Source organism: Pelmatolapia mariae, linkage group LG2 (assembly GCF_036321145.2).
Source record: "Pelmatolapia mariae isolate MD_Pm_ZW linkage group LG2, Pm_UMD_F_2, whole genome shotgun sequence".
NCBI classification, from domain to species: Eukaryota; Metazoa; Chordata; class Actinopteri; order Cichliformes; family Cichlidae; genus Pelmatolapia; species Pelmatolapia mariae.
In genome coordinates this window covers 17,998,445-18,286,802 of record NC_086228.1, presented here as the reverse complement: position 1 = coordinate 18,286,802, position 288,358 = coordinate 17,998,445, and the positions used below count along the sequence as shown (strand labels likewise).

At 38.7% G+C, this 288,358-nt stretch overlaps 2 protein-coding genes and 1 long non-coding RNA gene across 4 annotated transcripts; 2 read left to right on the top strand and 1 right to left on the bottom strand.

Annotated features, from left to right (window-relative positions):
- The first annotated feature begins 5,040 nt into the window (after positions 1–5,040).
- LOC134633687 (uncharacterized) lies at positions 5,041–6,113 on the top strand. Its single transcript, XM_063482649.1, has 4 exons — positions 5,041–5,083; positions 5,214–5,558; positions 5,686–6,030; positions 6,109–6,113. The coding sequence occupies exons 1-4, from the start codon at positions 5,041–5,043 to the stop codon at positions 6,111–6,113; spliced, it is 738 nt and encodes a 245-aa protein (XP_063338719.1).
- A 43,076-nt stretch (positions 6,114–49,189) lies between these two features.
- slit3 (slit homolog 3 (Drosophila)) lies at positions 49,190–278,451 on the bottom strand. 2 transcript variants are annotated; one of them, XM_063494239.1, is made up of 38 exons: positions 278,261–278,451; positions 262,729–262,800; positions 257,827–257,898; positions 254,260–254,331; positions 155,070–155,141; positions 141,468–141,539; positions 116,757–116,828; positions 112,720–112,883; positions 111,608–111,752; positions 108,564–108,635; positions 107,631–107,702; positions 106,228–106,299; positions 103,083–103,226; positions 101,852–102,015; positions 97,695–97,845; positions 94,067–94,141; positions 92,513–92,656; positions 90,901–91,044; positions 88,137–88,300; positions 84,850–84,982; positions 82,464–82,532; positions 82,263–82,334; positions 80,991–81,062; positions 77,479–77,550; positions 77,301–77,383; positions 77,100–77,180; positions 76,039–76,163; positions 73,781–73,878; positions 69,247–69,386; positions 66,987–67,080; positions 66,221–66,358; positions 65,378–65,618; positions 63,230–63,360; positions 54,030–54,184; positions 53,416–53,576; positions 52,679–52,836; positions 52,021–52,226; positions 49,190–51,918 (listed from the first exon to the last, which is right to left on the bottom strand). In XM_063494239.1, the coding sequence occupies exons 1-38, from the start codon at positions 278,449–278,451 to the stop codon at positions 51,671–51,673; spliced, it is 4,611 nt and encodes a 1,536-aa protein (XP_063350309.1). In that variant the 3' UTR covers positions 49,190–51,670. The 2 variants fall into 2 exon arrangements, with proteins under 2 accessions (XP_063350309.1, XP_063350315.1); XM_063494245.1 differs by lacking the exons at positions 155,070–155,141; positions 254,260–254,331; positions 257,827–257,898; positions 262,729–262,800; positions 278,261–278,451 and adding an exon at positions 141,853–141,981.
- On the top strand, positions 52,178–53,546 carry LOC134641744 (uncharacterized). Its single transcript, XR_010095572.1, has 3 exons — positions 52,178–52,285; positions 52,723–52,890; positions 53,437–53,546. It is a non-coding gene; the product is annotated as an uncharacterized LOC134641744 (long non-coding RNA).
- Positions 278,452–288,358: the final 9,907 nt, after the last annotated feature.

Genomic DNA, 288,358 nt, shown 5'->3' with positions numbered 1-288,358 from the left:
AATAACAACATTAGTTTTGTAATCGACCCTCCAGAAACAAAAGAAAGAAAATGAGAACACACCTATTTTTAACATTTCATTTGTCAATAACATACAGATCCAAAGAAGGACCAAAAATATATATCACAAATTCTAAAAAAAACTTAATTAGTTAAAATTAGTTTGTATCTATGCTAAAAACTTTCTTTTATCTACTCGGTGATGTGTATGACTAAAAAGAATGCAGTTCTTTGGGTGACAACGTCTACAAAGTAAATAATGTTCAATCATAGTCTCCTTTCCTAGATGGTGCTGGACTGTGTTCAATGCCACAAAATCGTAAGGATGTTGTATCATGTTTTATGTCATTAAAGTGGGCTGCTAATGGAAAATTTCAAGCCAGTAAAGCGCACTTGTATGTTCAGTTTTTGTTTCAATTTTTTGACAGTTTTACCTATATATTCTAGACCACAAGGACAAATATGTTGTTTTGCTAGTGTTGTGATTCTAGGCCCAATTTGCACATCTGTAATTTCCATTAAAAAGAGGACATAGAAGGGTCTGACTCAGGGATGTGTCGAGTTATCATAGGGCTTCCATGTAGCCATGTCACGTTTTGTTATAGATAAAATCAGCATGGACCAAACAGTCTCTTAAATTTTGAGGTGGGTCATCAAAAAATCTGAGACAATTCAGCATGTAATTTCAATATATAATTTTAATGTTTCATTTATGAGGTACATATTTATTGTTATGAACAGTAGTAAAAAAAAAAATAATAATTCAAATAGTCCATTCAAGTTCTAAGTGTCTCAGGAAGTTATAGTGAAACTCACATACTCAAACATTACTTTTCAATCACACCAATTAGAACATTGGAGAAAAAAATGCATATATAATTCAACTTCCTGTTGTCGCAGTTAGTGTGTACATTAAAACTACATGACAGTTTATGCTGACAGCATGATGATGTACATTCCAGTGTATGAAGTGCTGTGAACAGTTGATCAGATCGATAAAGCTGGATTATCATGTTTTTGCTGTTGCATGCATTTTTACATGATTTCTAAAAACCATTTAGTGGAAGGAAGCTCCTTCACTCTCTCATTTGGTGTAGTCAGTCTTGACCCATTAATTTGCACTGCTCTGGGTAGATCAGGTCAGTCATTAATGGAGTGGACGAGTTACTTATTTAGAAAAGTAAATCTGGATCCAGATTTAACATTCCAGGGGTCTGTTTTACAGACTTCACATCAGTCAGTGTGAGCTCAGTCCCCCAAGTTAAGCATATAAATTTAAAAAACAATAGTGCAGGTCCATGCTTATAGACAGATCTGGTGCACAAATTTTTTCAGTCTTTGTAAACTGTGTTGTGGAACTGACACCAGGATCTTTCAATCTACTTCTGTAATATACATAATGTAGTCATATATCACCATTGGGCATGTTGCAGCTGATGATGCTGTTCTATGCAATATTGTGTATTGTATGAATACCTGCTTTGCTTTTAGTTTTGATAAAATTCTCACGAGTGCTAATGTTGCTTTAAACTAATAATTATTAAAATATCTATCCATATAAAATAAGGCTATATGTTTACAGCCCACAAACTTAATGTAATTGCTATTCTTTTATTATTGTACCTCTGCAGCAGTGTCCATCTTTACTGTTTCTATTATCAAAGATATTGCAAGAAAACAACCTCACTAGGTCATTTTTGACCCACTTATGCATATAAGGGTGTTAAGACCCAGGTCATGATGCTGTGTGTTGTTGGTGCTCCTCACACCTGAAGGTGGCGTTGTTCGTTCTCTCTGTTGTTTGTGCTCATGTAAATTCCAGGTGGCGGTGGACCATTGGCTGAGAATGGAATGAGGCTGGATATAAAGTGGGACCTGTCAAGACCAGCTGCCCTGCCTACTTCCTACTTCCAAACAAGCTGTGCATTTAGCCCTTTGTCTTGTGTTTAGTGATGTGCTTTGTATAGTGATGGGCAGTAACATGTTACAAGTAACGCATTACTGTAATCTGATTGCTTTTTTCAAGTAACAAGTAAAGTAAGGGATTACTGTTGCAAAAAAGATAATTAGATTACTGTTACTTTCCCGTACGCATGCTGCGTTACTGCACTACTAAACCGTGATTTTGTTTGCAAGAATGTCTCATGACAATGCCATAAGCACGTGTGACATTCGTTGTAACAGACGTGTGCAGATCAACAATAGATAATATATCGAGTGCGGGGGAGAGTATGACCATGCAGCGTTTAAAGCGTGGAAGTACTGACCTTACTTTCAGTTTGATTCCGTAAAAACTGACAAACCTCCGCCTGCTCCACTCCTATGGGCTCAAATTGTGGTCATAAATATTTTGTACCTGTAAAACAAATGCGTATTGGTGTACTGAGTTTTGTAACCTTGTAAACCAAAATATCTGAAAGTTTTACATTTGTGCATCTACAGATGAGAGTTTGTGTTTGTGTAAAAAAGATTTTTGTTTGTAAAAAGCATTTACAAGAGTTACAAATTTTTGATTTTATTTATTGTCTGCTGTGTTTTACTTGCATCTATTTGAAAGAGTGAGTCTAATCACAAAAAATATTTTATATGCTGGAATATGCAGAAAAAATGTTTAAATGTTCAACATTTTCTTCAAGTCAAAGATTGTTGTATATAATTTAATTTTTGCTTGATGCAATGTGCATAAAGTTAAAAGATTAAAACTAATAAAACAATTTTTAATTTTGTTTTAATCTTGTTATAGGTAAGTCAGTTCTGTTTCATTTATAGAGTATTTTGTTTGTTGTTTTGGCCATGCCCTTAGGCTTGCTAGCTTTCGAGATTAATAAAATATCTGGTTGTTGTGAAACTGCAGTCCTTGGCAGCGTTGGTCTTTCCTTGGGAGCAGAGAGCGAGGGCGTTATCTTTCTTTTTTTTTGCTTTGTTTTTTTTTTTGTGTTGCACTCCAGTTTCTTCTAGACCAGGGTGTAATAAAGGGTCACAGAAGACATTTACATCTAGTAATAAACCCCTAGTGGGGGCTGTCTTCTTGCAGGTGATCCTGAGGCGTGGTCCTCAAAGTTCTTCTAAGAGGCTTCCTGAATGAGAGAAATGTTTTTAAAAACCTGAAGTCCAGCTTCTTCTTTTTTAAGCTCTCAAAACCATGACCTGGATGACTGAGAACCTGTACGGAAAATAACCACATGCATAGACAAGGGTGAAAGAAGCTGTAGTTAGGTTTATCATAAAGTGATACAAAGTCATGGACGTTAAGTTTTTGTATAGCACTTGTCTGAGGCTTACTGCTTTTTATTTTCCTTTTATTTCTTTTTGTCGTTAGCTGTTTCCTCCTTCACTCATTTCATTCAGATATCTGAGGCTGTTTATGGGTTGTATACATTCATGAATAAATAAATAGTTTAGAGTTCATATAAGCAATACATATAGATAAAATTTCAAGACACCCTGCAATAGGCATAGTGGGTGTTATGTTATGAGCATAGCCTATCACACAGACTGAAAATGATAGAAAGCACCAGGTCTACATTTCTCCAGCATTCCAAAAACCCAGAATAAAAATGAACATTAATGAACACGTTCAAGTCTATACATTAAAACAATTGCAAATATGACTTAATAAAACTATGTTACTCACAGGAGACACCTGAAACCTGTCCCATGCAAGTGCTGACTGAGAGTAAGTAGTATTGTGTGCACTTCCTTCCATTTCACTTCCTTATTCTTTGGTTTTTTTGTGTGTGTTATTGTTGTCACCCCACGTGAGAACAAAGAGTGCTCACTAGGGAATAAAGTTGTGAACAAAATAATAAATTAGCCCTTTAAAGAAAAAACAAATTAATTTAGTTTAGTAATTTTTTGGTTAGTACAAATAAGCACATAGATTTAAGTGAAATCCAACTAAAATTAAGCTGTTGTAGCTCTTTCTTCCTCTACACCTAACCTCACTGCATATCCTGTTAAAGCCCAAAGTGTTCAGTGTCCGTAAACCAGTTCTAAAGAATAGAAAGGGGAAAAAAAGCAGTAGAAGACACAGTACATCACAGAACAATGAAATGTTTCTGCAAAAACTGACATAGATGTAACACTGTTTTTAAAACATGTTTAGCACCTTCTGTCAGTGTGGAACATGATGCCATGTGATTGCTTAGTTGCGGATAATAGACTTACATTAGTTTGTGTAACTAGTGACAGAATCAATAACTCAAAGAAAAATAAGGACACAAAATCAATTTAAGGAAATCACTTTTATGTTGTCTTTGGCTGCAACAATAAGTTTTATGTTAAAACCAGGGATACACTGTCCACTTTCACTCTCTGTCTCTTTAGCAGTAATTGGCTTTTCACAGTTTGATCGTTAGGATCAATATTTTGTTTCTATCCTTCAGTATGCAGTCCACTGAATTGTGTTAAATTATGATCTTTTTGGAATAAGAAAAATGCTTTAAGCTATGGAAAGTGTCTGAACTCTTTTGTGTTGACTGCCACATCTATTTTATTTATTTGTGTTAACAAATTATTGTGGAAAATCACTGTTATTTAGTGGTCATTAAAATCTGTTCAGAATTTGATGATAATTAAACTCATAAATCATGACACACTGCTCTCCCCTTCATAAACTGCCTTTATAGGTTTAAAGTATTGGCACCAGCATTTGTATCAAAAATACTGGCCTTATGTTTACTTGGTATCAGATCAATACCAAAATATGCAGCATTGTACAGCACTACTGAAAATGTTGCAGTCAGGGTTAAACAACATTATGATGATCACTGTCACATTAAAACAAAATCTAAGTTGCTACCTTATCAAGTCGCAACTTATGTTTTAAACTGACAAAATAAAAGAAAACACTAGCTAATGATACATATGCGTCTAAGAGTAACTCAAAATGGATCATGGATTTGCTGAACATTGGAGGAGTGCATTTTCTGTGTTTCAGCCAATCAGGATGATTTCTACTTTGTACACTTTGATGATCTTGTGACTAAACCTTCATTTAGGTAGGAAGGCACCAACCGTGCAGCAAGCGTGTTTCACCACAATGATTGGAGTACAGACTGCTTTGATTCTTTTTACTACAATAGGTAAGTGAAAGATGATGTGGTGTTGTTACACAGATTTTAACAGATACCGTATAATGTGAAAACAATACTGTTTAAAAAGGAGGATTTTTAACCTTTACTGGTTTTGTCTCTTTTTGTCCTGCGTCTTTAGCTCTGATTCAAAGCGCAGATCCTGCCAGCCAGATCCTTTTGAAAGAAGTTGAAGTTGGTGGAAATGTTACTTTGCAGTGCTCGGTTACAGAGAAGGAAGGAAAATTTGTTCATTGGTTTAAGCAATCTCCAGGATATATGATCCAGACAGTTGCTACGGGATCTTACACAAAACAAACAGTGAGCGAAGAATTTAACAACGGTCGTTTCACAGTATCAGAGGGGCAGGCTCTGTATTTTCTTACAATAAGAAACATCCATCAAGAAGATGAAGCAACATATTTCTGTCAGTATGGATCAGCTTATTCACAGACCTTTGACACAAGCGTCTACTTGGCTGTAAATGGTAAACTATGTTATATATTAATTTTTTCTACCTCACTTAGTAATCACCAATGTTTTCAGCAAGTGTGGTATTATATATTTTTTTATATTTTAATTCTGTTAACACTGCTTTTTACTGAACAACCCAGGTCACAGTGAACAGAAATCAGTCAATGTGAAACAAACTCCGGAGGCAGTGTCAGTCCACCCAGGCAGCTCCGTGACTGTCCAGTGTTCACTTTTCTCCAATAACAAAGAGAACAGAAGCGAGTGCCCAGATGAACACAGAATGTACTGGTTCAGAGCGGGATCAGGACAATCCCATGCTACTATTATTTACACTCACAGTAACTACAGTCAAAAGCAAGAGGGAAGTCGTTGTGTCCACAGTCTGTCCAAAACTATTCAGAGCTCCTCTGATGCTGCGATCTACTACTGTGCAGTGGTCACATGTGGAGAGATCGTGTTTGGTGAAGGAACTCAAGTGGAGATAAGTATGTTTTAAAGTCAGATCTTAAAATCTCATAAGTAAGTCTTAAATCGCTTAACCCTCCTGTTATATTGCGGGTCAGATTGACCCAGAACAGAAGAGATGTCACATGTCATCTGCATCACTACAGAAAACGAAAAAATCAAAATTACAAAAGAAAATTGTAAAAGAATCAATGCCAGTGTTTCTAACACTTTTGGATGAGTAAACCTGCCCCGGGTCAAATTGACCCAGGAACATAATCGGTGTTCATGACATTTCAGGTAATAAGAGGGTAGATCTTAAATGTTTGCAAAGGAAATATAAATGCATTAAACTTCTTATACATCAGTAATATGGTTATATACCAGGCCAACTCTAGTGTGATAAATTATACCATCATTGGCTGCATTTTTATTAGCTGTTCCATTCTCTTGAGCTGGTAAATAACTACTGCATTATGCATTTAAGCATTTTATAAAGAATAAATAATGTCCTATTTGTAATACTCATTGTAGTATGAGTATTACACATATTACACATTATAATACATTGTAATGTATTATTCACTGATGAATAGCAGTCACAAAAAGTCTGTACATTTGTACTATATTTAATAAAATGTTCTCAAGAAATTGTTTTGCAGCCAAAAATATCTATTTTCTATCTATATATTTTTTTCATGTTTTTACCTTTACGTCAGTCTTAAAGCATATATTTCATTTCCATTCAGTGGAAAGGACATTTATTGCTGTCCTTTACACTGAATGGAACTGGAGCCTCGTCGTCTCATCTCTCTTTATACTGTACTGTATATAGCAGAGATGAAAATAAAGTTAACTTTGACTTTCAGCAAATTTGATGTTGTGATTTCTCCATACCTAACGTGAATAATTGTGAATATCATGTGTGTCTTTTTCCAGAAGCAAAACTTAATCCAGTTGTCCTTGCACTAGGCTTGTTGTTGGCCTGTAGTGTGACTGTGAAAAAAGTCAGAGAGTGTTTAAAAATGGCAAAGGTACGTGCATTTCATTACATTACTTACATGGTGTTATTTTTGTGCCTCTATTCTGAGCGCACATAAAAAGATTTTGCAAGCGCAAATGTTGCATTTTAAGGAGAAAGTTATTTTGAGCAAAGAAAAGTTTAATTTGAGCAAACAAAATCCATTGCTGCATGAAAGAAATGTATTTCTGTGTTTGCTATTATCCATATACACACACAATAACAGCCCTCGCTCAGTTCTTGGCATTTGCTCTTGCTCAGATCTCTGCTCTGTGTGCTCACAGACATCTGCGGACCTGCTCTCAGTGTGTCGTTCGTGCTCACAACATCTCTGCTCCCTGTGCGCTCAACTCTCTGTACATCATTGTAATTGTGCCACAAAACCAACCAATCACAGATTTGGATGCAAAAATTCTGATTGACTGTTACAATCAGCTCACTAGCTACTGCATTCGGAAACACAGTCCAGAATGCAGCTAAAGCCAGTGGAGTGGTTTGGTTTAAACTAGATTAAAACCAACAATGGTCTTAAAAATTATATATTTTAAAATAAAATATTAAACGTACTAACCGAAAATGGATTTAGCTGCATTCTGGACTGTGTTTCCGGAATAGTGTAGCTAGCGAGCTAGACTATTCCTCATGTTTGCCATGGACTAAATACAGAGAACTGGTTTCTCAAATGGGGACCAGTTAAGATATCCTCAACATTTTTCTTTTCTTTTGAATAAAATAAAATAGCAATGCATCAGTTTGAGCTTGAAAGAAAGAAACCATTACATGACTGAGACTTTGTCTTCTTGAGATGAACACATAGTTTATTTAAAATTTACAGACAGAAGTACTGAGATACTTCAGTATGAAAAAATAAAGTGATAGAACCGCATACTGATGGAAAGGTTTACGCTCATGGATGTACAATAAATCAAGTTTACTTGGTCAGTGAAGTATGTTGAACCTTAAGCCAGAGTTTTTCAAAGTCACTCATTATATTACTTATGCTAGTCACACAACTTGTCCTGGAGCGGTTATCTTCAAAAGAAATATATTATATATGCAACCTACTGAGCTGTAAGATTACTGACTGTAGCCATGCGGTAAAGCAGAAGAAAACTTGCATGCATCGTGTTGTAACAAACATTTACAGTTCAGCTAGTGATACAGAAAATGGATAAATATATTGTTATATGTGGTTTGCTGCCAGTGAATGTTGATTAGAAAACAGTCTACTGTATTTATAGCAATAGTATTAATATATTCAATTGACAATTGTGATCACATTGTGATTACTTCCACTTCATTATATATAACAGCATCAAACCTGAAGACACTTGTTAAGGTAATTCTTGGTATCTTGAGTATCTGAAATTAATCTGCTTTTAGGTTTCATAACTCTAATCTGCCCACGCTGAATAATCTATGTCTCCATGTGCACACATCTTAGATGTTATGCACATTTAAATTAATATTTATTAAAAACTAATTTATTCTCCTTTGCATTGTGACATCTTTTTAGATTACTGGATTTTAAGGTCTGCTTTTATTCTATGGCTATTTTCACCTTATTTTCACCTAATTTTATCTGATCTTATATATTGTCTTTTAATGCTGTGCATACAATGTGCTTTATGTTATTGGATTTTAGTTTCATTTTCAGTTTGGCTATATATTTTAATGTGTAGCACTTTGGTTGTCTGCCTTGTATGAAATGTAATTTATAAAAAATTTTGACCATTTTTTTTTACTGAACACACAATAAGTATAACTTTTATTCCAGGTCCCATTTTAACTAGATACTTCACCTCTAAATGCTAGCAAGTTCAGGTGTCTGTACTTGAAATGAGTTTTATTGTTAATATAAGGATGACATATTACAAAAGGAACACAAATCATATAGCCAGTTTTGACTTTCTGAATCTCTTTGGTTTTCTCAGCAGGGACAAAGAATCCTTCTCACATTTCAGAAAATAACTTGTCAACTTTGGACCATTTAAATGACATGGTAAATGTTCCGCTTTTTCACATATCACAATTCAACATTTTGTCTCTGAACTTTGAGTTGACTTGAGCCCCAGATACATAGGCCTAAAGACCAGTTGGTGACCTGGTGGCAAACCACTGGTTGCTAGGGAAAATGTATATTCCCTGTCGGATTTGTGAGTGGTTGCCGGAGGTTGCTGCCAAACACGAGGTGAAACTGGTCACAAAAAACCTTCTTGCAATTGCTTTGGTCTCTAGCGGGTAGTCATGCTAGTGCACAATTTGCATGAAAGTTGCACTTTGTAAAACATGTTGACTGCAACAATAAGGCAGTAATTTAGTAAGTAACCAAAGATGGCAATCAAAGCAATCACAAGGAGGTTTGTGGTGAGGTACTATCTATGACACGACTTTTACCTCGCTGACCAGTCGGGGAAATACCCTAGTGATCGAAGATTGCCTTAGGGTCGCTGAGTGATGGGGGCCTTAGCTAAAGCGCAATAATTGTTTTCTCCTTTATTCAATCATATGTTGTCTCATAATAATCATTGCATCATATTTAGTTAATTTTATCTCCCATAGTTAATTTAAAGGTTTTCTTCAGCCAGGCTGACAAATATGTTGACAGAAGCCTTGTTTTTGTTTTGTTTTACTGAAATAATAACTAAATAATTGTTATTCACAGGATGGTGATTCAGACGCAGTAAACTATGTAGCACTGAATTTCTCCTCAAGAAATCGAGTGAAGAAGAACAAGATAAAAGAGTCACCACAGGAGTGTGTGTACTCTGCTGTGAGACCATATAATCATGCATTGTCTCAAACATCTTAGTAGGCAGAGCAGGATTTGCAAATAAAAGACAGCCTAGTATTTCTTTATGGTGGTTATTTTTAATCAAATATTTGGTTATTATATTATGTTATATTATATTTGAAGTTAATCCTATGACAAATTTCAGCATGTGAGTTGTTTAAAACATTACATTACGCATGTTTAAGGGGGGAAATATGCTGTGTTCAATCTGGGTTAAACAAATGTTAATGCTGTGTTAGCTTATAATAAAGTGGCTTTTGTACAATTAATTGCAGAACCTAAAACGCATTCCTATAAATGACTAAATACAACTTGACGTTACACTACAGCAGTAGTAATAACATCGTTTCACTCAGCAACTCAGTACTATATCAGTATTGCATTTTTTTGTGTAACTGTGGAGGATCAATGAAGTGATTGAGGTCTGTCATGTAGCAAGCATCAATGTGCATATCAGCGACTGATAGCTGCTGCTGCTTCGTCATATTTTGGGTGAGATGTTTTTGTGTTTTATGATGTTACATGGTTATAGTCCTTTTAGTGCCATCTACAGTCTGTAATGCTCCTGACCCGTAATGTACTATATTGGAGTTAATTAAAATTCACACCCCACACTTCCGGCCAAATATAACACTAGTACAACCTTATCAAAAACAATTTGAAAAAAGTGACATTAACTTTTAACCTTTATTTTACCTACACACATACTATTGAAGCTTCCTATGTGTGGTTTAACTTTCTTATAGCAGCGAGATGATGCAACAGACCAGTAAGTTTCGTTTCATTTGGTACGTTTTCCTGTTCAGCCTGACGAATCAGCAACATAACTTGGTTTTGTACAATTCACAATAAAAACAACCAAAATACCCAACTGGGACTTTAATCACATGTTAAATTTGCCACTTGTAAGTCAGATGATTTCTAGGCAAAATAAATGTGACAAAAAGTATCAGAATAAGAACAGATGAAGAAAGACAATCAAAGTGCGGCAACAAAAAACCTCGTTATGATTGCTTTGGTTCCTAGCACAGTTGTCTCTAGTTTTTTCCATTTATCTGCAAACACTTGCTAGCTACTAGCCAAGTGACAGAAAAACTTGAAAAGGTGTGATACATACTGTAAATGGAGAAGTTTCACCTCTCAATGTAAAGATTTTGCCTCAGAGCTGCAGCCAACATGTTGCAAAAGCTCAATTTTTACTGTGAGCGCAAATGGAAATTATTTTACCACCAACTGCCATCAACCCTCAGAAGGCACTTGCAATCGGTCTGTTACAACGGGTGGATTGTTCATCGTCAGCTATGACTGTCATTCATCCTAAATGAATGTCTTGTGGTTAGTGGTCACAAACCTCAATTACAAGTTTCAAAAATACCATCAAAATAATGAATCAAGATTTATAAGTGGGCTCACATTTACATTATTTTCTGGATGCAGTGACTTTGTATATTACAAAACACAAACATGGAGTGATGGATGCATCAAGGGCAAAGGTTTGCCATCGATGAGTCGAGCCACATTCATAAGAACATTTACCTAAAACATAAATAATTAGCTGATGGCAAGTATTTCCAGTGTCTGTTAATCCATTCCAAAAGCCTTGACGGCTGCATAGATCCTTTCTCGCGCCAATGCTTTTGTATTTCTTTTTCTAGCACTGTCAGTTTTTATCGTTGTAAATATGACAGCAGAGTAAATGCATGTGTCCTTTTCTCTCTGGAGAAATGTGAGGGGAAAAAATGAAATGGTCAGTGTTAATAACAAAGAATAATTACTTCTTTTGATAAGTTAATCTTACCTTCAAGTTCCTTTTTTCAATATTTTCTTGCAGGGAAATAGAAGCTAGAAAAGAATAAAAATAAATTTACCAAAATTAATATTAAATTAGTATTTGTGACAGTAATTGTGACAGATATGTGGTATAAGTAATATTACCATTGCAGTCACACTTGTTATGCTTGATGATATAAATAAGAATGCCAATTGCCATCACACTTATGACCAAGACAGCACACAACAGCAGAAGAATTATATTGCCTGTCAGTAAACCACCAAAGGTCCCCAAGCTGGTTTCTGATAGAAGAAAAAAAAATTAATTAATCACATTTTTTTTACTTCTAATTAAGAGCAACAGTATCATGAGTGTGTGCCAAACTCACCTTTAATATTGAGTTTTGTTCCATTTCCAAAAATAACCTCCCCACAAGTGACCAGAGCACAATAATAAGTCTCAATATCTGAGGAGGTGATGTTCTTAGAGAGTCGATACACACAGCTTTTTGAAGACGAGGTTGACTCAGGTTTCTTGTTACATTCATTGGACCCTTTTCCATCAATGTAAATGATGCTCGCAAAAGATTTATCTGCTCCAGCACCAAACCAGTGGACACTGTGTTCATCAGGACAAGAACTGTTGCCAGAGCTAGAGATGACCGAACACTGGAGAGTCACTGAGTCTCCTGGCTGAACTGGATCAGTTCCTGCCGGCAACTGAACAACAGTGTAGTTTGACTGAGTGTTTTCTATAAAAAATGATAATAATATGGAACTTGAAAAAGGGCTGCAAAGGGTTAAAGTGTATAAAGAATGTACTGAAGGTTAAAAAAACAAAAACAATGAAAAGGCATCATTACCATTCAGAGACAAGTAGGTTGCATTCCAATGATCTTTACTCCAGGTAGAGGCTGCACAATGATAGAGTGCTTCATCTTCTCGGACAGTTGAAAAAATGGTCAGCATGCTCATTACTTGTGTGCTGTTTGCATCAAATCGTGACTGAGAAAAGCCTCGTTCAAATGTTGGCTTTTCAGTAGCTTTCATCAGTGTTGTAATTAGTTTAAGGCTACCACCAATGTTCTGTTTGTACCACTTGACTCGTGTGTTACTATACTCCAAATCAGGGAACCAACATGTGAAGGTCACTGAGTTACCAAGTTGACATTTGGTCACTGAGAGTAGAGCAGCTGTAGGAAAGCACAACAGATATGTAGATTATATAAATGCAGTTAGATAAGAATCATAATATTGTAGATTTGGGAAAGAAAAATAGAAGAAAGAAATCTGTACATGCATACACATCATCAATCTTATGAAACAGCATATCCAGAGGCAAAGCGTAAGTGCATTACTTGCAATTGGAAGGCAAATTGAATTATTTTGCTACAAAAATGACAACTGGGTAAAACCTCTACAAAACGCTAAAATGGGACATAGGTAGATTGCACTTACATCCTTGACGAAGCAGAAACAGTATAATCCATAAATGCAACATCTTGATGCTTTTTGTGATGTGGGCTTTGGTTTTTAAATGAGTGATGCAAGATTGATGTGATAGTCCCAACTGTCAAAAGAAGCCACTTGGTAGCTGCTTTCAGAAGTTCATTTCCTGCATTGTGCAACATGCCTTTGGAGGTTTTTGTGGTTTGCTCAAACAGGTCAAACTTCAGCATAAATATTTTAATAATCTAATATGTTCATAAACATATATGGCATAATAATAATTATGTAAACAGAGAATATAGCTGAAGTGAAAAAGCTGAGGTGACAGCTAAAATATTCAGTCAACAGTTCTGAGGAGTTGTGATCCTGCAGAAATTTACAGATAAATAAAGTAATGAATTTGTTGCCTTTATAAGGCTATAGGCTCAGTATGCTCACATTCACAATTTAAATAATGCTTCTGTTCAAAAGGTAGAGGTCATTTGCTGTATTAACTGTTTTCAAATATCAACACTAAAATGACTTGCTTGTTGCATTTGATGAAAATCAATAAAAGGTATTAAGGTATTTATTTACTTTTTATACACATATACATTATTTGTAACTGTAAATCAGTGCATCATTTTTTTTTGCTTGAGCAATGGGTTTTGCACAATTGTTCTGTAAAGTTTGGTTACTCTTTTTAACTTGTATCACATTTGATTTTCATTTTTGATTTCCTGAGAAATAGGGAAATACCCACCCATGTACTGATCATAGTAGCCTTTTATGAAAAAAAATTGTATGCGTTCTCTACTGTTAGTCCTGTGGTTGAACCTGTCAGGGCTCTGTGTGCGGGCAGGCGGAGGTGAGGATCCAAATGCAGGACTCGGAGACTGAATTGCAACTGAAAACCTCAACTTTATTGCTGGCGGAAAAAACAAAACATGAACTGACAATGAACACTGAGAACAGAAACACACAGGCACAATCTAAGGGTACGACGCAACACTGACACGAAGACACACGGGGCTTAAATACACCGAGGAAGTCATCAAGGAACAGGAAACAGGAGGGAGACACAGCTGGAAGAGATTAGGGCTAACGAGACAGGGGGAGCAAAGCTAGAAACACTGACATAAGACACAACCTTTCAAAATAAAACAGGATACAATTCACGAAGACGCAGACTAGACGCAGAACTAAACCTACACTAAATATGAGGGCACAAGACACAAAACCTAAGAACAAAACCTTAAACCCAAATAAACTGGAACATAGAATTATACTAATAAACAACAAAGCATAACAAAAGCATAAGAATACAAACCATAATACAAAGGAATATAAGAAACTGAAAATGCTGGGTCAAAATGACCCAGAACCATAACAGAACTAAATGTGCATTCTTAACACATACAGCATCTGTAAGTAAACCGAAACTTTACAGTCTCTGTATCACTTGTTTAGAGGACTATAGTTTAACAGCTTTCTCCAATCCACAAGTGTTAACGCTGTAGAATACTTTTTTTTTTCTTACGGTTTTCTTACTGAAGGAAGTCTGCCTCACAGCAATTCAATTTCTATTCAGTTCTATTAACATAGTGTCAAATCACAACAGTTGCCTCAAGTTGCTTTACATTAAAGACCCGACAGTAATACAGAGAAAACACCAAAGATCAGACAATCACCTATGAGCAAGCACTTGGTGGCAATGCTAGAGAAAATCTCCCTTTTAACAAGATGAAACTTTCAGTGGAACCATGCTTAGGGTTGGGCATCCATCTTCCATGACTGGTTGGATGTGAGGGGAGGAATGGAGAAAAAAAAGGAGTAGGAATGTCTATATAGGTGTATGACAAACCGAACAGCCTGTTTGTCATTTATTTTAAATTATGTTCCACTTCAGAATAATGTTGAACAGTAAGTCATTTTGCTTTAGAGCAGGGCTGTCTTTTGATTGACACGTTGCTTATTATAGTTTATTGTGTAGTGTCCCTCACTTTCTCAGTCAGATGAACAACTGGAAATCAAAAAAAAGAAAATACTAACTGTCAAAATTGAAGTTAAAGCTTCAGAACAAGATTTGATAAACCAGTGAGTGATTTCATAATGGTTATGTCCATCTTCTGAATGCAGATACTTCTGAATACAACAGCTAATCCCATCTTATTGCTATTTTATCTCTATCTTGATACAACAAATCCCTTTGAAGATAGTTGCTGACTACACATGCTGGCAGACCTGGAACCCATCTTTGAAGCAACCATTGCAAAGGCAATTAGACTTCAAGTTAATTGCACATGGCGGTCACAGTAATTTTGGTCATTCCACAGTTTTGTAGTGTGACTGTAGCATAACTAGCAAATTGAAAAGAGATGTTAATAAGGAGTCATACAGACAAAACTAGTGAACTAAAGAAAGTATTTATTAAAATATTCTCAAAAGCTTAACAAAAAAAAACACAGGTTAAACACAATGCCCTTAGGTAATTCATTACATAATATTTTTTTTTTATGCCAGGTTTAAGGTAACAATAAAAACGTATTTTGACAAATGCAAACAACAGCAACGAAAGATTATTTCATTATTATTGCTTTGAAAAAATCACCAAATTAAGAAAAAAACCACTTGCCAACTAAGCTCAAGCGTAAATAAAATTGTTCTATTGTTAATAACATAAATAATCAGTTCCATAAATCTAAATAAACAGTTTTTTTCATGTCCAAAATAAAATTTACTGTTAACAACAACAAAAAAAGCTTAATTAGTTTCAACTGTTTGCAGGTTTCCCCAACCATATAGGAGTATTCAGTACAGCTGAATAATGATCTGTACTAGAAATAACCATTGCCTATCCCAGAGATCAGCAACCGCTTTGGAAAACAAAAAACGATTAAAAAATTATTTATGTACTAATTTATTCTCCCTCAGTTACATCTGTCATCTATCCTTGTGTGTCAGAAGTATTGTATAGCTGAAATACATTTTATTGTTTTAAAAATACCACATCTTGGTGACTCTCAAACCCCAAAACACACCATGCCAAATACTGGTTGATCCCAAGGATTGGGTTCTATAGCACAAATAAAGCGATGTAGTGTACGAGGTTAAGTGCCCAAAAAAGTGATGGAAATTATAATGCCTGCTAGTTAGCATCTCAGTAAGAAAAACCCTAGTTAGTCAAAGAGGCCATTTATTTTAGAAAGGAATGACTATTGATGAGTCGAGCGCTTTCACCACCTTACACTGCTGCGTTTGCAGCCAATCCAAAACTCTCATGGTCACTGATTGCAATGATACTTGTATCAGTCATTATGCAACTGTTGATAAAGTTGGGAAACTTAAAGTCAGCTGAGACTGAACAAGTGACAAAACATTTCCCTTACTGAGAATACTTTTCAGATGAACAGAATAAACTTTCTGGGATTGTATGTATTAATTATTGTATTTTATACTTGGTTATAGAAAAAGGTTAACCATTTTAAAAAGTGGTTTTTATACTAAAAAGACATTTCAACTCCAATAAACTACAAACAAACAAAATCCCAAAAAGAAGGCCCAAATATAGGATGTAGCTAATAGGTTAATATAAATATTAGGCCTACATGAATACTTGACTGCTTCATGTCTCTTGGGAAAACACGCTCTATTACAAAATTTCTTTCACATTAAAGGCCATCAATACATAAAATGTATTGATTAGGACCTTAACTGTAAATGTATCTACTCATACCCTAAAACTCTGACATCTGCGTAGATGCTCTGTCCATCGACAGATTTTTCACCCTTCCTTGGATTTCGTCTGACTTTCTTCTGTGTAAAATTAGGCACAGAATAAACTAAGGGCTCTTCAATTACCTGTTGAAATAATGTGAAAACTTAATTAAATGTAAAAAACATAAATGTTGCAGTGCAACAATTAAGTTTTAAAACAGCCTACCTGCTGATGTTGTTGGTTGCCTGTGGTCATGGTAGAATGTGTTTCCACTGCAGCAGCAGCTGGAATAAATTACCCAAAAAATAATAAGTACAGATGCAATGAATTTCATAATATACTGAAAATTAAATATAGATAAATATAACAGAAAATTCATTACCATTCGAACAATTATATTTCTTGTTCTTGAGTACATAGCTCAGTAAGGCTATAACCATCAAACTTATTGCCAAAGCAGCACACAAAAGAAACACAACTGTTTTGACCACCTGAGAATCACCAAATGACCAAATGTTGTCTGAAAAACAAAAGGATCAAACAGGAAAGGTTAATCGCTATGAAAACATTTCCTTAAATGTGCCTCCTGAAAACTAGAAATATTTTGTAGATCTGAAGATTTATATATTACATAAAGGTTGTTACCTTCAATATTCAATTTTGCTCCATTACCAAAAATGATATGTCCACATGTTGCCACAGCACAATAGTAGTTTCCAGAATCAGAAGAGCTGATCTTGTTCTTTGAGAAGTTGTAGACACATTTTCGAAGAGAATGAACATCAGACTGCCTCTCACACTCATCACCACTGCTTCTATAAACGTAAATCACACTGGGATATGTTTCATCCATTCCTGCTCTGAACCAGTACACATCCTCTGGACATGTATTCTTCTGCAGGTCAGAGAGGACTGAACACCGTAGAGTTACTGAGTCTCCTGGATATATGGGAGCTGATGGCAACTCTTGAATGACAATGGGGATGTCAGGTTCTGGTCCTGGAAAATAATAACAACAAAAAAAATTTGCAGGTAATTAAAACCACTGCAAGAATTGTTATTTTTCACAGTCATGAATTAAGCTAAACTTATGCCACCAACTGTCCCTCAAACTTATGTATGATTCTTAACAAAAGTATTTTACCACCCATCATAAAAACAAGAAAACAGAAAAATTTATTAATCTGCCACAAACTTGTTTAAAAGCAAAAGTTATATTGTTATATTTATTAGAGAAACAGCAAACTGAATTCATGTTGTTATACCCTGATTTAAGCCGACTTCTGTTCAGGAATGCAAGTAAATAAGATTGGGTATCTTAATCAAAATATAGTAAAGTACTTTACTATATTTTCAGCTTTTTTGTAAAACAGTACATTTAAAAATGCATGTATAATATTGATATGTTATTATAAACATATGCTTCTGCATGCTGGGGCATTATTCAACAGAGAAACATGAAAAATCATTTTGGTAATAACTAGTAATAATTAGTAAGTACTGTTAATTAAGGGCAGCTGTGGCATAAACCGTACAATGAGTGGTAGTTTAATAAATGTGTTAATCAAAATAAATTAAAAGTTGAGCATCAATAAGGAGAATATTGTGTCATTTACCTTTGACTCTTAGGAAAGTAATATTCCACAGTGTTGCTTTGAGTTCAATCACTTCTTTACAGTAATAGAAGGCAGTGTCATTGAGCTGCGTTTGAATTATATGGAGAACAAATGTTCCTGTTTCCTGCTTTGTTGTAATACGAGGAGTTTTGTTAACAGTGCCATGATCAAAAGTGTAGGTCGCCCCTAAGACTTCAGGCAGATTTCCAGCAACAACTCGGATCCAAAAAAGTAATCCTGACAAGTTAGACCGGCGACTACACGTCAGAGTCACATCTTCTCCAAGATGAACATTTTTTGTTACAAAGCTTTGGTCATCCATGCATCCTGAAAAATAAAGACAATCTTTTACATTTATCCTAGCGTAAAAGGTAACAATTACTGAAACACAGGGAAAACTGAACACATATGCATACTTACGCCCAGTTGTGAGAAAAAGTGCTATGCACAATATGATCAACATTTTCTTCTTCAGACCTCAGTTAAAATTAGATTTCACTGCAAGATGATTAATCTTAATGTGGCTCTATCAAATGGGAGGGGACAATGCAATGGGAGGTAACCATTTTAAAACAATCTGATTGGTCTGTAATAATGTTAGCTTTTAAATGTCTTTCCAAAGTTAAAATGATCTCATTGTCTCCAATGAACATACATGACACGAGCAGTCATCACAAGACTCATAAGTAACACTCTAGAATACATTTCCTGTCCAAAATTTCCAGCCATGTTACAAAGAGAAAAGTTCCAAGACATCATTTTTTGCTTAGTTGCTCTATTGGGCCAAAAAAGTGGCTAAATATTACGAGAAAAAGGCAATTCTGAAAAATTGTATCCAAGATTTTACATTATAATTCATGATATATTTTTTATTATTGATAAACACAACATCATCAATACAAGAAGACGAAAAATCTTCACCAAAACACAAAATATGGCTGACAATACAGGTTCCGTGTCAAACGTATGTCAAGAGAAAAAGTACTATTTTGTGATTTTGCAGCAATATTAAGATCAAAATGTCCAAACTGTAAAGAGGTTATATTAAAAGAAAATGTTGCTTCGTTTATTTTGGGCTAAACTAAAACCATGAGAATTTATATGATGTCAGAGCTTTCTTTTGGTAACATCTTACACACGAGTCATTTATTCTCTTTGCACTGCTGCCACCATTTGGTGGAAGCTGGTTTATTAATTCATTAAGAAAATTTAATTCAAGTAGCAGGTTTTTTCTTACTGAGATGCTTTTCTGACTGGTGTTAGCTGATATTAGTAGATTTAGATTTTATATCTACATTATTTTGGATAATCTTTGAACCCACTGGACCAAAAGTAATCTGTCTTTAATATCCCTACAGATTACTTTTAATTTTTTGCTTGTTTACATGCGTTTTCCTGGTCTCTCGCTGCATCTATACTAGACAATTCATAAAAAGTGACCCTTGATTACTTTAAAGTTAAGTTAAAAAAAACAACTACTATTACAGTTACCAGCCATAGTTTGAGTCATTTTTAGTCTACCCATTTGTACTTCTAAGTAGTTAATAATTTTTTTTATCAAACACCAGAAAATAGAAATAGCTATGAGGCATAATAGTCACCAAATGTCACAAAAAAAATCATTAAAAACCCTGATATCTCCCTGGGATGGGGCCACTTAAAAAATGAAGTGATGAATCCCAATTTGTTTTAAAGTGTCCTCAATATGTACAGAAGGAGGAAATGTCAGGAAAGAGATACGCGCTGCCCCATCCGTCGACCCTAGAACTTCACATGCAGGCTTCACATGTAACACTTAAGGTCAGAGCTCATGATTCAACAATAAAAAAGGACTCTGGGAAAAACGACATCCATGTGAAAAGTCAAGGAGAAAACCGCTTCTGACCAAAAAGAGCTTGCATTTGCCAAAAAAAAACATGCTGAAAATCCCCAAGACTTTTGGGAAAATATTCTGTGGATTGATGAGAGAAAAGCTGAACTTTTGGGAATGTTTGAGTACCTTTACATCTGACATAAAGCTAACACAGCATTTTAGAAAAGGAACATCATACCAACGGTAGTGTGATGATCTGTTTTGCTACCTCAGTACCTGAATGACTTGCAGTGGTAAATGGAACCATGAATTCTGCTGTCTACCAAAACATCCTGACCTCAAGCTGAAACACACTTGATTTCTGCAGTAGGACAATGATCCAAAACACACCAGCAAGTCCAACTCTGAATGGATTAAGAAAAAAAATGAAAACCTAGTCAAAATCCTTACCTGAAACCGATTGTGATACTGTGGCATCACCTTAAAAAGGTAGCTGATCCTCAAAAACCCTTCAGTGTTACTGAATTACAACAATTCTGTGTTTCCCTGCCCGGCTCGAACAGGCTATAGGTATTTGTTGATGTTTTTCCTCCCTCACTCTTCCTCTCTCTTCTGTCCCTTTCGCCTTGGCGAAGTTCACTGTGGGCTCCACTCTTGGCCAACACACCTGCAAGCAATTGCTCACCAGTGGCTCATTATTCCTGCCTCTCCCGGCCGCCATTTAAGACGTTGGCTCAGTGTTTGTCGTCGCCGGATTATTAACCCTTTAAGACCTACCATAGAACCAAGTCCGCCAGAGCTTATCTTTATATTTTTACATGCTGTATTGCCATTTTTGGGAGCATTTCAAGTTGCTATACATCAATACAACCGTTATAGCCCAAATTTTAATAATATGTATGCATTAAGTCCATAGTAACTACATAAAAAGTGCAAAAAAGTGCAATAAAGTACAAAAAAAATGGAAAATTGTTTTTGTTTGTTTTTTCATATATTTCTAGTTAGACAAATATAAGAGGTTTATCCCTCAAAGCTGTAAATACAAAAAAGTTGTACAAAATAGTTTCCAGCAACAGGAAATTTATTTTGAGTGTCTTCATAGTTTTATTTTTGAGATACACCAATTTTTATATACTGCAGGAAAAACGAAAATAAATATTACAATCCAAATTTGCAAAAAAACAGCATGTGCATCAAAATAAACTATTTCCAGCAGTGCAATTTGAGTTCTAACTATTCAGAAAAACATAAAGTCAAACATAACAAACACCAGTATAGGCTTATAAGGCCCTGAAGGTAAAAAAAAAAACTAAACTAAATTTTCCGCAAAATGACATCACTTCCGGTTCCAGGCAAGTAATGGCGGACATGCGATATTTCGCGCTTGTCACTACCCGATCCGTACCAGAAACCCGATCGGTACCACATATGCGCAAATCTTACGTCACTTCCTCTCTTTGCCAAAATTGCGACAGTTAATGTATTTGAATGACACGGTTAGCACCCAGTTAGCTCCTAGCATTTCTCAACAGCTCTGCCTATATGTGGAAGGAAACCGTGACCTAGGGCAAGCTGATGGCATAACATGTAAGTACAACTCCTCCGGTTTCATATGCAAAAAAAAAATCATTGCGCTAGCTTACGTGGTTCCGGTTCTACAGGGATTTAAAAATAGTTACGCAAAACGGAGCGTGCCCGCTCCGACCGGTTTTAAAGGGTTAAACAACATTAAACGCCTGGGTGTAAAATTATCTCCAGTGTTTCCTTCATGGCTTTTCTAGTGTTGATTCTCTTGTCTGTCTCTGTACCTAGATTCCCTGGTTCTGCCCATGTTTCCAGTCCCTGGGCTACCTGAGCATGAGTGTGAATTACAAGAGTGAAAGTAGCTGGAGGGTAGAGGGTCTACCCTGGGTTTACTCTGGGTTACTGCCCCAAGCGGAGGATCTTAAGTATCTCCGGGTCTTGTTCGGAAGTGAAAGCAGAAAGGAGCAGGAGGTTGACAGACAAACTGGGGCCGTGGCTTCAGGGATGCAGATACTACATTGGTAAAGCTAGAGCTTAGCATTAAAATGTAGCTCTTGATTTACTGCTCAATCTACGTCCCCATCCTCACCTATGGTCACAAACTCAGTGACTAAAAGAATGAGTTTGCGAATACAAGTAACTGTAATTCATTATTATCAGGATGTCCTAAAAACTCCCTGAAAAGCCTTCAGTTAGTTAAAAATGCTGCAGCAAGAGTACTGACAGGGACTAGAAAGAGAGCATATTTCTCCTATATTGACTTTAGGGCTGTGCGATATGACTAAACTCTCATATCCCGATATAAGACATCTATCGTCCGATAACAATATAAATCACAAAAATTTAACATTTTCTGTAAATTCTGTGAATCTCGGGCAGCTCGACTTGCGTGAAGTGTTTAAAGCTGGGCGTCGTGTACCTATAGTCGAGTGTTTTAACCGATGCATGAAACGATACATTTTTAGACATAAGTTGTAACGGCCGCCGTTTTCTTTGTGAGTATTTATTACACAGCGTGCTGCGGGGAAAAGCCTGTTCTAACGTTTGAGTCTAAGGTTTATTGTTTAGCACCTGACGGCTCTTTTTTGCTTCTCATCCGTAAATACTCTGCATACTCTTTCACGTGATTCAGTTTATTTTGGAAAGTCTCAACAGGATCTTGAGCTTTATTGTGAAAGGTTTATGTAGAAAATAAACTGTCGTTGTTGCTAACCACAACGCATAAAAACAGGCGCTTGTCTGTCCATAGTGTGGTTATATTAAATATAAGAGAAAGAGAGAACTTTAAGAAATTAATATAGCCACTACACTGACCATCAAAACAAAAAAATATTGCCGTAAACGGTTTATTTTGCGACACCACGAAACAAACGACAGCATAAAATGAAACGATAGATGTTTTTATATCGTCATCCGATATATATCGTTATATCGAACAGCCCTAATTGACTTTCCTTCATTGTCTCAGAAATGAAGGAATTGAATTCAAAATCCTGCTCCTCACATGCAAGGTCTTAAATAATCAGGCCCCATCTTATCTTAATGACCTTGTAGTACCATATCACCCCATTAGAGCACTTTGCTCTCGCACTGCAGGCCTACTTGTTGTTCCTAGAGTATTTAAAAGTAGAATGGGAGGCAGAGCCTTCAGTTTTCAGGCCCCTCTTCTGTGGAACCAGCTTCCAGTTTGGATTCAGGAGACAGACACTATCTCTACTTTTGAGATTAGACTTAAATCTTTTCTTTTTGTTAAAGCATGTAGATAGGGCTGGATCAGATGACCCTGAATCCTCCGTTAGTTATGCTGCAATAGGTCTAGACTGCTGGAGGATTCCCATGATGCATTAAGTATTTCTTCAGTCAGTCTTTCTCACTCACTATGTGTTAATAGACCTCTCTGCACTAAATCATACTTGTTATTAATCTCTGGCTCTCTTCCACAGCATGTCTTTCATCCTGTCTTCCTTCTCTCTCACCAACCGGTCGTGGCAGATGGCCGCCCCTCCCCAAGTCTGGTTCTGCCGGAGGTTTTTTCCTATTAAAAGGGAGTTTTTCCTTCCCACTGTTGCCAAAGTGCTTGCTCATAGGGGGTCATATGTGTTGGGTCTGCGCTTCCACAGGCCCCACTAGTTTAGAGACTTCTTCTCGTTAACGACAAAAACAAGACGGAACCGGGTTTTACTTGCTAGCAAGGGAAGGCTGGTCGGAACCAGGCTCTGGGAGCTCAACGCTCCTCACCCGTCTCCAACCCAACTTCTTCAACAAGCAGCCCTCCTCGCAGCTATTTATTTCCATGACAGTTACAGTTTACAGTTTACACAAGCAACTCCCCTCGTAAACCCCCCCCCATGGTTCTAAAAGACAAGGCACTATGTGTGTATGTGTGTGCACGTGTAAGCACCTGTGTGTATGTGTATGCATATGCAAGAACGTGTGTGTGTGCGCATGTTTGTGTCATGGGAGTGCGTTTGTGTGACCTCCTGCTGATCACAGAAGGGTCATAAAAGCAGGAAGCTTACCACACAAGAAACAGATCTTTCAGATAGGATGTGCCAAATAAAAACACTTCAGCCTCCCCCAGCACCAGAGTGGCTGGAGAGGTGGTCAGAGACAAAGGAATGTCTTTGATCCTGCTGCTTGAACTAAGACTTTGCAAATTTAAGAAACACAATGACAACATTTATCAATTTGACTCCAACAATATGATGTTATGTGCAGGCAGGAATAGGACCCAAAGTGCAGACTCATGGAAACGAAACGTGAACTCAAAACAGCTTTAATGCTGAACTCAAAGTAACTAACTTCCAAAGTACAAACATTAACGCAGGTAGGAAAACAAAACACACAGCATGAGTGAGGGTAGATAAGAGTAGATCGCGACACGGACACAGAGAAACACAGGGCTTAAATACACAGAGGGAGCAATCAGGGAATGGGTAACAGGAGGGAAACACAGCTGGGGCAAATCAGGCCTAACGAGATAAAAGAAGCACAACCAGACGCATTTACATGAGACAAGGACTTTCAAAGTAAAACAGGAAACATAACACAGACTGAACTTACAGACACAGACTCACAGGCAGGCACTACAACAGAGGGAACAGAGACGTGGGACCAGGGCAGACACAGAGACATAAACCATAAGAGAACTCTAACAAAGAAACCAAAGACTAGAAATGATAAATAATATAATAAACTCAAAACCCTGGGTCAATGACCCAGGCATCCTAACATATGATTGTTGGGTTTTTCGCTGTATGCATTATGGTAGGGTCTACCTTGCAATACAAAGCGCCTTGAGGCAACTGCCTATGACTGTCTGCACAGACTACGTCCCCTGTATGACAGTTTACGTGTAGCCTGCAAAGTTGTATAGCACCCACAGCAAAACCTCTCTGTGGTCTCCACCAAAGCCATAGTTGCCCTGAAGCAATGCATAAAAAGCAAGCCAACAAAGTGGGGGATAAAACTTTTTGTGCTGTCTGACAACACAGGCTACACAGTGGACTTATACAGGGAGGTCAACTCTGGTAACGGGGAAGGGGCTGTCATTTGATGCTGTAATGCCGATCATAAACAAAAACTACCTGGTAACTGGATATCGCATTTACTGTGATAACTTTTATACCACCCCAGCACTTTTTCACCACCTTCATGACCTGGGGTTTGGAGCATTTCGGAACACAAGAGTTGGAGTCCCAAAACCAAAGTTAATGCCCTGACAAAAAAATCTCCACGAGGGACAATCAGATGGATCAGAGAGGGCCCTCTCATTTTTATCAAGTGGATGGACCCAAGGTAGGTGAGTGTGTGCTCAGCTCAGCAGAGTGCCTTTTCGGGGGACACTGTGAAAAGGATGTGCAAGGTTGAAGGGTTAAGGTGCCAGTGCCACCAGCTGTAAAGGACTACAACCGCTTTATAGAAGGAGTTAACCTGTCAGACCAGCTGATTGGCTCCTATTCTTCATGTAGAAACAGCAGGAAGTGGTACGTGCTGCATCGCTTTATAGACATTGCTGTCACAAACAGCTATCTGGTCAGCAAGGAGCTCTGTGGCAGACTGGAGCAGCAGTCAATGACACACAACGATTTCCAGAAGCAGTTGATCGTTGAGCTCTGTCTGGGCTGTCCCCACAACCAGCCCACAGGAGCTACCAACAAGTCCCAGTTGCCATTGTTGAAGTGGTACCTGGTCAAAACAAAGCCACAAAGGGGCACAGGAAGTGAAAGCTGTGTGGGAAGTGCACACCCTTCAAGTATGAGGCATGCAAAGTGGCTTGGTGCATTACTGTGGACAGGAACTGTCACAGGGCCTATCACACCTCCACCACTGCTACTGAAAAATAATATTTGACTGTCTAAAATTTACTGTGACACTTAGAAGTTTGACTGCACTATTGTAAATGATCTTTTTAATGCTTTTTATTGTCATGTTGCCAAATTGTGCAAAATATGAATGTATTTATTTTTGTTTTTGCTCCACCGGGGCTACTGAACAGTTATATTTGACTGTGCCTTTCTGTATATAAGTTCCTGTGACACTTAGAAGTGTGATTGCACTGTTGAGAATAGCTTATTTTGATGTTGTTTTGTTGTCATGTTGTCAAATTGTTCCCGATATGCATTTTATTGATTTTTGTTTTTTGCTACAGTTTATAAAAATGATTGTATCTCAAAACTGATTTTTTGTAAACACTCAAAATAGATTTCATGTGGTTTGAAAGGACTTTGCGCAGCTTTTTTCATTTAAAATTCTGAGCTATGTCACTTTGCCATGCATCTTGATACAAAAATATCAATGACCATGTGGCAAAAGAGGGTTTTCTGGGGTAGTTTTCAATTTTAAATTGCAGGTACAGTAATGTGAGTATGGAAGGAGAGACTGAGGTGCAGGTGCAGACTGAGACCAGGAGAGAAGGCTTCAAGAGGACCAGTGAGAAGCAGTGACCATTTCCAGCACAGCTGACAACCCAGAGAGGAGTTAAGGCAGAGGGCTGTACCACTTGGCTTCCTAGAGATCATAATGAGGAGATTTTGAGCAACAGTGAAATCCAAAAAAGGTGGAAAGTGATCCTATGGTGATGTTGAGGAAGACTACAGGGGTGTACGATGTGCTCTGCCCTTTCAACCTACAGCTGGGTTGGAACAAAAACTGATGGGTGAAGAGAGTGTGCCAAGCTCCAAGAGTGACAGCGCAGAGAGAGATCAGCGATGGAATTGTGATTCTGTAAACAGCACAGACACAAGGAGCCATGACCGTAACCAGAAATGACTGACAACAATTACACTGTTTGTCTGCAGGCTTTATTAAATGGAAACTTCCATGACAAAAACAAAAAACATTTTTCAACTTTTTATGGTATATTGCATTTTTTTTTTTTTAGCAATTTCTATAGTTACTATGGATTTGTTACACACATGTTATTAAAATTTGGGACATAAGGGTTGTATTGATGTATAATAAGTTGAAATACTCCAAAAGAAATGGCACTACAGTATGTAAAAATGTAAAGATAAAGTCTGGACTTGTACTATGGTGGGACTTCAAGGGTTTTAAGGATATCAGACACTGGCCATGTAACTTGGACTTCAACACTGAATATGATCAAAATGAATGCAATACCAACATTACTCTGTTCATTTTTCTGTTCATTTCTATTCCCCTTATGATCCCAGACATATATTTTAGGTCCTGGAATAAGATTTACATGGGCTGGCAAAAGCCTGAAGGTCCAGTATAAAACCCTTCAGTTAAATAAGGAGTAGAGAGAATTGGGTTTTCCAGAACTGAGGCATTATTTCCATGTTGCACAAGTCAATTTGTTAGCATGTGTTTGCTGTCCTCACTACCAAACAAGATGCAAGGACAGAGAAGCCTATATTAAAACTACCACAGTTCAAACATCATTAGGAGATGGTGGCTCATTTTCATCATATAAAACAGCTAGTTGAGGTGGTTTGAGCATCTGGTTAGGATGCACTTTTCCTTTTGGAGATGTTGCAGGCATGCTCAACTGGAAAGAGAACCCAGAGTATACATCGAAGCAGTGGGTTCTGGGTATATTTCTTTTATATTTCTCATTTTGCCTAGGAACACTCCAGGATCCCCTAGAAGGAACTGGAAATTGTGGCTGGGGAGAATGATGTCTGAGGTACTCTGCTTAGATTATAACCCAATGGCCCAACTTTGGATAAGAGAAAGATAATTGATTATTTCGCTGTCATTTTCCTCAATCCAACATTTACTGTACATATGGAGCAAGATTACAAGAAAGCATAATTCAAAGAGAGATATTGAAATACGGGTCTGGAAAACTCTCATTGGAAAACTGCTACTAACTATTAACGGCTAGTATCTTGATATAGTAATACACCTCACTCTCACTGAGGACTACAAATAAATAATCTCTAAAATATTCAGGAGTCTGAGGGTAGAAATGAAATGAATAGAGGATACATTAAGGATAAATAGGAAAAGGAATCAGTGAAAAGTGCACAACACTTATCCACAAGCTCAATGAAGTAGAGAGTAGGGCTGCCACGATTAGTAGACTAGCCACGATTTGTAAGATCCCAAAAGATGCAGGAATAAGTAATAGGATTTAAGATTGTAATAACGGACTGAAACAGAAGATGGCAGCACTGCATGTACAAGGATGCCAGCTGCCATTAAACCCCGAAGAAGAAGAAGCTGTGTCCCAGAATTCATAGCGCGGCCCATCGCAGCCCTGCTCAGTTTCCAACAATGGCGGCAGCTAGTTAGTTTTAATATTACTCTTATTATTCTTTCTGGGTCACAAAATAAACGTTTAACATATTTTCAGGCGAGAATGTTGCTGTGTAAACTTCAAATATCTGCTCAGTTTATCGAGACACCACATATTTTCAAAAGCGCCCCGACGTTTTCGGAGATGTCTGTTACCCACCAGCTCGATAGCTAGCCGGGGTTCAAGGCTCACTAGAGCCCGTGAGAACACCGGACTCCCGGCAAATCGTTTTCAAACCCACCGCCGTCTTTCGCTACTCAGGTTAAACATGATATATAAGTCACTTAGATAACTTAAAAATGTTATTGTTTGGCTTTTTTCAGTATTTTATTTGTTCCTGTGTAAATCGGTTTGGCTGAGATTAAAGTTATAGTTTTTACACAGCTGAATAAACGTCAAGCAGGCAACTGATTATCAGAAGTGTGAGATGCTCGAGAATATACTCCAGTGTCCTGTTATATTTTAGATAGCAAGAAGCAGACGGCTGAGTTTATTAAACTCCACCGAAACAATCTGCAAATTTCATTTAAATTCAATAAACTATCATCTTGTCTTTATTTTTAGTTAGCACATACCTTAAACACTTAAAGCTGTAAGCTAATGATAGTTATATAAGAGCAGATGCATGCTGGTGCAATAAGCTGTACGTTGTACGTCCAATGGATGCATGATCTGATTAGTCGACTAATCGCAAAAATAATCGGTGACTAGTCGACTATCAAAAATTTGTGGCAGCCCTAGTAGAGAGTATTTGGTTGGGAAAACCTGATACATTTTTTTTCACCCTCCATATTGGTTGGAAGCAGAAAGGGACTTGGACACCAATCACATTCCCCTCCTCTCACCCCCAAATGGTTTAAATCAATTCACTTCAGTTTCACTGTACTCAATATTCTCTCTCAATATTATACTCAATGACAGGGTAACAGTGCAGATGTTTGGCGCTCAGCATACAGAAAAGACAGGCCAGCATACTATCCGGCTCACTAATGTTATTCACTGTCACTGCCATCACTGGAATCGCAGTGCCTGCAACTTCCATTCCTGCTTTGAGCATGAATCTCTGAATCTCTGTTGCTGTGTGCTGGGGAGGCCCTGCGACTCCGGCTGTCTTTTCTGTTCCCTCCTTCAAACCTCACTGTCACTGCCCTCTTCCTGCTGCTCCTGGCAAAATTCTTGGGCTCATTGTTGTCACTGCCATCATCACTACCAAAGATCTCACATTTCTCTGGTCCTCCCCTCACTGCTCTTGCTACTTTGGCTACTTGCCTTACTCCTCCTCCTCCCCCCTCTGCTGCAGGGGGGTGTATTGAACAGATGACAGCCCCTCGCTATGCCTGGTCCATTTGGAGATTTCTGCCTCTTAAAAAGTTTTTCTTTGCTACTGTTACCAAGTGCCTGCTTATAGGGGTTGTTTGATTGTTGCTTTTTTCTTTACTATTGTAGGATTTTTCCTTACAATATAAAACACCTAAAAATGGCTGTCTTGTGTGGCACTATATAAAGAAAACTGAATTTAACTGAAAATTAAATGTATTTTTGTTACTTATTGTTATTCTTAGTAACCTGCTAAATAAATAAATGATTTTTAAAAATGTATTGCTTTCACTTTCACTCTCCCAGTGAGTGGTTCCTCATTGTTTGGCTAGGTGCACTGAAATGAGGAAAATCTGACTGGTAACTGAAATGTTTGGGTTTGTAAAGCAATGTTAAAGCACAATTCTAATTCATTCTGACAAAATGATCTTTTTTAACTTGGGGCAGCTTTCAACATACTGGATGACAAGCAACTTCTGTCATTTCCAGACAGTTCAGCTAAAATGATCAGTTACGGGAGTCTTTGGTTGATGTTGTAGTTTCTCACCATGCATCTGACAGACACTTGAGGATAGCCGTTATCAGTTCTGAAAGTCAGCATTACAATTAACTTTGCAGTCTTTATTGAGTTGTATAATTAGAAAAGTAGCTTTGAAAGTAAGGCTCCCCAGTAAATGTAATGTTATTTTTACAGTGAGCTAACAAGCTACAGATACTCAACAATAATGAAAAATATTATTTATTTTATTTGAATACAATAAATCAGAAAATTAAACATTTGTAACTTAAGTTGACTGCTTCCAGCATATTGTATTTTTTAAAAACCCATCACCAATTTTTCACACAAACCTTTGTACATTAACATAACCAACAGTCACAAAAACATTTATGTGGCAGAGAGCTGTTTCAAACATTGAGACCTGGCCATTATGTTTTTTATTATATTGTGAATGCTTTGCCATGGATAACACTTCCACTAAGATACCTCTGACAGGGGGCATAATTATCTTTTCACACTGCTCCTATGGTGTTAAAAATCATATGAGTTCCTGTTCTGTCATTATACCAGCTGAATCCCAGATAATACAGAACAGAGTGGTAATCGATAGTAGGAGAACCAGGCTCTGGGTAAAATACGATGAAGCTGCCCTGGTTTTTCTGCCTGTACTTGCAACAGCCTACATATGCAATGTAGCTAAGTGGGAGATCCTATGTCAAAGATTTGCATAAGATTTGAAAGCAAACACTTGCAAGTTGTCAAGAGTTTTGACTGACAACAGAATGCACAGCAAACACACAAACATGGTTAAACCTGAGACTGCAGGGGCCTCTTGTGGTTCTTGCACTTCTAACCTTAAATCCTAATAACATAACGTTCTTGATGGTTAGTCACAGTGAAGCTGCTGCATGTGGTTTTGCTAATTGTCACACAAACTATTCATTATTGGCAAGACTATAAAGAACTTTGTTATCAGCTTTAAAATTTACTTTTTACATTTACAAACAACTATTACAATGAAGCAAAAAATGATTCTACAACTGATTAATGTCCACATTTTTCATTTACACATAGATATGGAAATCGCAGTTGAGGATCATCAGGCACTAGACACACTGATGCTACCCCACATAGCAGACAGGTCTGGCCCGGATCTGGTGTCAAGCCGGCACTGCTGGCTGACTTCTGGCATAGTAAGTGGTATGTCATCCAGATATGGGCCAGGCCTGGCGTAGGTGCCACTGTTTATGTGATAGCATGCCACATCTAGCCCGATTATGGTTTGGTTTATGTGGCCCAGGCTCATGGAAAACAGGTCTGGCCCGGATCTGGCATCAAGCTGGCACTTGTGACTGACTGGTGTCACGGCAGGGTGTATGCCAACCAGATGTTGGCCAGGTCTGGCAATGGCAATTTTAGTTAGAAGACCCAAATGTCATGTTGCAATACTATACTGCTATGGTAGCCAACATTTCAAATGCAGGTTTGACAAGTTTGCGAGTGTACACTTTATCCAAAACTCATGTTTACCACCGGGTGACTGTAGCTCAGGAGGTAGAGCAGGTCACCTGCTGAAGGTAAGATTAGTGGTTCGATCCCTGGACCCTTTAGTCTGCATGTCAAGAGTGTGAATTTGTATGAATGTAGTTAGGAAGCACTCAGTTTAGAGAAAGTGTGTGTGATTGGGTGAATGTGGCATGTTGTATAGAGCACTTTGAATAATACGGGAGAATAGAAAAGTGCTGTCTGAACAGAGTTCATCATCTTACTTTTGCACTATTATTATCCGGCACAGGTTGTTATTACATGGCTTGATTAAGGTACACATTAGGCTTGATTAAGGTACACATTAGGCTGACATCTGGGGCCAGAGCTGAAACTGTTCTGGGCCAGCACAGGACCACCAGTGTGTCTGCAACTGGCGTTGTGCTGGCCCATGTGTGGGCCACCTCTGGCAAACCAGATCTGGGCCACCAAAGGGCCGTCATTCTTTGCGGTATGTGGTCCATGTGTAAGCACATTGTGTGGGCCAGATGGGGGCCATACCAATTTTGCTATGTGGGACAGACATAAAATTTCTAAGGTTCACCCAAATCCACCATAGGTCCGAAGCACCATACGGGTTTAGTCATTACGCTGTACTTGTATATCTCTTTCCATCATCATAGTTGTCTTAGTCAACCTGAACACAACCACAGTATGAAGCCCTGTATCCTGTGAGATCTGAAAAAAAATATATATTTCACAAAAACTGTGAGATAACAAATATATAATATTTTTGTTTCTGCTGAAATATATGTGACGGTGTTATTAGATGAAAATAATAACAGTAGTGTTACAATGTATGCATGTATGTTTAAAATAACTTACCTTGTGATTTAGTTGATTACTAGTGGTCATGGTATAATTAGATTGCACTGCTACAGCACCTGAATTAATGGAACCTAAAATAACAATAAGATTTACTGAAATTCAGAATATACTGCAAATTAAGTATAGATAAGTATAAAGGAAAACTGATTACCATTTGAAAAATTATATGCCTTTTTGTTGATCATATAGCTCAGTAAGGCTATAACCATCAAACTTATTGCCAAAACAGCACACAAAAGAAACACAACTGTGTTGACCACCTGAGAATCACCAAATGACCAAATGTTGTCTGAAAAACAAAAGGATCAAACAGGAAAGGGTAATTGCTATGAAGTGTGCCTCCTGAAAACTAGAAATACTCTGAAGATCTGAACATGTATATATGGCAAAAAAGCTGTTACCTTCAATATTCAATTTTGCTCCATTACCAAAAATGATATGTCCACATGTTGCCACAGCACAATAGTAGTTTCCAGAATCAGAAGAGCTGATATTGTTCTTTGAGAAGTTGTAGACACATTTTCGAGGTGAATGAACATCAGATGGCCTCTCACATTCATCACCACTGTTTCTATTAACATAAATCACACTGGGATATGTTTCATTCATTCCTGCTCTGAACCAGTACACATCCTCTGAACATGTATTCTTCTGCAGGTCAGAGAGGACTGAACACTGTAGAGTTACTGAGTCTCCTGGATATATGGGAGCTGATGGTAACTCTTGAATGACAATGGGGATGTCATTTTCTGGTCCTGGAAAATTAAAAAAAAAGTATGTACAGTTCATTTAAAACCACTGCAAGAATTGTTATTTTTCACAGTCATGAATTAAGCTAAACTTATGCCACCAACTGTCCCTCAAACTTATGTATGATTCTTAAAAAATGCATTTTACCACCCATCATGAAAACAAGAAAACAGAAAAATTCATCAGTCAGCCACAAACTTGTTTAAAGGCAAAAGTTAACTTATCTTTTGATTATTATGAATTCATGTTGTTATACACTCATTTAAGCTGACACACTTGACTTAATCAAGCATAATGTTCAACACCTAAAACATTTTTTTTAATTATTTCTGTTCAGGAATGCAAGTAAATAAGATTGGCCATCTTAATCAAAATATAGTAAAGTATTTTACTATTTTTTTCAGCTTTTTTGTAAAACAGTACATTTAAGAATTCATGTATAATATTGATATTTTATTGATATTTTATTATAAGCATATGCATCAATACGGAGAATATTGTGTCATTTACCTTTGACTCTTAGGAAAGTAATATTCCACTTTGTTGTTTTGAGTTCAATCACTTCTTTACAGTAATAGAAGGCAGTGTCATTGAGCTGTGTTTGAATTATATGGAGAACAAATGTTCCTGTTTCCTGCTTTGTTGTAATACGAGGAGTTTTGTTAACAGTGCCATGATCAAAAGTGTAGGTCGCCCCTAAGACTTCAGGCAGATTTCCAGCAACAATTCGGATCCAAAAAAGTAATCCTGACAAGTTAGACCGGCGACTACATGTCAGAGTCACATCTTCTCCAAGATGAACATTTTTTGTTACAAAGCTTTGGTCATCCATGCATCCTGAAAAATAAAGACAATCCTTTACATTTATCCTAGCGTAAAAAGGTAACAATTACTGAAACACAGTGAAAACTGAACACATATGCATACTTACGCCCAGTTGTGAGTAAAAGAGCTATGCACAATATGATCAACATTTTCTTCTTCAGACCTCAGTTAAAATTAGATTTCACTGCATGACGATTAATCTTAATGTGGCTCTATCAAATGGGAGGGGACAATGAGATGGGAGGTAACCATTTTAAAACAATCTGATTGGTCTGTAATAATGTTAGACGTAAAGTTAAATGTTAAGTTAAAATTATCTCATTGTCTCCAATGAACATACATGACACTAGCAGTCATCACAAGAGTCACAACTAAAATTCTAGAATAGATTTCCTGTTCAGAATTTCCAGCCATGTTATAAAGAGAAAAGTTCCAAGACATCAGTTTTTGCTTAGATGCTCTATTGGGCCAGAAAAAGGTTACCAGAAAAAGGCAATTATGGAAAACTGCATCTAAGATTTTACATTATAATTCATGATATAATTTTTGATCATTGATAAATGACGTATTTGAGAGTAAACACAACATGACCAACACACCAAAACACAAAATATGGTTGACAAAACAGGTTCTGTGACAATCATATGTCCAGAGTAAAAATAGTATTTTGTGATTGTGCCGCAATATTGTTTCAGTCAAATTCTCCAAACTGCAAAAAGCCTAGAGAAAATACTATTAGTGATATATTAGTGTGATACATCAAAAAACAATGTTGTTCCACTTATTTTGGGCTAAACCAAACGCGTGAGGATTTATATGAAGTCAGACCTTTCTCTTTCTAAATTATTGTCATGTTTTGCTGTGCGGCAGGCAGGATGTAGGACCCAAATGCAGGATTTGGAGACTGAATGATAAACTAAAGGTGGCAGCTTTATTGCCGAGGAAAAACTTTTACATGAAATACAAGAAAGGTAAATTAGAAACGCAAACAGAAAAATCAAACTAGGAAACTAGAAAACAAAACCTGAGAGAGCCTGAACATTACCATAAACACAGAGGAAAAACACACCATGGTGAGGGTACGACACCACAATGAGCAGGGGAACACTGAGGACTAAAATACACCAGTAGGATAACGAGAGGATGGGGAACAGATGGAAATACAGCTGGGACTAATCAGACAAAACGAGACACGGGAAAAGCAAAACTCAAAACACTGAACACAGGACAGGATCTATCAAAATAAAACAGGAAACACACAACAGGCACAGAGGCACGGACTTGATGCTGAACAGAGGGAACATGGCTGTGTCCCAATTCAGGGTATGCACGCTTGAAGTACGCATTTCAAGTGCGAATACGTCACCGCCACGCGACGACGGCTGTCCCAATTCAAAGTGTACTTCAAATGCGTACTCCAAATGCGCCGTCGATTTCCCCAAATATCAAGCGTGGTCCGGTGCACGCTTCGTGGTCCCGTATATCCCACAATTCATAGCGCGGCGGTGGGTGTGGATAATTTTGCCGCAAAATACGGCAGACGGCAGAAGGGAGCGGCCGAAGAATGAACTGGCAAAAGTAAGTACTGAATATGATGTCACTTATTTATGTGCGAATGTTTAATAATGAAGAACATTAAAACATTACTGTTGGCCACATGTCGGCAAAGTTATGTGACACTAGTGATGTTTGCACTTTCAGCGTTAACTTGGTTTTAAAGCCTTTACTTCTAAACATATATATATATATAGTCGACCTTAATCGTACAGAGAATGTGATGATTTCATGGATAATTAAAGTCAGTCATATATCCACAAACACAACAAGCTGAAAGTCAGTGATGCTGCTCGGTTTGCAGTCCTGAATATCACGGCACAAGCAGGATTCACTGCACTGTTAATGTTAGCTATGTTATATTGCTGCCTCTGTTCGGTGGTGTCGAGCCAAACGGACTTTAACGTGTGTTTGAACGAGCTGACGGTTCACTCGTTAAGCTGAAAGAAAGATGCTTTAATCACAGGAGTCACACATGTGTCCACTGTACCATCTGGGAACTCTTCTTGTTTAGCACTCGTAATAACACAAACACTAAATCCTCCTTCTCTTGTGCTGTTTTGTAGCAGTGTATACACCTGAGACTGTCACCTGTCTGTCTGTCCTGCACTCTCTCTCTCTTTCTTTCTCTCTGATTGTGGAATAAAAGTATGAACATGTATTTATAAGTTACACTTGTGTTTGAATCCTGCAGCTTATCACACATTTGATTTCCATGTGTGACAACTGCAAGTGTCCAGAGTGAGGACAGACTGAGGGACCCACTGCTGCACATCATCTGTGAGGCTTTGCACCCCTGATGATCCACCAGGACAAACTCGGCAGTGTGTGAGGAAGAGGAGGAGGAAGAGCCAGCAGCAGCTGACAGATGGAGAGAATAGACAGACTGTTCCCTTTTTGTGAAGGACTTCTATGAAAGTTTAAAATAACGAATTGTCTGTCCTGAATCAGTCTTATTAGGTAATGTTCAAATAATTTTATCATTCCAGTGTTTTCAGTGTGGGAGAAAGTACTCAGGGCCTTCAGGTTACACACTATGAAAGGCAGCAACAAGTTTAATATTCAGAAACCTAAAGTATGTATCAGCAGCAGAATGGAGCTAAAAATAAATGTTTGTTTCAGTTCTATGAAGCTTTGAGTATTTTGGATTAGTAGTACTGCTGTGTTTGTTGCATCATATTGCTGTAATTGTTTATATGCTTTATATATTCTGAGGTAAATTGATCTATAGTGTTACATCATATTCTATAAGGATGTTATGTGTTTGTATACTTTCTGCCCAGTTTGACCCATTTAGCAGAAGTCAGCCTGTTTAAGGCTCTGATATCTATTCTGTATGACTTAAAGCAGTTATGACATGGTCTGATTTTCTCACCCAATAAAGGAATATTTAATATATCAGTCTACTCTTCATTCTATCAGAAACAGTTTTCACAGCTCGTACATTTTCCTTTTTACACATATATGTAAGCATTGAGCCAAATGTAATAATGCCAACATATTAGACCAACAATATTTGTCTCTTATGTATAATACATCTATATATACACTGTCAAAGGTACTTGTCTTTGAGTGAAGATTTAAGGTGATAGGACATATAAATAACTGCAACTTAAATCTTTGACCCAGAGTTCAAGCTCACTGCTGTAATATATCCTGTAATAAATAAATATATATATATATATATATATACCATAATAATCTGACAATACATATAATATTGGCCATATTATATTTACATTACCACAGTGAGATGATTTTAGTCTCATGAACAACATTAGCTGATTGTTATTTACTAACTAATCTTGAAATGACTGTTCAGTACAGAAATGAAGCCCAACTATCATGTTTTACAGTCCCGTGGTCTCAGCCTCAGATACTCAACTAATCAAAGTGATATCATGACAAAAATGAAGGACCAACAAAACATTTTTCTCCTTCATTTCTGTCACACACTGCTGTATGACACGTTTCTCGCGGTTAGTATCATGGTTGCTAGGCAACCTGAACAGCGCGACGAAGGCTAGATCGTCCCATTTCACAAGCCTCTCACTTCCGCACTTCCCGTACTTATAGGTCGTGTCCAAATTCATGGGCTGCCTCCTCCTGAGGCCGCATTTGTAGACCGATTATGTCACAGCGACGCGCCGAAGGCTGTCCAAATTCATAGGCTGCTCCGAATGCAGCCGACAAATGGGTCCTCATTTTCTCCGAATTTGAGGATGGGTCTGATGTATCCTTCTTTGCCCACCATATCCCAGAATTCATAGCGCGGCCCAGCCAAACTCTAGTTTCCGGTAATGGCGGCCGGTACTACGTTTTAAAATCACTCTTATTAATTTTTCTGGGTCACAAAATAAACTTTTAACATATTTTCAGGCGAGAAAGTAGCTGTGTAAACATCAAATATCTGCTCGGTTTATCAAGATATCGCATATTTGGAAAAGTGCTTCGACGTTTTCGGAGACGTCTGTTACCCACTAGCTCGATAGCGAGCCGGGAGCTCGACGGTCACTGAAGCCGCCGAGAACGGCACAACTCCCGGCACATCATTTTCAGATCACCGCGGACTTTCGCTACTCGGGTTAAACATAGTATATAAGTACCTGAGACAACCTAAAAATGCTATTGTTGGGCTTTTTCAGTGTTTTGTTTGTTCGTGAGTAAATCGGTTTGGCTGAGATTAAAGTTATTAGATTAGATAAAATAAAACTTTATTAATCCCCCGAGTGGGTTCCTCCTTGGTTTTTATACAGCTGACTAAACGTCAAACAGAAAACTGATTAAACAGAAGTGTGAGATGGTCGAGAATTTACGCCAGTGTACTGTTATATTTTACATAGCAAGGAGCAGACGGCCGAGTTTATTAAACTCCACCGAGACAGCGGTGACGTTAATCAGAAGGCTAGACCGTCCAATTTCACTGCCGTTTACTTCCGGCCTACCCGACCGTCTGAGGACCCGGCCCACTTAGATTGCGAAGGCCCGGTCCTCAGGAGGATGCAGCCCATGAATTTGGACACGACTATAGTACGCACCGTCTGTAGTACGCGTAGTGTGCGTACTTCAAGCATGCATACCCTGAATTGGGACACAGCCCACGAAGCACAGGGACAGGAGTGACATGAGACATGGCTGACTGGGGAACAAGAAAATAAACATAAAGACAGAACTTAACCTACACAAAACACGAGGAGCACAGGAACAAAACCCAAGAACTAGAAATCAAGAAATACAAGAGAACTTAGGAAGCTAGAAATACAAAACAGAAACCCAAAAACACTAACGGTGATAAACAATGGTGAAGTCAAAAACTAATAATGACACAAAAGACTGGGTCACTGACACAGGACCGTGACAGTTATCATTTAGCAATAAACTGTTTGCATTATTATCCTTTGCTGTACCACACTCTTTGGGATTATCATAAATTAATTTTTACTTCCAGTGATGGATGGAGGAAATTTTTACTGCAGACAAAGACATTTTAAACAGCTTATTTTCTAACCAGACATAGCAGTGGTGGACAAGTAGAGAAAGAAGGCCATAGTGATAGATGTAGTTGTTCCAACCGATAGCAATATCAGGAAGAAGGATGGTTGAGATATACCAAAAAGACTGAGAGAGGAGCCAGAGCAAATGTGGAGAGTGAAGGCAACGGTTGTCCCCATGGTAATCGAAGCACCCAAGTTAGTGATCCCCAAAGTGGGAGAGTGGCTGTGACAGATCCCAGGAACGACATCCAAGATCTCTGTCCAGAGAAGTGAAGTCCTAGGTGCATCATATTGTAACTATACATTAATATTCAGAAAATCCCAACAATCAGACAACCCAGACTCTATATAGTTTGATGCCTGGTGCACCCCTAAATTTTATGCAGTGTTGTGTCAAAGTCCACATTAGGACATTGGAGGGCTAGCTGTTTGCATCCCATTGGCTCCTTGCAGGGCTGGACTGGGACAAAAAATTGACCAGGGCATTTTGACTAGAGACCGGCCCACCAGGTATTAAAGCCATAAAGCCTTTGAATGAAAACAAACGCTGTTGTGACAGTGATGTACACTGTCTTGTTGGTATATGTATGATTTCTATACATTTTACGTCAGATAAAAACTTTGGTTGTAAGATTCAGATAATTATTTATTCAAAGTTAGACAAATGAGAATAAGAAAGAAAAGTATTTCTTTGTCCCCCCCTTTCCCTGTTAATGCCCTACCTGGCCCCCTGGCAAAACTTTGCTAGACCCGCCCCTGCACAGTTACTAGTTGTCAGCTACAAAGGATGCTGGTGTTATTTGTCTCTCAGAAACAGTTCATAACTTCCCTTCAACTAATTCATGTCACCTAAAAGGTAAACCTGTTTCTCCATCACCTGTTCAGCTCTGATGATTCAGTAAGGACATCTCCTGGTTTCATCTTCATGTTTCCCTCTCACCACATATCCAAACCGATATGATGACCAGCAGCTTTACGGCTGTGGCTCCAGCAAACATCAGCTGATATTAGAAATTAATATTAAATAAATTTCCTCTTTCTGGCGCAAAGTGGGCGATAAATAAACAAGAGAGACGGGACTTGCGTCAGAAAAGCCGATCAGCTGATCATTGATCAGTTTCCTGACTGAAGTAGAAACAGGAGAGGGAGGGGGAGAGAATGAGAGAAGAAGAGGCAGTTGTGCAGCGTAAAGACAGAATAACTCCAGCTTTGTGTTTTTTTTCTAATTTAGCTGAAGTACGGGACAAACTGTGTTCCTTTTCAGCTCAATACGAAACGCGTAATATTTTCTCGGAATACGAGATGATTCCGTTTTTTACGGGACGGTTGGCAACTCTACTAACTAACCTTTTATTGTTTATACCGTTACAAAAACAAGAAAAAACAAAACAAAAAACATCGGCCCATAAAAACGGGCAAATGCCCGGTATGCCCGATGGCCAGTCCAGCTATGGCTCCTTATATTTTTTTTTAATTTGGTGATTTATTTATTTTTGAAATCACTTTTTAACTTTTGTTTTCAGGCCTGGTAAGGTTTAGGAGATTAAAAAGATTTTGTTTTAGGTTAAAACATGGCCCTTCTTCCCAGTACTCCTCTTTGTTGACATATGATAAAAGATAAAAGTGAAAGATCAGTCGCAATAATCCCATAACGCTGTGTCAGGATACGTTAGATTACAGTCACAATTTAGCAGCTTTAATGCAACACACCATACAGCTTTATTGTTTATTAGGTTATGAATCTACTTTTATTAAGCACCAAAGTGCAGAGCAAATATTTATTCAAAGTTTACAATGTCTCTGTCAAAGTGCACAGGTAAGCCTTGTTCACATTTAATAGCAATTTTTCTGGTGTAAGAGTTCCCACGGTACTCACAGTGGCCTGGCCTTCCCCCTTTTAGTTTACAGACAACAATGTCAAAAGGTTTTGTGCTTTTGGTCATCTCACCATATGGCTCTCCTGCACGGTCACAAATGGGTTTCACTAGACCCGTGGTAGCTCTGATAAAGGTATTGGTCTCCTTACACTCATTGTTCATGGTTTTAATGCCTCTACTAGCTATCACGCTGGTACACCTGTCAACACTCATCCGCTGAAAAATATGCTGATTTATAAACTTCTGGTAACGGTGCGAGATGTCAACATTCTGACAGAGCACAGTGGCAGAAAGCAGCAGCACAAATGCAAACTGGGTCCTCATGGCTCCCTGCTGAAGAAAATGTGAAAAAAAATATTTTAGACAATCTGTCGCATCTGAGATGAGGACTGAGTAAATGCAAATATTTCCTCAATTTAGTTGTAAATTGACTGGCTATTGTTCATATTTTTGTTATTTTATTAAAATGTACAGTGCTCATATTAAACCATATCAACAAATAAACCTCTTGGAGATTTTAGCTATCATAGACTCTATATATACTCCCTAGGGAAAAGTACAATTTTAAATAAAGTCATATTTAACTTGTGTTGCATAATGGCAGAGCAAAATTAAATAGAAAAAAATGAAGAAACAAACCTTCCGAGTTTTAATCAGAAACTTTGTCTGGTCTCTCAGTTCTCCCTTTCCGTTGTGAAGCTTGTGAAGCTTAAATGGAAAACAATAAAAAATAGATGTAAAAATGTTACAATATCAATACCACATTACAGAATATAACTTACCCGTAACAAGAGCACAGTGGCAGTGATCAGTGTCAAGTCTCTTCCCTGCTGAATCATTTATAGAACTCATTTTGAATACATGGGGAGGGAATTCTAGATAAAATAGTTCAGTTGGTCAAAGGGAAAAGAAGATAACGATGTACTTTTTTTTCACTTTTTTGGGGTGTTCTACAATTACACCAAGCCCCCTCAAGACTGGTACTTACAATATAAGTTTCTCCTGATTTCAGTCACCAGATAAAAAGGCAGTACTAATCAACTTTTATTATATATCAGACTATTGTTTTCAAAGAATAAAATTAGATAAAAATTAAAGTGTGAATGAAAGAAGAATGGAGGATGAAGGGTGTGTAGTCAGGTACTATTAAACAGTACAGCCAAACATAAGTCATGTTCAGATGTGTATTTTAATTTCAAATGGTTGAGCAAATTTGGTTTCTTATGCAATTAAACATACATTTGAAAGGACATTATTAGACAATAACAAAGCATTTAAATGTATTTAATATATTTTACCTGAAAGAAAACGTGTAAGAAAAACATTTTGAGCATCGGTTACTTCCCAAAATATCAGTCAGGCCGTTTCTGTGGGATGGAATCTGATATACTTAACGTAAAAGAACAAAGCACAAATTGACAACATTTACAATAATTTTAATAAAGCCATTAAAAACCAACATGGCCTGACCACAAAAACATCTGTGGGGAAGAACAAACATACACCTCCTTCTGCTTATATAAAGGTTTGCAATGTTTGGTGTTAAGGGTTATATTAACAGGAAAGAAGGTCGTAGGTACATTAGAACTGATCCAAATATTTGCTGATCATAGTTCAGTTTCAGTTTGAGTAAATGATAAAATGTTTAAACTCCCAGTGGACTGTAAACATTTCTGACCTAAATCAAGAATAACAGCTTACGCAGTACTGTACTTTATGCTGAGTATTTCTGACAGCAAACGTTCTCCACTCCATTTTAGTACATTTTCCACATGTATATCTATTAACAGTGGTTCATTCAAATTTGTTTAAGTACAGGTTGTGAATGAAGGGAAGAAGAAAAAATACCTCCAAGAAGCAGGTTATGAGCACAATAATAACAACATCTTGGTGCTATTTATTTATGTTTACGTTGATTTCCATGCTCCACTTCTTTATAGATTCAGATTCAAGCTTCAAAGGAGAGGGCTTTTAGATTCCCTGTGTCTTTAGGTCCCCTAAGAAACAGGAAGTAAGTTTATGCTGATTAGAAAATGTATACAGTAAGAACAAATGTATCACTATTGTGTAACATGATCGTGTTAGCATGCTGACTAAGTTTCACACATCTGCGGTCTAGTCAGTACATAATGGAGCACCCAGTGCCCACACATGCACACACACAAAAGTTATGTGCAAATAATTAAAACAATCTATAAAGAGTAGGTCTCTTTAAAAGTATACATAACCATGGCTGTTTTCTTCAAGGTGTTTTTGAACTAAGGAAACAGTATTTGTTATTGCCCAGACTATGACAACACACACACACACACACACGCGCACACACACGCACGCACGCACGCGCACACACACACACACACACACACACACACACACACACACACACAGACTGCTAAAGCCCTCACACAGGTCCCTACTTGTGTCTTGTGTGAATCCCCCTCCCTCTCTCAAGACGTAACACCCTCTGAAGATAAGCAACACCTCAACAGAGACTCATTTTGACTGCATGAAAATAAGGTTGTAAGAATGATGGAAAGATTAACAGTTGTCTATATTATTTTTTATTTCTTTCACCTTATTTGGCCAGTTTGCTGATGTTGTTTGCCATTCTTTTTACAGCAAACAATATCCATGATATGTGGGACCCTCAGCTTTGACTTTAGTGGCACTATTAATCTCATTGTTTATTAATTCTAAACCAAATTGATTTTTATGCTATTATATAACTACTTAGATGTCATGCTTATTAAAAATATAAATAATGGTTAAAATGGATATCCTCTCATTCCACTTTTTGCACATATGCATTCCACATGTCTGATGATGCTTCTACCACCAGAGGGCACCCTAATACTTTTTATATCACATATAAACTCGTTTCATTCATTTTACAGTCATTTTTCACCACCTCTACTCTTTAACTGACATTACTCTTAAAATATGAGGTCACAAATTTTTGATTGTTAACTTAAGACACAAAAGCAACCACAGGTGTGGCCAGCACTGCAGCTGCATGTGACTTCATTATTTCCAAGTTACTGTCCAAATCAAGACATGCATAACATTCAAAATAGTTTACTTTTAATGTTTTCTAAACAATTAATTTGTATGCTCATTATACATGTTTGTATTTGCAAAGATCACCAAAAAGTGACAGTAAAATCGGTTTGTGGCTATGTTAACAGCAAGTATCACAGAATAAGTTCTAATCCATTTGATACAGAGGCAAAAAATAGACCATGCTAGAATCATTTGTTTGATGTATTTGTGAGACTCTGGAGTTTCTTGAAGACCGCTGAGAGTTAGCTTCATGAATCACAATTTCTAACCACCTGACCCACAATCTCAAGTAGAGAACATAAAGTACATCATCTTCTTTGCGCTTTTGAAACTTGAGCATTCTCTGGTACAGGTCACAGTTGTTCTGAGTAATTACACTCAGTGTTTGCTCGGAAGCTGAGGAATGGTCAACCACAACTTTGTTTACTAGGTTAGCTGCACACTCTGGCTTTCTGTTTCCTGTGCTGTTGTGCACTTTTACACAGTGCTTTGAGGCTACTCTTTTCTGAAGAATAGAAACAGATCGCTGTTGCTTTATAAAAAAAAATAAAAAGATTGATGCTGACAGTATATGGATAGACAATATTATGGCTTACATATTTAAAATCCCTGAGCTTTTAATGATAACGCAGATTCATTTTTTTAATCATTAATATAATGGGTATTAATAATAAATTGGTTATGTAATAGAGCATATAATACATTGTTTAGATTTTCTTTCTATGAGATTTTATAAACCAAATATAAGCTGTGTAGGAGGTTATTTACCAAGTCGGTTTTTGCACGTATAAGCTGGTCATTCATTTCTAACATGGATCAGTGTCTGTTTCATAGCACCTAGGATAGATTTCTTCATATTTGATTTGCATTTGATGTATGGGTTTCTTGTAGGTTTACAGATGGATTTCATGGTGTCACTGACGGTAAGGATGACGAATTATTTCCCGTGCACGTCTTTTTCCTGAATTGATTACCATTAATAATGGTTTAGGTACAGTTGCCATTGTGCTTAGAGGAAGTGTCTTGCTGATGTTGGTAATCCAAGCATCACCTAGACCACCAGGAAGTCAAAATTTTGCTTTGACATCTTAATGTAAACACTTACTAAACCCTATAATCTAGATTTTTACTCTTAAATAATTTCCTATGTTCAGTTATACATAGGAAATGATTTAGGCTCAAAGGACAGTTATGCAGATGAGAAAATGAGACAGGAAAGAAGAGAGAGAAAGGGAGAGAGAGAGGATGACGATATGGACATATTCTTATGTAGCACTTTTCTGCTGGAGCACTCCAAGAGCTTTATTAAACATGCCTCTTTCAAGGACTTTTTTCTATACTTAAGCACTTTGTATCTAACAAGGGACCTCAGGTTGCATTTTACCTTGTTGCATATGGTTACCTGCTCAAGCTGTAAGCTAAACATGTGACCCTAAATCACATTTTTTCAAATAGTAAAACTAACAGATAAAATTACTTTAAGGTTTAACAATGTTAACCAAGACTAGAGGCTAGCGCTAACACAGACATGTAGCACAAACATGTTGAAGCGAAGTGTTCACCAACAGCAAGGTGCATGCATGCAGTGAAAGCTGAAAGACAAAAACACAAGCTCAAAAACGGAAACCACAAAAAAGACTGGTGTGAATTCTTTACTTGAGATGTACTTGAGTCAACTCTTCTCTTCTTTTGTTTTCCTCTTGTTTGACTTGTGTTTTTCTGTATTTTCCTGCTCTGTCTTATTCCTTTTAGTTGTACAGCACGTTGGTTAATGCTTGTTATTTCAAAATGTGAATAAATTTACTTGACATGATTTCCTAGGTAACTCCATTCTAAGTCATTATTTTATTTATATAGCATCAAATTACTGCAATAGTCACTTCAAGGTGCTTTATAGTGTAAGGTAAAGACCCTACTATACTTCAGAGAAAGCCACAACAATCAGACAACCCACTATGAGCAAGCACTCGGTGACAGTGGGAAGGAAAAACTCACTTTTAACAGGAAGAAACGTCCAGCAGAACCAGCTGACGTGACCAGTTGGTGAAGGGAGGGAAAGAGGACAAATGCTTCGGCTGGTCAGACAAAAACGAGCAAAAAACATTACCTTGCATTTTTTAAAATATATTTTTACCTTTTGCATTTAGTGCTCTGAAAAATCTATATGAAACTTATATAATGTATTACCACATAATACACTTTTTTTCTCACACTGCACAGAAACATCAAACAGCCACCAAGTGAAGCTCACACTGAAGCAAATTCCTGAATTAACAACACTTCTACCCTTCAAACAGATGAGCTAAAACAAAGGAGGACACCAGGTGTCTGTCCTGTCAGCTAAGAACAGGAAACGGATCCAGTAATTTGCACGAGCTAAACAAAACTTGACAATAGAAGTTTAGGCACTGCCTGGTCTGCTGCTGTGACATTTGGATTGTAAGGTTACATCCATGTACGTAATTTGCATTGCAATAGCAAATTAGCCTGATTTTGGTGTAATGGTGTGGGCAACATTGTGTACCAAGAAGTACACAAGCTACTGAGCACACAAAGTGTTGAAAACATGACTTCACTGTGCTCGAATGGCATCCAAATTCTCCAAATCTAAATCCAGCACAGTACCTTTGTGATATTGTGGAATACGAAATGTGAAACATCAATGTACAGCCAAGAAATCTGGAGCAACTGTGTGAGCACACAATCGTGGAATGTCCCAAACTATGAGTTTTGTTTGCTCTCAGACTGTGCTGCTGCGGGTTGGCTTGTGGTCCCACCTCTACCTCTCTTATAATAGCATCAAAAACATGTGAAAATCACACCTAAAATAAAGAGCTGGTCAACTGATCCAGGACAAACTCATTTTAGTTTATTTTCTTTGCTTGACTTGTGTTAAGCACTGTCTAAATGTATAAATTTAGTTGACACTCTTAGGGAAACATAAAATATAACTGTTCAGTAGGCTCTAATCACTGAATTATCAACATGCAATGTCCTCTCTGTCTGTACAATGCTGCCATCTTCTGGTGAGAAACATTCTGGTCAATTAACATTAGTCAGGATGTTTTGACTTTCTCAGCTGCCTGCTTGCTAATTAGTATAAAGGGATGGATTCCATGCAAACCAGATAACATTAGGGAATTGTTAAGGCTCTCTTATAACATACAATGTGATCTGTAAAAAATAGCAAAACACTCTGTGGATTTCATGTTATCAGAGTTAAACACTTTTATATTTCTCTGAAAGTAAGACATTTCTCAGTGTCTAAAATGAAAGGTTTTTACCTGCAGACCTGTCCTTTTGGACCAGTTCAAAGATAAGTATTCTTCTGGATTGATGTTAATAGTATGCACTAAAAACATTTAACACATTTTTTTTGTGAGTTTCTGAGTTTAAGACCGCTAAAGCATATCTCTGTGCAGATGCATGTTGCACCTTTTGCAACCACTAAGGACAACTGTCACATACTCCTACCTTTAGTGTATAACAAATACCCAGTTTTCTATGTAACCATCTTATCTCCAATCAGGTAGGGTGAGGTGTTCATTTACAACCTAAACCTATTAGAAATACTTAGAATCATAAAATGAAACAAACGCTAAATGTAATTTTATTCAAATAAAATGAATGGCACATGTCCTTTTTTTCATGTACTTTTAGAATTCAGAAGTTACAATTCAAATCAATATCAAGCAACCAACACCTTTGAAAAATGTGAACTTTAAATACAAATGGAGTAGCATTTTCGAGGAGAGGCAATCAGTCTTAACTGCAGCAGTCAACTGTCCATCAGCATCAACACACCATCAGAAAGCAACAACCCAAGGGTAATGGCAGACCAGCCCAGGAGCAGCAATATGTTTAATGCCATAACTGGTGAGCTATAAGTGAGGAGGAGCCATCATGGAAGGCTGGCGGATAGAGGAAGTTGTTGACATTCAGAAATCCTACCAATGGCTGGACAAAACTGGACTGAAAGAAAGCACAGAGGCACAAATTATGGAAGAAACTCAGTGCAAGATCCATAGAGGCAGGGGTCTATCTCACCAGGTAAGACCCCAGGTGCAGGCCCTGTAAAGATAGCCCCTCAGACAATCCAGCACATAACAGCAGGGTGCACGACGCTAGCAGGCAGGGCATACATGTAACACCATAAAAAAGTGGTATGTATAGTATACAGGAAGATCTGTGCCAAGTATGGCATGGAAGTCCCGAGGTCAAAATGGGAGTCGCCCCCTAGGGTGGTCGAGAATGACTGAGCTAAGATCCTGTGGGACTTCCAGATACAGATGATGACTAACCAGTCGGACATAGTCGTAGTGGACAAGTAGAGGAAGACTGGTATATTGATAGATGTACCAAACGACAGCAACATCAGGAAGAAGTAACATGAGAAGGTGGAGAAGTACCAAGAGTTGAAGAAGAACTCGAGAAGATGTGGAGTTTGAAGGTAACAGTGGTCCCAGTGTTAATCGGAGCACTCGGTGCAGTGACCCCTGGAGTGGCTCCAGCAGATCCCAGGAACAAAATCCGAGATCTCTGTCCAGAGGAGTAAAGTCAGAGCAGCAAAGATACTGTGCAGGACTCTCAAGCTCCCAGGCCTCTGGTACAGGACCCAAGATTGAACCTGGATGGACCCCCTTTGACTTCTTGACTTAATTCTTTATGGCATTGATTAAACAAGGTGCTGGAAACATTCCATACTGACATACTGCATGGTGACATACCATAATGACAGCATCATACTGCAAGTAAGACAGCTGTGAATCTCCCATTTCACCCCATCCCAAAGGTGCTCTACTGGATTGAGCTCTAGTGACTGAAGACTGGGTACAGTAAGCACACTTTCCACTGGCACACTGTGGACGTAAAGAGATGGATAATATAAATGTATTAAAAACTCACACATGAAAGATTATTATAGTTTCAATGGTAGTTTAATTTTAACATTCAACATAAGTATCAATTATCACTCACATAATCATGTTTTTTAAACCTAGGACATATACAAGTGTTTGATTTTACAGTTATTTTCATCTTCAATAACTAATAACTGAGGTGCTTTATTTTGTTCAGAATGAAAAGCTAAGCAATCAGTATCAGGATACGAAGATGTGCAATGGGTAAAAGGAAAAGAGGGGACAGTTAAAGGCTGGAACTGCAGTAAAAATGAGGGCAGAAGCTAACAAGTAGGAAAATGAAAGGGAATAGGTTGTAAATGAAGGAGACACTGTGGGGAAAAGATAATATCCTCTTGAACACTGGAAGAAAAGTAGGGAATGAAAGGAAAATGTTCATAGTGAAGAAACAAGAAGAACAAAAGTGTAGAAAATCATAATTTTAACACTGTTGCAAACCTTTAATAGCAGAGCTGTAAATTTACTGCAAAAGTGTGACGATACTTTGCCTCTGTGTAAACAAAGCAACATTGTATAAAGTAAACAGTACAGTAGTAGTTACATCATATTAATACTTTTAATTGTGTTAGTCAACTATGGGCAATAAGAAACTGCACAGGTGATGTATTTTTGTTCAGTCGTGTTGTTGTTCCTTGCGTGTAATCAGATTCTCTCATGTGACAAACTTACAGAAGCTATTTTTAGTTGTGATGGTGGAGGTTTGCTGTGATCACACCGGAGCAAATTACATTTTGGTCAAAAACAGCACAGAATTGTTTTTAACCTCCACCTACAATGTCAACACTCAAATTAAAACCATTATTGAATTTCCAAAATCTTCACCTTTACAATAAAATGATTCCTTCCATGTAATTTTTAAAGCAAATATTGGTTCTTGCATTATATATTGTTATTGTAACACAACAAATGCTCTATTTTTATAAAAGAGGGTAAAACACAGAAATTGGTACTTGGTACTGCAGTTTCACATTCATCACAAAGCTATGAGGCACTTTCTACAGAGAATCTTTCAAACTGAAAGAACTGCCACATGGTTAAGGCTTTATATTACTTAATTTGAGGTTTTTATATTTCCTAGGACCTTAAAATACAATCTAATTAAGAGATTAGGGAGAGGTATACCACGTAAGGCCACACATTTATTTTGATTGTTGTTATGGACTGGTGTGAATTGCTACATGTGACACTATGATGCTTATTTATCCAAAAACAATTCAGTAGCAGCTGTTGAAAATATTGCAGCAAACCTTTTGGATTTCAACACAGGCACATCAAAAGTAGTGAACTTGCATAAATCAGCAACATTTTTCAATAATTTCTGACATCCTTATCTGTTAAGGCAAAAACATGTGACTTTGGTGTATTGTTGTTATTGAAACAGCTTGTCCTGGTTAAGCATTAATTGAATAGCAAACAGTGAGAAGTGGCGTATTTGCTATTTATACCAAGTTTGACATCTCACATTGCAGCATTGACGTGTAGGTATGATGCAGGTGTGACATCACTCCATTTGTTATGGGTGTAAAAAAATACCTTGGAGCACAACCAGCCACACTCAGTAAGTGACTCTTGAGAGAAAGCTCCTTGTTATTTAAAAGGATAACTCAAAAAAAGATGTCTTCCCGTCTCCACTCGTGTATGTTTTAAATCTCAGCAGTCTAACAAGTTCAGAGTGAGCATAATGCTGAATTTACAGCATGTTTTTCATTATTATTGATTTCTATGGGAATTTCTGATTCATAACATTTTCCAATGAATAGCAGATGCCTTTCCAATTTAATGTCAAACCTTATGTGGCTCCAAGTGTGGCGTGCAACAGCAAACAAGAATGACACAATATTAGAGCAAACTGTTAAATCATCTCTGTGAAAAGAGTCTTTTATGGGAACTCACATGTGAGGATAATGTCCATTATATAGAGAAGCAGGTTAGCTAGGCACATACAGTTCGCTTTTAGCCTCCAAGAAGGAGGACTTCAAAAGCCTGCCACCTTTTCCTTTGTGTGGAATCAACAGAGCTCTTCTTCTTCTCTGCTCTTCTCTCCCAGTGTCCCACACATTGGCACTCACATTAACATCATGCAAATACACTTAGAAGATATAAAATTCATTGGGTTAGGGTAAATATTTATATAGATTTACACATATATAAATTCATATACTTTTAAGGAATGTTAATCTATTTTGCTGTGTACTTCTTACAAGGTAAAAATAACATTTTTATACTATGCAACACATTATATAATCAACATATTACAAAAATCAGTCCTTTTATCATCTTTTAGAAAAAAAATTCCATAATAAAAATAACTTCTATGTTTTTTCTCACTTATATCTTACAATATATTTTCTCTCTGTCAAAACGCACACACGTGTCCCATTTTTGTTTTTGTTTGTCGTTTCTCTTGGCAGCAAATTGGCAGCGGTCAAACAAAATGTGGAAATTAAAAATCGCGTCATGCTGGTGCTCATCAATGTGGAAAATTCTCAGAGCGACAACTTCGTTGATGTGTGGAATTCACAAAATGGCGGCGGTGAGTGCTGCAAAACAAACTGCTGTGCCGTTACAATGGACATTTGGAGCAGCCGCATTCCAGAGCGGTTTCCATCTCCTCTGAGTACGAGGTGCCGTCTGTGCAGCGGAAAACCACCTTTCTCCGTCTGGTCTTGGTGACGCTACAGCAAACACCAGGTGAAGCCTGGCAGGATCTGGAACAGTCCATGCGGGGAATCTTGCTGGTGGATGTGCATGTTCTTAAGGGTTGGTGGCGCTTCAGCTGTTCTCTTACCATTTCTCCTTGACATGTGATTTCTGCATGTTGGTGGAGTTAAAAAAAGCACATATTTTAAATCATAATATGCTCTCATTCTCTGCTCATTTCCATTTCTTCTTTTTATAATCCTTTAGTGTTACCTGTGTCACAAGTAGGACCCGTAAACCCTGGCTGACAGTGACAGAACGGCTCTCCCCTTTCTGACACCCGACACTCCCCACGCCCACAGCGAACCCCCCTGCATGCTGGAGGCTCCTGTCGTCTGTTACAGAACTGACCCTGATAGCCTTCATTACACAGGCAACTGTAAGACTGACCCTTGGGAACACACTGGCCATGAGAACATCTGGAGAAAGAACAGAACAGAAGGAAAACATGTTACAGGAGAGAATTATACTGGGGTTGGTATGTGGTTTCATCCATGGTTGCTTTAAAACCACTAAACCCACATGATTTCAAAATCTATACTAAACAAAGACCTGGCTTGTATGACAAAATGGCATTAGAAACATCACAAACAGGTGGCAATTATTCATTTTATACAACAAACAGAAAATAAAGCTTGACCAGGGAAATTTTGCTTCTGTGTGTGGTCAAAGGGTCTGACACGAGGGTTTCTTTCATCCTCCTTTGCCCCTATCAGTATAACTTAGCAAAACTAATCAGAAATGTCTTTTTCTAAAACTGTTACAAGATGCACGCTTTACAGAATGTGCTTAAGTGTGCCCCTATCCATGAGTTAGTAATTGCAAGTTAAATTCACACCTCACATACAATGCCTCTGCCATTTTGGCTTACCTGTTGTTCTGACAGGGGTTTGTGCCTGTCGTCTGGTCACACAGAGCCCCACTGCGTCCATGAGGACAATCGCAAGTTACTCCCGTCTCTCCTCCTTCTCTGCATGCACCCTGTGCACAAACACTGCACGAATGACACCCCGCAAGAATGCCATCACCCTAGTGACAGAACATAAAATGAAGAAATCACTGTAAGAAACGACAAGCATGGAGGTAGGTGGCACAACCACAGAAATGTTTTGATATTGCCTTAATGCTGTAGCCCTTCAAGGGTTCAGATTAAATATGTTTCCAAATTGGAAAGACAACGTGTATACTTTTCCATAGCAGCTACTGACTTTGTTGAAGTGCCTTAAAACTCATCAGACTGAAAAAATATGTTCTACAGTGGCTTATATTATGAAAGTGAATGCTTGCTTGGATTGGATCCTCGCTCTGAACCCAAAACAGAACACTGCTGTCATAAGGTTTTTCACTATGATTTTTTTACATGGTATTTCAGCCAGATGTCCTCTTACTATTGCCAAACATAACTTTCTTTGATGATATGTTGATAGGCGAACTTACAGGACAGAGTTACGGGATTATGAGTTACAAAACCAATGTAGGCCATAGAGTTCTCAATAAAACCTTCAAGGCTTCTTAACAGCACTAAATGAACTTATAATACTTTAATTCTAACATTACTGTGTGTTCTAGTAAATGCTGTGAAATCTGTGCTATCCATTGTGTAATTACCTTGCCCTCAATTCTTTGTAGCTGTCCTGCACCTCTGGATCTATAACTCAGGTCTTGAGGCTCCCCATTGATCTGGACATTGTGGACGCAGCCACTAAAACCCTGAGGGGATCGTTCAGGCCCTGGACGCAGACCTGAGGCCACGACCTGGGATGGCACTCCTGGGAATTGGTGAAAATAAAACCAGAAACAGACATAGAAATGAGTATTAATAACAATGGAAAGTATAGTATAATGTTTTATTAAGATATTTCCTTTATTGGTTTCATTCTGGCTTGGCTTACACTAAAATACAACAAGAATACGGCATTGCAGCTCTCACTATTGCACAATAACAGTATGTCTCTCTTACTCGAGAAAAAAGGAGTTACTGTTCTCAGAGGCGTGTCTACCCTCCTTCTTGAAGAAAAGTTGAATAAAAACAGTTTTCCACTTCCTTACCACAACCCTTGCTGTGATTTAGTGTGCGTTAGTCTGCGTGCGCGTTTGCATGTTGTGTGTGCCTATACGCGTATGTACCCATGCGCTGCATAGCAAACAAAAAGTAGGGTAGGCAAAAGTAACATCTGTGTACGGCAAATGCATCGTGTCTATAAAAAAATGTGTGTGCGTACCTCCTATGTAAAGCTGTGTGTTGTGGTCGACGGAGGGCTGGCGTGCCAGCTTTCCCAGGCTCTTGTTGGTGCTGTTATCCACCACTAGGCTCAGTGAGTGGTTCTGAATAAGCAGCTCAACTGTGTGGAAAAGCCCATCATTCACAGACTCAACGCTGTAACGAACGCACAAATGCACACAAACAGAAAAAAAAAGGACATAATTTCAGTACGTGCATGATTATGATAGATTACTGTTGCTTTCTAGACCAGACAGGAGAATTAAGGAGGGAAAAACTGTTAGAGCAAATTGGAAATGCCAGACACAAAACAGACTCCAAACATTTTCGAGTCAAACAATTTTTTTCTTTGTTTTGTTGCGTTTGCAAATCGACCAACCTAAATGAAAAAGAAATTAGGGAAATCTGTGTCGAAATGCTATCCTGAGACATAAAAAAGACTGATTACATCCTCAATACTGTGTTACTGTGGAAGGGATTATAATGTGCCCTTGATCTATTTCATGATTTCCTAACATGGGGGTTGAGGCCCAGTACTTTCTAGCAGCACATGGGGTTGTTTGTTCTGATGAGCTCAAGACTTGGGGCAAAACCGGATTCTTACAATTTAATAGCCGGACTCAACCAGTTTGGACCATTGTGGTAAAGATCTGATATTTTTTGGAAGAATAAATGTTTCCATTGAAGAGAAGTCTGCAAAAAACTAACATTATGACCTTTTGCACCATGTTTGACCCTGGGAGGAAAGTGTATGTGTTCATGTGTGAATGCGTGTGTCTGAGATTCTCTGCTAAGTGGTTTTTGCTGGAGGGGAGACAGACAGCTATAGAGACAGTGGTTTGGCAAAGCTGAGAGAAGGAGAGAGAGAGCGAGAATGAGAGACAGAGAGGGAAAGAGAGGTAAATCGCGGGGTGGTAAAGTTGACCGTGCCTCCGCTCAACCAAGTTCTTGCAGAACATCAAAAACAGAAATGAACAAGTGAAGCTACTCTTTCTGCTGGTGGTCTGCTCCAGACTCCCACAGCGAAACATCAGGACAATACTTCCCTTTGTCTGCAACCACTTATTTGCTAACTAGCTAAGGAGCCTTAAATCAGCTGTGATTGACAGCTGTTTATAGAGCGTTCAGATTACAGCGATGTTACATTAACAGCAAATGGAGCAAGGTTTGTGAGTTCTGGATATGGGCCAGTGTGACTTTCATAAAAATCCTGACCATTCAGAAGGACAAAAGAACCGTATGCATTACAACATACACTATAACACATTAACAGGCCTTAAAAAGAATCAAGAATTTATTATCGACTCATTTGCTTTGTCTACTCTCGTGTCACTGTCCTCGACAACTGGATAAAAATTAGGAATCTATTTTTTTAACCAGTTTTTATTAATTGAAAGTGCTAATCTGAGATTTGAATGGAGGTTTTACAAGGACGTGTAACTGTCCATCAACAAATGTGAAAACCATTTGATTGTCATGATATCTGTCGTGTTTAGCACGCAGCTAAAAGCTTGTAAAATAACAACTGTAGACTCAGTACAGACACATACATGGTTTCCATTAGGAACCATGTAATTTAATAAAGGCTGAGAACAGGCCTAGTAAACATAGCAAAATGATGGTCTGCTAGCCAGAAAAATCAGTTATGTACCTCAGCAGCCTCCTCCTCAAACCTAACTTTGTATTACTTTAGTTCTTTCATTTTTTGCATTACATATCATTCTCTTCTTTCCTCTTTATTCATCACTTCCTTTTCATTATCTTCTTCCCCATCCACTTCCTCTTCTCTTTTTCTCCTTTTGCTCTGCTTAAATCACCTTTCTAGCCCGAATGTCATTTAACAGTCATTTTTACCCTATTCCTCTTCTAAAGCTTCTTTGCTTTCATTCCAAAAGCTCTTCATCTCATTTTCCCCTCATTTGCTCAACTGAATGCCTTGTTAAATTAAATGGAGCTGTTCACAAAGCTGAAAACTCTCAGATTGATTTGTTGTGCAGGAACCCTATTAACACATTTTTTAACCCATCATACATGGACATGGGAAACTCAGCACTGGACTTGTTGTGAAACCAAAAATCCACCAGATGGAAGTAGCTGACTAAAGACTAGCGTGTCTGAGTCTGAGCAGCTGGCAGCGCTGCGGGTGGGTGTATGAGTTTGAATGTTACCGACATAAAACGTCCTTATTTTTTAAAGTGGATATTTTCAATAGCTTGTCCATGATTTGTGTGCCTGCATGTTTATGAATTATTTTGCAGATTTAAAGTATATAACAGCAAAAAGGTCCTGGGTTTAAATACACTGACCAGCTCGAGCCTTTCTGTGTGGATTTTGCATCTTATGCCTTTGCTTAGGTGGGTTTTCAACAGGTACTCTGGCTTCCTCCAACAGTTAGAAGACATGCATATTAGGTTAACTGATTAATCTAAATTGTAAGTAAACTGTAAGTATGAATGTGAGCAGGAATGGGTGCTTGTACCTTGGTATTAGCTCTGAGATACATATACATATTGTCCAGTGTGCGCCCCACCTTTTGCCCTATGACAGCTCGGATAGGCTCCAGCCTGACCATTAATTAAACAGGCAGTTATGAAAATGGATGGATGGATACAGTATATGCTTGCAAATGTGTGCACAATTATGTATGTTTTAGATACTTCTAAAGATGACTCTGTTAGCCCGAGAAACTGTCCATTATAGAATTCAATAAAAACAAACACACAGCCATAGCAGATTGAAACTGCCTCTCTCTCTAACTTTCACTGTATTCATCCAAAGCCACAAGGGACGCCAATTTCCTGTCAGTCCAAAATCCTGAATGAGCACATACACACACAAATAAACTTCACCAAAAAGAACTTCCCAAACCCCAAAACTGGCTTTCTGTCATATAACAGAGTCTAATACAAACCCAGAAGTAATTACAGGTCATCGACTTTATCTCAAACTGAAAAAAACATATTTGGAATAGAAATAACCATGGAGATCCACTTACACTGTTAAATCAAATTAGCCACTCCTATCATTTATTACGGTGTTTCTGAAGCACATTTGCTGCGTCTGTATGTGAGCTTGCAAACATGCATGTGTGAATGTTTTTAACAACTATACATCTACAAGTTTATCCAGCTACAGTAGTATGTAGTCTTTTGTGCAAAATCGAAGTATGTTCGAGTGAGCTAACTTGTTTGTGAGACTGTATGTATGTGTGTGTTAAACAGCCCAGTCTGATTAAAATGATGCTCAGCAGACACACATCCCAGTTCCATATTGCTGTGGTAACCTCAATTAGTCATTACTGAGACGGCAGCTGGAGAATGGAGCACTCCTTCACTGTTTTCCTTCCTTATTTTTTCAGCTTTCACTAAACCAGGCTGGCCAGTTCAGATGAAATTTGTACTTTTCAGGAGTGGATTCACTGCGTTTTGATGTCGAGTCTCAGGAACGAGGACTTGTTGTTTCAGGCCTCTAAGAACTCAGTATTTGAATGTCTCAATAGCCTCTGAGAATTTTAAACCTATAATGTTCAAGGATTGTCTGTCTGTTTTAACCACAGCCTTGTGGCTTTAAAGAGCCAGATTCAGGTCAGACATTGAGTCACTTTATTCACCCAAATGAAGGTCCAAAATCTTGAGGAAGCCCTGTATCTGAATAGAAACTGCTTGCTATGGTCACTCGTTTGTATGTATGCTTCCATACTGGGTGTATGTGATACACTGCATATTTAAGTGAGTTACAATTAAGGAACACCTGCACAATGTTATAAAGTCCAACTGTTATGTTACGTAATGCCCTCCAGAAATGATTATGTTTGACATAAGCTCAAATCTATGGCCATTTATAATGCTTCTTCCATTCTTTGCATCACTTTCCCTTTTCTCTTGTTCAACCATCCGTCATCATCATCCTTCAACATTTTACCTGTCTTTCTTCTGTCTCCTTTCTGCCCACTCATCCATTCCCCTATCCCTTTTTTTCTGTGCTGCGTTTACTGCTCGATCCCTTTCTCCTTTCAAGTACCCATCCATCCCTGCATCACTCCCTCTGTCACTTGCTGATGAATAATAGTAGATGTGCTCTCTTTGACCTGATGGGAGATTAGTGTGACATTTAGTAAAGGGCACCACATGAATACACAACAAACACATGCGTTGTGCCCCCTCCCCTGCACACTGGCATGCACACACAAAGGCACACATTTTCATTTAACACTTTCATCTGGTGCTAATGAGGGCACAGTGAAAGACTTGTACACCTTCCCCTGCCTCTCCTTCTGTTGCTGCCTTCCATCTCGATTCTTTTTAAACTACAAAAAGAGACATTCCCCTCTTCGACACATCCCTTGTATTCATTTCATTTTAATTATTCCCTCTGGTTTCTGCCTCTGCATTTTTTTAGTGAGGCCTGTTGAAATTCTCCTCCTTTTTGGAATCCTTTATTTCTTTTTATTCCTTTTTTTTGCTGTTGATATTTTTGTTGTTAGCTCCATTATTGTTATGGCAAATAACACTGAACAGCTGTTATCAGTTGTGATCACTCATAAGTATGGCTAGTCTTCAACTTCTTGTACCTATAGTGACCCATATTATGTAGGAGATATATAATGGTGGTGAATAAGTGTATATAAATTATTTGATTGTATTCTACCAGGTTATCAGGGTGATACAAGTCACTTGTCACCCATCACATGGTAACCTGTGTTCAGCATTGTGAAAGTGTATATTTTAACGCTACACTTTAACAAAACTGAAATATAACCCAAATGGTGAGTATCAAACTCAAGTCTTGAAGGTCAATGTTGTGTGACTTATTCCACGGCCGACTCTCTTCTCTCCTTCAGCATATTTCTTGAGCTGTGGAAACATCATTTATGATCAGTGAGATGTCACAGCCATCATTAAACGAGGTGGTAACTGCATACTGAGCTTGGCACTTGGTGAAGCAGGCTGTCAGTGGGTGATATCTATGTGTGATAGCAACGCATGCATGGCCTCTTAACTAAATTACATGTATGGAGAATGCAGAATGTATAGAAAGTGATTGTGCATGTTTTATGAGGAAAGAGAAATGAAATTATTACATTTGCTATCATTTAGGTTGCACACAATGTGCCTTAATGGCTCTTAGCTTAGTAATGGTTATTTTAATAGCTATTACTGTAAACTGTAAAATTTGTTGACAAATGAACTCCACAGGGGACCTTACACGTAATCTGTAAGAATCCACAGACTGACTGGTTTCTCATTTAACACTGGCCTGTGTTATCTGGCCATGACTGCTTCATTTCAGCACACTGTGCCAAACTGGCTTGAACATATCGCCCAGGCTCTCTAGTTTCTTCACAAGATAACTAACCCAGGGATCACTCAGAAACATCCCAGGGACTGGCACTGGTTTCTGGCCCTGGCTGTACAACCGCTGTATAGACAGTGCCATATTTGGAATCTGCCAGAATTGCTGTGCTAAGATTGTGGTGGTTAAACAGTTACGCCATTCTGGACACTATCAGTTCAGTGGTGGCAGGGTGTTTTGCGGTGCCTGCCCAGCCATGTGGTTTGAGTCAGTTTACAATGTATTTCTAAATTAGGGGAGATAAGATAGACCATTTGCAATAGTCAGAGTCATGTAATCAAAAAATGGCAATGCATAGCAGCTTGTGGTAAAATAAGCCTCAGTACTGGAGTTCTGCCTTGTCTCCTTTCAGAGACAGTGTTTACTGAGAGCTATAGCATTGTAGGCTTAGACATGACTTCATTGTATGGATCTTTGTTTCATACTCTGTCACTCCCATATCCGGATTTGTTTCTTCCCATTTGACACTTAATTTTTTTTTCTGTTTTTTATGTTCTTAAAGTACCGGTATACGTTCTCCCTCTACCCTGTCTTCATCTGTCTCTCTCCACTTTTCTCAGTTGTTCTTGCACTGTGTCTGTCTGTCTCCCTTCCAGGCGTGGCCCATGTCAAGTTAACAAGACCAGACAAGGATAATTCCCTGACTCAGTCTGTGGTTTGCTTTTTCCCTCTGTTCTTCGCCCGCTTTCACTCCATCCCTCGGTCATCCCTCAGTCCTCTCTCATCCATCCTGCAGTTCAGCTGCATTACATGGTCTTTTCATTTCGACGGCTTCTATCCATCTGTTTTACCCCTTCCCTTTTCCTCCTTTGGCGGGCAATGTATTCTACTCAGTTATCTGTTTATTGTGTCGTCTGGTCTTTCATTCATGCCTTCCATCCAGCATCAGTCCATCCATCTGGCTTTCTGGGTCTCTTTCTATCTTTATCAGACTGTTAGCTGATCAATCTGTCTTTCTATGCATCTGTGTGTCTCTCTTGCTGTCCCCTCTCCTAGTCAACCCTTTCAGCCCTGCCTCCATCCCACCCCATCTGTGCCAATACCTAATTAGATTCATCCCATCATTTTCAGTCTTTCATTTGATCCTTCCTTCCTCTCTAATGATCCATTCCTCTTGTATTCTCCTTGTTTTTACCAATATGTCATATATTGTTAAACACAAGCACATATTCTTTTTAAGGTCATATTTGAAATATGTGGCTTCCACATGTCACCCTACCCAAAAGTAACAGAATAGCACCACAGAAATCAAAAGATTACACAAATGTCAACAAACAAGTCAAACATGATAGGTTAGTAGGTTTTTCTTTCCAACCAAGAAAGAACATCTTTAAATAAAGGGCTGCAGCTCTGAAGCTGAGCTGAATGACTGACTGTACTGGTGGAGGTGTGGAACAAAGTTGATTACTATCAATACATGAGTCTTCTGAGCAACTGCTAAATATATAACACTGACAGCATCTCTACTGAGCTATGGCCCTCTGTGTTTTGAATCCTGACACAGTGGTAAAGGCTCAGCATGGAAAAAAAACAAAAACTGACAGATATTGTCCTAAAGGCAATTCTTATTTTCTACCCAAATGGCGCAGATTGTATACAAGGTTTAAATAGATCCAATGTTTATCACATTGCCTAACCCATATGGAAATCGCATCTGATGAAAAACATGCCATCATGTCAGTAGATACAAACACCAAATGTCATATAAATAAAGCAGCATATATTGTCTTTAACAATTTAACTCTACTACATGCAAAGACTTTCTTGCCTTATTTTGAGAATTAAAATAAATGTAATTAACATCTATCAATTTTAATTTATATAGAACCCGAGTTTCTGTTTTTCAGAGAAAGGCAAATCTAAGTTTGTCTAATGACAGAAGCAAATCAGGCAACAACAATAACAACAATAATAATAATAATGATAATAATAATAATACATTTTATTTATAGGCACCTTTAAAGATCCTCAAGGTAAATTTACATTAGTACAACAAAATAAAAACACGAGGTTAAATTAGAACTAATAAACAAGTATGAAAGTATAAAAGCTAAACAATAAGCTAAAGTCAAATAGAGAAAATTCAAATGGATGCAGATTTTACTGTAGGTAGATTATTCTGAACAATTCCTACAAAAATGTGACGATGTAAATGATTCAAATTTGAAATATCTGATGCAGAGCCAGTCTTGCCCTTGACCTAGTAAACTGTGGCTTAAATTTTCTTCTCCTTAAGTTACTTAAGGGATTTGTAGTATGATGTAATATCTTAATCCTAAACTCAAATTCATTATGAGCGGGCTGCATATTATCAAAAGACCACCGTCTCCTTTTCTTATGACCTTGTTTTTATCCAGAGAAAGTGTGAAAAAGAAAAACCCACAAAGGAAAATGTTAAGAAAATCACTCAGAAATATACAGCAAGGAGAATGAAGAGTGAATAAGAAAAACACCGCCCCCCCCACATACTGCCACACTTTTATACACTGTAAAAAGAAAAAAAAGTCTAACAGTATTGTATTTGGATTAGCAGAGTGGTGCACTCACCCTACCCTGTGCAGTAAACACTGCCTATGTACAGTAAATATCTGGTCTGATATATGGCATTTCATTACAAACACCCACTAGCTGTTTTAACATAAATACACATATTTTTGTGCTGATGAGCCCACGTTACCACTTGTATACGGTTCTCTGTGTGTTATAAATCCAAAAACCACTTGAGGTAATATCGTATGCAGTTTTTCATATTGTAATTTTGACATTGTAGTAGCCCTTTCTCCTCTTCTTATATGTGTATGAAATAAAACTATGGATGACATCACCCTCAGTTTATTTTACAGTGCACCCTGTAGCCTTCAGACGAGAAGTTGAAAAAACTTAATTGGCACTTAGTGAATTGTGTAACAACAGCTTACATCACTAGCTACTGCTTGAAACAGGATACATTATTTGGCATTGCTTACTTCAGGGTTGCATTAAGTGACTGCTTATTGTATCAAGTGACTTATTATTTAAACATTTGAATTTAAGTTTATGACTTGTGTTACAAAACAATACATATCTTATTTCAGTTGGATAAAGCGGCCAAATATAAGTATAATAACACTAAAAGGCCTCACAAAAGTGTTCTATTACTGCTAAAAAAATGTTATCATGTTCTTTTCCTTGATTATCTTTGTTGTTTCTTATGGACATGACTGTCCTGTCAGTACTATAAGGGAATTTTTCTAGAAACTATGACGCACTTGCTGTTTTTGTAAAAATATGTAGGCAGATTTGTGTGTGGATGACTAAACCACTAAAATCCATTTTCTTGGTGACCTTAGTTTTTAGCACGTGTATGTGTATATATGCATATTTTCTGTTATTTAAGTTTTTTTAATCACTTTGAATCCTTGTGATGTTTATCGAGTGGCTGTAAACTCAAAAATATATGTCTATGTGAGTGAATGCTTTTTGTAATCTTTAACCTACTGTTTACTCTTTGAACCTTAGTAACTGAATTTTGTTTTCTTCATGGTTTTCCGGGAAGGTATGCATCTATGTGCTTTTTATTTTTCAGAGTGTGCTTAACGTAATTTGAATCTATGTAACAACACAATGCTTGTTTTAACTTTAATGGAATGTAAAACCAAAATTATTTTAATTGATGCATTTCCACATCTGAGTAAATTCAATAATAAGTCTGCTTACATTAGCGAGATAAAAGTGATAAAATAGTGGATGGACCTTTATTCTCTCATAGGTACTTAAGGCATGCTTAAACTTGACCTTCATAATAATTCAAATAAGTGAATGTGAATTCCAGGAATGTGAGGGATAGCTTTTCTGTTTTATGTGGCCTACCTGTACACAGTGGTTGGTGGGTAGTTGGCGATGTCGTAAATAAGACGTATGTGTCCCTGATAAAGCTCAATTGCCAGAGGATCATGGTCCTCCTTGTACAACAAAATGCCGTTGTCTTTGTCTGTAGCCACCTGGAGAGAGAAAAACGTTGGACACAAAAACAGCCGTCAAAAATTACAGAATTTGATACACAGTCCACAGTTTGTCATATTTTTCATTTTTCATTTAATTCAGTTAATCATCTGGTAAAAAGTCATAGTGGCATATATAGAAGCAAATAGACCTGGATTGTTCATTTTTATTTCGATAAAAACAGGGCTTGTGTGCATATGACGCTATTATATCTGTGTGCATAACAACATATATAATAGCAGCATCATCATCATCAACAGCATCATGTGATCATTCATTACATTATTTAAGTAAATCAACTTCAAGTTAGCTAAGATAATCTTGCTAACTTGCTAAGTTAGCTAACTAGCTAAGATCATCTTAGCTATCTTAAACTTGTTTTACTCAAGTGATGTAAGTGAGGTGGGTATGCTACCCTAAACTTTTTCTAGTAAAACAAAATTATGTCCCCTGTTCAGCTATAAAACAGATTGCTCACTGCTCCCAAATGTGCACTTTTTTTTTCAAATTTGAAAAATATAGATATGCTTTTCTCACTTCACTCTTCTCTTTCTTACCCTGTGGTTTTGTTTGCACTGTGAAATCTTGACACCAGGGATATCAAACTCATTTTACATTGTGGGCGACATTTAGCTCGACTTGATTTTGAGTGGGCGGGACAGGTGAAACTGCCCATTCTGTTTAACTACATACTTAGCTGAGATGTCTTAACACAAGAAAAAGACATGCAATTTCAACAGTTTGTATTAGTTTTTCCTAATAGGAGAGGTCTTTATCAGCAAAAAAAAAAAAAAAAAGCTTTAACATGTATTAAAATAATGGGGGCCAGATACAGTGGGCCAGATTGGAGCTGATTCTAACCCCTGGGCCTTATGTTTGACACCCCTCATTTACACTGTACCCTTAGTTTTTTCCAGACCTCAGAAATGATCTACTCTGTGAAAAGCTAATACTTTGCTTCAGTTAAGATTGCTGATGCATATCTGACTCAATGGAAAGCAGGTTAAATGGGTGTCTGATTTACGATGGTTATTTTATACCATCAACTGTAACACATTTAAAAAGAAAAAGAAATCCACCGCACTTGTCTCAGAAACACACTCGACATGTCACACTTGCTCGCGTGCTCCTTTAAGCGCTAACTAACTAGCAAGTGGAAATGGGGCCATGGGGCCAAGCACTTAACACTCTGGCGTCAATGGAGCATAGCCAAGTCAACACCTGCTAACAAGCTGCTGGAAAAAAGAGAAAGCGACGCAGGCCAAAAAGAGAAAAGGGGGGAAGAGGTGTAAAGTACAAAGACTGAGAGAGCAAGTGAAGGGGAGGTGGGAGGAAAGAAGAAGATGCAGATATGTGGATGAACAGAGAATTTGGATGCAGCCTTAAAGAAAAGAAAACAGTGAAAAACAGAGAGGGAAAAAAGCATATGGTAATTTATGAAGTGCAGTGGCGCTTTCATTCTTCTTTTTCTCTCTCTCTTACCACTGACTCAAGGCCTCTTGGTAGAGTTTTAACAGCCTTGGCACTGACGTTGAAAAGTCCTGGCAAGAACGCAAAAGCACACGCACACACATGCACAAGCGCAAGCCCCCATGGTTCCAAACAGGTGGTAAATATCAATTAAACCACCTTCCTCTTCCTGTTTCTCTTTCTCTGCCTACTTTATTTCTCATTTTAATAAAAAAGAAAAATATGTCTCCATTAGGACATGACTCTCAGGTGTCCAAAATGGATGGTCTGTGTGAATGTGTGTGTGTGTGCATGGGCACGGGGCTCAGTGTGCCATGGAAACAGAGGGTGGAGCAGATGTTGGCTTTGCTTCATCTGCACTAACTCTATAAGCTTGATTAGAATGTCTCACAGCTCTATTTCAAGCGGCACGGAAATCTTTTAAGAGGAGTGCTACAGAATATAACGTTTGCACTTTTGGGTTTATTTCAAAATAAAAGCTGACTGTTCGATTTGTAAACCTTGAAAAACAAAAATGAATGCACAGAGGTCAAAGGTTAACCCTACCTGTAACGAAATATGTGCAGTTGGGCGGAGTTTTGCAGCTGGCAGCTCCACATACCCATCGCGACCCAGGAAGTGAACAGTGGCCATTTTGTCGCATTTGCTGCCATAGAAACCGGGCATGCAGCGGCAGATGGGCTCCCCAGCAACCACCAGGCACTGGGCGCCGTTTTGGCAATCGGATTGGTCGCAGGGGCTGGTCTGCAGCAAGATCATTGGTGGCGGGTTCTCACAGAAGAGCCCGCTGAGGCAGAAGTAAATTAAACAGAAGATAACTTATTTATAGAGCGTTAATTGGATGATTTGTTTATCTCTATTATGTGACAAAAGTTATTTCCTACTTGTTTTGTAATTTGTCTCTTTGAATTACACTAGGAGAATGCAGTGGCTAAAACAGAAAGCTAATAATCTTGAAATATTGAATCGGAGACCTTTCCTCAGCATGACATTCCAAACAGATTCAGTATATTTTCTTGTTTTCACCTGGATCATTCTGCACCTGTGAAACTAAACTTTTCTTTGAACGTTCCTATTTTTCCCATAGTCATTTTCTAATGGCTCTGTCTTCCCTTCCTTTCCTTTTCCTCTGCATACCTATGACTTTCTCTCTGTTTTTCCCCCCTCAGCCCCTGGTGATGAATTTGTTTCTCTCTCGCCAACAGTCCCTGCTATAATTAACCACATGGTGCTGCATCTGCAGCACACACACACACGCAAACACACAGATGCACGCAGTAGGTCGAAACAGTCAAGTCTCTGATTATGAAGTGCCATCTGTATCCCCTCCCATTCTGGCCCTCCAGTCTTTCACTGTGTTTGTGTCTGATTTGTTTCCATGACTCTCACCTGAAACCCTCTTTACAGACGCAGGTATAGCCATTGACGGCGTCCACACACTCTGCTCCGTGCTGACACTTGTTCTCCAGACAGTCATTATAGTCCTGCTCGCAGTGCTGGCCCACGTAGCCTGGTAAACACTCACACCTTGAGTGACATGGAAATAAGGATAAAATTACACAGTGTGTGGGCAACAGACTTTTCCTCTTGCTTACCAGGTGTTTTACTGCATGAAGAGGTGACATGTTTAGTTCATTTCTACAGCTCAGTCAGTAACAGAGCTCTACTTTTATACCACATTTTCCCATTTCTCATGGATAAGTGTGGGAAATGTTTGTGTAAAAATATTTTTATAGCAGTTCCACATTCATAAAACATTATCCACACAGTAATGAGGAACAAACAGAATCGGCATTAAGTGAACACTTTTTAATGATCTTAACTCACTAATTAATTTAGATACTTATGAAATTATTATAGATCAATGTGAAAGGATTCTGCAAGAAACACATTAATTTAGGCTATTAAAAAACAAAACTTTTCAACATGAAATCTAATAGCATAATAATTCATTATTTATAATTTATAAAAAGATTGACTATAGGTTTATACTGTATAAAAAGTTTAAACACACAATCTTTCAGTGTAATATAACATTTTTCCCCTAAAAATGCTCTCACTTGTATCACAAAAAGCTAGCTTTAACATGGTGAGCTCACTGTCACTTTCACACAGTGTTTTTCAGTGATCCCCCCCATATGTAACTGTTGCCCACCTGTAACCGCGGCCAACACGAAGGCACTTGGAGTCATGCTGACAGGGGTCAAAACCAGGGAGACAAGGGTCAGTAACCTCGTCACACAGGTCACCTGATGAAAAAGAAAACATTTGCTGTCAGCAATTTAGAAAATGTGAGGCTTAATCATATTTTAGGCTTATGTTTTATGCCTGCTGCATCATCACTGAATAATCTGAATAAATATTTTCAGAATTTATGTGGGGAAAAAACTGTGAAGGTAAACAGAAAAATAACACTTCAGAAGAAAGATGGGAGTAGGGGGGGCACACTAAACTTTTCACACATACTCTCTGTAATCTTCAAATAGCAGTCGGGGGAAAAAAGCATCCTGGTCAAGGCTTTAGATGTGCAGTGGATGTCCCCATGCACAAAGGGAATAGCGCTATCAGCATTTTCTCAGACCTGATGGAGAAGGGGGTTAATGCTCTCTGTAAAAGTGGAGGCGGTCTAAAGATGTACACACACATGCACATGCTGAAAGGGTGAGAAGGGTTAACAGTGTGTTTAAAAGCAGTAGTTGAAGTTAGTGGTAGGAAGGAAGCGGGTATTGAGAAAGGTCAAGCACATTTCCATCATTCTCTGCCTGCTTTCATCTAATCCTGCTGCCTTCCCGCCCTGTCTGTCTCCAATACCCTCCCATCAAATCACTTTTAGGCACAGGTTTTTTGAGCTACAGTACACCGCAATTTCTGAAATGATGTTTGACTTGTAAAAAAAAAGAAAAGAAAAAAAAAAGCATGCTGTGAAAGTAAATTTTAATTATTCAGTCTTTGAGCTCCCTAAGCAGACTATTTCACACTTCAGGCACTTTGTTAAAGATGCCAAAATTAATTTATCAATGTGGAATTACCTGAAATACCTTAGAATAATTATCATATGCAAATGAAACTGTGCTACAGAAGAAGATGTTAGACATGATTTACCTGATTTAAAATCATTTTACACAATAATATGATCATATGAGAATTGTGGGAGATAGCTTCTAATCAAAAGTGATTTTAACACTTATAAAGACACAAACTGTTGACACTACATCTATGCAACTTGGTTTATCTTCCGCCAAGAAGGGTAATGAAGTGAAGGTATGTGATCTCTGTGCTTTAGTGCTGCTTATTTCAGGAACAAGGCATCAGAGGTGGAAAACTGAAACATATTCTATGGATTGGGGACATGCAGAGTCCAGAGCAACATATCTGAACATTGTTGAGAATTTTCTAAAATACTGATTATCTTATTGCCTTTTTTCACACCAAATTATTTAATACTTTCTGGATTGCAGTTTTTTTTATCTCACAAAGGATTAATTATATTTTCTTGTGACCTCCTGACCTTTCCTCCATCATCTGTCTAAAATGGATTTTTTACCATAATCAAAATGCTAGTGTGACATTTAATTTGTTGAACACATTAAAGAAACCTTAAATCAGCTGTTTCAAAGGTCTTATGACATTAAATCTGGATTTTTCTTTCTGTGTTGCAAATATGACGTGACAGTCCTGGTTGCTGAGTTTGGAGAAAGCAGAGCGACTAGCAAAGTACTGTCCTCTTAATGTGACACCTGATGATTACGCTGCGGTTCACTGAGCTAAGTGGGGAGTTTGGTGCCAGAGGAACCAGCTGTGCGCATGAACGTGTGTGTGTGTGTGTGCAACAGCTGTATGTGGTAAGGTGGCTGGCAGTGTGCAAGGACTCTGAGAGCCAACAACGATAATGACATGGTGTGTGTGCTGCTGAGTGCGTATTGACTGAGGTCCAGTGTTAAAGGGGACCTCATGTTTGTGTGTGTGCATACGTATGTGTGTCTTAGAGGACACTGTCACACACAGAAAAACTTAAATTCAGAGTCAGCAGTTTAGCTTCAGCGTGCCGGACTCTGCCAGGGCAGCTCTCGCTCCTCTCAGCCTTTGCACTTTATCTGCAATTTCTTTACCCTTTCTGTTGCTCTGTTTATTTTTCCCTTTCCCTCTAGTACACAGTCAATCTTTGCCATTTCACTCTCATTCTCCTTCTGTCTCCCCCCTCTCTGTCTCTCTCTCACTCATGTGATTGCTCTTTAAACCTCCTGCAGGAACAGTTTCAGGTCACTGCAGAGAGCCTGTCTATTACTAACTTACCATCCAGTAAACTGGAAAATATGATTTTGTAAGCGTGGGACTTGGTGACCCTCCCAGCCTCTCAGGGGCAAAGACTGAGGGTACATTATTGAAAGTTTTTGTGTGTTTGTGTGGGTGTCTACCTGTGTAGTTTGGAGGACAGACGCAGGTGTAGTTGTTGATCCCATCGATGCAGGTGGAGTTGTTCTCACAGTCGTTGTCTTCGCAGTCATCTGGGTTTATCTCACAATGTTGGCCCTCAAAACCTGGCGGACATGCACAGCTACACATGCAAAAACACACAAAACGTGTATTATTACCTAGCAAATGGGCAAGATCTGAGAACTCATCATCAGGTCCTCTTAAATTCTCCTATGAGAGAAGTTTAAAGAAGAACTATTGAATCTGTAGTTCGGTTTATATTCTTACATCCTTTTCATTTAGAGACTCCACTTCATGTCTCATTAAATTCCAACAAGTTGCAGCTATTCCTGCAGCACACATACTTCCTGTTAATCTATTTTCTGCGATAAAGATTAGGGAGAATCAATCCTCCCTTTCAAACACAGCCTTTTGATTTATGTCATCTCTCTTTCCTGATGGGAGATGTTTTATTAATAAATATCAGTCAAAATTCCTCAGGCTTCTACTGTCTATTACGGTTAAAGAAAAAAACTTTAAAACAAAACACCCACCTCCAGCTAAAAGGAAGAAAAAAACAAAACAGAACAAAAAATGCTGAGATACGCTTAGTTTGATGCCACTACGGTTGGACGCCGCCCACCTGGACCACTCAAAGGGAATTATCAAAGCTTCCTCCTCTCCTCCACTTCTTTCTCTCACCCACCTCTTTTCTCGTCGGCCCTTGATCTCTTCCCCCTTTTCACCCTTTGTATCTCAGTCAGGATAACTCCTTCAAACAGATCACAAACACGCACACTACCTTTAGGTGAAGATCACTCACCCACACACAAACACTCTAAGTCTAATAAATCCAACCGCAGCTGCCTTTGACAACTTGCCCTCTCTCTCACGACTCTCTGTTCTTCTGTTCATCTCCTAGACATGATTGATTTAAATTACTTTTATTGGGAAAAACTGAATTTTACATTAAGTTCACCCAATAAATGAAGCAAAGGGATAGCTGCTTGTCAGTGACAATTATCAACCCACACAAACCCATTCACTCTTATTTGTGGCACAATGCTTTGTCCTTCCCACTTTTTTGTACATACAAAATGTGTTTAGTTCTTTCTCACTGCTTTCATTTCGCAACAAGTGAAATGAAAGCTTTGGTACCTACTTTGGTTCCTACAGTAAGGAGTTTTTTCTCATGTATCTCACAATACTAACTGGTTACCACCTCCCTGTCTGTTTTCCAGTTTAGAAAACCTGCACTTAAGTCTTCACTCAAAATGACATAAAATAAATTTATATTCTAAGATATAATGAGCCTATTATTGCAAGTTGTTCGGGCTAAAATATTCAGAAAAATGTGGGATACTTAAGCAGCAGAGGCAAAGGGACCACTCCCAATCCAGATGACTTAATGAAGCAGAAGAAGAGAAAATAAAGGAAAAATAAAAGGAGTGATAAAGTAAAAAGAAAGGAAGAAGATATTAACTGTTCCCCATGAGAAAAAAAGAAAAGAAATAAAAATGCGAAAACCACTGACTGGGTCAAGGATCACCGTTTCACCAATCAAATCCAAGTCCTGACATTTAAATTATATAGTTTGACAAATGGAGCTGTGCTAAGAACCAAAGTTAATTGGACTTCCTGAATATGCCCAACTGATTATATAACATGTTAAAATGTCAAAGGGGCATGGTCTCCTTCCCTTACTGTCTTTCTCCCTTTATTTCTGTCTCTCTCAGAGGTCACAGGGATCTACCTGTGTTTCTTTACCATTAAGGAATGATCTGAAAAGGGTAAAGAGACCCCTAATAGCATTACCACACAAGCCTTTAAAGGCCAGAAGCATATCAGAGCTTTTCAAAGGGCAAAGGCCTTGTTACTGGGGTTGAGAAGGAGACAAATCTGGTAGAAAGATATATGACAATTGTTGCAATTACAGCCGCTGTTTGTCACAAGACTTGGACAAAGGGCGACGTTTTGGAGCGACACTGATTACCCGGGCAGGCACGGTCGAGGATTCTCACACACACACAGATTGCATTTGTTCTACCATGGGCGGTTATTAAGCAGGAAAATTGAATTTATATTCTAAAATATAACAAATCCAACTAGCAAGTTTCAAAGACGTCTTAAGTGAAATATAGTGTATTTGATGCGGTTTGATTCAATTTAATGGCGAAAGGGCCGTTTTGCTTAAAATGAACCACATTAAAAAGTCGTACCGCAAAGGGTCTGTTTTTAATTAGTCCCATTTCTAAACAATTGTTGGCCGTTTGATTACTTTTGGTCTGCGGCTTGTGCCATAATTTTCAGCACAAAGTAACTCTGGCCTTAGTTTTTTAGTCCAAATAGGATTAAGATTATAGGGGAGATGGAAGGCTTAAGGAAACACAGTTCTCAATGTTTTAGGTCATAGCAATTAAGTATGTTTAAACAATTCTGCAATGTAACTTTCAATATTTCAAGTTGCGTGCAAAAATCCAGGAGTAAAACATCTGCTTTGAGTGTTATCCACCCATTAAATGAACATTATCCACTGCAGTTAGATATGTCTAGCAGGTGCCCTCTTGTAGCCATCTGTGGGTCAGAAGGTGTATTATCATTTATCTAATTATTGCTAAAGGTAGAGAGATTATATAGGTCATCTTTGGGTCAAGTAAAACGTCCACTGGACTCTCTACCCTGGTAGGTTAGCAAGTACAGCTTTCTAACATGCAATACTTTTCAACCAAAAAAGTAACCATATTTTTTTCCTAACACTAACCAAGCAGTTATTTGGTATGTAAACTAAACCAATCAGCAAGCAGTTGTTTGGCTTAGTAAAAGTCTAGTCTCCTGGGTAAAAACTTAATTTACTTCATATGTAGAGATACTCTCTACATATGAAGATTTCTGCTGCTCTTTTAAAGTTGAAAAACTCATCATCTATGTTTTCCTAGCATAACAACAACCACTAAAAGAGGTGATAACAGCCTGTTGAACATACTAGTTGGCGGAGATGTGATAGCATATTCAAAAAAACCCAAAAAGATCAGGTGAGGATAATACCCTATATTATCAGAATCAAAATCAGAATAGTAATTAATCCCAGAGGAAATCATGTGGTCACATACACACAATGATGGCAACAGACACTGTTTCTCACTGCTGGAAGTACTCTGTTTGGTTTAGGCTTATGCTGCTTGAACTGAGGGTGCAGAAGGCAGCACAGCTAATACACATTTGCTTGCTGTGAATTCTCTGGACAATTACCTGTGCTATTCTCCTATGCATGTAATCAGAAATTACACAGACTTTCTACTAGAGAGTTAGTGGGTTAAAAACCCTTTGGCATTACACATTTGCGTTCTCACCTAACCTGCACCTCAGCTGCACCGCATGTGCAAAAACAGGTTGCAATTCTGAATGTGTTGGGAAAAGATGGGTGGGAAAGTGAATGGGTGATGCACAATGTTATTTTCTCTAAAGCACTGCCACTGAAAGGCTCTTGACCACTGGAGTTGCACTGCAGCTAGGATTCACACACTATGATTGTGTTGGGCAGCTCCTGAGTCTGAATATGTGAAAGCGTATGAATGTAAAATAGGAAGGTTCCTGAAAATGAGGTAGCATGTTCAGCATGCTTTGACTAAGTGAAAACCTGAATATAAGGATCAGATAAATAATGGATAACCTCCTTGAATTATCCATTCCTCCATTTTCTTAACTATTCATACAATTTAGGGTCGGGGGGGTCATGGGGTGAGAGACACAGTACACCTGGATAGAATCTAAAGTATCAAAAGTGTTGTCAGTGTCTTGGTCAAACATGAAAAAATAAATTTTTAAAACCATCCCTGATTTAACACCAAATTCTTCCATAGCCTTATTGATTTTTAGTGCAAAACATACCAGCTACGCAAGGGTTTGAAAGTAAAACTAGAGCTGCACTGGTGTAGTCAAAGTACTAAAGCTGTCTTAATTAAATGTTACTTAAATGCATGTAAACTCTACATTTAAAAATTTGCTAAACTAACTCTGTGTAGTGATAGTTTAGCATAAAAGTGTGACGTTAATGTTCCCTTCAGATGAGAATACAGGGCAAGATTCTTAAAATGCCTCTGCTAATAGAGGGAGACAGCTGGGTAAAAAGGGCAATTAGATCTGACCCACAGCCTAAATGGATTTCAAGTTACTCTTCATTGTTATATTCCTCTCAGTGCTACATGTGACATGATTCTGACTGATCTAGTGCAAAATGTGTATTCTCCTAGTGGTTCATTAGTGGTTGGTAGAGGTTGACAACAGTCACAAGGTGAAATTGGTGCTGTACCTCCTTACAATTACTTTGGTTGTGAGTAGTTTACAGTGGCGGTATAAAAGATACCCCCTTGTCTGCAAGATCTGCAGGAGTTTTTTGCTAAGTGCCATCTTTGCAAGCAGTTCCATATAACGTCAGCCAGCAGACCCCAGAAACCAGTCGTAATTTTGAGACTAACAACTGGTACCACTGACAAAACTTCCATATAGCATAACACTTAATAACAAACAACGTTGTACCTGAAGTGGTCTTCATGGCCAGGATGAATGTGGCAGGTTCCTCCATTAGAACAAGGAAAGCTAATGCAGGCATTGATTGGTATTTCACAGTCTTGACCCTAAAGGAGAGGAGAGGACAAGGCATGGCAAAGCAGTTAATAACTGAATATTATGTCTTCTGTTACTACTGAAATAAGTGAAGCTGTCATCAAACTTCTTCACTAGTGACATACTTTTACTGTCATGCACATTACAGTTAAGTGTTCTTAATTTTATTTAAATGTATTTAAACTGACCACTTGGGAAAAGACAAATGTATGTAACTATATATATGTATATATTTATATATATATTATATCTAAATATATAGTTCCACTGATAAAGTTCTTTTTACTATTTATGTTGTGCTCTTGTAGTTTTTCTTTTAAGGACAACATATTTTTTAAGGTGTAGTGAAAAAAACAGACTGGAGAAATACCCAAAGAATTTTCAGCAACACAAATGTAGTGGACATATTCATAAATACGCACACACATAAAATATAAATGCACATGTCTACTTCTTTGATTCATTACTTTTCCAGGTAAGAAGTTTCATTCATCAGAGACCTATAAATGGCATGAACTCATGTATCCATCAGCTTCCTTTCGCTGAGCATGCAGTCTTAACTTCACACCGACAAACCTTTGGCAGCCAATATACCCACTTGTTCTGATCAAAGCGCTTAATTTTTGTTTTTAATCTAAATCCATCTTTTTATTTCCTTTTCTATTTTATTCTTTGCTTTAGAACTTCGTGTTGTGTTCACAGCCTCCTTCATTCATTTCTCAACATATTTCTCACTGTTGCTTTATACTATGTGTTCTCTCCATTTCTCCCACAACACCTTACCTATGACATTTCTTGTTCTTTTCTTTAACTTACACCTCTATCATCCCATCTTTTGTACTTAATTGTTGTTTATTCCTCATGTCTTCCCTCTGACTTTCTTATTCTCACTCCTTATGTTTCTAGTTGCTTCTTTGATTCTTCACACATTTTAATTAATGTTGTCCCAGTGGATGCCAGTAAGAAAAACATACACATAGACATGTACATAAACAGACACAAACATACACAGGCATGCACACTCCAGCAGTCCTTCCCAGTCTGTGACCTTGGCAAGTGATGTGTTAATTAAAAGCAAGACCAAGGCTTTCTCCTGTAAAAGCCCAAAGGTTATGCAGCATGTGTTCTTGTAAAACCTAAAGTCCTTGCACAGATACTCACGTGCACATATACATGCAAACAAGCACAAACAGATATGCATGCAGTATATTCTTTAGAAGCTGGAGCTCAGGATCTCTAAATACAGATACGCAAATAAGGGGTATGCCGATGAGTACAATGAGTACAGTTTCAGTCACCATTAGTTCTACTTTGGATCCTCTGTTCATGCTACAGGATGAAAGCAACCCCTACATTTAAAATCAGTGTCATGAACAACTATTTATGACTTTCTTTTTTGCAATGTACAGTAAGACACCACTGATATGCACATGCTCGCCTATGCAAACTGCACTGAGTAGAAGATGTGCATGTCTTTTCTAATGCGAACTATGAATATTGACAGCTATAACACCCTTTATCTTTTGATCGTTCAGTAACTACAGTGCAGTCAGCTTCGGTCCTCATTTCTCTATTGATAGACAAGTAGATACATTATGCATACAAGGCCAGAGCTAAGCCTGATAATACTCCTAATGCCAGAGGATTATGCAGCCTGGCTAGCCATCTAGGACACCTTTCAAAAAAAGCAACTATTTCTAGAAAAAGTGAAAATTTTGCTGCGTGATGCACTCTATAATTCAGAAGAGTTGAAATAAAAAGGAACCACTAAATAGTACGCAGTTACAGGCTGTAGGCGCGGGAATCAGGATAACACAGCACCAGAGGTTCAAGGACTGATTTCGACTGCCTCCATACCAACTGAAATATATTTTCACTTTTGATAAATCACTTTGTAAATACTTCCAAAAACACCAACAAGTATGGCAAGCCTGATAACAACCAAGCATTATGACTGCAATAAATCAATATAACACTTTTATGAGACCATGATGGAGTGCAAGTTTAATCAAACTTATAAATTAAAGTACACACTGACCAAAAAAGGAAAATGTATATTCTAGTGGCTGTATTATAGTTTCAGATGTGGACCAAGAAAAAAAGTTTTAAAAGCCAAACATATTATCTCTGACAGCCACCTTCAGTGCGTCTCTGTCTGCTGATATTCTTACCTTGAATCCATACGGACAGGTGCAGTGGTAGGATCCTGCGGCATTGGAGACACAGGTACCATTATTTTGGCAGGGAGCTGAAAGGCAGGGGGCGCACTTTGACATCAAGTTGATATCCACTGGACCTACAAATGATAACAGAAGTGGGAGAAAGCAGAAAGAAGAAGGAAAAGTGTCAGAGATGTGCACAAGAACACGTGTGATCTCTCTCAAACTCAAGCTATGTAGAGGCAAGAAGTAGAGTAAGATGAGATCATTTTTAGTTCATGACATGATGTATCTTTATGCAGCACTAGGTTTGCTCATGGAGTCCCAGCCCACTTTATAAACTCACAAACATAGTAAACAATGGTCATGTAATGCAGCTACATTCTTTTTAGCAGATTACACTTTTTATGATATTTCTTTTATCTGTGTAAGAAGTCTGCTTCACAGTTCCTTTCCCCTCTGGTCTGATAGCAGAGAAGCCCTTGATGAGGTGATGTTAGAGGTCTGCTGATTCTATATGAGTTTACAGAATCCAGCCAAGAGGTAGAGGGGATTTATTTTATACATTTATATCTATGGTCAATCCTCTAATATAGCATGATGTATTACCGGCTAAGCTGATCCAACAGGCTAAAGGCTTGAGTGTCTGGCAACTCAAAATGGATCAGTCAAACTAATATGTTTGGGCTTTAAGCCACTACTCTTACCACCCAGCTAACAGAAAGAAAAAAAAAAAAAACAGCCTCAGCAGCCTAAACAAATAATCTGCATTTCATATAAGCTTGTCGATTTTTGACCATGAGCTGCCATTCTCATCTAAAGCTGTGAAACTCAATCTAAGGCAAGGCTAAAGTCATGTTTTCTCCCAAATGGCCTAAAATTAAAACTCAGTAGTTTTGGTGGGAAGAAAGTAAACTGCAAACAAAAGCTACAATGAAATAAATACACTTGAGTCTGTAAATATTCAGATTCACAGCCCAATCTAGTCTAAATCCAGGGATTGCTTGAGTGGTAAAACAGACCAAAACAGTAAAATATATTGCACTTAGTACTTTGAAAATATGTGTCCTTACCTTTGCACTGAAATCTGTTTAATGGTGTGGTGAGCAGCAGTCTGTCAGCCATGTCAGGAGGTCCAGTACAGCGAGCAATGCCTTAAAATACCAATTTTAAGTCAAAAGGTATTCAGTATTTTTCTTATATGCAGCATTAGATGTTGGTGAACACAAGTTTTTGGTTGAACAAATACAAGCATATTGACTGTGATTTCTTACCAGGCTCTTTAAAGCCAGCCTTGACCCACTGAGAGAGCCAGCGCAGATCACAGTTACAGTACAATGGGTTGGCACCAAGAGCCCTAAACAAAGTTAAAAACATAAACCAATACACATTTACTCTGTGGGTACACATATGTAGAAGTGCAGATGCAGTACAGACCAAAGCTGTACTTACAGGTGGGAAAGAGAGCTGAGGTGGTTGAAAGCTCCCTCCGGAATAGTTGAAAGGTCATTACCATGAAGAGTCCTGGAGGAGAGAAATAGAGAGCAAAACAAGAGCATATAAATATTAATCATACCAGCGCCCTTGTTACGCATTTAAAAAGGAACATTTTGACCCACTGTTAATGTTATTCTGTAGTTAATTAATTTAATTAGGTACTCTGTGTTTCTTTATAATCATTCTTTTGTAGCAAGGGAGGAAAAGTGAAAGAGCTTTTGACCTCAGTCCAAGATGCTGTTACAGAGTACTGTTACGTCCTTATCCACTTGCACCACAACATGACCAATTTTTTGAGTACTGCTTCAGTAAATGCTTTTTTTTTTTAGTTGGTCTCCCTTCATATGGTACAATTTCAAGAGGTCATACACAGTGGAGAGCCTTTATGAGGCGTGGTGATCTAACTCTGTAGATAACCTCAGGACCTTTGCTGGGGTCTCTCATATTTTCCTATTTTGGTGCCTTGAGACAAAAGGACGTTGACATTCTACAGACCCTCACTGTGTTCATTGACTGAAAGGTAGGGTAGGATACAATGAACTCTGTGGGATGAAAAAAATCCAAACATATGCATTACATATGACTCTTTATTAAATATTTCTGCATAGAGTTCCAACTATATATGATAATTGGCTCACTGTACAATTTGTTATATACAACAACTACCTGTTAAATCAAATATTTAGCATCAAACATCAGCCAATAACATGGCAGCAACTCAGTGCATTTAGGCTTGCTGACATGGTCAAGGAAACCCGCCGACAATCAATCCAAATATTAGAATTAGAAGAAGATTTGTGGAGCCGGGGATCAAACCACTGACCTTTTGACTAGTAGATAAACTAGTAGGGTGTAATAGTAGAGGTTAATTTCTTGGCACACTTTGCTCCTCTTACTAATTGAGCAAAACCCATACAAGGTTTACCGAACATAGTGCCCACTGAGTGTACATACACTATACACAGCTATTAGTTTTAACCTTGTGGTTTAATAATTAGATTTGTATCTTAAACGTGCAGCTAAGGCTTAACCATAGCTGGCAAGGGGCTATTGACCAATGTTAAAAAGGATTATATCCAAGGAAAACCTATTGCATCACATCCATCATATCAGAGCTAAATGAAAGTGACTGCCCAGTTGCCTAATACTCAATTTGGAGCAAGCTAATACACCAGTCTAACCCTTATAGCTGCATGCTAAATTATTCAAATTTATTTGTGGTTCCTCAGTAGCAGACACACCATCATACCCTTCTATAATGGAAAATAAATAAAATATTTATGAAAGAATAACACAAAATAAACAGAAAGCCTTTTTTCATTGTTGTGCAATAAAGCTTGTTCGGGTCTCTGAATGGAATATAAACTGTCTCATACGGTCATCTCGCAGACGGTGGTGTGCGAGCGATCATGTGTGTCACAGTAGGAAACTGCAGGCCGAGAAGCGTATTAGTGTCGATGTGCACATTTTTGTTATGTAGCACTGGGTTTGCATGTATGTGTTCGTGTCTGTAGATGTGTGTCTCAAACTTTTTGTCTCTAAGGGCTTAGAGGCTTCAGAGTGTGCGTGTGTGTGTCCTTTGTGTGTCTATCCATTGGAGTGTACTGCCTGCTGGATAGAAGTTCACATTCCATTAGAGTGAAGGGCTGTAGCAGGGGACAGCTATCAAACCACCAGTATTGGAAAAACTGTGCATGTGTACTAGATTTTTCTGTGTGTGTGTGTGTGTGTGTGTTTGATCGCTGCTTAATGCCTTTAAATGTTTATGTGCATCTCTGTGTGCGTTTGTGTAGCAATGTATGGTGGTCTAACAGCCCCCGTCTATGACTAGCCCAAGGGGGGTTGTGGGTAATGAGGAAGTGACAGTGATGACTGCCTGGCAACCAGTTGCTATGCGGGGGCAGAGAGGGATCAGTCCCGACGGTAACATCAACTAAAATGAAAGCAAGAAAGCAAAAAAAAGAAGAAGAAGAAGAAGAAGAAGAAAAAAAAGCGGTCACTAACTTCTGGAAGGTGAAAGCATCATAAGAGTTACAGCCAGTACAAAGAGAAATGGCTGAAAACAAATCTGAATTCTCTGAGAGTGAAACTCTGACTTTTTCTTGCTAAAGTTTTGCTCACAATAATCACAACTGAAAACTAACTCCTATGAAAATGAAAGTATATTTTGAGCCAAGAGCTTTACCAAGATTAAGAGCCTCAACACTGCCATTGTTTAAATATTTTAGATTATGAAACAAAAAACATTTTACCACTCTAACCACAGCAAGACGGCAGAAATTCAAAGTTATTCAGCAAAGCAAAAGAGAAAAGCAGCCTTGGTTGAGGCAGTGTAGTTTTTCATCGACAAAAGCCACCTCTCTTGGCTTTTTTGTGGCTTTTTTCTCCTGCAGAATTCAGATGTGGTAGTGAGACTTTGCTGGAAAGACTATTGGAAAGACTGCTATTGTCTTGGCTTTCTGACATCACACTTGTTGATTAGAAATGGAAAAAAATACCATTAATCACTATCATATTGTCAGAAGTTGTAACTTGAGTAAACTGACCCTTTAAATGGTGATAAAAAAATGACCTTTACGTAAACATTCTGAGATTTTTTTCATTTACAGCTTTAACTTCAGACCCCACTATAGTGAACGGGTGTTTTCAAGGAGCCATGACATAACTACTGCATGCACTGCAAGTTAAACAAAGCTTTCGAGGATAACCAGCTTCAACCTTCAGTGATTCTTATAGGCTTTATTCAGAGAATAGGGCTTAACATTATCTCTGATGAAAGCTTAAAATATTCACCAGTGTCACCCTTACTTAATAAACTTAAGGTATCACAGCAAAACTGACACTAATAAATTTTGATTTATGATACTCAAGCAACCCCACACTTAAGGATCAATACGATTTGCTGTTATACAAGTACGTTATGTAGATGTTTACACTTGTGTGCACCGCATACACAGATTGGATAGTATATTCATATTTTTGTGTGTGTGCAGCTCGTTCCATATGTGTGAGGCAAGCTGGTCAGACAGCAATAGTCACATGCACACTGTGTGTAGGCACGCATGTGGGTTTGTGAGACAGAGGGTGGACAGCCAAATGGATGACTGAGAGAAACAGAGGCTGAAGGTCGATTCATCAAACACAACATTGGGCGGACGGAGAGAAAAGGAGGAGAGGATAGATAGAGGAGAGCGAGAGGGAGAAGCGCATGGCGAGAGGCAAAGAATTCAGATAGAAAGGGAGTTTTAAAGAAATGGGAGACTGTGACTTTTATCTTATTTTAGTACCCTGAAACAACAGATGATTGGGTGGACTGTGACTCATTTTGCAAGTGGGTCTTAATATGGCACTCAGCCTGAAATCAGGGGAGTGATTAAACTTTGATTTAACTCTGTAATATAACAGGCAAGGGGGAGTGTTGAATATTGAATCCACTGCGGCACTTAAAGATGAAGCTTGCTACTCACAGCAGGCGAAGTGACTTGAGCCCATCGAAAGCATGGACAGGGATGCAGCGAATCTGGTTATAACTGAGGATTCTGTAAGACAAAGGACACAAACAAGGTCACAAGATTTAGCTCTACATCAGGAGGCTTTTTGGTTTTTTTTGTTTGTTTGTTTGTTTTTTCAAAATATGAAAAAATTATTCAAGAGATGACACAGTAGGTTTGATTTTTATAAAAACTTGGTACAGAACCTTTTGCCACTGAAGGCTAGACAATGAAAATTAACACCAGGGGCACATTTCAAATACATTAGAAAAAAAAATAGTTAAAGATAAAAACACCTGCCAGAGGCAAAGGTCAAAGAAAAGTCTGGAAAGTCAAACTCCCACACCACAGTTAAATGTTATTTCTTTTAAAACTGCTAATGAATCCAAATTTGAGTTTGGCAACAAACGACAGATAATGAGGTGTCCCTTAAGGATGCTATTATTATTTGAACACAATTTATCATGGTGGCTAATAATGATCCTAATGTAATAAACAGACACTATCTGAGATGTATATTCATGAAAATAGCAGCCAAGGTAGTAGCCAAGATTATTCCTCAGCATAATGCTCAATGAAGCAATGCCTAATGATAATTACTGACTGTCAAGAAGCTTAATCCTCATCTTCTCTGTTTCACCAGTGGCCTGGACCCATTGAGAAAAGATCCCAACAGCCAAGAATAATGAATCCTGGAAAATCTGATGTGGAAAGTGAAACACGCCTCTCTGCCTCTACCTTCAAATCTTCCCTAGGTGTGATTGAGCAGGGAACTGTGCACAGGATTTGTATCTGGTGCTATCTAGGCGCAGAGAGTAGAAATCTGTAGTTGCAGGAGGTAGCTTGGAGGCGTGAATCAATGTGACTTTATGAAATATGAAACAGGGCGTTGCTGGAAAAAAAGTAAGTTGATATAAAGCCATTGTGTTTATAGATTGTTAGCTTAAATAGAGAGACAAAACTAAAGTTAATTCCATAAATTAAAAGAATAATTTATGTAACTTTATGAAAATTCCTGCAGAGGTAAAAAAAAAAAAGAAAGCGATAAACCTTAAACGAGAGACTGGAAAATGAAAACAAGGACGAAGAGAAATTAGGAGGAAGAAAAATTATGGAAAGAAAAAAAATTGAGAGTAGAAAACGTTAGTTTAACTCATCTTTGAAAGCAGTATACATGTGCATGTACATGTACACGTACATGTACAGGTTTATGCATCAATAGGTACATATGTTGCCATGGTAACTTACAGTGTGGCTAGTTGAGTCATGTTGTTAAAGGTGTATGGGGCCAAAGCACTGATGCTGTTGTTGCTCAGGTCCCTGTGTCGACAGAAAGTTACATGAGGGACCCATACAAACACATACTGCATGCATCCATATTGGTTTCGTAAACTTGAAAATGATGCGGCATATGTGCATTCTGTTCAAGGTTATGTGAGAGGTACATACACCAGCGACAGCTGTTTCAGGTTTGCCAGCTCCTTGGGCACAGATGTCAGCATATTACCCTCCAAGTAACTGCAAGAAAAAAATGCATACTTAATATAGTATTTATTACATACACAAATATAGCCATGTGGAGGGGTGAATTGATGCCAAGGGAGCAAGCAAAAGTTTTGGATTAGTAACTTGTGTTTCATCAACAGTGTGGAATGATATAGAAAGCAGACAAGAAGAGAAGGGTATAAGTTTGTGCTGTTGGTAAGAAGAGTGAATGAATGAGATGTAGTGCATAACAACCAGCATAACAGGAATGGAGCTTCTTGCATCCACTAGCTTTGACTGTGAAGAAAACAAAAGAACTAATTTAAAACTGGCCATCTCCCATTTATCTCCCATTAGGTTATTTAGTGACTGGCTGTAGGTGTAAATGTGAGTATGAATGGTTGTCTGTCTTTGTCAAACTCTCCGTGACCCTGAATTGAACAAGCAATTAAGGAAATGGATGAATGGACATCACACATTCAAGGTTGTGTGGCTGTGCACTTCTGGGCCACTCCACACACATTTCTTTCAGATCATTTGCACATGTATGTTTGCAATTTCCCTATGGACCACAAGCTTCTACAGACAGCAGACATTAGCATCTGTGTCAAACTGACCCAATATTTATGTAGACTGAGAGAAAAAAATAGAGTTTTCAATGGAAGGATCTGCAACAACCAAGCCAGAAGTTGCCACATCAGGTCGAGAGCTTGACAGTTTGTGTGTGTGTGTGTGTTTATGATCTGTTTTTGTTTTGTTTTTTGTCTCCCAGGGCTAGTCTGTCAAGAGGTGTACTGTAATGTCCTGGGGTGTTATTAGAGAGAGAACATTAGCCAACATGTGCTGGTACGTAGCAAATAAAAAAGGGAATTTTTGGCCACACTAAAAGATTCTTTATTCAATAGCATCCCTGTTCATTAGAACACCTTCACGTGTATTTCTCTTTCCTGGAGGAGGACACAAATGCAGGTGATCACAAGGGGAATTCCACATAGTGAATTAAAAAGGCAGCAGCCACTCTAGAAGAGGTGCAGTGCTTACCTGGGGTAGTGCATTGAACGGGGAGATGGCCAAATTTAAATGACTGTGATACTGTTATAGTGTTGGGTTGCTGAGCTTTACAATTGCATCTTAATGATGTCTGTGTTTTTACTATGTTTAAAGGGAAGAAAAAGGGGGAAAATAATGTTACATTATGTTATATGAGCAAAGTTCTGTGTTAGACATACAGAGAGTTTTCACATTCTGGTGTTTCTTTCTTGCTTTCTAATATTGTGAGAAACAAAATAAAGGTATACACACAAGCATACACATATTTTATGATGCATTGGTCTCTGTTTGTCTCTCTCAGGTCATAAGTAGGTCATGTGGACAGTATGATGGAGTGTCTTCTTCAGCCTGATCAATACCTAATCACTGCTATTGACCCTGTGGAGCAGGCCTATTTCACAGCTAGAGGGGTTCCTCTGTGTTTGTGTATGTGCATGTGGTTGTGCATGAGCATGTACGTGTGTGCAATAATTCACCATTACTTTGTTCCTACTTCTTTTTAAATTTCCTAATCGTAATTAACATTAAGCCTTGTTTTATCTTTGATCATTAAGAATGTCTCTTTATTACAAGGATTCCTGATAGCTTGAAATTAATGAAAGATGTAAAGCAATTCTCTTGAAGCACCAATTTAATCATAAAGCAAACAAACAATTATTCATATATTTTACATTATTTGTACAAAAGATTAATTTTTTTTTTAAATGGACGTTTCATTGAGGTTAATGACTCTGATTTCACCTAATTATTATAGGAAACAGCATGAAAAATTAAGAGAAAAATGTGTATTGAAGCAATTGACACTGTAGCATTAAAACTAGTTATAAAGCAATTTTTAAGATGGTATCAGGAAAATAACACAAGGACACTCATGATAATACCTCTCAACTATATAAGATCTTACTGTGTAGTGGTAGTTAGATTTAATAACTGGGTTGCTTCATAGATTTGTAACATCAGCATGTAATTATATATAAGCACAAGTACCTCTACTGTATACCTAAAATCCTAAAGACACAAAAAGGAAGAAAGCAGGAGCATGTGCGTAATTCACTAATTGGTAAACTAGTCTCTGAAGCAGGGGAGCAAACTGCAGCATCACTAATGCACTGCAGCAAAGTGGGACTATATGTGTTTATGGAACTTTTGCATGCTATTTGAAGGCATACAATTTTTTCTGTGACTGTATATGCATGCTATAATTGATGTCTGTTTCTGAATGTTTGAGTATGCACATTCATGTAGTGAAGCTTGTGTATGCATGTGTGTGTGTGTTACAGTGCAAGCAAGCCTGTCTCACAGCTCAGTGGTGTCCTTGGGAATGCCCTTGGGCAGAGAGTGCAGCCCTCTGTTGCTGCATCGCACCACGCCGTCTGAGCACGTGCAGACGTCAGGACAACCAGACGCAGGAAGGCAACCATTATCCTCAGCACCTGGAGAGAGGGGAGTAGAGAGAGTAGGATATTAGCATGAGGAGGAGGAGAAGGAGGAGAAGATAGATGGATAAATAGAGGTGCAGAGAAAAAACAACAAAGAGAGGAAAAGGGAGGAAAAAAACAGCTTTCGAAAAAAAGCTAGGACAAAACAGGGAGAGAAAGAGCTAAGAGAGAAAAAGGGACAGATAGAGTTACAGCTCGAACAATAAGTAAGACACTTGCTCAAATCAACTCAACGCTTTTTAGAAGTACTCAGACCAGATATTGCTAAAAGCTAGATGGATGTATTTCAACATATGGCTCAGCACATGCAGCTGGGTCACAGAGATTTTAAAAATCCTCACATGATTCAGGAAAAAAAACAACAACCAAAAAACCCCAAAACTGAGCAGATGTTTTGGGGGTTGAAAGGATGACAGGCAGTTGCAGCAATAAAATGAAAGCTGAAACCTCTATAGTCAGTTTTAACTCTAACTTGCATGTGAATATTCTCCAATTAAAATTTTATATTTTTATTTCTGCAAAAAGTCACACATTAAATTTTTAATCCTTTTAATTACATTTTCTTTTAGCTTTAAGAATTTTGTTACTTCCCAAAATTTCTTGAGGCACTTTTTAGCCTTGCTGTCAAAGTATTTAGCACAAAACGTTGTAAGGTTTAAGTTCCGAACATTCCACACACAGGCACAATAACACACAGTAGGGACAAAAAAAAACATCTGAGTGATTGTAATAATTTTACCATTAAGCGATAAGGAAGGTCAGAAACTAGAGCAGAGTGTTGTTCTTGGCTTGAAATGCTCCCATTTCCTTGACTGGCATGTAAAGCTCACACTCACAGCTTTTATCTAGCAAAGCAGTATGTAAATAGTTGAACTGTGGTCCCAAATGTAAAACAAGCCGAGTTAAAACCATAATAAAGGATAATGAAGAGCGGACATAAAGCCAATCACAACACAACTTGCAATCTCAATATGTGTGTGTGCTTGAGTACTGGAGAGAGCAGTAGGAACAGTAAAAAGAAAGGCCTAGTTTACATGCATGTACAGTTTGCTGCTGATTGAATGAATTGAATGCTGATTTAATACTTGCACATGTTTAAATGCTTGTTCATCTACATCCTGATTTTGCTGCACATTTAGTTTCCTAAATAGCTGCCTCCCCCTGTCCTATGGCCATTTTCTCATTCACTTTGTAGTGTTCTAATTGTGCTAATGTCTAAATGTCAAGTAAATGGGCGCTTACGTGCCAGTGAGTAGAGCAGTGCATGCATGTGTATCTGCGTGTCTAATCTGATGTGTGTACCTTGTGAGTCCACGGGGAGGTGTAGCCGTGGGCTGACTCACTCTACAGTTGGCTGATTGAACTAACATCTAAATGTGCGCTAAATATCTTCTCACAAATTCAATTAACTTTACCTTTCCCCCGGCTGCCTCTGGACACCTTAACAGCCATTTTACTCAACTATAAATAGACTGGACATGGGACCTTGGTTGACGGCGTGCTCGTGTGTAAGTATGTGTGCCCCTTTGTTTCTGGTCTTTTGTGAACCGCTTTGAGAATTACACCTTCAAGTGTAATATTTTAGCATCACCAAGAGGTTATGCTTAAAAGTATGGACGCCTGGCGGGCAGGGAGGATGCCTTCAAACCTCTGTGAGCTGATTGGCCTTGAGCCAAAGGACAACTCACTTGAAGCTGGTAATGATCTAGATCCAAGATTTCGACTATCTCAACCTAAAATGCAATAAAAAGATGTCATTTAATCAAATTCTATATTTTAACAGTTAATTCTACCATTTTGCATGAATAAGTTCTACTAGAGCTGCCACTTTAGAATGAATTGAGATACATTTTGACAATTGCAAGGATATGAGGGCATGAATTCATGTTTGTGCAGCTCAGTGAATGTTAATGTAGTTTTGTGTGTGTGCGTGTGTGTGTGTGTGTGCAAGATGCAAGAATGAATATCAAGATCTGATAACATCTTAGAGTTTCCTTACTTGAACCAATCCAGCTAACGACTTTCCAAACTCATTTTCAGTAAATGGCTGCAGCACAGCTACAGGAAATTAGAAAAGTGTAATGAATTTAAAAAAAAAAACTGAGGAGGGACAGAGAGGCACTACCAGATAGAAAGAGAGCAAAAGGGCGATCGAAAAAGTTTAAAGTGTAAAAGCTACACAGAAAGCAAAGAAGGGAAAATAAAGACAAATGTAATAAACGCGAGAGCCAAACCACACTTCGTATATGGCGTCAAAGTTGGCGGCCAAGCCGACGGCCTAAGTTGCTATAGGCAGGCATCGTCGTGGTAACAACAACGTCACTGTAGCAACCACAAGCTGATGTCATCTGAGGCTGCCGTATGCCAGTGGTTACTGATCGTTCTGTCCTCACAATACCCTACTGAAGTGGGACTGAAGGCATATCTGGTAATTCTGTTAAATCTGGATCACTGTTGTTATAACCAAATCTATTCCCGTCCAAACCAGAAGGTTTGCGCATATCTGAGGATTTTGTGATATGAATATACGTGCAAAGAACAATGCGTTTTGGTAGCAGTAGGCTTAGTCTGTGCTGTGATTAGGACTCAAGGGGGAGTGAGGTCAGACATCTGTTGATACGCTGTGGACAATCCTTGAATGTAGTGCTAATTAAGTGCCACGTATATGTAATCATCTGTGTTCTCACTTTTTGTTTTTAGTGTACTAAATTTAAAGTTAAGATTTTGAACAGCGGTACAAAATGGACAACTCATTACACAACACACAAGTGTTTTATGGTTATTTTCCTTGCCCAAATACATATTTGACATTATTACTGAATAAACAATTTTCTTATGTAGGGTTTCGAAAGTCAGGAAGACCCTCAGTTATTATTAGTACGATTCAAGGACACATTTAGTTCACCTTTCAGTTGCTTCACTCATCCTTTTATCGTCACAGGACACACAACCGCTGACTGACACATGTCATTTATTTCAGGTTTAAGGCTGTGACCTTTTTGTTTTCCTCACAGACTGGTATATCAGTTGTAACATCCTGTGTGGCTGACTAGACCAAACACCAAGAACTGTGGTTTTAATTCTACTTAACTAAAACAAAAACAAATACTTGGCTTATTGGCAAAGAATGGAAAATAGAAAGTCTCACCATCGCATGTAAAGTCTGGGGTAGCCACATCCTGGATAGGAATCTCCTTCAGGAAGGCTGGCTTCTGACAGCGGGGATTTCCACTCACCACCCTGGTCTTCTTTAGCCATTGACCCAGCCAGGCCAAGTGACAATCACACACATACGGGTTGGACAGAAGATTACTAAGGAAATAATGAAGGACAGATGAGAGTGAGAGAGAGGAGAAAGGAAATAAATAAATCAGGGTGAGTTTAAGAGGGAAGAAATATACGCCAAAATGTGAATTCTCTTAAAATCCTACCACACAAAGTTACATAACATCCATTCTTACAATATAAGGTATTTATCATCACAAACATTTTCCTTGACTTTGCATCCAGATAACTCGCACACCCCAAATTAGACCGTGACATACAAGCAGCACAGCAAAACGACAGCGAGAAAAGCAACGACGACAAAACAGACTTTGTTTTGTATTTATTTCGGAAGCCGTTCAGAGAGATAATAATGGCAGTGCTTTATATGGTATTTTGGTGAGTGATACATTTGAATAAATTTAGATAGAAGACAAAGCAAGCCAAGGGCTAAAGGGGAAGGGGAAGGGAATGAGGAAAGGTTATCGGCTGTTTTTATTCATTTTGCAAAGAACAAGGGAGATGGAGAGAGAAAAGGAAAAAGTGGCAGATTGAGAAACAGGAAAAAAGAGAAAGAAAAGAGAAAAGGTTATCTGTTCATTTTATTCATTTTTGATCACCACCTCTCTCTGTATTTTGTTGCTTTTGTAACACAGTTCATGTAATATTTATGCTGAGCCATATTTAAACTGAAAAGGGTGGAAAGGACGCATTAGCAACACATACGAGACAGGCAGCATCCCTAAACCAAAGCTGCTCTGGGCATCTAAAATCTTGTGGTACATTCAAGTTATAGGTTTGTTGTGGCTTTTTAAAATTATTATTATAGTTAAAAGTTCATTCTAAAATGTGTGACCAATGTGTTGAATGCAAACATTAAAGGTAAAAACGAATCCTGGCACTCATCTAATATTTGTGGGCAACTTTGTAACAGCTGAAGCTTGACAATGTTGCTGTCTGATTTTGTTTTGGCCCCTGGCATTTTCTTCTCAGCTCACTGCCAGTGATTTAGATTCAACAATGTTCAGCAATGTCTTTCAGAAATATCAACAGTGAGCTACACAGAAAAAGAGATTTAAGGATGCTGTTACAGTAGGTGGTGTACCTGAGAAAATTTAAGGAAACACTTTTGTGAAGTATAACCATTGGTATAGTAGAAAGCCCCCATGTTGTGTCTAAAGATGTGCAAGTGTCACATTGTTATTCACGTTGTCCTCTGCTAAACTATTAAACCTAAATGCTGCTATATGTGCTATAATATTAATGGGGTGCTGCCACAGATAGGGACAAGTTATTTACTCATTTCCTTGTAATGAATTGACCTCACTGCATGGCAACTAAACCTAAGCTAAATCCCTTCCTTCCCTTTCAGCGTGTTAATCTTTTAATTACATGGACAAACTCTATAGGGAAACGAAGCACTAAGAATGGAGACAGATATTCGAAAGAGCGGGAGTGAGAGACAAATCGAGGAAAGATAGGAGGGGAATGAACAGAGGGTCTAGAAATAAAAACTATCCGTCTTTCTTTCATGCCAGACAGCAAGCAGATGTTTGAATACAAATCAAGTGTTACTACAAAGCCAGTGAAAAACACACTGAAACAAAGAATGAATGTGTCAAAGGATGAATGAAATTTGATATCTTATAATTATTAACACTGAGAGACTCTGACTTTATGCAACAATAAATATATCTGTCCTCATCCTCTGTGTCCACATTTTCCCTTTCATGTCTTCCATCGTTGTTCCCAAAAGAGTCAGGCAGGAACTTGAATCAGAGATGACAGGTACACAGCAGGACAGAGAGCAAGAACAAAAGGTGGAACAAGGGAAGGAAGCACAGAGAGAAATAAAGACAGCAGAGAGGATGTGAGAAGGTCTGTCTACCTTGTGAGGAAAAAAAGAATCAACCTTTCATGTTTTATTAAGCTGATAAAATCTATTATTTACAACATGGGTGGTCAAGTGATTGAAGAAAAAAAAACACTCATTCACTTCTCAGGCTTCCCAGTCTCTTTGTCCTAAGAAAAATGGTAGGTGGACGGTTAGTACTTATCATAGTTTTATTGGATTAGAGTTATTATCTGCGGTTCTGTGTAAAGACTTAACACCAATCAGCATCACACAAATTAAAGCATGCTTGAAAAAAAACATGCACCAAGCAGATAAACAAGTAATTCATGTCTTGTCGTAGCAGTTGTGAATCTTTGGGAAGATAACAGCAAGCTTGCAATTGGTCTTGTGTGCCAATGTGGGTGTGGGTGTGCAGATGCTGAAAAATATTTAGCTTTGATAACAAATGCCCCGGGATTCAGACCAATCTAGTCGATAATGATGGAGAGCATCTGTGAGGAGAATAGTGTCCAGAGAACAACATGTGTGCAAACGTTGTGGCGGGAATGTGAGGTGTGTGTATTGCTTGGAAGACAACTCCCACAGCAAGGCTATGAAAAATTAGGGGATAGAGGAAGATAGTGAGAGGCATAAAGAAAGAAGCAAAGACAAACAAGCAGTGAGATTGGAAGACAGACACAAACAGATAGTGACACAAAGTGAGAGATGGGATAAATGATGGGATGGAAATGAAAAAGCAAAACAGGAAAATAAGCGACAAAAAGGAGAAGAAATTGTGACGGATGTGGCTTACATGGTGGACAGGGAGTGCAGGGTGGAGAATGATCCCGGGGCGATGCTGGAGATCCTGTTGTCATACAGTGACAGCAGACGGACGGAGCTCAGACCTGTAAAGGTACTGTTGTCAATACAGCTGATCTGGTTGCTCCGTAGCATGCTGGAAACACAAATACAATAGATTAATAAATGAAAGCAAACACAATGCTTACTATTGGCTCTTTTTCACTATCAATGTCACAAACTACATTAAAGTCAAGGCTTAGAATAATCCAGCATTTCACATTTCTAACCTACTTAATATGAAGTTTTGAGTTTTAAAAAAATGTACTAATAAAATAAGGAGGGCTAGATAAAAAGAGACAGCCCAGCGAGATAAACAAATACAACCTATAATGACATGGACAAAAGATAAAAGAGAAAGGAGTGGATTTAAACCAGTCCCTATAGGACAGCCATGACAGACTCTGTAATATGACATTAGCCTTTGACATACAGTCATGTGGGATCATGCTAAGTGAGTTAGTTAGCATTAGCAATCTCTGGGACAAGCTAACCTAGTTAGCAAGGCTATTACTGGAGCAGGGAGCCCTCTTTACATAATACAGAGACAGCCATGATACCATTAGAGAGTCATTAGGCAGCATATATATACATGATAAGATTAGCTAGTCATTACTGAGTATACACAGACAACATTAGTTCGTGATTTTATACACTACCCTGTAACCCCTAATTGGACACTAGGCTCTTTAAAGTGGGTGTCCAAATTGGAGGAACAACAATATGCTGTCATTAGCCTTAATTTCAATGTAAGTGAGTAAACAATGCTTTCTTTTTTAGTCCGGGGAAGAAAAACACACTACTATGTCAGGTGCTAATACAAACTGTACTCTGTTAGAAGTCTTTGACAAAAAGCTAGTACTGATGTTATACAAAGAAAAAAAAGGAAATAAATAAATAAAGACATATACTGACTGATCTTATAAAAGAAGAATAGCCTTTTTTTAAAACATGCTCTCAGAGACCAAATCTTTTTAAATATCATTAGAGATCAAGATGGAGCAGTGGAGTATAATGGACTTTAAAAGCCAAGAATAAATGTAGTTATATAAATAAAGTTAAAAAAAAAAAACCTTCATATGAATTTGTCTTTTGTTGGTAATATGAATAACAGGGCTGCATTGATTAGAGTGAATAATTGATTCAAAAGATTTGACAAATATAAAATATGTCAAACAGGACTGACCTTAAAAATGTCATTTGAGTGGGATCTTGAACTCAAAATAATACTTTTGAACCACATTTTCAACAATTAGGTTTACATATTTTTTTCAGAACAGGTGTCATTTACACAAAAACTGTGTTCAAGCATGCTGTGCATAGATTATTTTCACATTCATGGGTTGGACTGCAACTGTAGAATGGGCCCTTGTGTTCAGTGGTGTACAATTATTTGCCTACATCCTAGCATAAAATCTATTTTCTTCACACAGACACGTGTTTCCATTACTTTCACTTCCATTATCCTAAACCTATTCTAACTTTCAAATGAAATTTCCGTGGTAAAATGTAAGTCTTATTACACAACAAGTACACACATATACACTGCTGTGAACTATACTTACAGGGTTTTCAGGCCACTGAGGCCTCTGAACATGCGTCCCTGCAATCCAGTCAGCTTGTTCCCCGTTAGCAGCAGCTCCAAAACTCCACCTGCTCCATCAAATGCCCCTTCGCGGATGTCTTTCAGTTTGTTGTTGCTCAGGTTGCTGCAGGAGAGATCACACAACATTCATAACATTTTTACTTTTGTATTTAGATATTTTACCTGTACATGTTTGCTTTAGCCATCATGCATGTTTTTCTAACACAACCGACAGGAGCAACAAGATAATGGAAATGCAGGCGCGCAGCATTTTGAAGACACAGACATGCATGCAAAGCATTCCCAGTTTAATTGCAGTAATTAATCATGTCCCTTCAACTAATAAATGTTAACCTTCTTTTCTTTCATCTTAATATCCTTCTCTTAGACATTAGATATTCAGATAACAGAGCCTGCCATCACTATATCTGATAAAAAACACAAAGCGTGTTCACATAAAACTAAAAGAACAAAGTGGTACAAATCAGCTAAAAATGGCTCCTTTCTCTCTTTCATGGACACAATAAGAGAAATGAAAAGGACGAGTGCTTGGCCTCAAAGACAATAATTGGGGATGATAGCTATCACACATACTGTAGTCTTTATTCATAGGTCAATTGTGTTTCCTGTTATCGGGTTTATTGAAGATGAGAGAAGGTGGAGGATGAGACTGGAAAGACAGGTTTAAAAAACGTATAAAATAAAAACAAAAAAGTGTGATAGCAAATGTAAGGATAAGAGAAAATGTGAGGTAAGGTGAGGAGAAGCGAGGAAAGGAGAATAGGAGGAAGGAATTGAGAGAAGGAAAATGGAAATGAGAGCTCGCCAATCTATATTGTCAGTGACACTGCTAGATGGTTAGCAATTTCCTCTCCAATAAATCAACTTCTGGTCTCTGCTCTGTCTTTCTCTATCTCTCCCTAACACACACACACACACACACACACACACACACACGAGCACAAACCTAGAGTAGTTTGTAGATAAGAACTGACTGTAAATCTGAACGAAGGCCCATCTTCTATTTCCATTTCATATTTGCTTCCTGCATACCTCCAATCCACCCTTCCCTTTTCTCCATCTCTGTGTTCCTCCCATCCTCTTGCCTGTGCTCAGTCTATCTTCTTCCGGTATCTCTTCTATTTTACTTTCCTCTTTTCCTTTGTTCTTTTTTATTCTTTCATTTTTCTCTTCAGTTTTACTTTTAGCTTCCAGTTTCATTCTCTTTCTCACATCTTTATAACACCTGCGTATTTCTGTCATGAATACTGAATCTTATTATCAAAATAAAGAGTAAAAAAAGACTAAAAAAAGAAAAAACACAGCCAAATATTCTACTGTATTCTGTTCAGATAAATAATACCTCCATTTTCTAAGCCAGGTCCACTTTACATAATTTTTAGAGGAGTAAGACATTACTGGACTTATACATAATACAATATTAAAACCTTTGAAACATATGATGGAAGTGCTTCTTTAAAAAAAAGAAAAAGAAAAAATATATATATATATTTATATATTTATATATACTTACATTTTCCTCAAATTAGGCAGCTTCTTAAAAATCCCTGTAGCCTCCAGGACAGCAATCTCATTGTCGTTTAACCGCCTACAGAGAGGAAGATGGAGAAAGGGAGTTAGATGTTTATTCTTTCATGAAACAAACTGCTTTAGTGCAAACAAGTGAATTTCCACATACACAGAGAAAAAACAGGCAGAAAATAAGGGCAGGATGGCCACATGTAAGTTGAGAGGACTTCAGAGACTTTGCAAATATGATGCAACACAAAACAACACAGGGATGAAAAAATGAAAATCAGAAGAGAAGAGAAGAGAAGAGAAGAGAAGAGAAGAGAAGAGAAGAGCAATGAATCTTTTATATGTAGTCATCAATAGCCACACTGCCCTAAGCCAAGAGAAAACAGTTTGAGAGATAGGAAGCTAGACATCTGGTTTATTGAGGTAATTTGTACTAAAAGGGTGCTGCTAAAAGGATGCACTTTGTGTACGTGTATGTGTGAAAGCAGCAGAGCAAGAAAAATCCACGAAAGAAAGTGAAAGTTCAGCTCAAGGGGACAATTTGTAATGAGATATGAGGGGGTTAAAAGATGGATTGGCCTGGATAAACACAGACTGAAATAATACACTGAAAAGCCTGAAGTAGATTCTGATGCTAGGAGAATGATGCCTCTTTTATTGCTGCGTTTATTTGCATATTTTGACAGTATCAAAAATACATCTGATCTCTTCATCATCTGATCTGGCCCCAATGTGGCCTGACAATGTACAGCACATTTAATAAAGTGCCTATAATTCTCATAAGACTGATGTCATACTTATTAAATGCTCCCAAGGCCGATGTCAATGATTTTTATGGCTAGCAGAAAGAGTCCCAAAGACAGACAGATGAGACAAAGAGAGCAAAAAGTATATAAGCCCTCAGTTGAACCACATCCTTCCCTGATTTCCCCTGATAAGGAAGGTTACAGGCCATGAACTGACAGCTTGTGTGTTTGTTTCTGTGTGCTCACGATTGTGGCCTTCGGAAAATACTGGGTGGTTGTGTTCTTAAGGAAAAGGAAGGATAGAGAGAGAAAGGGTGTAGAAAATACTAGAAACTCTGATGTGCCCTCTAACCAACCATAAAGGACAAAGTATACATTTCTGACATGACGTACCCTGGGGACGGATAGAGAGAAAAGGAGGGAGGATTGGCGAGGTTCACAGTGAGAAAAAGAACCAAAAAAAGAAAGAGAGACGGATAAATTGGGGGCTAATGGTCTGTATAGTGCTGGCATTATTAGTTATCTAAAGTGGCAGCTGTGGCTGAATTCACCATCATACAACTAACCTCCATAAGTAATACTGTGACAACCATCCTGTGTGTGCCTTAATGCTGTAGTATCCCCATCCCCTGAAGCTTTCCTACATTACTATCACACTGATAACCATAGCAGAAGCTCTCCATCCTTCTCCTACATTATAAAGCTGCAGGTGATTTAGCATTATTAGGTAAAACTTTTTTTTTCTGGCTGGATTCCAATTTCCTCTTTCCTTAACTTACTGAATATGTGATTAAGATTAGTCAAGGTGCTGAAAGTGAAATGAGCTGATTTTAGCACAACACTTTCTTCTTGTGTTCTGAATCAAAAGTCAAAGATTGGCATGTATTTTATCACTTAAAAGCTGTGTTTTTTCAAATCACATCATTATGTTTTATGTTAATTTTGCTATTTTCCCCCCGACAATCTCTATTAAATTACTTAACCTTTCTCTCTGAAGAGATAGTGCAAGCATACAACCTTCATATCATCACTTTTTTTCCTTTTTTAAAAAAATCGGGAGTGGGTTGAAGGAAATGTTTCCTTTTTTTTCCTGGTTAGTGAAAAATATAATGATATGCTGATCCAAGTTCTTTTTTTCCATTAAGCTAGCAGTAATTTTCATGCTGTAATAGCCTACTGGGACATGGTGGTAGGGCTGGGCCATATCATACCGTTCACGGTAATACCGGTATAATGTTCGGCAACGACAAGAAAATGAAATATCGCAATAGAATATGGGTAAAACGCGCATGCGCAGTGCCTTTGTTTTCATACGCACATGGCGGAAAAAGCATGGCGGCGACGGAGATTGAGAAGGGCGAAAGCTGATCGTTGAATGAAACGGAACCAGAATTGGTTTGTAAAAATGCTGCAATTTCAGTGGTGTGGAAATGGTTTAGCTTTCGTCCGTCTGATACACAACAAAGCACTATTTTTGGTAGAGCATGCTAGCGGGCCGTCGTTATTACCGTGTTTTTTGGAAAATACGGCACACTAAAATCAATCCTTTGATTTTTCTGAAAATCGACAGTGCCCCTTATAATCCCGTGTGCCTTATGTATGAATTCTGGTTGTGTTTACTGACCTCGAAACGATTTTATGTGGTAGACGGCGCTCGAAAATCTGTCAAATGTTTTAGTACGACTTTGCTAAGCTACGAACCCGCACCGCTTGATGGATTGTCGGAGCATTACGGCTATTGTAGGCAGGAGCCTCGCGGAGTAATACGTACTGTGCTTCAACATAATATTACCGTATTGTGTGTGTATACCCTCTTTTTAAGTTTTGTGGATATTATACATGGTTATGCTGAGGATATGTCGGCCAATTTCCACTGGAAATGCCTTTTGGTTAAACTGTCAGCAAGGAATTTGCATTTGCACTGTTAAATTTTTATATAACCTTAATGCACATAAAAAAACAGCTGCTTGTTTAAGTGAAAATACATTGATGGGTTTTTTTTGCACTAATAAAGTTGTGGAGTTGTAAAGTATTTTGTCTAGTGTCAATTATATCGTCAGTTATATCGTTATCGCAAATTTTCAAATGTATAACATGATAAATATTTTTGGTCATATCGCCCTGCTCTACATGGTGGCATATTGAAAAACCATGCATGAATCAAGGTAGATTTGGACCACATTCCAAAAGCAGATTGTGATGTCTTGAAATGTGTGATTTAATTCAAAAAGTGAAAAAAATAACCTTTACTAATAAGAACTTGTCATTAGGAATTGCTTTAACAATTAAGAAAAAAAAAACACTCGTAAATAACCTTTCTGGTAATTATTACAGATTAACAGTCTAACTGTTGTAAATGTTTTTTGTCTGTGTTTTAAAACCCACATGAAATCATACAGATATTACAGTATTCCTGTAGTGTTATCTGTTACTCATTTTTAAGCCGGAAAGTGAATGATCAATGGGACTATTCAGTATTCTAGTGTGAGACCCTTCACCAGACATGATGATGGCTCCTTTGGGACTTGGAGGGAGATGGAAAAGACTGCTGAGGAGCATTTTGGTCTAAGAGCTAAAAATCAAGTGACATTCATGATACTGCACTGAGAGAAGCAGAGAGAGACAAAAAGGACATGCATAGCGTATATGTGAGTTTTTGTCTTTCCATCTACACAGGTCTTAAAAACATTACTACTATTTCATGGCACATGATTGCCATATGTATAAGTGGGTGTTTTAGTCTGTGCATATGCTCCTAAAAACATGAAAAGCTTCTTTGAGATTTTGTGGTACGTGTTTTGTTTTACTGTTTCAGCTTTTTGAAGAGCTTGCACATATATGTATATCTATATAAAACAGTAAAGCCAGCTGACTTACAGGTCTGTGGTGTGTTCAGGGATGTGTGGCGGTATTCGGGTCAACTTGAGATTGGAGCAGTCAACCACTGTGCCTTCACAGCGACACTTCTCTGGACATACCAGGTCCTGGAAACATTCCCCACTCAGACGGCTGCGATAGTCCTCCTGACCTGCGGATCAGAATTTGGGGTAGAAAAGAAGAAAAAAAATTTAACTAGGAATAACAATGAAGAGGAAGACAGAAGAAAAAACAGCTAGGAAGAGAAGGGATGGAAAAAAGGAGGTAAATTATGGCAATAGCGAATAGGCACAAAGGGAGGAAAAGACAGAAGGAAAGAGGAAAAAAGCTCAAATAAGACACCATGGACACAAGACTTCAAACTTATATAAACATAATCCCATTTATATAATCATTTACATAATTTTATATTTAGAAAAACAAAAAGAAAATCAATATTTTTTGTTATTCTTCTCCCAGGCTATCTGGTTGAACTGTTTCCTGAGAAGTTTCATTGTTTGTAAAATTCTAGCACGGTCACAATTCAGCTGTGAAAAAGTTATAAAATAACCTGTCAGAATGAGCAACACCAAAACAAAACTAGTCCATCTACTTAAAACAGCAGGCTGCAGTTGTTGCTACAGCTCTGTACTGCAAGCAGGCACGGGGCTGATTCAGGGAGCAGTAATTCTGCATGGCCACTGCTGTAAATCAAATTAACGAACAGATATCCAGGTGGGTTTATGGAATCACCTTGTAGATAAATGTGGTTTAACCCCGGATGTTTTTGTTTAACAAGGTGAGCCAGAGACCACTTCTGTTATTTAGATATAATATGAGCAGATATTATTTATGACTGCGAGTGCCTGTAGAATAGACCCGGTTTGCATCATGCAGCGCGTGCGTTCATGCATCACATACTGTACTCTCATTATAGTTCACGCAGTTATCATTATCTCTTTTTCTTCCTCCTGTTCTCTTTTTGTTTATCCATCTGCTCTCTGTCAATTTAATCTTTCCTTCATTTTACTACTCTTCATTCTTGCATTGGCACAAAGTATTCTCTGCCTCCAGTCTGTTTTCATGACTCATTTGCTCATTGTTAAACAACTAAGACCACCTCTATTGAAGGTTTTTTTTTTCTTTTTTCTGCAAATGATCAGTGCCCTTCAAGTGACGTCTATCTTTTGAGAGACATGGCTAGCTTCTTTCAATGGAAAAATATTTTGCAATGATGTCTCTGGGCTGTCTCTAACCTTGTTGGTTAAGTTGGGTAAGCTGACAGAGAGCAAAGAGCAAGGGAAAGTTCGGATGAAAGGGAAAGAGAATAATAAAGGGGAATTAAGCAAAGACCGGAAGGTGGGTTTTTATCATCTTAATAACAGTAATGGCTGAATTTTTCTTAGCAGACACAAGGGTGAGAGGTGTGTAGGGCTAGAGAGGTGATGGAATATTTGTGTAATCATGTGGATTTGGAATAATTGGAAAAATTGGGAAAACTTCACATGGACGTCCTCCTCAAGTTAGAGGCAGAACATGTAAAGTCTGAGATAATTTTGTTGTAGAGCACACATACAAATGCATATCAGATAAAGTACATATCTGGCTACATATTGTATATGATTTTTTGTCTTGCATTAAATGTTTAATAAGGTTGTAAATACTTGCTGCTATCCAACTTAAGAGAGAGCTGGATAAGCTGGAAAAGGGACTAGTTCTTTTCTACTCAACTTGAGTTGTGTACTGGAAAGAGAAACCAGTGTTGTTTCTACATACTGAGAGACAAAAAAAAATTCTTGTCTGCAGCATCAGTTTTGTTTCCACATTCCAACCCAAAATCATAGAAACACATCAAAGCTGGCAGAACAAACAAAAACCAGAGGAAAATGGGGCTATCTAAGGAGCACATGAATGCACAATAAGCCATGCTAACCACTGAAACACTGACATGCGATCGGAGAATCTAAATGTGAAGAAAACAAGCATTCATTGTAATGTGCTTTGAAGCATTACAAGGAGATGTTTCCAGAGCAAAAGCACAATGACAAAAGTAGGAGCATCTGTTTAAATGCAATTTTAGAGTTCAAATTTATGCTTGCAGTTTTGCAATCAAGGTGAACTGCGAAATGTGGATGTTTCTCAATTCACTTAAATGTACCCTGTGGAGTTTTTGAGCCGGAGTGTCACCATAAAGATTTTATTTAAAAATGTATCTACTTCTGGTTTATGTTGTGCAAGTGCACAGTATCAAGAGTGCACATGGGTGCACACTGGCAATTTAGTTCAGACCTACTGACCAATTAAGTTTTGGAGCAGGCAAAAAAATAAAGAAAGACAAAAAGAAGAAAAAGACCAAGAATAAATTGAAAGCTACATACAAACAGATAATACTTGGAAATAAACACCCACTTGAATTGTGTTGGTTTACAAGAAAACTCCACAGGGCATCACAATGAGATAAGCAGGAGAAAACTAGTAGGTGTTGATAGTCAGCCCTGATTGTATTTTAATGTCAAATGTCAGTTTATGACTCATTTATTTCAACCACAGTCATACTCACATATTACAAGCCCTACAGATAAATGCAAACAAGGTTAAATGTTTGACCCAGTTTTTGCTCCAAGGTGTGTGATTGGCTGGGAGAGGCAGGTAGGTGTGTGCTAGGCGGTCCCTGGCGCTTGACGGAACCATGTGATGTTACAGTAGGCGGGGCCACATGGTTAGATCAAGCACAAGAGACAGCTGCACAAGAACCAATCAAAATGCAGGTCCACACAGGAGGAAGTTGGGGCAACAGAGAGCTGCACCAATCAGTCAGGGGGCAGGGTCCATACTGGACAGGAGAGGCAACAGACAGCCGCAGATCCACACAGGGAGGGTGGCAGGATCAGAGCACTGCCCACCAATAGCAAGAATATCCACAAAGGTCCAGAGAGGAAGAGGAGATGCAGGGAGAGGCATGGGACTGCAGAGAGGAAGGGCCAAAGCAAAGACGACAGCCATAACCAAGTTTAGGGGAATTTGTAATCTGGTTATCTTGATTACCTCAATGGGCAGAGCACAAACATTAAGAGATTGAATACCACTGAGATCTTAAGCTAAAAATATAGCATGTGTGCCCACGCCACCACAAGCACTTTGGATAAAACCTCTTGCCATTTAATGGTATTGGTTATGCTGTTAATGGTGTGTCCATTTGATCCTGGGAACACACCATTTTACAGAGCAGAAGGGGTGACTATGTTATGTCAAAAAATATCCACTCTTACAGGCACACTTTTCATGGCACATTGACAGATGCTGTGATGGTTGCAGTAAAAACAATCATTCTGGTGCTTAAAAAGTTGCTTTTTGATCAACTTTTTCAGCTCTTCTGTTTTCTGCAAATTTTAGGTTTTAGATATAAAACAAAGCATTACTAATAGGGTGTCGCCCTTGATAACAAAACGCTGGTATGCAATGCTGGTCTGCTAGAAAAAGCAAAGGAGATTCTCACTACAGTGTATATGCTTTACTTATACTGTCTAAATTGGTGATTTGCCTAAAACCAGTTTGACACAACAGAGCTTCAACAGATTGTAGAGGATTATAATTTTCCAGTACTAGTATTTATGACAGGAACAAACAGTGTGGAAAAAGCCACTACAGATAAGCAGTTTTAATGTTTAGTGTAGCCACACACAGCTAGATAGACACACTCACATAATTTCGTTCACACAAGTGAGCAATCACAGTCTATGGACAGTCCCTGCTGAGTTAGTTATTGTGCTGCGTCATACTGAATTGGTCTGTGTTGTAATTAGTGAAACCCATGGCTCCTATCAAAGGAAATAAGAGCAAGACAACACTACCACAGAGACAAGAACTGTGGGTGTGTGTCTGTTTAGTAGTCGTTTTCTGTTTTTATTTATGCACTTTTAATACTTTTAATTTGTAATGCTTCAGTTGTGAAATGTGACATTTCAAGTATAACCTGATTGATTTACATCTGTTTTTCAGGCATGCTTAACTGCATTTTTTCTTTAGCTGTGTGTTCTGCTTAGATAGATTCTGTTTACATATATACAACTAAAATCTGGGAATTCAACCCATAGCTAGGTTTGCAAAACAATTTTGTGTATACATTTTGGATACATGATTGGCTTGTGTATCAGTGTCTGTGTAAAGTCATCTCCTACCTGTGCACCTGAACTTCTTTCCCTTCACCTGGCTTATTCGTTTGTTAGCCAGCCTTCTGGGGTGGCTGCAGCGTGCTCCGCTTGTCTCAATTGGGTTGTCAAACAGGTAGTCTGCCAGCCACTTCAGGTGACAGTCACACATAAAGGGATTCTGGGCCAGATGACTGAAAAAGAAAAAGGACCAAGGATAGAGTGGAAGCTTGGATTTGTAGAAAAAAGAATCTCAAGCTTACTACAGTTGCCTGAGATTTTGGGTTTGGGTAATACTTTTAATAGTATAAATATACTGAATACTGTCTTCTACAGAAAAATTACAGTTCAACTCATCATTTGTTGCATTTCTTTTCCCATCCAAAGGCACATGTTTTCCAAGAGAGCTACTCTTGCATTAAGTGGGTTATTTTACGTTTCAAGCAGCTGAGAGCGTTATGAGAAGAATTTTATAGCTATCATTAACACTAATAACCTTCATTAATTAACCAACAGAAGACCATAGATACTTAATGAAGGCCCAGTTTTCTAAATAGATTTTTTTCAATTATCATCTCTATACATCTGTGTGTATCTTTTCGTTCAGTCACAGTAGGGGAAACAGTGGTTGGAGATCATAGAACGACCAAAGTTATCAGCAATCGTGTGCTGATAACAGGAAACAACTGCAAGTAGTTGCAGCAGTTTCCTGAATGCGAACAAATTCAGTGCAATCAGCAGACAACTGTCAATTCTTTCTAGTCAAGTAGGTTACTGCCCTGTTTTTACTTTTGCGGTGTCAACTAACCAGTGAAAATGTTATTCTTAAGTCTAAACTGATATTAGATGAAAAACGATAGATGTTGCAGTAAAAACCCTTGGTGAAAAAGTGGCTGGCTATTTCAGAAGCCCAGTGTACTGAGAATGTATTTCTGATGTAAAAATGAAAAATCACATATCAAAACACTTGCCAACGTATCAGTCCAATCTAGGTGCAGCAATTTCCAGCAACTTTCTCCAGCTATTCCTCTGGGATCTTAATGCATTCCCAGGGCTGAAGGGACATATAATCCCTCCTGTATAATCTGCATCGGCCCTGCTGTCTCCTCCATCTGAACATGCATGGAATATCTCACTAGTAAGGCATCTAAGCAGTCTATTGTCAATTCATTTATGTCAGCATATTAATTATTGATTCAACTGATTGCAGCAGCTCTATTTAAGACTCCAAAATGATGTAAAACAACATATATGAACTTACAGAGTCTTGATAGAGCGCAGAGGGGTGAAGAGTCCTTTACTGATGGTTTGCAGCTTGTTGTCATATAATGACAGGAGATTGAGGTTCTGTAGGTCTTGAAAGGTGTTGACTCTCAAACAGTTAATTTTGTTGGCATTGAGCAATCTGAAATGCAAAGAAGAGCCATTAACATTTGCTATTCATCTGCCTCTGTTTTGTTTATTTAGCTGTATTATCTGTGCTCAAGACAAACAAAAGATAAATGCACACATCGATAATGAGAATTCATTTTTCTCAGATGCATCTCAAATGCAAAACCACTATTTTCCTCTCCTGTCCTCTACTCACTATTTCATCCTCTGTCCCTTACCAAACTCACCCCTCCCTTCCCTACATACTCATGATTATATTTTTTCTGGATGTGACACATAAATTTGAAAATTGCAGTTTTATACTTTCTCTTCTGGAGCAGGAGGGGAATATCCACTGTTGGGTGTGTGAGTGTAATACCTTGTTTTGATGGGAGAGACAGATGGTGAAAGGAGGGAAAGGCAGGAGGAAGAATGGAGACAGGGTGGTGGAAATAATGGAGTGAGACAGTGAAGGGACAGGTGAAAATTTAATTTGGACTGACACAGATATATATATTTAAGCGAACGTGGCTGACAAGCAAAATGGAGGAGAGAGGCAATGGGAAATGAGAAATGTGATAGAAGGATTAAGTAAATGACAGAAAAAGTTTTCACCTCTACCTTCTCTCCATCTTGCTGTCTTTTCATATCTACACGTCATTAGCTGATATTTCCAAGTTGTCAGTTTTTCCCTGTATTTCCACCTTTCCTCTTTTCTTGCTTCGGGTCTGTCTCAGTCTCCACTTTTCCTCTTCTTTCACCCTCACCACCTCTTGTCTTTTGTTACATTCTTTGTTTCTGTGCCTCTGTCACACACTAAACAGTCTACTTTTTCCCTTTCTTTCCCTGACAGGTAACTAACTTGGTGCTTGGTAAAGCAGTTCATTCTCAAACCATTCTAACGAGTGCCTGTACTGGCACATCCAATTTATGCATATATACACACACATACACACTCACAGGTGATACATGCACACGTGCTGCTCTGCGACATATCCACGCCTCATTAGGCGGCTCACAGGGGGAACTAATTACTTGAAACTGCACCAGTAAAACAAAGCAGCCCAGAGATTATAAACAGACTAGTAGCTATATAAAGCAATAAACACATCTTTGCAGTCATAGGTTAACATGGTGCTCTATTCTATTCAAGAGTGAAAGCCGAATGTAATTTATAATTATTACACTATATGAGTGAATCTTGACATTCTTGTCAAACTGACTGACTTCAGAGACATGAGAGGTTTTTGTGTCAGTGGTGAAATATTAAAAGACATTTCTTCCATTCACCTGCTGAGTGAGTGCTAACAACCTTAGGTGGCATCTGTAGAATGTTTCAATACATGAGTATTAGCTAATCATTCAGTTTGTTATTTATTCATTAAATTAAATGCCACAAATGCACAACAATGGGACTGAATCATCCTGTAAATGGACAATGCATACATGCATGAAGAAATATAAGGAAATGCTTTTTCCAATTTGAGTTGTTCATTGATAACAATGTCATATACTGGTTGACACAAAAAGCACAAATTTTATCTCCCAGTAGTTATTTCTGCTCTTCTAATATTTCCTGCATGTATACATTTGTTCATATCTGTCTTCTTTCCAATGTCTACGTCAGTTTCACTCCTCATCCAGCCATCCATTAATTTATCTATCCATCCACATCTCCCCACCCCCTTTCCCTCTCTCTTTCTCTCTTACTATGCACCATGCATCCAAATGATCCACCTAAGCCTGTAAAAGGTGTTTGTGGGTTAGGCTCACTCGTCCTCATTCTCTTTGCTTCGCTTCACTTTACGATGGAAAAGCCCAGAACATTAGCTGTTTCTGCAGTGGACTGCGGCATTTCCGAGGACCAGATGCCACATATAGTACTTATGTAGCTGTTATAGAATTTTTTACTGCATGTTGAACCAGCAGCTGCAGTTTGAATCTGTGCCCATGAGGAATTATTCAGAATTAATAGTTTTCCCCCTACAATACGTAAGATAACAAGAACTGTGGGAGATTACAGTTCATATTGCAGCACACCAATTTATTTGTTTCATACTTAGCATTTTATACTGACATACACAGATAAATGACAGTTCAAAGGTTAATCGTGGAAGACAACATTCCTTAGTAGTTGTTACTGCACAATAGTGAATAACATTGACCCATACCATTGGCCTTAGCTGTGATAATTGTCCAGAGGTGGATATGGATTGCTGATGCCAAATTAGTAAATCACCATAACCAGGGAAAATTAAGTACACTTCATAAAAATGTAGTCATTTCTGCTTATTATGCTCCACTGAAACCAATTACTGCCAATTGGAAATGCAAAAAAAAAAATGCAGTTCCACAGATGGCCACTTCAGAAGTATGTCAACCTGAAGTGACAAACTCTGGGACCAAAACACAGCAGTTCTCCTAAAGGCCACCTGATGCTGGCATCAAAAGCATCAATACCCGCAGACTGCTGTTGTTTTATAACGCATCCTGGAGGTATTCCAATAATGCTTACAGTTAGAAGCATTGCCTCTTTAATTGCCAGGTGTGCTAAACTCGCTGTAGCAAACTACTGCTGTCTTCTAGGCCTGACTGCTGATAATTCAAATCACTGAACTGGACCCCTCATTCATGTTGGTGCATTTTGGAGTATTTTTAATTGAGTTGTCTTTTAAATTGACTGGCTGCATAGGGCTACAACGGACCTCCTTATTTATTTTTTTTTATAGTTTATTTGGCCAAATATTGTCACGTTTGGCTTCAAACAATAAAAAAAAAGAAAAGATAAAACAAGAAGAAAATAAAATTCAGACATTTTACATGTTTACTGGTTGATATTTAGTAAAAGAAACTGAAGCTGTTTGAACATTTGGCTCAAACTGTATACAATGTTTCCTCAGGAGTTCATTCTTTATTGGGGTGTTATTATGATTTCGTATTTTTATTATTTTATATACTGCCCAATGTATTTTTTGGATACCACACACATACATCCAGCCACACACAGAACAACAGACCAGACAGACAATACTTACAGTAGCTGCAGGGAAACCAGTCCATCAAATATTCCCTTGGGCAGTTCGGTGATCTTATTGCCATATAGTACCCTGAAATGGACAAAGCAACATAATTTAAATTACATGATTTTAAAGCCTTGAGACTTATGTGATGTGAAGTCCGACATGTGGCCTAATAAAATATTTTTATTGGTCTTCCAGAGTTTCCCTGCTGATTCTCTTATTTTGAGAACATTCTGGGAGTTTTGGTGATGCTACTGAAAGAAGATATCCTGTACACATTCACACCTTTCTGAGACACATCACCCTAAGTCATATCCAATTTTTAAATAGTTTATATTTTTCACTGTGTTAATGTTGTTGCTCAATGGAGAGCTACAGATTTTTGGTCTTTGTTTAGGTTAAGAATTGAAAAATTGTTTCAGCCAGTAACAGAAAAGAACACTTAGTCTACCTGAAAACGTCTAAATAATCAAATCTGCAGATACACTCATTTCGCCAACTACTTGAAATTACACTGTAAACTAAAATGCCCTCATTGTTATTATTGTATTTCTTAGCCTGACCCATCTTCCATTAAATTACAACTATTCAGCTCTCCAAAAGGCAAGAAAGACGCTCAGTGCACCTCCTCAGAATGAAAAAGTCATCATGTTCACTCAACTGGAAAAACTATTTTAGTTGGAAGAACTGAAAATATGTTGCAATCAAAGACAAAAAGCTGTCTGTTTCCAGTGGAAACCATTTTTTTTACTTTCTTCTGTCAGATGAAAACATGCACATCACAGTCACTTTGAAACTAAGGCTTTTCTCACTATGCATACTGCTTTTTACATTTTATCTCATTTATTAGTCAAAGACCGAAATTAGGTTTGAGATGTGCTTCCAGTTGCAGCTGCATAATTTAAGTCACTGGAACAGTTATATGTGTTGTAACCTTGTGCTTGAGCAGGACTCCAGTGCAGAGGTTTAGCCTCCCAGTGACATTCCTGTACAGTTGGGCTGCCTGCGTATGTGTGTGTAAGTGCGTGTGCTTGTTTGTGCATGTACATGTTCAGTCGTAACACCCAGTGGGGTTCACCTTGTCTGCCCCTTCTTGTCTGTCTGTCTGTCTCATTTTCATGCTCCAGATTGATTCAAATTAAACTGTCCTTCATGTTCTTATCACTTTCACCCTCAGAGACAGACACACACAGACATAGTGAGTGATCACAGACATGCACAATTGCACACACAAAAACATATGCACAGACGCACGTACAGCACATACACACATTCGGCTGCACTGTGTTCCACTTGTCAGCATCGACTGTGACAACATTTTTATTTGCTTAATGTCCGGAAATGCAATTACTTTTCTGTCTGGACGTGTGTTTGTGTACATGTCTGTGTCCGTTTACATGCACATGTGTCATACTTACAATGAGGTGAGTGAGCGAAGGCCACTGAAAGCATCGGCAGCAATGTCAGAAATCTGGTTCTTACTCAAGTCACTGGGGAGAAAGAGTGGGAGAGAGTGTGTGTGTGTGTGTGAGAGAGATTACTCTAATACACAGCAATGGGGTTCATTTTTGTGCGAATGTCCTAGAACTGTATGAAAAATGATTATGCGAAAGTACATCAGCAGAGGTCATGGCAAAGGGACAATAGTAAGAAAGTATAAGAGGGGACTGAATATGTAAGTAAATGAGGGCAAGCGAGAAAATGGAAGCAGTGGCATGTTAAGTGCAGTTCATGTCATTCAGTATTGACTGTTGTAAGATATATTATTAAACACTGCTGCTGAGGAGAGGTTAACACTGAGTAGGTGGGTGAATAACCTTGTAACCTTGCACGTGTTTAGCATTTTCAGGCAACTGCATGATAACAACTTTTCCAGTATTAATCTTTATATCTGTATGACTGTGTACATAGTATATTAGTTATTAGTTATATTAGTTTCTGTCACAATTTGGTAAGATAATGGTTGAGGAAAAACCTCAATCATAGGTCCTTACATTGAGGTATAATTTGAATGATGATGATGAAAAATGATTCTGGTATTTCTTAATCTTGCTCGAAAATCTAGTAGTGGGCTTTTTAAAGCCTTTGTGTATATATGCAATTTTTCCAGGCCTAGCTTCAGTGGTTAATTGGTCTTTTTTATATCTATTTACAACACTTATACCATTCAGTCATGGCATAATAACACTAAGATTAGCAATCATAAAAATATCTTAGAAAGTAGACATTTGTTTAGAATGTAGTTTGCCTAAAACTTGTTTACTATATTGAACATTATTAATTAACTATGTGGATACTTGTGTGTATTTGCATGTCTTTAGATGTATGCAGGTCGTTCCAGACAGACTCACATCCTCTTGAGTTTCTTGTAGGCAGAAAAGGCTCCAGCAGGGACACTTTTAATCAAGTTCTGCTCCAGACGACTGTAGGGAGAGAGAGAGAAAGAGAGATAGGAATAAAAATAGAGAAATGGAGAAGATATTTAAACTTTTTAATTACTGAAAAGATCATTTACGTCAACATAAAATGATGAATTAAATTAAATTAAATTATGAATTTCCAATACATCTTTACCAACAGGACACAGTAAGCTCATTTTTTTCTACTTCCAAGGTTATAATAAAGTCCTGTTTACCCCACCACCAAAGCCAAACACAAGTGCACAAAAAGTTCAAAAGGTGGCTGTTCCAATCAACATCTACAAAATATTTCTGCAGGTGAGTCAGTGCTTTATAGCAGATGGGGGCCAAGGTCGCTCAGTGTGAAATGTTGACTTGAGTTTTGCAGCTCAGCAGTAATGCGTTTACATAGAGTCATTCTGATGTGAGTGTAGAAGAAGAAAAAGGCTCTGATGAAAATCTGGACTACTGACAACAAAACTTGTACTTCTAATGAAATTAAGGCCAAAAGGGCAGTGTGTAATGAGATATACATATGTGATCAATGGCAATTGAAACATTAAAATTAATGTTAATAGGTTTTTCACAGCATCTGTCTACAAACTGTCCATGAACAGTTTTAAAGCATAGTTACATGTGGAACAGTATAATCTTTCCAAAACTATTTTAAATTTGAATCTCCAATAGATTCCTCGGACACTCTCCTCTGTAAATGCAGCGCCACTGTCTTTACAAACAGATTGAAGATTTCTCAGCGTTTTCAAAAGGACCAAAGGGAACTCCATCATTTTTTCTGGAAGGCTGCAGACATATTAGATCATACTGGTAGTAATACTCTATTATCACATAGGGAGCCATCAAAACTAGGCACACAGCCGACATTTGGGAAAATTTACTACAGTTTAGCTTCTGCTCTCCTGATGGTCAAGGAAACACATTCAACTGTTCATGTATTCTTCATGTCTCCATGGTGTTTTTATGACAAGGAGGGAAAAAATGAACAAAAAAAACCCTTAATTACCGTTTTATTAAAATGAGTATTTAATAAAAAGTCACAGGAGTAAGATAGAAAATGAGTCAAAAATTGTGGACAAAAGAGAGAAGACAAAAGGTGAAAGGGAAAATCATAGGAGAGGAGTGGGAAAGGAGGGCAATAAAAAGGAAATCAGAGGAGTGGAAAAGTGGAGACAACAGGGGAGAGGAGAGGGAAAATCAGGAGAAAAGAGAAGGATGCAGTGAGGTCCCAAGGCCATCCACAGGGTCAGCTGTCAGGATGATAAATGGAAACTAATCCACCCTTCTTCTTTTCATCCTTCTCTTCAGCCTCCCACCCAGTCATCCTCCTTACTTTAACTCACCATCCCACTCTTTCTTCCCTGATGGCAATTGTATCTGTGCATCTCTATGTTTAAAATCACTGCTTTGAACCACTGTAGTCAATTCAGAGTTCTAAATAACAAATTATAGTATGGACTCAAAGACAGGTTCTAATCTCATTTTATGTGGATAAACTTTATCTTAGTGTGCCAATTTGTGACCGCTGTGTTTTATGACAACGGAAGTTGTCCTGACTTTGAATGCAGCACAGGTCTTACACTACAGATGCCTGTTTCTTGGCTTGTGTTGCCCTTTAGATTTCATCACTTCACTCCCTGGCAGCCAACATCACTTTATTTCAACTCAGGGGTCAAAATAAATCAATGATATATGGATACTGACAAAGACAATCTGCACACACAACAAGTTACAAATTACATGTAGGGGTAGCTAAACAAGCTTTAGACAAAGACACTTAGAGGCTCAATATCAAAGGATGTATTAAAAAAGAGACATTTTAAAAAGCTATATAAAAAATCTATAAGGTTAGGAGGCAATTAAACAACAACTGGAACAGGAAATGAGTATGGCAGGTGAGCCAGTGTGTTAACAATAGGCTGATTGTGCACGTATACAGAGATGTAGAAAAGAGCACAAACATTAACGTCATATTTGTTGAGGCAAACATGACAATAAAAATTCTATTGGTTTTATATTTAACTTGAAAAGTTATGTAAAGATATTTAAAAGGTAGAGTTATATAATGTCTCTAAAAGGATTCAGACATGTAGCAGTGATCCTTGGCACTGCCACTCAGAAGGATGACTTTGTCTCCATTAAAGGAATGACAATACATCATCCTATTATACTCTATTGTTTCGTGCTGCAGCAGCAACATTCATTATCACAGATCCAATGCTAATGCTGTGCATGTGTGCGTGTATGTCTGTGTATGTGTGCATGCCCTAGAGATTTTATAAGGTGTTGTTGTACTTATGGCTCAATCCAAAAACATACCTGTATGTGTGGCTTTTTTTTTTTTTTCAAAGTACAGACTTTATTTGTGCAAACAAAACTACTGTGTCTGCATATGTGTGTGCTGGTGTGTGCGTGTCTTTGTAAGAATCTATTACTTATGCTGGGGAGGTATAACGGTATTGGTGTGCAGTTGCGGGCAAGAATTGCTCCTTTACTCACAGAGCAATCAACCAGCTGTCCTCTGTGCAAACAAACAGGGTACAGCGATCAATACGGATATCAAACACGTCCCCCTGTGGCGCGTGTGTGTGTTTAAATCGGTGTGTAAAAGAAAGGAAGAGCGTGAGAGAAAGACGAGGAAAAGTGTGGAGCTTAGGTGTAGTCTAAAACAAAATATCACAGCAAAACTCACAATGTGCCACAGCTGGGGATAGATTGGAGGCCTAATTTATCATTTTATATCTTATAAGGGTCAAAAGAGGTGGTGTAAACTTTTAAACTTACGTAAACATGACCAAATCACTGGTATGTGGCTAGAATGCAATTTCCAAAACACCCAGTAAAAGTGTAGAAATATTGAGACATATACATACATACATGTCCAGGAAACGCAAGTTATCCCCATCTGCAATAGAATGAACCCACGATACAAGACACATATACATATGAATTTGCAGAATTAGCAAGTAAAGCAGTCTTACATCTCCACAATGCCTTCAGGGAGGTTGACTGGAATTTCAGTAAGGCCTTTACGACGACAGTCCACTATGTTGTTGTTACAGCTGCAGCTGGGTGGGCAAACGGTTACCTGAGGAGCACAAGTCCTTGACTCGGTCTGGGCTGGACCTGTAGAAAGCAATATACAGATATGAGAATGGTTTCTTTATTTTTTGTTTTTTTAATTTGCAATTACAATCAGCCAAATATGAGGATGAAAAAAAGCTGATGCTGTTGTTTGGTTTCTAAAGCAACTGCAGTATATTCTTCACTAGATGCTATCTTTTCAGATGAAACGGGATTAATCGCTAAACATTACCTGGCCAAGATATGCCTACCTAATATCGCTAGAGTAAGCAGGAATACAGGATAGACATACAGAGAAGGGAAGGGGAAAGCAGGTAAATGGTGAAAAGTGGAAAGATGGGATAAAAATAGTGAACAAATAAAAAAAGAGAAAGAGCGGTCTCGTATTGACAGTAAGTGAGGAGAATGGAGAAAAGTGCAATGAGAGGTGCTTTTCTGTGTAGCTTGTAGGCAGAAAAAATGAGACTTAAGGCTAATAAAGAGAGCGGAGCCTGGCAGTCTATTAGCGCAGAAAGCTGAATCAGAAGCCTGTAAACATTGCCTATGCTATCTGCAGCTGATAACACTACTGCTCTTACTCTGGCTTTTTAGCTGATTACACGCTCTACATGCTGTAATTCTGTCAGTGTTATAAACTCAATGCTGAGCTGTCTGGAGACGATAACAACCCTGCGTATAATACCGGCCTTTAGTTTTACTATATTCTCTATATTGTATACCTCACAGCACAGAGTCAGCTGCCAACAGCTCTACAGTGAACACTGGCTCATTTCTAAATTATGTACTACCCATGCATCACTCTTCCTCAAAAATTCAGGTTAACTTCATGAGATGAATGCTATATTTATGCATCAGTATGATATAACTGCAGCCGAGCAAAGAGAAGGACCTAAAAGTGTTTTATTTCAGTGTCAATGAAAATAGACTAACCACCATTAAAAATAGTGATATCAGAGTGTAAAGATCTGTCACTGAAGCACTGTGTGTAAATTTGTTGTTGTCAACTCACCATTGCAGACAAAATCTTTCTTCTGCACATCTGGGACGTTGAGGCCCCTCATGTGGGCAGGGGCCATGCACTGGGTGAAGGGAGCCAAGCCCCGCCTGGCTCTGAGCCAATCAGAGAGCCAGGACAACTGACAGTCACAGTGGAGGTTGTTGGAGTGCAGACGGCTGAAGTGAGATGGAGGAAAGAAAGCATGATAGATTTTTGTGTTTAAATACGATTATTATCCAATCCAAAATAATATGTGACCACCTATCGTGACTTGAAAATAAATTCTTAACAACTCTGGGTACAACAGGTCAGAAGAACACATCACTAAGAGTGTTTGAGTCTGCATTCGAATAGAACAGATTGAAATTTTTTTTTTTTACACATCTTTGCCAAGGATCATAAGGCTACTTTTTAGCTGAAACACAACAACACATACTCTCAGAGTCATTTTGTCAACCCTCATTTCTCCAAGGTCTGTGAGAATATGCCTCCCTCTAGAGTGATGAAACACAACACTAAATCACAATTTCTTTAGAAATAAAAAAAATCCCTAAAACACAAGATAAGGAATTACAAAAGAAAGACGGAGACAGATTTTTTTAAAAATGAAGAAATTAAATTTGGTCAGATGGGAAACAGACCAAAAAATGTCAAACAATAATTAGAAACTATGAGTGGACAACAAGGAAAAAGCAAGAGTGAAAATCACAAAATAAATCTAAGGGTGGGGTAGGGGGGCAGGGGGGTAATTAGAAAAAGATCCTACTTATTAATACGGCATTATTTGGTTGTTTTGGCTTGTTTTATTGCCAAAAATGACAAAATGTGATTAACATGAACATGCCCTTTATAGAGGTGATTGATCTTAAAGAGCCTGGAATAAAGTCTTTTAGCAGCTATTTGGTTTTGGTGATGTTTTTGTGATGTCTTCAGGTATTGATCCTGTTTTTGTGACAGTTTTTGAGATGGCATTTAAAATATGTTTTTGTTTTTATTTCTGTAAAATCAGTGGCAACTTATTTTATGTAGCTGTAATCAAAATGCTTTTGTTGTTGGGAATTGACAGAAGACATATATAAATTAGCCATATTCCTAAAAACCATTAACAAGCAAAAAAGATACACAATGATGTTACAATGTAAAATTCTGTTGGGAAACCTTGACCCTCAATCTGATCGTGCATCAATGGTAAATTGACCTGGACCCTACTCCATAACCCACAAGACCCCAGAGGTCTTTTGTTCTAGTGACCTAGTGGGTAACAGATATACTGCAGAGGAAATGTTGTGGCTGGCTGCTTATCATAACGACTATTCAACTAACCTTTACACTTTACCTATGCTCAATTACGTGAAAGATAAGTAGAATTGTTATCAGGTGACAACACTGAGAATTAATTTCAAGTGATATTTAATGCATTTAAATTATTTAAGGAAACTTGTCACACTAATAGGCTTTTTAAAATTCACTTGTAGCATTAATTAAAAGGTTCTGCTCTCTATAGAAAGCATCAGGTGTTGTTTCACGGAGCTCACTCTCTACAGGCTGCACTGGCTGGACTGTATTGGCACCTCGAGAGAGAGAGAGTGAGCGAGAGATGAGGAGGAGGAGGAGAAGGGTGGATGAACAGCAGAATGTCTTGTCAGCGTATTATATGCCAGCCGGGATATCTGGCCTTTCAGAAGACAGGCCTCCTTTTGTAATAAAGCAGAGGACAAATCCTGTTATGGAACAGAGATGGTCTCATTGATGCTAGCAGCGGGGGCAGTGGGTTTTAATACCGCTCTCCCATTATAAATCCAGTTTATAGTTGCACCCCCGCCTGGAGATAGCCACGTCCTGGCCCACCTCCGGCTCAGCCTTAATTACTGACAAGTAGGATTAAAACACAGGGGAGAATGGGAACAGGCAGGGGGTATAGAGAGCTGTGTTTATGTGTGTGTGGACTGTTGTTTGTGTATAGCTTAAAGTCAGTTTGAATGCATCTGTTGATGTTGTTGGTTGCAAGTGACTAGAGGCATTGTGCAAGCTGGTTACACAAATGAATGTGTGTCTATATATATGTGTGTTTATTCTTAGAGTCATGCTGGGGGGTTACTGGACACATCTTGAGAACAGTTGTGCCCCAAAAAACCCACACAGTAAAGTAGCAGTAGGAGTTCTGATCTTTCCACTGGGTCAAGTTTATGAATGAAAGATACCATGATATGATACCATTACTACTAATAGGCTACATGGACACTGAAGAAAAAGAGAAAGAAATATGGATTATAGCTTCAGGGAAGGTGAACCACTTTTTCCTCAAAGACGTTTTTACGCACACAAACACATACACGCACTTCTAGAACTTCTCTGCTAATCATATCAGGGACATCTCTAAAGATTTGATTGAATGAGTCGTTTTTATAAAGGCATCAAATTCAATACTGAGATCTGAGGGTGGCAAAAGAGAACGGTTAAAAAATTTAATAGAGAGAAAGATGCAAGATGGGGGAAAAAGCAGAGAGGGATGGTTACTGGACGTAAAGGAGACGTGGTAGAGAGGTAGGGGACTAACATGAGGCATAGAAAGAAAGGGAGGGGTAGGAAAAATACAAGACAAGAAGAGTAACAGAATAAGACAAGTGCGGAAAAAAAAAGATTGAAAGGACAGAGGAAGCAATAAAATGATCCAGACTATACCAGGAGGGAGAAAACCAATGTAGATAATGAGGCGAGTAAAGACATTTTAGAGAAAAATGAAGGGAAGAAAGTGATTAAAAAAAAGACTCAGAATATGAGACATACTGTAGAAGATTGGAGGAAGATGGGACAAATATGAAGCAGAAACAGGGAACAGGAAGAACGTGGAAATCAGAGGAGACAGTCACTCAGTGTTGACAGAAAACAGAAGCGGACGAGGGTCTCTGATTAAAAGATATTGGATATTGGTAACTCTGTACTCAATCTGCTGGCAACTGTGTAGCTGTGCTGCTGCCTGAAATCCAATTTTAAAAGCCTGATTTCAAGCTGTATTGCCACTAGAGTTGCAGCAGCATGCAAGAAAAATGGAAACCCCGCTATGTGATTGGCTATTGATGGCCGTTGTCGGTCAAAAGTTGAAGCACAAAAATGGCTGTGAAAGATAAATGGATCTGTGTAAATGTTATCCTGCTTGTATTTAGCTGGGTTTTATGTTTAAAAATCCCCATTTCAAAATGTTAAGTAGAGCGGTGTGACCACACAAGAGCCTCTTAGAAAATGATGATTCGGGGAGGAAATCCCATTTGGTGCATGCCATGGTTTGGCAGAATTCAACCCCAGTGTGGCCAGAAGGAATGCAACCCACGGTCTGTCTCACAGAAAGTCCCACGAGATTACGATTAGAGACTCCCTCGAGATGTTGTGCCATCACCTTGGCAACTGAAAGATCTCTTTCACACAACTAAGCAGAAAATGCACACATACACACAAACAAATCAAAGCCCCCTTTAAATCAGTCAGAGATGATAATTTGGCTTGGGTTCATCTTGGACCACAATAGTGTGTTTGTATGTGTGTGTCTTCACATCAGTAACATCAGTAAAGGAGGTTTCTTTTAATGAATCAAAGCAGATTGAACTATAGAGCCTAAACAAGTCTTTCTTGTGGCATTAATGAGGTTACCATTACTCAAGTGTGCATGTGTGTGTCTGTGTGGTACATGCACATATTTGTATTCATCTCTGTGTATTTGTCTGAAAGTCTTTATGTGTGCCTGTGTGTACGTAATGGCCACATGATTATTCACAGTCATGAAACAATAGAAGAGTCAGTCTCTTATTATGGCAAGATTAGCCAATCACACACTCTGCCTCCATCCTTTATATGTGTGCATTTTATTATGTGGTATGCGTATGGAACTAAGCATCACCTATGTAGTGGTCAGTTGTGAGTTGAGTCATGTGTACAAGGTGCGTATTAATATGTAATAAAACAGTAACAGAGTCCTTGTGTATCAGTGTCTACAGTATATGTTTGAAGATTTCTCTTTGTGGTTGATTGTGCATGTCAGAGTGTGTAATACTCACAGTGTCCGCAGCTTTGGCATGTGGTTGAAGCTGGACAGTGGGATGAGGGTGATGTTGTTGTTGTTGAGAGTGCTGGACACACAAAAACAGAGGGAAAGGAAATCAGAGATGCAGTTTTTTTACCAAAAGCCAATCTTGGTGCAACTCACTGGTCCGATGGTTAAAACCGTCAGAATATATTTCATTGAAATAGAAGGTTTAAATCCCGTCATAGTCACTTTATTGTTAGTTCTGCAATATGTAAGCGACATAGACAGGATCAAAATATTGTTTCCCCTGGACTCAGAAGAGTGAATAAAAAATAAAAAATAAAAATAACAGAGAGCTACAAAAAATATGTGATACAGGTATTAAAATAAAGAAGTATCACAGTGTCAATACACAGTACTCCCACTACTTCTCAAAAAATTAATAAATGATAGGAGACACAGGTTTCAAACAGGTTTCAGAGCTATGAATCGAGAACCCTGAAAAGATTTCAAAGTACATCTGAGGAGTTCCAATAAAGAATAAAGAGTTCTTCCAAAAAGCGGCCTATAAGAGGGAAAACAATCTTTGTTGTTCAGCTATTATATTTAACCAAACATTACAGCTCAACATGAGTAAATTATTAAATTTACCAAGTATTTGAAATTTAACTCTGAATGGTTGTAAGAATTTACTTCTTCATCCATCTGTTTTCTACCATTTATCAGGGTCCGGGTTGTGGAGGAAGCAGTCTAAGAAGACTTTCTGAATTCCTTTTCCCCAGCGACCGCCTCAAGCTCTTATGGGGGAATACTGAGGCATTCCCAAGACAGATGAAAGATGTAATCTCTCCAGCGTGTTCTGGGTCCGCCCCACTGACTCCCCCAGTTGGACATGCTCGAAACATTTCACCTAGATAACTGAACCACAATGAATTTTGCTAGATATTTAGTCAGTTTACTAAGAAAAAACACACATACAGGATGGCTTATTGCTCTATTGTTTCTTTTGTACATAAAGAAACCTCTCAATAAAAGCTATCAATTTCATTTTAAATCTCTTCAAAAAAAATGTTTGAATTTAGACCTTTTGATTATGTGCAACGCCATCATATGCATACAGAGCATATACTGTTATCTCATTATTTATTAATACATGTACATATAAACCCACACTCTTTGTTCAATGCCTCTTCTCGTATCTCATAAGCAGGTCACCTCTGTCTCTGCCTATTAGCTGCCTCATATTCTACACTGTGTCTCATATCTAGTATCGACATAAAGCGGAATGAAAAACAAGGCTGACTGTCATTACAGCCAAACACGCACATACACACAGTGTGTTGAAGAAAAACAACACTTATTGATTCTCTGAATTTTGTGTGTAAGGATATGGACACAGAAAAATGCAGAAAATACCAGTGATCAATCAGTCTTAATCCTAGAAGGAAAGTACATGTGGTAGGCAGGATATAGATATGTGGCAATTAAAAAAAAAAGAAAACTACTGTTGTTGATATTGTGCCACCAGATTAACACTGGTGTGTCCTTCTAATGACTTTATAAGACTCTGAAACTCTACTAGCAGCAGGTGATCACTCAGAACAATTTTGTACTGATTTGCAGTGATTTCTCCTTCTAAAGGGGACAAGTAAAGCCAAATATGCCAGCAAAATGCCCTCTTAGCATAACAAAGTCATGAATGTCTTTAATGAGGTTTTAAGGGTTCAGTTTTTCCCTTTTATATGTCACCTTTCTAAAACAACTAAAGCCCTAATTATACTTTCTCTGTCCATGAGTCTTCAAGGGTCGACTTGGGTCCAAGTCAAATTTCGTCACTAGATGGAGAGCACAAGGGATGTTCAGATATCTGCTTGTTTTTCATGACCCAACAAATTTATCCACTAAGAATTTACATCACAATATACCAATTTCACTTCCCAGATGGCGACTTCAAGTGGACTTGACTACTCAAGAGCAAGAGCACATAATTAAGCTGTAAATAAGCATTCACAAGTTCATCCAAATTAAAATACATTAAAAGTAGAAGTAAAAGTAGAAGATTTTACTTTTATGTGTTTTTTATTTATAAAAAATACTCTTTTTACATTGAATTAAAAACAGATTTTGTACCACTGATTCTATATAATCAAAATAGACAGAAACTTCCAAATTGATGTGGGGAGAACATTAAAAAAAATTATGACCTCCTTCATCAGAACATGCAGGACCGTTCAAATGGCCTGAAGTCAATTTTTCACGGGACAAAGTACACAGTGAAGTCATGAGTTAATGAGTGATCCTTGTTACAATAGAATACCCGGGATTTCCAAAATTTATATTACATTATAATTTTTCTGGTGGCTTGTTGAAGCCAACATCCACACAAGCCAGTGTAACCATTTTCTTTGTTTTTTTTCCCCAAGTTTCATGGATCATTAATTTTACTGGATAGAAAATGGGCCTAGTTTACTTTACATATCACCCGAAACCTTGTGTATTCAAAGAGTCATTGTTTCGAGAAGAATGAAGACTGAGTGGTCATTTTTTATATCTGAAACCCGTTCATTTTTCATGTTTGACAGTGTGTTTTTAATGCTTTAAGACAAGGACGAGGTCAAATTTCTCTGAGAAATGGCTGAATTTCAAGATGAAAGGATTTTTCACAGCATCTGCATTATGTTTATGCTTAAACGTACAGTGTCGCCCAGGTTTGATTTCAACCACAAAAATCAAGGATGGTTTATTTTACATACTGTATTGTCGTCACCACTGGTCCAAATAGCTTCATTACAGGGGGGTTTGCTGTGTTTTTACTAACACCCACTCAGCCTTAAAATAGACTGTTTTTGCTTCACTCTGTTGATGTTACTACTTTTCTTTCTCGTTAATTCTTTCTCCTTCCGATTCTCTTTCCACATTCTCCTCCCTGCCAGTATAGCCTCAGTGGCCTTGGTAGACGGATAAAGTTTCACACTCACTCTCAAATACACACACACACACACACATATATCGGGAGCACTGCTATGGTCAGCCCTGTCAGGGGTGATTCCACCCAGTATATATAATTTAATTGTGGAATAACAATAATTTCCCCCTGCAATTTCCCTGTCAGTTATTTTCCCACTCACCCTGTTCAGCCCCCTTCACTTCTTTCTGCCTTAATAAAGTAGTGACTGAACTGACTTACGCCAAGGTAAACACTAAATACATCATTTAAAAGTCCATGACTATGTTTTATATTGTGGCCATGTTTCCCAGCGTATTTTACACGCCTTAAGCCACAACTACGCCTGCAAAAGAAAATGAGGTATTCCTTGATTTGAAGGGATCTTAAAAAATTGCAGAGAGAGGAATTGTGAGACGCTGAGTGATTGTTAGATAAGACATGAAATCATTTTTCTTACTTAAGTTACTTATGTTTGGCCAATGGTTTTGTTGCTTCCAGCTGTTTGAGGGAGGCTTTTCTTTGAGTTTATTAAATAGGTTCAGCTTAATAGGGACACTCTCTCTATATATGAGTTTGTTCAACTTCTATCATAGTGACAATTTCTTTCTTTTTGGAACAGTGCTAACTTCAGTAATATTTCATACATATGAAATATTTCCTACGAATATATAATCAGGTTGTTTGCCTTATCTTTGTTTTTAGTAAACAATCTCATTAGTTTATTTAAGTCAAAATTGCTGTGTAGTTAATTTATTTATGGTCTCCCAAAGATATTACAATTTCTGTAATAATTAAAGTAAACAAAATCTGACAACAATTAGATTTTGTTTGCTTAACAAGTTTGATATATTATAAGTTGCTGTAGTTAAACTACCATTACACTGGTGTGTTTTAAGAATCACAAATTATTAATAGTAATTAAGAAAAAGCACACTAAGCATGGCTTAGTTTGAGTTAACGTTTGAGGTATCATTGTATTCAGGGACTGGCTATTTAAAGGGCCAGTTCAATTAGGGCACCAAAATGGCTCGAGTCAGAATTGGTTGCAACCTTAAAACTACATACAGTGGAACCCCGACTTACGAAATTAATTCGTTCCCGAGGGTCTTTCGTAAGTCGAAAATTTTCGTAAGTCGAAGCACCCATCGCGCCGTTTGAGTGAACAATAGGCTATAGGCTAATTGCTAACTGCAAAAACAATACGTCGTTCAAGTGGAACAGCTAAGCGCAAGTAGGAACGCCAAGGGGGTTGTCACATGATTCGGAAGGCATTCTGGGCATTGTAGGCATTCTGGGCTCAGCCAATCAGAGCCAGCGGATTTCGTTACGTGGGCATTTTGGCGTAACACGGGCAGAAATATTGCCGTTAAGTGCCTTTGTAACTTAAATTTTTCGTTAAATGGGGTATTCGTAAGTCGGGGTTCCACTGTACTATGGTTACACCACAAAAAACACAGTGCAAACAGGAACAACGGCTACGTAATCATGCTCCCAGTTACAAATCCTTCACAAGTGATGCTATATAGTCAGGAAAAGAAAACATGTTTATGCACTGTCTATTAGCATTCTGGGTTACAACGTTTCTCCAAAGTGGGACCATGTTTGGAATAAGAAAGCATTCTTTGGATTTTCAGTGTCGTGCATTGCTATTTTTGTACAAAATCTGTGTGAGGTAAACAATTATTAGGAGGTTAACAGAGCTATTTAATATGTGTAAATCATTTCACCTGCCTTGGTAGTTCTAAGTAGTCTAAATTCCTATCTTTTTTTAATCTTGTAACTAAAAACCACCAGAAGATCATTAGTTAGTAGTCAGTTATTATTATTGTCGGTGAAATGTTTACTTTACCCTTCTACTTTTATCCTTATATTTGCCTCCTAAAGGCAAATATAAGTGACACTCTTCATATGTATCACTTTTAATTTGAAGTTTGGTTTTCCTACATTTCTGCCTTCTAGGTTAATTATACATGAAAAGCCAGTTTGGAAGAAAAATCACATTTTGTTTTTGCAGTCACAGTAAAAGAGAGCTCAAGGACTTTTCCAACAATAGTGTTTGCGACACACAATGTTTCTATTATAAAATGCCTATTCAGCTTTTTTTTTTCTTTTTAATTTGAGATAGGCTGCAGTGACCGCTGCAGTGGTATTGCAGAGTAGATCCATGATTCTTGAAAGTGTGTATGTGCGTGTGTTTGTCAGTCTTTAAGTGTTTGTATGTGTGTGTGTGCGTCCACGTGCGAGTGTTCCTTTTATGTGTGTATTCTTGAGTCAGCATGTAGTGTACATGCTTGCGTGTTTGTGCGATGCAGTGATCTCTCTGTTGCAGTAAAAGGGTTTCTGCAGTCAGTGATGGAGGAGACTCTTTAGAGGCAACCCACCAGGGAGATGCTATCGCTCGCGTTTGTATGCATCTGTGTGTGTGTGAAAGAGAGTGATGTTATCGTATGTGTCTTTGCCGCAGCCTACACACCGAGGTCAAAGCATAGCTCGTCAATCTCTTCTCCCCCATGCACGCACATTCTCAAAAACACTCACTGGACACTTTATTAGGTACACCTGTTCAACTGCTTGTTAACGGAAATATCACAAATCAAATTAGCTACCAACCACATGGTAGCAAGCCAATGTATTAAGCATGTAGACATGGTTGAGACAACTTGCTTAAGTTCAGCCTAAGAAGAATGGAAAAGAAAGGTGATTTCAGTGACTGGTTGTAAGTGCCAGATGGGCTAGTCTGAATATTTCAGAAACTGCTGATCTACTGGGGATTTCCCACACAAGGGAAAAGGCTTTATAGAGAATGCTACGAAAAAGAGAAAATACACAGTGAGCAGCAGTTGTCTGGTGAAAATGCTTTGTTGATGCCAGAGGTCAGGCGAGAATCTCCAGACTGCTTCGAGTCTCTAAATGCACAACATATCAAGCTTTGAAAAACTAAAGACGTTGTGAAGCAAAGAGAGAATCCAACCTGGTACTAGCAAGATACATACTGAACTTAACTGATATTGTTCTCCCCATTTTTCCTTAACTTTTTTATCAGGCAATATAAAAAAGATCGTTGGCTATCATTGCACAAATCAGCTACGTAAGGAATAATAGATTCATCAATCATGTTTTTTACTTCTAATTCTACATGCACACAAGCCTCTGGGACTCTTAAGAGCAATGTAATATTTTAATTTGTATGTGTTTCTAAGTCTTTTATCTGAAATTAAAACTGAATACAATGCCCTCACTCTTTAGAATGATGTAACCACAAGGTTTGTTTTGAGCACCAAGTTATTTGACCTTTTTGTGTTTTGAGTACAGTAAATGCAAAAACATTTGGGAATAACTAAAAAAAAGAATTTTTGGATATTAAACTCAGGTTTGCCTGGGTGTATTTTCATACATAATCAGTTGTACACGGGAGTCTGCCATTGTGCAAGTTTATGTATGTAATAAAGAGAACTTTCTATTAGTCTCTATTGTGTTCAATCAGCCTTAACAGACACAGATCAATACACTGTCTGAATGTCTGAATTACTACAGCCACTAAAACACAACACTGTGACTTTATGATTGTGATTACAACCAATATTGACTTCACATTTAATATGATTAGTCTCTCCTGTAATCACTGACGTTAGTGATGGTCTGTGAAAAAGAGAGGAGTGATGACTGAATCACCAAACAGGATGTGAAGTTTGCCATAAAATAGTAATTACTTTCTCCTTGTAAGTGAATTATATGAAAAAAATGTTTTAAATCTTAAAACTTTCTTTACAAACTTTAATTTTCTTAAAAAAAATAAATAAATAAATAAAAACAACATAATCTGTCAGCAATTCAAATGTAGGCAGTAAAAGATTTTTTTTTCATTAAGCTCTCGGGGAGAGCCTACTTTAGTAGTGCAATACCACAATTTATCTCAGTTCTCCAGTCTACCCTGAAATCTTAAGTCAATATTCCTTTGTTAATGGAAAGAAACCATTGACTGAAACTATAACAAAGTAACTGTATGACTCTGCTTACGATTGCTTTGTTAGTAAAGCTGATCAAACTGCCTCCGTCATTATAGAGCAGTCTCTGTCATGACAAATATATGAGAATACAAAATCCTTTTTTCTGAGTCCTATTAGATGAATGCCATTGATGTCATAGTGACAATTTGCTGAGTAAATAGTTTTTCCTCTAACATCTGTTGCATATGCTGAGATGTATCAGGGTTTTTTATTGGTTTTAGTCCAAGAACAGTATCGGAAAAGATAAGAGCATAGTATGAACGGTTTAAAAGCATGAGGTTTGATGATACCAACAATTGAAGTGGAACAATTTTGCTGCAAAATCAAATTATTTCCCTAAAAACTGCTATCAGGTGATTTGCCTGGAGGGGCATGTAAAGTTCTGATAAACTTTCTTTACTACATCACTTTAATCCATTCACTTTTACAGTTCTCCGTTTTAATATTTGCCTGGCCTTCTGGCAATTGTAGCAGAAGCACAATAAGTTCCCATGCCCCTTCTTTGGACATTAATAGGTCTGAAGGCTGTTGCCAGAGATTAAACAAACGTAAAGGATTACATACAGAGAAACAATAAGAATGATAGGAGTGGACAATTTAATTAGAGTAAGATTTAGCTATACTTTTTACCAGCTGGATACTGTCAAGTATGGTAATGTGACCTCCAACTAACCTCCTGCATTCAGCACACTATGTCTACACCTGAGTGAAATTCCATTCTATATAAATACCTAAAATAAAATGCAAAAAAAAAAAAAAGGTTATTCTGCTGTTAATGTTATCAGGTTCAATCAAGCAAACATGCCTGTTTTTAAATTGAATCTTTTCAGGATGAAATTGGAATTCCAGTGCCGTGACTGAAAAAATATTGATTGGACAGATTAAATGCAAAATGTTATTTGGCTGAAAATAAAATGAGTTGAAAAGCAAATGGGGTGGATAAGTTAAAGCAAGTACAATTTGTATCAGAGATGAATGTTGATTCTTATTCAAAGCATGTAGTAAAATTAACTGCAAAGCCAATGTAAGCATTGATTTTGCATGAGTATGGAGTGTTAAAAGGTTTAAATTCAGCCTCTGACCTGGAAGCTTCTTGTATTTACAACATATTGTTTATCTCCTGACATAAGCATTTATGTAGCTACTACATGATACCTAATTTAAATTCATCGTGTGGTGCATATGTATTATGTTTTTAAAAAACTACAGCCAGCTAGTTAGGATCACAGGGAGGAGGCCAAATAATGAGCCAAATCTGGCCAAAACCGACAGTAACCCGATCCACACTGTGCCATTAACAGACAGATTTTGTCCAGATTAAAAATGAGATGGGGGGTGGGGGGTGGGGGGCAGTGCCAGGATAACTGTGGCCTAATAGTAGCTTTTATTTATAGTTACTTAGCGTATAGTATTCCAGGACTGTAGAAGATTTACCCATTTAGATCTATTCCCACGTACAAGAGAGAATTACAAACTTTATATATATATATAAAAGCAATGTTAGTGGTTAAATTCTGACTTGAGTTTATTCCTCTCAGTGCTTTCCCACACAGACGCTGTAAAGGGGCTGACTATCGAAAGGCCTTAAAGACTCTTTGAGTTGTCTGAAGAGCCCTCAAAATCTTCCCCCAGACCTCATTACAGCTTTAAGGAGAGGAGGCAAAATGAAATGCACGGACACTTCAATGCCACATTTGCCTAACTTCTTCATACCTCACACTTTTATTACAGAGAGAGCTAAAGTAACAAGGAGGGAACTTATAATGTATGTCAATCAAATAGGTCATGTCCATTTAACCTTTTAAGGATTTACTCCTTTACCTAATGACAGACAGACAAGTGGTGGGATCTGTCTATAGGGACATCTAGAGATAAATATGTTTGTGTATGTCTGTGTGCATGGGTGTATGTTCAGGGCTGGACAGCTGAGTCAGACAATGAGACTACCGACCCTTGAAGTAATCAGTCACAGAGAGTCACGCAATGGTGCAGCCCTGTGCAATGTTTCTGCACACGTAGGTGCGCATGTGTGTACGAGTATCTGTGCTTGCAATGTTGCGTTTTGCATTTATTGCCTTGTTGTCTGTGGGTATGTTTTGTGGGCAGAGAAAGAGATTTCAAGGATGCAACTGTTTGAATGAAAACTAGAGTATCTTCATAAGTGTATGTGTTAGATTGTGTGTGTGTGGGAGGATGCTGAGAGTGTGAGCCACAGAGAAAGAAATGGAATATATCAATGAATGCTCCTGTCCTTGTATCCATGTCTTTTGATGAGGAGATTCTTACTTGTAAGTGATTTTTGACCCTTATGACTTTAACACTATAACACATCTATAAAAGGCTATGACGTCTGCAAACAGGCTTTACGGATTTTTGAAAAGAAGTAAAGCTCTTTGAGTAAGAGCTTTTAGTACTTGAATTGTCTCTTCTTTCTTTTCTTTTTTTTTAACTTTCCCACGGGATTTAATGCCTACTTTACCCTGGCAGCCTGGTGTTAAATCCTGCATGTGTGTTCTGTTTGTACCTGTCAAGTATGTGTGTGTGAGAGCTTTTGGTCCTTTGTGTATACGTGTTGTTCAATGCATATATGCGTGCATGTGCGTGTGCGAGCTAAGCGGACTGGTTTAATAAACTTTCGAGTGTTTGAACAACCAAAGTCGCTCAATTTACTCCACTCATCTCTGAGAAAATTGACATTTCCAGAGTGTTGCTGTTGGAAACCACTCTGGGAAAGCAGAACTGTTTACAACCCAACCCCAAAAAGCACTGAGAGGTTGAGAAAATTACTAGCTATTTTTTAACCAAATTTTGTTTAAGTCTAAAATTATGACAAATGAGTACACGAGTGACCACTTTTTATTTGATGTACAAAACAGTAAAGTACAAATCATTTTTGAGTGAAATGTTGACATTATAAAAATGGTCTGTTATTTTTATATAGTTGCACAAAAACAGTCTGGAAGAGGAAGAGAGGGAAGAAAAGGCTGCCGTATTGGTGCTTGAATTAACTGAATAATGATGTTTGCATTATTCCTCACTGAGACCAGTGGGTGCTGACTGCTGCAAGCTTTTCAGAAGGACGAAGGGGGAAAAAAATATGCCTGTTAGTGTACCAAATTCCTGGAAAAAAGTTATATAAATCACTGGAATAGTAAGGAAATCCTGGTGAAACATCCAGGCTTCTTGAAGTGGGGTGTAATTGAAAGCCCACATGTGGGGTAAGATTATAAAACCGTTCCCTGACACCACAAACTGATGATGTTGATTTTAATCAAATTATCTGACACTATGTAAACGGGACCACATCATGTTCATCACTGGACAATTCCATGTGGTTTGGCAGGAAGTTGTATGTGTGCGCCTGAGAGTGAGAGAGAGCAGCTCAGGGGCTTATTTGTGTGTGTATGTGAATATGTGTGTAAGAACACAATGCCAGGTTTTTGCTTTGTGATATTTCATAATCATTCAGCCCTGTATTAAAAACGAATAATGAATGCAATATAATATGGGCTTCTAAAATGAAAATCTTGGAGGAGTAGTATGAGAAAAAAGAAAGAAAAAAGAAAGGAAGAAAATTGGGTATTAGAAAGGTTGGAAGACATCTACATAAAAAGCTACTGAAGAGACCATTACACCTTAAATGACAACAAATTAGATTGCAGATTGCCTCTCTTCTTTGACTCCCCTCCTCCCTTGTTCTTTTATTTTCCTCCCATCTTTTCTCAATTGTCTTCTAGCCCTGCTTGACTTCCATCTTAAATCTCCTTTCACTCTCTCTTACTCCTCTCCCTCATCACCATCTCTCCTCCTCTTTCCTGTCCTGCCACCCAGTGGGATGTGATTAATTGTGCGTGGGTCAGGTTGCTGGCATCGAGCTCTTCCGATATCTGAAGCTAGTCCCACCTCTGCATAAGCTCTGCGTTACCCGTTCCCTCCCTCTGTGTAAATCGGCTGGTACTGACTTAATGTGTTACCTGCATGGCTGTTTAAATTTTTTACACTGCCTCACCTCCTCTCTCCTTTATTATGCAATCTTTTATTAAACAGAACCAAAACCAAAGTTAAAAATGTCTCATTTCAGCTCATTTCAGCAGCACAAATATTAAAATAATGGACATTTAAATTATGTATATTTAATTTTAGATGTCTGTATATGTAAAACAGCTGGATGGAATGAACAACAAGGTAAAAAGAAATTGTCACCAATCAAGATTTGGTAGGTTGTATTTGGCCAGCGAAAATGTTGAGCCACTGTCAGTGCTCCTTACTTGTTTTTCTTCCACCTATTCCTCTTTCCAAAATCATATCATATAAATATGTCAAATGATGTCAAGCGGCAAAGAATTGGTGTTGCCTAATTTGTTTAAATTGTGATGACATGGCCACCGGTATTACTCAGCAGATTGCACAGGAGACCCATATGCCAAAAGGCTACTGCAGGGGCCTGGGTTTGAGTCTGCCTGGAGTTATTTCCTGCTCTCTCTCTCCCTGTTTTCCTGTCTACTCTGCTTCCCGTTGGAAAAAAATGGCTAAAAAGACCCAAATAAATCTTTTTCTTTCTTTTTTTTTTTTTTAAGTAAGCTGGCACCTTTAAAGCAATGCCAAGGGAAAGTGAATTTGGAGGTCTGCTATGGGAGACACACAATTCCCCTGATGGTGATGTTGCAGCCAGCCATAAAGGCCAACAAAGTTCACGCTGGGAGGTGCTGTTAGCTTCAATCCAACACACAACCATCCCTCATGGGATCTGAGTTCAAGTCCCCTGTAGGACTAAAGGTTTTAGATAATAGGCTTGCTGTTTTTACTTTCACTGGACTGGTTAGGTTAGGATTACAAAATAATCATGGTTGCTGTGTTTTCGTGGGAATATCAACATGTAAAATCTGAATCGTTTAGACAGTTACACCCTAAATTCTGTAACATCACAAGTAATATGCTATTAAGATTTCTTTTTTTTTTTTGTCATTACATATGTTATGAATATTCGCTTTCCCCTCCTTGCTCTTAATCACATGCACCTTTTTCACTTTACCCTTTCTTTCTTTTTTAACTCCTTAAATAATTTAAAGAGTTCAGGTTTTTTTTTCCTCCCAAAGCAAATCTGGCTCCTCACAAACCCACTATTGCCATTCCAATGGAAAAATAGCCGTCACAGTGCCTCTTTCTCTCTTTTGAAGGCCTGCTTTTCATTCCCTATATCCTCCCAGCATGTTCTTCCTCTTCCACAACTTTTCACCCACCCACCCCCCAAAAAAGTCGTTATTTTGAAAACAGTAGCTACCTTGCATACTTAGCTCAGCTCCTCTCCATTGACTTTATTTCTCTCTTTTCTTTCCATACCCACCCCGTACATTTTATACAGCTGCTTCTAAACTTTTAGTTTCTGACTGCTACTGACCCTCTTTCATTTTCTCATTTTGACCCGCTGCCTTTCTTTCTTTCTCTTCCTTCCTTCCCACTGTGCCTCATCCTTCTCTTTCAGGTCAGACCCTCTGTCTTCGCCAGGGTGCTGGTTGTTGCCAGGGTGTGATGGCTCTGCTGAGCCCGCTGACTCAAAGAGAAGCCGAAAGGCCAGCCAAACCAAAATCACTGAACAGCAGAAAGCTGCACTGCTTTGTTCTCTTCTGACCCCACTGTGCATATACGCACTCACACACACACACGCGTGTGCACAAACATGGAGAAGCATTACAAAGACACTTGAAAACATGCATCCACTTATGGGGAATTTGGTTCTGAATCATCACAAGCACACACACCTACACACATCACCATTTTCTGTATTACTAAACTTTAGTTTTGAGCGAGGTTTTTTTTCGGGGGCTTCAATCCAGCACCCACGCGTCACGGATACGAGACAGATCTGGAGGCAGGAGGCAACCACAGCAATGCAATCGTTACTGGGGGCACTGAGGCTAGAGACACACCAACTGCACTGGGGATATTCTGACATGTAAGGCAAGCGCATATACACACACATGTGTGCGTGGTTTTCTGTACCCACTACACTGGAGCTGTACAAACAACTGCTTTATTTGGACAGGCATTAGGTTTAAATTACACTCACGGCAAAAGTTACTTTACCTACAGTGGACCAAACATTTTCCGTTAACTAATCTTAACAAAGAGTTGGTTTATTTTGCTTTGTGACTGCTTTCAGTTCAGCTGAAGCAACCATTAGAAAACCTGGAAGGCAGATCAAGATATTCATGCATCATGCGCCATTTAAGTCAAACCACATGGGTATTTTTATATTACAGTACTTATATAGATAAATCTATAAAATTCCCAAAGTTTGGTTGCCAAACAAAACATGGGTTAACAATTTTTTTAAACTGTTTCTTATTTTTGATGTTTTAATTGTTTTAATCGACTATAACATAACATAATATAACATAGTATAAGCCTATATGAGTGCAACACAGACAATGCCTTTTCACCTTAATGTGGCTTTGAAGTGTTAGATCAGCTCGGCCAGGACACATCATTCTCATAAAGAAAGCACAGCTCTCCTGCTGGCAGTGCAGTGCATGATATTATTTCCTTAAACAGTGCTGCTGGAAACATCACAATTCCTATTTCACCATTTCTTATGTTTTTAAGCTTGCAGCTAAACTGATTTAAGTACGGCGCCTCAATCAGTGAAGCTGATGCCAAGAGGTCAACAGCTCAGTAGGTGGAAACATAATTTATTGCCTCCTGCTTTCAAGCTAGATGTACATGTAAAGCAACAAACAAATAAAAAGTAGGAAAAATAGGTCACTTTGGTCTCTCTGATTGTAAAAATAATCACCAAACTATCGCAAATACATAATCTCACAGCTTGACTAACCATTATTTGACATTAACATGGAAATAAGTTTATTTGTATATGTTATAAACATTGATGAAAGGTTGAGTAAATGTGGTTGAAAAAGCCAAAACACTTAAATGACAGAAATTAGCAGAAGAGATGCGAGTAAATCATCTAAAAGATGAGAGGGAAGCAGGAATTAAAAGGAAGGCAAATGGACAGAGGAGGTATACATGACTGGGAAAAAGAAGAGGAAAAGTATAAAGACAAAGAGAACAGGTAATAAGACATTTAGATGAAGAAATATGTGACAGTTTGCATAACCGAGTGTGTTTGAAAAAGGGAGTTACAGGCAAAGTGAAAGTCACCTTGTGAAGTTACAGTGCACTGAGCAACTCTGTCCGTCTGCCCTTATGAATTATGACAGTCGTTGGCCAAAACATCAATGCTACACACACACATGCACTTCACTTTGCTTTTTCTCACTCTGTCCCTCTCGTTTTTCTTTCTTAGCGGTACAGAAAGTTGTGCTTCGCTGAGAAAAGTGATCATAAAATATGCAGCTGATCCACTGCTCTTCTGAGTGCTTCTCAGACCTCTTAGCTCTCTGTGTGTTTGTGATGTGCATATGGGCATGTCATGTAAATGGCAGACTCTCGCTCTCCTTTCTGATTTTTCTTTCAAACCATTTTGCCTGCCCCGCCTTCATCTGTCTGTTTTTGCACATGTCGATTTTTCTATCGGTCTTGGTTGCAATTAATAAAAACATCAGTGTTTAAAGAAATAAAATTCAGTTCAGTGGGCATCATTGCCACGACGCCTGTTCTGCTTCTCGCCATTATTAAAGCCCAGTCCTTTCTCAACCACCTCCCCCCTCTATCTGTACTTGAAAGTTTTGTGTGCAATCAACAGAAAGATGGATCACTTACACTATTTAAAAATATGCAGTTTTTGCTTCAGTTTTATTTTACATATTTGCTCTTTGTGACTGTAAATATACAAAATATATTCATTTTTAGATTTAAAAAGATGTATGCAAATGAAATGCAACATACCTTTAAACTAGCTTCATTTTAATAAAGAGGCTGTTAATTGCCTTGCAATTGATGCTGTTTGTATCACTTTGTTAACATAAACTTACCAAAACAATTACAGACAATAAGTCTGCATTTTTTAATTATTAATTCCATATTAATTTCCTCATGAGTGACCAGGCTAGACACTTCCGGAGCACTGCATGCTGATTTTGGCTTTTCACTTTACATGGGTGTAACATCCCACCCATGTTTGAATACCATAGGAATATCATATTCAACAGAGAGACTACAGTTCGGATGAACAGGCGGCTGCTGTACAGATAAAGCAGTTGTACGTGTTATTGGCCTGTGGAAATGTTAATAGTGGGGTTCTTTGTCACAAGAGCGTGTTTTTTTCCTCAAAAAGCAGCACAATTAAAATGCCAAGGTTCATTAGCGTAATTGAGTGCAGTGACTTTGTAGTGAAACACGCAACAAAGTCTCATCACCTTAAAAACTTAATTCTTTCAGATCTAAAGATAAACGATTAAGTGAAAATTCACCCTCTTAATGAAGCGATTAAATCTATTTATATCTGAAAATGATAAAGTACTTATCATTTATTTTCATTAATCTTCGTTGTCAAGAGAGGGGAAAAAAGCGAGTCAAAAGATCAGTGAACAAAAACTGCATCTAATTCAACTGGTTGAAAACTGGCCGATGAATAATTATTAATTAATCAGCTTCCTATCCGCCTGACATGGCTTCTCGCAACTACTCAATGAGTTCTCAGAAACATACATACTTAGCTTATGTGGTGTGTGTGTGGTTTTGGTGCATGTGTACATCTGTGTATGGGATGTGCTTTGCTGTCAGAACCGTTTATGAATTTATGATTGCGTATGCATGAATTTATTAAGACACTTCTGCATGTTTTTTTCCACTCTGTGTGTGTTTCGCTGCATGTGTGCATAGTTGGGTGCCCTTTCCCCATCTCATTGGGATGCAAGGCGTGAGCCTGTCGAGTGAGAGCTGTCCAGGCTAGCTTTGGAGTCATTAGTGCGCTCGTTAGTCCAGTTATGTTAAATCTAAATTACCATTCATCATCACACAGGGACCCATCATTTATTCTGATGTGGCCTGGCAGACACATGCACTAACTGGATTAACTCATTCAAAGACACGCAGACGCACTTGCCAAAACACAATGGAATTCAAAATCAGGCGTTAGCTATGTGGTAAGTGCTTTAAAATAGATTATATATTATTGATTGAGACATTGCTGACAATTAGAAATAATTGATTTGCCCTTGTGAATGTAAACCACGTAAACTGCAACCTCCTGCAAACAAATGCAACAGAGCAGTGAATAACAAATCAACATGCTACGATCTACTGTATAATTTTTTAATAGGTTAGACTAAACTGTAACCTTAAGGTTATAAAACCCTTACAGGCTGGCAACCCTAATCCCAAGACCACACTTAATATTCTACAGTAATTAATGAAGTTATAAAAAACTTCTCCATGCAGTAATAAGTAAAAACAAGTTTTAAAAAAACGTGCACGGAAGGAAATTAAAACAAGTTTTGTGGCTAACAAGAAGACATTTTTGTCTGCTACTTTGAATTCTTGGTTGGTACAAAGGAATAGAACAGTATATGGGAAAGAGTACAAGGTACAGCAGTGTGAGGCTGGCTGCATTGAGCACTGGCACTCAGCATTAAATTAGCTCTCGCTGAGTAAAAACACACTTCGTGCGCTGGCACACACAGTCATTAGCCGCTGCAGGAGGAATGCCTACCATCTGCGCTGACGTGATTGCGAGGACGAGGTATTCTCGGGAATCAAACTGACAAAGTGGATCGAGCAGCTCCTCTGCCAAATATAAAGACTGTGTTTATCACATAATTACATTTCCACTTCTGCTGTGTTTATTGGCCTTACAAGTTTGAGCACATACAGCTTTGACCATCAAAGGCTTTCAAAAAAAATACAAAAACGGTGGAATCAAAGTATTAGGAGGAAAGCAGACTGTGGGATTGCTGAATTTAATGATCACGGTGCTCTTCACAGTAATGCACTGAAGAAAAGTCATAGTTCAGTCTCCGTTGTTGTATTTGCCATTGTAGTTTGACTTTTGAGAGATAAAACAACAGCAAGTCTTCACCCCACTTAGGATGCTTATAACATACAGGTCAGAACAGGATATGCTTTAGAGCAAGTCTGATTTTTGTAAAGGATGCAAACAATCAAAAGAAGAACTCTTGAAAAATGTGTTTATCAGCATAACCAATATTAATCTGAAACCTTCAAAGCTCGCATAGAGATGAAAGGACCTGTCAAGTAATTAAGATGAATCTTTTTGTTTAATGTTTAGTGGGAAAGCAGAGTGACATGCATCCATAATGTGTGCCATTAGGAAAACCACTTGTTTAGAATTATTTCGCAGCACTAATTGATTCTGATAGGTGTTTAATGACGAATATGATAAGGCCACCCCGGTGTGCATTCTTTCTTGATTTTCAGTGAAGAACAAACAAAAGAACAAATCAAGGGTGACTCTGCCTCTGTTTTCACGTGTGATAGAAAAACGATCCCAGGCTTGTTTAGGCATTTTGCTATTCACACAGAACTGTGAAATAATTGCTATCTTTACGTAACACAATCGCCGCTACCCCTGGCACGGGATTAGAATCTTCTCTTAAATGGGACCATGCCCTAATCCAACAACTTTAACCCAGTGTTGTAGTTGTCTAAGCTTAGCAATGACTTTCTGCTTCTCTACAAATAAGGTACACTGTAACACAAACTGTGCTTGGGAGAATCCTCCAATAAAGGTTTATCACTGTCCCAGAACTGGAAAGCTGATCACTCATACCTTTCAGCCGAGTCTCCCTGGAGCACAGGTACCTTTCTAAAGGGCATCTCTTGCCTGATAGAGAGATATACTGCATGATGTGTTTTCTGTATTTCGACAACCAATGTGTGGTTTTTAATTACCCAACATGGTTTGAAATTGAACAGTAAATTCAAAATGATCATATAATTTACCAGTTCACTGGTTTATGTTTTAAATTTTTTTAACACCTTAATAACAAGTCTTTGGTGGTGCTCTTTGAAACTTTAAAGGTAAAAGTGGCTTTGAAAGCACATTTGTTTCTATGCTCCACAAGAGCATTTTTTAATCAAAAATGCAGGCACTAAAGAACAGAGAGTATAGTATTGTGGCTTCATTGTACTGCGTCTCTTCCAGAAACATGTTGGTTGATGGAGTCTTCCACTTCAGCTGGCTTGGAGCGCCTGGGCCAGTGATGCCAGTCACTATAAAAGCTGTCTACTTTCAGAGAGACTCTCGTTATGCACTTACTTTGAGTTCACTATCATTTTCCCACTAACATCCACACACTCACTCACATAGACCTTTACTGCCATGCACACCACATCTCCTTTTTGCAACTGATTTTATGCGGTGTAAATAAACCGGTTATTCAAGGTGCAGTTTTTTGTTGCCTCTGCCTCCACTTGCCGTGGCCCTTTGAGCTGTCATTATTTTGGTCATGAATAGTGAGTCCTCTCAGGCAATGTTTTATTAGTATACCAGCCATTGCAGACAAGCTAAAAAGTTAATTTCAGATATTTGTTTGCAGCATCCCAGCCTAAAGACTCTTCTAATTTTCTAGCAGAGAAAGCTCACCTAAAATGACTGCAAAATGCTAATTTTCCAAGATGGCAGTATCAGAGTGGGTCTTCATTACTTGGCAGTGGAAAATGACTATCCGGATATTAACAAGAATGTGCAGATGCCCTACAGCACAGGTCAATCTCAAAACAGCACCAATGCAATAACGCATTAGGACAGCGGTTTAGATTGGCCATTCACAATACACATATTTGGCATTCTTATTAACAGATAATAAATGCATGTATATAACATCTTTGTGTTATGTTTATCTAAGCAATGGAGGCAACACGTATTACTTGATTAAAATTAAGCCATATTGCCAACCAATCTTGATAAAAGCTAAAAACCGGAAAATCAAAACATCAGCCACCCAGTGGGGTCTCCGTCCTTACTTTGAGAAACCCTGTTCTGAGTCTATCTGACAGCCTTGGTGGTCTGGAAACAACAAAGGGCCAAATTGAGTCAGTCAGTCAGACATTTGTTCCATCAATAATTAATGCCTCCCTGCTCTCCTCCCTCTGATCCTTTCAATCTATTTTCTATCAGAGTTTCTTCTACTCGCTAATGTCACATCAGTGTTTCTTCCTTCTTTTCTGTCTCCCATTTCATCTCCCTTTCACTCTGATGTCTTTTATACCGCTCTGTCCTACATCTCTTTCTTCTGGTCTTGTTTATCTGCAACAAATGGACAAGGTTTCACCTGCCTTCCTTTTTCTGCTTCTTGTTTGTTTTTGTCCTGCATCAGTTTTACAGTATGTATCTGTCTATTGTTCTTATGTCTGCCTTCTCTGATTCTTTCTCTCCCTGCATTTTATCGCTCCTTTTCTTTGCACACTGCATATCTTTTTGGTCTTCCTCTGCATCTATGGATTTCTCCACTTTCCTTTCTACCTTCTTTTCTGTATTGCCTTGTTTCTCCCTCTCTCCTCAACAGTAGATAAATAAATTATATCCAGGAAACTGGCTGTTTTTACAGCACCAGTATTACATGCCTTCTTTTCTTCTTCTTTCCTCAAATTTTTCCTTCTGTCCCTTTTTTCCCCCCATTCTGCTAACACCCCCCTACCCATTCAACCTCCCCAAATCTCTCGTCTCTTGTCTCTCCTGGCAAAAAGGATGGGATAGGATAGTAACCACAGTCCTTTTGGGTCTAAATAAATCATAGCCCAGCACTGCCTTGCTTTTACAACACCGATCCTCCACTTTCATCCTGGCAACCATGAAAGAGAGAGCAGAGAGAAGAGGAAGCAAGAGCGAAAGAGACTATCTAAGGACATATGAGTAAAGGGAAAGGATATCAGAGGAAATGGTGAATTTAAAGACTCTTTAGTCACATCTGTCTTTCTTTCTAAGCTTCTTCAGAAAGTAAAACTCTTCTGTCAAAGCCAGAGAGAAAGAAGCAGCATTCAAACCCTTAACATCATAGAAACTCTTCTTTTCTTAGAGTACAGAAATTGGCTCTTTGTTGTGAATTGCTGAGATCACTCTAGTGTGTTTTACTTCCCTTCGACTAGTACAGTATGCTTTTTTGTTTGTGTTTTTATTTCCTGTAGGATTCTTCAGGAGGTGAACGTGAATCAAACTGTGATGCTTAAGAACAGTACGTGGCAAAAATTACAGAAAGTGTTAAAGGGGGGAAAAAAAACTTGAAAAATGCAATGATTAAAAGTACACTCCTATTATTAAAAATGAGGAATTCATTCTTTTTTTTTTTTTTGCAAAGAGAAATGATTACAGCTTTTAGTCAATGCATACACAAATTTTTCAATTTGTGACAGGTCAAATATTTTATCTTAAATGTGTCTGAATTTTTAACACGTTGTCTAACTTTATTAAAAAAAAAAAAGCCCCATCACTCCTTTTCATTTCCGGAGAACAATTATAACAAGATTAATGAAACTAACAAACTAAAATCCATTTAGCTTTTACAAAATGAGCCAGACACCCAAATATTCAGCTTTGACGAGTCAAAGCAGCTCCTGTGAAACATATTAAGCTCAGATAAAGCCTAGTCTACCAAGAAACATTGGCTAATTAAAAATGACTAGATTAATTAAAGTGGAGATTCATTAGTGCCACAGAGAGAGAGAGAGAGAGAGAGAGAGAGAGAGCTCCACTTCTTTCAATTAGCATGATGCGCGCACACAGAAATTACTGAAACACACACACATATCTATTTGCCTGCAACCTATGTACTTTCTTATATCTTATGGTTGGTTTATGTGAAAAACATACATTATTATTATAATATTAAATTCCTACGGAAAGTAATGACTGTATTTTATATTTATTACACCAATAATTCATATGCAAGCATTTTGGCCAGCTGTGGCTCAGGCGGGTTGGTGGTTTGATCCTCAGCTCCTCCAACCTGCCATTTTCACCCCCAATGCATCCATCAGTGTGTGTGTATGTGTGTGTGTGAGAGAGATAAAAGTGCTTAGGTGTTTAAAAAAAAAAGTGCTTGTGTCAGTATGTGTGAGGCTTGTAGTAGAAAGCGCTTGGGCTGCTCAATTAGCGTAGAAGAGCGCTATATAGTAAAATATCTGCCCATTTACCATTTTTACCATTTTTGCAGCGCAAAGATACCCAAAGATAATTTAAAAAGTGCTTCAAAGGGAATACCTACATTTAAGAGTAGTCTCCGAACGGTTGGATTTATCTGAATGTCACACATAAAAAACAGCGGGGATAATGAAATTTGTAAGAGGAAAAACTAAGTAAAGCTAGAACTAACTCTCCACCTAAAGAAAAGAGTAGAAAAAAAATCTGGCACTAGAAGTATCACATATAAGCTGGACAAGGACGCCAACAACCCATCAGCCTTGAGTGTTTCATCTGTCGAGAAAAGTTGGCTAATGCTAACATAGTGTCAAGCAAGCCGAAGCGGCACTTGGAAACCAAACAGCCCTTCCGAGGGAAATTTGGCCCTCTTCAGAAGATTTCTGGATCGGAACCAGAGGCAGCAATTTAGTGGATCAAACAAATTGAAAGTGCGACTCAAGCAAGCTGAGAGTCATTTATTGCAAAGAACAGAGAAAAAGCTTCTCATGTAATAGCAAAAGAATTATTGCATAGACATGAAGGTGTAATGTTACATGCAGATGCCAGAAATATACAAGAATGCCTATATCTAAGTGTACAATCAAAATAACTCATATAACGGCGGTGAAGTAGAGGCTAGTTGGCGCAAATATGAATACAGGTGGTTGAGCAGGTAAAGAAAAATATAGAAAACTCCTGACCAAGTGGATCGCAGATGCTACTCCAACTAGGACTTGATTAAAGTTTAAAAAAATGTTTTCTTTATAATTTCGATCTATCTTCTTGACTGACTAATACCCTTTAACATGTCTAAAAACACGTAAAATATTATTTGCAATTTCCCAGAGAACAACATGACATTTTCAAATTGTCAAGTCCCCAGGCTGGAGATATTTCTGCTTGATAAACAACCTAACCTCTGTTTGATGGATAAACGAATTTGTAATAGAAACACTGCACTAAACTTTAATCTAAACCTAATCATCCTAACCTCAGTGCTACTCAGCCATTTCAACAGCCGATGGCTTAAAACTTAAACCGATCCTTGAAAAGACAAAAGCACAAGAAGATACTCACACAGACACGCATAGGTGTGAACAATCAAAAATACATACACCTACCTGATGGTGCAGTCACATGACCTCCAGTCACCGTTATCTCTATCATCCATTTTGTACTACGATCACGGAATCAACCCCAAGAACTGAACAGATGGGACTGCGTCTGTGTTTGTGTGTGCGCAGATATGTGTGAATGCGCATACATCTGTTTGTGTGGCGAATGTGTGTGTTTGTCTGTGCGTGTGTGTTAAGATGCTTGAAATGAAGATCAGTCCAGCAGCAGAATTGCTTACTGTCATTCATGCCCTTTGCACATGAACACAAACACTTCAACGCACACACACACACACACACGCGCACGCGCACACACACACACACACACCTGCCTTTATTAAAACGTCACATTCAGTGAATATACTGTGTGCTGTCATGCTGTCTGCTGTGAATGGAACGGCTGCGTATTTACAGTGAATTGTAAATCCTGCCGAGCACTCAGCTGTCAGAGTCTTATGAATTGCTAATATGTTGTATCTCGCACTGCCGATCCCCCTCTATCTGGCCCCTATCACTTTCATTGTGCGCTGAGCAAAAGTGAGGCCAGGGAATGAAAAAAAAAATCTAACTTATAAAAGGAAATAAAACGTGGAGATAAAGGATACGATGGCTTTAATGAAAACCTACAATACTGTCATTTATAATGAACACGTGCATTGATTTTATTACTTATAGTAGTGGCGATTACATTTTATTTTGATTTGGATGAGGACTACACTGCCACACATTGAACCATTTACCACAGTATCCTCTGCTCTATTTAATCATTTATGTGAGCACATTAGCAGCACCAGACTGCACCAAGAACAATCACACCTACTTCAGCAGGATACTAATCAAGATGTGTCTGATACTGCTGGGAATCTCTCTGAGCTTTTGCATCACATACCTGCTTTCTGCTGTATATCATCTTTATGATTATTGAATTTGATCACATTTTTGATCCCACGATTCTTAAATGGGCCATTTAAAGTAAAAAATACACTGCAGACAAAGGTGGAATCAGCATTACGGAGAAAATTCCTTTAAAATTCTAAATTCTGCCAACTTCCCATGCTTCTTTGGCTTCTCATCCTTATCACAGAATATGTATACTTGGTAGCTTTGCCCTTAATAGTCTCTTTGTGAATATTATTCATGATATAGTAGACATTTATGTGACAATAAGACTTTATCTCAGACTTTCAAGCTGATGACTATAATACCTAATTATTGTCAGAATGTGCTGGAAACCCTAAAAACCATAAGAAAAATCACATTCTTGTCTTGTTCTTTTCCAACATTTAACTCAACTATCACTATCTCTGGGAAACCAAACAATTTCTAGTAGTTCTAATAATTTGCCGGCATATTTTCCAAGTCATATGCAGCCAAAGATGGACAGACAGGTTGGAAAAAGTGGAATCACCTTTTCTTCTTTTGCTTATTCTTCTCATCCCATCCTTACCTTAACTGCCCCCCCCCCCCCCCCTTTTCTCTCTTCTTTTTGCCTGTATTTTTTAGGCTAATCTTTCTTTCACTTCGCCTGTGCCTGATTTCCTATATGATTACTCCTCATTAAGATAATCAGAAACAGTACCACTGACCTTATTAGCTATCAGCAATGCCACTATCACAGAACAAACTTCTTTCCAGCTGCTTTTTCCTAATATCAAGATCTTACACTATAACCTTTATATTCTTTATTTTAGCACAAAATATAGGGAACAGAGGAAAAAAAATAATAACCTGATTCTGTACTAATGGTAAAGTCTTGCAACAGACACACATAGAAACCCATTCATGCACAATTACATGCATTTGTACACACACACAGGTGCGGAAAAAGTGGACACCTTTTTACTAATATAGCTTTCATTGCACAGTGGCCGGTCACACCTCTGAGTATAGTGACAAATGAGTAGCTCTGGAAATGTAGACAGATCAGACGCACACAATTTCTCCTCACACACTCGCGCAGACACACACATACAGACTCAATAACTCACACAGCTGGAAGCAAACACGTTAGAACATTAATGTATCCCCATATACAGGAGGAATCACCCACATATGCTAACACACATGGAGCGCAGAAATGCAGAGCACAGCAGGTGGCAGATACAATGTTTCCCATCCCATTGTTTGTGGTTGTATTTGGGTGTGTATCAATTTAATGTGAGTCAGTGACTACACAATTTCAGGCTGATGAACAGGTAGGTTTCATCTTTGCAAGCAATGCGTACAAGTACTTATACAGCCACCTCTGCAGTCTTTCAAGGATATAACTGAGGATAATTCACACGCAGAAGCATTTAAGAAACTGTCATCTTTAAACAAAATCATCTTCAAGTTACAGCTTTTCTTATACTAAAGACACAAAGCAGACATAGAAAAGTATATGAAGGGGAAAGAGGGACGATACAGAACTGAGAGGGAAGTGTATTCCTTTTAAATGAAAGGAAAAAAAAGGAAAGGGTGAGGAAACTGAATAAGACATAAAGCAAAGCTTATAATGAGAAGAGGAGAGTGCAGGACATATCCTTGTTTCACAGACAAAACATGAAAAGGGGAAGAGAGGAGAAGAGGAAACTGATGAGAGAAGGAGGAGGCAAAGGAGGAGAGAGATGGAGGACCAGGGTTTTTCTCTACTTACAGAATCTCCAGATCGCGCAGCGCTCGGAAAGCTCCATCTTCGATGCAGCTGATGTGGTTGCTGTCCAGTTGCCTGCACCACGCACACAAACACACACACACACACACAGACACACACACACACAGATGAGACAGAGATGGGAGAGAGTCAGGCGCAAGTCTGCAAGGTCCGCTCAGATGGGGGAGGGACTAACAAAAGATGGGTTGCTTGAATGAGAGTGTGTGCATGTGGATATGTGTGTAAGGTGATACCCAAGTAGTGGGCTTAAGGTAGCAGGTAGGAGACACCGGAGTTAACTCTCTCTCTCGCACATGCACTCACTCACACACACTCTAGGAATATCTAGTCCAGATGATAGCACGAAAGCTAAGGTTAAGTCTCTCACCTCAGTGCTGATATGGCCAGCCCTAAGGAGAAGAGGAGAGGAAAAGGAAAGCGCGAGAGAAGAGACCGGTGCGCCGAAGTGGCCTGCCTGGCATCAGCCTATCACCTCCTTCCCCTGCCGCACGCCCAGCGCACACTGGCCACCGGGAGAGAGAGGGGTGAGAGAGATAGGCACAATAAAGAAGAGAGCGAGCGAGCCATTGCTACTAAAGCCCACCCTGCTTGTCTGTTCTGTAAATATTAATTGCATCTCTCCTCTCCCATCCTCCTCCTCTCCCTCCCCCCATGTCCTCTTTTATTCTTTTTTCCTCTCTCTATAGTGAAAGAGGGAGTAATTTCATTACATTAGGCCAGCCAATCCATTAAGGGCCTTTTACCGGCTCTGTCACTGAAACAATTTCATTAAAAGGAAAGCCTCCGTAAATCAACCTACAGTCACGACTCTGCCTCTTGTTCCCATTCTCCTTCCTTCCTCCCTCTCTCTCACTAACTCCTCCATTTCCAGGCTTGCTCAACGACTTGCTTGCTGGACTACCAGATGCACCCTGTACCCCACTGCCATCCATCCTTTGCTTTTACTTTAATTTGCTCGGCTCTAGGTATTCAGCTCCCCTCCCCACCAACATCATCCACCCCTCATGAACCCAGCAACCCTGAAAAGTCCACTTCCTCCCTTCCTTCCTTCCTTACTTCCTTCCATTCCTCCAACCCATTCATCCCTCTGTCCCTCCTACCTCATCTTCTTCATCTACAGGAGAGTATGGATGGACTGCAGATGAAAATACACAAAGGGCAGACATTTAGAAGTGTCCTCATGTCCCTTGTAAGTGGCATTTAACCTATTACACACACAAACACACTCAGACAGGTGGACACAGGTAGATTAATAGGGTAAACACAGCACAGAAAGATTAAAATACATACAAACTGACAGAAACACTATGAAACTATTTATTGTCTGCTCTTGAGCCACTACACCTTAATCTTTTGTCTTCTTCTCTTCCCCCAATCTCCCTTCCGCTGGATTCCTCCATTGCTAATCACTTTTTCTTTGACTTCGACCATCTTATATTCGTTTCTCTCCTCTTGTTTTGGATCAGTCTTCTCCACTTTTCATCTCTCCCAATTCACAATCCATGTTTTTCTCTCATCTTGTCTTTTATTCCCCCTTCACTTTTTCCCTTTCGCTCTTCATCTACCCATCTCTAATCAATTTCGTCTCCCTGTTTTCCTTCATCAAGCTTTTTAATTTATTTTTTTCCCTTCTGTGTTTACCCTGGTGTCTGCATGGCACACTGCAACACCTGTTAAATCAGTCATGTCAGCTTTTAACCCTGAGGAAGGTGCATCCCAAAAAGGCAGCTATAGCTTTCTCTCTCTCTGTAGGGCAGCAGAAATCACATCAGAACTTCAGGGGCAGTGCATTTTTGCTTGTTTTTGTATATACATGTCCACAGTGCAAGTCTGTGTAAAAAATCTTAGAGACATATAAGTCCTCGGAGTATCTGAAAATTGTATTTACTACAGTGCACCACAGGTACACCTCAATATTCTGTATGTCCGCTTATCAACAACAGGCAGCTGGCCAGAGAAGGCCCCAGATGCACCATCTTCAGGCAAGATAAATGTACAAACTAAATGTTTTTAGAGCACATAGCAGTACTAGAGAGTCATTATCTTATCACAGCTCTTTATACAAGAACATGCAAAGCAAACTCAGAAATATTTCTATTGAGACAAGGCTTCAGCAAAGCTACCATACAAAGTTCACTGTAATTTTTCATTGTTTGATCATTATACTCTCTGAGGCGGTGCTGACATGTGCAGCAGGGTCACAGAAATGAGTTCACGGCACAGTGTAGTAAAAAGTGTTTTTCAAGTATTTCTACCTGGTATTGACCAGCTGCTAGTGGTTAACAATTGGCATGGTTTTGGTTTGGAGTAAATAGAGAAAATATCAAACCAATCCATACCCACAGGCCAGGTTTGGATCACAGCATAATTATTTTCAACCCTCCAAAGGCTTCCATAGAGTGATGAGATGCCTGGATTTTCTTTGAAGCAATGCAATTATATCTTAAAGGTGATTTAGTGTTAAGTTCTAGCTCCTAGCCATTGTGGCACTTCATTAACTGAGCACGATCTGTAAAGATTGGACAGGATCAACAATATGGAGCACTAAACAATGATGGTATATGAAAGTGTACATAAAAGAATAGTCTGGGTTTGTGCTCTTGTCATAAGTCATGTCTTGAAGCTATTTTTTTTCTTTGTTGCCCACTTGTTGGATGAGAGCCGTCAGTGTAAGCATCTGTTAAATGACTGAGTCTAAAATATAGTGAGTCTGGGGATCATCAGCATATGGTTGTGCCATGTTTTCTGTTTTATGTAATTAAAAGGCATGTATTTTGGGGGAAGGAAGAATGGCGCACAGCCTAAACAGCCATATGGAGATGCATGGCACTGCTAAAGTTGACTAGTTATTACAGGCTTTTTATTCATGGCACTGTTCTTTTAATGTCGAGGAATAAAGTGTAGAGACAGACAACCAACAACAAATTAAGGTCTTTGTCATTCTATTCATACATCAGAATCTATGTGTGAAGAATGGCAATTCATGTGGTGTCACGTGTCTGAAGGAACTTTCCATCCCACACCTGCTGTTCTAACCTGGGCTCCTGTAACTTAACAAAGGTTACCAGTTATATTAAGCTATAGCTTAATTTAACTGGAATCATTTGTTTATATTTTACAAATAATGTAAAATATAAACAAATGAAGATAATTTGGAACCTAGGTGAATCAGCCAATATTGGTGTCTTGTTAGCCTGACATCACAGTACAGGGGTCCAGTTCAGCCTTCACCTTAAAGTGCAAATATGTCTAGCTGCTAAACGTCATCTTTCCAAAGTTACCTTTTCATTTAAATGAAAAGAATACCCATGAAACATTTTGTAAAAACACTTCACTTCTAAATGTAACAGTTCTTGGTTGCTGGTTAAATTTTAAGCTGTTAGTTTGCTTTTACCCCAAAGAGAGTGCTAATTCTACAGTCTAGAACAGGGGTGTCGAACTCTAGGCCTCGAGGGCCGGTGTCCTGGAGTTCGACACCTGTGGTCTAGAATAACACAAATAAATGTTGTGTAAGGATCTGGGCTAGTGGAACTTTAACCTCCTAAGACCCGAACTCTTCCATGGCATGCATTATTAATTTCTCTTTGATATTTGGTCTGATTGGGACCTCATGAATGTAAAAACAAAGAATTACCAGATTTTTTTTTTTACCTAATTTTTGTTTCTAAGAAAAATCAGAGCCACATATGAGGATATTCATTTAAAATTTTGATAGAACAGTAATAGTATAGTGTCCTCGTAAGCTGATATCAGGCCCTTGTAGAGCAAGATTTAGTATTTTGGTCTAAATAACCCAAAATGTGATGTCCACATATGTGGACGCCAGGTCCTAGGAGGTTAAAGCAACCTCGGTGGAAACTTTAACTATAGATTATGTGCTTTGTTTAATATTTGCAAAACCTAAAAGCAATAATTTAACAAAGCCTTATTCCAGGCGTGCCCAACTCCAGGCCTCAAGGGCCGGTGTCCGGCAGGTTTTAGATGTGTCCTTGATCCAACACAGCTGATTTAAATGGCTAAATGACCTCAACATGTCTTGAAGTTCTCCAGAGGCCTGGTAATAAACTAATCATTTGATTCAGGTGTGTTGACCCAGGGTGAGATCTAAAACCTGCAGGACACCGGCCCTTGAGGCCTAGAGTTGGACAACCCTTGGCTTACTCAGTTATTCTAACTGCAAAATTAATCAAAGATTTGTATTCTTGCACTTGACCTCTTCTATGACAGAATTAAAGACAAGTCCAGAAATCTATGGAATAAAAGAAAAGTTGTTATTATCTTCAGTAGATTTTCCATGCAAGACGAAAACATACTTTTCTGAGCCTTCAGACTGTCTCAAAGAGATATAAAAATTAGTTTAATGATTGTATATTCTAAGTATCAAAAGGAAGGAGCTTGATATTGTTACAGTATTTCTAACCCTCAATCCTAACCATATACTTCCCAAATAATTAGTTTTGGTTGCCCTAAATTTCACCAAACCTGTTGGCTTAATCCTCAACTGTTCCCACGATCCCCCTTCCTCCAAATTCTTCTCCTATCTTTTGCCATCCTGGCCTCCATCACTCCATCCACTTGGGCAAAATACCCACATTTTGGAAAAGCAAATGTGTTTGGCACAACAAAGCATTTATCCACGATTCTGCTTGCTGGACTGGACAGGACATGTTACTTAGAGAAATTGTATTATGCAATATGCCCTTCAAGGAATTTATTTTTATCTGGCATTGACCTGAGCTGTATGTTAGGCTACTCCCCATGTCAGATTAATCACTTTTACATTGGAAATGACAGTTAACCACAATTTGCATTTTCAGGTAGTGTCAATCATACAGTCGTCTTTGGTGTCTTGAACTGAATACCCAGTGGCTACACTAGAAGCCAAAAAATAAGTAAGTAAATAAATAAATACATAAATACATACATAAAATGGCTCACAAGCATTATGGGTAGGGGATTCTCATCCCTTAATAGAGCTGACAAAGACTCTTAGACACTTGCTGAAATATCTTCAGGTATTTATTTCTCTTTTTGATTACTTTTTCAATCATATCACCGCTCTCCTCCAGAAACTTTACTACTCTGCCTTTCCGCAAAACGGAGAAAAGATACTTGTTTCTACACTGGCAGCTACGCTTGAGCTTCCATCTTCATCCACAAAAAACAATTTCATCATCTATAATGTAATTGGATTCCTCTGACAGCTTTTTACACCAAGCACCTTGATTAATGGTGACATGATTGGTATCAGTCCAGGGTAAGGGCAAGTTTGTGTATCCATGTGCGCGCTCTATATCTGTACCTTTGTGTTGTATTCTGAAACCCTGTGTGTTCCAGTCATGGATGTTTGTTACAGGAGATAGAACAGGGGTCCAAAATTTAATTTCCTTCCATATAATTAGTTAGTGTGTTTAATCATGTCTATCATAAGGCCTATTGGCAGACTGATTCAAAGCTTCCCTCTGCTACCATCTGGAGCAGAGGTAAGCACACATGGACATACACAGACATGCTGTCTCTGCATGAAATCATCAGTGAGCAACCACTACTAACTGAGTAATTAATAAAAGATAGGAAGGAAGGAGGACCATAACTGTGTTTTCACCCCCATGAATTTTAAGAAATAATGTGTCACCAAAACTTTAAATTATTGGCAATCAAAAACTTCAAACATTTGTTGTCTTTGTTGGTAAAGGAAGTAGACAATGAATAGTGATGGACACAAATAGCAGACAATGGAAAAGAAAGATTAATTTGTTATTGCTTTCTATTATAAGACACTTTAAACAATCACTTTGAGTGTTCTGATTTAGGTTTCACTGGTTGATCTGTAAGCAGATATACATGGCACCGATCTACCAATAAGGTTTTTGTATATACTCCCAAGTGTTGCTGGAATTTTGACTACTGGTTCCTGCATCTATTTTTCCTCCCTCATTAAGTGAATAAAAAAGGAATGATTGAACTTCTTAAAAGCTTTCATCCAACCATTTTCCTAACTGCTTGCCCAATCAAAGGGTATGGACAGGGGCAAGAGGCATTTCATCGCAGCACTAACGCAGACAATCATTCACTAAGGAAACTAAGGATTACATTTACTTTTAGTTACCTTTCTCTGACTCGCAGGGACTTCATATAGATTAGGCTGTGTATTGGAAACACCTGTAGGTGAACAAAAATCTAATTTAAAATGGTGAAAAAAAGCTATTTTAGAGGAGTGTGTGTTTGTAACGACTAATAGTTGGTTATTAGGTTGGTTGGACTTACAGTCGGTCTTTCACATAGGTACCAACGCTGGTGGACATCTTTTGAAACAGGTAATTAAAAGCCTTTTGTATCATTTAAAGTGAATGATATTTGCATTTAATGTCCATTTAGATTTGAACAATACAGGGTAGGATTTGACTTGCTAATGATAAGTCTGCTTTTAGTAATGTTCAAGGGTACAGGAATAAATTATGGTTTTATTGTCCACCTTTTTCCACAAAAAGATGCAATCAAGGACATCAACGAGCTTCCATTAAAGTCTCTTTATTGTTGTTGTTGTTGTTGTTGCATATTAATATAGATTAACTGAATATAAAATAAAAATAGCTTGAAGTGCATTTTATACCAACTTTAGCAAAGAACAATGAAAAGAGCTGGACATGACAGAGTTCCAGTAAAAAAGAAAAAAAAATATTCCGGAAAGCCGGAAATCTAATTTCTTGATGTATTTTAAAACTGATCGTACTTTATTGTGTTTTCTTGTATGTGATTTTAGGTCAATTTACCATCAAAACTAAATTACAAATCCTATCATTAAAATGAAAAAAAAAAAAAAAAAAATAGGACTTTTAGGTGAATGCAGTCTAGCCATGTAAATCCTTTTGCATTCAGACAAAACAATTGACATTTTCTACCTCATCCCTCCATCTACCTACTGTCTCTGCTGATCATGACCTTTAATGAATTAGCCACATCCTGCCATTTAAGGACATGTGTAGTGGGGGCTGGGTTCAAGCCAAGAATCATGGGAATCTGAGTAAACCCTGTCAGAAAGCTGGCTGTCGTGTCTCCATCCTACTTTCTCTTGCGGCACTTTGATTTAAGGACGTTCTGCTTTCAAAAGGAAGACCATTATTAGTCTTTTTTTTGTATATTTTCATGCCTGGCTCCAGCTGTCCATTGTTGGAAATGTGGTAAACATAAAATCAGTTGAAAGTAAACATCTGCACTGGCGGAGACACACTATGATACTGGTGTGTGTGCACATGCACGTAAACGACACAATGTTCTCACCTCTCTCCAAGGCAGTGTAGTCATAATTCAAACAAACGGCTATCTTGCACTGCATTGTGGGTAGGGAAGCATGAAGCATGGAGATGTTTTACAGGGGAAAAAAAGAAAGGAGGCCATGAAAGGACTTCTTTTTTTTTTATTCTTACACTGAAATACTGTATACTTTTGTATTTTGCTGAAAAATTGCATATTCTACTCTCTGAATACCTTCTTCGAAAGCACCTGGTGGTACTATGAATGTGTAGATAGTGAGCATAGGTGGACCCAGCGGGTAAAATGAATTAAATTTTATCACAATAAAAAAACGGGTAGGATAGTGAGAAAGCAGGCAGATGGAAAACAAGGTACAATATGAGGACTTGATGGCTGCAAAAGATAAAGAGGCATGTCTGTGTGGGCACTGAGGTGTAATGTCAGGGCATATGAAACAGCTGTATTTTATCTGATGGTCTATGTGTCTTTGTAATCTAAACTACAGTGGAATGCCTCCCAACAAAAGTAGGGCACATACACTCTGATTTAGGCATGATCAGAACTAAATGTATACAGAACAGAGTTAATAAGCATTACAGTAGCTGATTGTACATATGAAGGCGCAAATGTTCAGTGCCAAAGATGCTCATGAACAGGTGTGGTTAACATGACAAGAATTAATTTAAACAAAATCTTTAGATATGATAGTATATTACTACATACAAATACTGCCATAAACCCAGGACGCAATACACAAATTTTGACACAGTGTTCAGACCTTTATCATTTCTAGTTTGACTGACAGGTAGGATTTAAGGGAATGACAAGACTCTCTGTCAGCACAAAGTATAGGAGCGATCACACATATACACTCAAACGTCTATACACAGAGGTCTAGCATAGAGCCTGTCTCCTTAGGTTAGCGTAAGACTGTAGTAATCACATTTGCCCGGTTCTTGGCTGTTTCAGCAAATCAGTCATGTGATAGTGGGGTCGAAAGGGCTGTTGTGTCTATGTGTGCATGGTATACGTGCTTGTGTATGTGTGTGTTGTGCCTGTATGTAAAGGAAACAGTTCAATAAATGACAATGCTACGGTTGCCACTGGGCTGCTTGAAAGAGAAGAACCAGAAGAGAAACATAGAGACCCTACCCTCTGAGAAACAGAGTGAGACAAAAAAGATGGGAAGACATGGACTGAGATTGAAAGAGGCAGAGGATAGGGTGAGAGCAAGGGAGAGATGGCTACAAAGTGAGAGGGGGAGAGAGAGACATGAGAAAATCAATGCTGTGTCCACCAGGGACAGAATGTCATGAAGGTTTTTTTACTTCGTGGTATAATGGAGGGCTGCAGCCTTTTACTGCAGGAGTCACCTTGTCTAATGGAGGGAGGGATGGAAGGATAGAAGGGAGAGTAGAGAGGGAAACACTGTAAAAGAGGGAGGGAGGGAATTTAGGGAGGTGACTAATTGGAATAAGTTGGAGACTGAAAACTTTTGGAGAAAGCGAAGAGGATAGAATGACGATGGGAAGCGCTGCAGCTGAAGAGTAGAATAAATGAAAATAAAGAATGATAGTGAAAAGAGAAAAAGGATAGAAAGATAGAGAAAAGGGGGAAATTATGAGAGGGGGAGAAGGAAATTGTGGACTGAGCATAGAAAGAGGTGGCAGCGATGGGAGGATAAACTAGAGAAAGAAAGATTAAAAAAAACAGGGAGGAGGAGGTGTTATAAGATGTCAAAAAAAAAAAGGAGATGGAAGAAATGAATGATCCTGGCACAGCTGAGTCGGCCATAAGTTTGACTGAAGAAAAAGAATAAAAAAAGGATTCCCCTTGTAGGTCAAAGCTATTTAGTTAAAAACATTTTAAAAGGGGCTGACGCAATTTATAATCCATTGTGATTTATGTGACATTATAGCTTTGGTAGAAAATGAAGCTCCAAATGTAAAAGGAGCATGTACGGCTTCTCTATTTTCAAAGTCTGGAAACTGGAAAGATTGGATTGCAACTTGCTCCAGTGGGACAGACTGTGGCTATACTGGGGAGCACTCAGGTGCAAGTGTGAGATGCCAGGAAAGAGCTTTCCCCTTTTTCAGCACATCTTTGGTGGATATGAAGTCCAGCTTAAAAACATTAATATAAAAATGCCCATAAGTTCCCATAAGGTCACAGCTAAGGGATGATAGTCTAGGAGTTGTTTTCTTTCTGCCACTGATCTTCAAATGGTTGTGAAATTCTTGAGTGAGTCTAAGGTGAAAGAGGTAAGGTGGTGTGTAACGTTTAGCTTGGATTGAGAAGCGAGAGTGGATTAGACGATCAGAGGCCAACCTGAACTCAAAGGTTTGGAGCTAAGCCATGGGAACTGACACTTGCTCACTTACATGCTCACACACACACACACACACACACTGCAGAGTACAGAGTACAGAGTATAGACAGTTTCAGGCCCATTTAACTTAAGAGTAATAATCTCCTGTGGACTTTGGCGGCCACATTGAACTTACATCACACTTGGGAGAGGAAACTAAGTAGAGGAGCACATTTGCCTGTAGCCTAACTTTGAATTACCGATCTATGGCAAGATGCATATTAATCAACTCACAGATTGCCCACTGAAAGAGTACAAAAAGCGCATAACTTAGATCTTAATTCACGGATGCGCGCATTCCCATTTTGGGATGGCAGATTCATATTTGGTCTGTTATACAGAGCTACTGAAAAAAATTCAAACACTTGTAATTCTCTCTGCTCTCCAAGCCTCGCTAACTTGTGATTTTACTCATGGGTTGAAATGCTTTGATGAATATAACAGCCCACAACTATACATTAGTTTGACGTACAAAAGGACAGCTAAAGCGATAGCTGAAGGTATCTGCTAAGATATCAGTGTAAATGTGGGTTTTAAATGTTTGAATGTCGATTAGCAGCACTTGTTAATGATCTAATGAAACAGCATGTTTATGGTTAAGAAAACAGTTTCACCAGTAAGGTTCATTTAGTAGCTGTTTTAGGGTGTTTGATAATGTTTTCATCTGTAATTGTCCTATTAATGTTCATCTTGTCTGAGTTGAGTTAAAACAGAACTTCAAAGTTCATTCGCGAAATTTCAGCAGCAGTGGAGAAAATAAATCTCACTTCAAGGTCCATTGAGCAGCTGTTGTGGGGCTTTAGAGCCCATAATATGCCCGTCATCAGAAGAATGAAATGAAATAATTGAACCACGTGGTGATCTGTTTTCACTTATCTTCATTAGCGGTAGTTCAGAGGATATATATGAGAGATACAACTGGCAAGCAATCAAATATGATCCACCTTTGCATCAATGAAGCGATTATGGTTCATTACTTTCAAGTTAAAATCTGTTTCGGAAACATTTGCATCTTTTTCATTTACCCACTTTACCTGCACTATTTACACAACTGAAATATGCAGAGAAAACATGTGGTTATTTATATTTAATTCTTTCCATCTCATTAGCCCCAGGAATACACTTTTCCTTTCGTCTGTCAGTCAGCATCTATGGTAGCGAAATAAGAATTGCCAAAGAATGGGTTTTTATCTTTTCATATCTTGTAGTTATTATGTGTTGCTATGTGTTTCCGTCTCTTCCTCTCTTCATCTCCTCTGTCATGTCAGATGTGTGATGAAACATGGCAGCAAACTTCAATTTACACAGAGAAGATTTGTTGGCCTAATCTAATGATTTCCACAGCAACATCAACTTTTATTGTCGCCTGTTTTTCATAAAGCTGAAGTGTCCTGATGAACGAAATTTCTATTTTTTTTCTATCTAATGTTTTCCGAATCCTTTCTCATTTAGAACATCTTCACAAGAGCCTGTCTGGTAGTTTAGAGGCAGCATTGATCAGCTATTATTGATGGGAAGCATTGATTGGGAAGCGTATTGATCTCACTATTGGTGATTAGGAGATCGTGAATATTTGACAGGGGGATATTGAGCATTTGATTTGAGGACAAAACCTTTGTGGACAGGAAGAGTGGTAAGGGAGACAAGCTGAATTAACAGGGAGAGTAAGAAAAGTAGGAATATGGAACCAGGCAAGAAAAAAAAGAGAATGAAGGAGAGAGGAAGGGCAGCAGAGAAGCAGGTTGTAGAAGGTGTACGGAGTAGGAGGTACAAGTTTCTGATTCTGTTTGAAATATAAAAAACACACACATAGAATGTAATGCTTTGGACTGCATTTCTCAACATAAAATTGCAAAGAAATTGGGGATTTAAAGCTAAGGTAAATATTATTATTATAAGAAATCTCTGTACACAAGGGAAAGTGTGAAAACCAATATAGAACAGTTGTACCCTGGGACCCTCGATTTGCAATCCACTCAAAACAGACTTGATTCTGTAGTGAAACTAAATGCAGACTTCTAAAAACTACTGTCAGGGAATTCAGTGTGTTGATGCATCACCAAATGTAAGTTTAAGCTCTTGCTGAAGAGGAGATATGGAAGTTTCATCAACAAGGCTAAAGCGGAGGGGAAATCTGGCCTTTTATCAGCCCACAGTTTAACCTGCATCCCTGATAGAGTGACAGGCCATTACACAAGGCATGGATGACTAGCACATCTGTGCCAAAATATACACTGTTTTTACAGTAATAAAAACACCCATGCATATGACATAATTTACAGAAAAGCCATTGCTTATATCAGCAAGACATTGCCAAAGATAGAGTGCACAAGTGGCCTGTCTACAGTGCTGAGCTGTCATCGTTAGAAACATTTAAAAGATTACAAACTGAAAAATATGAAAAAGGAGATCCTAAAAGGTGAAGCAGCTAAAATTCTATCAAGCACTTATCAAAGAGTTAAAGGAGGTGATAAACCATCCTTAAGGAATAACTATTTTTAATTATTAGCTCTTTTAGGAATGACATTGTTTTATTGTAGCTATGCACAGAGCTGGACTGGCCATCGGGCATACCGGGCACTTGCCCGGTGGGCCAGTGGTGATTTTTTGTTTTTATGGGCCGACGGGTGTTTTTTTGTTTTTTTTGTAATGGTATAAACAATGAAAGCTGGTGGATTGGCCAGATGCTGGCCGATATGTAAAAATAACGGGTGGTGGCTATGGCGGAGCTTCCACAGAGGCCAGCAGGTGGATGAGGGAAAGGAGAGGCAGGAGGAGGAGAGAGTTGCTACTTCAATCATGAAACTGAACAATGATCAGCTGATCGGCTTTTCTGACGCAAGTCCCGTCTTTCTTGCTTGTTCATCTCCCACTTTGCGCTGGAAAGAAGAAACCAGCGGATGTCGCGCTAAACAACAGCAGCACGTTTAAGCTTGATCAGCTGTTGTTAGAATTTACTTAATATTAATTTCTAGTATCAGCTGATGTTTGCTGGAGCCCCAGCCGTAAAAGCTGCTGGTCATGATATTGGTTTGTATATGTGGTGAGAGGGAAACATGAAGATGAAACCAGGAGATGTCCTTACTGAATCATCAGAGCTGAACAGGTGATGGAGAAACAGGTTTACCTTTTAGGTGACATGAATGAGTTGAAGTGAAGTTATGAACTGTTTCTGAGAGACAAATAACACCAGGATCCTTTTTTAAGTAGCTGACAGCTGGTAACTGTGCAGGGGCGGGTCTAGCAAAGTTTTGCCAGGGGGCAGGTAGAGCATTAACAGGGAAAGGGGGGCACAAAGAAATACTTTTCTTTCTTATTCTCATTTAAAATGTCTAGTTTTTAATAAATAATTATCTGAATCTTACAACCAAAGTTTGTATCTGATGTAAAATCTATAGAAATCATACATATACCAACAAGACAGTGTACATCACTGTCACAACAGCGTTCGTTTTCATTCAAAGGCTTTATGGTTTTTCCTATAATACCTGGTGGGCCGGTCTCTAGTCAAAATGCCCAGGCCGATTTTTTGTCCCAGTCCAGCCCTGGCTATGCAGTAAAATTCAAACACCATACACATCTTCATTATAGTACAAGGGATTTAAAAAGAAATCCATTTATGCAGCTTACTGGATTTAACTTAAAGTCATCTGATGCTAGCATATAGTATACACAAATAATCTATTATATGAACTATATCATACTGTTTTTATTAAAGTTGTATTTTGTTCACATTTAATGAAGTTGAATATATAAACACAGGAGCAATTAAATGGATGAAGTCTAAATGTGATTTTGTGCTTCATGATTGTGTAATACTCTCCGATGGGTAATAATCCCAGAGAAAATGCAAAAATGTTTAGGTATTTATGAACATTTTCTGATGCAGTAATATACGATACACATGTGATAGGTAGTGGAGAGGAGAAGATGAAAAAGAGAATTATAATAATTGTGCTTACAGGTTCTTGACACCGGTGATCCCTCTGAAAGCCTTTCTTGGAACTGCCTGAATCTGGTTTTCACTGAGGTCTCTGGAGAGAGGGAAGAGAAAGACAAGAGGATGAGAGACAGACAGGGAGAACGGGAAAAAGAGAGAGAGAGAGACCGAAGAAGTGGCATTAGTTGAGGTATACAGGGCACTTAAGATATATAGGAGTCAAATGATAAACAAAGCCACAACCATTTGATCTAACGCACATACAGCTACACACACACACACACACACACACACATATATATACAGCCAATTACAGAACAAAGGCACAGAAGGAGAAAGAGATGGAGAGAGAGGGGGAGAGTGAGAGAAAGAGAAAGGATGATATGACATTTATGATCAGTGGAACAATTTGGTCCAAAGAGCTTCAAAGACAAAAGGAACTATAAGAAATATGGCTGGCACGAGTCCATCTGCTGCCTTGAAGAATGCGTGTGTGTCTGTGTGTGCGTGTGTGTGTGTGAGATTAATGGAGAGGCAATGCAAGGAAAGAATGAGAAACTATGAAGAGAGAATCAGAGTAAAAGACGCGTGCGTGTGTGTGTTGCATCTGTGTGTTTCACATGTTTTTAATGTAGAACTTTTTTTTTCTTTCTTTCTTTTTTTTTCTCCATTACTGGAGCCCTCCAACAGCGCCTCATTGCTCTGGCATTAAAATGAAGCAATCATATCTTTTCTGAGAAACAGAAGAACACACACACATTTTATTACCGTCATTAAGCGATTTATTTATTTTTTCTCCCCTTTAAGGATTTCTCTCTTCCTCATTCTCCCAACACACAGTGAACATGGGATTACATACAACACCCTCGTCAATTCTTGATTTTTTTTCTCTTCCTGCTCAACAGAGCCAAATGATTTTTGACATGACTCAGCGGCCTTAAATCTATTAGTTTTGTTTGCGGGGAAGAAGGCCTGGCAGGTAATCAGAATCCAGAAAGCACAGCGTAATTACAGGGAGAAAAGGAAAGGTATGAAATATCGCACGGCTGATCGCCTTATATTGCTGCGAGCTAGGCCTGCGTTGAACAATCATATACTACACAAAGCCAATCAGCACATTAATACACGGCTGTGAATTTTAGATAGTCGACATACACTTAGAAAATCACAACAAAGCAGCACAAAAGAGCAGCACAACTCTGGACCTTTATGTTTGATTTAGACATAAATACATGCATACAGATAAGTACTCAGCGTGAAAAAAGGAACGTGACAAACACATTCATAATGTTTTCTTGTCACACAATTAAGGAACACTGCTTCGTACTTGTCAGTTTTCACACAGACAATAAAACATGTGTGCCCACACACGCACGCACATCTTGGAAGAAATATGCCACGCTCACATACATGCCGTATATGCTTAAGATATCCAATTTACACTCACACTTGCATTCATGTAGCCTACACAGGAAGAAAATTGGCTGTGCATTATTCCAGAGCCAATCAACTTTTATTAGTGCCGTGAATGTTAATTGGCGAGCCGTGCTCAGAAAACAGAAAACTCATTTCCTCAAACTAACAAGGTTTCATCGTTTTGGATGTTTCCCTTTCAGCCTTGTGTTTTCTGGCTCATTCCTTTTGTTTGACAAGAGATGAGTGTTCCCTGTTTTGTCTCTGCAGGCCTTGATGGGAAAAGTATGTGCCTGGCATTGTGTAGTCTTTAGGCAAAGAAAATGTGTGCTTTTATGTGCAATTTTGCTCAGCACTTGTGGTAACGAAGAGCAGGGGGGGAAAAAAAGGCACACATTTGACAGACAGGAATGGTATTATGATATTTTAATGTGCAGCACAGCCGGAAAATATTCCTTGTGTTTACACTTCTTGTTTTGAAGGTTTTGACACTTTTTGGGTATAGCCATGTTTTGTTTTCTTCCTTTTTACTGAAAAGAGATTTTCTTCTTCTTCTTTTCCATCTTTGGTGTTTCCATACTGACATTGACAGAGCAAATAGGAAGCAGAATGCAAAGCTGTTATCAGTCTTGCTTTCTATTGCACATTCACATTCTCTATCATTCTCTAGTATCTATCACTCTCTCCATCCATCTACCTATCTAACAATATCCATAAATCTATCTTGTTTATCTCTTTAATTTGCATCTCTCTCATATGGCCCTGCGCTCTGTGGACTGCTGACAAACAGAGCAAAGAATAAAAACAAAAAGAAAGCAGGAGAATGAGAACAAGATAAAGGAGGAAAAAGCATTAAAAAGTCATATATCAGATGAGTTCCATGGCTAATAAATCTTTTATCGTTTTGTTTACCCACCATGATATTTATTTGTTATTTCTTCTAACAGAAGGAAAACCATCCAAGTCAAATAAAACCTATTATGAGACTGTGTGTCTCTCTGTCGGCCTTTATGACTCCAGCTGAGTGACTGACACCAGCTCCAGCAGTCCACAGTTTAGGCCCAAATAATAAAACTCATATGTGACAAGACCGTGAATGAAGTTTTCGTTATATGGATGAGTTCTGGTCATCTGTTTGTGAAAATTATTTTAGGGGTCGCTTTTTTTTTTTTTTTTTTTTTTTTAACTAGCCATGCTGCTTCCAGAAGCATCACTGCTTTGGTGACATTTTGGGAATTGAAAATAAAAGACAGACACCTCATCAACATTTTATTGGAAAGAAGAAAAATACGACGTTTTATGTTAGCAAGTAAATCAGGATTCAGTGTGTGACGTGCAAATTTTAATGGGTTTTTACACTGCTCAGAATTGACATATTCAGATATTTAAGAATGAAATATGCAAATTGACAGTTCTTGCTGAGACACATTGTGTAGTTTGTTGAAAACACAATGACGTAACAAACTTCACAATGTATGTCAGTCAGTGGAAACCATCGATCCTTTGAGGGCTGGATTCAAACTCACACCAAAAGTCAAAGTAAAAAAAATGAAATCACAGTCTGCTCCAACTTGTGTCATAATGCGGCTCTCTGGTGTGTGCGACCCTCCAACGTGATTTCTCCAGACCATCACTGACCCATTGCCAAACTGGTCACGGTAGATGATCTTGCAAGCAGCATAGAGAAGAAGAACATCCAATCCAGAATCTCAAATTGGGGGTTCTGTCATTATAAATATGCTGGGTTTCAAATTCTTACTGTTCTGATATTGGCAGGCAGTGATGAACAATATGATTTTAGCAACCACAAAGCTATTCAAGCGGTAACAAAACGGGAACTGTGTGTTGCATGGTTAAGATATGCTGTGGTTGGACAAACTGAAATCTGATAATAGGCTTGATCACTGGCATGACTGGCAAAAAAACCCCTAAATTACATTATACTGATTGACAGTATAATGTAATTTAGGGAATATTTCAAAGCTTAATTGTGAAAATGTGTTATTTAAAATAAAGTTAACACATTGGAAAAAATCTGCAACACTGAAAACAAAAGCAAAAAAAATAACGATAGTCATCAGATTGGAATTAAAATGTTTCTAGACCTGGACAGAGCAGAGGAATTCAACAGTAAAAAAACTCAAAAATTAAATATACGTCAATATTTCTAAATGAAACCCCCCCTACACCCCCAGCAGATTTCACCAACAGGTCTATATGTATTATTCCTTGTTGTGGAAATAAATGAGAGTATAGAAAACACGATGAAGAAGTAACTCACAGAGCTTATTAATGAACTGACACTATGCTGAAATACTGATAATACAATCGTACACACAAACTGACGCCACAATTCAGTGAATAAACATAATGTCTGCTATTACCTTTTAAATGAGGTTTTGTATTTGCTGGTAGCACAGATATTGTGATGATCATAGACGATCATCTCGGAGTGTAAGTGTTGCAGCATTGCAGAATTGTGATGCTATCCTTTACATTTACATACTATTTTTCAAACCTTTAAAAAGACTAAACAAAATGTTAAATAACTTAACAAAACTAATGCATTTAAAACCATTCAAATCAATGCAAAATCTACTTAAAATCAAGCATTCACATCGGACCCCGATAACTTATAGTAAGACACCTAGTTTAAAAAGAAAAAAAAGAGTTCTGCAGTAATAAAGCAGATGCCTCTTTCTGCCATTTCACACAGCTTATACTGAGAGTTATTAAAAATTACCCATAATGTTCTAATAATGCATTCCTAAAATCTGAAGCCATTCACGATCCACAGCTCTGTTATGCCATCATGTAGACTGTTGTCCTCCTCTCATCTCTCTGTGAGTCATACCTGCCAACCTTTGAGTAGAGCATGGCTATCATCAACAGAAGATTGGCCTATGACCCTTGAAAAGGACACTCACTGATTGGCCAGCTACAAAGGCACAAACTCACAAAGCCCAAGCATATACCGGCCTCATTTGGAAAGTGGAATGGTTTGGACAACATTTAAATTATTGGATTTAGCCTTTTTTTTTGGTCCTTCTCCAATACCACAGCATTTGAGGGAGGGAGCGATTAATCTCCTAAGAATTCTATTAAAGAGACGGATGGCTGTTTGAATTATGCATCAGTTTCATTAAGATGACAAATTCTGTAAATTATATCAGTGATACTGATTATGAAAACAACTGCATATCTTTGAGGAGGAGAAGGATTTGAAGAACTGGATAGAGATAAGACAAACAATACAAAGTTCACCAAAGTTCACGCATGTTGACTTTAGCATCTGCACCCACAGATACTAAAGATGTGTGGCGAAGTAGACTACAAAGAAAGAAAACAAAAGAATAACAACAAAGGGCATCAGCAGAAGAAACATAGTCTTCCATTATCCATTCTGTGTTTGCTATGGCGCTTGACGTACTGTATAATTGATAGAATTTTGACCAAATGTTTCCAGACCTCCTTTCTTTCACTACACAGACCCCCCACTCTCAGTTAGCATTTTCCAGCCAAGACCTCCCCTCTCTGGGCATGGTGACTCTCTGTGGCCCCTCAAAGTCTGGAGGGATTGAGAATGACACCAAGATCCTCCTGGGGTAGAAGTGTGAGTGTGTGTGCATGTGAGTGTGTGTGCATGTGCGCGTGCGTGTGTATGCTCCAAGCCATCACCTCCTCCATATTAAGTTCCATTATTCATGTGAGAAGAAACACTCACCAGGTCACCCTTTACCACTTCGGATATTACTCTTAACCCTTTGATGCACACAGAGAGCCACACACACACACAATAGTCTACATTACTGGCATTAACAACAGTATTTCCATCTTTTGTTCCCATACACAAAAATCAAAAAGTGTTCTTTTTCTTGAGCTATTTCCCCCTGCACTGCTCTGTGTAACAGAAGTCACCAGATATTAGATGGATCCACCCTCAGGCTCGTCCAGATATGAGTGAGGGCCACTCAGCCCTGAACTATTGACCTATAACATGGGAGTAGAAGCAGACTTGTTTGATTTCATGTGGCTTTGTGTCAGATGGCATCACAGGAGGTCTTAGTTAGACAGAGATGACAAGAAGGGCAGCAAAGGTGTGTGTCTGTGTGTCAGCTAGAATTTGTGAGCCCCTGTGTGAATGAAACAGCAGGCAAGTGAGAGTGGATGGGCAACAATGTATATGCATCTGTGTGTGTCTTTTATTAAAAGATGAAGGAGTGTAGCGGACAAAAAGAAAGAGGACTGACCCTTGGCTTGGCTCCAGGGGACGGATGAAAAAAAGATGGGGGAAGAATAGGTAGAAAATTGAGGGAGAGGAAGAAAAGGAGAGAGTAGCAGGACAGAAGTGGCACAATTTATTTTTTGAAACCTGAGACTTTCAATGGTTAGCGCAAGCCTCTTCGCTTCTCCCTTTGCTTCTTCCTCTTCTCTCACTTTCTTTTTCACCTCTTCCAGCTATATCACTTTCTCTCTCTCTCTCTCTCTTTTTCTCTCCCTTGGGGGCTGTAACTGCATTTAATATTGTTCCATAAAGAGAGTAATAAATATCGACTGCTGGCTAGCTCATATTCCCCTTGTTTTTTAAGGCACTCTACTGTAGGGTAAGACCAAAGTCATGCAGCAGGTATTCCAGTGCTTACCGTGTTTACTGCACATGTGATTTAATATCGTATGCTATCTGTAAACATTTGAATTACTAAGGTGTCCTTTATACCATTTAACTTAGTCACAGTTCATATATGTTAAGGTTTCGATGCCACAGATTGTGAGCTAGAAAGTTCAACCATATTCCTGTGGCTGCAAAAAAAATGTTTAAATTGATATTATAATGTTAAATGATCAGCATTTGTTTTTATTTTATGTCACACTGTGTATGTTTATATAGCTTCAGCCTGTATATATGATATTCTCAACACTGACGTATTGGGTGAGGTTAAAAGCATCTTTTTTTGTATGCTGGGAGAACTTGCTGGCTATAAGCACTGCATATTGGCAGTGCCACAAACATATATCTGGGTGCATTCAAAACTGGACTTAAGCCCGTGGTTATAATGGGAACCTTCCCATTATAACCACGGTCTTCAAGTCGCGACTGCCAAGCGGCTTTAGTTGAATGATTCTGACTTGCAGCAACAAACAGGGGGGATATATTATTCAACGCGTTGGCAGTGTGCTGGAGACAGCAGGACTGCAGCATGGGAATGCATGGTGGAGGTTTTATTTTTTTCATATTTTGAAATCTTAAAATAAACCAAAATGAATTTTCTCATTGTCAAGCTGTGTAATTCATGTCAAATGGAAAATGATTATGGTGAATGAAATTAAATGATCTGTTTTCATTTTTTCCAAGTTTGCACGTTTTTGCTTCGTTCTTTGTATTCATATTCCTTCTTTCTTTTTCTCTTCAACAAACTGGCTACACACTTTAGACTGATATGACAGTTGTATTGCTTGTCTTGTCCAGCTCCTGGCAAGAGATGTATGAAGTATACTTTCCAAAATGCAGAATTATCCATAGTGTACATTTCTTCTAGATTGCGAGTGTTCCCTGAAAGCCTTGTATTTACATAATAGAATAAATGTCAGTTTTAGGCAACTGGGAAATGCTGCTGCAAAGATAAATAAAACTACTTCCCATCAGACACATATGACCGTAAAATCTGTCTTCAGTATTCTGGCATTTTATAAATGGACAACACTAAATGGTTTTTCATTCCATCCCTCCCTCCTTTTTGCCTTTCTCCTTCCATTCTTTGTAATTCTTCATCAGTCTTTTGACTCTGTGCCCTTGCTACGGCGCCCCATCCCTCCTCCCCGATTCAACTACCCTCCCCAACTCCACTCCCAGTGATTTAATTAAGTGGACCCTTTATGAATAAAAATATTGCCCCCATCTATTGATCATGGCGGATGGGAGGCTGACAGCCCTGGCTGGCTGTAACGGGACAGGACAGCCACTCTTCTTATTCACTCCATTCCCTGGATCTAAGTAAGTATGTGTATGTGTGTGTTTCAGTGTGTGTGTGTGTGGATTTTATAGGTGTGTGTGTGTGTGTGTGTGTGTGTGTGTGTGTGTGTGTGTGTGTGTGTGTGTGTATGAACAGGTGAGTGAGTGACATGGCGTATAATTATGAGTGGGTGTGTATCCTGACTGTTAAGTGTCTGTGTGCTTGTGTGTCCGTGGGCACATTTGTTGGAGAACCAGCCTTCGGGGAGCTGTAGCATCTAAATCAAACTAAGCGTTCTCAAAAGCTCTCAGGGGCCCTTGCAAATCCTTCGTTAGAGACACACACCTACGTAGACACACACACGTGCACACATTCCTCAAACGCCTCCTTTGATACATACACTGCATCAGCATTATAAATGGACATTGTCTGCACTTTTCGTTTCTCTCACTCTCTCCCCTCTGTTCTTTCCCTTCCTCTATCCATCGCTCTCCGTATGGCTGTAAGTATCTATTATGTTTTGTCGATACTGTAATTAAATTGGACAGCTTAATGCAATTCTCTGTGATCCATAGGCCTTTATGGATATAAAAGCTTTTCTGGCCCCATGCCCATAAGACGTCCAGCAAATTTAGATGAGTTACTATCGGCAAAAAAAAAAAAAAAAAAAATAGTTGTAGAGGTTAAGGCAGCAGGGCGCACACATGGTCATTTGTTATTGGCTAATTCACTTTAATGTCCCTGACGCCATTTTGTTTTAATACATTTTCTTATTTGAATTGTCATCCACAGGACTAAGCAATATCACTACTCTGCCTCCTTTTCTTTTTTTTCCCTTCTTAGTTCTTCCTTTTCTTCTTCCTTTAGCTAAGCGATATTGCAGGCTCTTAGGGACATTTATGGAGCTAATAAAAGTTAGAGCAGCAAAGGATCAAGAGAGGACATTAGAATGGATGCAGGCAGGAAAGATAAATGGAGGGAAAAGAGGATGGATTAACGGGCTGGTGAGAAAAGATAGAAACAGACTATAAGTGCGATAGATGAAGGGATGGGGGGGCTAGGTAAATTATAGAAAGACGCAATCCCACATTAGTATACAGAGAGCTAAGCCGAACCACTTAAACGCTGAGCAATCCTGACCAAACCACCAATTTATATATAACAAAACCTAAACAGGAGCAAAATTGAGACTTTGGTAAAATAATGTTTTTACTTCTTCAAAAAGGTAAACAAAAATGCTGCTAAACCTATAAATTATAGAAATAAACCAAAAAAATAGTTTTAATATCAGTCAGTTGTTTTCATTACTGACATGACAACAGCTGTATAGGAGAGATGATTTCACTCTTTATCAAGTGCTGTTGTTCTTGGCGTATTCAGTGCACTCTGAAAGGCAAAGAGGCTGAGTATGTTTTTTCCAACTCAGAGGATTAGTAATCCTTCAATTAAAATGGAAACACGATAATTAGAAAAAGTGGGTTTTACCAGAGGGGCAGGGATGTTTTATCTACTCACATCAAGCAGCAATTTTATCTACTGTAGTAATCAGGGAGTTGTGTGATTATAATCTTTTATAAAAAGAAAGAAAAAAGAAAGAAAAATATATTATATTGGTAACAGGTAGCCCAGCTATGGTCAACAAGCATTGTTGGGTCTCAAGGAGTCATTGAATGTTAGGGTTCAATGGAATGTTAATGGGTTATTTTTTCATTACAGGTAAAAGGATTTACTTGGTCAGCTGTTCTTAACAGTTGTTATTAAATACAATAAATATTGATCAAATTTACATGATATTGGGTTAGCGCCATCACACCACATCAAGTGGGGCCTCTCTTTTTTTGTTTGCATGTTTCCCTCAGTGTCTGCGTGGCTTCTGTCTGGGTATTCTAGCTTCCTCCCTCAGTCCAAAGCCAAGCATGGGGTTGAGCTAAGTGATGATTCTAATCTGGCCATAGGTGTGACTGGTGACCTGTCCAGGTTACACCCTCTCTCTTGTGCTGTGACAGCTGCGATAAGGTCTAGTCCAACGATGGATGGATGGATGGAGTATTGACTAATGTACTCTGTGAGTAACAGTCACTGGGAATTGCTAGGCCATAAATTGGCATCAGTATAATAAGCAGGCAAAGGACTACTTCATATTAAAATAAATGAATGAAAAACTGAGCAAGAATCTGCAGAAAGAAATAGTTTTAAGAATAATAGGGGTGAAGTATTAGGGCTGAAAATTCTCATTTTTAGAACGGACAAAGTGCCTTGACTAAATGGATTTTGTCTTTGGAAAACTGTTCATCCAACATAAGGCTGTTAGAGATCCCCTTAATCCCAGACCCCTGTCAAAACTTTTGACTTGATATGCTCATTCTACCATATCTGCAAGGTTTACCAAGTATTAAAATAATAGGATAAATGGTTAAACTCCTTATTGTGTCTATTAAATGGCTGGGTGAAAATGATTGATGGTGGAATATAATATAGGTGCAGCATTGAACAAAGAATAAGGGAATCTCTCTAAAATCTCCAATGGACTCTTTACTGAATGGCTAAAACAGCTACACGGAAAAACAGATGGATATGCTTTGAAGAAGATGGGTTGTTAGGTCCACTAAAAGGAAGAAGAAACCACAAAGAGAGACGAGACAAGTGTTGACAGGAGGCAACTTGAAGCAATGAGAACAGGGGATTTTAAAGCTGGCAGGTGATGGAAGAAAAATGGATGACAGGTGAAATAAATGTGAAGGATAAAGGCAACAGCGAAGGGCAGAAGGAAACATCGAAGGGAGCAGAGAAGTCCGGAAATAGGTGAGGGGTGGGAGAAAGTCATGGTGGTAGGAAAGGAAGAAAGGAGAGAGAAAGAGGTGTGAATAACTAAGCTGACTGTGTCGTTTTGCCTTTACAAGCATCTTGGGAGCACCTCAGCACCCATAAATAATACACAGCAAATTAGCAGATTGGACAGAAAAGGGGTTAGGGTTGCTGAATGCTGAAAAGGTGTGTGTGAGCATGCTGCAGAGAGTGAATGCTTCGATGAAACACACGTGTGGAAGTGAAAATGCACTACAGTGCATGTGCATTGTGCAAATGTCCAGATATTAAATATTTTGTTATGCACGTTCAGCCTCGTACCATGTGTGTCCTCGGAGCTGTCTGCGTTCATGGCTTCTGTATGTTGCCTGTGTATACGTAAAGCATTTCTCTGGGCTCCGATCTGTCTCTCAGCAGGTCAGCGTTGTCAAGGTTACTGCAGGCCATTTTGCCAGTGGGCCAATTAACTTTTAGCACAGAAACAGAACAAAAAAAGTGTAGCGTCTCAGTAGTGCTGAAGTTAGAGCAAGAAAGTGCACATATGCCTATGTTTTCTTTCCCAAATCAACAAGCAGAGAGAGATATGAAACAAAATTAGACCGTATACATTTATGAAAGTAAGAAAGAGAGAGAAATGAATTACTCAGTTATTGTTGTCTCTGTGTTTGGCACACAGCTGCACAGCTCTTTATTATGCCAAGAAAAAGAGGTTGAGTCTGTGACCTGAGCACAGCAATGGTGAAGTGAGTAAGAGCTCCTGTGTGTGTGATGATAATGACATAATGTGTTCCCTTGTAAAGGTTGACACAGTTCCTGTGTGAGAAGCAAGTAAGTGCCAAACTCTTATTAAATCACATTAGAATGTCTGAAACTTTATAAGAAAATTACCAGATGTCAAATATGTAATTACTGTTTAGCAATATTTTGTTAGGTATTACATTTGGTACCACAGCTGTACAACTTTCTCGCATCACCTCTAATCAGCTGTGGCAGTTGGCTGCCCCTCCACGAGTCTGAATCTGCTGGAGGTTTCTTATTATCAAAGGGAGTTTTTCCTTTCCACTGTCACCAAGTGTTTGCTACAACGGGGTTGTTTGATTGTCTGGGTTTTCTATTTGTTATTGTATTATTTAGATTTTCATTAATTTAGATTTAAAATATGATGAAAGTTCATCCCAGCTATAAGAGAAATATAAAGACATTTTGGGTCTTGAAGCAATGACAAATGAAATATCGGTGTGTGACATGATGAGAGCAAAGGATACTGTTGATTGACATAGGACAGGATGGAAAATATGTTAAAGGGTAACCCACGCGGCCAGAGCCTGAAATGTCAACTATTGATTAACTGTCAGCTTCAAATGAATGACTGTTTTAGACTTCTGTTTGTTTGGCCAAATTTTAGCAAGAACATTATTCTAGGCTTCATCCTTCAGGCCACATATTTCTGAGAGTATTTGCTAACAGTTTACAGGTGGTAAATGCAGAAAAAATGTTTCAAAGAGGTCACTTTACATCTGAATTTTCCTAAAACTCTTTTTTTGGGGGGGTCTTTCGTAACACAGTACTGGACAAATGCAAGAGAAAGAAAGAGGCTTTTACAATGCTTGTATCTGTCTGAGTGTTCTTGGTGAAATAAATTGATTGTGATGGCAAACAGAGAAGACTGTCATCCTCCCTTCCCATGCAGTGGTAGGCTAATTCCTCTGACAGACTGTCTTCCACAATGGCTGCTGGCTGCTGTCTTCTTAGCCTGAGGGCCTGTCTAGTGTGTGTGTGTGTGTGTGTGTGTGTGTGTGTGTGTGTGTGTGTGTGTGTGTGTGTGTGTGTGTGTGTGCGTGTTTGAGAGAAAGGAGGAGATACATAAAAAGAGAAAAAAGGGGAAATGGAGAGAAGGAAAGAAATAAAAGACAAAATTAGAGGAAAGAAAGCACTTTTGTGTACCTATGTATGTCTGTGAGAGAGTGTGTGTGGTTGCTATGCTGTCTCTAGGCCCTAATCTCTTTAGTAAGCCCCATGATCCAGTTAGAAACAGCAAGTGGCTAATGTCAGGGCTAACTGGAAGAGAGGGATCTATGCGGGTGTGTGCGTTTGCAGTAGTTTGTGTGTGTCTCTCTTCGACTGTATCCATACGCCTGTTAAGACTATCTACCTGAAAACACAAGTGTTTGTGCAATGGTTGAACAAATGTTGTTGTATGTGCGAGCATATCTACTTGTTGTATTATTTTCTGAGTGTGTGTGGTTTATGTGTGTGCCTTGCAGGGTGTGTCTAAAAAGCAGCAGTGCCCATTAAGGCTGAGAGATTAGATTGAGTGGATCCAGATTCTGCGCTATTGTTCCTCTTCAGCAGGCTTTCTCTGTGGACTAGTGAAAAAAAAGAAAAAGAAAAAAAGAACAGGACAGGTGCAGGAAATGGATTTTAGTTAATTTGACTGCTTGGCTCGATACTGTAATAGACAAGAAAAAAAGTAAATTGTGTTTAACATCTGGTCGCTGGTGAGGAATTATAACATTTAACAGGTATTCTCAGTATTTAAGATGTAGAAAAATATGGTTTTAAGCTACAAAACCCTGCTGCTCTTTTTAATACTTCAAAGACTTTTGTGTTACAGTTTAAACACAAGCTTAAATGGTACATAGGGTGTAGCTGATTTTTTTTTTCTTTTTGGGAGATATTCATTTTCTTGAAAAAAGGATATAGACAGGATAGTAAAAATGATCTGGCAAGAAGTCATGTTGGATATTTGTTTCACTTAACACATGGCATATAGTTTATTCTAGGCCAATATGGTTCCAAGGCTGTGCATTACCTTGGTAAGTGATTTCATTCCACACACGAGGCATTCCCTGCAACATGACAAATGTTGTAAATGTGCTTGAGAGTGTTGTGACATGATTAAAATGAACGTGGTGATCAGTGGTTTTGTCACAGAGGGTAAAACTGCAGCTAACTCACCTTCTGCCACAATAAACGATAAGATGCTGACACTTCAAAAATGATGAACACTCGCATGCATGCATAATTGTAATGACTCTTTTTTGTTTTTTCTCAGCTTGTCTGTCGTTACACCTGCATTTCACATCGGTCTCTTCAGCTCCACTAAGTTACTGTACAAGAGAAAAAAGAAAAAACCTGTCCTTCTCAAATTGCATTATGCCAATCCTTCATTCCAGAATATTCAGCTCCAAAAACACCTCATATAACAGCATGCAGCAAATGTAGTCCACCTCAAACGTTGAGATATGAAAATCATTCATGTCCCTAGGGAATATATAGAGGAGAATAAAGGATGGATGCAGACAGACAGAAATTGAACCAAATTCTCCCCTCCCACCCAATCACACTCCAACACAAATCACTGGCCTTGCCGCTAATTCACGGGGGAATATGGTGCACAGCGCAGGCCTTGGCATATGGCATAGGGTGTGTGCGGATCTGTGCAGAAGTGTGTGTTAGCATACTGGGAGATGAGAGTGCGGGGAAGAGAGAAAGAGAGAGAGAGAGAGAAGGAAAAGATGATTTAGGAGTAATGAGAGCTGGTAAAATCATAGTGCCCAGCGGCATTATGGGACTAAATCTAATCTGCTAATGGAGAGGGGAGGTGTGGGTAGGGTGGGGTGGGAGGGTGATGGAGGGGGAAGGAAGGGAAAGAGTAGGAGGGGAAGATGATGAAGAAGTAAAAGGACAGCGAATTCGGAGGTGAAGGTAGGAGAGAGAGCAATGGATGGAGGGCAGGAAGGACAATAAAGAACAAAGGGATAAAAAGGAATGAATATGAGTGCAAGAAGAAGAGAACATTAGTAAGAATGGCAAAGTAGGAGGGAACAGTCTAAGTAGAGTAACATGAGCGATGAAAAAAGGAAACGTGGATGGAAATGAAATCAGAAACTAAAGGACAGTTAAAGAAACCAAGGTGAAAGAATGCAGATGATTACCATTATCCAGAAAAAAGGGGAGTTAAATGTGGGAAGAAAGCGGTGGGAAAACAGGAAGTACACAAAATATAACCAGAATAAACAGTAAGCAAAAAGAAAGGCAATATTTTTTTTTTTAAGAGTCAAGAACATACTGAAATGATAAAAAGGGCTGCATATGTATGCGTCAGAGAAATAACCTCGGGCGGAGGCATTAGGAGGGCAGGACCCAGGAGAGGACAATCGCCACACATCGATATCACACGGTCTACATAATCGTCACTCTGTCCTGTCCATGCGCAGACTGGCAAAGTTTGAACACACTCCTCCTTACAAGACGTATGTGCAACAACATAAACAGCCCAGACCAGGCTCATTGTCACTTTCTCTGCCTCACACACACACGCACACACACACACACACACACGTTCTTATAGACTCACACATTCAGCAGAAGGCAGCTATTGAGAGGTAATTGCCCCAGACTGTTAATGCTTTCCAGGATAAAACTACACCAGCCTTTACAAGGCCGTGATAATCTCACGACTTTACGTCTTTACCTCAGCAAATGGGCTGACAACCACATCACAGCCATCCCAAATGCATATACACACACAAGATACAAGAAGTGAAGCTAGAACGAGATTTAATGTGTCCAATATTGTTTGAGCTACTGGAGTTGTCGTACTTAAAAATTTGGAATTGCATAAATAATGTATAAAGCAGCAAACCAATCTCTGCCCGACAACATTCAGAACTTGTTCTAAATAAGATCAAAACATTATGACCTGAGATTAATCCTTAGACCCAGCAAGCTGATAGTAAGGACTAATGTAAAATATCACAGTATTACAGTCACAGGAGTTAATATATGGAACAATTGTACAGATGAAGTGAAAAACAGAAAGTACATCAATACATAACTTCACGTTTGTTCAAAAACAACAAATTGCATGAATACAGGAAATGTTTCTCTTAGGCTACGTTCACACTGCAGGTGAAAGCGCATCAAATCCGACTTTTTTGACCCTATGCGACCCATATCCGATCATGGTATGACAGTGTGAACAGCACAAATCCAATATTTTCAAATCCGATCTGGGTCACTTTTGTATGTGGTACTGAATCCGATACATATCTGATGTTTTAGAAAGCGACTGCTGTTTGAATGGTCATGTCACATTATATCTGACTTTTACATCACTGACACAAGACAGACGCCAATTCTCAGCGCCGGAGAAGACATTGTGAACGCTTCCTGGCCATCCAGTGTAGATGTCAGTGAAACTGTTGGGAAGACAACGTTGGAGAAACGTGAACATTTTATTTGTACTGTATAATCTGCAGATTCTGACAGAAATCTGCAACTATCCTTTGAAGCACCGCTCCTCTAAAACAGCAATAAGGATAATTATTAGGCCATATGTAAATAACAAAATAACTTTATAACTTAAAGCAAAATTGGGAAACGCAAAGTCTGAAACAGTCAAACAATACTGTTTGCTCTGGGTCTAAACAGAGCGCGTTGTGTGTGACGTCTTCTTTTGCGCATGCGGGCCGCTTTGAGGGTTCACACTAGAGCGCGTTTGCTGTCACATTTTATTTGTAGTGTGAACAAGCAGACAAAAAAAAAAAAATCGGATTTGATCAAAAAATCGGAATTAAGCATTAAGACCTGCAGTGTGAACGTAGCCTTAGTGATCCATTCGTCTCATTGTGTTCTATTGAAGCCGTGCCCTAATTTTTACTGATCATTGCTACAGTAACACAAGCTGAATGTATTCATTGAAGTTCTTCTTTTTTTGTGTGAAAAAGATGTATGTTTTGATAAGTGTTAAACTTCTGCCTGCTCTCATTTAGTATGTACGTAATATGTAAAATTTAAGGTTATTTCATATTGTTTTTTTATAAATCGTAGACGGAGTTTAAGGATTTCCATGGGTGGTATTTACATTTACAATATTTTTCTTTGTGCTTTACCTTTTGTTTTTGTCTTCTTGATATGACAGCATCCAGCTGTGCATACTATATGCACTATATATAATTTCTTTTCCAAATTATCTTTCCAGTGAGACATGATGGCTGCAGAGATATTGTTTAAAAATTACCCCTTCTGTTTTTCCTAATCATTTTTCCTTGAACACGATGGAAAGCACCGTGGCTTCATGAAGAAGAATTCATAAGAACTTGGGACCTGTATGTTAATAATGTCGGTTCTGCTGAACAGAGGAGCTCTTGGGTTTTTTGTGAATTAAATAATTTAATAGTAATCCTAAATGTGCACAAGATTGCTCAGATTTGAATAGTACTACTGTACAGTACTGCTTATCTGTTTGATATTTTTCCTAGAAAAAACGAATCAGTGAAACAGAAAATACATTAATTACAACATATATACAGCAATACATATGTCTGAAACAAATAAAGATTTTGTTATGGCAATGTTAAACAAATATAGTCTTACAGTTTTAAGGATATTACTGCTGTTTTAAGAGTGTGCTGCACGGATCTGAAAGGGTGTACGTGTGTGCTTACAAAGCCTGTCATCGATTTTTTTCTTAATTTAAAACCTTTTCCTGACAACAGTTCCCCCCCCCCCCAAAAAAAAAATAACACCACCATCCCTTTTTGGTTTTGCTTAAAACATTTTAAGCACTATATAGATCCTCTGCTGGGAGAATACATTTTGTATGTGCAGTTTTCTAAGCCGTACAATCCTAAAACCACTGAATGAAGCACACTATCAATTGCATTGTCACATGAGTGTCCATGTATTTATTTGGTGCTTTAGAAAATGTATGAAATGTTGTTATACTTGATTCAGATGTCTATTTCTAAGTCTATTTTGCATTGCTGGAATTGCAACTACTAGAAGAGAGAACACACGCAAAGAGCCCTGTTCAATCAAAATTAATTTCGCTTTGATCTATTGAAAAACTAAAGCGATATTTTGAGTTTTTTTTAATGCTATTGGGTAGTAACCTTAAATGTTTAAATGTTTTCAGTTTATAATATCAGAGCTCTAATGTGCAGCTGTCACAATAAAGAAATAGACAGAAGCAATCAGAGTGCAATAACTGAAATGAATATGTTTATTTGACTGCTCTGTGCACTAAAATCACCAAATTAATAATTTGCTATAGTATTCATCTTTTGTCCTTTTTACAAGTGTTACATTTTACTGATACATGTTTTTATGTGCCTTTTAATCACGATTTTATAGTATCTCTGGAGTAGGATTAGGTGGCACTCATACAGATAGTTTTCTGTGGGAAAAAAGTTCTGTGATCTCTAAAAACTACTTTTAGATTGGTTAGATGCCATCAATACCACCCTTTTCATGCGAACGTGCACAGGAAACCTTGGGTTAACTTAGCAAGATGATAACCATCTTTGTGTGACTGCTTAAATTGATCCCCAGTGCTAGGATAAGTGAATCCAGATAATGGAAAGATACCCTGGGTATGTTGAACTCACTTTATAGAACAGATCCCCTGACAGTTGAATACTGTGCACTTCTCTATCATCTAAATATGATGGACTTTCATTCAATGTTTCAACTGATTAATGCCTCTGCCTTGACAAAGACCCGTTGCACTTGTAGCTAACAGCACTGCAAACATCGACTCAAGCAAAGTGCAACCACACTTTGAGCGTTTAATACTGTGCCCCATCATGACTAACTAGGGTTTGGGTCTGTGTCTCTTGAATGAGAGATGCTGCTTCTCACCCCACCTCTTCGCACGCAGGCTCTGAAAAAGATATAGGAAGTTCTCTTCTGGATAGTGAAAACGGCATCATAGATTAATGTCTTAATCAGTGAGGGAGCTGGTCAGATAAAATGTGAAAGAGTAGTACCAAAGTAGTACCGATAACGTCAGAGCTTATCGATACTTCGGTCTTAAATAATTTAGTCCCAGGGCCTGTTTAAAACCAGGTTTCAGTACCCATACCTAGATGCAACCCTTAATTTGACAAGTGGTTAAGAAAGTGATGAATAACTCTAACACGTATCCTGAGGGCATGAATAATATCTGAATAATGGTAAACCTAAAATTCACTTTGATCATTTTAATACAGCTCATAATCCTAATTTAAAGACCTTTTAAAAAAAAAAAAAAAAAAAAAAGGATTAAATGTTCATTTTACATGCAAAGCAACAACTTCATGAGATGCAGATTTTATCACTTAATGTTTATAGTTAGTTTGTGGGTTAGCCTGCTGTTGAAGGTTAAGAACATATAAGCAGTTTACAGCATCGAATGGAAAAAGCACTATTAACTGGCATTTATTACATCACTTGTCAGTTATAGTGATTGCTTGTATCCCAAGCTTTTCCCCCCAAATGTTGTTTTATAACCCACGCTTCACATTCAGACAAAACTGCACAATGGAGGGTTAAATCACCCTATTCAGGCTGGGTGGGTGGCCTGCTATTCAACAAGGTAAGATACGGTCAGCCAGGCAGCTTTTATTCTATTGTAGGATATCATATCATAATTGTTTTTATGAGTCGTGTATGTGTGTTCATTTGAGTTTATAAATACAATCTGTAGTTGGAAATTGAACCTTGGGCCAACTCGTGCATGGGTCTGAAATCCAGACACCCTGTGAAATCTCACCAAAAACCTCAACAATCTGCTATGAGCAACACAAACAGAGCAGAGACGCATGGCAACTCCATTATCTTGATAGTAAACAGGACCCCAGCTCTGCAAATTGCGGTATCTAAGCTACAGCATCAACACACAACAACTACCTAAGGGGTCCAAAACATAACACACATGGTATTGTATTAGTGCAATACTGTAACACCGTAAAATTGTCCAATAATTCTTTTTCTTAACAGCAATTTACCTCAGAGAAATTTAAAGGCATAAAATGCAACTTTAACCATTAAATTACTTTCTTCATAGCCACTGATGATAAGACATAGCTTCCCCAAAAGTGCTTTCAATCAGCCCTTAAGAGTGTAGGAAAATAAGTCCAAATTCCCTGTAAATCAAAGTTAGATGACAGCTAGCCATTATGTCGGCCATGATACTGAGCAGCAGCAAGATACAATGTCAAGGTATAACATCTTGTGCTTACCCATTTGATTCACAGGTCAGTAAAAGAAAACACAAATGCAACATTACACTGCAGCTGACAATTACACCAAATTAGACTGAAACTCTGCAGTGGCTCATGTGTTTATGAGGTAATGTACAGTTTGACTACATGCAACCATAACTGTGCTCCCCGACTCATTTAAGCTATAGATGTACTGCTGCAATCAAAGAGCCATTACAGTGCTGAAAGTTACAGCTGAGGCAAAGCAGATGAGGGGAAAAGATGTCGTTAAAAGCACATTCACTGAATAAATCAAAACAAAAATCTGCTTCTCATGTTCAAATAGTCCTGAATAAAAACATAGAAAGGAAGAAAATGGGGTGCCCTCCAGTGAAGTTCAAACCCCACCCTGCAGGGAGGCTGATTGTATCAAAGCAACACCTTACCTAGTACAAAAAACAGGAGGGGTTTCCAGACAGTAGATGGTGCTGTGATGCTTCTCTGTTTGGCCTCTCCGCACAATCAGTGCATGCAGATCACTATCAAATACCCTGCTCGTGCGTAAATATCAGTACCTGCAGACCACTGGCACGAAGCACTGGTATTTCCCCCTTTTTAAGGAATAAATCTTAAACACTTGTCTTTGCAAGAGTGATTTTCAAACATGATTAATCGCCGTTCCTCTCCTTGGTGAACTTCCAAAGCAACACACATGCATTTTAAATGTACTCATAAGCATACACAAAGTGTTTTAAGAGTTGATGTGAGTACGAATGACACCAGTAAAGACTCTTCTGGCTGCATAAATTTGAAATTAAGGCATGACAGAGAGAGTCTATCTTGTGTCTTAACATTTAAAGCTATTGTCATCTGTATTAGATGTTTCATTAGTTTAGGTACAGGGAAACATATTGAATGCAGCACTGCATAATTTCCCTATTTCCCACTAAATGCCTTCCAAATTTGTCATAGCCAGACATGAATCAAACTGACAAGTCATTCATTAAGCGGACTGATGAAAGGCAGACTTGGCACAGTGCGGGGAAACAAAGAAAGAAAAGGGACGTCTGCCTTTTTCTTTTTCCACACCTGTTGTGTGTCCGCTCACTCTATCCTCTTTTCTTCTTGTCTGTCAGTCCATCTGCATCTGTCTTTCTACAAAGAAAGACAGAGATTGGAGGGATCTGTGAATCATTATCCTCTGCTCACCTTGTGACACAGAGAAGCTAACAGGCTCCCAAAGGGGAAGGTGGGTGTGTTTGTGTGTGTGAGAGAGAAAGGACTTGAAAAATACATCTTTATACATGTATCGCTACATTTATATTTCTAGTGAATGCTTCAGTGCCAGCTTCTCGTTTCTGGGCCCTGACTCGAAACACACATATTAAACAGTATGTACTAGCGTCTCTGTTTTTTTGTGTGCATCTACTGCATACTGTATGTGTGTTTTGTGCACACCTGCGTGTATTTTGACAGACACTCAAGAGGGTGTTTCAGTGTGTGTATGTGTTTCTCATTTCCTCTTTGTAGAGATTAGAGGCAGAAGAAGAGCAGCATTATCAGGCAGCTGGAAATGAAATCTCAGTAGGGGGACTTTGCCTTTCTTTTCACCCCTTCTTCCACACCTTCCTCTGGACCTATTACTGATCTTTCTCCTCTCCTTTTAATCCCTCCTTTGCTTTCTTTTTATATGTCTATTAATTTATCCCTTCCTGTATTGCTCCCTTACCGCCATCTGGTAAAAAAAAAAAATAGGTACTTACCTAATTTTGTTCTGTATTACACTGCTGTGTTACGCTATCTCACTGTACCTTTGTTCATTAATCTCGTCTACCCATCTATTGGCACAGAGGGGGATCCTCAATGTTTCAGCTGCAATCCATCTTCACAGTAACAGATATATAATGCATCAAATGCAAAACATTAAAGCAGGGGTGTCAAACATATGGCTTGTGGGCTGAAACCAATCCGCCAAAGGGATCTTAGTATTTTGCACCAGGAGGTTTTGCAAGCTGTTAATCTGCAATGAGTGAACTGGTAGTTTTATCCAACTCAGAGATCTGAATCATGGCAGATTAACAGTCTTCCTGCATGAGACATTACCCATGCCCTGCCAGCCCACATCAAAATAAGATGGTTAAGCCAATGGGCTGTGTTGATGTGCCTATTTTATGACACTACAGTTTCATTGTAATAAAAAGTAGACGTATTGTTTAAAATGTGATGACTTGTCTGCAGACATCCCAAGCTGATCATTATTTGTTTTGTAAAAGGATGGCTCATTAAATGTGAAAACATTTAGTGTCTTGACTTGTCTGGATGTTGTGAAGGGTGTTTTCTTAACAAAGGAAAGGATTCTATAATGATCCATTTTATTTGTCCTTTGTGTTTTTTGAGGTCTTTTGCATTGCTGAGTTTATTTTTCTTTTTTGATAGCCTGGTGATAGTCAAGCCAAGCCAACTTTATTTTTAAAGCACTTTAGAAATAGCTAGCACTGACCAAAGTGCTGAACATAAAATAAGAAAAAGTATGAATAAAAATACTAAAAATAAAAATACAACAGCATAGCTGACATTGCTTTTGAACTCATATAGATAATTCCAGTGAAAAGATACCAAGTTTAGCACTAGGAATCAGCTCTTTTATTTTCCTAATTTGTCATGGAATAATGAGGGAAGAGGCCGTGTGAGCTTCTACAGTTGAGGGAATGTCTTTATTTCCTAAGGAGTTAAAGCAATACTTTTGTTAAACCCCTTGAATTGAAGCTGAAAGTCTGCAAATTTACAATAACACTTTGACATTTTTACTTCAAATACTTGTAGACGTCAGTGCAAAAAGAGTTTGGCATCCCTGAGTTTAAGTAATTTATGCTATTGCCCAGTTTTTAAACACAAAGCAACATACTAATGGGATCTGTTTCAAATCTGCTTACCAAACATTTTCAATCACTGGTTACACATGGTGTGGTCACAACTTTCATTTGGTTTGTATATTTATTTTTGTCAAAACTGCTACTAGCCAAAATGGTAACTAGCCAGTTTAGCTAGTATATCTGTCCATTGCGTACACCAGTTCTCAGCATATGATTGTTGGGGTTAGCTCCTACCCCCCTGTGTGAGACGGATGGATCTGTTGTTTTTTCTGAAAACATTAAATGTGTTACTTTTGTTTACAGGAAGGACTAACTTATGTGAGCAGATTTTGACTTTCCAAATATCAAAAGTAGAAACTACAATGCACTACTTACAAGACAGTAAATTAGAAACAGACAAATGCATGACAGGCTAAGGCAATAGTGAACAATAATGTCAATAAGAAACCGCCCAGGCACTGTGATGAAAAACTGTTTAGGATAAGCGACATCTGTGTACGGCCATTTCCCTGCACCATTCTTTTCATCTTTTCCTCTCTCTTTTCATGTCACCATGACGACAACAAAATAAACGCGGCACAAATCGCAGCTATATAGATAAACACTTCATTATCTTGTCATAGAAAACTTATGAAACAAATAAATCTATCTTTAACAATCTGCTGGATTTAATGTCTAGTTCCACTGGAAGCATGTGGCATCACATCACTGTGGCTGTGGCATGTGGATTGTGTGAGAAAGAATGTACACTTACAAAATACATTTTCATATCGGCCTTAATTACAAAGAAAATGTGGTATGAGAGAAGTACAAAAGGCAAACAATTGTATATAACAAGTATACAATGCAAGGGAGTCTCCACAGCATCTAAGGAAATGAATTCTCTCTTGGATGCTTTATATATGTGCATGCACATTAGTTGTAGAGTGTATTGGGTACTTTCATGACGTGAGGAAGGTTAGTGTCATATTTTGAGAACTGGGCTGGCACAAAAAAATACTGTACATGAAGTAGAATATTTAAATCAAGCATACAAAGTCACTGCATAATGTTTGTCGCACACAATTTACTGCTAATTGTGACATTATTTAACAAAAAAAACAAAGATAAGATCTTTTTTATTCTTAGCATTATTCTTCACGATTCAAGACTGGTAATATAGTGAAAAAGAAATATGTCTGTATTTTTCTATTCTGTAGGTTTTATAGGTTTGTCTTTTTGTGCACACAGTATCCACCTGCATTTCTTTGTCTCTATATGAGCTTGAATGTTAATGTTTTTTTGTCGTAGACAGGCTGAGGGCATAAAGCCACTAAGAATACATGTGGCGCCGTTGGCAACAGTCGCTAATCAGATATACAATCCTTGAGACAGTTCTCAGTAGGCTGGTAAAGAATGAGAAAGAGAAGGGGTGGCAAGCAACACAAATGCATGGAACAGAGCTGACCAGGCTTGCTTGACCTGCAAAATGTGGGAGGATGGAGAGAGCGAGCAGGAGATGGAAACGGGGAGGACATCGGGGAGTTAAGATTATGAAAAACACACACAAAAGGCATGCATAAATCACTCCATCTAAATGTTAATTGGTGCCAAATGGCACGTTTGAATAGGTTAAGTGGACCCTCTGAATTAGACGTAGGTGGTTCAATAAAAGCCCATTTCTAAACCCATAACTCCCCAAATATCATTTGTGTCAAACAGCCAAGCTCTTGATTGCTTACTCTGAGACATACTGTGCCGTTTCAGGGACAACTGATGGATTGGGTAATTTAATTCAATGAGGAACTGTTTTCTTAAAGGGTCGGTTCACCAAATAAAGCAAGAAACTAGCCTACCAGTGGTCCAGAATGTGGCCCACCACAATGCTAAGCAGCACCAAGGGAGAAGATGTGACGTTTAAGCAGATCAGATGAAATTTACCCGATGAAAAATAAAAATTTCCTGCATTGTAGATATAGTTCTCTTTCTTTAAACAGCCAAATATCCTCTGGGGCCGATTAAACACTCAGTGTCACTTACAGAGAGGTTAGAAGGGCTAAGTGAACCAGCTGATTATGAGACAGGCAGAGTTATGCCGCTAAAATGACAAACTATTGCACTACTTCCACGAGTCCCTCCGTGGCCCCTGTCTGCTCACATATAGAAATCTGCATAGTTAGAACACACATGGTGAAAAAAGTACCACTTTGAGGGTGAGGAGGCCTCAGCAGCCCGTCTCAGTGTGAGGTCACCTCAGTCAAGTCAGTGATCACGACATCATGAGGCAGGCTTGATTTATATGCATGCTGTGCCAAGGATCATACTCAAACAAACTTCAAGCCATTTGGGCAGGAAAAGGAAGTAGCCATGGCAGGAGGAGAAGGGAGGAGGTCGGTGTATGTTGGGAGAGGAGAAGGGACAAGTTTTAAAAAAAAAAAAAGGGGGGGGGGGGGGGGGGGGCGCTTTATAAAATAAGCACGTATGTTGAAGAAAAGAAAACCATGGAGAAAGAATAATGGCAGAAGAGAAAATTAAAGAAGAGGAGAAAGGAAGTCACAAGATAATAGAGTATGTTTATAGAAAATGAATGTATGACCTCCAGCTTGCTCGTGTCCTATAGGTGGCACACACACCCATGCAAAGTATGTCCTACTGTTAAGTGTATGATTAACTGTAAGGCTATGAGATCCATTTATATCATAACCAGGTGCATTGTACTGGATTATCAACTAAGGTCACCCCTCCTCCTCTATTCTCACTTCACTGATCTTGCTTGTATGTGTGTGTGTGTGTGTGTTCATGTTTGAGAACACTCTAATGCATTATGTCTACGCATATGAGTATAACATAGAAGAGCAGCAGTATCAGTAAGACACAGAGAAATTTGCTGCAGTAGTTTTAGATTGGGTGCATATTTTTATATATCCATTTTAGATCTAGATCAGTTATTCAGCATCTGTGCTGTCAATTGGTTGTAAGTATCCCAGCTCACACCAGACAAAACGTCCCCAACAAAATACATTTAGGTAAACAAATACCTGTATGTAACATATTTATTGTCATTCTCATATTTTGCAAACCATTTTCAGATTTGGTAGATAGACTTTTTCGCCAAGATGAAAGATTCACTACCAGGAAGTCAAAGTAATTTTCTCTGTAACTTTATTTCACTCAGAGAAAGCAGCAATTCTTCTTTAAAAAGCATTTGTCCACATAAATTAGGTCCATGCAACCACTTTGCCACTCCTAATTTAACTCCTTTTAACTTCTGGGAGCTGCACTGAAAATAAGTCTTAAGTTTCTGCCTGCTTTTGTGACGCATTGCTGAGTTATATTTCAAGTCTTGGTCTTGGCCACTATTAGAGAGCTTTTATCATTTTTATAGAAATTATACTTCCCTGCTTTGGTTGCCATCAGATTCGTAATTGGTAAAAGGTTTCTTTTCATATTTGAAGTGAAGTTGGCTGTTCGCTTCATAATAGAGTCAGAGAAAAGTGGCGAAATAATTCTTTAAGACTGTTTAAATCATCATATCTTCAGTTTTGTAAATGTTCATTATTCTTTACTCGTAATTTTACAAGTCTGGCATTCGTCTCACAATGAGCCAGTAACACAGCACTCGAAGCGTAAATGCTGCTGGAGTGTTCATGTACATTCACAAACTCTTCTGCACAGACTTATTTGATGTTTGAAAAGTGTGTGTCTGTCTGTGTGTACAGGCATGGGACACACAGCTACTCATGCTGAGCCATGTGGGCCTTAGGACACATTCTCACACACACATATGCAGGCACAGCTACAGTAACTAACTCATTAAAACGGCTCATTTCATCCTAACCTCAGCCAACACACACACACTGTTCTATGATCCAAGGACTAAAGACACACACACTCACACACACACACACACACACACACACACGGACCACAGTCTTAGCCACAATTGTACAAACACCAACACAAACATGCAACATGCATTCATCCATTCATCCCTGTGCTACTAACTGCGTAACAATCAGATCTGATTCTGTCAAATTTTTGTCTTTTCATCGTTAAAAAGGAGAAATTGCCAAAGGAGAGGAGAAAAGAGCTGAAAGCTCACATTTTGAAAAACATCAACATAAAACAGCTTCGAAATGGACTAACTTTGTGAAGTACAGATTAACCTTGGAAATTGATGAATAAAACATTGGGATCACTAAATGTACTTATTTGGGTTGATTAACTTTTTTATAATGTAGCTAAAACATTTTGGAGTTTTCCATTTACCATGTCCTCACTGGATCTTTGCTGCATATTCTAAAGTTCATTTTTGTTTTCTCCTCATTTTTAAAATAATTATAATCAAAATTATATTCCTTTTTTCAAGGTTCACTTACCTGCTGTTGTTGGATAAGAGCAGTAATTAGATTATATATTGCATTATGTATATTCAAATCAATCAACCGAATGAGCCTTAGAAAATTTGACAGCATCTGTTAATCATTTAAACGCTAAATGGTAACCCTTTCAACATTTGCACACACATACAAAATGCGATGAAAGCTTTCCAGACTGAATCTGAGCTTTGATAAACAATCACTGCTGTAGGGATTTTTTGCCTTCTGCTACCTGCTACATGTAACTCAAATCCTCGAGGCATAACACAAACTGCTGTTCCAAAATAAATCCAGAAACCAATGTAAAAGTGTTTTCTGGATCTATGTATCACAGTAGTTTTAGCATTTCTGGGGAGCACTTCTGTACTGGACTGGAGCTGTGTTAGATCAATCAACAACATATAGCAGGAACAAAGATCTGCTGATACACTAAAGAGCAAGACAACCGATCGAGGAAAACAAAGGACGGAAATTTGTTGGAGGAGAAAGAGAAACATGAGAAGAAAAGAAAAGCCTCTTCTTTTGTCACTGCCGACTGAAGAAGGGGTGATTTTAAGCCTCTCTCCCTTACTGCTTCCACTTAAACCACACTGGAGTTCACTGGTGTCAGACTGAGCCAACAGAATTTCACTAACTCTTCCACACAGGACAGTCAGTTCCACGAGAAAACCTCTCAAGTCCTCTGAGCTGCAGTTCTGTTCTCAAACATACTGTATGTCACGGTGTTATAACATAATTAAGTGAAAGGCATATTTATTTTTACACTTACTGCTTATGAGGTAAGCCAGCGTAGGCTCAAAATGTTCCCCTTTTTCAAATATAATTATAAAGAAAACGTAATAGAAGCATGTTGTGACTCCTTGTTTTTAGTATTTTAGTTCATAGTTCTTTTTTGGTTATATGACCTAAGCCCAGTCCTTTCTTGTTTAACCTCATACCCATACCCTTAAATATTCTTCTTGTCCTTGTTGCCCATCACACCAATTGTATTTTCATAATGCCCTCCATTTTTTTGCTCTGACACAATCTGTCTTCCTCTCCCATGTCATGTGTCTACGTCACTGCCCCTTTTCCATAAAGTGATTCATGATGAATACATAACCAGTAGTGTTGCATGTGTAATTCTTGGGATCAATGCTCTACATGCTAGCCAGTGTACTGATTGATGTGATTTGTCACAGATGTGCCACAGATTCTCTTGAGAAACACTTTTAATCTCCCATACACTACCATGTACATTTGTCTGTTTGTCACTTAAAGATAAGAGAACAGGCCAGTGTATGCTTGTGTGTGTGTGTCTGTGTAGGCCTTTATTACAACACACTTGCTGCAGTTTTACTAACTCACCAAAACCAAAACCAACCAAAAAGGAAGAAAACTGAAACTTGTGCTGAGGTAACTCATACAATAGCTTCTCATTCTCATACTTCTTTTAAAACAGTCACAACAACTTAAAAGAGCTCTGTCATTATTCTATAGTAAACCCTAGAGCACAGCGGTGCTTATGTAAATAGCACTTCAGTTCTTAAGTAACACTTAAATGCTATTAAATAAGTCCAGCTATAATATGTTAGTGGAACATCTGAAAATTAAACCCTTACATGTTTACTGTACCTGGCAAATAAAATAATTCAACTCCTGAAAATAGTGCCTTTACTTCATTGCTTCATAAAAACGACTAAAAGACGGAGACTCTAAACCCCACTCTCTGTCAGTCAAACTTTGGCCTTCAGCAGAAAAAAAGAAACCCGAAGCATAAAATCTCCCTCTTCTTGATCCAATCTTTCCTTTAGGACCCACGAAAAAAACATCCACCACCTCCCAGCCCCTCAGAAATCTGGTTCCAGTTTGGGGCAGCACACTTTGAGGGTGGGGATGACTCCAAGGCAGCTGACGCTTATAAATAAATAACGAGAAAGAATGCAACATATCCACAATCTCTCCACATCTTTATGATTTTTTTATGTGGCTTCTTTACCCATTTTTAGGAACATTTCTATTCAGTATTTCCCCTGCTATTCCTTCAGCTTTGACCTTCTATTTCTGCATTTTACTTAAAGATTGTTAGTGGGTTTTATTGTTGCTGTTGTTGCTGTTGTTACTTTTTAAATAGCCTATTTTTTTTTATTACAGAGCTGGCTGGTAATAATGTTTAGAATATGGAGATTAACAAAGCATAGGTGCACAGTAAACCAACAAATCTGCACACTTTCTGTTTATTGTCCTTTTTTAGCTCTGAAGCCTTATGAAACGACTTGAGTTGGTTTTGCTGCTCTTGTCTGTTCTTTTTAACTTTAACTTAATACACACCTGACCTTGCATGCACCATTTGCTCGCTTTGCCAGAGGAATGTGTTTGTGGATCTTTTGTGCCCTGAATCTTCTTCAAAACCTCTTCTACTAAAACTTGAACAGGATTTTAAAAAGGAAAAAAACCCCAATGAGGATTAATTTAATCAACTGTAAGAAATGAACTTCAGTGGAACATGCTACAAAAAAAATGGAATTATTTAGCATATCCAAAGAAAGGAAAATACTCAAAATCCAAAAGCTAACCAGTCTTGTGAATAAAAGTCCTCCGCAAGTGATTTACAGATTTCACAGCAGTGGCTAAACATAGGCTGCCATGTGTTGCATTGGACCTGACACCTTTATGGAACACATATGGCCACACAGACATACCGCACTAGAGGCGTAGCAGTGCAGAAACCACGTCCAGCAGCATCAACATAACCACTAATCACCTCAAGCTTTGGACACTTAACCTCTACTATCAAAGATTGTATGTTTGCATGTAAAGTACCATGTAATAAAACAACACTGCACTTGAATATTTTGCATGACATTACATACATTTTAGACTGCTTCATGTATGTGTTCTACTCTGTATTTTCCTCTTTTATGTCATGGCAAGCAAGCATCAACGGGATGCTCAAACATTAAGGATTCAAGCAGCCTTTGGGAAATGCATCAATGTGCTGCTTTATTGTAAAGAACCCACCCCCCCACCCCCTCAAAAAAAAACCCAACAACAACTGTGAAAAGAATACTGAGCTGTTGTCCACTCTTTGGTTGCCACAATCAAAAATAAAAGAGACAAAGTATACAACCCGATCGTGTGTCTTTCTAATGTTTTTAATAGCCTGAAGAAGAGTTCAGGTGAGCTTCATATGGCGTGATTTCACACACAGCTAGCAGGTGGCTCAAAACAATGTGCCAAAATGGAATGATTCATTTTTATGCTTTTCAGATACAGATGAAACATTTTAATGCACCTTTATTATTTCAGCTGTCTGCTACTGATTTTTTCACGCCTGCACTCCATACATATGGCTTTCACTATTGCGCCTGGCCTGTATGAATGACACCTGTGAGAAATAAGGAATATGGTGGTAGTGAAGGTCAGATTACCATGTGTAGTACGTTGGTCTTGACACCTTAGCAGGACCCACGCGGGGCTTGTATAGAGTCATATAGATTGGAGCTGAAGTACAGTAGTTTTCACAGCTAGCTATGGCTCCCCCATCTGGAAGTCATATGGAGAGAGAAGCACTGCAAAGAACAATAGCAGTAGTTAAAACAGCAGGGGGGGACCTGTGCATTTGCGTGTACGTGTTAAGATGGAGAGCACGCATATCAGTTTGTACGTGTGAGAATGCTGCTGTGTCTTCATGTGTGTCTGGAGGATAGGATGGAGCTGCAAGCCTTTCATCTGTGAGTGAACTCGAGGGGCAATGTGGCTTACAATTCAGGCAAGGAGATGACAGGATCCCAATCCATTCTTCTTTAACCTTAACCCCACACTTGGCTGGAATTTTTCCTCTGCCCTCCATCTTTTGTCCATCTATCCTATGTTCTTTTCATCTTGACCTCTGTTCTTCGACTAACACTCAGTTTTTCTTCCTCTCACAAGCCATGTCTCTACACCACCGCTCCTTTTCTTTCATGTGATCTACAATGAATGGACAAGCAGCAGTGTGGTGTACGTAATTCTTGGGGGTACCCTCCATCTGTGCTCTACAAATGACAGGTAGCCAATGGCTCCAAGATGTACTCATGAAGTTGATCTCTCATCTCAGTGCCACAAATTCTCCTGGAAGACACTTCTGACCTCACCAACACCACCATGTAGGTCTGCGGGTTGAGCAAGATAAACGTGTGTGTGTACACGTGTGTTTATGAGGAAATTAATGCGACTGAGAGGAAGCCAGAGTAGACTTTTTTGTAGCCTTGTGACCTTTAAAAACAACTTTAATTCATAGTTTACCCAAATATAATTTATTGCATGTGACTATCAGGATCTTTCTGTCTCACAGGCACAAGCTTATTTTCCTTTTATATTTATAAGACAAGTAAAGGAAGTGAATGACCAAACAATTTACAGGCCAGGAGAGAGACTTGAAAGCTGGGATTATACTGTAGCTCACTCGTCCAAAAACTCTGTGACCCTGTAGGTTCCATACTGTTTTGTCATCTTTGAGGTCTAAACATGACTTTAGGTTTGTCTCCTGTTCAAATTTTTAAATATGTGTTTAGCCATCAGAAAACATGCGGGGGAATAATTATTACTATTTGTCAACAAATTACTCAAGTTGCATTACTGAACATCACTGAAAACAATCTTCCTTTTTCTACCAGTCAGCTTAGGATGACGCACACTGCTTCAGCTAGGCACTCAAACTAACATGTACCCGCTGTCTTGCAATTGAACGCCAACATTAAGATTACATCTTCTGTTGCTGACTAATTTTGGAGCTCTTCCAAAAATATATCAATGCTTTTGTCCACTTTACCTGACATATGACTAATCTGGACATGCAGATCAGTAAATATGTCTTATTTCTAGTTTGAGCAGGTTTATTTCGGTTGCAGATATAAACAAAATTTTGAGTAATTTTGTTCTGACTGCTGTTTTTATTTAACTCACTTAATTTGCTTTTTTTCATCTCTGTGCCCTTTGTATCTGACTCGCTTGCTCCCCCTTGTATTTTAAAGAATCTTTCTTTTTAGCATGACATTCTGGCGCGACCGCTTTAGTGTCTGCGTTACACACATAGTCTTCTTTTGATAAAGCTTGGAAATGTCTCATTTCTGTCAAGCACTGTCAAGTTTTCACATTCCTCTACAGTTTCTGAGAAATGTTTAGCTTTTGGAAGGAAACCTACATGTTGTCAGTTTGTTGAAGACAGAAGCCACATATCTCTAATTTCACAATTGATTACTAAAATTCAGAGCAGCACTTGATGAGACAAGGTCAAACCAGTAAAAAGTGGGTCACTGAAACTGTACCTACATTAAAAAAGTATATTAATGAATTTAAAAAAAACTATGTCTGCATTTCTGTATATTATAAATAGGAAAAATTATTTCTTAATCAACATATTTTAATGTCTACAACATTAACACTACAACTTAAAGCAACCCTACATCTAATCACACTAAAGCTACACCTACATATAGAGCGGTTTGCTCAGTGACTGTCACTCTGTAGCACACTGTTGGTCTCTAGTGGGGACTCCAAGCCATAGTTGCACATGTAACCCTCTTGTAGATGTCATAGGTATATGTAAAATTGCTCCCACTGGCAGTTAAAAGTTAAAGCTGAAATTAGCGTAACTTGGTACCTGCCAGATTCATGTCAACAGTGGTTTTTTCACCTGTCATGGGTAAAGATTTCTCAACAACTTTGTGTAAAAACAGTATCTTATTATTTCAAGTCCCACACTGATTGCTTGTTTTAGAGTACGTTACAGAAACTGGGAAACAGCTGATGGTGACGAGTGCTATTTGGAAGTCATTGTTTCTCTCTGTTTTTCTATAGAGCGCTGAACTGCTGCTAGGGATGCATATTGAAATTGGAGTTCTATGGCTCACATACAGTCACCTCAACTCCTCTTGCCAAAGTTTGAAGGACTAAAATGTCTATCATTCAGCAGGTGTCCCCCCCTCCCCCCTGCACACACACACAGATACGCATATTGATTCTGGCTTATGCACAAACACACAAACACACACAACCCCGTCCGATTTCCTAACGTCTTGTTTCTAAAACCCATCCATCTTCCTCAACTGTCAATCTATTGTCAAAACCCTTTTGAAACCATTCAGTCACACTGAGCCCTCACACCCACAGTGGTCTCAACACCCTTGCATAAACAAACCAAATCATAAAAACACACACGTAAAGAATTACTTGCATGCATAAAAACCATTTACTGAGGAACCTACAGTCGCACACATGCAAGAGCTCTCCCTCAGAAGTCCTGCCTGTGAGTGTTCATGTGTGTAAGTGACTATGGTCTTGCCAAACTCTGCAGGAGAAGTCCAAGGATGTGCATGGACGGATTAACACTGCACGGTACATGGGTATCATATGGGCACACCAAGCATTTTCCATCCTTCATTTTCTCTCTCTCTCTGTCTCTCCAGTGTGTCTGTCTTTGTCTCTCGCTCATTTTCCCAACCAGGTATTGAAAAGGAACATAAAACATTTCTATTCCACCATACCACCGCTTTTAAATTGAGGCAGCGTGTGTGCATGGTGTTTATGACCCGAAGCCTTTCGAAGTTTTGATCTTTCCGTGTGTTTCTCAGTGTTTGCGACCACCTACAGTACAACAGCCACATAATGCTCCCTTCTCTTGCAACCTCTACCTAGGGTAAACTCAAATGCAACCCTGCATCAATCATCTGACCCAAACCAGGGCAAATCAGGGCATCTTATTCTGGCATTTTTGTACCACATTTCCCAGAGAACATTTGTCCATCAAACAGTGTGATGTCTTTTTCCTTGCCTTTTGTGTTAACCAAGTCTGAATTTTTAACAGTTTGCACTTTTTTCAGTTGGTTGAACCATGGTTTTTCTTTAGTTGAATTCCAGCTCCCCACTACTTTTTAAAACAAAACATGTGCATCAGCTAGAAATATGCTGCCTACTGTGTGCCAGTAGATTTTGGATGCACTAGAATCTGGTCCTCATAACACAGATTGAGCAGTAAAATTGTGGTCAATGAGCAGGTGTTTGTGTTACTCCAGAAGGGGGTTCAGAGGTACACGTGAAGTCATGGTAACAAAATTGTAATGCGATGCAAGCATCCTCCAATCAAAATGGTAAATGGACTGGTTCTTATATAACACCTTTCTACTCTACCCAAGAACTCAAAGCTCTTTACACAACAGATACATCTAAGACATATTACTTAAGGAAAATTTGTGTCCTTGTTGTGCTACCTGACTGTGCCATGAGACTGGGCTGTGTGTCAGTAGACATGTATGGCCAAATTTAGGTGAGGAAATTAGGAAACTTTATCTTAGATCTTTTGTGTCAGAACATACACAGTTTTAATTCTGGACCTCTTGATTTCAATATATTACACAATGATCTAACGCATAAATCGTTCATAAACTGGCTCAAATATTGTTTTTGTAAACCAGATGTTGATGGCAAGAAGCAGAAATAGAAATTTATTCTCACTACCATGTCACAGAGTATTGCTTTACTTATTTTTTCTGCCAATGACCACCAGCAAAGCCAGCAAACTCCAACTTGTCTGAGAAACCACTTAAAAACACAGTAAGAGCTATCTCCTCTGGAAGCATGTTGAGCTTGCAGTGGTCATTTCTGTTTCACACACAGATACACACACAAAAAGACACACTCTAATTTACTACTGTCATATCCACGCATGGCCATCCTACATACAGCACTTCTGCAGCAGTCCCCTGAGTAATCCATCACTGTGTGTGCCTCTGCGTGTGTGTGCATACGTGTGACAGTGTTAAATTACTGCTATGGCACATTGAGCCCCAGCCATTAGTCTAGCAGGTGACACCCATTAAAAAAGGTGGCGACACTGACACAGGAGAGAGAAACAGAGAGAGAGGGAGAGAGAAGAGGTTTGGAAAAAAGGAGGAAGACAGAAACAGTTGAGAAGACATAAGAAATGCATGTGATGTTAGAGAAAAATAAGAGAAAAACATGTTGAAAAAGAGGAATTCATTTTGAAATTATAAAAAAGAAAGCATAAAGAACGCATATAGCATTAAACAGAGGGATGAAAACATGTAAAGACTTAAAAACATCCACAGGCACATGGCAGAGTAAGTAAATAAAGTGGAAGATGAGAAAAGGATTGAAAAGGTGCTGGCAGAGAGTAGAAACAGAGAAAACCACCCACTGCTCTCAAGTCTGAGCCAAGAAGGGTAAAACACACTCACGCACTCGCACACACACTCTCTGAGCCAAGAAAGGTAAAATAGTTAGAGAGGACTCGAGCCTGGCTGACCTCCAGAAGTTGTTATCAGCCTCTCCATCTGAAACTAAAATACTAGGCTAACAGCACAGACACACGTTTACATACAGTCCCCCACACACAACACAAAAAGCTAAGAAAAACCAGAACGCAAACAAAGAAGCAAACTTTTAAAGGTAAAACTTACATATAGAAATCACATGAAAAACATATGTACACATTAATACATGAAGGTTTATTTTGATGTATGTGGAGACAATTGTTCCATAGCCAAATGTGATAACTTCTCTTGTAATACCAGCATGAGTGAGTCATTTCCACTGATACGTATGTGTCCATGAGGCCCATTATTACGCAAACTAGGATTCATTTTCCAGCAGCACCTCCTCCATCTTAACCACAGATACTGTTACTGTTGGTGGGTGGTAGACCAAGGTCATGTAATAATAGGGAATCATAACTTAAATGAGTTCATAACAGAGTCAGCACGCACACTTACGAAGTCAGGGTACTTCAAACCAAAGACTGATTAAGCAGGGGAGGATATCTGGTATCTGCACTGGCATATCTATGTCTCTCTGTGTGTGAAAGACAAAAGGAGGAAACACTTGAGAAGTGTTTGCATCCAAGGTGGTGTACTACCTTTATTCACACACAAACCAATGAACAACAAAAAGGAGGAGACGTGCGCAGGAGATGCAGAAGCAAAGATATGGACACACACCTACATTGGCATGGACTAAACAGAACAACTTTTAACTCTATTTCATATGTTAGCGTAACATCCCGCCTTTAGGATATGGCTGGCTGGGCACACCTACTTCCTAAAAGGAGAGTGAAGGAACCATGAAGGCACACTTCCATTCCCCACACAGACACTTGCTGAGGTGGAAGTTACCTGAGAAGCATCGAGTGGTGTGATAATAAAAATAATGTATATGCGAATGATAATTTCTGAACACTTCTACACTAACCAAGAGAGGGGAAGTGAAAGAAAGTGAAAGATAGAGAGAGGAAGATAAAGAAAGACAGAAAGAACGACAGGGAGACTTGGAACAAAAGACTAATTAAATCCAATCATCATTCAGCTTAATCCTCAGAGCTAATTAGTTGGCTGCATACCTGTCTTCACCCAGTATGACCACACTCTCCCACACATGCATGCACGCACACACACACACACACACACACACACACACACACACACACACACACACACACACACGCAATTGTTTCTCCTGACTGCAGCTATTCAGTGCTCCATCTCCAAGCCCCACTTCTATGTCATCGCAAAGGCTAGAAAAGCTCAAAAAGTAGAAATAGATCAAAGGACATAAACAAACTGATGTAACAAAGCAGCAGCTTTTGTGGGAAGCAATGAAACTTGAATCTACACACTGAAAAACTTCAGTGAAACACATCCCAATTAGTTGATTTTATTTTTGCAGAAATTTCAGATTAGTTACAACAAGGGTAGGATGGTTCTTTTATCCAGGAATCTGCAGTGTTTACTCATGTGTCTGTCTATCCCTCTCTGCCCACATGTCAGCCTTTTTTGCTTCGCCTCTGTCTGAAGTTGTGCTAATGTGGTGTTATTTGTGGGGCAAAAAGAACTTTGATCTGGGCTGGCATGACGTTCACTCACAACAACTTTATGATGTGTGAGGTCCAAAACTCAGTCAGACATGTATTTGAGGGACCTCAGCTGAGGGCATTGTGACAGAGGGAGACAAATGCAGGAAAGAAAGCGAGAGAAAGAGTGAGAAAAAAGCACTGAGAAAGAAACATTAAATAAATATTGAGAAAGAATTTAGTGGCTTTCTGACTTTAATGGAAAAACCCTTTAATCATCGTCAGACTATTAAGTTCAAATCAAAATCGTTGGTACTGTTGAGTTTTAATTAGATTAATTACTTCTAATCAAACTTTTAGACCGAATAGCATTAAGTGCTATTCCTGTCATTATTTTGGTTCATTCCTTTATTACAATTCATTTCATTTGCTTTTCTCTCCAGGTGGTCCTATCTATCTATCAATCAATCTATCTACCTACCTATCGTGTGCTCACTCTTGATATATATATATAGATATATATATATATATAGATATATATATAGATATATATAGATATATATATAGATATATATAGATATATATATAGATATATAGATATATATATATATATATATATATATATATATATATATATATATATATATATATATTGAGAGAGAAAGGTAGGCAGGCTTACAGCAGGTTTTGTCTTAGTATGTGGAAAATATCATTCCAAGCCTTAACATGAAATGAATATCTTGAAACCATAACAGTGAAGTGTTTTGATGATCAAAACAAAGTGCACTGATTGAAAGTAAATGAGATGAATGAAGGAGAAGGGGAAACATATGGTGATCCAGCAGAAACGCTGTGATGGTTATTGACATGGGCAAAATACACTTTTATGCTTCTAACATTTCAATACATTTAAGAAAATTTATAGCATTTTCAGTTTTGTAGTACAAATTCTTGTTTAACTGCATTTTTTTCCCAGTTACGCAAATGCTTGACTTTAAGTTGATCACCTAGATGCTGTTAAAGGAACAGTTTACACCAAAATCAATCTGTCATTCTTGGAATGTAATTCTATTTATTCATCTAAATACTACACCAAATTGTTTCACATATGCTGGCTTTTCTTAAACACCAACACTAAAGCCAACTTCCTTGTGGTCCTGAAAATGCCACAAATAAATAAATAAGTGTGTCTCTTTTGTGGAAGTAATGACCCTGTTTCTCAAAACAACCTTGCAAAACAAATGAAAGGTTCAGCTACTTAACATTACAGCTGAGAGGGGACACCATTAATTAACTATTGCATCCTGTCATCCTGTCCATAGCAGTTCAGTAAACTAGAACTAATAGAACTAGAAGCCTGGGTGGAAATATATAAATATATAACATCGGATTCTGGGATAAACTGTCCCACAGCAGTTTTAGTGGCACTTCATTTATAGTCATTACAGTCTTGGCAAAGAAGCATTGACATTCAGTCAGTTTTCCTTAATATTCATTATTCAATTCAGTTTCTATGTTTTTCTGAGGCCTTTTTTGACCACTTCTTCTGATTTCCTTCCCAGTAGCAACTGTGAAACAATAAAGTTGAATAGCTCAACAGCAGCAGTAAATAAACAGCAAAACTGTGCAGCCGGGATTAGTTTTATTTTAAATCGTGCATCACAACATGCACTTCTTTTCCAATCCCAGAAACAAGGGGGTGGTCTCACTGAAACTGGAACTCTGTGCATTGCAGTGCTTCAAATGTTTGGGTACTCTCTTTTTGGGGTTTTTCATGTAGAGCACAGTGTACATAATTGTCCACTGAATAAAATGTGTAGGTGTCATGAGAGAAAGATGAAAGGGGAAGAAGAGAGCAAAATAATGGGAGAAAGTCTGATTCAGATTCAACTGAATAAAAAAAATAAGCCACCATCAAAACTGGAAAAAAAAAATGGGTGATGTTTTTCCTTTTGCCAACAGCTGAGCACATTCACCTTGAATCAATCAATTTTATTTAACTTCAAATTCCTTGTAGACTACGGGAATCCATACTGAGTTTCCTGGAAATCCCCAGCTCTTCTCCTCTCCCCTTTGTCTTTTTATGTCTCCTTTTTATCTTTTACGTCATTTCTCTCTTTTTGTGTCTCATTTCCTTTCACTATAATTTAGAACTGCTGTGTGGAAGCTATCACTCTCTGTCACCCTGTCTGCCTGCCTACCAATTTGTCCATCTGTTCATCTTCTCCTTCCCCAGTCTCAGTTGGAGTGTGCCTTTCAGGAAATGTCTGATAGCAAGTTTTGTTATTCCCATAAAAATATCATCTAATGCTCGTGGTGAAAGCGTGTCACAAGCACTCACGAGGCAACAGAAATCCCTGTTTCTACAAAGATGTTCTTGAATGCTGCACCATTAAAAGCACACATCTTTTCATGGGTTGAAAAATATAGATCTGGACTTTGCCCAGTACACAAAATATGCGCAATATATAAGATTTAAAGTGTGCTGTCAATATGTTGTATGACAACACCAAACGAAGTAGAGGAATCATGGATAGGGTAGGGGTGTGAAATAAGGACCAAAGAACAAAGAAGGAAGAGAAAAAAGCGTAAGAGACACAAATGGATTTTGGGGAAGAGTAAGGCCATTTTAAGTTCAGAGCTCATAATGTGCTTCAAAGATGTGCTCAGCAGAGAAATGGACTTTATACAAGCATATAATGTCCCGTTTAAAGACGCATTTTGCCTGAGCTAACTCAATTGACTGCTTGCACAGAGAAACACTGAGTTTTAGGCCTAGGTCTGTAAGATATTAGACAACTGAGCTTGACAAATATTTCCATGAGTTCATGCACACCCATTCATATTAAAATACCTACACATGTTCAGAGAGAAATGAAGGTATGACGAGAAGGGTAAATCCCAGAAATCCACATATCCAAACATAGAAAAACAAACATGAAGCACCAAAGGAAAATGCCTTGTTTCGATTAATGCTGGCTTCTTTAAGGCTCACTGGAATTAGGTATTAGTATAATTGTGTTTCATATTTACATACGGATTACATGACGTGGCATTAACCAGGCTTAAGGTCCTGCAGTTTGCCAGAAGAAGAAAAAGAGCAAAAGAGGCAAAACAACAGAGAGTAGAGAAACAATAAAAAACAACTCAGTAACAGCAAGAGCGACAGGGTCATGTGGTTTTCCATGCAGGCTTAGGGAGCAGACCAGCACTAGAGCTTCTGCATCTGTTTGCTGTTTAGTTCTCTTCAGTGTTTCAGCCACAATCAACAACCTGGAGATCTTTTAAAGTGAATATGACTGACTGCAGTGAGGTTTGCAGTGGGAACACCTCTATATTCACTGACAGCTGTTTAACTCCAGGGATGTGAGATAAAGCACATCTCACACTGTCTTATTGCTGCATAATCTCTGCCCTACCTGTACCCCCCACATCAGAGAGGCTGGAAACACTACAGCAGTGCGCCACCTGGTGGGAAAATAAGTGTAGCACAATGACAATTGTTGGCTTCTGCTCTCATAAGCACTCACGGGAGATCTGTTTTTATATTTATGTGATTTTATACTGTCAACACGGCTTGGCTGGACAAACAACCACCAATACGCTTTCCGAGCTATGAAGCTGCCTGGTCTAATACCATAAAAGGTGGCTTTTAATCATATAACTGGCTGTCAAAGTTCAGCACTTTGCACTGACTCGAATAAGGCGAGAACTCGGTTAAGCCATCAGGTTATTATGTTAACCTTGTGGTTTCTTAATGGAACAGTTAGACCATCTAACCATCTAGACCATCTAGAAAAGCTGTGGGTTTAAAAGACTTTTGCCAAATGTTTTCAAACAGCCAGTCATGTAAAGCAATTCTTTTGCTTTCAGCATATGGGTTTTATATAAATGACTGACAGTACATATGATAAAAAGTATAACAGAGGAGAGAGAGAAGTCTAAACCAAGATGAGAGGAAGCATTACATTTTCATTTGTTTGTTGACACCTCAATTACAATCACAGTATGTTTGGACAAACTTGATGGTGTTTGCATTAATGATTGCTGATGGCCAATGTTTACTCCTGCTTAGAGGATGTAAAGATGGGGCAATGGCATTTGTAAACAAAACAAATTGCTGCTATGAGGGGCGGAAGCGAAAGGGTTAGAGAGTTATACAGCTTTAAAGTCATGACACTTCTCCAGATGTGCCTTCAATGACTCTTCCACATTTCCACACACACATACACACAAGCACACAGCAACTATACAACCACGCATACGCAGGTATACACATACACAGAGTTGTGTACCTGCACTGACCTTGAGAACTACAATAACTGTGTTTATCTGAAGCAGAGTCTGTTTTCTATCTCGCTTTGCTGTCCCTGTGGGCGCTTTCTCTCGTCATGACCCAAACTGACACAAACGCTCCCAAAAGACACCCTCAGAGAGAGGTTGTGCGTAGATCATGTCATCACCACGCAAACTTGTGAGCTCACCTCTGGCTTTAAATTCAAGGTGACTCGCCTCATGAATATGGTGCATAAATCGAGTTCTAAATCTGTGGTTTACATATATATGAGGAATAAATCTCTTGTTTTAGTTTCGGTATCTACTGCCGACTGCTAAAGTCGAAACTGAAATAAGGTAGACATATATATCTTAAAAAGAAATTAAAAGACTTTGTAAGAAGCCAATCTAAGCCTTTTCATTGCATAACTAAAACTTTGAGCAGAGCTCCATGTATAATAAATCAGTTCTGATCATTCCAAACAACACTAGCCAGTCAAAACCAAGTTCTTACCCATGATGTGTGATAAACCGGTGACCATTTAAAGATAATTTGAAGAGGGAAAAACAATTTTTGCAAACGCTCATTAAAATAATAGTTCTCTGACTTAAAACTAAGTGTGTTTTGGATAATTAAACAATGAGCCTAATGTAGTCTGGAAGGGGTTTTACAAACATGAAAAAAACACAATGTGTGTAGCAGCTACTACCCTAGCAACCTGCCGTAATTAAGGAAAACTGATAGTGCTTATGTGTGTGTCCTGCTTTTTGTCAGGGTGAAGCTAATTGATTGGACCGCCATGGTGGAGGTGAAGGAAGGGAGGCAATGGAGCTATTAACTATTCCAACAGCCATCAAACTGTCCCTATACAGACTTATCACACACACACACACACACACACACACACACACACACACACACACACACACACATCCTTGCACACACAGAAAGAAACACATGGGGGATCGAACAGGCTTCTGCTTTTCATCAAGATAACCCTCCTTTTCTCCAGGTCTATCCTGTCTATCCGCACCACATTGGTTCTCTTTCTCAATCTCTGCGATTTCTGCTTTTCTCTCTGTCTCTTAGTCCTTTTAAATTATGTTCTTCAATCCTTCCCATCATAAACTATTAAAACAGCCCCTTCATAACTCTGACAGGGCCTTCTGTTGATCAGATCAGACACTGCAATGCCAGTAAAAAATGTATCCTGATTGGCCCAAAACACCAGGAAGTAATCAAATAAAAGCTCCCATCATGCTCCACTGATTACACAGCCTGACAATTTGGTCTAGATTCATTTACTTTCTATTGTTCCCACTGGAAGCCTTTATGCAGCTTGTCAGTGAGATAACAGCACAGAGAACAGAGGGGAAGCTGTGGTAGTGACACTGTAAATCCTCACACAATTAATACTGGCTTCCATATGGTGACTTTTCATGGCAGCCGCTGTGTGGATTTCCAGTCCGTCTTATTCCCATTGAGGGCATGCTAAGCTTTAATCACACTCACGATGGAAACTGAACCTGAAGTAGTCGTGCTAGATTTCTTAAATGTACAACCTGTGAAAGCTGACAAGAAAAAGAAGGTGTTGTGTAAGAACTGTGTGTAGGGTTCAGTGTGTCCACAACAAAGTGCAAGGACATAAAGAACCTGTATGAGAACCTGCCTATGTGCACATGTGCATGTGGAGGAGGTAGTGCATCTTAATGTCCTTGTGTCAGGGTTGGCAGCAGTGGTACCATCTGTTTGTCATTATAATGTTGACAGAACTGTTGCCCAGGTTAATTACCATGATAACAGGTTAATTATACCAATTAAACAATACTGGGCATACTGGTGACACTGGCTTCTCTCAGCAAGCACACATGAATGCATCCACAGACTGTGTGTAGTAGCAGATGATGAAAGACACCAAAAAAGGACAGAAAAAAAGCATTATATCAGGAAGCTCCTATTGGAATGAATGGTAATGGCGACGAATGAATAGTACGTCTATGTGCAAAAGAAGGCCTCTGTGGTGCATCTGACAGAAACAGGAAGTGGACAGGAAGCTTCTGACAGGTGGAGGTGGGATTTAGGACTGACAGGCAGTTTAGTAAATGACCCACAGTGGACTGGAAGGGTTAGTGACTGTTTGTGTGTATCCACGCAAGACTCATGGGGATAATCCCAAGTAGGACCTCTTGCTGTGTGGCTCGTGGAAGGATAGGCAAAGTGCCAAATAATACACACACCAAGACACACATGACCCAGAAGTCCAACTGGTATTCCAGATTTTTCCTCCCTATTGGACCGTCACGCAGATGATTAACTATCTGGAGGAATACGTGTGTGTGCATGTCCCAGTACGGGACTATTAATCTGCTTCAGCTGAATATGGAAAGGCTAAACCTGATGGATTTATCTTTGCTTTTTGAGTGTAGTGGGCAGATAGGGCGTCAAATTCTACTGATGGTATTCAGTGAGAATTTATAGTGAATATAGAATATGCTTCACTGCAAAAACAACACATTCACTAAGGGAAATAAATACTTCCTGAAATATGTTCTTAAATCCTTCCAGTGCTCTGAACCTCTGGTCCAGCAGATGGATTGATTGGATCATTGAGTTGATGCTAAAAGTCATCCACCCATTTTCTTTCAATTACCAGGGTTGTGGTGGCAGCCGTTTAAGCAGAGAATCCCAGACCTCAGTTTCTCCGGCCACCTCCTCCAGCTCATCCTGGGGGATACTCAAAGACTTCCAAGCCAGTTTAAAGATTTAATCTCTCCAATGTGTCCTGAATCTGCCCCAGAGCTACCTCCAAGTAGAATATGCAAAGAACATCTTACCCAGGAGGCATACTAGTCAGAAATACCTGAGCTTGTTCCTTTTGATGTGAGGGGGGGTAGTGATTCTACTCTGTGTAGAAACTGAGAACAGACTCCTCATCCTATCACTAAGGGAAAGCCTAGCCACACTTCGGAGGAAGCTCATTTTCACCCCTTGTAACCTTGATCTTCTTGCTTCGGTCACAACTCACAGCTCGTAGCCAGGATAGTTATGCAGATCAACCATATCGACCAGCTCTCTCTTCACCACAACAGACCAGTACAGCATCCTCACCACTGCTAACACCGCCCGATCCCACTGTCTATATTCTGCTGCACTCTCATTTGTGTGAGATATTTAAACTCCTCCACTTAGGGCAACAACTCATCCCTGACCCAGAGTGGACACTCCACCCTTTTCCAGCCGAGAACCATGGCCATCAAATTAATCCTGTATTTTTCACGCCCAGCTTAGAAAATATGACTATAAATACAAACTTGCTCCTTTTAATTTACCATCTAAAAAATTCCTATCAATATGACCGTAGCTTAGCATTTAATAGGCAACAGACTTCAAATATAGCAGCCACTAATATATACTTTTCTGAAATGATTTATGAGGTCAGATGATTTAATTTTCATAAAAATTGGCTAGACATGACTTCGCTTTTGCAAGTGGTGGAAATCTCATTTAAAGGCTTCACTGTACATTTACTCTACAAATCTGATGCTGCTGGTATCCAAATTGGCAAACACACACACACCCTTTAAAATGTTATTAGGCTAATTTTGATGCTTTCGTCAAACTGTGTAAGTTGGGGTTATGTGTTACCTTGGAAAACTTGTTAAACAGAAAATGTGATATCTCTAATGTGGTATTAAACTAGTCGCCATTCCTTTCTTTTCTTTTCTTTTTTAACTTGCACAGACTTTTGCTTTTTTCTTCCTTTTTCTTTCTCTCTTATACAGTAAATAGTACTTGTCAAGAAAAGACACAGTCATATGGCCAGGGATAGATATACTGGTGTCTGAAAAGATAGAGCATATAAATTGATAGGGATTAAAATATTAGAAAAGGTGCAACTCTCTGTTTTTTACCCATTCCTTGACACACTGTGGAAACTAAATGGGTGCATTCAGTTTTGTAGGAAACATGCTGAAGATGTGGTGTCATGCCCGAAAAAACAAAACAAAACCAAAAAAAAAAATTCTTATCTGATGATGTCATTTACACAGTGAATACTGTTACCATGAATCAGTGTGGAAAAAACAGAGGTGGGTGGCAGAGAAAAAAATAAATACATTTGTAATATCACAATGAACTTGAGAAACGGAACACTTTTCAAAATAACCTTGTTTACAGTTTCAAATTCAGGAAATGATCAAGATATTAAAGGCAATTTCCATGTTTCCTCTTTCTTCATCTCTTCTACTTATCTTACGATACTAAATGGCACAATGTTTATCATTTCCTCTACTTTCTTTACTTTGCTTTCTTCCTCAGACTTCAAAGCTTTCTTCTTCTCCACCACCTTGCCAATCCCACATAGCTGAATACCAACCATCCATAAAGCCCTGCTCACTTTAGCACCAAACAAACCGCCTGCCTCATTACACACGCTAATTGTTAAGTTTCCACTCTTTTCCACTTTCTTCCCCCTTTACTGTTTTCTTTGTTTCTCTCTCCCTTTCTTTTTCCAAAAAAACAGCACACCTACACAATTTGGCACACAGCATTTAATTTATGAGAACTGAAGGCTATTAATCTTATTTACGCAATGATTTTATATTTAGTTTCTTTTAAGCCTTTTAATGTGCATTAATGACATTTTATACACTGATTTGTACACAGAAAATCTAAAAAAAGGGTTGATTGCAACAATATTCCTTGCACTGACTCTACCTCAGGCCACCTGTTTATGCTAACCATGAGAACCCAAATTATTCTAGCCTTTCAATATGTAGACGTACAAAATAATTAGCTTAGACATCACTGCATTTATATTTAAGCATCAAGCTAAATTTTATAAGTACAGCCTCCACGCAGTCCTGCGAAAAACTAAGGACACCTCACGATTTAGTAGCCATCTTTAGAAGCAATAATTGAAAATAGTTTTCTCAATAACTTCATCCTTCTCTCACATAGTTGTGGAAGATTTTGGCGCTCTTGTCTTTAAACGTTGCTTCAGTTATTTGAGGTTTGTGGGCATTCATTTATGCAGAGCTGTTAAGTTACTTATCATTTCTTGTCATTTCTTCTAAATTTGATTTTTCACAGCCAAAATGTCAGTGTTGCAAAACTGTACTTCATAACCATATCATTTGTCAGTTTTTTTTTTAAAGACTATTACCTCCTTTTTAACCCTCCTTTCTAGTTTAACTCTCTCTACTCTAGTCATTCTTCATTTTAATGATTGATTTAGCAATATGTGCTAAATGTGACAATCCATTAAAGATATACTGGCTCTTTAGCAATGATGGATAGATATCATTACTTTGAAGATATTTGTTTAAAATGTAAATAATTTGTGATACGCCATGGCTCATTAAAAATAGACAATGATAGTTAATCAAGTCGAAGCATAAATATTGTTTTACCTCATTAACATATACACAGCTGACCTTTTAGAAAGCAGTTTTTGTTATTATGTGTGTGGTAAGTAAACACACACATAACCTTAAGCTTAGCTTCTTCTTGGGTCATTTCACATAAAATCATTAAAATTTACAGACGGTCCCACCCGACCACCTCAGAATGAGCTGAAAACTAATTTGAGGATGTTTAATGAAGCCTCGCAAAGTTCTACCTTCACACCATGTAAAATGCAAGAGTAGAAATTTTTGATCCCTCGATGCTTCTTAAGTACAGAAGCTAACAATGTAAAACTTCCAGGGCTGAAAACACGTTTAAGCTGTAAAAAAATGTACACCCACTCTATCTGAAACAGTTTAAAGACAAAATCATGTTTTCTGCTCTGGGTTTTTCTTTACTGTGGACAACTTTTAGCATCAATATTATGGGATATAGCATAGCTCTATGGCAAAAAGTCATCATATCTACAGTATAATGCAAAGTAACAGCACTGGACAAGCATTGGTGCCCTGGATGGTTTACATGTATAAATCATGTAAACCACAATCTCTAAAGCATCCTATCATAGGTGGCTGCTCAGAGCAAGTTAAATTGTATGTCAGGTCTCCCTTTTAAACCACATTTTCATTCAAGACTTGTGTTCTGTGATTCCTTCTGTTTTTTTGTTGGCTTTTTTTGGTTTGTTTTTATTTGTTTCTAATATTACACTAAATTAGGCTTCGCTCTTGAGCTTAATCTATAAATTGTCACCAATGCCATGGTAACTCATATCTTGTACTTTCATATCAAGGTAATTTATGCTAAAATTGTTCAACAGAAACAAAAAATAATCATAAAGTGGAGTTGTTCTACTGCACTGACTGAATACTAAAGCATGTGTGTGGTACATTGCATGAATATTTTTTTTCCATGCAGCGTGACTGTTTTTGTTGTGCATTGTCTTTCAAAATTCATAATAAAGGAATTAATAAACATATTTTATTGATGAACGAAACAGATACAGAACACTGGAATAGAAATATAGAAAACAAAACAGGGGGGAAAAATGAGACACAAATTAGTAGGAAGGAAAAAATTCAAACTTCAGCCTCAAACTGTGCTGTTCTGAATCCTGTGGAGAGCCACGGATAAACAGAGGCAGCAGGTAACAAGAAGATACAGAAGCAGGAAAACAGACAAACTGAGCAGAGTTTGCATGTGTAGAAAGTCGGGACAAAGAGAATTGGAGAGTAGTTTGATGTCTATGGGGAGTAATTAGTACTGACAGTAGTACTAATGGTCTGTCTGTAGCTCGGCAGACTGGAACTCACTGAAAGGACTCCAGGGTTTAACTCTCTTTCTTTTTATGTTTTCTTTCTCTCCCTATAAGTATGCTTGCATTCAAGTGTTAAGAAATGCTCTGAAGTGCTGCGCAACATCAAATGCAAATTAGTTAGATGAAAATTAATTCGTTTTGCTAATCTCAGAAAAAAAAATCACCAACACATTGAGGTATTATCTTAATTAATATTGAACAATTTGTTTTAGTTCACACTGCAGTCTGATTCGTTGATGCCTTGTGTTAGTCTGAGTTACTTTGGCCAGAGTAAAAGATTTACTATTAGCATGATGTTGCTATTGCAAAAGTGGACCAGCGGAAGTGGAAAAATTGGCTGGTGATCCACTAACAAGCCATGAATTTATATACAAAGATGCAAACAGTTTATTTGAATACGAACCCTCTTTCTACTAAGAGTAATACAAATTAGCGGGCAAAAACAAAGAAGCCTGTAATCTGCTAACTACAACAAAACTGTTGCGTCTATGCAGACTTCACAAATATGTTTCTTGCTGGAAGCAGCATTGTACTTCCGATCACCGAGATGGAGCTAAAGCAGGATCGATATGTTTTTGATGTGAGTTTTTCCAGTCATGAGTTGATCTGTTTGGGATGGTTGGGGCCTGTGTGTGATCAGTAGATAAATATGACAAACTATTGCTGAAATCTGTTGATCTGCAGGATGCACAGAAGAACAGAAAATATATTTACCGTCACACCCTAACCTGTGTACATATTAATGAAGTAATTACTACTGTGCTCTCTACAAACCGATTACTCACTGTAAAACCTAATTTGCCTGTCTGTATTAACCAATCCCCACCTTCTTACCACTGATAACTCTCATTGAGTTCGGTTTAGTTTAGTGCAGCTGTCTCAAAAATACCAGAACAACTTGGGAGCAGTGCTTAGACTTCTGAGCACACTTGTTCTGATAAACTCTCCACCTCTCATTACAAATAAATCAACAGTCATACTGACAATAAGACCAGTTCCAAAAATACTACGCCTTTCAGTTTTATACCAACAACACATTTTTCAAGAGCCAGATTTAGTAAAAATGTGCAGATTGTGCAGATTGTTACTAAATCTGGCTCTTGATATGTTTACTTACTGACCCTGTCTAGCTGAAAAGCGGTTTTGTTTTTACTAAGGTCTTTGTTGAGCACAACAGAATGCCGTCTTCTGAGACTAAGTACGTTTATGCCTGCAGTCAGGCAGAAAACAAAAGCTACAGAGAGTCAAATATTATTCAGCAAACTTTCCAAAGATGCTACTAAATTTTTGTCATTCTCATTCAATGTTGTAACAAGCTGTTACAGACATACATTAGCCTTAAGTCAACAGACAGAGGTGTCTGAGTGTTTATTTAAATATTCAAAAATAGAAAGAAGAATTTCTAAAAGAAATCGATTGAGGTAAAATGTATTAATTTCTACCTCTTTCCCTGATAGACCTTCTAATTAAACCATTCAACGACAAAATAAGAAGTGTGAAAATGTATTCAGTGACAAGAAATGACAGAACAAAATAGAATAAAAACATTACAAGTGGTATTGATCTGTAACATTGATGAGAACTGTTTTTAGAGATTTCATAACAGCCCAAGTCACTTGTACTCTTGCACAACAAGGCTCAACAAGCCTACATCCGTATTCATTCATACAGTGACAGACAATGTGTTAAAGCACGGGTGAATAAAGCACTCTCGTAAAGTACTTCACCACGATCATTGATACTATTCGGGGAATTCTCCTCACTAGACTTCTTTGTATTAAATCATGCCATACATGAGCACATTATGGGCAATTTTGGTCTCTTTTCCAACTGTCTGAAGATTAAAGGATTAATGATCCTGCCACAAGCCATTTTCTGAAAGTGAGTTTGGCTCTAAAATATGTCTGCTCAGTCCAGGAATGCTATTTCAGGTGCCTTAACGGGCCAGAAAAGTTGCAGTGAAGGGCCAGTATCTCCTGAAGATGAATAAGCGTAGTTTCCATGAGGACTGTTTTCATCACAAGACCTTTAATGTCTGATCTCACCTCTGGACTGAAAGGAGCCAGCTATGTCAGACAAAAATGCACCATGTACATGTATGTATCCATCTGTGTTTATGCCATATGTGTGCATTACATGCATGTGCATGTTCTGTATGTTATCTTCGAGGGCGAGACCATGTTGTTCCAGCAACCCAGGGGTCTCAGTCCCATAAATCACACCTATCATGTACAAGTATAAGTGTGTGTGCGTGTGTCTGTGTGTGACTCTGTAAGTGTTTTTGAATTGAGAGCCAACACCTGCTACTAATCACCATCAATGTACAGGAGTGAGGGGAGTGTGGTGACGTGTTAATATTTTTACACATCCATATACCTACATACGCACCTATGAACATGCACATGCACACACAAAAGAGGTCAGGTTAAAAGGACGAGAACAAAGCCAGGATGATTGATATGTCAATGGTCATTAGGCTGACACTCCAAAGGAAAAGACCAAAAACGGGAGAACTAAGATCAAGAAGGCAAGGCAAGAATAGTTCTAGAAAGTAAAAATAAAGAAAACAGTACAGATAGGCAGACAAAATGAACAGAAATAGGGTTTTCTTTCATGTCAGTATAACATTATTAAATTGAATTCACAACTGAAACAAAGCAGAGGCTGATACATAAAGCAAGACAGATATGTGGCAAGTAAAGAATGCAGAAATGAATGAAAACCTGCCCTTCTGGTATGCATAACTGACTTTTTACAACAGTGAAACTATTTCTACAGCAAGGCAATATGAACGAGTGATATCATCTTTCAACATCTCGCCATCTCTTTGAATCTGATCATTGTCTCATCCTCCCTTTCTGACTCTTCTTCTTTACTGCCTGATAAGAATCTTGACTTTACTCTTCCTTCACTTTCCACCTCTTTCCCTTTTTCTTTCTGACTCTCCCCAGTCTTTGTCAACATGTGCTAGTCATTGTCCTATTGTATTACCTTTGCTAAAAGCCAAGAGAGTCAGGCCTCACCACTTTATCACAGCAACTCTAATGGAAAACAGCTAGATATTAATACATGAAGAAGAAAAAGGAGAATGCCTGGAAATAGGTCCAGGGGGGAAAAGGACACAGCTGATTTTAGATGATTATTGTCAAACGGATTATCTAACAGTAGATAGAAGTGGTAGTACAGAGAGAGGCACAGAAATATATCAGCAGAATTCTTACTACATGTCATTTTGTTCACATTCCAACATTAAAACTGCCAATTCTAAAATGGCACTAAAATTTACAGTCATTTATGTAACATTTCCTCAGTAGAATTTTTAGTTTATTTTCATAATAATATAACCTTAACATTTTCTTTCAAACTGCTAAAACTGCACCTGGGAATAGGACCTTTAAAAGCTCTCACTCAAACAGAAGTCAAAGCACATTATCTGGACAGAGCTTTTTGTAGAAGTTAAATCAAACTGAAAATGCTTTTTCAAGATCAAAATTCAACAAAGATGTTTTTCATATTTGTTATGTTATTCATAACACCCCCCCCAAAAAAAAAAAAAAAATGCTAGCTAACAGTAGAAGTACTGTTGCTCTGTACTCATCTTCTTCATGGACTTGAAATGCCACCAACTGAACTGTGCAAATTGTGTCAGAGTTGGAGGAGACAGCTGGTGGGCAACAGCTACTATTTTTGAACTTATTTTAGAACTGTTTGAGGTGATACACATACTTGGCAAAGCTATTAAAATGAGGAAACTGCAACTCAGATTATATGCTATTGTGTTAGCATTAAGAAAATGCTTTGTTTACACTGTGTATCCTTTCTTTATACGGATTTCTTATTTTACATTTTGTTATCAAGTATCACTGTTTTTGTGGTCTGCGTAGCCAGATTTCAGGAGAGGTGAAGCCTGCAGTGAATCAACGAGGTATACTTCCCTGATTAATAGTATTCCAACACTAAATCTCGGTTTTAAAAGGTTTTGAGGTGTTCTGACACAAACACAACTGGAAGACATCAGAGAGAACAGAGAGAAAAATGTAGGAAGATAAAAAGACTTTTGAATGGGCAGATAAATGAGTATCAGGAGGAAAACAAGAAACGTATGTGGAGGATATGATAAATGAAGACTGGTTTAGCTGTGTGGTGTGTTTTGCGGATGGGATGATGATAGAGGAGTGAATGATTGAGAGATAATGCATATCAACTCCCCTGCAGAATACAAATGGTTGAAAAAGATGACTAACAGCTGGAAGAGTGAGTGAATGGATGGAGTAAGATGTCGAATTTAACAGAGAAGCAATTCACAGCAACGGTACATTAGAGCATGTTTTATCATAATGTTGATAAATGGACAAAGAAAAGGCTCTGTAGTTGTTTTACGGATAGACATTAGCGTACAGCTCGGTCCCATCTGTTGTCTGGCACATGAAATAAAAACCCAATGGTCCACTTATAGTGCAACAATCACACTTGCTCAACCTTTTCCTCCAAGCGGACAAATATTTGGATTATTACAGTCATTGTTTTATTATTTCCTTTGTAACACCCGCCTGTTTTCTCTAGGCAATGAATTACCTCAACACACAATCTCTCTCAAATTTTCCTGTATCCTGCTTTCTCTGTTATTAACTCCCTGTCTTTGACTCTTTCGGTCTCTGTGTTTTTTTTTCCTCTATCGACATCACAGCTCTTGTTCTGCTATGCATTAGTTCTGCTGGTTTTGAAACGATCAGCATGTATGATCACTACCAGACGAGAAAGTTGCCTTAGAGAGAAAGACAGATGAAGACAAAGTGACTCAGAAGAAACAGGGAAAGAGATGAAGTTGGGGGCTTGTGAAAACAAAAACATATATGTTGCAAATATTAATGTACTGGATAAGGCATGAAACCAGAACAAGACCTTTACTATCTTGATAAATAACCCAATTGACAATTAAAAACAATACAAACACACTTGTCAAGAAAAGAAAGGGCTTGGCATGAAAACTCAATGGATGGTACACAAATAATGCATGATTAACAGATAGCGCTCAACATATTTCTGACCATTGTGGATACTACTGAAGCTGTTGAATTACAAAATGCCAACAGCATTTCTGTTTCTTTTCTTCTTATTCAAATGAAATAGTAACAGTTGCCACTTCACTTCACTTAGATATCCTTACTGACAACGCTTTCCTAGAGATATCTATCTGCTTCAAGTCTTGAACCAGGGATCCTTTGCACCGCTACACTATGGAGCAACTATCAAAAGCATTAACAACTTGCCACATGCTTAAAACATTGGTTTATGACAAATGGGAACCTTATTTGCCTTATATATACACATACATACACCACTGAAAGATGGTGCTTTAGTATGGGTATTAAAGTGAATTGTGTGTGTGTGTCATTTCTGTGCAATCACACGCTAATGGTATCTTGTGGAGTCTTTTTCTAACTGTGACACAGCATGAAGGAAAGTCGGTATTTAACATCCTACGCAAGACATTGATTCTGGGCCATTTCACACTGGTCCGTGTGCTCAGTATACCAGTCAGACATAGCGTGAAGCAGCTTAATTTGGGCCGTATTGGTTTTTAACTGCCTACACAAAACAGATGGGTGTTAGGTTACATACAGCTCAATCAGTCAGATAAAGAGAGAAAATTGGGGGGAAAGACAGATGGATAGGTGGAGAGACAGACGGGTTCAACGGGTGGGCCAGTGCTCTACTAGAGCAGAAGACTGACCTCTAAAAGAACCTTGTGACCCATCATATCATCCCTGTGCATGACAGCTAAATTCACTCTCAGAAGGCTGGAAATTTTTTAAAGACATTTATTCTGTGCTGTAATAATACACACGTACATAAACCAATTTATTTATGCGCATTCTAGATGCACTATGATTTCTGCAGATGTGGATTTCCCCTAATCAGCAGATGGTGACCCTACAGCACTGTGAAATGTAATGGCTCAGTCGTAATAGAGGAAACACAGCAAAGCAATCTCCTTGCAACTAGAAAAACTGGTGGCTGCCTGTGCCTTTTTGCTGTGAGTGACCAATCAAGCTGTTTCAGCCTACTGGTCGCCCAGAAGCATGTGACACCTTCAGCCTGTAGGTGGCCTTTTGCACAACTGCACAGGTGGGGGGTGGCCTGTCTCTGAACTATCACTGTCTGGTGACCGCAACCAATCTCTGGCAGATTGGAGAAGGTTTGCAAATAATTTCCATCTAATTTATAAACACAGACAGATTACCAACACATTATAATCAATCTGTCATCAGTTAGTCTGTGTACATGAGAGCAATTTGTCTGTGGCATGTACTGATGCAATAGAGGACTCAACTCGGGTAGATGGCAACTAGTTGGATTCTTGTTAGATTACAAACAGAATGCATTGCCACTTGAGCCCATTCAGTCCAAATACAACACTGGCAGAGTTGTCATAGACCCGGTCCTTGAATTCAAAGCAACCATTTGAAAGGTTACTACAATACAAGTTTACTGCACACAGTTGCAGTAAACTTGGTTGTTCCACATTCTGACTGTGACTGTAGCACAGACAGACTGTGTAAGACATTCAGGGACAAAGAAAACTACTGCAGCAGATGTAAATATGGTTGTAATTTATGTAGGTGGATGTCTGACAAAAAATGTCTTTGATTATTTTCTTGAGGAATAAAATGCACTTGGTATGCACACTGCACACCTACTATAAACAGAAATATGGTTGTTTTGTTTGGGGTGTGTGTGTGTGTGTGTGTGTGTGTGTGTGTGTGTGTGTGTGTGTGTGTGTGTGTGTGTGTGTGGTAACACCACAGTTAAAAGCAGATGCCATTAATCCATTGGCATAAACAGCTCTATCTATAGTAAAAAAATTAATAAAATACTGCACTTTATTGCACTTATAGGCAAAAAGTGTCATTTGAAAACATCTTTATGACTTATAGATTTTGACAAATCAGTTTTTAAAGGTGAAAGGTATTCCTTCTGAGCTTTTACAACCCTTTTGTTGTGTATTAATCGGCTATAGATGGCATGGTCTTCACTTTGATTGATCAGAAGACAAACTGAGGGGTCGGGGAGTCCACTGGGGAGTCCACTGGTCAGCAGTGTTGGATGAGACGGGTGCTGATGTTCACCATCCGTAAAGACAACAAATGGGAGTCAGACGTGACTCTGCAGAGTACATCTGGAGCACAGCTGTGTACACTGTGTGTGTCATCAAAAGTTCTCCACCCTCTACCCCATACACCTCCACGGACAGAACACACACACACACGAAAAAAATATGTACCAAATATGGAAGAACATATCCACAGACACACATGAGCATGCTGTCCTCACATGTATCTTAATTTTAGGGACACATTAGCGGCATAAAAAAGGACTGTCAATGTTATTTTTATGGGTATTTATATTCATCCCTCAACATAAAATAAAATGACATCAGCCCATGGCAACATAAACTTTGGTAAAGTTGTGCTCTCATAGTAAATTAATAGATTCCACCAACTACTGACCAAAGCTTCCTAGCCAAATACGCACCCAAGCCGCACACAGCCACAGTTAGCACAGACTGGGGCAGCATGTTGTCATGGAAATTTTATTTTCCTTGGCATCCAGCCCAAACACATGTTTCTGATGGTCTAACATAGAGCTAATAATAATAATAATAATAATAATGATGGCCAGCTTGCTTTAAGTCAGTGGTATGATTCATACAGAAATCCCTCCCAAAATATATTGTAATTAACTTGGTGAAGATACACACTCACACCCATTCAAGCTCATGTTTCTATGTGTGTGCATCTGTGTGTGTGTGTGTGTGTCTCAACCATTAGGCAGCAGAGGGACACGTTCAGCTAGAGCTTGATAGCATCTTGTAATAGGACTCACGAGAGGCAGACAAGGAGAGACTTCAGAAAAAGTCTGTGTGACATGGCAGAGAACAAGTCCGAAGTATTAGAGAGTGAGTGAAAGGGCACGAGTGACTGACAGCGAAGACCGAGTGAGGGAGAATAGGGTTTAGTGTTTCAAGACAATTAACACTGCCCTGCTGTGTTTTAATAGTACACTCCTATGGGTATTTTTAGTCAAACATTAGCAAAATGACACTAATAACAGAGTATGGAGAGAGTTTGACTGTAAAAACCTAATCAGACTCGCCTTGCTGCAGGGCAGGGCTGCTGAAAGACGTGCACACTTACTGACACACGTACTGTGCTAAGATTACACCAACATGTAGTCTGAGTTTCTGAGTCCACATTGGATTTAAGTAGAGAGTTTAACCACAGATAAAGGACTGTAAACTCGCTGATGGAGAGAACAGTAAAAGACCTTTTCTTTTTGTAGCGAGTGTAATTTCGAAAGTTTGAACATCCAGAGGTAGAGCAGCAGGAGAAACCTGAATTCATTGTCAAAGCAAAGTTTGTAGGAACATCTGTATTGTTTAGTCACGGTAAATGGCAAATGAACAGGCATGAAAGGGTAAACCACAATAGTTTTTTTTTAATTTAGAAAATTTTAGCTTCATTTAACATGAAAAGTAAATCTGTGTTCTTTTGGATTTCTACATAAATCAAACTCTTAATGAAGACAGAGCTTAGGGGTGGCTGATGCTGCTCTGGTCACAGCTGCAGTAAGTTAGAGGATCCCTCCATCAGTAACACATAGTCACACAGACAGCAACTCATCTTAGTCCAGACAGCTTCGTCTGTCTGTCGGGTCACGCCGTGGGTCGTAAAGTCACCTCCGTTTCCGTTTGATGTTGGCTACTTATCGAAATGGAGAGGGATGAAAAGAGGCGCTCAACTTTTATAAGAAGAGTTTAATGGGCCTCTGCTGGTAAACAACAGCCATGTGCAGCTCGTAGAGGAGTTGGTCCATGGACATGACACACCTTCTGAATCAGATCCGGGTGAAGGTATAAAAACAGCTTTTATAAGGGCAGGCAGTAAACTGTGGCGTGTGTTTGTGTATACGTGTCAAGGAAAGGGTGAATACTTTGCATATTTAACAAGAATGAGCATATTTTTTCAATCACTTCACAAGATGAGATTGTTCTTGTCAGCAAGGGAGAAAACTTCAAATCATTTCCTTGCCTTCTGCCTGTTCTCAGTATTTTCTGAAACACACAGTTTGTATTCATTTCAGAAACATATGTGTAAGAATATTCAACATCATTTTCACCCATTGTTTTTGAATACCTTGGACTCATTTAAATTTAAAACCAGTTCAGTGCCTTGATCCAATCAAATCAATGGCTTACGGATCTTTTCCTGAGAAGAAAATCTTTCTCATGGAAGCAATTAATTTAAAGGTTTAAGCAAGACTGACGAGATGGTGTTCCACCAGTCTCTCTTCTTGTGCGTTTCTGGTTTTAAACCATAACAATCACTGGTTTAAAAACAGTTTCCTGCTTTTCATACTTAAAGTCAGCAAAATTCTGGTTCAGCTGCTTCTGTTCTGATTGGTTTTTTTGTCGTCAATCAAACTTTATGGACTTGCTATATTAGCATCAATACCATTTTCTACTAGACTGATAAAAATCAGCTTACTCTTTATGAGGACCACTCGATAGCAGTCATTTTCTGTATTGTTCCCTATGGTGTTGAATAAATATGTTAAATGTAAGAAAATACCTCAAGCTATTCAGATTTCTAACAGAAATCCTGTTACAAACTGGAGGACATGGACTGTGAAAAAGTAGCTAATGAGTTTTTAATGAAGAGATATATAGCAATCATTAGAAGGCAGGAAATGGATGATCTAGAGTCATGGGAGCTTGGTACGTATTCAAGACTAAAAGTTTAATTTCTCCCACTACTGCTCCTTTAATTTTGCAAATTTGCTTGAATTTCTTGCTTCAAGCCAAAAAGTCAACTAGTAGGAAAATCCCAGTGGTACCTATTAAACCTTTTAATGAGAATACTTTAAGCTGTTCTTCTGAAAACGACACTACTAATAAATGTGTTTTTCCTGTTACAAGTTTGACCAGTCTTCAATGCCAGACAACTTGGTCCATGATTCACATTATTACGTTTAACTGTTGTGATCAGCCAATGATAGATTGTGACAGTTGCATTCTCCCTATCTCTACATCAAAGTGAAAACAGCTGGTAGTGACCCTCACCTCCACACGGTAGGCAGCTAAACTTTCCTGCAAAATACTGAAGGGTGTGTGTGTGTAAAAAAGAGAGTTTGTATATATGTGTATCTGCACAAAAGTGTGTTTATGTATGTGTGTGTGTTTGTCTTTCTCAGCCCTTTTGGTACCTTTTCACCTTGAGGTCAAAGGTCAACAGAGCAATCAAAGCCGGCTTCCATCTGCTCTGCTCCCCGCCTAGACATGTCCCGTGTGTGTCTCAGTGTTTCCCTGTATGTGTCGTGCCCCTAGAGCTATCCATTTCTAAGTGCGTCCATGACTGTGGTGCAAAGGCATGTATGTGTTTAAATTTGTCTTCCTGCATGTGTGTTCTCCCCTTGAGCAATAGTTGCCCTGATGTCCACAGGAATCCCTCATCAAAGAGGGAGAATGCTCAAGGTGTCAGGATCATCAGAACCTGCCGGAAACCACTAAAGCAACCAATGCTGGGTGTAAAGTAATACTAATGCTTTTTCCTCCTCAAGTTCTGAAACTAAAACACACAGAGAGCACAGTCAATGAACTGTCTCCCTTTTCACATCGTTTTATACATTTAAACTGTATATATTAAATGTAGATTGCAGGAAGTTTAGGTGTTAATGTGGATGTGAATTTTTTCCAATCACTTTTAAAAACGTGCCATTTTTGGAAAAAATGGAATATGACACAGAGCTGGTGTTTGTTTGCGAGACTGAGTATAAAGCCCATCTATAGCAAGCACATTTGTAGCTGATGATAAATAGACCTGAAAAGTTAAATAGATGTTAATGTTCTTATTCTATGTGTGTATGTGTAGAAGAGACTCAGCACTGACACACCCACTGGACTACACCCCACAGTTCATAATCACATGGATCCAAGGCGAACTGGATGAGAGACAAAATAATGTTTTAAAGGATTTGAGCCTAAGTGCAAAGGATTAAAGGATCCCCCTCCACAATCCAGGATCATCTTCCTTTTGTTTATTTCCTTATCTCCTTGGATTAACGTTTGACTTGATATGGCAAAACGTTGTCTCCTTTCATTTGTTGCTGGTGGGCTAAGACGGATTAAATCCCTCATTAGGAATGGCATGAAGCAGAGCAAGTATAGCGGTATTATTGTCAAATCCATGGATTTCGCTATGCTGTATGAGGAACAAGTTTAAATGTGAGCTCTGAACTGAGGTCACTGTAGCGCTCAAGAGAAGAGTGAAGCCAAAGGAGTTGCAAAGGTCTCTGATCCTGTACAAGGTCAGAGGTCAATAATGGCTGCTGACTCCTGCAAGAAGGAGTGTTAATATCCACTCATAAAAAAAGGCTACATGCAGATTGATTTTATAGGTTTTCTGATGCATTTTGTAATACATTTGTATATACTTTGAATCCCTGGACCCTTATCGCCAGACATAAGTATTTTTAAAAAGCTAATAATAAGGTCCTCACTTGTGCAATAAAACCGGATACGTACACTCATACGCACACTCACGTGTTTCATGATACTCTCTGTAGGTGCTAAGGTGATATTTATGTTAAAACACAGCACATATATTAGCACCTTAACTCATATTACTGCACAACTTATGGGACTATAAAACACTGCGTGACTGTGTGTGCGCGCTTGTGCATTCATTTGTGTTTGTTACTATAATAGTCAAAACTTTTCATTTTTAAAAAGAGTGTGTGTAATGTAAGCAGATGCAATACTGCGTATATACTAGGGTATATACTGTATAGACTACGCATATATTCCTTGTGTGTGCCCAAGTATGTCAGTGGGTACTGGTGTGGGTCTGTGAGTATGTGTTACACCCTAAAGCCAACATTTGCGTTCAGTGGGGAGGTGGTTGAGTTTCTCTAAAGAAGCCATATGTTTCTCATTTTTCCATACACATTCATGAGGCATTTCTACATTTTTACAGAAGGAAATTTGAGAGAAAGCCGATGGAGGGGATGGAGAGACGAGAGATAAAAAGAAAGAGCGTATTCCCCAAAGAGATGTCAGATTAGTGAACTGGCTTGTTTCACAACCAGACCGGTTAGTGGGACTAATATGGAAGACCTCACAGAGCTTACCTCTCTTTATCTTTTTCTTTCTCCCATTTCCTCGCTCTTTCTTAATCAAACACATCCACAATATTTCTTTCAAACAGGAAGTAAATGTCTCACTTGCATGCAAACATGGAGATATACACACACAGACGCAATTCTTGAAAACAGACCGCACAAAAAGTTTGGGCAGCTTGCATGCCCCAAGGAGAAGGGAGATGAAAACTAAAACCATACGCAAAAAGAGAGAGGGCGAGAGAGAGAGCGGGATGAGTGTAAAGAAAAGAGAGATGGAGAGATGGAGAGGGAGGAAATGAGAGCAGCCATTATCCAGCAAAATGTCCCAGCAGCCTTTTTACCAAATCCAAACCAAAGGAAATACGTGATTGGCTCTGGACCAACAGTCGAAAATGAGTGTGTGCACGGGTGTGTGTGTGTGAGATCATATGGTTCTATATATGTACAAGTCTTTCAAATCTGTCCATATGAGTATAAGCATGTGTACAATGGATGTTGTGTGGATGTGTACAGCAAAGAGAGCTGTCTCTGTTTTAGACCCTAACAGGCTACAAATCAGCCAGCAGCCATGTCTATATGCTCTGTATAAGCTTCCCCGTACTACATCAGTGTAGATACGTGCACGTGTCTGCATACATCTGTGTGTGTGAGTGTGTCAGCAGCACAGAGGATCAGAGTGTGAACAAGTAGCAGCTGGTGAGAAGTGAGGGAATGACAAGGTGTTTAGAGGTGGCAGTGGGTAGAGAAGAAGAGAAAGAGAGATGAGGAGGAGGAGGAGGATCAGAAGATGGGAGGAAAAAGGTACGAGAAGCATGAAAAGACGCCAAGGTGTTTTGGCCTGTATTGCCAGCCTACTACACAATCATACTCTTTCACACACACAAATAGGCAGACACAAAAACATGGCTGAAATTATATCCTTCATTCCATACCACCCAAAGACAAAAATCGCATATAAAGAGGATGTCGTTATTTAAAATATGCTGAACAAAAAGCAAATACACACTAATATACACCCTGATGCAAATTCCTCTGCTAACCAACACAAGCTTTAATGGGTGGCTGGAATGTGTATGCGTTTGTGTGAGTGCGTGCATGTTCGAGGCCGTATCATATTTGCATTCTTTTGCAAATATGAACATTAGAACAATCCAAATTATGTGGGTGTGGTTTGTGTGTTTCTGCATCGCTGCTGGTGTATCTGTTTACACACATGCATTTACGCTCATGAATATAAACAGAGCAGATTAAGTTGCAACTTTGTTAAACGCTGCATATTCGCACTACCGTTTGTGTGTTCGTGTGTTGAAGCTTGTTGTAGCTCACTAAGATTTGATCTTTTCGTGTGACTGTGTGCTGTGATAGCTTTTTAGATAGCTTTCTTCAGTAATTGAGCCTCTCGCCTAAAGTTGAGCTCTTTTAATTAAAGATACAATAAAGTGCAATGGTGGTAAAGTGAGTGGTTTTATTAGTCTCTTCATCTCTGTCCGTGTTTCTTTATTGGTTGAGACACTGGATGAGTGTTATCATCAAGCGGAAATTGTCCTGGGTGTGAATTAAAGTGGTAATCTATGAAATCGCTCTCTTCCTCACACTTTCTACCTCTCTTTCTCATTCTTGACTATATTGAATGTGTGATGACAACCGGTGGGAGTAATTACATCAACATCATTAATCTGTTTCAATATTCATGCCACAGCGGAAGTGGATCTGTCTTCTCTGCCTGAAGTAGACTGTTAAAACACTAGTCAGGAGTTAGAAAGAAATGAGTGGATATGATTTTCCTGTAACACATCTGAAAACGTCAGCAGTAAAAGCTGCAAATGGGAAACACACATGTTCACTGCATTATTAGATCCACTGTGTAATAGCCACAGAGTTACTTACTACTAAAATGATATCTCTGCTGACCAGAACCTTTGGTTCTAAGAAACACAATTACATTTGTCATAATTTGTTCCAACAGTGTCAACATCATCTAGATATCTATTACATCATAGCAATCACTTATATACACTTTAAGAGGTTACCCTTTATAATAACATATTAGTGTATAACTCTGGACATGATCTAAAATTTAAACTGCACTATGTCAATTTCTGTGGGGCAGTTTGAAACTGGTTGTTCTTTAGTTATAGACAGACCTGCCTTAAATCATAAATAAACTTGATAATTTTGCATTTTTTTGCTAAAATAATTTCATGAATTTTGTAAAGCAATGTCTGTATAGAACATTTCAAAACTATAATTTATACTTCCTACGAGAAAAGCCCGGACACCCAGGCATATTTCTGGCGAAGGCGCCCTGTTGGATTTCAAAAATAGTTTGATCTCCTATGTTAAAAAACAAAATACTAGCTAAAAGTCTGAGTTGAGAAAAACTGTGGGGAAAAACTGTATATAATGGAAGACAAAAAAGGTAAAAAGTAAAAAGTTTTTAGGAAATTTAATTTCTAAATTAGAACTCATTAAGCTCATTTTGTGTTTGCATGCGTTTGATTGTGTGACATATATTGTGTGTCATATGCTACATGCATATGACGGACACACACACCTGAATATTGACAGTGCATTAGGGCATTCAGGTGCAAATGTTTTCTTGCTGACATGTTGAGAAGAATGAGAAGAAAGAAAAAAAAGAGAGTTTAACAGTGAAATAGAAACAAAAAGCGGAACACAGTTAGAGGAAGAGCAAGTGAAGGGCTAGGCCAGAAACCAGCATGACAAGGGTGAAAGTTTTCCAGTTGGGCCAAATATCCAATATATCCAAGATATCCCAGAGACACATCTGTTGTGGTGATTATGGAAGCCTACCTGTCATTCTTTGTACTTAGTGTGTGTGTGCTTGTATCTGTGTGCATACGTGTGCTTGTTTTTAATGTAGCACTGGGGAATGCTAAGAATTCGCCTGTCTAGAAGTGTCCCCACCAAGTCAGGTAGTTTTATCTAGCTGATCTCATCCTCCCTTTTAACCCTGCCTCTTCCTCCAACAACCCCTTCAACTTCTAAACCTGAGGAATCATAACAAATGAGTCAGAGGTCAAACTTCTTGCCATCATATAATCAGGAGACAAAAAGGAGAAAAACATGCATCTACAGACTGCATACACATAACAGGTTCAGTTTCAGTAAAAGTGAACATGATTAAGACAGGAAAGGTCCGAACATGACTTTAACAATTAAAATAATAATCCTGGTTTTCAACTTTTCACACACCCTGTGACCCTGAAACGGCTAAGTGGTCAGCAAGCGAGTGAGAGAACCACCAAAACACAACGTTCTAGTAGATTGATAGCATTACAAAGCTTTCCTTGTTTTATTAAACAGGAAATTATACTGTATACATCTTTACTCAATTCTGACATTTTCAAATGTAACTAAGTGACCTACAGTGGTGGTCCATCTATTGTGAAGGTCAATAGCCGGTAACGGCTGAATGTTTAAAAGTTGGCCTTGATTCGTGCCTTGGCTGTGTTCCGATTGGTGCAATAATGGGTACGATGATGACATTTGCCTTCAGACTCTTTGCCAACATAAGTAATTGCTTGAACCTTGCCACGCCAACAAAAGTGACAGAGTGATACTATTAATGCATGTTTGCCTGAAAAGTGAAAAGAAGCATTACACACAGTCATTTGTCATCCACTGACAAGCTGTGCAACAGAAGTGCGCGAGGCCCAACATCAACAATGTTTGCGCTGAGGGAAAGGCGGAGAAGTGAAATCTTACACAGAGAAATCCAAGAAAGAAGTGACAGAACAGAGAGTGGGGTTGAAGGAAGGTTTGATCATTAAACAAATCTTTAAAAGGAAAGCCCAGAAAGGCAGATAAAAATGTAAGATTAAAAAGAAAGAGTGTGAAATCATTAGAGGAAAGGAAGGAAAAGGAAAAAATGATAGATTAACTGCACAGGAGCAACAGAAGGCGACATAGTGATAAAGAGATGTGATTAAGAAGGACATGAAAGAGGAGAGGACTTTATCTTGGTGAGAGTCTCTAAATCCTACTGTTGACTGACATTTCCTCTTCCTTTAAATACCTTCATCTGAGTTGCTTGAGTTGTCATCCTGTGTGTGTGTGTGTGTGTGTGTGTGTGTGTGTGTGTGTGTGTGTGTGTGTGTGTGTGTGTGTGTGTGTGTGTGTGTGTCTTGCAGTAATCTAAGGAGGCATTGTGCTGCCATACCTAAGTTCAGTCTTTCAAACCTGTATTAAATCCACTTGTTGAACACAATGATCTGCAAGTGGCTCCTCTGAATGCAGCAGTAACAGTTCTTGCAAAATTCTGGGAAAGGAAGGCCTGAAAAATATTTTAAATCAAGGCTCTTTTCCTTCCTTCCACCCTACTCTTTGTTTCTGTTTTTCCTGCCACACACTCTGCCACATGTTTCTTAAAGCTGTGAGCCCATATTGTGTTAAAATAAAAAACTATAAACCTGCCATGTCTTACGGCAACTGCAAAAGCAAGGAAAATACCACCTTTAAGTGACTTGACAATTGTTCTATTGCTGGTTCGCTTCAGTATCTTGACGCAGTTCAGCTGAAATTACAAGTTTTCACAAAAGCGGACGAAGTAAACCCGACATGAGATTCAAAACCTGTCAGAGGGGACGAGGAGTTGGAGCGAAAAACAACGTAGGGCTTTGTGACAGGCAAGTCTGGTTTATGCACCAGCAAGCTCGTAAAGGACTCGTACCGCATTTCTGTCCACTTTTCCTGACAGAAAATCTATCAAAAAGCAATCAGTATATGGTACACGAGAGATAACAGTGTCTTCTGGCGTAATGTCTGCAAGCTTTCAAGATAGAATTTTGGAAGTGCTAAAGAAATCAATTAAGGATTAAATCACTTCCAAACCTATAATTTTAAGTATAACCACATAATCGGGAAAGTAGAAAACAGGCATTTAAAAGGACAGAGACATTGACGGAGGCTGTTCAGCTAGAAAACTGCCAAACTAAAAACTTTTCTGGCAACAGATATTCTTAAAGACCTTCATAATAGACTTATTTAAAATTATTTAGAACAGAAGACTGATTAAATGATGATGAAGAGCTTTCTACAGTGACACAAAAACTATACAATAAAAAAAAAAAAAAAAATCAGCTGTCGTTCCTGGCAGCAGAACTTAATGCGTCTTATGGGAAGAGACAAAAAGCAGTTTGGAACGATGGATAGATCAGTTGACCCAGTGCGTCAGCTCTATCCGAGCCCCAGCGGTCCAATCAACCAATCATAAATTAGCTGGGCAGGCTGTTATTACAGGGTTTAAACATCCGTCTTGAGTGGAATCCTACTCTGAGCTGTGATTGGTGCACCGCCCAGGGCACTGTGGTAACGACGGGTCATCTCTGTGACACCGAGGTATGCTGGTGTCGGCATCAGTTCAGGTGAAAGGTCAAAGGAGAGAGAAAGACCACTGCCGAGAAGTGTGTGGGTTTGTGAGCGAGTCTCAGCTGTCACACTCAGCCATTCTCATTAACCGAGAAGCAGATTTATTACCAGTTTAATTACAGAGCTGCGGATGCTAATCAATTAAAATGCTAACCTACAACCTCCGTCAGCCTTACACAGGTTAAGATGTGTGTGTGGGTGCGTGTGTGCCTTAAATCAGGAAGTGTAGTAGACAAAAGCTCCCAACTAATCCTGCTTCCAATAACAAACCTTTATTTCCTAGACAATTTATGAAGTGGCACTGGACTTCACAGTCAATACTAATGTGGTTGCTGGCCTAAGAAACCAATTCATATACTGGGATTACAGTAATCTCTGTCCTAGTGTTTGTAGCTGGAAATGTAAACCTGGCCATACTGATAATGAATGTGTAATACATTTTATAGAAATGCTTGTACCTGATATGTTGTTGTTTTCTGAAACTTGAGTACTATTTTGTACGTTGTTATGCCTAAATGAAAAATAATAAGTTTTGGTGATTTCTAATATGTTTGAGCAAAGAAATTGCACTGAAGTAGCCAAAAGGCTACTTTTCATCTGAATTTTCATCTGAAATTTAAAGAAAAAAACAGAATAACAAATAAATATAAAAAACATTGCGTATTAAAGATAACAAAAGAAAAAGAAGTTATTAATTTCCCCAAACTGTCACCTTTTTAATCAGCTTTTTTCAGACAGATGCTTTAATTTAAAGCATACTATTCTTATTTTCTATTTGTTGTGATTTTTGGCTTGAATTTTTAAAAAGATTAGTCTATCAGAAGGCTTTGCTATTATCTGTGTACCTAGAGGCTAAAATTGCCCTGGGAGTTGGTGTTTACCCCAACATCTGTACCTTAGCCTTCCATTCTAACTAAGTAACTTGGGATATGTTTTTTCCTCATCTACCAGTTAATTCCCATGCCAAAGATTTGCAGTTTAGCTGCAATTTTGTTTAAGAATTGGCTGTCATACACCATCCACCTTCCAACTGTTGGACCTTGACAGTCCTGGATCTGAGAGCAACAAATCATTACTAATCTAATGGGAGCAGGTCTGCCAGTAGTTAGGTCAGCGTGTGCGTGTGTGTGTGTGTGGGAAGGAGAAAAAAAAAAAGAGGAAGCAGGAAACAAAACCAGTAGAAAGAAAATAGCACTTGTCTCATGTGGCTATTCAGCATGTGTGAGGTGAATTCCCCTCCCAGTTTTATCACCTTTATTTCTGAATATCATGCACTGCCCTTTCCTGACTGCCAGATGATTTTAAAGTTTAAAACCCCTGCATTGGCTTAACATGATTCCCCATACAACTACTTTGATCAGGTCTCTTCAGAAAGACATGAAAGCCTCCAAACTCATCCAATAACAAAACTAATGGTCCGGAACGCAAATTTGCAAGGCAATCTGGTTAAATTAAGTTTTCTTAGAGCTACTGATTTAGTTATGCATTTATCAGATACCTATACATCACCTGGGTGTTAATGCGTCTAGTTAACAGTAATAAGCTATCTATATGCACATACTATTAAAAAGGCTGTCCTTAGTTACAAAATAAAGACAATTACAGTAAGAAAGTGAGATAAAAACTGAGAAAATTAAATGAGTGTGGAAATAAGAGAGAAGGGAGAGGAGAAAGAAATGGATGTGTAAAAAAAATCAAATATGGTTAAGAGTAGGACTGAAAAATGAAGTGATAATTTGGTTTGTGAATTCAGTACAGTTTACTTTAATTGCATACTGGCTAGAAGACATAAATTGGCTATTTGGTTTTAAGAAATGTAGTATTATGGTATCAATTAGTCTCAAGAGGGTCCAAAATTTACAAGTATGTTATGCAATTTCAAAGCTTACACAAAGCTTGTAAGAAAACGTACCCAAGCTATTCCAAGTTTTGAGTGTATTCTCCACAGGTAACTGTTTCGATGATAGTGGCTTAGTTGAACAAGGTAATATGCCAACAGTGCAACTTTCATTATAATCTACCAGCAAAGACCTCTAACCTCTACTAAAATGAATCACCAGGGACAAATATATTGATACACATGGTCATATTTACATTTCTGTTATTTCTGTTCAGCTATGGATAAAATTATTATACACACTGATACAAACAGATATCCAAGTCCTAGCAACAGTAAACTGTAGTGAAAGTAAACTACGCCACAGCCTCCCACATCATCACGCTTCCTCTGGCCTGTTTCTGTCCGACAGATTTATATCAAAGCCCCTTTTGGGGCCACAAAGTACGGGAAAGTTAAACATGCAAGCATGCTCACAATCACACACAACACCTTCCTATTCTTGCTCACATACTCACACATGCACATACACAGAAGACAGTGTGGCACTAAGTAAATACAACTCTTCTCAGAGGTTGGAATGTGTGAAGCTTTGGCTATCCATATATCTGAGCGTGTGTGTGTGCATGTGTCATGTATGTGCAAACCCTCACTTCCAGTGCTATGGAGATGCGCTGACACCTAGCCTTCAGAGATGGCCTGGTGCAGGTGTATCCCTGAATGCGTGATACATACAAAAGAGCCCGCACAACAGCAGAATAACAAAGTCTCTTTCTGCCCTCTTCACCATGCAAGAGTGAAAGATAAGCTGTGGGCTTCTTTGTGAGCAGAAGCAAACTCAGGGTGATGTGTCCAAGTAAAAATTCACTTTCAGATGGTTCAGGTTTCAGTTCGGCTGTTAACTGACGATTATTTATTTTCATGAATATACAGGATTCCCACATGAATCTGCAATGTAGCACTCATTTAGTGTAAATAATTAAGCTTTGAGCAGCTAAAGATCCAACATAAGAGCAAAAAACAAATAAATACCAAGATAATTCACCAAGCGGAGAGAAACAAATGGTTTATGAAGAAACAGTGGATATGTTACAACCAAACAACTGCTTGGTAAAAAGGTTTTTATAGCAAATAGAGTAATATAGTAAGTTCATATATATATATATATATATATATATATATTTTTTTTTTTTTTATGGTATGTTTCATACAGTTAAGTAGTTAATTATAGTCTATTTCATTTACCAAAAGTATAAATAAAAAGCCTGTTCAGTGGAACATTCAGTCTCTTGCATGAAATTCACTTGACAGCTAGATGGAAATGTAGCCAAAGAGACACAAAGGAAGACAGAGAGATATAGCAGAAGGGGTTACAAAGGGTAACATGATTGGCATTTCTGAGATGCCTTTGAAGTCTTTAGCTTTTTGTGGCCATATGCATGTGCATGTGTGCGCATTTTGCTGTGACTGTGTATGAGAAAGGGTCACACATCTCACACGAAAGCGAAATTTAACAAGCTCAAACTTCTCTAATGACTTTAGGTTCCCTGTACAACACCCAGACAAAAATGTGGAAAAACAGAAACCATAGGTGGGCATATTTCCTCACTTTCAGTCTCTAATAGTTCTACATAAATAAAATAAAAAAAAACAAGAAAACACCTTAAATGTTACTTCTATTCCTGATTATAAATTGCATATTTAGTGTTGCATTTAGTGCTGATTATCTTAAATGTAACAATAAAAAAAAAAAGAAAGGGTAGACTTTTCCATCTCTCTATTCTACTTCCTTTCAATTAAAGCAGTTTTACATTTTAGTTGTACAGTACGTTGCCTCCTTTGTTTGCCAATCTTGTTCTCATCGTTTCTCCTTTCGTGTATGGATATACTGACACAACAAGCATGTGTACATAGTTCTGCAGACATGAAGACCCACAGAATGGAAGAGTGAGCTTATACAAAACACACACTTGCACATACTCATGCAGAGAGACTTTCAGACAGAGCGCATTTATTGAAAGATGGCACCTGTTAGCTCTTAATGAAAAGGCTGACAGACAGAACGGGGAACCATGAGGAAGGAAGCGGAAATAAGCAGCACTCATCCCCCTTTCAATTGATTCTCTCATTTCCCCTCCATTTCACTCCCTGTTGAGTTTTCTTGTACTTCTTTCCTACTCACTCATCCACATCTTTACTCTTTTTTCTGCAAGTTTTCTCACATGCTTTAAATGTTTCTAGTAATTAAACTACAGATTTCACGAGTAAAAAAAACAGAATTTTTGAGCGTTTGTGAAAGACCATCATGAAAAGTGGGGAACATTCAAGAATAATTTAAGTTTTTGCATCCTTTTTGAAAGCCAACTTGTTTAACACCATCATAAAACAAATATCTGTGCTGTATCTGTCCACCTATTTCAGTGCATCACAAGGTCCTTCTTTCTCTTAAACCTTCTCTCCATCTTTTACAGACCACTTCTTTATCCACTATTCTCCCTCCCCCCGCCAAAGCAGCAAGGAATGCAGCTGATGAGGATTTCTCAGAGTGTGTGTGAGTGCGTGTGTGTCTAAAACATTCCTGCCCCCTGTTACGCAGAAGCACACACCTGCAGGGCACCTGAGGTCACAGGGTCTCCGAAATACACACATGCATACACACACACACACACACACACACACACACTTTGTGGGACATGCATGACTGGGCACCAACTACCTGCTGTGCTATCTTTTTCTCTCTACCTGCTCTGTGCAAAAAAAAAAAAAAAAAAGCTCTCCTTTTCCACACACTGTTCAACTGTATCAAATGAAAAGCTTGTCCATTCTCTTTCATTCTGTCTTTGTCTTCCTTTCTGTCTTTCTTGCATCCTTGCCACCCATAGTGCATACAGTGAGAAACTCATTAGCGATAGTAGTTTGTACTGAGATTAGGAGACTAAGCTGGTAAATACAGTAAAGCTTTCAGCTGGCAGCCACAAACGGAAGGGAGAAGAACAAACAAAGAAACGGTGGATAGATAACAAGAGTGAGCAAAGAGGCAGAGATGGAAGGAAAGAGAAATGTGGTGAATGAAGGTGAAAGTAAGACAGACGAACGGAAAGTAGTATAGGGGCGAGTCAGTAAAAAAAAGAAAAAGAAAGAAAGCAGCTTCCCTCGTTGCTCATTAAAAGTTGAGGGAACTCAAACAGAGCTGGTGGCAGCTTGCAGTCCTTCTGCTGAAAACCAAACACTGCGACAGAGGGAATGGGAGGCGAAGAGAAAAGAAGAATGACAGAGAATGGAGGTACTTAGTTTTCCCAGTCGTTTAGCAGTCGTGTTGTTGTCAGTCTTTAGAGAAGCTTAAAGAGGACACCCATTCACTCTAGGCCAGGCGGACACAGCTGCTACCCACGCACACGCACACGCACACACACACACACATACACGAGTACACACACCCAGAAACAAACACAGAAACCTTCACTCACACACACATATATACAGACAGAGCAATCAAACAAAGTTGGTTTTTCATGAGTTGCATTTCTTTAAACTGTTTAATATTTAATCTGGAAAGATTTAAAACTTGTTATCACTCTAAAAGATGATTTTTTTAAATAAACATTTTATTAATTGAATACATCTTGCTCTTTATTACCATATTTAGATAATATATTAGGATTTAAGCCTAACATAACAAGATACACAACATAAAATATGCAGAAATATAGATAAAATAAGCCATGCAAGCTGTCATCACTGTGTAGAAAACACTGTGTGGTTGAGTTGATGTCAAATGCATGACAAAATATGCTCATGAAATTCTCTAATTGTATTTATATTATACATGTAAACACCATTTGGTTTAAACACATGCATACACTCACATATTCTCTAAAATAATACCAACCCTTCCATGTGTACTATATTAAAACACACACATACAGTGAGAAATTGTTCGAGTTGAGAAATTGTTATTGTGGGACCTTAGCTCTTTAGTTACCAACAAATGAAATGAAATCGGTTGGTGAAAAAGGGCCGTCTACGGACAGAAGGGAGCCGTGTGGGTTGGATGGTGTGAAAGAAACAACAAAAAGAAAAAGAGTCAAATGAAAGTGAGTGTGTGTACACGGACGAACAGAGGCCCTCCAGGCTAAATGAAATAAACTCTCTATGTGAGGGGCTGAAAGCTTTTAAACAAACTGAAGAACAAGACATTTCTAAGGAGGGTTAGACCCAATAACTAGACAGAGACAGACAGACAGAATTCAGATAACGTCCAAAAGATCTTTTCTTTTTAATTCTCTGGAGAAGTACAGGACTCAGACATTTTATTTTCCCAGCACTGTAACATCAGTCTCATCAGTTTTGATTTATTAACTTTAAAAATAGCAGCAAAATGGACATGATGAAATGCATTTAACTCTGATGTCACAGACTAGAAAGTACAGCCTGGCCAAACAGTCCTATCCATTATGATGAGAAAATTTGCCCAATTATGTTCATTAGCAATAAAAACAGACATACAGACCAAGACAGGCAGGTTTAATGACTAAAAACTATTTGTTGTGCCAAATGGAGTGAAACTGAAAGCAAAGTTTGTTTTATTCTAACTTTATTATCAAGCTTCAAAGTAGCATTACTGATCATACTGACTTACTGGGAAATACAGGCATCTTTAACAGACTTTGATGCATCGAGGGAGTGATAAAACCAGAATGGGATATGTGCATCACTCTGGGGTTTTTCTGCAGTGTGTGAAACCGGATTGGAGTACACCGGGACTGCTGTCTGACTTGCCATTAGACAGGCTATACAGACACTGATGCAGTCAGTGAGGGTGCTTCTGAAGAAATGGTGCAGGTTTGTGGATGCAGTGGCATGAATAAAGAGGAACGGCCACACTCCTAAGTAAGATCAGCTCTAACCCCATCATTCACTCCATCTGTCACAATTAAAACGTACATTCACTGATGCTGTAAAACTTCTGACAGAGCTGAATCATTTTCACATATTTATTCATTCTCAAGCTCAGAAGGTTTGCTGTTGATCTCAGTAAATGAAGCCGTGTGCCTTCTTCCCTGTATGGTATTTACAGAGGTTTGAGTGTGACGTTTGTTCACTGAACGCAGCTTACACGTTTTCACTGAGTGTTTTTGTTTGCAACTATGGACTGAATGTAACTTTACCCATTCCAGCATCTTTGTAATCGTGACACACACAAAAAATATCCAGCATCAGACCACACAAAGATGCTTAAATTATTAATGTACAAGTTTACCACAACCAGTGGGAAGTGGAACTAATTGAGGGCTGTAGATTGATGGCTAGGAGCAGCTTTTAGTAAAACGCACACCAGGAGCATCAACTTTTTCTTCCTTTTACTGCACTGATTTGTGTGTGCTGCATTTTCAGATTTTAGTTAGAGGTTGAACAATTCTGTGTCATTAATATATTCACCAAAAGGAGAAAGTTCTCCTGCTGCCAGGTGTCTCAAATTCTATATTTTTGTAAATAATTACATCAGACATAGACATGAAACATTACATCTACAGACTACAAATCTTAGATCCACTGTTACCCCCCTTTTTTTTCTCTCAAAATCCCAGTTGCCTGTGCAGAATCTATGTGTATGTGTGTAATTTCAGTTTAGTGGATAGTAAAAAGAGGAAGCTGTGGGTGATCGGCTCCTCTCTGTACTCTCTATGTGGTTTGAGTCTGTGTGAGTGTGTGTCTTGCTCTGATCATGGGTGAGTAAAAGGCCAAGCGTATGATGAGCCGACTCTATGAGTGTGTGCGTTTTGAGTATGTGCATGCTTTGCCTTCACATTATATGAGCGTGGGAGGTTGAGAAATGCTACATGAAGCCAGCAGCAATGGCCAGCAATGTGTGTGTGTGCGTGTGTGTGTGCGCGTGTGTGTGTGTGTGTGCGCGTGTGTGTGCGTGTGTGCATATAGATTTCCCAACCTGCCTATTTACAGCTAAAGGAAAACTATGATTAGAGAGAAAGGAGAAAGAGCAAGAAAGAAAGAGACACTGGGAGAGAGAGGGCAGACAGAAAACTCTCTCCATCTGGCCCAGTGGTGAGCCTGCCAGAAAATACACACAAACGCGCACACACAGAGGCACAAACACACTGATGCAAACTGTGTTATTTTCTTGTTTTGTTCTATTCTCATTCCACAGTCATAAACAATACCTCACGAACCAACTTCCTGTCAACATCAGTGCACACACACAGATGTGCATTTAGGCACACACATGCAAGAAGATCACATGTGAAAGTGTGAGACATCTACTGAATAGATGGTCAGATACCCGAAAAAAACAACAAACAGACAGATATACAGATCGTCTTCCCTTAAAACGACCAGAGTGGGTTTTTGTTTTTTTGTTTTTTTAAATAAGGCCTCTAACTAGAAATTCCATCTCCACACCCACCCTCAAAAAATGCATTGTTGGTGGGTTTAAGGATTGGGTAGCACACACACACACACACACACACACACACACACACACTTTCATGGTCCTATTACAAACTTAATACCAACTTAATCACTGCAGAGGGTTCTAAACCCCTTTTCTTGGCCACAACAAGTCTTTTCCTTTGCTCCAATAAAGAATCCGCTGCTTTAATCACACAGACAGACACTGGCTCTGCAAAGAGTCGGCTCATTAGTCCTTTATTGAATTAAACAGAACATTTACCTGAATGAAGGGAAACTGCCCCTAAATAAGAACAGAAATGTAGACACTTGATGATCAAGGTGGAAACTCTTAAGTTTACCCTTATTAACTTGGAAAAATTCCTTTTTTATTAAGCACCCCAAGCTTGAAATAACCAAAAGCATATCACATTTAAGAAATGCTTTGTGGGAGATTTCAAATTAGATAAGAGATGAAAAGTCTATTATTACTAGATGTGTCTGCTTAGTTTGGTGTGTAATGTATAATGTAGTCCAATGAATAAATGGTATGACATAGCCATTGCTCTACCTGGAATTTTAGGACTGTGACTTGATTTTCCTTCTGATTTCAAAATCGACAAAGATAAGTGAACTACCGGTTTCCTAGGAAAAGAAGAGCCAGGAAAAAAAATCCATTTAACTTTTAATAATAGTTAAACACTTTACAATAAAATCATTCCAAGAATAGGGTTTTGACATCAGTCTCCGTGTCTGGTTTATTACTCAATCAACTGCTTGCATATGCTAATAGCAGCTCTGCAAATGAGCTTACCAGACGTGTTGTGTTAGAGGGGGCTAAGAGTCTCCTGCTGTGCTGTTAATGTGCTGGTCAGCCACAGGGAAAAGTGCTCATTTCTTTCTAACGGTTTTAAATGACTTAAAGAAATGACACATTAATCTATGATGGCAGGATCAAACTGGAAAAAAATATAAATAGACAGAGCTTGTTCTAAATTAAATACATGTAGACGACGCATGCACAGACACATTTGCTGACACACAAATGTGCATTCACAAACACACAAAAAAAGACCTCAATGTGAAGCTGAGTACAAATACAGGCGGACATGTACGCAGGCAAATACATACACGTACACAGCGACCGCAACGCTGCTCTGTCAGGCACCGCAGAAATGAGAGAGGTCATCTGATGAAAGGCTGGAGGATAATTGATGATATTTCTGTGCTGGAACCTCTTCCAAGATAAAACAGATTTCACATCTGCTATGTCGATGAACTTGGACAGTTGACTTGAGATTTGGAAACAGGAACTTAAAGGTGATGGGAAGAGAAGCCACACTCACAACGTTACAAGCTGGAGCCACTTTATGAGCAACCAGTGAGTGACAGAGTGATTATAGAGCAAAGGTATAAGAACTGTAAGTCCCATTTTTGAACTGGATAATGAAATACAACTTTAAAGAAAAAAAAACGACTGATTGAAATCTATGTTTTAAAAAAAGAGAACACAAAACGCCAAGAGTTATCCCATTCTTCATAAAGATGGCATGTCACTGCTGAAATACCTTAAGAGGTACATGAAAATGCTCAAATTAGCATCTTCTGCACACACCCAAGAAAAGACAAAGGGGAAAGGTCAGAGGCAGATTGAAGAGAGGTGGAAATACAAAAGATAAAAGTGAAGGAAGATCTAAAAGTCGTGTCTTTTTCTTTTAATACTGAAGGCTCATCAGAGGGGCAGCAGCAGTAGATGGGGGAAAAAAATCAAAGGCATTTTTTCAAGGATGAAAGTACAACTTCCACAAAGTTTAAAATTATGCAATAAATATAACTAGCAGCCATTCAATACTGGATGCATTTTACATTACAGCTTAATGTCAGCAATGATGTTATTTTATCGATACAGGATCAATTAAAGCTAGAAAAACTCAACCACTTATTTTAGTAATAATCACTTATTTTATGTCCTTGATTTATTAAATGAGATTCATCAGCAGCGTTAAAAACTGCCTAATAAATTGAAGTGAGAAACAGAGAGAAATAACCCATGAGCTAGACCAAGAAGAGGAGCACTGGCAAGGACAGGAAGATAGAAAACCGACAGAGGGATATTCTCTTGTGGTCTACTCCTGCACATAGGTTAATTCTATTATTACAGGTCCACAGAGTGGAAAAGTAAGGACGGTGCTTTAGATTGAAAACAAATGTCAGAAGAAATGAGTTTCTGGCTGTCTGTGGAGACTGGATGAGGGGAGAAAGAGGAAAGAATACATAATTAATGGAAAAGACATGAAGCGACTATAGATTTAGAAGACGTGTTCAGGTAAAGCTATCATTGAGTGATTTCAGCAGTTGTTTCTAACATAATTTAAGCTGCACAATGCAAAACTATCTCTATGACCATAATGAGGTCACATCTTAACGAACTAATAAGCATGGATAAGTCAGTGCATGTTAGCCTTTGCGATACACTAACAAAGCAAACTAGATACTTATGTTTGAGATGCATTCATAATTGTTTATTGGAGAAACTATAACCTTCGCAGAGAATATATTCTAGTGCAAAAAAAAGTGGGAAAACATTTCCAGGTTATGATGGAAGTTGAAGAAAGGAATGCGTAAGGGAGGATAACGAATGAAGGGGGAAGAGAGGGGGGGGAAAGAACTGACGAAATGAGATGACAAGCTGTTTCAGGGTTCAGAAATTAAGCAATAACCCTTGTCTCAGTGCCCAGACCTGTAAGTGCAGTCAACTCCATTATAGACTCAGGTATACACATATGTGCACATGCATGTTAAAGTTAAATAACCTTATAGGTCTGGAGGAGCGCTTAGACACAATAGCTGAACAGCCCCAGCTTACTGAAAACTTGACCCATCACATACACACACACTCCTGTGTCTGTCACCCCTGTCAGGTAAGTAGGCAAACACCACTTAATAGCTTTTTGGGTCAGTCTTGGAACCAGGGAGTCATATGTTACCTTCCTGCCATCTGCACTGCTGCCTGTTCTTGACCTTTAACCACTCGCCATTTCTACCCCCCAACCGAGACCATGACCAGTTTTCATGAACACCTTACCCTCTTTTGCTCTGTTAGGTTTAGTCAAGGAAACCACATGAGGCTGTGAGGAAACAGCAGGATGTTTTTGCAAAGTTCTCTCATAGAAAGCAATGCTGGAACGCATGTGTATGAGCGAGAAGATCAGTTTTCTGACCTTTCTTCCACCACCAGGAAAGAATTAAATGTGTCAGAATCTCACACAGAAATCTACTACGATTTAAAATCCAAAACTGCTTGCTGAAAAGGTCAAACCCAAGTGCTGGAAAATAACAGCAGTCCACAGAGAACACTGAGAGAAAATGACAGAACACCCGCACTGATCCATTTATGGTTGACCTAAACCTTTAAAAGCAATGCTCAAAAACGATAACCCCGCAAATATCAGTGTACCTGTTTAGGAACCACGGGGAGATTATTTTAGGTAAATTATAGTTTTAGTAAGGAAAACAGCCGGAAATGATTGGGCAAGTACTCTTGCATAGTATACAATTAGTGGTGGAATCTGATTCTTCAATAATACACAACTACAACTACAGAAGAAACATGACACAAGTGTTTAAACAAAAGAGAACGCAATGCCGTCTGTGTTTTTAAGGTTGAAGTAGCCCTTGTGGATAAACATATTTCTGCAACCTAAACTTTTATGTGAATTTTCCTAATTTTCAGGGAAATGCCGTGCCATTTTTCCTTTGAGTTTTCTTAGTGAAGTAAACAAATAAAACACCAGATACTGTATCTGGCAGTGTTGACTGCGCTGCCATGGCAACTGTTGCCACAGCTGAAGTTGTGAGAGTTGTGATTAGGCCAATTAGGCTGAAGGCTAATTAAGGGATGCATTTAAAGCTCTGTTAATGAGTGACTACACTAACTGCACACACACACACACACACATGTTTCCATCATTTTGGAGAACAGTATATTGACTTACATATATTTCAGGCGAATATGATACCAAGTCTTCACTCACAAATGATCGAACTTATGGAGTCTCAACAAAAAAAGGCAGGTCTCGAGGGACTGTTTTAACAATGTCTGCCTAAACACACTCAGCAGAAAGGACTGGGAGCCTATACCTGTCTTTGCATGGCTAGTGTTCAGTGACCCATTGAAGACACTGAGTGAGGGAACTCCCTCAACCCTACAGTCAGGTGTGTCTGTGTGTGCATACATGCGTGTCACGATATATCTGAATGAAAACCTATGTTCTGTGTGTACATCTGCATGCCTGCTTACCTACAAGGATCTTACTTCCATGTGTATGTGTGTGCGTACGTGCCTGTGTGTGTGCGTTTTCAGGTACAGGGCCTTTCCTCCCAGTTCAGTTTTCACTCAGCAAATTTCATTAACGTGGCTCCTCAAGGAGTCTTTCATCTCGAAGGCTTTTCCGGAAAGGCAGAATGGTCTATTTACCAGCGGAGCACAGCCAAAAAGCTGAAACTGCTATTATTACTACATCTACCTCCAGAATTAGACTGGTGATTAATAGAAGGTCTGTAACTGTGTGCATAGTGTGTCTGCAGAGTGTGTGTGTGTGGTAGAAATGATTTAAAGTAGAAGAAAGAAAAGGAAACACTTTAGAGAAAAAGAGGGATTATCAGCGGGGAAGAGAACCATTCCTTTTATTGCCCATTAAGTGTATTAAACCTCAAAGTGAACCATTTAGTGGCAAGGCCTTTTTTGTATAAATCCAAAGATTTCTTTTTTTTTTAAGAATTTGCTACTACAGTTATCTTCAAACAGAAAGCATGATTAACAGAGTAACTCAAGGCTAGTGCCACTAATGGTCATATTCAGAATCTAAACAAACAGCCAGTTTACCAGATCTAAACTTTAGATTATATTTATTCAAGGGATACATGAAAAGAACTGGTATTTGTGATAAGTGGCATTCCAAGCTCTCTTTTATTCCATTGATTAAAAAACAACATGAAAACGCATGTCCTTGTTTACAATAGTCACTAATAGTCTCTCTAGACAAATGAACGGTGCTCAGCAGTGACAGTCAAACTGCTTACAATTAGGAAGTCATTAGAGCAAAGGAGCAGTGGTGGTAATATTTTTCAGTCTGACACAAGCATGCATGGTTTTTATACCTCTGATTAAAATTTGTAGTAGTCACAGAGGAATGGGAGCCGGACTTGGAACAAGACAAGCACTCATAAAAGCTCATTGACAGAGCTGTACTGCTGTCGGACACAAAGACTCAACCTCTTGAACTGGACAGACAGACAATTGACTGGAAGGAACTCCAATTATCCCAAAAATCTCAGAGGAGACAACCGAAAGGATTGTATCTGTGCTGGGGTGTAGAACAAGTGCTGAAAAAAAATAAAGTTTTTCAGAGCTGTCAGCATTCAGGCTGATGGCAAAGCAGTATGTGCACGTAATAATACTCGGATCTCAAGTAAAAGCCTCCTTCATGACCCATGATGAATCACCTCCTGTTTTAAGGTAATATATTTCAAACGACATGCTTTTGTGAGTGTGACTGTATTTCCAGCATGATCTATAACTCTGGAAATGTCAGGACAACATAGTTTAGGAGGTGACCAGCGCCTCCACAGGATGTCGGATTTTGACAGCAGATATCTGCGAGGAAAGGAAAGGGAGTAGAAAAAGAAGAGTAGGATGTGATTTATGTTAGTGTTGATTGTCGACTTACTTTCTCTGTCTCTCACACTCATTTCTCTATTCCCTCACCACATTCTGCCATTTGTCTTTCGGCCCTCTGTTTTCTCTTGTCTCTCATTTTCTGGTGCTCTCGTTTTGGTTTTCGTCTTCACACACGCACTCAAACATCCCCCTGTAAATTAAGTTTGTCACACTGCAAATAGGAAAAGGTTACAGGGACATTAAGACGACACTGCAGTAATTAAATCAGCATACTGTTTTCTTTCATATCTTACTATTACATTATATACAGAAAACAAATACCATTTTGCAAAGTCAGAATAGAAAAGCACCCATCTCAAACAGAAGACCCTAAGTATATAATCGTCAAGCTTGATGTTCTTTTATTAATCTTCTGTCCACCCAGTCCAGCAGACTAAGACAAAAATTTATGTTCATATCCACACCATAGGCTTATCATCCTAACAAGCATGTCTCTTGACTGTGGGAGGACACTTGAAGCACCTCCTGAGAAAACACATGACCACACTCAGCTTGAACCCAGAAAACCTGTGAGGTAACAAATCCTGAGTCGTAATCTATAAGCAGCTAGCAGATTTTAGCTAAAAAAGCAGAAGACAAATTAGCTTAAGGGAAAGGAAACAACGAAACTAAACTAAAGGGGGTGAAGTAAAACACTGATGATCGTGACTTCTGTGCTAAAGCACACTGTTTGGTTTTCTAAATTGGGTACTTAGACACTGCAGTTGGCTCCAGAAGATGTTATTGGTCGACTACAAGCCTGTAATTAGACACCCTGATATGTTTTAGATGATGAGAATGGAACACACATATAAAAACCATTGCATACACACACACACGGATACATACAGTACGTGTACATCTGCCACTATAGAACTGGGAACACTTTCAAAGAAAGCGGGCATCGGGACCCCCAAGTGTGCATCTGTGTGTGTGTTCAAAGCCTCATTCCCGTCATTTAAAACATAATCCATATATGAGTGTGGTAGGTCTGCAGTGTTCCAGGAAGAAGTGTGTAACTGTGTGTGCGCACGAGTCTGTGTGTTAACGAGACAGCGCTAATTAAAATCAGAACAGCTTCAGAGCATAGCTATGTTCGCCTTTCATGACATTATTGCATGTCATCAGATTTGCACATAAAATGTTGAACACAAGCAAAGAAAGTGCGCACACACAAACGGCACAATATATGATGCACACAAATATTTACACACAAATCTCTGGCATCTTTGTGGGCTCTCGCAGACGACAATGTTCCCTCCTCTGTGCTTCCCACAATCCTTTGTGTTTGAGAGTCGGTGACGTCAGTGACGCCTCTTGATTTTCTGCCCTTGTCTGGTTATCACTGTTGACTTTATCAAACAACAATGACAATCTGTGCTGCAGTCTGGTGATTTTAGGCGTGTGTGATTTGATTGTATGATTGGGTCAAGGTAAGGTCAGTGTTGGTGCACACTGACCGTGATATGAGCCTGACAAAAGTGGAAAAGCCACTAACAAAACATTTTCGTCTCAGTTCCCAATCAGTAGCCACTCTACAGCTGCTGAAATTGACAAATGGAGTCTGCAAAGTTTTCATGAAATGATGCAGAAATTTAAAAAATGGGAGTTAGCCTCTAGCCAGAGCAACGCAGTGGGTGGTGGTTACAAATGTTGGATCCTAGAAAGAAGTTCCTGAGTTTTAAACCTCTATCCGACTGGGCCCTGTCTGTGTGGAGTTTGCATGTTCATGGGTTCTCTCATGGATACTCTGACTTCTTTCCACAGTCTCATGTGGTTTAGGTTAATTAGTGATTCTAAATTGGCCATAGGTGTGAATGTTGTCTGTCTCTCTGTTTTGCACTGTGACACACTGGTGCCCTGGGTGTACCATGCTTTTTGCCCTAAGACAGCTGGCGTTTGGGTGGATGGGCTTTAGCCATTATAAACAAGACCGTTTAAAGTTTTCACACTGATGCAACAGTCTGATTCCTCCTTTCATCTATTTTTTTCTCCAATTACTACTTATGAATTAAAGGGAGGAAACATAACCAACAAACAATAAAATAAATTCAAATAAATTCAGCTACCATAAACAATAAATTAGTACACTACTAAGATTCGAAAAACTCCCAAAAGAGGAGTTTTAGCCATCTTTACAGATTTATGAGATCATCAACAAATATCTAAAGATTTCGCCTTCTAGGTCCATTTTATATTATTCTGCTTTTGTAAGAAAACAGAAAATCAAGTAAAACTAATCAAGCAGAAAGCTTACTGCCTGCACAATTATGTCTTTTCCCTATTTATATATTGCTTGCTCAATGACGAGAACATAACTTAACATAACACACACACATTAAAGTTTATCCTGACAACAGTGTCTGAAGCTCCTTTATAAAACTATGACGACGTGCACTACAGACTCCAAAGGATGTACGTCCATATGTTCCCATGTCTGTGTATTTGTGGGCACGTGTCCACGTATGTGCGTCTGGTCATCTTAATAACACTACAAAGACAGTCTAATGAAAGCCACATGTCTGTGTGACTCAGACTTGATTCACTCACAGCAAATATGAAAGAAATGCCAGATATGTCAGAGAGAGGGAAAAATAAGAGACAAGAAAGAGCGAAACCGACTACCAGTGACAATAATTATATATAAAAACTTAATTGCAGACATTACAGTTTTAGATCTCGAGTGCATAAGTAGACCAATAAAACAAAGTTAAGCTCAAGACTGCTGTAAAATTTTACGCATTAAACAATGGCCATTTTTATTAACATGGCTGTTGAGTACGGTTGCCGTCAGTAAACATGATGTAAACTGACTTTGTGGAGTGATTTCAGTGGCTATGAATGCATGCGTAATCTCCCAGACAAACTAACACATGGTTCGTTTTCGGCTGGCACGGGGCATTGTGGAGCAACACGATCAAACACATGCATAAAAGACAGCAGGATCAGTGAGCACCTTGTCAGTGAGGTGACATGAACGCGTTTATATGCACGTGTGTATTTATGTGTGTGTTTATACAGACATGTTCATGCACTTGTCAGCCAACAGTTCATCAGCAGCGTCCGACAGCTTGTAAAGAACAGATGCTGTGTCTGCACACAAAGTGTCAGAAGATTTTTGCTTCCCAAATAGTGTCATAAAACTGGCATGTGACTGACAACTGGATGACCACGACAGTTGTTTAGGTTGATCAGTTGTCTGCTTACGAAATTTTTATCATGTAACATGCAACTTATGCCTCCATTTTCAGCATCTCAATATAGCAACAATATTAAAGATCCAAAATCACAAGATATATATGGAGGAAAATGCCAGCTTTGCACTTTGATGGTCACATGGGTTTATGTTACATACCACTAATTGATGCTAAAGACACATAGCACCTTCGGGTTCTTTTATAAAGCCAGAAGAGTGAAGAGCTGAGAATGTTGCAGCAGGGCAGTGCACAGCCAAGGAGCTGCCGGGTGACATCATCTTTAAGTGACCACATGAAAGTGACCACCAGGCAGTGGGTAGTGTGGACTTCAGTAGCGCTCGGCACCACTTGATGCCTGTGGCCATTTATTTAGCTCTCTGATACTAACTGATGCCGTCTCATATTTTCTCTCTTGGGTTCCTCTCTATCTCAGTATCGTTCCTCACAAGCTCACTCTATCACTTCTATGCCCCACAACAGCATGTGTATCTTCTCAGCATGATTATTCCTTTTGGTCTGTGTGTTTTTGGCTATCACGTGCTCTTATTCAGTTTTTTTTAAGTCACTTGGTTCTTTTTCCTCCTGTTGTGTTTTTGTTGTGTGTGTGTATTTAATTATGAATGCTTTATGTCCTCTGTATTACTTGGCATCATATACAAATTACTTTTGTTCAAAGTCAGATTAAAAGGGGGACATCACCTGCTATGTGGGGTTTGTTTAGGAAATTATAAAGCATTTGAAAGAGAAGGAAAATCTTATGAATGCCCCCAATAGTTTTTTTTTAAGTTCTAAATAAGCAGCACAGTACATTAACGCTATACACAAAGGACAAGGCATAAATTTAAAGTCATGTATAGGTTTCCAAGACTGACTATAAACTTGCAACATGCAACTTTTAAACATTAAATGAGTTTTGATGTGTTTTATCTGAGTTTAGGATATGTTACATAGCATGGTTTTTGAATGTAAATGTCTCCCTTTCTCGCTGCCTGGCTCGAGCCTCTCCCTCTTTCATCTCGCCTCTCCTTTCTTGTCATTTTCTTCTCATCTTTCTCTCCCTCTTTTTTTGCTGCCCTTCTCCCCTCCCTTTCTTTTCCCTCCCTGTCTTTGTTTCTGTTCCGTTAATTTTGTTCCCCCTCTTCCTCCCTCTCTCGGAATGTGTCTCTATCGCCACAGTTTATTTCTCTTTTGTCAGTATTGGTTACTGCAGACGGCAGTTTATTGATGTTCAGCGGCGGAGACAAACTTTTCCATACATCAAACATCCTTCTGTCATCAGTATCATCTCCTGCTGGCATTTGAAATTTATTTTTCTTTCTCTCCTACAGATTCTGTCTCCATTCGTTTTTGATTCAGCTGTGTTCCCAACAGACAGAGGTGTGTGCGCATATGGTAATCCACTGCACAACCTGTTTGATTCCTGTTCTTCTTTTCTCCTTTTTCTTGTGATGCTAGCAGTCTTGTATACAGCAGTTTTAGACTTTGGTTTGCTTGTTTTGCAAGCTAGATATTTCTTTTCAGTTACTTGCCTCCTGGATCCATGAATTAGACCTCCTCCAATCAGCTCCTCCAACTTTCTCAATTTGAACTCCTTCAGTCTGGGCAGAGAACAAGCTTTATCTCTGCATGGATAGGCTGGCTACTGGCTAAGCTGCTCTTTGGTCATCAACAACTGCTCAGTGGCTGGAGTATATCTTACAGCCAAATGCTGACAGCTGTGTCTTATTCTGTGGCACTTGTTTGATCTAAGCTGTGTTAGCTTAGTTGTCATCGCTCGAGGTTTTGATCTTAAGCAGAGTCAATTCATTTCAGCAGAGGTTAAGCCTCTTGTTATACATTTTGATGAAAAGAGATAGCATCTTCTCAAGCTGTAACACTTTGCCTCAACACTTATATGTTTTCAACTGTTTTAAGTATTAGTTTGGTGTGGGGAAGTACAACTTTCTTTGATTTGCTTCCACATCCTAATGGTACAAACTTTGCTAACATTGTGTTTTTTGTTTTGTTTTTTAATGTAACCCTGGATTGCCAGCTGTGGAGCATTTGATGATTATGATGATTAATTGTGTGTTCCAGTAAACTTCACCACTCTAGGTTAACGGCTCATCAGAAATGAATGCACAGGAATCCTGCAATTACCAATTGTTGCCACAGAAGTCAGTGTTTCCCCTGATCATCAATTTCTACACATTTTATTAACAGGGAACTACACTTGTGCTTGATTCAAGCTTGGGTAATGCCTGTAGAAGGTTTTTATTTAATCCACAATATAACGAACAGTCTGGTCTGTGCTTGGGGTGAGCAGAATAATTGACTGAGTTAAACAAAGAAAGAAAGAACCCATCTGTGGCACCAAAACCCTCTGTCACACATTATTTGATTATATAAAATGTATTCATTGTTTTATGTATCCACCTCTTGACCATGTGCTTTTACCTAATCAGCAACTCAACTTTTGCAAAACTTGGTACATGATGTATCTCAGTACCATGGTGTAGCATGTCCAGAGTGTACAATTTACCCCAAGGGTGATGCTATAATTATAGCTAACATCATGCTGATATTTGCTTAGAGTTTTAGTCTAACTTTGTGTAAATGCATGCAAGATTATACAATTTACCCGAAGCGTGATGCTATAATTATAGCTAACAGCATGCTGATATTTGAGTTTTAGCCTAACTTTGTGTAAATGCATGCGACATCACTGAATCTAAACTTGAGAAAAATTGTCCTTTTCTCTTTGTTTTCCCTGCAGGATTTCAAAAGCTTATAGAGCTGGAGCAGCTTTGCAAAAGTAGTATAAAAGCAGTGTAATCAACAGCTAATCTATGCTGGATGTGAAGCAGGTCTATTGTTTCATACTGGAGGGGATGTGGTGGCTCGGTGGCCTTATAAAGCGAAGCTACAAATTTGCGGGCAAGCCACTGGAGCCTATTGTCTTTGATTGAAACAGAAACGTATCACAGGCATTCTGAAACACACACAAGGCCATGGGGCTACACCACGAGCGTGACGCTGTGCTTGTAAAAGTGACCAAAATTCAGGATGACAATTTTACAGAGAACGATGTGTGCGGCAGAGCATACATTCTCTTTCTTTGCCTCTAAGAAAAAAGTGCTTGTTTTTACTTTAATTTGTAAGGATTTATTTTATTTCTATTACCTTTCCCATCTCTCAGATACCCACTTTTCATTTGTCAGCTGACTATGTTTAACATTTCAGTTCATATTGAGCTTCCTTGAAGAAGCTTGAAAAGATATTTAAAAGTAACAAGAAAACTTCTGATACCTGAGGAAGACACATTCCTGTTTGGATCCTGGTGATAGTTAAAAAATGCTCTGACAAATACTCACTAAAAAAGGCACACCTATACATAAATTCCACACATACAAAAAAAGCAAATGCCCCTCAGACGAGCAAACACCTGACAGGTTATCCAAAGTCTGCAAAGTATTAGCCTCTCTCTGATGTCAAATGTTAAAACCAAGGGTGAATGTGAAAGCGTAAAAAGGCAAAACAAAGCAAAGAAGAAAAGGGAGGAAAAGACATGAAAAGAAAGGAAGACTGCTTGGACTTTTTTGGTTTCATATTTCTATGTTTAAACACAAAAATGCACATTCCTGTTCCCTTTGTTTAGCTGATACAGGCATAAACAAACACCTAATATCTTTCTTTCAAAGAAAGATGTGCTCCTCCTTCCTTTCCTAATCTTTTTCTGTCTTACACATGCACACACTGACAACACACGATGACGTCTGTAAGCGTTTTAAGCCGTGAGAAGAATGTTCAACACAAACAAGATAAGCCCTGCTGTTTGTAACATGATTTGAGCAACATACACAAACTGTCATGGCCTTTTTAGGATCTTTAATTATCTTTCTAAACCTAAAAATAAGCACTTCTTACATGCTCCCACTGAACTGGCTTTTCATTCATTGTCCTGTTGAAGTATGCCTTTGTTTAGGCGTAACTGTAGATTTGGATACAGATTTAGCTATAAACATGGCTTCAAATGCATCACTGCTAACATGAGTTGAGGCGCAATTATAATATTTGTAAACAATGTAAATGCAGGAGTAAATGTTTAAGGTAAAAGTAAATCGAACAAATCAAGGTCCATTTTAAAGTTCCATAATGACACCTGAAAAACCATGTTTGAACCCGACTAAAGGGGCTGTCTATCCCGTGTGCTATCTGCTCATAATGTCAGTGTGTTTTCAAGTCCACAGTGTTTGCTGTGAGCGTTTGTATGTGATGTATAAATATATCTGTACAGGTTTTAAAGTGGCTTTGCGGTGTTCTGCATTTAGACGAGGTCTGGTTAAATCTCCACTTACCCCATTCATGTGGTTGTCTCTCTCTCTCTCTCATTCTCTCTCACTCACTCTCTCGCTCTCTTTCTATCTCTGTTTCTGCTGAGTCGTTCATTTCCTATATCTTCATTTCCCTCTCCTCTGTCTCACAGTCAGGCTGTTCGTAGCTCTGGTGCTCTTCCATGTAATCCAAATCTCAAATGTTGTGTCATTCATTATCTAAGCTTTCTCCCTCTTCCCTGTTTTTTTTTCAAAAAATCTGCACAAAAACTGTACAAAACAGCTTTCAAAAGCATCTTATTTTTCCTTATTGTAATTACTATGAATGATATAAAACATAGAGATGACCCCTTGGAGTACAGCAGTAAAACCGTACATACGTAATCCGCAGTGTAAGACCTAGGTCACAGAAGCCTAAAGTACTGTTACCAGGGAAAACCGCTGAATACTGAACTACTTGGCTTGTGGTTGCTGGGGGCTGCTGTGGCCAGTGCAGCCCGGAAATGGAGACCATTCGCCTTCAAAGTAAAAGTTGTGCCTTACCAGATATGGGCAGCAATGCATTACAAGTAATATGTTACTGTAATCCGTTTACTATTTTCAAGTAATGAGTAAAGTAAGGGATTACTATTGAAAGAAAGTAATTAGATTACTGTTACTTTCCCATAAGCATGCTGCGTTACTGCGTTACTAAACCGTGATTTTGTTTGTGAGAGTGTCTCATGACAATGACGTATGAGTGTGCAATGTCCGTGGTAGCAACAGACGTGTGTAGATCAACAATGGATAATAGAGTGCAGGAGAGAGTACGACCATGTAGCGTTCAAAGCGTGGAAGTACTGACATTACTTTGAGTTTAATTCCTTAAAAAGTGACAAAAACATTAGCGTCCACGGTACACTCTGCATGAGAAGAAAGAAGAAAACTCCTTTCTACAACTTCACATCTGAGCAAGCACCTAGCATGCTGAAGGCAGTTCCCTTTTCCAGTTGCAATTCCAAACAAACTTTTCAGAGTTTCAATCCTCCTCAGCCAGTAGTTGGAGACTGTTTGCAGACAAGTTGTGTCTTTCATGCAAACTAGCTAGTTGCAAGCAACCAAATCAATCACAAGGAGGTTTTCAGTACAGCACCCTCTTTGCAAGAGGCTGCCAGCTACAACCAGCATGCACTCATCAACCTGTTGGGGAATACACATCTGTAAAAGAATATGCTTCACTATTGCTGTGTAGAAATATCAGCAAAATCAAGGCAACGGGTAACCCAAACTGTTAAAGGCTGTACCATAATTTCTATGTAACTGCAGTACAAGGTTAAAATTGAAATGTCCACATAAAACATTTTCTATAATGCCATATGTTGAAATGTCTTTGTATAGCCACCATGGAAATGTAAACAAATGGTAATATTTAAAGGGGTGAAAGTGATTTATCAAACTCAATGTATTCAGAAGTGCTGAAAACTTTAATCTGCAGTGAAGGGCAGCAGCACCATGTTCTAGTTCTGTATAATAAAGCAATTTAACACATCTCTAACAAAATCAAAAAGGTGGCAAACAATTCAGTTCTGAGGATGGGTTGTGGCTGCCAATCGTCTTGGCAGGATTCTTGTTTGCTGTGTTTATTCAAATGTTTCAGCCTCAGTATGGTTAAGATTTACTGATGACAAAATGTTGCATGTAGCAGCTTATGTTTGTTATTTTTGCTATTGAATCATCTGCAGTCATACATGGATGATGTTAAACCTTCCAGAGTTATTTAGCTCACTATAGCCAGCATGTTACGACACAATAACATAATGACAACCAGACAAACCTTGAGTTAATCATACAACGCAGGTCACTGTATGACACCGTGGTTAAGTAATTACTTCCAAAATGTTTCTCTGGCTTTAGTTACTCTGTGTATGGTTTTCTTGTAGATAAAATCTGCAACAGAAGGACTTCACAGGAATGTATACCAATTTGTAAATACATTGTAAATGCTGATCTTTATTCATTTTTTATTTTGCTGAGCAAATTTGCTTAATTTGGTGATTTTTTTCATACTCTAAATACTGTTCTGGAATTTACATTAGGACAATTTTTTTTCCTCTTTTGGCATTCAGTTGTGAAACACCACCTTACAAAGCTCTTAGTCACTGAATGACCATGTTTGTGTGACAGCAAGACAGATGAAGAGATGTGTGTTTACTCGCGTCTCCAAAGTGTGTGGGTCAATGTGTATATCTCCAGTGTTTCTGGGCCATTCTGTGCATATGTGTGCGTGTGTATAACTCTGATTATACCAGAGCAATACTAACAGTTTTGGCTCATTTGTAACAATCAGACCTCACTTAAACAGAATAAATCACAAGTCTAACTAAAAGACACACGTGTTCAAACATTCATTTGTGAGCCCATATACAGAAAGCATAACTCTCGAGATACATCCATGTGTCTGCAGGTGTGTGTGTGTGTGTGTGTGTGTGTGTGTGTGTGTGTGTGTGTGAGAGACATTAGCCAGTTCCACATATAGTTCTACATATGTAGCCATAAAAATGATCAACAAAGAAAGCAAGAGCTATGCAGACCTCCCACAAAGTGAAATGTTACACACGCGCGCACAAACTGAGACGTTCTCACCGACTCCGATTCACAAAATCCTGACGTTAATCACTTTGCACATTGTGTTTGCAGTATGTCAAGGTGTCTGAAGAGGTTTAATAGCGCAAAGTATCAATTTTTAACTCACGTGGGATTAACATTCAAGAAAACTGAGCAGGCTGAATTTCCATATATTGAATTCTCATTTTGCTGCTATTAGTTAGACCGGCAAACAGTGACATGAGGGAAGACTTCCAGAAATCCGATCAAAAATAATGACGTCAATATTTATTCATTTCTTATAATGAAACACTCTTAGGTTCTATAATATGAACTAAAATGTAAAGCCTTATGACCAGAGTGATTTAATAATTTGGTTGTTTTGTTGACAGCTGCATGTTTTCAGACAGCACAACTGCAAGCCAGGAGACAGTAGATTATACTATTTTCTTATTTTTATTTAACGTTCACAACAAAGATTTTGTTTTCTGCAACATTTGTGCATGGCAAATATAGTACATTTATTATTAGGTAAAGCTTGTGGTTGAGGAAACCATTATTCCCAGATCTGTGACAGGCCATAAACTCAAGTGACCTGCTTTAAAGTCAAGCAGGCCCACACAGCCATCCATCAGATGATTGCTTTCTACCTCACTTCATAAAAGTCACATCACGTTCTATATTATTATTGATTACTGGAAGTGGGCATAAATTAAAAATCCTATTTGCATCTCGTTGCTTACCAGCTTTAAACCTGTAGCACAGAATTCAGCCCACAAAGCAGTGGTGAATCTTAAGTTGCTTAGTATCTTTTTGCAGGCACGTGTAATCACACACTGAGATATTTCATCACTTTTTTGGGCCCCACACTAAGGCTGGAGCTTCAATTTACACCGACTAACTCCCCCCACCTGTCAGATTACAGTAAATAACCTGGAAACAGTTTTTCCCAGAATTTAGGAGAAGATTAAAGACAGACACCCTCAGATGACATCACCATAACTCTACAACAACAGTTAGTCTGCAGGTCAGGTTTCAGCTGCTATAACACTTTGCGAGATTTATTTTGAAATCAGATAGTTACAATGAGATGTTCGTATGACATGATTAATAGCGTAACATTAACTCGAACCACGACATCTCTACAACACAGGCTAACACCAAGAAACCTGTTCAAAAATGTGAAAGAAATCTTTCATGGGATAATCGTACTCTAAACTACGAGAAGATTATTTATTACTCCTGCACTTTTTATTTCCTCTGTAGTAATCATCACAGAATTTCAGTTTGACCTTTACAGCATGAGCCTCTCTTTTTACCCATTTATATTACTGTGTTGCCCTGGAAGCCATGTAAAAATGTTTGAAAAAAAAAAAAAAAAAAAAAGAAGTCTTGAGTTTCACTAAGAAAAAAAAAAATGCAGCAGTGAACAGTGTTGAGGAAAGAATCTGTCCTTTTTATCAGCTCATACACATGAATGTAATTATGGGAGGGAATTATATTTGTTTAGTGGTTTGTCTTTTGTCAGTAATGAAGTGCCGGGTGTATACAACTCCATTGTGCTTTTACTACAAAAACCCACCCTATCACACACAAACACACACACACACACACAGTCATACACAGAGAGAGAGAGAGAGAAAAGGCCAGAAGTTAGTTGCCAGGTTTTTAAAATATCCTTTAGGAAAAATAAAGCATCTCAAATCAGAGCCAGATCATTAGTCCTTGCTGTAAGAAGGGGGGAAAAAGCAGGTCAACAATCAACAAAAGCTTCTATTTTCTTAAAGCTCCTATTCAGAGAGAGTATCTACAGCCCTATTTTCTCCTCCAGCTAACCTAATCTCTGTCTCATTCCATTTTTACTTTCCTCAACCTTGCTATGTCTCACTCGACCATCTTCACCTGTTACCCAGTCCTGTGTTTTTTCCCCTAAACATATAATTCCTGTTCTCTATCATGTGCCCCTGCTGCTCTTCCTATCTTCTCCCCTTCTTCCTTCATCTCCTTGTCATCCTCCTCCATCGTTCCAGTGAGCCAAGTCTGTTTTAGATTAGTGCTGTCATGTAAACCTAAATTAGGATAAAACAAACACTGTGTGAGTGTATTTGGGCCTATATCAAGTTTGTCTCTTCTTAAATGCAAGTACAGATTGACAGACCAACACACACACGCACACACACACACACACGCACACACACGGGAAAATAGGACATATACGAACATATAAGCAAATATGCAGTTACACAAATTACTATCCTGTGTTGCAATATTTAGCTCATTTTGACTTTTACAGGTCAAGTTGATTCCGATTCCATTATGGACATCACTCATTGATTCGATTACTTATGGACTGTCACTGGATTCTCATTGGCTCTGTCTTGAGAGTCACCACCGTTGCTAAGCAGCAATAAAGAAATTACATTAATGCAAATTAATTCCCTGCTGTGCGTCACATGTTTGTGCATGTTTGCTGAGGTATTTCCCCTCTTTGTTGTGGTCAGTGTTGGAGTCATTAAACAAAAAAGTCATTATTATACAGAACACTTTTCTTAAAAGTAATGCAGAAAAGTAATGCAGTATGCTACTTAATTACTCACAGGAAAAAGTAATTTGTTATACTACTCTTTACATTACTTTCATGTTACTCTGTAAAATAGCTAAAAGACACTTCTCATAGTCACCATTCAACAATATAGACCTGGGGCCACAACCTCACACACCAACTCAAATCTCCAATGAAGGCACACGTCTCTAAGATCTTTCCATTAGCAGGAAACAAAGCTGACCACACAAAGCAAAGATGAAAACCAGCACAAAAAAGTGATCCCCACAGTGATTCTGCTTTAGAAACATGAACAGGTGGAAAAGGAGGCAGCCTGACTGCATCTGCTTGTTACCTGTTCAAGTTGAGGGTCTGGCTGCTGGGGTCGGCAGCTGTCACTCTGGATTCTTGGCTAGCTTAGCGTTAGCAAGCTGTCTTGGCAGATGCTGGCAAAGAACCGAAGTTGTTGTTGGCGGCATATTGTGGTTGTTTCTTTCTTGGATGCAGTTTTCCACTTTGCCATTTATCTCTCCTTTTGTGCAATAAAAATAAATGTCCATATCTATGCTTTAGTACCCGTCGCTATTTTCCTCCTCTGACACGGGAACTGAAATCGGCTGATTGTAGTGCGAGTGCATGAAGCGGGATCGAGACTAATAAATCCAAGGAACTGGATTACTGGGACCCAGTTTCTACAAGAACCGGTTCTCCATTCCCATCCCTACATGCATATGAATTAACACCTAGACTGTAAACACGAGCATATGCTTTACCCTACACGCTGACATACAAGACAAATGAGCTCAACTGAAAATGTAGTATGTGTCTGCATACCATTCCTCTGTAAGAGTAAGGAGGTCAAAGGGAAAACCAGATATCTTTATCCAAGTTTACTAGCTGCTCCACTGTTACATCCCCCATCAAATCATCTTCATTTGCGTGGTGAAATTACTACCACATGCAGTCCCTGTGCTATTTTAGTACAAACATATAAAATCTGTTGCTATGTAAAAACTTAAAGAAAGAAAAAAGTCAACAACCACACAACCTCCCACGAACTTTTCATAGGTTCTGGCCCTGCAGCATGCTAGCTAACTGGCAAGCTGCTGAAGTAGGCAGCTACAAGGGAAAGGTGTTGCTGCTGTGAACTTTAAGACCGCCTGGATGGTGCATTCTGCCCCACTAAGACACACTCTGGCTTATTTTATTCACACGTCTGCAAAGGAAAATACACATAGGCTTAGACACACACACACACACACTTTATGACTTGGCCTTTCCAGCGCTTTCACAGCAAGAGAACCAAACTTAAACACTTTATGCATTTGAACTGCATGTTTAAGAATTGGTGTCAGAGACTTTATATGAATATAAACACTTGTACAATGGAGTGAAATATTATGAACAAAAAAATTAATTTGGAGATCAAAATCATTCTTCTATTTTTATTTTTTTTAAGTAGTTTTTGTTCAATTTAGGAAAAGTTTAGAAATACAAACAATATAAAGATGTTCATATGTTCATTCTCTATGTAGGAAATCCTAAAGACTGACGGTTCTCAACATAAGGTAGCATGAGCATGAAGATGAAACAAAGATTAAACACATACAAGAAATGACAGACCCAGCCATGTGTATGAGTATGTGCACCAGAAATGGTGAACCAAAAACAAAAATATAATTTCCTGCTGAGATTTTATTTAAAGCAGTTTGCTACAATAAGCCAACAGTAACACAACCACTTACTTAGCTACATGCAAACACGCTGAGTGCAACAAATTAGAAAGTATTGTTAACAGAGATAGGATGAAAGAATTATCGGAAATTCTCCTCATGTAACCAAATCTCCCAAATTATCCCACTATCATTCCCCCTCTCTCTCTCACTCTCTCATGCTTTCTGTCTCTCTCTCTCTCTCTCTCTCTCTCATGCTCTCTCTCTCTCTCTCGGTTTTCAATATCACAGCAGTGTGTATTTATCTAAATATGTCTTGGGACAAAATCGCACTGCCGTCTGGGCTGTGGGAAACACACACACACAGACACAAGCCACTAAAAGCAGACCTATTTTAGAAGAGCTCTGGTCAGGTTCCCTCAGTAAAAGCCTTTCCTTCCCTGAATACCAGTGAATACCAGCATGAGCCCAGTGGTGCAGCTCTTTCCTGGGGCCTATGAGCCTCTAGGTGCTGCTTTATCCAAGAACATCCTCTGCTTTTCTGCTTTTGTGCCAATTGCTTCAAAAAGGATTTCATCAAAATATAAAGGTAGATTGATGTACATGTTAGAAATGCACATGCATTTTATTGGTGAATATTGCCCTTGGTGTTTAGTTGTGTATAAGGTCCTACAAACTTTGTGGTCCAGCTACATACCGCGGTTTGTACATCTGGGTCATGTTTAATTATTAGGAAGTTCTGTCATGGGTCTGTGGTTCAGTATAAAGTCTGACACACACAGAATGACCAGAGTGCATACTTCTACGTCCAGCGCTTGTACTTCTAAATCAGCAGGAGAGGTGGCGTGAGAGAGATGTATTTGTGTGTGCGTCTATGTGTTTATATATCTGAGACTTATTTGTTTCTCACCAGCACACAGTGGCGTGAAAACCAAACAAAAGGCCTGGAGCCTAGTGACACGAAAACAATCTTATACTCCCAGAGAGCAAAAGAAACATCAAAGCTGTTTGTTCAGTTTGTGCAGGGCAGTATTTCTAACCCTAACCCCAACAGCAACAGAGCACACAAAAAAGAAAGAGGAATAAAGTCAATAAGTGAATGAGATAATAACCAAAAAGAGGAGACACATGTAAGTACAGACTGTTTATATTCACCTCTCACCCTTCCAAATCGTTCCAACCAATCACCAGTGAGGCCCAGTCTGTCGTAACCAATCACTGGACACACAAAGTTCATCCACTTCCTGTAACACTAACCATAACATTCCAGCAGGTAAACTATGGCAGTCGCCTCTAAATGGACAATTAGCCAAGATTAAAGGCAGGCTCCTCGTCTTTCTCCATTAACTTAATTAGGAGGAAAAGACATCTCGAATGACCCCCTGCTCTTTCCAGCCTTCCCTCCCGTTCTCATTCTTCTCTCTCTGCAGTGTCTTTTCCCCTGGCTTAACTCGTATATTGTATTTACAGTAACTGTGGAGAGTTAAGACCACACTTTCACATCTGGGAGAATCACTGAAGCATTTGGAGGTAAACTGCTTCACACAAGAGTAACCTAATGGTGCTGAAGAAAATATCTCATTACCATCCAGTCATCAGTGCAGGGATTTAAAGTGGGAACCTTCCATGCCATGATTTGTTGATCATTAGAGTCATCCGGGCGATTTTTCTCTCTTTTAACCTTGCTTCATTGAATTTTACTCTTCCACAGCTCTGGTTTTCCCCCTCTTGTTTAGCTAAACCTCTATAGGTATTTTTGTAATGCAAATTGGTAAACACCCAGTGACCATGTAGGGATGAAGCATTCTGAAGGACAAGTGGATTGGATAAAATTCCTTACCGGCCTCCCTCTGGACATAAACTAAATTTCCTTCTTTCTATTAAGCCTCCAAAAGATCCTTTTAGTCTGAATGTTTGGCTGCTGATATCCTGCTGTAATGCAGTTTATGCGGTGCAGTAAGGAGAATGACGGAGCCCAGCAGCAGTGCTCCGTCAGCAGAGAGCAGAATGAAGCTGCTTAACACTGCAGCTGGGATTTTACTTGGATGTGTAGTGTGTTACTATATTTATCTGCTTTTGTTTAGGTGTATTGTAAACAAATGCAAACAATCTATAACACTGGAATGAAAGATAATCATTACAAGCTTCATACTGACACATGTTAACCAACTATAATCTGACAGCTAGATTCTATCCCCAGCTAAATCTTTAGTTTATTTCTTGCTTGATTCATTTTTGTTTTATTGCAGACATAAATTTAATGCAATCTTGTCTTTGTAAATTTGCAGTGAACATTCATTTTACAGCACATCTTTTCTGGTTGCTTATGTGATAAAGTGATGTAATTTATGTACTTTAGCTTTGCCACACTGTGTCCAAAAATACTGTTTAGAAATAGCACAAGCAGAAGAGATTTATAGTCTGCTGACTAACTCTGTAATATCCATTATATGGCAGGAGCTACATTAAAATTTGCAAAGCTTCTACAGTATTTCACAGTCCATAAGTGTTGAAACATGGTCAAAGATCACCTTCAACACTGTGAAATACTCAGCATCTGAAGCTCTAGGGATTTATTCATGAAGAAAACGGGAAAAATCTCTTTAGTATAACATTACTCTCATTTTTCATCTTCTGCCTTATGCAAACCAATCAAGTGTAACCTGAGCTGCTTAAATGGCGGGGGGGTGGGATCCTGTTGCTTCATGAGTAACATGGGCTGTGAGCCAGAGCTAATTCAAGTCCTTTTTATGCGCTAAACAAGCATGCAGACACACACACAAACTCCCAGAGGAGAAAGCGAAGATAACAGGATGAGGCTCAGTCTGGGTCAGCATTATTAGACAGGAGACCAACAGCCATCAAGTCACTTAACAAAGTAAACCTCCCTGACTCAGTGCAATGTGCACTGAGGCACAAAAGCCCTGTAACCAGTAGCTTTCACTTTTCCATTTGAGATATCATCAATACGTTATATTTCAAACCAAAAATTCATTACACTCTTCGCAAATGTATTTTACTCAAAGCTCGAGCTTACTATGTGCAACCGTGTGTGTCTGTGTGCATGTGCTGTGAGACCGCAGTCTCTGCAAACTGTGGGGGGAAACAACCACAGACTGCACACACTGAAACCCACAGACTCCAGTCCACGATCCATCTCAACCTTCCCATTTATGTTTTCTCTCCCCTCTACCAAGCACCTAGAGGGACCACAGGCTCCACTTCCTTCATCCATCTACAAGAAACCTTTATCTTCCACCAGCATCCCTTCATCCATCCATCTCCCTCCTTTCTCATGACCTCCGTTATATGTGTTGTCCATCCGTCTTTGTCAGGCACTCAGCAACAGCACTTAAGGCTAAATTAGAAAAGTTTCCATTAAGAGACAACCTCTTCGATTGATTCATAGTCCTGCAGGATTAAAGACTAGACTAAAAACTATTATCCAGTCTGATACCTCTTATCCGAACCCCTGCACCCTCCTCAAGAGTAAAACGTCTAACCCATGGCTATTTTCACTTAATGCTAGTCCAGCTCCTTCCAACTCCTCCCTTTTCCAAACCTCAGACCACAGAGCTTTAATAGGAGGGTTAAGAGGTAATTCCTATCACACTGCCATCATTTAATATCTAACCAAGGCTGACAGAGAGGAAGGTTACGAACCCAAACCAGAAAGCCACCAGCAAACCTCCTTGTCTCCTCCTCCTTACTCTCCTGCTGTTACTTTCTCTGCAAGTCTCCCACCATCTGACTTTCTCTCTATCCCATAATTCTACCTACATTTCTTCCTCTTTTTGCCCTTCCCTCTTATACACACGCTCTCGTCTACATACCTTGGTGCTTACATTACCACCACTTCCTTAGAAAACACAGCGAGGATGGGAGAAAAAGCACTAAAAAAAGAGGAAAAGTGGAAAGAAAAAAAGTGCCGGAGGAAACTCCAGACACTGTAATTTAGATTGTGCTGATGGCAAAGTAGGGACATAAAGAACATGAGATTTATAATGTTAAGTTTGGAACACTTTCACCCTTTCCACTCTCCTGAGTTGTCTGAGAGCTCTATAGGGATCCATATTCGACCGGTGATAAATAATAGCTTTCGAGAGCAATTAGGGGTTTTATACAGTTGTAAGCCAGGAGGTGGAGGAAATAAGGCTGTCATTCACAAAGAAAAAGGGAAAAGGGTTGAAAAAAAATGCCATGTGAAAATGTGCGTGTGATGGAATATTTGTATTCGTCTCCATTTGCATCTGTCACTGTGTGTGTCCCTGGCGTTTATGAGGACTTTTAACTGTGTGTGATCCTGAAAGCCACAGCTGACGTAGATGACAATTTAGCAGTCTACTCTGCCTCAGCAATATATCACACATCACCACAAAAATATGAAACACAAAATATGTCCGTCCAACAAAATATATCATGGTGAGAAAGTAAGGAGGAAAACTGAAACTGACAACATTATCAATCACTTTTATTCTGAAACAAGGTAGTACAGAACAAACGTTCTAATGATAAATAAGCATTGATTTAAGCTGAATAGATAGCAGTATATTAATTAATACCTGTGTTAACAGTGGCAGAAGCCTGCAGTGGACAAAAGTCATGATGTACTGTGCACGTAATGTTTATTCCAGTCTTTCAGATTGTAAACAGCAAGTAAATCTCCTTACAAAGCTCAACTTTCAGGAATCCATTTTTGAGTATTAAATAGTTGCTGCCTGTAGGTTGATAGGTTGCTGCAAAAGCTTGTAACATTTCTTTGAGTCACAGCGGTTATGGAAGAAAGGGTTTGAATAGTGGACCAACAAATCAAAATGTCATAAAATGTCCACAGAAACTTTCCTGCAACACAATCCACTTCTCCGGTGCCAGCCCAAAATACTTTCAGCAAAGCTTTGGAAGTATGAGGATGTGAATATATGCACTGGAAAAGTACATTTAATTTATTTTGTGGAAAAAAAAAATTTAATTTTTGACATTTCTTTGGACATGTTGATGTTGCGACACTGGAATGGCTCTGGCTCGCTGCTCAAATCCGATTTAAGTGTTGCAAACCTAAGCTGACTATAGCTGTCATTCTCCGTGAAGGAGGGAGCTCAAAACTTTTCAATCAACATGTTAGTTCTCGCCAGCGAATTTGTCATTTTGGAGTAACCGGAGTATTCCTTTAATTTCTGCTTTTTGGTCAACCTACACTTCAAAAAGGTGAAAAAACATGGAAAGAAAACGCTCAAGAACAAAGAACTGTTACAGTAGCTTCCAATGGGTTCTGCCTCATGGAAACATTATAAAAGAGAATGAGAGAAGTGAGAAGATTAATGTCCTAGCGCTGGTATTTGTTATCCTAACACCTCTCACCATAGGCATGCACACACATGCTGAACACACATAAACTTGATATGTTGAAACGCAGCATCAATATGACACATGTAACACAAATAAATATCCAGTAGGGTATACAAACTTATAGACGCACCCAATAATACTTATACACACAATTAAATTCAGGCATGCACCCACACACACACACACACACACTCTAACTCCAAGTTCTCTTGAAAGAAGCCCAATGTAAACAGCTATAAAGTTTAGAAGGTGTTTCAACCTTCAACCTAAGCTGTCTATCCTCTCTGAGGATAAAACAAATAGAGAACCTGACAACCTGAGTGGAAAGAAAGAGCACAGATGGGGAGACGGCATGGATGCACCAATGGGACTAAAACAAAGAGAGAGAGTATGTCTGGGAATGTGAGATGAAAACGAGAGAGGAGGAGGACAAGTGGGAGGCTTTGCTGCATCAGTATGACCTGCTCTTACACTCTGAAACTCTGGGAAAACTCAATATTCCTGAATAAAAATTCCACACGAGTCCAAGCAAAACATTCACTGCAGGCACACTTTCACCTCTTAAAATCAAGCATACTCACACAAACGCACACATCTGACACTCACTGCCTTTTTCAACTCTCGACAGGAGCACAGAGCGGCACTGTGTCACCTGGCGCGAGACCTGAACCCTCAACCAGGATAAAACTCCTGACACCATGGTCGTGTTTTCAAATGGATCACGTAACACATCAAAAGCGGCACAAAAGGGGAAACAGAATGACGGAGGAGAGTCAGAGAGAGATCGTGAATGGGGAGAAGATGAAAAAAAAAAAAAGAAAATCAAAGTGTACTCACAGTCGTCCTAGTTTGGGATTGGACTGGAAGAGAAGCTCTGGAAGAAACTGGAGCTTGTTTCTGTTCAGACGACTGCAGGGAGAAATAGAAGAAGGAAAATGAAGGAAAACATGTCATTGGGAAGAGAAAAAGGGCAAAAACAATGTCTAATAAATCAGTCGCATCCGTGCTTTTGTGTTGACTGAACAATCACCACACAGCTGACTGAATGACCTTAAAGGTCAGCAAGTTTAAACTCATGGAAAAGCCTCTGACTTCCTGTGATCGTGGCCTAGAGGTTATCACACTATGGTTTGTGTATACAGGTCATCAGTTTCTAGACTCCTTAAAGTCCATTAGCAATATATCATCACTGCATATGCTTTAACCTGATAGTGTGAGATGGACCAATTTTGGGCTACAAGCATGTTTTAGTGTTTCATAAAGTTACAAACTTACAGAGGATTTATACCGCTGTGTTAAATCTACGCTAGGTGGGTACTTCAGAACTGCAAACTGCTCTGAAATCCTACAAACTATTGTGTCCTACACTATTGTGACTGGTCTGTTCAGTACCGTCGATTTCTCCTGTGCATTTCTGGCTACTTTTTTGCTGCAGTTTATGAATTTATCAGTAAGAGAAATAACAGTCATTTTCTCAATATAAGGACTCACAGATGTTATAACATTTCTGGAGTGGGATTGCCAAAACTAATCCATCGGAATGGATGCGAGGGAATGCAAAGAAAATGAGACAAATATGTTTGCCTCTGAAAAAAACAAAAACATGACCGCAACAAAGAGTGGGGAGGCAAGAGGGGAAAGAAATCCTAGCATTTTATTCATTTTTATCGTGTCTGGCACCTCATATTAAACACCGGGATGCAACCACAAGGTAATTAAAACGCTATACATATTTGTTTAAAATATAATAAATGTGACCAAAGGCTTCAACATATGCATTTACACAGAAACATTTACCTCTACAGAGATTTATGACCAAGGGAAAAGTAATAACAAGTAATAAAAACAAGTTAAAGGCACCCACATAATTATGACAATCTATATGTGTTGCTCTCGCATACAGAATGTTTTTACATTCCAATTTTAACCACATCGTTGCTCATATGTTTGATTATTGCCACCTGTGGATGGTTTTATAATCTCGGCAATCTTTTGCAAAACTCTCTGATGCGTCTTCTCGACTATTGTGGGATAAAAATCTTTTTAGTCACACTTTCTATGCAAAATAGCATTCCTTATTTTAGTATTTTCATTGGAAAATTAGATAAACACATGACTTTAAATTACAAAGGCCAAAAAGAAGAGAGTGGAAGAATTCAGGTTGATGAACAGAAAGACAGTAGCAGAACGAGGCGTTTTAGGATAAAAGATGTTGCCTTGTGTATGCATGTGTGCAACGAAAGGTGGGGTTGGCTAAAGTAGAGATAAATGAAGACAGTGTAAGCTGAGGGAGTGAAAGTGTTATCAGGCTACCAAAGCATTAGACTGAGAAACAAGGCGTGGAAGGGAAAAAGGAAAGAAAAGAAGGGTGGAGGGTCGCAGGGTCACAAAGTAGGATCTGTGCTGGAGAAGACACAGACACCAACCTTTTAACCCTGTGATAATGATAATAAGATAGTGGCTTTCACTCCTGTGTACACCAATGGAAAGAATAATTGAGTCCAAAAAAAGAAGATGCCCACCACCTGAAATAAATAAGATAGAAAATACCTGCTAGTATGTGAGTACAGCACAGCTACTATTACAGCTACGAGTCATTAAAGGACATTTGCTCAGAGCACAGATATAGTTTCAAGAGAATAATTCTTTGTGTATTTTTAAGCATTAATGATGAGGTTTTCTTCCTGCTTAGAACCTTTGAAATGACACCAAACCACATGTCTGTGGCATTCATATTTTATGTTTTGGCAAATTATTCCTATTACTCAGAATCACAGAAAAAATGAAAGAGTTTGGAGACTAAACCTTACTAATCATAATGAGTAGGGCTTTTTTTCTCAAATAAAGAACAAAAGAAATAATTTGAAATGACACCTTTTAACAAATGCCGTTTATTTTGCAAAATATCCTTCATTTATAACTGAGTAAAGCACAAATGGCTATGAATTCTGGCATTTCAGTCTTTATGAATGCTCTGACCCAAGGGGATGACAAAATAAGCCCCATGTTTTTCACATTGTGACTCCATAAATCACATGGACTCAGCGTCAGGGCCTCTCACCCCTGACCTTTCACCCTGGCAGACACAACATCAGAGACCCTGTCAAGTAAGCATTTTAAAAACCATTTTACTATCAGTAAAGTAAAAAATGCAGGCCCTTGTTATTACCGTTTTTTCCCCTCTTTAGAAAGATTCATTTTGGAGAGCAAATGTCATCCTCAAACAAGCATAGATATTTAATTTTATCATTTATTTCAATAGGTTCTGATTTAATAAATTGACTAAAATGGCATAAAAACATATGTTGAAATTACTCGGATAAATTAAATGCTGTCTATGTGAGTTCTGGCACACAACTGTTAAGACTCCCAACATCCTCCCTCCCCCTCATCTGTAACCTCTCACCCTTCCTGACACTGCATTAAAGAGCCTTTTAACATTAAAGTGGGCAGTGACCTTCTGCTTTCACATATATGTGTGATCTCCATTTAGAGGAAAGATATACACGTCTCTGTCGCTCAGCATATCTGGATTTTAGGAGAGCTCTGCTGACAGCTGCAGTGATCTAACGGTTTTATCTCTCTTCTCCACTCTGCAGCATGTATACCGAAAAATGCCATCCATGTGTTAAGTAAATTTTGGTTGTTCAAACAGACTTCCTTCCCATTCTTACTCTCATGAATGGTTTTACAACAGACACACATTTGTTAATCAAAATAAATAATGTGGTGGCATTCTTTTTCAGACTGCAAAAGCAATTTGAAAGAAGATAATGACAAATTAACAGTGTTCAGATAGCAAATAAAATTGCATCGATGGTGATATAAATTGAATGAAGAAATATTCAGCTTATGAATTCAACATTCATTACAAAGCCCGTTCTTGGGTTTAGAATTGCTGTACACAATATTTTTTAATGAGGATGCTGCTCCTAAAAAAAACCATCTAACACTCAAATTGTGTCATTCTGTCTTTGTCTCACATAAAGGAATCCTCTTTCTGGAACCTGTCTTCCCATCATCACTCTAACGAGGACTCATAAACATGCAGGTGTGTATGTGTGGGAAGTGTTGTGTTGTACACTAACACCCTGATTCTGTTTACTAAAGCCTTGGTGTGAGTTGACAGATACACACATTCCTAGGCAGTGTGTGAAGTGGACTTGGATATCAATCAGGTGAAGTCTCTGTCAGTGAATATGCTGCACAGAACAGCAAGGAAGGAGCAGTAAATCAAAGGTGTGTACAATTTTGTCAAAGTGGAAAAACAGCAAAAAAGTTTTGTGACAGATCACATTATTATCATGGGGCTCTTTGCATGCATAAAATTCTTATTTTACCTTGCAGTATGGTACCTCTATTCACATATGTACTATAGGAACCAGTGTATAATGGCACACTTACAGTCTCTCAAGCAGTCTTAGGTCTTGAAAGGCTCCTCTCTCGATAACAGTGATTTGGTTGTCCTCAAGATGACTGTGGCGATAGGCAAGGAAACAGAAAGAAAATATGTTGTAGTTATTACGGTAACTTTAAAAATGCAAAAGCAACACAAGCAAATATACTCTGATCATGACAAGGCAGGAAAAATCCCAAGTGCCGATCTTTACGTCAGTAACTTTACACAGTTTCATTAGACATGTCTTTTAAAATGATTCAATTTAAATATCAAATTGTGAGGCACTCGTGGAATTGGGAATGTCCATCTCCAGCCAGAAACAGCAGATAAATGTATTTTTCTGGCCAGTGCAAACAACTTGAGAGACACTTGCACTTTTAAAAAAGCGGTTACATAAACAAGTAATCAGTGCACTGAACACATGAATCTGGCATGAAACAAACATTTTGTGACACAAAGTATTTCACCAATGTTACAACCTACCACTCCAAAATAAACAATTAACAAACTATCTCTTTCCCATTCTTCTGTTGATATCTTCTCCATTTCGCTTCAGTCGTTTCTGCGGTGCTCTCAGTGTAACCCATATCTCCCCTTCATTGCTTTCTCAGTGTTGTCATGTTTTGGGGGCAAACTAAGGTTTTCCAGATGGGATAGAGAAATGGAGAGAAAACATCTCAACTGATATGTGTGTTTATAGTTTGTGTCTGAGGATGTTAGGAGTGACATGTCCTGAGAGGAAGACAGGGAGGAAGAAGCTGAAGGGGGAAAAAAAGTGGATGATGTGAGGAAGAAAAAAAAAAAACAAGGGGGGGAAAAACATCGAAAAGCAAAGGTGGAGAAAAGTGAAAGGAAGATACAAGCCAGATATAAACAGCAAGATGTAGAATGACAAGCTGGATCAAGTGAGAGACAACCAAAGACAAAAGAAGTCATCTCAAAAAGAGTCCTGTCTGGAACTAACATGTGGACTTTGAATTGATTTGGCACGCTTCTTCTTTAAATATTCTTTCAAACAAAACGTTTACATATCCAGGCATTAATCCATGGCCTGTCATACTGACTCTACACAGAGACACACAGATATGTTGGACTTGGATGAAAGATAACAGACTCAGACAAACGCGCTCGCACATTCATATATATAAAGTATGTAAACATATAAATAAAAAAGTTAGAGCATCTTGAAACACTTTCGAAGCACTGGCACACCAAGAGATGGTAATTGGCTTATTCTCACAATATTGTTCATTTTGTATAACAAAACATTTTCCAGGAAAAATAACTCTTGATTACAGGGAGCATTTTTTGATTTATATAAATGTTTTCCAAAAAATCATCAGTAATATTTGCTGTTAACTGAAATAAATAAAAAAAAATAGCTCAAGCTACGGAGCATTCTGAATCAGTTTCTAAACAGAAACACCCCAAACACATACGATAAGGTATGTGTGGAATCGTTTAACGCAGGTAGGGAGTTATGCGCTGGTAGCAAGAATTCCCAAACACACATAAGCATGTGCACATTTCTGACTCCGGCATCAATCATAATTTACAATCAAGCCAAGATTAATCCAGCATGTTCATTCCAGCATAGCAGCATTTTTTTTTTTTTTGGGGGGGGGGGGGGGGGGGGGGGGGTTTGTTTCTGTCCTTATAGAAAAGCATTTCCTGTGTACTCCAGGGAAAACTAAATCAAGGCATAACTCTGAATAACTATCAAAGTTTATTTATCCAAATGAGAGATCAACCGCACGCTGATTTATTGAATGAAGTTTAGAAAGGCCGTGGATGTTAAGCCAAACACATGGTGCGGGGAGTCAATGCTGGCATATCGCTCAGATGAGGTATTGTTTTTATATTGGTCTGTATCAAGCATTAGTCATCCACAGAGACATTGGAGAAAGATGGGGGGAAAAAAGAGAGCAAACAAGAATTGAACAATGATGTCACGCTACCTTATAGCACACTGCGAGAACTCAGCCTCTGAAGGAAATAAGGAAATACTTCAGGGGATATTAACTTCACTTATTATTTACACACACAATGGGTGAAACCGCACTGAATTTCCCCGGCCAAGCGTTCAATATCAAGTACAAGTTTTCACCTACATCTAAATTTGTTTGGAATTACTCAATTTCACCACAATCTGGAAGAAATCTTGCAAAGTGAGGTTGCCAAAGATATTAGGCTAAGTGTTGTTCACGTAGCGTGCATGCAGAGGCAAGCTGTGTTGTGCAAATTTAGAGAATATCCAAACCCCTGAATCAAATTCGATGTTTTCGTATGAACAGAAAACAATATTACATGTTTAATCAGAAAACAGCGCGCCATGTGATCGATTGATTTGGAAGGTTTGAAGCGTCAGAAATCAGTCTAATTACGAGATTTTTATTTTACGCACCCTGTGGTCTTTGGTGGTGCAAATGCAAAACCAGATCGCTTAGCTGTTTGGATGTTTTTAAACAGAAGTGAGATTACATGAGGGCAGACAAGTCCTTCTGCAGGACAAATTATCGGTAATTACAGCTCAGATATAAGCAGGGGTATTTAGGAGTTATACTGGGTTTTTTCTGTAACCTACCCTGGGAAAAATGTTAGCGGCTTTAAACAAATTCTCCCATAGGAGGCACATATGGCTGAAATGACTGGAATCTCAGAACTAGGCACTTATGTTTGTCTGTGAGAGAGAATGAATGAGATAGAGTTCTGGTATATAACAGCGATACCTATTAAAGCAAAGATAAGACAATTTTTGGTGACCATGTGTGCTGTAGGAGCCAAAATACTAGAATATGTATGTCTCTGAAAGTGTGCTTTCTCCCGACCATCTCCTCTTTCCCAAGCCGTCTCCTCCCAATTTCTTTCAGAGATTTAGAGAGGAGAAATGTCACAGCAGTTTATCACAAACCACATGAAACGACTTGCTGGCTTGCCACACTCAACTCACACACATATACACTGCCTTTTTCTGTGGGTCCATCTCACCCTGTTTCATGCATGCAGAATGCAAACACTTACATTTTTTATTTTTCTGTGTTTTACTTAAGAAACTCAAGCACAGATGAATCCTGACCCAATGACTGACATACGTTCCAAACTCCACTTCGGTCCTATATTTAGGAATATGAATAAACAGACGCCAATACAAGCGCAAACACTCACACATGTAGAAACTCGTTTCCATTCCTTACCGGATTTGTACTGGGAGTGTATTTTTATCTGCTGGTTTGGTTAAAACAGAGTGTGGAGGGAAGCTGCATGCAGCCAGCGGTGATTATAGTTATTAAAGTTCTCACATACACACTGATTTTAGCCGCTTATGGAAAAGGAGTGAGGGAGCCCTTGAACTTAATTAGGACAGCTGAGAGGACGTGAGCAGTCAAGTGTAGTTATTTAGATATGATAAGCCAGAAAGGTAAAAAATACAATATATACACTTTATACTTTATACCAACAGGGACCTGTTCAGTGTTTGGTAATTGTAATGGTGGCCAGAGTGATTTAGCTCCCTTTTTCATGCCCCAGAAACAAGATCATTTCTGAATAGATAAAATATCAGAACGGTTGAAATCTCCAGTGATGCACATGAAATTGGTTCAGGCTGCACATCCCTAATGCTCTACAGGCAATCTTGTTTTTAGTCAGTGTGTACATAACAAAAAACTTCTGTTACACATGAGTGAGTATTGTTTCAAGACCAGCGGTATTTTTGAAGCATTTTTTGGGCTTCAGTTTAATAGATATGATTCAAATTCGCCTGTTTGCCTATCTCTAAGCAATCATGCTACTGCTTTGAAATTTCAGCTTTGGTTTTCCCAGAATTGCAAAAGTCAGCATTCCCCAGCATTATTCAGAAAGACTTGAGAGTCTAATTTGAAATCTCTCTTTTTTTCATAGGAACAGTGACTAACTCTTTCAGTATGAGTTGCTTTACTTAGTTTCCCATCATCGTATCCGTACCAGGTCAACATCTCGCTGTTGTGCTGCTTGTATAGTAAATGGAAGTCGTGCTGCTTGTTGCTGGCATGTCAGCTCACCATTACTCTATTATTTAACCTTGTAAATATCCAGTAATTGCAAAATTCAACTCCTTGGATAGTACACTTGCATTCTCTCTTGTTCTAAGTGCCCTCATTAGGATGGGAAACTTTATTTTATAGAGATTTGTTTCCCCCTATAGCCATATACGGGCCCATTAGGTAAATATACCATTTGCTTAATTGCTACAGCATGGAACTTTTTTGTTAATGGGATTCCTTGTAAAGAAACAAATACAAGTCACAATTAGGTATTAAAGAGAGGACAGATTAAAAGACCTGATGGTACTGTATCTGGCAGTGGTAGATTCAACTTAATATTAGCCAACTTAGTACCTAAGAAGGAAAAAGTAAAGTGACTTAATGATGGCAACTATCTGGAAGTGCTGGTTCCTCGCATGCAGCACATAAGAGGAGATAGTCAGCTTCACAGGGTTCTGCTAGAAAAATTTAGGTTAGTTTAGGCAAGCGGCTGCCTGGGTAAGGTATACAGAAGTCAGGATGCATAATTCCCACTGGACCGCTCTAAGTTCACTAGACAATTACCTGCTCTGTTCTCGCATGGGTGCAATCAGACATTATACAGACTGTGTACTGGGGAAGTAGTGGCACAGCTAGCCAGTACAAAGGCACTGTTTAATGTGTAATCAGACATTTGTATTCTCACATACAGCTCAAAGAAGCAACATCAAGAAGATTTCAGCACATAACAAAATACTTCAGGTAACTGCAGTCTGAATAATACATTTTCATACATCCTGATTGATTTAAAATAAGTTAAAGTCCACAAATAAATTGGAGGGAATGTGAGCAAAGCCTAATGTTTTACTGACTAAAAATTTAATTGAAAAAAGGAAAGAAACTTACAGAATCCTGAGGTTCTTGAGGCCAGAAAAGTCCACTTTAGTGATTCTGGTGATGTTGTTTTTGTTCAAATCCCTAGAAAGAGAAAAACAGGATAAAAATGACTTATTCAGTCAAAAATACATTCAGTTGTGAGTATAATGTAACTTTAACACAACTGTGAAAGCAAACAAGCGCTCACCAAGTGGCAGGACAGGGCATGAGAATGCTCCACAGCATATAGGCCCACACACATGCATACAAGTACAAACACAAGCAAACCAAGCACCGAGAAACTTCTGTTCTGATGCACAATTGCTTACTGGAAAACAAATTTTTCAATTAAAAAAATTTTTTTTTCCTCTTTCCATTGTCACAGTTTAAAAGCTTATCATGTTTCCTGACTGTCATTCAATTAGTTTTAACTACGGGCGCACAATGTATACATACTGCAATATGAACTGACTGTTTGAGAGTGTGTGTGTGTGTGTGTGTGTGTGTGTGTGTGTGTGTGTGTGTGTGTGTGTGTGTGTGTATAGACTGGTTCCCTTTATACGGGTTTGATGTTTATTGAAACGCTGTCACACTCTATGAATTAGGGCAAGGAAAAAAAAAAAAAAAAAAAAAAAACATAGACACACATAGAAAGAAAGGGCACAGACAAACAACACACACAATTTTCTCTCTTATTTCACATACAGAACTCCTCCAAAGCTTTCACTCGCTCTCAGAACCATAGACACGCACACACACACAAACAGAACTAGGTTTTGCCAACGCAGGCAGCGTGTGTGTTTTTCATAATACACCTAAACATTTATAAATCTGATTTAAGACGATATTAGGTTTCAAAAGGCTTCCCCAAGCTGACATAGCAAGGGCCACTAATAAGAGCCATTCCCCAGCTTGTGACAGGGAGGGTTGCTATAGGCCAGACCAGTCCTCCAAAGCACAAAATGGGGTCCTTGGTCCAACAGGGTGTTCTTGAAAGGGCTCCAGAGTAATGAATAACTACAATATCTCATATGTAGCAGTGGGATGTCACAAAAAATGACTGATCCAACCCGGCACGTCAGATGAAGTATAGGAAAGCTGGCTTAAATCATAAGCAACAAGAAATGAGATCCCTGTCACGTACTTGTGTTTACATTCAAAAATATGAAACCCTAAAAAGGGTTTGAATGTGAATACTTTATCCAAACAATAGATCAGATGGCAATATCGCACATGATCACACAATATTTTCACACAAGGAACTTCAAATATTTTCCACAGATATTCTTTCTCATAAATGGCACACAGCAGGAAAATGTCCATTCATACTACTAGAAAAAGGTTTGTGTGGTTTAGGCGGGGGAGCATTTTTAATGAAAAGTTAAAAACTCCTTCTGCAGAGAATTGTAGAAACTCTCAACTCAGTGGATTTGATTTACAACCGCAAACGTTTCAGTTCATTCTCACCCCTGCCATCCGCCTCTTTTCCAAACACGCCTTTTTTTCCACAATAATGTGTTTATAAAATACGTCAACACTTAATGGCATAAAATGAAAAGCAAAAAAGACAAAGTAGATGTTTAGGTGATGAATGCTTAAGAACATTTAGCACAGAAGCAACTAAATTGTTTTACTCAGGTGTTGGTGAAGACCAAAATGTTACTGTGGCAATGTTGTTCATGACTACTGGAACAAAACGGCCACCACATGATCAGGAAAACAAATAATAAATAATAGTTTTGTGGGACGATATAACACTGCATGTTTAAAATAGATTTTAAATCTGTCATCGTCTGTCAGATGCCCAGGGGTTTGGAAGCAACCGCTATTTTATTCACAACGTCTCTGGTTTGAGTGCAGCCCACATTTCTAGCTGAAATTAACTTTTGCTTTCCGACAATAAACTGACATATTGAGAAATGAGCTTGACATAAACAATCAAGATTCCTCTGCTTAGGTATAATACTTTTGCATTAATGTATAGCTCACTAAAGCAATGAACTGAGAAAGACAAAGAAACCAGAATGAAGTTTCACGTTGATGCCGAGTCTCATCCATCTTAACATTTCATTTGAGACGTTCAAGACACCAGATAACATTTTGACAGTGAGCTGCTTCACTATCCAGACTATATGCTGCTGGTTCTTGTCACAAGCTTTCCAAGTTTTTGGCTTTGCCAGTTCCTTGAAATGGAAGGCACTGACAATTACTTGATAAGCCTTCTTGGAAGTGGAGAAAAACTCAATAGAGGTTTGATTTATTAATTTGAACATGAGGAAAGAGTTGATTTGCTTCAGAAATAAACTGTTTTTCTTGTTCATGTTTGTTGCTCCACCACACTTATAGTCTGGCTGTACAGAAGGTGAGAGGTTTTCACCCTACCCCTGCGAAGTCCTCCAAGATATTGACTGCGCATCATTGGAAGCGGATGACATAAATATCTGACAAATGTTTACTGGTTGACAAGTGGGCTGGAATAGAGAAGAGGGTAACAGTGAGGTTCACTGGGAATGGGAGAGCAGTAAAAAAAAAAAAAAAAAAAAAAAAAAAAAAAAAAAAACCTTAAAAGAAGCTTAAAAAAAACCTCTTCTCGACAGCCGGCTGATGGACCAACAACAGCACAAGTAAGAGTAGCCTACAGACTGGGTGTACCACATGCTTTTTACACTGCCTCCATCTGACAAGAGCTAACTGTAGGCAGATGGGCATCCCTTGAGTGGAAAGGACAGCGAATGCGCTACCACTGTTTGACCATAAATCTGGCTGTACCCTCTGCTATCTCCCCTTATCTTCCAGACAGTAAGATAACACCAGCCTAAGTGACAAGTGGCATGGGTTGATGGACCACACTAGTTGCCACTTTCCTGTCACCTGAGAACAGGAAACCGTGACTAAAATTCTCACACGGGTTAATCTTATTCTACTAATGGTTCGGACTGCTGATGGTTGTGTAATGATATGGGAGTAATGTGGTTGACCATTCCTGTCCCTCCCTTTATGATCTCTGATGGCTGATTCCAGCATGTCAAAAAGGTGCACAAACATGTTCTTGTCAGTAAAACTGTTTCTCTTGAATCATCTCAAACTAGTTTCTTGAACATGACAATAAGTTCACCGTACACAAATGGACTCCACACTCACCCGCACCTTGTTGAATGTATGGCATGAAGAGCAAAGGCAGCTCGGAAGGCAAAAAGAGATCCACCACAGTAATGAAAAAGCATACCTAATGAAGTGTTTAGTGGATGTATAGCTTACCCTTGGTTACAATCTTTCAGTTTTCTATTTACGCTCCATCCTCCTCCTCATCTATCTCAAATCTCTCTTCGATCATTGCTCTCTAGTGTCCGTCTGTCAGTCCCTCACAGCCAGCTTTACCCAGCGTTCCCAGCCTTACTCTCCACTTTTCTCTTTCTCAGTAATCTCCCTCTCGTCTCTTCCCGTCTCAATCTTTCACATCTTATCTTTCACTGTTTCACAGTTGACTAAACACTTTTTCTTCACCTTCATCTGTTTTTCCTCTCCATCCCTAATCTCTCCTCTTTCATCTCAATCTCTCACTGTTTTACACTTGGCTACAATTTTCCTACCCTTATTTTCTTTTCTCTCTCTCTCTCTCTCTCTCTAATCTCTCAGTCCTTATCTCCATCTTTCTTATGTTCACAGTGGAAACTTCTGCTCTTACTAAGGAGATTGCTTTGCAGTTAAGCAATTATTGAGTATACAGTTCCAGGTACAGCACAATGGCAGAATCCCATCAAACCTCACTGCCTAAAATCTGTGGAGCTACACCGCTGCCATAAAAACACACAGACATGTGGCATGAAATTAAATGAAAATCTTGGATGCACAGCACACTGCTTGGCAGTGATGTCATCGGAAAAAGCTGTGAAAAAAAGCACAGCATTGTTAGGAGGTAAGAAAACCAGTCATACCTAGCATAATATTACATAAACAATAATTCCCTCTTTCATAAAAGAATTCTGTTCATTATAATTAAATGGTGCTACTGGTACACTTCAAAAATTTAAAGAAATAGTAAATAAAATGCACTACCCACAGTATTTTTACATGAGTTAGTAAATCTATTCACTTAACTCCTTGGAATCAGTAAATGTGTGCACAGAGAACTCATTACGAACAAAGCAAAGACAAAGAAACTGTGACGAAAGCTGATGAGGCTGCCATTCTCATGCACCTGGTCTGTTAAAGCTTAGGTGTACAGCCCACCTGGCAGTACAGCTTAACTTAGCATCAAAAGTTAACTGACCAGCATTCAGACTACTAATGAAATACGTTAGCACAAAAGCCCTAACCGCTGTTTCCATTACAGGCAGAAGTAAGCCGTGCAAGCATGTGTGTGTTTGCGACTAGGGGATAAGACAAGAATGCAAACAGCAGGTGTCCAGGGAATTAATATCCCATTCAACAAAGACATGCACACACAGGCAGAGACAGCCCCCACCACATCTCACTCTAGACCACTGAGAAGTGAACTTTACAGTCTGGCTGCCTTAGGGTGACACACGGGTTGACTTTACGGTGACAAATGCATAGTGTGTGTGAGGTGGAGGTGGCAGCAGGACTGATTTGCCTTCAGGACAATGCTATTGGTTGACTACACCATTGGCAATGAGAAAAATGTTTTGACGTGTCTGGTTGTTGGCTAATTAGCTGTGCTTCATTTTCTCACCTTGACCCTGTATCTCTGTCTGTCTTGTTTTTGTTTTCTTGAACTCTGTCCTCTTTTTCCCCCTCTATCTGGGACAATAGGGAATAAAGATAAAGCACTGAAGTTTCCTCTCTCTGTTTTATCAGTCTCGGACACTGTGACATTTCCTCTTTCCCCTTTTTTCCTCTCCCTCCATAAAGCATTACATGTTTGTTGTGCTTACCATAGTTATCGTTCTCTCCCTTCATTCTTTCACTCACTTTCATCCTTTGTTGACCTCTGTCCCACACCTCATTTCCAAATGCATTCACTTCCTGTGCTAATCTCATGTTATTTTCCAAAAGCTCTTGTGCCGCTTCACTTTCTCATTCCTCCATTTTTACTCTCCGTCCTTCTCACTCATAGATAGATATGCTCAATTTCATTCTCTAAATCTACCACTTACACAAGGAATCCTAATTGCTCTCTTCCTTTTCCTCTAAGCTCTGTGCTCGCCACACTCAGGCCAGGTGTCATGCTGCTTTGAAATTGGCTCTGCTATAGCTGAAATCCATCCACTTCAAATGTTTAGATATTACATTTGGCCAATGCAAACTAAGGCAACTTTAAGTGCTCTCTTCTGCTCTCACTTTTAAGGAGCACATCTATGTAGCAAGTGAAACGTACACCAAATAAAGGGGGAAGATTAATTGGCCTATGCAGACTTTACTAGAAGCCTTTGTGGAACTGTGAAAACAGTAGTGAAAAATAAATTCAGTGGTAGCATATGAGGAAAAACCTTAGATGTCATAAATACATTTAGACCAAAAATAAGGTATAATCTTTGCGTATAATAGGAAACTGGATCAACACACATAGACTGGTGCATGTGCCAGTAGGGAGAAGTATGGGCAAATTAAACACATCAAATACAGTCAAGAGTATATAATTAACAAGAATGAGAAACAGACTTAGCCCAACAGTAATCAAGAGAGTAACAGGGATCATGGTAAATGGCCTGTATTTGTATAGCGCTTTACTAGTCCCTAAGGACCCCAAAGCGCTTTACACACTCAGTCATCCACCCATTCACACACTGGTGATGGCAAGCTACATTGTAGCCACAGCCGCCCTGGGGCGCACTGACAGAGGCAAGGCTGCCGGACACTGGCGCCACCGGGCTCTCTGACCACCACCAGTAGGCAACCGGTGAAGTGTCTTGCCCAAGGACACAACGACCGAGACTGTCGGAGCCGGGGCTCGAACCGGCAACCTTCCGATTACAAGACGAACTGCCAACTCCTGAGCCACGATCACCCCATATCATGTAATATCTTAGATAATAAAGGAAAAAAATCAACTATCATGCAGCAGCTAATTGGAGCACCTACAAATAATGGTCCAGATCTTCAATATGCTTGGCAAAATGATAGATGCTTATGTGCTGTTTAACTGTTTCATTTATGCAGTGTTCTCACTATGAGGAATTCCTCTTTAAGTTGTTTCATGTACAACATAGAGTCAGTAACACAATTGAGAGATCTAGCCATGGCAAGCTTTCAAAAGAAAAACCTGATCAACACCAGCCTACACTTGGAGTCTGTATATTACCTACAACAGTTTGCAAAAAACTCAGTTTTGGAAATCTTGGGGAGTTTGTGGAACATTTGGTCTCCTGTGCAACCACTTACTGCTGTTTTGAATCTTTGTCATAGTGATGATAATAGGCAATGAACTGTCTCCTGTTACAAAGCTGCTCTCTGGGATATACAACAATCATCACTCAAGAGTTTTCTGGGCATTCACATATTCTTCATTCTCATATACACACAATTAAAAAAAAAAAAAAGTAAGTAATGAGTGCAAACAAAAGCTACAGTACCTTTGAGAGCGCTGAGATCAGGTTCTTTTTATATTACACAAGGCAGGTTATTTAAAGGCTGTGCTTTCAGGCAAACAAAGAAATAAAAAGATTCAATATGTCAGCATGAGCGTTGTTTCATATCTGTCAGCAAAAGTGCTGAAGCCTAATTTATCTGTTTAAAAACGCTGTAAATTTAAAAAATTAATAGAAAAATAACAGAGCAGGCTAATTAGTATTTAATTCCTTTACTTTCTAAAAATTCTGGCTCTGCTTTGAAACCTTTTTTTAACTTATGATCAAATGCCTGTACTGTACATCTGTAAGTGTATCTCATTGGTTCGCTCCATTTGTCCCAAGTACAAACGAAGCGAACCATTTGTACTTGTGACAAGTACAAAATGGTTCGCTCATGATGTATGATTAAGGCATTCCATCTGCCTTAATCATTCATCTCTATATATATTTCACATCTTTTCTATGTGTCTCTTTGTTAAATCTGTAACTACAGTCGTTGCATCAAGTGTTTGTTGTTTGGTTGTCCAAGAAGTCAAAAGTTTGTCTGCTACAATAGGTTTCCTGCAGCTAGAGCACGACATCACTATAGCCCCTTTTCCATTAGAACCTACTCGGATCGACTCAACACGGTTCGCCAAGGTTTTCAGGGTTTTCCATTAGGTCATAGTACCTGGTACTTTTTTAGTACCTGCTCACTTAGGGTTCCAAACAATCCGAGCAGGTACTAAAATGTGACGTCGTCTGACTGCATGCCACCCATTGGCTGGTCAGTGGCGTCACTCGATGATTCATGAGAGCATCTCATTCACGAAAATTAAAACCGCCATTTTTAAAACCCAGGGAACGAGGGAAATGGCTACAAAAACAATGCCATGTTCCCTGAGTCTGATGAAAAGCCAGAGACCGAGCAGCAGGTATATTCTTTCTTCGACATCCACCTTTCTTGTAGGGTATTAATTACATCACGGGACACTCGGATGCGTTATGAGGACAACCACAAATGTAAGTCGAGTCGTGGCGATCCGTGACGAGTCGATCTGAGTAGGTACTACTCATTAGTGCGCATGCGCCAACCAGCGTGCAGCCTGTTACAGTCGCTCCAGCCTTTTCTCTTAGTTTAGCTCTTTTCTTACGTATTCTTTTTTTTTTTCCTGACTTGTATTTTTTTTATGGAGCACTGTAACAAAGAAAGAATTTCCCCCAGGGATCAATAAAGTATTCTGATTCTGATACTAATGGAAAAGGGGCTTATTAGACTCTGCTGGCTGTGTATACTTCTCAGAAGTATGGGGAAATTTTGATAGCAGTTTTGAGTTATGCTTGCTAACCCATATTTGGGTAATCCTTCTCTGTACAAATAAATAAGCTTGTTTTAGAGCTGTGCAATCTGCTGAATTCTAGGAATGCCAAGTGAAACTAAATGATGAAAGAAGAACACCAGAAAAGAGAACAAAGGTACAAACAAGGGCAGAGAGACCGGAGATAAAAGAGCCATTAGTCAGTTAAATATTTCCTTTACTGAAGGACACTCGCTTTCACTCCATAAAGGGGAATCCTGTTCGAATGATGCAAAATACATCTACCTCCTATCTAATCTGTGCTTTCATTTTTTGGGTTTTTCTTTTTTAACACTGCTTCATTCTGATTTAGCTTTATTGGATTTGTTTTCCCCCTTAAAGTCATCTTCATCTCTTACACCACATTTCTCTCCTATTCATGTCTCAGTCTTTTAAATTGTTTGTTATGCAGCTTTCACATTTAATACCGCGGACTGATTAGATTTTGTTGAAATCTGAGAGAGTAATGCATCTCCTTGTGTGTTCCATCATCAGTTGGTTTGTTTTCTGTCAGTCCCAATTTATTTCCCCTTCCTTCATAGTCTATATTCTATCTTAATACTGATCCACCTCGAGAAATTTCATAGTTTGGTGTCGCTGTTAACCACACAGGCTTGACCACATTAGGGAGACGCCTGAAAGCATCCCTTTCTTTTAGAGTCACAAGCCAAAGGGGCTGTAAACCAGCCCTGTATTTGGTTAGCTCTTTTCTTTGCAAGAGTTTATAGGGTTGCATTGCTTTTGTCTAGATTTACTACTGCTGTACTGTAAGTGAATGGGTTGGGGTGCGGGTGGAGGGGTAATTTGGCTGCAGAGAGACCACTTGACAAGAACAAGCCCTGCTGCTTCCTCAATGGGGCCCAAGTCAGGAAAAAAATGAGAATGAGTGAACAAGAGGATAAGAAAATGAGATTAGGGTGAATGAGAGATTGAAAGAGGACATGAATGACAGAGACAGAGAGACACAGAAACAACCTTGATGCATGCATGCACAGTGCAGTGACCTGTTTCTCCATAAGCTTCCAGACTCACATAAATAGTCTGAGCAGTGGCCTGCAAACTGAACACTGTGGTGGAAGTCACTCTATTACTCTGCCACATACCCACAAATAACTACATAAAAATGTATATACACAGGTGTAGTGAAGGAGTACACACAGAAACCCACACTGAGAAAATAAAGTCCCTGCAGAAAGGAAATAATATGTTGCTTTGGTGACAGTGGCCTAACAAAACAGTGGCATAGCTTGTTAACATCAAACAACTCCAAGCTCACTGCATAGACACACACACACACACACACACACACACACACACACACACAAATCTATACTAGTGTTATAGTATGACACACACTCTGAAGTCCTTCAAGTTGAGGACTTCTCATTCAGCAGAAAGTCACAGAAGGTCATTCGTGACTCTGGGCTGTTTCTATGTGACACAAATTCTCTCTCTCTCTCATTATATGTCAAAGTTTCCATCTAACCAGTTTCATGTTATTTCTGGTGAATGCATGAGAGTGAACTGTGTGAGCTTGTGCCTGCCTAATGATGAGTGTGCACTGTATGTGTGGGACTGCAGGCTAGATTTTTATGTGCTTCATGAATATGCATTTCATTTAAATTATGTACCTTTTCATGCCTGCATGTTCTCTTGCACTAAGTTTGTGAGGACCCGTTTTGGGACTTTAACACCGAGCACATTTCGGCTGCTTCTTACTGCATCAAATAGATGTTTGAAGATTAAAAGAAAATCACATACACCCTATTTTTTTCAGTCACCATCAAATCAGGATTCTTCTGTAATCGTACCAGAAGTTAATTACTGAGGTCACCTAAGACATTAGTACCGCAAAAAGAAGAAGAAAATACAAGCTGTCAATTAATCACACGGGTGTTAAAGCAACCCCAGGTTAACAAAACTTGCTTTCAAGTGGAAATGAAAGCAAACTGTGAAATAAACACCCACGCTGTTCACATCCATCACAGTTAACAGACCTTTTCTGGTCCAGCTTGGTTAAGAAGGATTTTCAGGCATGTTCTCTTCCATTTTATACTCCAAATGAAATGTGTTAGTTATTGATGGCTTGTCCGGGGGTAGGTAATTAATTTTCCCAAAGGGTCACATGAGAAACTGGGACTGTTTCAACAAGTGGAACTCAAGTCTGCTTAATATTAATTTTATCTCCTTATAAGCTTCTTGGCTCTGTCCTTCATATCAGTACCAGTTTCTCACGTGAAAGAAAATGGACTGACCACCCCTGAGTCATTATAGAAGCTTTTTTATATTCCCAGGAAACAATGTTCATCCGTCTCAGCAATCACTTTGGCATAATTTGATACAATATGTAATGTGCTGAGAATAGACCAAAAAAAGAAAAAACCAACGCACATTTCAACAATAAGGCTTCAGGATTAACTGTGTGTTCAAAACTGGATTTTCTAGTATTGTTGATTAAGGTTAGAGTAAGAGCCTATTGTATATAGTAAGAGCCCTCACAAGTGCAGTACACTCCAGTACATGCACCTCCATGTGTTTTGTTTGTTCGTTACATTTGAATATGTCTGTATGTTTTAATGTAGCATCCGGCTTGATCCATTTCCCAGAAGGGCAGTGCCCACTATCAACGCCAGCTGGCTCCCTCTTTGACAGGCTTAAAGTAATTATATAGAAAGGTCATGTGCCCGCATGCTGGAGAAACTTGAGGAAAAGAATATCACCCACTGACCTAGAAATGGAGCCTAAATGTTGGTTAGCCTCACTTGTGCCATTTGGCATACCATAACTGAATCAAACATAGTTAGAAGGGCACAAAGTGATTACCACAAGATGGCCATGGATGATAGGCGTGACATTAAGAGGCTGTTGGAAAACAGCAAGCTCACTGTGGTTTTTACTTCTGAGTTTAGCCCTGTCTGCTATTGCAATAACACTCGGCTGCTCTTCAGACAAATTACATCATCATCATACCCACGATAACAGTAAAGAACGGTCTCCACTTAACGATGGCTTTTGTTCAACAGTTACCAAAGGCTGTGTTCATTGATATGCAGAAATATTGCACAAACATCATAATTAGTTTCCTGGTTCCCATAAAACAAAGCAGTACAACTAAAGATTCATGGAACACATCAAAACTGTTGGAACACATTTTGAACTTAACATTATCAGACTCTTTGGGTGGGGCTAGCAGCTGTATACAAAACACTGTTATTTGCAATGATGTCAGATAAATATTCAAGACAGAGCCAAAAGTAGCTGGGAAGTCTACACCACAGTACTTTAGTCATTGCAGATTGATCCAATCAAATTACTCTAAATTTAGAGAACTAGAACTATGTCAGCACAAATTAGCTGGTCTGCTCCATGCGCAGGATAGAACCAAAGTATTCAGAGATCTCGCACACACACACAAAATTCCAACCCCACCATGAAATGCCATTTCATAGCCGAGGGTGTGGTGGTTAGAGCGTCCACTGGCCAATCAACACTAAGCTTTGATAAGAGCCAGAAGCAGCGGCTAAAGTGTGTGTGTCCACACAAACACACGCAGCAGCAGCAGCAGCAGCAGCAGGGATCCTACTGTTATGCGCTCTGTGGTACAGTAGGTTGGCACGTTGAGGGGAAATGGGGGTTGTGAAAACTCTATTGGAGAGATGCTGCTGGCAAACTGATGGTGTGTGTGAGTGCGTGTGTCGGAGGGGGAGGTGGAGGTCAGAAAAAAAGCGGTGGAACTGAGGAGTGAAGCAAAGGAAAAGTAGAGAAGAAAAGAAGTTGGGCAGAAAGAGCGAGAGATGTAGGAGAAAAAACAAAGGTGGGATAAAGATAAAAAGCTTGGAGGGGAAGGGAAATTAAAGAGCAGAAGGGGAGAAAGAGCTAGCTGAGAAGAGAGAAAGCACAGAAGGTGTTGCCTGTACAAATCTTGCCAAAATTTACTTAAAGTGGTGTTAGCGAGGGAACAGAAAACTAGACTGTTAAACTCAAATTTAGCTTGTGCAAAGCTGGCTGAGGAAACTTGCTGCCAGTCAACTACAAACACAGTGCATATATGAGGATGCAATCATGCACACATGCACATTGTGACAAAATTAAAACATGCAAAGCTTGCACAAACACATGCAAAAAAACAAACAAACTGCAGCTCAAGCGATTGGAAGCTCCCTTTGGAGTTTACGGCATTTGATTCTCCCACATTTCACAGCAGTTGAGGCAACAGTTTGGAATTTGAATCTCAAGAAAAAAAAGTGTTTGTGCTTTTTTGTATGTGTGTCTATGCAGACCCTGTAGGGCAGGTGTGAACTGAACCCGGGAGAGAAAAGCCGTTCTTATGTTTCAATTCACTTTACCCAACCTCGTTAAGCCTGTTAAGCCACCCCCAAAAACCCTCCACTCAAATTAGATGCAAATGAGGCCTCAAGTGGCTTTCCAAGTAGAACATTACGGAATTGACTGGCCCGAGGTAATCTTTGAGGCTGGCAGCATGTGAGTGTGTCTGTTAAGTGAACAGTTGGGGCCACCACAGTTTTTCTCTCGTTAACCTTTCCAAATGTTTACAATAGTGAGGAAGACTAGGCTTTTAAAGAGATTGATTCTGTGGTTATGACAGGTGGACTGTGGCGCTTGCTTACTCGTTTTCACATGTAGCAGAAAGAAACTAGATTCAAACTTTTGCACTGTGTGTAATAAAAAGGCTAAGTGGGGGCATATTGTGAAAGCTACATGAGCGTTACAGTGCTTTCATGCTTTACAGTGCATCTTGACTGATTCTCTTCACTCCAGGCACCCACCGTTCCTCAGGAAATTTACCACTGTGAAATGTTTCAGTGTTATATAATGTGGCAGTATATCATGAAATCCTCTTAACTCCATGTGTCACGTACTTCTGCTTTACTCTGCTGTGAATTTCTACATTTGGTTTCATAAACCTTCGAACAATCTTTCTAAATTACTTTGATTCGATACATGTGTCTATAGAGGGTGCGGCAATGTAGAAGTTGAAAAACATTTTCCTGGAAAGATAAGGTGAAAGCCTCGCCTTAATTAAATGCTACATGTTTTGCGGCCTTGACGCATGTTCTAGTGTTGTGAGGTATCAGATACACATTATATTTTCTAATATTTCAGCGAGAGAGACAAGAAAACTTTTAAATCAGAAAAAAGTTGGAGGATTTCCATGCTACAATATTTAACCTCCTAAGACCCAAACTCTTCCACGGCATGCATTTTTAATTTCTCTTTGATATTTGGGCTGATTGGGGCCCGATAAATGTAAAAACAAAGAATTACCAGATTTTTTTTCTTACCTTATTTTTGTTTTTATGAAAAATTAGAGCCACATATGAGGATATTCGTTTAAAATTTTGATAGAACAGTAGCAGTATAATGTCCTCGTAAATGGATATCAGGCCCTTGAAGAGCAAAATTGAGTATTTTGGTCTAAATAACCCAAAATGTGATGTCCACATATGTGGACATATGAAAAAGTCTGTTATACCATAATGTCAAGCCACAATGACGAGTGTGTTAGTATACCATAGAGAAAGCCCAGAAAGTCTTGAAATATGGACTAAATAATAAAAACTTATAGTCTTAAAGAATCTCTGCCAATGGAAATCAACACCTTAGGCTTTTGCAATCTGTAAATGTGTCAGTGGTGAAGTGTGGAAGTATTCAATTATAGTTGAGAAACTTTTTGAAATTTACAACTTTTACTTAGAAGTTAACAACTTTTTTGATACAAGAATATGTTGTCCACATGAACTTTATCGCAACTGTCAAACTCAAATCCCTGCTTAGGGCAATAATGCTCATCTCTCTTAAAACAAAGTGTCTGTTGTAACCTTTAGGACTAGAATCTCATCCATTTTAATGTTTCCCAACTCAGACTCCCTAAAATATATCTGCAGAGGGAGAACGAGATGAAGGTAGAAAAAGAGGGAGGCAAAGAGCAACTCTTGGCCAAAGTCACATCTGAAACACTGACCTGGATAAATCAGAGAAACATAAACACAGAGTTTCTGGACTGAAAAGGGAGGGAGGGGGCGCTGCTACCCCAAATATTCCACCCTGGGGACCCCAGGGAGACGCAGAAGACCCCGTTATCCCACCTCCCCATCACAACCTGCTCTAATTATTTATTTTTCTTGGGTCTAAATGTCTTCGGGGGATTACTGTGCAAAAGCCAACAGGTCCTAGAAGGTCACAACAGCCCTATGGAATAGCAGAGGTATGGGGGTTCATTGTTAACACTCATACATACACACACAAGAAAAGCAATCACACCAGCCAGTGCAAACACGCAGGCACACAAACATATGAAACAACTCAGCCAAGCAAAAATCCGCACACACATGCTAATCACATGTTCATATCCACCAGTACCCCCCACATCCACACACACACACACACACACACACACACACACACACACACACACACACACACACACACTCACACATATTCACAAACATGACCCCCCACTTTCCTCAGCAGCCTACTGATTGTGTTTGTTGTCTCAGGTTAGGTCTGTTGTTGATCCCCTGCAGGGCTTTTGGCTGCTCTGTTGTCATGCATAATCACTTCCATACCTTAACAGCAAAGGTGTGTGTTTGTGAGTGCATGTGTGTGGCTGCGCTGATGTATACGTGTCAAGATCAGGCTGGAGGTGGCAGCAGCGCCTGTCAGAGTTCTGTCCCTGCCTAAGGAATGAATATGATTTTAAACTGTCACCCAGGCTAAGAATAAAGAAAGAAAGAACCAGGAGTTCTTGAAGTGAAAAACACTGAGGATCTAGTCCAGTTTTACTCATATTCTACAAAACTTTGGAAAGTCTTACCCAGGCATGTGAAAGAATACAATTTAAAGTGATTTAAGGCAATTTTCTCACATTTTTTTGACCTGTTTAAAAATTCAAAAGCTTTCTCTAAGAACATAGTTGGTGACTTTTTTCTTAACCACCTCTGTTCATTGGGGGTCGAAGGTGATTTTAGGGCACTTTTGTGTATGCAATATATTAAGCTAGAATAAAATAGCAGTATTTTAAAGTAAAGGTATTGCAGCTTTTCACAGTAAGACGTACCCTTTGAGTAATATGCTGACAGGATTTTTAATAGCAATAGTTTCCCTACGATTTTTAAAAGCCACATAAAGCCAGTCATCGTCTAAAAAAAAAAAAAAAAAAAAAACTTTTATATAAAAGTTGTGTCCCAACTTTATATAGCCTGAGTAGTAATCACGACAACAACGATAAAAAGTACCAGAAACAGAGTTTTACATACAGGACGGGGGTTTATAAGATAATATAAAAACATGAATTTAATAAACTACATGGGATGTTGATGCACATGGATGCTATTACAGTAGCCTGCAGTATGAAATAAGTACCGTTATGTGCAAGTGATGAAAGTTTAGCAATGCACGACTAAGTTTTCGAGATGTTTTTAAAGATGTGCTCAGACATAGTTTGATATGTCCAAATATCAAGTGAGCGGGAATATTTTGTTCGGAAAAATCTGCGAAAACGTGCAGTTTTCCTACAGAGCATGTTAAGTTTAAAATGCACTAGCCACAATTCAGGAGCATGGGAGTAATGCAAAGGTAGAAAAGGTGAATAATAAGGTCAGAGTGCCCTCTATGATGAACTTTGGTTAAATGGATGCAATTACAGATAAGTTGAAATAAAACAACTGCTCTTACAGGCGCTCGGCATTCCTCGGTATTCCTTTGGGCACAGTCTTCAAACCCAGACCCTGGCAGTCCACATGAGATCCGGAGCAGCTACACTTGTGTGGGCATCCATTCACCGATGTAGCGCACACCAGCAGAGCGAAAGCTAGAGCCCAAACCCGGCAGAGCGCGGCGCGCTTCTCCGGCGTGGTCGGAGGCATTATACCAATCCACCGAAATTACTTCCAACAGACGTTAATTGAAAATCCGCGGGGGGTGGAGGAGACACCGTGGAAGTGCGGATCCTGTGTAAGTTGAAGACAGGACGTTTTTTCTGTGGCAGAATTTTTGGAAAAACGAAAGAAAAATGCAAGCCGAAATCAAATTAAGTTCGCTGTTGCACGAATTCAGAAAACTTCTCTCCAGAGACTCGGTAACTACGAGTCTACTTAAAACATCCCTTTGCCAGTGACGAAGAAGACAATAACAACGTAGATATGACACGCTAGATAAAAAATTTAAATATCTATTCGTGCGTCACTCGGCTCAATGCGTAAAAGTTTCCCCAAATGTTCTCCATTCCCAAACTCTCCGAGAACTTATGAGCCTAGCTTCTAAACCTTCCAAGGTGAGAATATTCAGCTAGGGTGTAACCTCCTTCCAAGGAACATCCCTCCGCTGCCAGGGAGTAAAAAGTGAGAGTAGTAAAGGAGTTATAATCACACACACACACACACAAAAAAAAAAAAAGTTGAAAGCGCAGTGGCGCAACACAGACTGGTTCGCCTGGCGATTGTGAGAGTGAGAGAGGCAGACAGATTTGTATTTAGGTTTCCCCCAAAAATCCTCGTTCCCTCTCCCTCCCTCTCTCTCTCTTTCTGTTGATGTCAGGAGAGTCGGAGAGCTCTACAAACTTTCATTCGTCCTTTATCTTCCCCAAGTCTGTAAACCAAACTCTATCCACGGAAGCAGCGTACTCATTTTAGCTGATTTCTCAGCAGCTCTTCTTTTATTTTTATAGCCCGTTTATCAACTTAATGAACTTGCTATCATGTTTTGGTTTTGAGGCGCGTCTTTTTTAGCCATATTTCTCATGCATCATCCTGCTGGAGTCTGTGTTGTGTGTCAACTTCATTGATAGATGCTTTAACAAGTAGCATATGACAAAAATGCTGGATGACAGCTCAGTCATAGTTGATCACATTTAATTAAGCTGAACTTGTCTGCTATGGTGTTGGAAAATCCACACAGTGTACAATGACCGTGGGGGCTGAAAGAGGCTTGTTGTGACAGGTAATAAATATATACATATATAATCAGCTCAATATTAATAAGTATGGATTTAAGGTGAGTTAAACTTCTATTCTTAGTGGCCACAGGCAAAAGTTAAAGCTCTTGCTAATAGTCCAACTACTCTTCATCACTACACAGACTTGCACACAGCTCTTGGTGCAGATAGCAGGACTAAGGCTAAAAGAGTTTTCAGAGCAGATAAAGTATGAAGACTTGCAGAGTGTTGCAGTAGTGCTGCTGCCCTCTATTGGCAGAAGGAAATAAAGGTGGATTACCATCAATTGCAGTTATAAAATAATTTCATTTCTAATTGAATCAGTGTTGCCTAAATTAATCCAGTGCATTCTGAGAAATTTCCTCCAAATCTCAAAAAAAAAAAAAAAAAAAAAAAAAAAAAAAAAAAAAAAAATCTGACGGGCTTTTTCTCAGCAGTGTCTCACTTTAATTAACAGTGGGGAGTTCATAAATATTGTAATACTTAAGTCTCAAACTGAGCAATTCAATATCTCATTCTAACTCTCACTCTAATTAAAACATCAGTTTTCCTGCCAGTGGGAGCAAAAGGGAGACTTGTGACTAGTTTAATATTTGATTAATTCTCTGTAAACAAATCTACTGTGAAGGTTTTTCAAAAATTCCCGAAGCTTTTAGAAATCCATCCCATATCTAATTTAAATTTTAATGGTTTGCATTTTGGTGTTTGTTCAGTTCCAGAAACAGACTGATTCACAGTTAGTCATCTATTTTTTCAGTGCCTTGCAGAAACTTGCATTAATAGATTTGCTGAGGTGGAAAACACATCATCAGTCTTTCTGCTCAAGACTGGGGATATTGGACCTTCTACCACTGTTGTATGAACACTTCATTATGCAATATTAATACCCCTATCTAGGGTGTGGGTGCAGGATTGGGATGTCAAGAAAAGAAGCTGCTTTGAAAATGAGCTTTGCGTCACTAGAGCAGAGGAGCTTTGTAGTGACTAATTCAAGCACCTCCTGGGGCTCCCCCAGGTGCCCTCTGGCATACAGGGAAACCAAATCCCGACAGAGTTTCCTGGGCCTACACAGAGGTTTCCTCCTTGCTGGATGTACCCAAAAAAGGCACAGTAGTGAGCATTCTGTTAAAGAAAGTAAGCCAAGCCTCTGCACAGAGAAACCTCAGAGTCAGTCGCCTGTCCTAGCAAAATACATCCCAAAATTTGAAAGTGGGTAAGCATGACAATGACCCTTAAATTCAGCATAATCTAAACAAAAAGTGTATCAACACTAAATTTCCTAACCACATGTATCCACACGTGCATCCATTTACTCTTGTGACAATAAGGTACACATGCACAGACACACACACACACACACACACACACAGAGCCCTTTCCATCAACAGAAATTGAGGATGGCAAACCAAACCAAAGAAAAGTTTAAAGGCTGAGCCTATAGAACAGAAAAATGGGAAATAAAACTATTCATTTCTTGTTCTGATTGGTCATTTGTTTAGTAAAGTCATCAATACTGGTGAAAGATGTTGGTGCTGCGGCGCTAACAGACCTAAGGCGTGGTAAATTAACATGAAACTAACATCAAATCTGTAACAATTGCCTCTAGATTTCAGCAACACACCACTGTGCTTTCAGCTTAGATGGGGCTGAGATGGTAATGGCGTTTTATAGTACATTTAAAACTGCTAACAATCTTTAATTACCTGTGACAGCAGTTATTGAATTCTTAATCTAACAAGGCTAAAGAAATTAAATATATTTAAATAAATAAAACAGATTTTTGACCTGTCTTGTGCTGGCATTTGTTAAAAGTCTAAATAAATATGGCTGTACATGTTGGTAATGTCATCAAAAAAAGCCACTACATGGGATATAGTTATATTCTTGACTTCACCAGCTGCTTAACAACTATCTTGCATTCTGTCATTTGGACAGGAGAGAACAGGATATACAGACAGATATACAAAGAGATTCAAAACAAAAATCAAGGCTGCATTGGCTGATCAAAAAGTAAAATAAAACAGTTTCCAACAAAAAAGGTACAAGAATGAGGAACGCACAGAACCAACAAATGATCTGACAACACACAAGTTGATAGGCAAGACTATATTACATTTACTGAGCAGATCAATGATGAAACACAGGTAAAAAGAGACAAGGGTGTATAATAACAAAAAAAAACCCAAAAAAAACCAAACTCAAATGCAAATTAAGCTAATGACATAGACACTGGGCTTTTCTGATTTCATTTCATCATTGTTCCTTTTTTCCTCTTTTGCCCTCCTACCTGTGATCCAGAAGTCAATATCAGTACACCCAGATGAAGAATGTCTCAATCCCTTACAAGCATCTGAAGGAAAGAGAGACAGAAGGCTTGCATTGGGAGCGATCATGGATGATGCACAGTTGCATCCTTTGCTAAATATTTTAATGTTCACCATATAAGACACAGTGTCTGACAGAGTGACTAAGCAAACCAAGGAAGGAGGAGGACTCTAAACAGTTTGTCACATTTATCCACATCTTGTTTTCATTATTCAATATAATCAAACTTTCTGACCTTCACTGTTTCAATGTGTGTTTAATGGTATGATATCTTGTCAAAGTACCATGCACTATAGCCCTTAATATAAAAAAAAAAAAAAGTCATAAGCACTGTTATACCCTAGATTAAAAATAAATAAATAAAATACAGCAGTAGTTGGGCTATCCGGTCATTAGCCATTTCCGGGTCCAAACTCTTCAGGTCCCCAAGTAAGATGAACACTGCAACATCACAGAGTTAAACTGTCTAAATTCTTTCATCTTTAATAAAATGATCAGTGTGGCTGCTCTACCAGGTGTAAGAATTACGTTTAACATTCAGGCATCCACGAAAACAGAATTTATAAAATTTAATAGAGTTAGAAGTTAGCTCGCTAGTTTTCACCCAAAACATAATATACTGTGTTCTGACCAGTGTTGGGTAAGTTACTTTAAAAAAGTAATTAATTACTATTACTAATTACTTAGTCAATATTGTATTTAAAATACTTATCTAATTACTGTGTCAGAAAAGTAACTTAATTACTACATAAGTATTTAACTAAATACTTCTTAAAATCCATATAAACCTTGAGTGGACAAACAATAGAAATTAAACTCTTTAAATAATAAAATTTTTTAAAGACGGACACGCTACAGTATGCAGCGGTAGCATCTGTTCCACAATGTAGCCTGGCAGGGCTGGACTGGGACAAAAAAAAAAAAAAAAAAATCGGCCCGGGCATTTTGACTAGAGACCGGCCCACCAGGTATTATAGGAAAAGCCATAAAGCCTTTGAATGAAAACAAACGCTGTTGTCACAGTGATGTACACTGTCTTGTTGGTATAAATGTATCAATCTAATAAACTTAAACCTACACCATCCTCCCTATTCTGGTATTGGTCGAGTTAACCTCCTGAACTATCTACAACACATAGTGAAAACCTGAAAGTAAGACAGAGAAGACTAGAGGTGAGACATGATCATTACTGATTACTGATGACAGATTTAGATATATTTTCATAAACCATTCATTTGCCACATCAATAAACAGCATGGCAGGGCAAAATATTTTTTCTAACATGGCAACCTTTAAAAAGTGAAAGGAGACAGAGAGACAGGTGAGAAAGAAAAACTTAACTGACTTTTTGATGGCATTTCACACACAGTACTGGTACAGAATCTAGAAAATGTGGGAAAATGCTGGCATCATAAACAGTACTTAGCTACTTCTGAAGAAATTATGATGGGACCCTAAAAAATTACTACGTACAATAATGGATTTCTATACATTTTACATCAGATGAAAACGTTTGTTGTAAGATTCAGAGCGATAAACAAACAAGAGAGAAAAGCCGATCAGCTGATCACTGATCAGTTTCATGATTGAAGTAGAAACAGAGGGAGATCACCATCGGCCCACCGGGCAAATGACCGGTATGCCCGATGGCCAGTCCAGCTATGTAGCCTGCAGTCATATTTTAAGCTCACCTTCAGACGCTTTCTGTGCTGCTGAAGTAAAAAAAAATCACGTTTTGCTGCTTAGGAGTTTCCGCGGTGTTATCCATGGATGATGAACAAGGATCACTCAGAAGTGTTCGTCTATGCTCTGTGTCAGGCGCTTCAGTAGATTACTCGCGCTATTAACAGCAGCCGATAGTTTTTTCTCCCCAGCACATAGCTTACATGTTGCTGTAATGTTCTTGTCTGCTTGTTTCAGAAAAGTGAAGAGACGGGAATATGTCCATTTCTTAAAACAGCCACACGCTTCAGCAGAGTCCGACATCTTCCGCTTTAGAATACGACTATGCAGCAAACTGGCGCGAAATGACGTGCAGCTGCACTACAGCGACGTTAAAGCGGCGGAGTTTACTTCTACGTTTAGAAGATAAATTAATGAAATTAAATAATGATATTCAGCGAGTTTAATTATTTTACAATGTAACGCAAGTACATTGTAAGTAACTGTAATTAAAATACCTAAAAATGAACAGTAATTAGTTACTCTACTTTTTCAGTGGAAAAGTATTTTAATTACAGTAACGCGTTACTTAGTAACACTGGTTCTGACTGAGAGATTTCCAAAAAATTAAATCGTACAGCTCTGCTATCGCTTCAGACATAAATGAAGACAAAACTAAACAGTGACGTTTGTACAGTGTTGGGGAGTAACGGAATACATGTACCGCCGTTACGTATTTAAAATACAAAATATGAGTAACTGTATTGCGTTACAGTTACCGTTTAAAAAGGTGGTATTCAGAATACAGTTACTTTGCTGAAATAAAGGGATTACACGGTGGTAGTTTCCTGTTTCATATTGTGGCGGGTCAGGACTGTTTGGGTTTGTTTGACAGCTACGTTCTGTTGTTCCAGGCGGCAGCGTTACGGTTGCCATGGTTACAGGGTGATGCGCTCTCTCTGTGTGTTTCCTGGGTGAGAGAGCGCCTTTTTGTTGTTGTTGTGCTAAGCTAAAAGGCAGAATGCTACAGGCATAGCCCTAAAGAATGTAGCCTCATGGGCAGTGTAGTCCGTGCTGCAGGGAGAATGGACTACCATACCCGTTATGTGTCTGTGAACACGAGCTGTCATCGAGCAGAAACGGGAGCTGGAAGCATGTAAATATAATAATAACCACTGCAGCCAAGAAGAGTGCCTGACGAGCCCAGTTGTAAGTACGCTATTAAGACTCGACTGTACGCTGTGTTCGTGTTTTCCTCCGAAACAATAAGTTCCTGTTGGAGCAGTCTTTCAACGTCTGTCTTTGTCTCTCGCAAGCAAAGTTGACCCAGACAACAAAGTAAAGCTATTTTTCGGCTACGAGCCCGACATATTAGCCAGAGGTCCCTTTACTATGGTTCGGAGCCGCAGACCTTCAGTAATAGTATTAAATCACACAGCAATAGTACATTCATGTAGTTGTAAAAAGCATGATAATATATTAAGTAATCCAAAGTATTCAGAATACGTTACTCTCATTGAGTAACGTAACGGAATACGTTACAAAATACATTTTGGGGCATGTATTCTGTAATCTGTAGTGGAATACATTTTAAAAGTAACCTTCCCAACACTGCGTTTGTAGGGTTACTGGTTTCCCTCGACTGCTGACTAGCTAGTATATTATGATGTTCTACATGGTGGCTAGCTATATGGCTATGGTTAGCATATTATAAACATACTGAAGCTGGAGGATGAACGCTAACTTTTTTCCATTCGGTAAAAGTTAACGCAAGGGTTCCCGATGTTTAAGGACAAATGTAATCGCATGGCAGAATCCTCTAAACGGACCAAACTTCAGTCAGGAGAACAACTGAGATAATCCATCCACAATACGAGGTTAGTCATTCATTTACTGCTGCATGGGCTGGGCTGTAGTTACATCATAAGGTTTTAAAAACTGAGCTTTAAAATGAATAGTGATAATAAAAACCGAGAGTGGCCCACAGTGACCACTGACTTTTTTTTTTTTAGATTAAGTAGAACAAGACAAAGCATTAAAACATGTTAAAACACTCACATACTTGGTGGGTGGGATTACAATTAGAGAAGCTGAGAAAAGGAATCAAGGAGGGAAAGCAGGAAAATGACATGAAAAACCAAAAAAACCCAAAACAAACAAAACCAAAATAATCTTTAAGATAAAACAAGATATAATCAAAGACAAACAATGACAACTTAAGCATGATAATAGAGACAGGGAACAACTGGAAACATAGCACATTTTACCTTAATACTCCTCGACTTCTTTCAGGCAAACAAAAGTGCTGACAGTTGCAGTGACATATACAATTTTTGTCAAACCACAGGTCTTGGACCCAAATGCAGACTCAACCTTTAACAAAGGGTGTTTATAATTGTGGTTTGAAAACAGTTTAAAATACAAAATTCAATAAAGGGAAAACCCGAACAGAATCCAAGTGACAGGGAACACACACACACGAGGACAGATGCTCTGACAAGGAACAAATGGAAGACCGTACTTTAAATACACACAGGCTAATTAGGGGAAGTGGACACAGCTGGGGAAGACACACAGGTGCAGACATTCAAGGTAACGAGACAGGGGAGGAAGTGAAACTCAAAGCATCATATAAGTGATAACTAAGGGGGTGTCCAAATTCATAGGCTGCATCCTCCTGAGGACCCGGCCTTCGCAGTCTTCGTGGGCCGGGTCCTCCGAAGGCCGGGTAGACCGGAAGTGAGCGGCTGTGAAATTGGACGGTCTAGCCTTCAGTTTTGCGTCACCAGCTGTCTCGATGGAGTTTAATAAACTCAGCCGTCTGCTCCTTGCCATGTAAAATATATCAGGACACTGGCATGAATTCTCGGCCATCTCACATTTCTGTTTAATCAGTTTTCTGTTTGACGTTTATTCAGCTGTGTGAAAACTATAACTTTAATCTCAGCCAATCTGATTTATAAATATAAATCCGATGATAAAACACTGAAAAAGGCCAAACAACAACATTTTTCAGTTATCTAAGTGACTTGTATATCATGTTTAACCTAAATAGCGAAAGACTGCGGGGGGGTTGAAAACGATGTGCCGGGAGTTCGCTGTTCTCGCCCCGGCTAGCTATCGAGCTGGTGGATAACAGACGTCTCCGAAAAAGTTGGAGCACTTTTGCAAATGTGTGATTTTTTTGATAAACCGAGCAGATATTTGAAGTTTACACAGCTACATTCTCACCTGAAAATATCTTAAAAGTTTATTTTGTGACCCAGAAAAAGTAATAAGAGTAATATTAAAACTAAGTAGCTGCCGCCATTGTTGAAAACTGGAATTGGTTGGGCTGCACTATGAATTGTGGGATATGGTGGGCCACACAGGATACACCTGACCAATCAATCAAATCTGGGGAAAAGGAGGACGGTTGCATTTGGAGGAGTCTATGAATTTGGACAGCCTTCGTCGCCGTGACCTAATCTGCCTACAAATGCGGCCTCAGGAGGATGCAGCATATGAATTTGGACACCCCCTAAGTATCAAAGTAATAACCCAAGAGGAGGATGCAGCATATGAATTTGGACACCCCCTAAGTATCAAAGTAATAACCCAAGAGCATTAGTACAACACTGAAGACTCATCATTGGACAATAATACATAAAAATAATAATAAATAAACCTCAGGAAATAAAATAAACAGAAAAATTGAAGACTTAAACACAAAAACGGAGGAAACAAACCTAAACAGCAACTCAACTCAAATATAAAACTACTCATTCAAACTTCACAATCAGCACAAAACCATAGGACCATCACAATGTGTTGTGTAAAGGCTTGTTGCATTTGTGGCACCAAGTGTCAACATGAATCCAGTTAAGTCTAATCACAAATTCTAATGTCTGGTCTCTCCCTCATTGTGATGAAGAGCTGGTTCTATGTGTGTGTGCGTGTGTGTTACCAACACAGTGCCAATATTGGTTCAGCGCCAGTTCTGCCTTGGGGTCTTTTGAAAACCAGCCCACATTTTGATAAATCTGAGATCCTGTTATTAAACAGTGTTACTAGCAGAATTTAGAGTAATTTCAATGGAAATAAAATCACAGTGGACAGAATCTGTGGACTGCATCCTCCAATAATTGATGAACTTCTTGTGGAAGCCTCATCCATTGCCACTGACGTCAATGGCTCCAACGTCGAGCCCAACAGTTTTATTGTGCCAGTTTTTTGTCACCAAAACGAATCTTTTTATGGTGGAAACGACGGAGTTGTGGCACGAACTCAACACAGCATCGGTGCGTGCACTGCCTGATGCTGCAGTGAGTGATAGTTTACACTTGCCCTTGGGCATACCTTTCAACAGAGCGAGGTTTCCTGGACTAGGAACAGCAAAAATGCATCATAGGCAACTATCTAATGCATGTTTGTAATGAGCTGAGAAACTCACAGAGACCCCGAGAGAAAATCACAACCCTATTATGTATGTGCGATTCCGTTAATGTGACACATGCAATTCAGACTTGTCCCCCATTGAAAATGCTACATAAATGTTAATTGGGTTGACCTTGTATGATTACCATTGTTACTCAATGGAAATTGTCCTGTCGCTGAAGGCAACAAGAGCTGTGTGAACAAATAAATAACAATCAACCATCAGAAAAACAACACACTGAAACACTCAAAATGAAGGAGATACTATCTTATTTTTCCTAGGACAAACCAATGCTTATGAAACCACTCTCTGAAGGCTTTGTTTGGGCTCTCTGCGCTAAGATGCATGTCATTAACTTTTGAGGTTGAGGGTTTAAAATTTTGTTCAGGACCTTTGATTCATGAGCCCTTCTTAAGCATTTTCTCCTGGAGTCCCC

What these genes read in the sequence shown, in the direction of transcription:
- slit3 (XM_063494239.1), bottom strand. Translation starts at nt 278,451, where the DNA reads ATGCCTCCGACCACGCCGGAGAAGCGCGCCGCGCTCTGCCGGGTTTGG. An exon ending in ATGACTCAACTAGCCACACT is followed by an intron (nt 81,063 to 82,262) that starts GTAAGTTACCAT and finishes TTTGTCTTACAG; the next exon opens with AATCCTCAGTTATAACCAGA. An exon ending in CTCAAGTCACTTCGCCTGCT is followed by an intron (nt 77,551 to 80,990) that starts GTGAGTAGCAAG and finishes TCTCTCCTCCAG; the next exon opens with GACTCTTCATGGTAATGACC.
- LOC134633687 (XM_063482649.1), top strand. Translation starts at nt 5,041, where the DNA reads ATGATTGGAGTACAGACTGCTTTGATTCTTTTTACTACAATAG. An exon ending in GATTCTTTTTACTACAATAG is followed by an intron (nt 5,084 to 5,213) that starts GTAAGTGAAAGA and finishes CTGCGTCTTTAG; the next exon opens with CTCTGATTCAAAGCGCAGAT. An exon ending in CGTCTACTTGGCTGTAAATG is followed by an intron (nt 5,559 to 5,685) that starts GTAAACTATGTT and finishes TGAACAACCCAG; the next exon opens with GTCACAGTGAACAGAAATCA.